At 36.9% G+C, this 288,358-nt stretch overlaps 1 protein-coding gene and 1 pseudogene across 4 annotated transcripts; both read right to left on the reverse strand.

Annotated features, from left to right (window-relative positions):
* Window positions 1–56,941: 56,941 nt before the first annotated feature.
* On the reverse strand, window positions 56,942–186,446 carry CSNK2A2IP (casein kinase 2 subunit alpha' interacting protein). Of its 4 annotated transcripts, XM_078358627.1 has the most exons (4): window positions 186,266–186,446; window positions 148,803–148,939; window positions 88,948–88,980; window positions 88,121–88,276 (listed from the first exon to the last, which is right to left on the reverse strand). In XM_078358627.1, exons 1-4 carry the CDS (start codon window positions 186,297–186,299, stop codon window positions 88,235–88,237), a joined length of 246 nt encoding a protein of 81 aa, XP_078214753.1. In that variant the 5' UTR covers window positions 186,300–186,446; the 3' UTR covers window positions 88,121–88,234. The 4 variants fall into 4 exon arrangements, with proteins under 4 accessions (XP_078214751.1, XP_078214752.1, XP_054104946.1 ...); XM_078358625.1 differs by lacking the exons at window positions 88,121–88,276; window positions 88,948–88,980; window positions 148,803–148,939 and adding exons at window positions 56,942–59,962; window positions 84,583–84,650; XM_078358626.1 differs by lacking the exons at window positions 88,121–88,276; window positions 88,948–88,980; window positions 148,803–148,939 and adding exons at window positions 56,954–59,959; window positions 84,583–84,650.
* A 23,151-nt stretch (window positions 186,447–209,597) lies between these two features.
* LOC100400730 (ATP-binding cassette sub-family F member 2 pseudogene) lies at window positions 209,598–211,410 on the reverse strand (annotated as a pseudogene).
* Between the last annotated feature and the right edge of the window lie 76,948 nt (window positions 211,411–288,358).

Here is a 288,358-nt window from a genome sequence, read left to right on the forward strand (position 1 = left end):
CATCTTTGGTTTTGATTTGCATTACCCAAACTACTAATTTTTTGAGCAAGTTTTATGTGCATATGAAGAAGTATCTATTCAACATCTTTGCCCATTTTCATAAATGAAAATACACGTTTGGTATATAATGTCTATATAATATAATGTACAAATCATAAGCATGTTCAGCAAGGCTGGATAATTATACACATCCATGTTAATACCATGCTAATCCACACATGGAATATTGCCATCATCTCTGGAAGTTCAATAATGTTCTTTTCCCATAAATTCCTCTCACCTAACCAAGTAAAACCTCTGATTTCTATCAGCGTAGAAAATGCCTTTTCTTGCATTTTACGTACTTGAAATAATCAAATATATACTCTCTTCTCATTGGACTTTTTCACTCAACATTGTTTTTGGGATTAATTCATGTTGTTGCAAACCTCTGAAGATTTTGTGCTTTTTATTAGAAAGTAATATTCCCCTGTAGAAATATAGTACAATTTCTATAGCGCTCATTCTTTTAGTGGACAATGGAGTTATTTACTATCAATAAGACTGTTATAAACTTTCTTTTAGGGTTTTCTGTGGGAATACCTTTTAATTTTTCCAGAAATTGAATTGTTTGGATTTGTATAGATGCATGATTAGCTTTTTTTCAGAAATGACCAAACAGTTCTCCTAAACAATTTTAACACTTTTGCATTTTCATCAGCAATATGCAAGCTTCCAGCTGCTTCACATTCTTAATGTTTTGTGTGTTTAGTCTTTATGGATTGAGCCATCCTAGTGATTGTGAAATGGTAGCTTATGTGATTTCAATGTGTATTTTTTCTGAGTAAAATGACATGTTTGTTGAACATTATGTGTCTTTTTTTTAATGAAGTGTGTATTAAGTCTTTGTCCACTTATATTGGGTTCTTTGGTTGGTTGGTTGTTTTCCTCTGTGTATTAAGGAAACAAGTCTTTTGTCGTGTGTGTGTGTGTGCGTGTGCATGCATTATTTTCTCCTGTTCTGTCACTATCCTATAAAGCTTGTCAATATATTTTGGGAGCAGATGTTGTCAATTTGATGAAATATAAATTATTATATTGTTCTTTTGAAGAACAAAGAAATTACTATAAAAGTAAATGATATTTTTTAAATAAGCCAAAGAATGAAAATAACCTTTAAAAATTAAAAAAGGCAAGGAGATGAATTCTCCCTTGGAGCCTCCAGAAAAGAAAACAACCCTGCCAATGACTTGATCTTTAGTCCATTGAGATATGCATTAAATTTCTAACCTACAGAAATTTCGGTAAATGAATCTGTGGTTTTTTTTCTTTTCAGATTCGAGTTTCTTTCTTTTTTTCTTTTTTTTATTGCATTTTAGGTTTTGGGGTACATGTGCAGAGCATGCAATACAGTTGCATAGGTACACACATGGCAGTGTGTTCTGTTTGCTTTCACCCCTTCACCCACATTTGGCGTTTCTCCCCAGGCTATCCCTCCCCACCTCCCCCTCCCACTGGCCCTCCCCTTTTCCCCCCAATAGACCCCAGTGTTTAGTCCTCCCCTTTCTGTGTCCCTGTGTTCTCATTTTTCATCACCCGCCTATGAGTGAGAATATGCGGTGTTTCATTCTCTGTTCTTGTGTCAGTTTGCTGAGAATGATGTTCTCCAGATTCATCCATGTCCCTACAAACGACAAGAACTCATCATTTCTGATTGCTGCATAATATTCCATGGTGTATATGTGCCACATTTTCCCAATCCAGTCTATCATCCATGGGCATTTGGGTTGATTCCAGGTCTTTGCTATTGTAAACAGTGCTGCAATAAACATTCGTGTGCATGTGTCCTTATAGTAGAACGATTTATAGTCCTTTGGGTATATACCCAGTAATGGGATTGCTGGGTCAAATGGAATTTCTATTTCTAAGGCCTTGAGGAATCGCCACACTGTCTTCCACAATGGTTGAACTAATTTACACTCCCACCAACAGTGTAAAAGTGTTCCTTTTTCTCCACATCCTCTCCAGCATCTGTTGTCTCCAGATTTTTTAATGATCGCCATTCTAACTGGCGTGAGATGCTATCTCAATGTGGTTTTGATTTGCATCTCTCTGATGACCAGTGACGATGAGCATTTTTTCATATGTTTGTTGGCCTCATATATGTCTTCTTTCGTAAAGTGTCAGTTCATATCCTTTGCCCACTTTTGAATGGGCTTGTTTGTTTTGTTATTGTAAATCTGTTTGAGTTCTTTGTAAATTCTGGATATCAGCCCTTTGTCAGATGGGTAAACTGCAAAAATTTTTTCCCATTCTGTTGGTTGCCGATTCACTCTAGTGACTGTTTCTTTTGCCGTGCAGAAGCCGTGGAGTTTGATTAGGTCCCATTTGTCTATTTTGGCTTTTGTTGCCAATGCTTTTGGTGTTTTGTTCATGAAGTCCTTGCCTACTCCTATGTCCTGGATAGTTCCCCTTCCTGACACCTTACACTAAAATTAACTCCAGATGGATTAAAGACTTAAACATAAGACCTGGCACGATAAAGACCCTAGAAGGAGTTTCTTTTATTATCCCAACAAACATTACACTAGAGAAAATGATTGAAAAATACAAAGAAGTTCATTAAAAACATAGCTGATTATTCATACCTTTTACATTCAGAATTATGCAAAACAACTAGGCTTATTGCAAAGCTGTAATTCTTTTTCTAACAAAGCATGATTTTACAAGACTTTAGTGCTGCCTCTGACACCATTTTAATACAAAATACTCATACACACAATACAATATAAAAGTAAACTGGATAGTGCCTTCCTCAAAAAGATATATTAAGGCACTTTACAAATATACCAATATTTTGACCCAGATTACTTTTTGGTTTCGGGTAAAATGGGCAGCCTAAATGTTCCACATTAAATAACAAAAAGATTTTTATTAAAATATTTTATATAAAATACCTTGGGTAACAGCAGCAGCAATGTCTGAAAGTCCTCCCACTGTATTTTCTAATTTCTAATAGATTAAGCCAGAATAAAACAATTCCGCTCACAGTTTTTTGTTTTGCAAGAGCAGAAGCTAATAACTTTTTTTAAAAGTCAATCTCAAAGCAACTTTTCAGTCCTACATTTTATAGCTTTTATTTCAATTACAAGATAGAAAACATACAGCGGTAGGGCCTGCCTTACGATGTCATTGGACAATACATAACAGCATCGACAATTATATATTTATAGAATACATCTTTGAATACTATTGATATGTATGCATAAAGAGGGTAAGTATAATAAAGACAGCAAGCTTTTCATGAGAAAATTATTTTAAAAAGAAAACATAGAAAATTTTCCCTCCACTTCAATGGAAAGCATGTATTTGTTTATCAGGAAGCACCAGATTCTATACTGGAAGAAGTAGATGTAGTTTTGGAATAAGAGAGCTGATCAGTATATCCAAACTGTTAAAATTGCTGATACCCAAGGCATGTATACTGCTTCAGATAAACGCAAAAGGCTTGTATTAAGTTGCTAAAGCTGTGATAATTTGTTACAGTAGCAACAGGAAACTAACACAATAAGAAAGTGTGTTAAAGCAAATAGCAGGTATTATAAAAATGGTGTTTTAGATAGAAGGATTGTTTACCTAGCTGAAAAATCAGACACAATATAAATGGTCAAGAATAGGGGATTCCTTAGATAATGGGATATCCAAATTGTTCAATAATAAACAATTATTTTTAAAGGTGGTTATATAACTATATGTCTTTAAAACCAGAAAATATTTATAATAGATTGTGAAGCAAAAAAACTGAGTTAAACTCATTATGCTTAGTTTGTTCACTTTTTGTAAAATTACATTTATTTACATATATACATAGTAGAATGCCTATCAAAATAGTTAACTATTACTTTCTTTATCTACACTGTTTAAAGTTACTAATTTTTTCCATTTAGTTATCTGTGTTTTCTAGCTTCCATGCAGAAAGCCTTGACCAGCCTGCTACTGTCAGAGATTCTGTGAGAAGACATTCTAAGAGCTACCTCCCATATGCAGAATATTCATTCTTTGCCTAAGTATTTCCTGCATATATTGATGTAATTTGCTTGCCTCATAGATCTAAAAGGAGCAAATGCCAAATAGTTCTTTTAATATTTTAGTTTACATTCTATCCTGAAAGCAGACATGGCTACGTGGGTTATTTCTGTGTCCTTTCCTCTGATTTCCATCTTAAGCATAATTTACGGCCTTTGTGCTGCTACTTGAATCAAAGATGGTAAGACAGAGAACAAACAGCAAGAGTGTAGTTTTTTACTTTTCCCAATGCACTTTGTATATTTTATGACTATATTCTGTTACAATTACAAGGCAGAAAACATATACCACAATGATAATTAAAATCTGTCAGTTGTGAATTTTGTATATTTATTGGAGATAATTGCAGAACTTGCAATGTATTTATTCAATTGTATGAAAGGGATAATTTATCTCACTTGCTGTATGTATGTTAAAAACCAAAACGTGTACACATTTCTTAACTCTAATTCTTTAGTTGTTTGAAGACAAAAGTATGCCAAATAATAAAAAAAAAAATGTGCAGAGGTTTTTAGCACAGAAATTTCCTTAAGTAAAAAGAAGTAGAATGATAGTAGCCAAGACAGAGGGCAAAATTTCCCCATTGCATATTCGCAATTGCTACAAAAAGAATAAAATACCTTGGAATACAACTCACAAGGAACGTAAGGGACCTCTTCAAGGAGAACTACAAACCACTGCTCAACGAAATCAGAGAGGACACAAACAGATGGAGAAACATTCCATGTTCATGGTTAGGAAGAATTAATATCGTGAAAATGGCTATACTGCCCAAAGTAATTTACAGAATCAACGCTATCCCCATCAAGCTACCATCGACTTTCTTCACAGAACTGGAAAAAAACACCATGAACTTCATATGGAACCAAAAGAGAGCCCGCATAGCCAAGTCAATTCTAAGCAAAAAGAACACAGCGGGGGGCATCACACTACCGGATTTCAAACTATACTACAAGGCTACAGTAATCAAAACAGCATGGTACTGGTACCAAAACAGAGATATAGACCAATGGAACAAAACAGAGGCACCGGAGGCAACACAACATACATACAACTATACAATCTTTGATAAACCTGACAAAAACAAGCAATGGGGCAAGGATTCCATGTTTAACAAATGGTGTTGGGAAAACTGGCTAGCCATGTGCAGAAAGCAGAAACTGGACCCCTTCCTGACACCTTACACTAAAATTAACTCCAGATGGATTAAAGACTTAAACATAAGACCTGGCACCATAAAAACCCTAGAAGGAAATCTAGGCAAAACTATCCAGGACATAGGAGTAGGCAAGGACTTCATGAACAAAACACCAAGAGCATTGGCAACAAAAGCCAAAATAGACAAATGGGACCTAATGAAACTCCACAGCTTCTGCACGGCAAAAGAAACAGTCACTAGAGTGGATCGGCAACCAACAGAATGGGAAAAAATTTTCGCAGTCTACCCATCTGACAAAGGGCTGATATCCAGAATTTACAAACAACTCAAGCAAATCTACAGGAAAAAAACAAACAAGCCCATTCAAAAGTGGGCAAAGGATATGAACAGATACTTTACGAAAGAAGACATATATGAGGCCAACAATCATATGAAAAAATGCTCATCGTCACTGGTCATCAGAGAGATGCAAATCAAAACCACATTGAGATACCATCTCACGCCAGTTAGAATGGCGATCATTAAAAAATCTGGAGACAACAGATGCTGGAGAGGATGTGGAGAAAAAGGAACACTTTTACACTGTTGGTGGGAGTGTAAATTAGTTCAACCATTGTGGAAGACAGTGTGGCGATTCCTCAAGGCCTTAGAAATAGAAATTCCATTTGACCCAGCAATCCCATTACTGGGTATATATCCAAAAGACTATAAATCGTTCTACTATAAGGACACATGTACACGAATGTTCATTGCAGCACTGTTTACAATAGCAAAGACCTGGAATCAACCCAAATGCCCATTGATAATAGACTGGATTGGAAAAATGTGGCACATATACACCATGGAATATTATGCAGCAATCAGAAATGATGAGTTCGTGTCGTTTGTAGGGACATGGATGAATCTGGAAAACATCATCCTCAGCAAACTGACACAAGAACAGAAAATGAAACACCGCATATTCTCACTCATAGGTGGGTGATGAAAAATGAGAACACATGGACACAGGGAGGGGAGTACTAAACACTGGGGTCTATTGGGGGGAAAAGGGGAGGGCCAGTGGGAGGGGGAGGTGGGGAGGGATAGCCTGGGGAGAAATGCCAAATGTGGGTGAAGGGGAGAAGAAAAGCAAAGCACACTGCCATGTGTGTACCTACGCAACTGTCTTGCATGCTCTGCTCATGTACCCCAAAACCTATAATCCAATAAAAAATTAAAAAAAAAAAAAAAAAAAAAAAATTTCCCCATGGCATTTCAGAAATCTTTAAGGCAGCCCCTCCCATCACAGGCCGAGGCATAGGAGGAAAAATGGTTTAATGGGCCAGACCTAGGGCCTTGCTGCTCTGTGCAGCCTTAAGATATGGCATCCTGGATCCCAGCTCCTCCAGATCCAGCTGTGGCTAAAAAGGCCAAGGTACAGCTTGGGCAGCTTCAGAGGGTGCAAGCCCCAAACCTTGGTGGCTTCCATTTGGTGTCTGCAAAGGTCTCTGATATGCCTTGGAGGCATTTTTCCTATTGTCTTGGTGATTAATATTTGGTTCCTCATTACTCATGCAAATTTTTGTAGCTGGCTTGAATTTCTCCTCAGAAAATGAGATTTTTCTTTTCTCTTATATTGTCAGGCTGCAAATTATCCAAACTTTTATGCTTTTTCCCTTTCCCTTTGGTGCCTTAAACAGCACCTAAATCATCCCTTGAATGCTTTCCTGGTTAGAAATTTCTTCCACCAGGTACCACAACTGATCTCTTTCAAGTTCAAAGTTTTACAAGTCTCTAGGACAGGGGCAAAATGCCACCAGTCTCTTTGCTGAAACATAACAAGAGTCACCTTGCTCCAGTTCCCAGCCAGTTCCTCAATTCCATCTGAGACCACCTCAGCCTGGACTTTCTTGTCCATATTGCTATCAGCATTTTGGCAAAGCCATTTGGCAAGTTTCTAGGACGTTCCAAACTTTCCCACATGTCCCGTCTTGTTGTGAACCCTCCAAACTGTTCCCCCAACCACTGCCTGTTACTGAGCTCCAAAGTAACTTCCATATTTTATGGTATCTTTTCAGTAGCACCTTACTCTACTGCTTTGAATTTACTGTATTATTTCATTTTCATGCTGCTGATAAAGACATACCCCAAACAGAGCAATTTACAAAAGAAAGAGGTTTAATGGACTCACATTTCCACATGACTGTGGAGATCACACAATCATGGTGGAAGATAAGGAGGAGCAAGTTGCATCTTACATGGATGGCAGCAGGCAAAGAGAGAGAGAGTGAGTGCAGGGAAACTCCCATTTTTAAAACCATCAGATCTCATGAGACTTATTCACCATTAAGAGAACTGAGCCAGAAAGACCTGCCCCAGGATTCAATTGCATCCCACTGGGTTCCTCTCACAACATGTGGGAATTCAAATTAGATTTGGGTGGGGACACAGCTAAACCATATCAACAACCATGACAATTATTTTTTTTTTCTTTTAGAAATAAGATCTCATTATGTTGCCCAGGCTGGTCTTGAATACCTGAGTTCAAACAATTCTCTCTCTTTGGGCTCCAAAAGAGCTGGGATTACAGGCATGAGACACCATGCCCAGCCTATCATTTAACATTTTATATTTTATGCAATTAAAATAAGTTAATATTTTTATTTATACTAATTAAACAATATATATATCAATGTCCAATTATCATTTCATTTATTCTTCTTAAAAAGATAATTATTTGCTGTTAATTATATAAGATAAAAATAGTAACAGATTTGAAGATAGGGATATTACTTCAAATTAACAAAATGCTTATACATAAACTAGTTTTAAGTTTAATGAAAAATTAGTTATGTGGGATTAAGCTGATGTTTCCTTTTTAGGAAACTATTCAGGATGCTCTTGACATTGATGTAATCAAATACAGTAAAATATGGCTATGTTCTTCACTACTGATTTAATTATCAAAGCTTTCTGAGAAATATCAGAGGGAAGAGACACCACAGCAACTAAAGAAAATAATGCATTTCATTCTAAAAATGTCATAGCAGAAATAAAACTGTATCCATAAAGACAGAAGATAAGAAGAGACAAACCCTGGGAAGCCGGTGGCACTAGAGAACAGGCTGGCTGAGTAGGTGCAGCTGCTAGATGTTGTTTACTCAGGGACGGTATTACTGTAGACAAACCAATCTGCAACTGCCAGTCAAAGGCATTGCCTTCACACTCACCTTCTGCCAATTATCAGGGCCGTATCCTCCTGCTAATGGGGACGCATGCCATGGATATGTATTGGGAGTGACACCTGGCTTAAAAGGTTAACCAGCAATTTAAAATAAATGTCTCATACGGACATTGTAGCAAAAATTACTTTGGAGTCACTCTTTATTTTAACATTTCTTTCCAACATAAATGTTAGACCCTTGATTTCATTCTTTCCTCTCTTGTTTTCCTCTTCTTGTCCTTGCCTCTTCTACTTTTAGTTTGCTTTTTCCTCTTTTTCGCCTCCCACAGGATCCCAGGGAAAGGCCAGAGGACTTCCAAGCAAGCTGACAGTGTTAGGGCTTCTGCAAACAGATGAATTGTGTATATTTTCCCATCTCTGTTTGAGACTTAGGAGCAATTGACTTTCTCTCTATAAAAACGAAAAGACTCTTTGTCTCTTCATGTTCTTCAACCCCTCCACTCTCACCACCACCCCATACACACACACACACACACACACACACACACACACACAAAGCTCCACATCACAAGAACCAGTAGCAATCCATAGAGATTTTACCTAATTGTCTATGAGGACCTAAAAAGAATTTACTAACAAGACACACAGTTTCAATTTTGTTTTTTAAAGATTCAGTTAGTCTCTATTCTCAACCTCCAGCCATCCAGCCTCTGCTTTCTCTGTTTCTTTCTCTTGCACTAAGCCTTCTGGGCTTCCTATTACTCCTTCTTGGAATTCAACTGCTCTAGAAATTCTCAATTCTTTCTTTTTGTCCCCATCCTAATCTCTATACTTACATGTACACACTGTTACTTAATACCATTTTTACGTATGTCAAAATCAGTCCAGCAGGAACCATTTCCCAAGTGTACCAGCCTTTCACCTGCCTGCAGGTCAATTATACAGATCTCTTCCATCACAGCCGGAGCACAGACTCATCCTTACTGGAATTTACACACATATTTTATATTTGCATTTGCCTTTTCTGCCTTTTCTCTTTTTGTGATCACCACCATTTGTGGATTTCAAAGGTATAGTTCACTCTCATTCTATGTCACACTTTTTTCTGATCAAGAAATTCATTTTACATAAAAGAAAATTCAGCAATGCACCCCTGCCCATGGAATTATCTCGTTTTACCACATACTTCACTACCTAGAAATGTTTTGCCTGAGAATGGGAAAACTAATTATACACACTTTGTAAATTCAAAAAATGAATATGATATATTCACACAAATGATTTGTCAGGCAAAAATATTACATTGGTTTAAAAGGGTTAGTATTTAAAATAAAAGCAGAATTTAAAAAAATATGTATTTAGGCTGGGCACGATGCCTCACACCTGTAATTCCAGCACTTTGGGAGGCCGAATGGGGTGGATCACATGAGCTCAGGAGTTCAAGACCAGCCTGGCCAACATGCCAAAACCCCATCTCTACTAAAAATACAAAAATTAGCCAGGCATGGTGATGCACACCTGTAATCCCAGCTACTTGGGAGGCTGAGTTAGGAGAATCTCTGGAATCAAGGAGGCGGAGGTTGCAGTGAGCTTATATTGTGCCACTGTACTCCAGCCACTGTATAACAGAGCAAAAAACTTCATGTAAATAAATAAATATGTGTTTAAAAATTATTATACACCTACACAAAAAAAGTTTGTAGAAATAGCAAAAATTGATATAAACTCAGTTTTACTGGGATATATAACATTCTGATTCTACAAATTTACCAAGGATAAATAGAATAATCCAGAACTTAGACTAATTCAGTTAATCAATAAGTTTTAAAATAGTTATATATTGAACATTAAACAATGCACAGATTATATATCCTTGTAAGATATCCATGAAATAGTAACTCAAGAATTTCACATTGTTAATATCAAATACAAACACAATAAATTATCCAAATTAAAAATAAAGCAATCACACACACATCACAATGCAGTAAAAATAAAAACACAAGTCACATCTTTACATCTTTATGCTATCTGAATTCAAGGCAAATACATTGATTAAATTTATATACTAAACCATTAAGATTATAAGAAAGTGTAAGTTTACCTAATTTCAAGAAAGGCAAAATGCTTTTTGGTATAATACTAAAGTAAGAATCCATTAAGAAAAGAGTAAAATTAATATTCTAATCAAAAACAAAGGAAAATACACAAATATGTAATCCATATAGAAAAAAAGTCAATAAATATACAGAAAAAAATCTACGTCAGTGGTAATATTAAAAAACAGCAATGATATATTTCTTTTCAGTTTCCATATTGTTCAAGATTTAAAGTTGTGATTATATGGGGTCCAAAGTGGCTCCAGCCGGATGTCGTGGCACTTGCGAAGGCGAGGTCATGAGTTCAAGGCTCACACTGATTGGAAAAAAAAAAAAAATTAAAAAAAAGTTGTGATTATAAACAAGTTGGTAAATACAGGCAAATAGTTTCTCATACCTTCTGCAGTGAGTATGTAAGTTGGTTTAACCTAAAGGCCAACTAGAAAAGTGATTTTCTTGTTTTAGAAATATAAGGTTGTTCTTTCTGATGGGATGCAGAAGTAGATTTACTGAGAAGTTAATGCCACTGACACCTCAGAGCTGTGCACCATCCTGAGCCTCCTCCAAGACTGGGATGGTCCTATCAATGTGTTCACATGGTCCATACGTTTTTCAAAAATGAAGTTTTTGTTTAATTTTGCTTTTACCCATGAAAAATGCCCACTCCAATAAATAATGTGTCAATGTAGGTTTCTCAGTTGTAAAACATTTACGACTCTGGTAGAGGTTATTGATAATGGGAAAGGCTACACGTGTGGAAGGGGGGCATAAGGAAAACGTCTGTAGCTTCCTCTTAAGTTTACTGTGAACCTAAAACTGGTCTAAGTAATAATATCTATTTTTGTAAATGCCCATCTTGCAAAATTGCATCTGTGTAGGCCCCAAAAAATTGAATCTGACCTGAAGTTATATTCTTTATTTTTTTTATTATTATTTTTTTGAGATGGAGTCTTGTGCTGTCGCCCAGGCTGGAGTGCAATAGTGGGATCTCGGCTCACTACAAGCTCTGCTTCCCAGGTTCAAGAGATTCTCCTGCCTCAGCCTCCTGAGTAGCTGGGACTACAGGTGTGCACCACCATGCCTGGCTAATTTTTGTATTTTTAGTACAGACGAAGTTTCACCATGTTGGATAGGCTGGTCTCAAACTCCTGACCTCATGATCTACCTGCCTTGGCCTCTCAAAGTGCTGGGATTACAGGTGTGAGCCACCACACCCAGCCGAAGGTATATTCTTATTTAAAAAGCAAAGTGGAGGAAAAAGAAATAAATATTCAATTAGAAATTTCCCAATGAAAATATGTTTAACAGATTTTATGAATATCTGAGACGCATATACAGTCCCTTCTGTAAATCTTAAAATGTAGTTTTGCTTTTATATGACTTAACATTTTTCATATTACTTTTACCATATTAACATTTATTTTTAAAATTCATTTGATCTCTTTTTACAATGCAATAGAACTGTTTCTACACATGCTAAATTAAAAAAGAAAAAAGTCACCATGTAAAGGATAACCAGTGTCCTGAATTTATATAAATATTCTTCTTCCTATTCTATGAAGAAAGAGATAGAGGATTTCTCTAGAAATCCATAATGTTAACAATATCAGTATTCATGGAAGCACATGTGAAGGTATAATGAGAACATAAGGACCCTTTGCCTTCTGTTGGAAAAAAATGTCACTTAACTATGTCCATTATACAGATTAGCACAAGAGTTTATGAATACCATGAAAAATCAATCTTGCTACTTATTCTCAATCGTAGTCCTAATGTCTTATGGAATATCAGGCACTATATTAATTTTATAAGATGGTTTTAAAATCCAGCATACAAATTTGTTGAAAGTTTGGTCTTATTTTCTTAATAAATATTCATAACCGATTCTCGCCAGCTTGCTACAAAATCAGTGGCTTCTCATTATTTACAAACGGCCACTTGAACTTAAGTTAGAGGTGCCAAGGCAGTCAGCCTTTGGAGACAGCAGATGAAGATAGAGGAGGTTTCTCTGCATAGCAGGAGATTGGACAACAGAGAATATTGATTCCTCCAGTCTTTTACACTGACCTCCCAGGCTGCAGGCTGGATTTAGTAAAACAATCTTTTTTTTTTTTTTTTTTTTTTTTGAGATGAAGCCCTGCTCTGTCGCCCAGGCTGGAGTGAAGTCGCATTATCTCGGCTCATTGCAATCTCCACCTCCCAGGTTCAAGCAATTCGCCTGTCTCAGCCTCCCAAGTAGCTGGGACTACAGGTACCCACCACCACACCCAGCTGATATTGGTATTTTTAGTAGAGACAACGTTTCATCACATTGATCAGGCTGGACTTGAACTCCTGATTTCAGGTGATCCACCTGCCTTGGCCTCCCAAGTTGTTGGGATTACAGTTGTGAGCCACTGCCCTGGCCAGAAAAACAATTTTTTTTCCCCTGTTTTTCTTTCAAGACTGTGCCTGATTCAAAAAGAAATAAATAAAACTAATTTTACTAGTATAAGAGTAGTAAGGGTGAGGAGGAAAAGCGTAATATACACTGGTATCTATACCTTCTCGGAAATTGCTTTAGTGTCATACAAACAGCAAACAATCTTTCCATTCTTTTAAAAATGTGAATTGTATCCCTCCCAATCCCATATGGGCAGAAAAATCTTGAAAGATTGAGAGGCATGTCTATGAAAGTTAGTATTTTAAACCAAACTTCTATTTTTAATGTATTTTTCTTTGTGCTGTCCAGTTCTGTTCTATATTACTTTGGTTTTCTATTACTTACAACATTCAGGTAGATTTTATCAACTACCTAAGATTATTATTTTTATATATTAGAGCTGTAAATTAATGACACCAAGCCCAGGAGTTTGGGGGAAGTGTGACTGCACCATTGCACCCTAGCCTAAGTGACAGTGAGACCCTGTCTCTAGAAAACTTTAATTTAAAAAAAGATACTAAGAGATCAAAAAACAATCCACAGAGCAAAAAGAATAAATATTTTATTATACGCCTTTTATACAGGTAACAAATTATTATGAAAGGACATATTTTTCAAAATAAACAGATCCGTAAATATTTCTACAAATGCCACAGAAGTGATGAATTCTTATAATTCCTGTTTGGTCAAATGCTTATCTTTTGAATAGAAAAAAAAAGCAAAAAAATAAATAAATAAAAGACTGAGTATGCTTATTGAGCCAGTGCCTATTCTAGATATAAGTCTGTAGTTATGGGAACCCTTCCCAGAATAAAGCATAGTAACAACTTATATTAAATCACCACAAAATAAATAATGGAAAAGCAAAGCATATTATAGGATAAGAGCCATTATATTGAAAAGGATCAGATGAAAATATAATTATCTCCCAGTGAACACACACATTCAGAAAAGAAGTACGTATCCACGTCACCTGCCAGATCGTTTTTCGTTTTTGTGAAACAGGAAATTTAAAACACACAATTTATTCTACCTGTTGAAGTAATGTAAATGAAGGTGGGTTTAGTCTGATAACTCCACTTCTCTTTAGGTTTACCAAATGGAAAATAGGCCACTGGAGCATATACGCTACCAAATAAGGTTGACATTCAATCAAAATCTTATAAAATATTATGTGCCATAGGAAGAAAAACATCACGCCACAACTGTAATAGCAAAATAATGAATTATGAAAGTTTGAATGTTTTAGCTTTCCTGAAATAGAAAGGAAATATATACATATATAGTTTTAGTATTTGTGGCAAGTTATGTGACTTAATCATTACAAAAGTTTCTACATCTGCAAAATGGATTTAACAATATTACCTACCTATTTATGAAAATACTGTAAGATGATAATTATGAAGAACTGATCTTGGACCCTGAAATGTGATACTTATTTATAAACATTCATAGTTAGGGTTCGGTAAGTTAGTTTGCTCACACTCTAAGCCAGGTCTTTCTGTCCCCACGTTCATAGCCTTTGTTGTTGCTGTTGGTTAGAATAAAATTAATTAAAAATATATCTCATTTTGCTTTCTCTAGATTTAGATAATGAAAAATTAACCTGGGTCTAATTAGGGTAGTTCTGTTGTCAATACTTCCGGAATTGAAATAACCCGCCTTCTCCATTAATGCACATATTTTGGTGTTATCACCACTGCCTGTGTTTCTACATGTATTGAAATACATAGAGGAAACTTAGAGTTAATAATCTAGAAGTAGACTTTCCTATCTGAAGCAAATATTAACAGATGTATCTATCAATTTATTCGGAAAAACACTATTGAGCACCTGCTAACTACAAAACGCCCTGTGAGGTATTACATGTCAATGCTCCTAAAATATGATAACACGCTGTATGGGGAACTATGCATTCTCATTCATTACTAAGTACAAGTTGGTATAACTTCGATCAGACCAACTTGGCCATATCCATGGAAATTTTAGATGAAAATACCTTTTGAGATGGATTCACCCTTTTTCTACATTAAAGATATTGAAAGACTGCAACATTATTTTAAAAGTAGATGTGGCAATATACTAAATATATATCAAAAATGAAGAAGACAGGCCAATTATATCGCAAACATGCAACCGAATATAAGGTAACTGTAAAAAAGAAGGAAAGTGTACTGTAGGTAGTAAGAGAAATTTCTCCAAAGTGCAGATTTATTGTTAAGTAGTGTGATTATGCAAAAAACATAAAATATATCCAAAAAACAAGTATAAAATATGGCCCTGCTGGCACGTGCCTGTAATCCCAGCTACTCAGGAGGCTGAGGCAGGAGAATTGCCTGAACCCAGGAGGCGGAGGTTGCGGTGAGCCGAGATCGCGCCATTGCACTCCAGCCTGGGTAACAAGAGCGAAACTCCGTCTCAAAAAAAAAAAAAGAAAAGAAAAGAAATTATAAGACAACAAAGTAGGCAGCAAAGACATTAATTGGGACAATATTGCAAAGATTCAGACTACAGAGAGTAGAGTTTATTCTGGATATTTTTTTTAAAAAAATAGCAAAAAGATTTGGTGAGATTGAAGTTTAAAACAAAGGCGAGTGTCAAAAACACATACTAGATGATATCACAGAAGACAGAATTTTTGAAAAAGATTTCAAATAGTGCTTTTTTGGGGAACATGTGATGCTAGGAATAGAAAGAACTGAAATTAAGATGACACTGGTGTGTAAGAAGGATTAGGTAAGTTAGAGACTGGAGAGAGTGGAAGAAATTTAAGATTATTTTCTGCTTTATAATTAATTTGTCCTCAACAGTGTGGTAAAAAATGGAATGGAAAGACAGAAATTAGATAAAAGAAACCTAAATTTCAAGTTGTTATCAAATTGTTTATTTGTTCATCTGTCCTCTGTAATTATTTATTATAGTTGTTTGCTTACTTATCACACACTGTGAGGAAAGTATCTTATACTTCTGCAGTTTGAAATTGTCTCAGGGAGATTGTCTGTTGGTTGATTTGGAGTTCTAAAATGCTATTGCAAAATAATTTCAACTTGAATGTCTTTGGAAAGGTGTATTAGTTTGTTCTCACACTGCTATAAGGACATACCAAAGACTGGGTAATTTATAACAAAAAAAGGTTTAATTGACACAGTTCCACATGGCTGGGGAAGCCTCAGGAAATGTACAATTATGACAGAAGGCACCTCTTCACAGGGTGGCAGGAAAGACACTGAGTGCCCAGTGAAGGGGGAAGCCTTTTATAAAACCATCAGATCATGGGGGCAGTAATCCCTTGTGGCATGAAATGGACTAGGTGGAGATAATTGAATCATGGGGGCAATTGAATCATGGGGAGAGTTAGTTCTCATAAGAACTAACTCCCTATCATGAGAACACAGTGGGGGAAACTGCCCCCATGATTCAATTATCTCCACCTAGTCCCTTTCATGCCACAGGGGGATTATGGGAGCTACAATTCGAGATGAGATTTGTGTGGGGACACAGCCAAACCCTATCAATAGGAAAGTGCTCTTTGGTTCCCATGGGGCCTTCCTCTTGTCGTTTTCTTATACTGCTACTGTTTATGCACTGATATCTCTATCTTCTGTAGGCCTGAGTTGCCTCTCCCCTAAAATTAAGAACATCATAAAAAGATAGATATGTATCTATATATTCTGCAATGAAAAAATAATAAAATTAAGGAAAACTAAAGAGAAGAGTAGGAAAATTTCTATAAAGTCTCCTTCTGAAAATACATTCCATATGGCAGAACACAAGTTTGGCTTTGAGCTTTGCCAGCTACCAGTGAGAGGGAGAAATATGTGATTCACAGAGCCCAGAGGATAAAAACAGATGAATTGCTATGGGAAAAATAATTGAAAGGTAAGGAGAGGAGAGCAGTGGAAGAGAGAAAAGCAGAGAAGAGGAAAGAGTAGGAGAACGAAGGAGAGAGGAGACCAAAATAGTTTTTCATCAGCTGTTTAGATCATTCTCCAATAAGCTTTATAAATATGTGTAATAAGATCTTTGAATTTATCATCAGTGCAGTGAAACATTTAGATAAGCTCAGTTCTTAAGATGTCTTTCAGTGCAGAGAGATGTTCAAACTGAAATCCCCATGTGAAATTATGTAAGTGGCCTGAATACTATGTCATGATATGCAGTTTTTAAAAACATAATATTGTATATACTAAAAATTCTTTAAACATTTATTAATAGAAACTATTATTGGAATTACACTTTGATTAAGTTTGTGGTTACAAACTCTTTAAAATGTTTCTGAAACCATTTGTAAGTTAGGGGAAGATGTCAATTATTTTAAAAGGCAGTATACTAGATGAAAAATAAATGCTGGAGACAGGCAAGAAACCTGTTTCTAAAAGTAAGAAATACCACGTCACCTCTGCAGGAGATGGCTTAGAAGCATAATCTGGATCTGCTTCAAATTGCTGAAAAATTCAATGGATAATTAAGGTTCTTGAATCCCACCTGATATAGCAGTGGTATTAATCAAAGTATTGTGACAACACGATGCACTGCCATTCATCTTGCAGTCTGACTTAAGTCATTTGTCAAAAACATAAAATATGAAAGCTTGTGAATGGTTTATGAGAGTGAACTTTTGTAATTTTTTTTTTGTAAATTTAACATTAACACTTCAGTAGAGTTAACTAGCTGAAGTTTTCAAATGGCATGATATTTCCATCCCACTGTAGGACCCGCCACCCCCAAATATGCCCTTCATCATCATGTGTATGTTATCGTTTCTCTTAAAATAAAACAAAAAATTAACTATAACTGCTTTACTAAAGGTCTACAGATTTAAAAGTTAATCGTATCCAGAAACACCCAGAATAATGTTGGACCACATATCTGGGCACCATGTCCCAGCTAAGTTGACATTTAATTTAACCATTATATTATTATCTTAGTAACTTCTGTCAGTCAACACTTACATTCTTAATAGTTCACACATTTCTCCTTTATGTGAAATTCATTTCTTTTTTATTTACAAGGCAATCTGAAGAAAAACATTCAGCATAGAAAGTTGTCAAGCATCCAGGAATAATTAATCAGAGCCTCCCCTGGTAAATTTAAAGAAATATAAGATTTTTTTCATTTATTTAGCTGGTTGTGATTCTCAGAGTATGTGCTTAGTGGTTATAAAAGATGCAAAATGACATCAATTTATGAATTTAGTATTTCCATTAATATTTACTTTGCGTGTAAGGAGCAGTAGTTCCAAATTATATCTGCATATCTCATTATATCAATAGTTACACCCTGACTCCCTGAGGAGTCATGAAAAATTTGCCAGGTGGTGTGAAATGAGAATTTGTACAAACCAAATCAATTTTAATGTGTGTTTCGGAGATGTCAGCCTTACCATCAGTGCCTGTTGTGTTTCAAAGCTAATCATGCTTACAAATATCTCTGATAAAGTTATGCTGTGTGATAATCATTAGCTGTGCTAACTTTAGACTGTGTCACTTGAATAAAATTGTTACTCTGCTATTTATAGACTTGGATCTACTGGAGTACGTGTTTCTAATTTTCAGAAGTTAGAGATGTACTGGCAAGTGTGAGTTTGTATCCAGTTACTTTTGGATATAGCATATACACACTGTGTGAAACTACCTGTATTATTTAGAATGGCAATATTATTGAAAAGTGGCATTATTATTTTTTTTATTCTTAGAGACCACTGGGATTTCTGAAAAATTATTATGCATAAGTTTTATGGTTGATTCAGTTAAGTCTTTGGATAGGAAAAAAAACATGTTTTTTAAAAATCCTTTGGAAGAGAAAGGATATTAAGTGAATATGTTTTTACAGCAGGCTAGTGCAAAGGGGCTCTTCAAAAGCACTCTGAGTGGGTTATTTAACTTATCTACCAGGATGTAATACATAATTACTAATAGTAGTTTTCACATAGTTTAAAAAATTGGAACTGCTCTTACCGATTGCTACTTTTCCATGGCTGTATTTACCTAGGAGAATTTTAAGAAGGTAAATTACTCAATTATTTTTCTAGTATTTTTTTATGTGTTTGCCTCATATTATACTTTCCTTGCTGTGACCAACTTTATAGCATGTGATAGATTCATGAACATCACATGAGAGCTTGTTGATATAAAGCTTAAGTTTCTAAAGAACATTCTTTTAAAGAAGAGTTGTTTCCTTTTAACACAATACCAAGCTTTTCTTTCCATTTTTTTACATTAAAAATAAGATTTATCATTTAATTAAAACTGAGTTTCCCTTTTCATCTATTTAGTGTTTCATGCTAAAATATTTATAGAAATATTCTTAACATAGTATAAGTCAAATTGTCAATTCAGATTTGCATTGCCTGAATATTTTGTGGCCTAGAGTACAGCGGACACTAAAAAATTAGAGATATATACTTATCAATTTAGCATTCTCAGTTACATTTTTAAAAAGTCAAACTATACTTGAGAAATCTTTTTTCTTCTGCTTCTAATATTTAATTTTTCATTCTTTTTGTCAATTAATTAATCAATAATAAGTTAGTAAATATCCAAAAGCAAGGCATCTGAAAATAAAAATAATTTGGATAAGTGAAATGTCCTCAGTCTTTTTAAAGCCAAGGAAATCAAATAACAATATGGAAATTAATGAAATATTACATTTTCACTTATGTATGGCTTGAATTGAATATTCAATGTTATACGAATTACCAATTTGACTAATTTATCCTACATGAACATAGAGGAAACTAAATATACCTCAACTGCATATGGATGAAGGAACAATGCCCAAGAAATTCACGCTAAAACCTTTAAGTCACAACTTTTTCCCTGAAAATACACCTTGAAACATACAAAAAAATTATTAGAAAATAAGAGTCTATATCCAAATCATTTTAAAGCATCTTACATGGAATTTACCTTTTCCATGGAGCATAACATATATATTTATGTAAAGTAAAAATGTATTTACAATAAAAATCATTAGAATTTAACATAATTCTATAATCTTGATTAGTTGAACTCTTTCCTATTCCTCACTAGATGAAGAAAATTCAAGTTAGTGGCTTCCCCCCTTGGACTAAATGCAAGAAATGTAAGGAAAATATAACAAATATCAGAAAATAAATATCAAGATCAAAGATATGAAAGCATCATGAAATTGTTTAGTTGGAGGGGAAAATAGTGGCACTTACAACCTTTAACACGTTGATGAGGAAATATATGAATGCAACAAGGTAGGTATAGATATCAGTGGCAGAGAATAGAGCTCATTTATGAAACTAGTATACCAAAGTTTACTGATAGCAGTTCAATAAATAAAAAGTACTTTTATTACAAACAAGACTATAAAAATTCTAAATATATTAGACAACCAAATCTTCAACATAAGAAAATATAATTAATCATGTCAAATAGAGTTAATTGCAGAAGTATAAGGATGGTATAACTTTATAAAATTAAATTAGTGGAATTTATTTTATTTTGACAAATGAAGAAAAGTTATATTTAGAAATTAATTTTAGATCCAACAGGAGGTTTTATGACGTTCTACACTATGTCACAGCTGAATTCAATCAGACATTCAAAGAATTGGTGCCAATTCTATTGACACTATTCCAAAAGATAAAAGGGAATCCTCTCTAATTATTTTATGAAGCCAGTATAACTCTAATATCAAAACCAGGAAAGGACATTAAAAAAAGGAAAACTACAGACCAATATTTTTGATGAACATATATGTAAAAACTCTCAACAAATACTCACAAAACAAATCCAACAGCATATCACAAAGATAAGCCACCATGATCAAGTGAGTTGCATACCTGGGACACAGGGATGATTTAATATATGTAAGTCAGTAAATGTGATCCACCACATAAACAGAATTAGAAACAAAAATCACATAATCTTGTCAATAGATGCAGAAAAAGCATTTGACAAATCCAGCTTCCCTTTACTATTAAAACCCTCAGCAAAATCAGCATAAAAGGGACATATCTTAAGGTAATTAAAAAGGTATCTAAAAGGTAATAAAATTGATAACCCACTAGGAGACTAATCAAGAAAAAAGAGAAGATACATAGAAAAAAATCAGAAATGACAAAGAGAAAATTACCATGACCCCATAGAAATGCAAAAAATTATCACAGATGATTATAAATATCTATATGCACACAAATTAGAAATCCCAGAAAAAACAAATAAATTCTTGGAAACTTGACCTCCCAAGATTGAACTAGGAAGAAACTGAAACTCTGAACAGACCAATAACAAGTTCTAAAATTGAATCAGTAATAAAAGCAGAAAAAGCTTACTAACCAAGAAAAGTCAGGACTAAACAAATTCACAGCCAAATTCTATCAAATATAAAAAGAAGAGTTGATATCAATACTATTAAAATTATTTCAAAAAATCAAGGAGGATAGACTTTTTCTCTAACACATTCAATGAGGCCAGCATTATTTCTGATACCCAAACCTGGCAGAGACACAATGAAAAAATAAAACTTCAGGCCACTATTCCTGATGAACATAGATACAAAAATTCTCAACAAAATACTAGCAAACGAAATCCAGCAGCACATTAAAAAGCTAATCTACCATGATCAAATAGGCTTTATTTCTGGCATGCAAGTTTGGTTCAATATAAATAAATAAGTGTAATTTATATGGTTTGGCTCTGTGTCCCCACCCAAATCTCACCTTAAATTATAATAATCCCCAAGTGTCAAGCACAGGACCAGGTGCAGATAATTGAATCATAGGAGTGGTTTTCCCCATACTGTTCTCATGAGAGTGAGTGCATTCTCATGAGATCTGATGATTTTGTAAGAGTGCTTCCTTCGCTGCTGGGCTGGTGGCTAATGCCTATAATCCCAGCGCTTTGAGAGGCCAAGGCAGATGGATCACCTGAGGTCAGGACAGACCAGTCTGACCAATATGGAGAAATCCTGTCTCTACTAAAAATACAAAATTAGCTGGCTGTGGTGATGCATGCCTGCAATCCGAGCTACTCAGGAGCCTGAGGCAGAAGAATCGAGTTCCACTTATGAGTGAGAATATGAGGAGTTTGGATTTCTGTTCCTGTGTTAGTTTTCTGAGAATGATGATTTCCAGTTTCATCCATGTCCCTACAAAGGACATGAACTCATCTTTTTTAGTGGTTGCATAGTATTCTATGGTGTATATGTGCCACATTTCCTTTATCCAGTCTATCATTGATGGACATTTGGGTGGGCTCCAAGTCTTTGTTATTGTGAATAGTGCTGAAATACACCTACATGTGCATGTGTCTTTACAGTAGAATAATTTATAATCCTTTGGATATATACCCAGTAATGGGATTGCTGGGTCAAATGGAATTTCTATTTCTAGAACCTTGAGGAACTGCCACACTATCTTCCACAATGGTTGAACTAATTTACACTCCCAAAAACAGTGTAAAAGTGTCCCTATTTCTCCACATCCTCTCCAGCATCTGTTGTTTCCTGACTTTTTAATGATCATCGTTCTAACTGGCATGAGATGGTAGCTCATTGTGATTTTGATTTGCATTTCTCTAATGATCAGTGATGAAGAGCTTTTTGTCATATGTTTGTTGGCCGCATAAATGTCTTCTTTTGAAGTATCTTTTCATATTCTTTGCCCACTTTTTGATGGGATTGTTTTTATCTCGTAAATTTATGTAAGTTCCTGTGGATTCTGGACATTAGCCCTTTTTTGATAGATTGCAAAGCTTTCCTCCCACTCTGTAGGTTGCCTGTTCGCTCTGAGGATAGTTTACTTTACTGTGCAGAAGAAGCTCTTTAGTTTAATTAGATGCCATTTATCAATTTTGTCTTTTGTTGCCATTGCTTTCGTTGTTTTAGTCATGAAGTCTTTGCCTATGCCTATGTCCTGAATGGATCTGCCTAAGTTTTCTTCTAGGGTTTTTATGGTTTTAGGTCTTACATTTAAGTCTTAATCCATCTAGAGCTACTTTTGTATATGGTGTAAAGAAGGGCTCCAGTTTCAGTTTTCTGCACATGGCTAGCCAGTTTTCCCAACACCATTTATTAAATAGAAAATCCTTTCTTCATTGCTTGTTTTTTCAGGTTCATCAAAGATCAGATGGTTGTAGATGTTTGGCATTACTTCTGATGCCCTGTTCTGTTCCATTCGTGTATATCTCTGTTTTGGTACCAGAACCATTTTGTTTTGGTTACTGTCGCCTTGTAGTATAGTTTGAAGTCTGGTAGCATGATGCCTCCAGCTTTGTTCTTTTCGTATGGGATTGTCTTGCTATACAGGCTATTTTTTGTTCCCTATAAATTTTAAAGTAGTCTTTTTTTCTAATTCTGTGAAGAAAGTCAATGGTAGCTTAATGGGGATAGCACTGAATCTATGAATTACTTTGGGCAGTATGGCTATTTTCAAGATATTAATTCTTCCTAATCATGAGCATGGAATGTTTTTCCATCTGTTTGTGTCCTCTCTTATTTCCTTGAGCAGTTGTTTGGAGTTCTCCTTGAAGAGGTCCTTTGCATCCTTTGTGAGTTGTATTCCCTGAATACCAAGAACAAGTTCTGAAATTGGGGCAGTAATTAATAGCCTACCAACCAAACAAAGCCCAGGACCAGATGGATTCACAGCAGAATTCTACCAGAGGTAGAAAGACAAGCTAATAACATTCTTTCTGAAACTATTCCAAAGAATAGAAAAAGAGGTACTTCTCTCTAACTCATTTTATAAGGTCTGCATCATACTGATAACAAAACCTGGCAGAGACACAACTAAAAAAGAAAATTTCAGGCCAGTATCTTGATAAAAATCTATGTGAAATCCTCAGTAAAATACTGGCAAAATAAATCCAGCAGCACATCAAAAAGCTAATCCAGCATAATCAAGTCAGCTTCATCCCTGGGATGCAAGGCTGGTTCAACATACACAAATCAACAAATGCAATCCATTGTATAAACAGTACCAACGACAAAAACCACATGATTATCTCAATAGATGCACAAAAGGCCTTTGATAAAATTCAACACCCCTTAATGCTAAAAATCTTTCAAACTAGGTATTGATGGAACACATTTCAAAATGATAAGAGCTATTTAATGACAAACCCACTGCCAATATCACACTGAATGGGCAAAAGCTGGAAGCATATCCTTTGAAAACCAGCACAAGACAACGATGCCTCCTCTCACCACTCCCTTTCAACATCGTATTGGAAGTTTTGGCCAGGGCAATCAGACAAGAGAAAGAAATAAATGGAATTCAAACAGAAAGTCAAATTTTCTCTGTTTGCAGATGACATGAGATGACATATCTTTAGAAAACCCTATAATCTCAGCCCAAAAAATCCTTAAACTGATAAGCAACTCCAGCAAAGTCTCAGAATACAAAATCAATGTGCAAAGATCACAAGTATTCCTACACACCAATAATAGAGAAACAGATAGCCAAATCATGAGTGAATTCCCATTCACAATTGCTACAAAAAAACTATGTTTTAATGGTATTATGATGCCTAGAGAATCTGAGACAAAGAAAGAGTTGATTTTCCAAACAGCAAGACATAGGTTTGAAATACTTTTTTATACTTTGCTTGAATGCTGTTTTGTTCCTTTCTTATGCTCAGATACATGAAATCAGTTAGCATTACCAACATTCTACCTTGAAATTTCCTTGTCCACATCTACAGGTATGTATTTATATGTGAGCCATTTCTGCTTATTTGAGGTAGTTATAAGTTTCTGGTGAACACTGAATTAGTGAATACTGAATCACTGTCCCTAAGGGAAATACAGGGTTAGATTCTCATGAGCCTCTGGTGACAGTATTTTTGTCAATTGACTAATGCATGACCTTGTTTTATGCGCATTTTGGTATAAGGAAACTTTAGTTAATTTGTACTTTTATTTACCTCAAAGCTCACAGTCAACAGCCCTGTGTTCATGCCTGAACAAAACTTATCTAACATGTATTTTCTCCTTAAGGCATATTATAGCCTTTTAGCACTTAAGAACACTAGATAGTATTTCACCAGTATGCTTTGGGGGCATTTTTAGACAGTGAAATCACCAATAAAAAGCACAAAATATAAAAATTGTGGCACTAAATAGACCACAAAAAAGAACATTCTAAGGGAGCTGAAACACAAGAACTGCCCTGTTCCGCCTCAGCTGGACCATGGTGTTTGATGACTCAGATTTCTCACTGCTATGTACATGTCTACAAATGACAGTGCCACAAGTATTGATTTTGGGATTACAAATATTTTACCAATTAAGCAAACTGACAAACACAGAATCCATGAATGAGGATCAACTAATACATAAATTTTCCACATTACCTCCAGCAACCCTGATGCCAAAACTTCCAGCACTTCATAGCACAAGTTGTCTTTTCCTTGCCTCCAATAACAATTGTTTCTCCGTCCTGCCACTCTGCACCAGACCCTAAAGCCAATGCCTCGTGTGTTAGTTTTATATTACAGGAGCAACTTCTAAGTTACAGTTCTTTTTCAGCTTTTGTTTACTCCTTAACAATCAACTTCAACTCATAGAAACTCAAAACAAAAATTATTTTCTATATCTTATAGATCTGTTGGTAACCTTGGCTCAACTGGGTTTCATGTGCTGGTCTTGCCTAGGTTCGCTCCTGCAGTTGCACTCAGGTGGCAACAGTTGGGGGTTCAGCTGAGTTGCTGAGATGGCTGCTCCATCTCAGCAGGGAAAGAGAAAACATAAAAAATACAAATACAAATACAAAAATTAGTCTCAAAGCTTCTGCTGGCCAGTCACAGTGGCTCACGCCTGTAATCCCAACACTTTGGGAGGGCGAGGTGGGAGGATCATCTGAGGTTAGGAGTTCGAGACCAGCCTGGCCAACATGGGAAACCCCATCTCTATTAAAAATTAAAAAAAAATTTACCTATATAACAAACCTGTATGTGTAACCCTGAACTTAAAAGTTTTAAAAAAAAAGGAGGGGGGATAAAAAATACAGAAACAAAAACACAAAAATTAGCCAGATGTGGTGGCAAGCACCTGTAATCCCAGCTACTTGGGAGGCTGAGACAGGAGAATCACTTGAACCTAGGTGGCAGAGGTTGCAGTGAGTTGAGATTGCATCACTGCACTCCAGCCTGGGTGACAGAGCAAAACTCCATCTGAGGTCAGAAGTTTGAGACCAATCTCGCCAACATGAAGAAACCCCATCTCTAATAAAAACACAAAAATTAGCCAGACGTGGTGGCATGTGTCTGTACTCTCAGCTACTTGGAAGCCTAAGGCAGGAGAATCACTTGAACCTGGGAGCAGGAGGTTACAGTGAGCCAAGATGGTGTCACTGCACTCCAGCCTGGTTGAAAGAGCCAGACCTGGTCTCAAAAAAAAAAAAACAAACAAAGCTTCTGCTCCAAGTTTTTCCACTTGGTCTCTTTATGTGGTCTCCCTAGCAGTCTGGTCATATTTCTCACATAGCAGAACTCCACTGCACTACAGCCTGGGCAACAGTGCAAAACTCCTTCTCAAAAAAAAAAAAAAAAAGAAAGCAAAAGCTGTCTGGCCTTCTTTAAGGCTTCCCTTCAAACTGCCACTACTTCCACTGATTAAGTCACAGGGCCAGACCAAGAAAAATAAAATAAGTATCTCTTAGTGACAGAATGAAACAAAATTTGTGGTGGTTTTATATCAAACAGTGTATCCTTGCTTCATTTCCCACTTCAGTAGAAATTTACATATTTCAGCTAAGCAGGGTTTTTTAGTTTTGTGGGCTTTTTAAAGTCGTGCTATGGGAAATTTTAACTTTTCTGCTCTCATTATGAGGTACTGTCAGAAATGGATATTACACATTTTACAAATGTAATTTTAGTTTCTATTAATACTGTTTTTTTCCTTTTATATATGAATATGGTGAAGTTATAAATGGATGCTCTTAAACTGAACCATATATGAATTACTAGAGTAAAATTTTGTGGTCAATTTATAAACTTCTTCAGTGTATTGTGGATTTTTAAACTTTTTTTTTCAAATTTCGGCATCAGTAACTAAACATGAGGCCATTGTGCAGTTATACATGTGAGTGTGTGTTTTACATGTCAAGCTTGGGTAGCACTATAATTCTAGCTTTGTGCAAAATATTTTGGAAGAGTTCCTTTTTTGTCCTCTGGTCTGGAAGAGTGTAAATTCATTCTTAATATTCCATGGAATTGAAAAACAGTTCATCTGTGAACCCATCTGGGATGGCCTCTTACTTTTTACATGTTTAAACTGTCTCAAAAATTTTCTTGTTTTATTCTATAGTTATTGCTCTTTTGGTTTTAAATTTCTTTATCTGTATTAATTTCCTCATTTTTAGTTCCAAATAACATTACCTACTTCCAAAAAGTTTATAGAAAATTGGGCGACTATTCTTTAAATTTCTCTGTGCTTGAAAAATTTACCCATGCCAAACTATAATTTTGTGTATGTTGGCATTCTTCCACTTTTGATTATATCAGGAAGTGGTTTATCTACAAAAGAATATCATCATTCGTAATTTCAAGGAGTGAAAATCAGGAATAGGAAATCTACTGTGAAAAAAATTGGGGGGAATGTTCCACTTGAAGCCCTGTATAGCATTTCTCAGCAAATCCAATGAAGCGAATTTTTCGTTCTGCATTGGAAGAGATTTGTGTTTCCTTGAGCACCAGATGAAATATGGGTTCGCATGCAGAGACTATGCTGTGTGAAAAATGAGTAAGTTTAAATACCAGAATCACAGTCACATACAGTGGACCAAGAAGTGCATATCACAAGAGAGAGAAGGGAGGTGCGATCAACTTAACAGAAAGTCCTCCTACCCAACTCAGGCTCACTTCAGGGTATATTTATAGAGAAGAATAGACAAACTCCAACATCAAATTTCTGACTTTTGATTTCTAGATCTTCATTTTCAAAGATCTTTCATTTTTGATTAACAGAAAAGGAGAAAAATTATTCAAATATTTAAAAAATGTAAGAATAGATCATTTTGAAATGTAAAGTTCATGTGACAAAATAATAAATGGAATCACAAATAATAAAACAATTCTCAGCAATCTGCATTCTATTTTAGTTTAACAATCAGACTGACATTCTTAAAATTGCCTTGATTAGGAAAACAACTAATTATAATTTCTGTGGACATAGTAGAAATAAAGATAACATCTTATTTCCTTTAAAGCACACATTCTTTCTGGCAAACAAGTGTTTTCTAGTTCTGCATTAGACTGAACCATTTAAGGCCAAGTTACTTATCTTGTACATGTATGCTGGAATGATTTCACTGAGATTTATGTCTTAAGACATTTTCTAGATAATCTATTTGTAGGTAAATGGCAACATAAATATGCCACTGGCATAAAGATGTTTTTAAGAAAACAACTTTGATTCTGAATTGAAGAAACACAATAACATATTTTCACTCACATGCTTGCCATATCTGGCATCATCTCAAAATGCTATGATAGTAGTGTAAGACAAAATCACATTTTCTCTGAAAGGTTTTAACATCTGACACTGGCCTTAACAACATAAAACTCTACTTATATTTGTTTTAAAGAAAATAATACATTAAAATATGTTTAGTAATTGATTTTTAATCATGATTGCTGAATATTTTTTCATGGCATCACCTCTGGAATCATCTACAGTATTTTTCATTCTTATAGTTATTAAAATTATAGTTCAGTTCTCTCAATGCAGTTAGAGCAATAAAAGAAAAGCTACAGCTAACATTACAAACAATGGGAAAAAACTGAAAGCCTTTTTCCTAAGATCGGGTAGAGATCTTAGAGATTTTGTACCTCTATTCGACACTTTGTACCTCTATTCAACAGAATATAGGAAGTTCTTGCCAGAATGATTAGATAAGAAAAAGAAATTTAATAGTATCCAAATTGAAAAGAAAAAAGTAAAACAATCTCTCTTTGCAGATGACATAATTATATATGTAGAAAACCCTAAAGACTCACAAACAAAAAGTTGTTAGAATTGATTAAAAATTCAGTAAAGTTGAAGGATGCAAAATCTATATATAAAGATCAGTTGCATCTCTACGCACAAACCACAAACTATCTCAAAAGGCAATTAAGAAAGCAATGCCATTTACACAGCAGAAAAAACAATAAAATACTTACAAATAAATTTAAACAAATAGGTGAAAAAGTGTACACTAAAAATTATAAAACATTGACAAAAGAAATTAAGAAAGACACAGTGGAATGACATGTTTGTTCATAGATTGCAAGAATCACAATTCCTGATTTCAAACTATATTACAAAGCTGCAGTAGTCAAAACAGTATAGTAACAGCAGAAAAATAGGCACATAGATCCATGGAACAGAATAGAATCCAAAAATCAACCCACATACTTATAGTCAACTGATGTTTGACAATGGTCCCAAGAACACACAACGGGGAAAGAATGATCTCTTCAGTAATAGTATTGGAAAAATCAGATATCCACATGCAAGAGAATGATATTGGATACTTATCTTACACCATGCACAATGGATACTTATCTTACACCATACACAAAAACAAACTGAAATAAATCAAAGATTTAAATGTGAGACACAAAACCACAAACTACTAGAAGATCACATAGGAAAAATGCTTATTAACTGTGGTCTGGACATTGATGCTTTTAGATACCTCACTAAAATCATGGCCAAAGAAAATAAAAGTAGATAAATAGAAATATCTCAAATAAAAGCGTCTGTGCAGCAAAAAGAAGCAATTAACAGAGTAAAAAAAGGAACCTTTGGAATGGGAGAAAATATGTACAAGCCTTCTATCTGATAAGAGATTTATATCCAGACTCTTTAAGGAACTCCAAGCAACAGCAAAAAACACCACTATTTAAAAATGGGCAAATAATTTGAAGAGACATATTTCAAAATTAAAAAATAAATCTGGAAATGGCTAACAGGTATGTGAAACTGTATTCAGTTTCACTAGGAAAGGCAAATAAACACCATAATGAGATATCATCTCATACCAGTTAGAATGACTAATGCCTAAAAATAAAAAAAAATAATGAGTACTGGTGAGGATGTAGATAAAAGAAAACATTTTTACACTAATCATGGGAATGTAAACGATTACAGGCATTATGGAAAACAATATGGAGTTTCCTCAAAATATTTAAAACAAAACTACCATATAATCCAGCAATCCCACTTTAGGATACATACCCAGATAAAACGAAATCAGTCCTCAAAGCGACATCTGCCTTTGTATGTTCATTGCAGTATTAATTAAAATAGCCAAGATATGGAAACAATCTAAATGTTCATTGATGAATAAACGATTGAGACAATGAACCTAGAGAACATTATGCTAAGGAAATAAGCCCGACACAGAAAGACAAATATTGTGTGATCTCATTTATATGTGGAAAGTGAAATTAGTCAAATTTATTCAAGCAGAAAGTATATATACATGCACTCACACACATATAAAAATGCTATATATATAATGTATATATCTTTGTGTATATATAAGTATACATACACACACACACGCATACATAAACACACACACACACACACACACAAAATGGAAAGTCTTCAGGGACTTAAAAAAGAAGGAAATTCTGCCATTTGCAAAAACATGGATGAACCTAGAGGACGTTATGCTAAGTGAAAAAAGCCAGACAAAGAAAGACAAATATTGTATGCTTTCAGTTTTATGTGGAATGTGAAATAATCAAACTCATATAAGCAGAAAGTAGAATGGTAGTTGTCAGGACAGGGGGCAGAGAAAAATGAAGACATTTTGGTCACAGGCTACTGAGTTTCCGTTTGCAAGATGATTAAGTTCTGAACACCCAGCGAACAGCAGGGTAGTATAGTTATCAATACTGTATGGGGTCCTTAAAACTTGCAAAGAGGATAGATCCTAAGTGTGTTCATCACGTGAAAAAACAGCAAAAGAAAAAAATGGTAACTCCTTGAAGTGATGAATATGTTAATTAGTTTTACTGTGGGGATTATTTCATAATGTATATATGTATTAAAATATCAAGTTGTATACCTTAAATATAAACATACAATTTTTATTTAATTATACCTCAATAAAGCTGAAGGGGGAAGCTATTATAGTGAAGAGAACAGCAGAAAGGTGCAAGCTGGATTAGGTCAACGGCTGATTTGGAAGTGAGGAAATGGTGACAGCTAGTGGAGACAAATCCTTTCAGAAGTTTAAATGTTAGGAGATTACCAAGAATGGTGGAAGTGAAATATGCAATGAGACCGTTTTCATGTTTGCTTGCTTGTTTTAATGGGATAGACCTAAAGCAAACCAAAAGGAAAGATTGATTAAAATGGGAGTTTATAGGAGAAAAAAGGTATAATCTTTTATGTAAATTTCTTGCATTGATGTGGAGATCCTAAGCACCAGTGGAAGCATCTCCCTTAGATAAAAAGAGGACATCGCCTTGTTAGTAGCAGAAAAATATATGACGCGGACAGATGTATGTCTGTGTGTATATTTGGTATCATGAGGTTGACAGTTATTCTCCGACAAATTCTTTTTTTCAGTTAATCAGAAGGTGAATCGTTACTGAAACTCATTGAGGATGTTGAGAAAATTGAAAATTTCAGTAAAGTGAAGATTTGAAGAGGGCATTGTTTAAATGCAATTACAGTCAGTTTTTCAAAGTCACGTACTGATACTTCTGAGCAAGGTTGAGGAGCTCATTTAAGATCAGTGCCCATACTTCCATACATTTTAAGTGAAACCAGGAGGCTCTAGTAGGTAACATCTTGCTATATTGCTGGGCTACTTGGGTTCAGGTGCAAATCAATTGTATGATAAGTTTTTATCAGAATAGGGATTTTGCCAAACGGATACAATTGAAAAAGAGAGGGTCATGAAATTTTGTCATATTGGAAAGATAATTCTTGGAATAATGACTCAATTAATCTAAGCTGAATAACAAGGAACTGAAAAAAGAAGATGACCAATGTTTTCGGTTAAAAAAAAATTCAATAGACTACAGTTCGATGGCAGTGAAAAATTAGAGTGGGAGTATATCAATAAAATATGAGACATCTGCAGACACAGTGGTCTGCCGAAGATTCTAGGGCAGATCAAATGAAGCAGGAAGTTGAAAAGAAATAAATGTGGATGACTCTGTAGATAAGAAGGTCAGTAACAACATGTGAGCTTAAATAAACGACTTGAGCATTGAAGTGCCCCAACGAGATGGCAGTGCTCCTGTTCTTAAGGAGAACCTGTAAAATATATGTTGAAATCTTTGAAAGATTAGAGAGAATTATCTGGAAGCCATCAAATGACAAGAACAAGGAGGGATTAGCGATATATATGAAGGTCTTAACTAGGTTTTGTTTTTAGTTTTATGAAATACTAGAATGACAACGATCTGGACTGAACAATGAGGGGAGGAATAACATAATTCTCACCTTATGTCCTTGAAGTTTAAAAAAAGAAGCAGGCTCTTCTTGAAAACATTATGCCTGAGAAATTTTCACATGAAAGAGGGGCCTTCACTCAAGATAAGGACATTAAGAAAACATTCTTAGAAAAGTTTGCAATTGAAGGAATTTTGCTAGTTATGAAACTTATTTTGATGGGCACAGTGAAAGAACTTCTGGAGTGAAGCAACAGATTAAGAGTGGGGGCTGAATCAGTACGACAAAGAATTTAGGTGATGTTTTTGGAAAATATATGATGTAGGGCTTACATGTGTTGCTGAACAGGGAAGGGATGTATTAATTTAGTCTGGAAATTTGATTTAAGGAGAGTGGGCATTAAACGGTTGTTTTTCTCTTTTGGCAAAAGTGATGGTAAACACAAGGGTCATGTATCTCTCCTGCTAGAATGCTCACTCTAAGAGGATCCAGAATTCAGACTTACATTCAGAGTTGGTTGGACTGTTAATGGTGAATACAAACACTATCAGCAGCATTAATATCAATAATACGGTCGGGCGCGGTAGCTCAAGCCTGTAATCCCAGCACTTTGGGAGGCTGAGGCGGGTGGATCACAAGGTCAAGAGATCGAGACCATCCTGGTCAACATGGTGAGACCCCATCTCTACTAAAAATACAAAAAATTAGCTGGGCATGATGGCGCGTGCCTGTAATCCCAGCTACTCAGGAGGCTGAGGCAGGAGAATTGCCTGAACCCAGGAGGCGGAGGTTGCGGTGAGCCGAGATCGCGCCATTGCTCTCCAGCCTGGGTAACAAGAGCGAAACTCCATCTCAAAAGAAAAAAATATATACATATCAATAATACAACACATACTATGTGCTAAGGCAATGTTGTCATAGTGTATTATAAATAATAACCTTACTTAGACCACTCAACAATGCTAGGACCCAGTGCCCACTATCATTACCATGATACTGGGGAGAAAACTGGAGGATGCAGGGATTAAGTCACTTCCTCAGAGTCCCAAAGCTCAAAAGTGGTGAAGCTGAAATTTGAACTCTGGCAGTCTGGCTATATTTATTCTTTTTTAAGGTAGGAGAGAATCCGAAATACTTAAATATTGATAACAAGAAGTTAATATAAAAGGTGAGGTTGTAGAGACCGAAGAAAGGTATGTATACAGGAGCAAAGATGGCTAATCACAGTCAATACCTCTCCTCTTTTTATTCTTTAAAATAATTCAAATTTTATTCTAGATGATGATACCATTAAAATATTTTATTTCCCAGCCTTCTTCGGATTAGACATTACAACATGACTTTGTTCTCTCCAAGAGTAGAGTGTAGAGTAGTTCAGAAGTCAGCTTACTCATTTAAAATGAAGATCACTTTTGCCCTCCTATCTGTCTCCCTCTTCTGATTTTCAGTGTAGACATAATAGCTAGAGTTCCAATAGGGACATTGGATCAAAGGGACCTTGAGGGATCGCACTGAACAATAGGATCTTGGATCCTCAGTAATACCCCGAAGCTACCAGATGCCCTGGAATTCCTAACTTCAGAACTATTTTACATGACAACAAAATATATTTCTTGTTTTAGATATCATTTCAATACTTTTCTGTTAAATGCAGTAAATCATTACAGAAAGCCAAGAATGTATGGTGTCCAGAACCCAGTGAAAAATACTATTTTCAAAATGAGGAAAATACTAGTACTTTAGGAAGTAAGACAATGACTGAAATGTGCTCATTGGATACGCCCATTTATTTCTAGTGTTTCATTATTGGAACTCTAAGCTTGTGGAAAGTGTTTATATCCTACTGCTCTAGGTCATTGCCAGAGTCTCATTTTTTACCCCCCAAAAAATTTACAATCTCAGGCATAAAAAGTTAAACAAAAGGAGGCCAATATGACTTTAGCAAAAGAAGTTTCAGAAGTATATATTTTAAAGTAAAGACAATAGTGATTGCAGTAGTAAATAGTAGCAAATAGAAGATAAGAAAATAAAGGCAATTAGAAAGCTGTCTCTGAAGAAGAGTGTAGACATGGCTTGGTAAATGGAGAAAGTATGGGATGTAAAAAGGGAGATGTTTCTAGTTTGCTGGTTTTGTTTTGTATCAAGAGGAAAAATAAACTAGGACATAGTTGACTTATTTTCCACATTAAAATCCAGGATATTTTCTTTTTGAAAGGGGAGAGATTATAAATACATATGGGGGAGCAGAGAGAAAAGAGAAACAGGGAGTGACATAGCCAAAGTGAGAGGCATTTTTAAATGGTGCAAATTTCTATTATTTATGATGCTATGAGTGAAATTTCCAAATAAAGTAAAATCAGTTTAAGAAGACTTTCAGATGAAATAAATAAACATAACAAGTAAAGAGAGCTAAGTGCCACATATTATGGCACAGAATATAAGTTAGCACTTGCATAGCCTTAATTTGCAAACTCTTGCTAGTTATTGCTAATTATGTCAGAATATTTTTAATAAAATATATTTATCCTTGTGATTGGGCTCATTTTAATATGTCACTTGTTTTCCAACTTCAAAATAAGAGTTATTCTGTGAGAATATTTTAACAGTAAAATCTCTGAAATTAAAACGGAATTTCATGCTGCATTTGAGAAGAATGATTTCAAGAAGATTTCTATGGCAAATAGTTTCGGTGTCACTAAATTTTCTAATAGATATTTCACCAGTCTGCTGAAATTTCATCCAAGAAAAATAGTGTATGGAACAAATTTATCTCATGTTCTATTTCCCCTCAAAATAGTAGCTTCTATTTAAAAAAAACCTACAAATTTTTACCATGTGCTTCTTAGAACATCTTTATACCTAGCACCCAGACAAGCATAAAACGTTTGTTCAGAAGAGACAAGCAACCTACACATTAATTATTTGCAGAATTGTTAATATGTTTATAATTTAAACTTACATAGAAAATAAATTGTACATTCTATATTGATACCCTACTGGGTGCATTATCAGAGTTATAATAAACAGTAACATGATTCCATGTGCTTAAAGATTATGAGTGAAATGTTTTAAAGCATGAAATAGTTTTGGGGGAAATAAAATCACTCTTTTTTACTGGTCTATCAATCTTCCAACAATGGATCTTCAATAAAGTTTTAGAAGTCTTCCCCAAACACAATAGTATCACCCTTAGATCTGCAGGTATGCATGTGAATAGCTTCTGATATAACCTTGTTATGTTCATTTGTTTATCCCATTAAACTCAATACAATAAAAATGGGCAAAGATAATGTATCCAGTGACATCCAAAATTAGATATAATTTCCATTTTTCCAGTATCTGATATATATTCCCACTTCCAAACAATATTCCTTCCAAGATAATATTTAGTATAAAGAAATATATGGTTGAAATTGTGTCAATTGATTTTTCAAAAGGCATTTTCATTTATACCCTAAAAATATTTTATGAAAATAAAGATACTTCTTTTTTATTTACCTTGTTAAAATTATTGCCATCTTAAAACTATGCCCAATCATCACCAACATGTAAGAATTGAGGAAAGATAAGAATATAAGACTTCTATGTATGTATTTATTTACAGTTGTTTCAATAGATAATATGCACAGTGTGGCTTCCAAAAATTGTAAATGGTACTGGGAATACGTGAAAATCTGTTTCTTACATATAAGTTCTTCATTTTTCCAGGAAAAACCACTGTTAGTAGTTGATTATTTATTATTGCACAGACAATTTCTGAAAATATAAATGAATCGATATAGATAAAGCTATAGAATGTTTTTAACAAATGCAAAAGGTAGCATAATTCTATGAATGGTTTAACCGGCATCTTGCTGTATTTAATAAACCCTTATTCCAAAACCTTAGATAAAACATCACTCTCCACTATTCCCCCTAACCCAGCCAAAGCAGTGCCCACAACCACTTTGGTTCACTTTGTGTTACCCTGTTGTTTCTTCTCTACATTGGTTCTCTGTGTTTTAGACTACCTTTTACAATAATTGATTTGCTTACAATTATTCTCTCAAGAGATTGTTACCATTTAAATTCTTTACATAGTGTATGACAGTGAATGTATCGTTCTCAAAGATTCTCATCGATATTGTGAGTAAATGGTGTTGTTTTCATTTCTCTTTTTATTATGTTGACTGAATTTAAGCATATTTTTACTTTTTTTTTTTTTTTTTTTTTTTTTTGAGACAGAATTTCGCTCTTGTTACCCAGGCTGGAGTGCAATGGCATGATCTCGGCTCACCGCAACCTCTGCCTCCTGGGTTCAGGCAATTCTCCTGCCTCAGCCTCCTGAGTAGCTGGGATTACAGGCACGCGCCACCATGCCCAGCTAATTTTTTGTATTTTTAGTAGAGACTGGGTCTCACCATGTTGACCAAGATGGTCTGGATCTCTTGACCTCGTGATCCACCTGCCTCGGCCTCCCAAAGTGCTGGGATTACAGGCTTGAGCCACCGCGCCCGGCCTATACTTTTACACATTTAAAAATCAACATATATTTTGTTGGTGAATCCTCCTTTATACATAATTTTATCAGGAGTGTATTGATTCATGAGCACTCATTAAGTAAATAAAATATCCCATGTTTCCTTTTGGCTACATTTTAGTCTCTTTCTATACACTCTACATTTTAGTTTTTGCATATCAGATCTAGCACTTTTCTCTTTTAAGACTGTGTTTTACTTTTGTACTTACAGAAGCTACTCCGTTTCAAGATCATAAAATTATCACATACTTTCTATTATTCATTTTTATGGTTTCATTTTTATACAATAATTGTGAGTCATCTGAAATTTATTTCCCTGTGAGAAATGAAATCATAGCAGACGTTTTTTCCATATGCTAGCCAGTAATCCCAGTTCTACTTATTAAATTATATTTCTCTTCCAACCTATGTGGGACTTCATCTTCATGATGAACTAAACAATTAGATTCTATATCTGGATTCTCTATTTTGTTCTGTTTACATGTTATCTATGCATACTTTGATTCCCACAGACCTAAATTTTTAACAAATTCCTCATGGAGTTGGTCACCTCTCATTACATTTTTTTTATAGCTTTTCCAACTCTATTTGCAATTTCAGACTTAAAAAATAATTTGGCTAGGTCCAAGAAAAACTTTTTTTTAATTGTACTTTAGATTCTAGGGTACATGTACAGATTGTGCAAGATTGTTGCATAGGTACATTCATGGCAAGCTGGTTTGTTGTCACCATCCCCTCATCACCTATACCTGACATTTCTCCCTACGTTACCTCTCCCCCACCCTCCCTCCTACTCCCATAGGCCTCCCCAATGGATCCCACTCTGTGATGCTCCCCTCTTTATGTCCAAGTGTTCTCATCATTCAACACCTGCCTATGAGTGAGAACATGCAGTGTTTGATGTTCTGTTCTTTTGTCTGTTTGCTGAGAATGATGGTTTCTAGGTTCTTCCATTTCCCTACAAAGGACACAAATTCATCATTTTTTATGGCTGTATGTTATTCCATGGTGTATATGTGCAACATTTCTTTGTCCAGTCTGTCGTCAATGGGCATTTGGGTTGGTTCCATGTCTTTGCTATTGTAAACAGTGCCACAATGAACATGTCTGTGCATGTGTCTTTATAATAGAACGATTTATAGTCCTTTGGGTATATACCCAGTAATGGGATTGCTGGGTCAAATGGTATTTGTATTTCTAGATCCTTGAGAAATTACCACACTGTCTTCTACAATGGTTGAACTAGTTTACACTCCCACCAACAGTGTAAAAGTGTTCCTATTTCTCCACATCCTCTCCAGCATCTGTTGTCTCCAGATTTTTTAATGATCGCCATTCTAACTGGTGTGAAATGGTATCTCAATGTGGTTTTGATTTGCATTTCTCTAATGACAAGTGATGATGAGCATTTTTTCATATGTTTGTTGGTCTCATATATGTCCTCTTTTGGAAAGTGTCTGTGAATATCCTTCTCCCACTTTTGAATGGGCTTATTTGTTTTTTTCTTGTAAATCTGTTTTAGTTCTATGTTGATTCTGGAGATTAGCCCTTTGTCAGATGGGTAGATTGCAAAAATTTTTTTCCATTCTGTTGGTTGCTGGTTCACTCTAATGATTGTTTCTTTTGCTGTACAGAAGCTCTGGAGTTTAATTAGGTCCCATTTGTCTATTCTGGCTTTTGTTGCCAATGCTTTTGGTGTTTTAGTCATGAAGTTGCTGCCTATGCCTATGTCCTGAATGGTTTTACCTAGGTTTTTTTCTAGGGTTTTTATGATGTTAGGTCTTACTTTTAAATCTTTAATCCATCCGGAGTTAATTTTAGTGTAAGGTGTCAGGAAGGGGTACAGTTTCTGCTTTCTGCACACTGCTAGCCAGTTTTCACAACATCATTTATTAAACATGGAATTCTTTCCCCATTGCTTGTTGTTGTCAGGTTTCTCAAAGATCAGATGGTTGTAGATGTGTGGCATTGCCTTCAAGGCCTCTGTTCTGTTCCATTGGTCTATATTTCTGTTTTGGTACCAGTACCATGCTGTTTTGATTACTGTAGTTTTGTAGTATAGTTTGAAATCAGGTTGTGTGATGCCTCCAGCTTTGTTCTTTTTGCTTAGGATTATCTTGGCTCTGCGGGCTGGCTTGTTCATTTCTTTTCACTGTTTTTTCTCTTTTCTTGAGTTGATGTTCAATCTCTGATATCATTTCTTCTGCTCCGTTGATTTGGCTTTTAAAACTTGTGTATGCTTCACAAAGTTCTCATGCTGTGTTTTTCAGCTCCATCTCATCATTTATGTTCTTCTCTAGGCTGGTTATTCTAGTTAACATTTCATCTAATCTTTTTTCAAGGTTCTTAGTTTCTTTGCATTGGGTTAAAACATGTTCTTGTAGGTCAGAGAAGTTGGTTATTACCCATCTTCTGAAGCCTTCTTCTGTCGCCTGTCAAAATCATTTTCTGACCTGTTTTGTTGCCACGCTGGTGAGTCGTTGTGATCTCTCTGGAGAGAAGAGGCAGTCTGGATTTTGATGTTTTTGTCCTTCTAGTGCTGGTTTCTTCCCATCTTCTCTGAGTGGATGTTCTTTCTGTTAAAGTTGGGGTTATTTCTCCTGCATGAGGCTTTTTTTTTTAATGCAGGTGTCAGTGTGCCACCTGAGACACTTTGTCCATTGTCGGCCTGTGGAGGTGCTGCTGGGCTGCCTCAGTCTCAGCCAGGCTGCTGTTCCTTCTTCACCTGGCTTCCGTACTGGTGGGTTTAGCCCTGCCTTCCCAATGGCGGGCTCTTCTCCTCTGTGGAGCCTGCTATTCCCAGGTGGAGGAAACTCTCCCTTGAGAGGGACCCCCACTGTTGGATCTTGTAGGGGAGGTGCCTGTCTGGTAGCATCCCCTCCCCGTTTTCAACTCTCCCTTCTGTGGGACGGGCAGTTCCTTTTCTCAAGCTTTCTCGATATTAGTCCAAAACTCCGCCCTGGTCTGCGCTAACAAGGCACCAGTCTGGCCAGGGCTTCTGGCCGGGGCTGTCACCCTGGTCTGGGACTCCTGGTGCTTTTCTTGGTCTGTGTGTTGCCGAAGACTCGGAGTGAATTGCTGTATCTGATTCAGAGAACCGAGGAGGTGATGCTCCTCCGCGACCATCCTCCGCGCCTGATACGCTTCCAGGTGGGCCAGTATCCCGCCTTGCCTCAGCTGGATGCCTTTGGGCTGCTCTCGCTGCCTGTGTTGGGAGTTAATTCCACGGTTCAACCAGTACCTTTAAAACAAAGCTGGTACCTTCCTTGGAGACGTGGATATCGTTCTGGTTCTGTCTTAGTGGTAGCTGCACTCCAGAGATGCTTCCTTTTGGTCGTTTCCCGGGAATCTCTGCTCCAAGAAAATCTTAATATTTTATTTGCATATATTTAAATGTATAGATTAATTTAGATATAATTAAAATTCTAATTTTAAAACATACTGTGTAATATACTTTATTCTTAAGCATACACTTCCACAGAACTTGTTCCCTTAATATTATTTCAAACCTTTTTATTTTACATTTTTTATTTATTTTTACTTTTTTTTACTTTCTTTTGCCATTGTGAGACCACTTATTCCATTATACTTTTGAATTATTTCTCATTTGTATATAGGAAGGTCCCCAATTTGTATATATTCAGTTGTATTCACAAACAGCATATTCTTTTATTGTTTAACAGTGTTTTAGTGATCCACATAATTCCTTTTATTTCTCATCTCAATCTTTTAAAAGATGTGCAGAAGTAGGAAGTCATAACTGCTAGAACAGTTTGAAGATGACATCAAGAAAGCTGGTTCTGTCTTCATGCTCTGCCATCCCTAATGTGGGATTTTATCCTTGTGATCTCAAATGTGACAGCTGTATCTCCACATATCATGTTACTTATTCAAGGAGAAATAATCGGAAGGTCCCCAGGACTTGCCCTTACAAAGTTACATGTGAGCTGAGAAGCTGTCACCCAAAACTAACATTATCATCTCAATGACTAGAAAGCTCATAGTGTAGCTCTAAAGGAGGCTGATAAATAGTAATTTTCTCGATATAACTTGTAGTTAAAAAAAAAAAAAAAAAAGCTAAGCGGGAAAGGTTTCTAGTTACTCTTCCGTGATCCAGCCTATGCTCGCTCTGACTCTGTTCTCTGGTTTCTTGTTTCACTAAGACTGGATTTGTTCTCTTATCTCATACAAGTGTTATTATTTCCAATTACCCTGTTTCAGCCACATAGGCCTATTTCTACACTGAGAGTGCAGTAGGTCTGTGGCTTCAGACCTCTTAATCACCTTTCTATTCTATTTCTGATCCATGAGGACATTTTTATATTTTGGAAACCCAGTGTTATGATTTATAATTTCACTTTTAATATTTTACCTATTATTTTAATGAACTTAGAGTAATGAGAGGGATGACCACAACATGTTCTTACAATAACACCTTGACTGCAAGTGTACGTCATTGAAATTTTTTATTTTGAGATAATTTAGACATACATAATAGTTTTAAAATAATATAACACATCAATTTTTCAAGTTAATAACATACAAAATCTTAATCAAATATCAATTAAGACATTAACCTTGAAGCAATTAAAAAAATTAAACAAAGTTTCCTTAGATTCCACCTTTTTTCACTACGTTCTTTTTCTGTTCCAGGATGCAATTCAAGATCCCACATTGCATTGTCAGAGCTCTTCAGCCTCCCCCAAACAGTGCTTTCGTCTTCTCCCTTGTCTTTCACAAGGACACTTGTCAGTTTCTTGGTAGGCTGTCTCTCAAATTCTGCTTGTCTGATGTTCTCACAGTTTTAGATTGAAGCAATGTGTACTTGGGAGGAATACCACAGAGGTGATGTGTTCTCCTCCATGCATCCCTTCAGAACACACGATGTCCGTAAGGATTACTTGCAATGTTAACCTTAATCACATGGCATCTTAATCATAGTGCTGCCTGCCAGGATTCTCCACTGTAAAGTTAGTTTTCCTTTGGTAATTATGGAATATTTGGGAAAAGTCTGTGTAAATAGTCTGTTTCTGTTTAAACTTTCACCCCCTGATTTTAATGTCCATCAGTGGATCTTGCCTACAGCAATTATTACTATGGTAATTTTATTTTGCTTTTTCATCTAGATTTATTAATTGGAATTCTTCTGTAAGGAAGGGCTGCCTCTACTCCCCAGTCTTTCTGATATTTATGCATGGGTTCATTCTACTTTTTAAATGTTGGGTTCTAATCCAATATCATAGCTATTTCCTCTATTGCTCCAGCTGTTTCTGTTTGGGTCATTGGGACCTCTTCTGTATGGAGTCCTGGACTCTTTCTTTTTTCTTCTTTTTAAGCCCTTCTTTGCTTCCTGGAATCACAAAATTCTCCAGTGTCAACTGAAAATCCTGCATTTTTATCCAATTTCATTCATTAATTCCCTGTCTCAGATCTGAATTAGACGTGTCTGCAAGAGCTTCGTGTACTTTCATTGGAGAAAGGTATGTAGAAACCATGGTTTTGCTCATTGTTACTTGGGTGTCACTGCTTCTATACCTTCTGAGCAGGTATATGTCTGTAGACCAACCCTGTGCATACACACTGACACATGCGTACACATATCTGTAGCTATCTCTGTATCTATCTGTATTTACAATGGCTTTTAAGTGCCTATTGATACCTCTGACTCTCATCCTGCACCATAGACTTTATTCTAGCCAATTTGTAACTGCTCAGACCATGAAAACCTGGCTTTCATTATCTACTTGTTTAATTCTAGTGTTCAATTAAGGTGGCTTCAGAATTACTAACATTTATCCCAGAGAGATCAAATTTATTAACTAGGGTTCCTTATTTCTGTAATGTCCACTAGTCTTACAGTATCCATCAAAAACAATTTTCTAGCCTATTTAAATCAACTCTCTTTTCCCTCATCCCCTTTAGTGTCATTATGTCATGTATTTGTAACATAGATTCATTTGTCACAATCAATATCCCATTCATCCTCCACCTTCATATCCTGGGTGCATTCTTAAAACATTCATTCCTTATAATGTCAGTTCCAGGACATTTGACAAATGCAAAACATTGTATGCCCAAAAACCACAGGTTAACACAGAACCATTTCAATATCCCCAAAATTCACTCCCACAGTCCTTTTGTGGTAAACTGCTACCTCAACTCCAAGATCCCCAGCACCCTTTTGTCTGTTTTCCGTCTCTATATGTTTGCATTTTCTTAGTGTCAGACAAATAAAATTATAGTTTATATGGCTTACGATGTCTGTGGAAGTGCATTTAAGAGCCATGTTGCTGTGTGAATCAATAGTTTTTCCCTTTTTATTGCTGAGTGGTATTCCACCATAGAGCTGAATGACAGTTTGTTTATTGATACTTCTATTGAATGGTGCCAGGGTTGTTCCCAATTTTTGGAGGACATAAATAATGTTATTATAAACATTATGAAAAATGTTATAAACATTCATATGCAGATGAATGTGAACGTATTTTCAGACACCTAGGAATAGGATTGCTAGATGTGTGACAGATGTATATTTAAATATTTGATACCTTTACCTTCAGCATTGTCTAAAAGTTCTATGTGTTCCGCATCCTAAACAGCTATCAGAATTGCCAGTTTGGGGGTTTGTTTTGGTGTTGTTTTTAGTTGTAGCAGTGAGTAGTGTTAAACATTGAGTTTGAACTTCGATCCACTACTCACCGGCTTTATAACCTTGGGCAAGCTGTGTAACCTCTCTGCTTCAGTCCCCTAAATTGTCAAAAATGGTTAACAGTAGTTTAAAGGAGATAGAGAGCATAAAACCCTTAATGCTGTCTGATACATATTTTGCAAAAATATTAGTTTCTATTTACCCTTTTTCTCCTCTTACCATCTTGAATTTATTCCCTAAGTCATCAAATTTATTAAACATGTATTTTAGAACAAAACAACATTTCTAGGTGAATTTAATGATGTAGACCTGAACTCGTAAGTTTTGTACTCATTATTCACAATTGTTTGTTTCTTCTTATTAACGTTAATATCTTTGATCACAGTTCTGTGTCTCTCTGAAATACCCTTTTTGCCTTTGATTCAAATTCTAAATTTCATCTAACTCAAGCGTAAACTCTGCCTTTCTTATCAATGTCATCTTTAAAGCCATTTCCAGCCAAAGACTGTGTCTTTCTGTAACTTTGTGTCTATGTATTCTCAAAATTAATAAAAATACTTTCAGAATTATATTGAGAACTTTTTCACAATAGACAAGTTTACTTCTAACTACTCTTGTGATTAGTGTAGGTATTTTGAAAATAATCAAAGTGATTCAAATATGTTCCCTCTCAACTAGCTCACCAACCCTGATTTGGGACATAAATACCTTAATAAATATCATATCATTTTAATTCTTTAGGTATCTAAACATAAGGCACAATGACCTTTCTTAGTCTCAAAACTATGTTTTGCTAACCTCAACAATTCCAAGAGATGTATTTCCAAGCTGCTTTTTCAAATTCCCAGATGATCTAAAAATTATTTTATGACTTCATTTGAGTTTCAGTGTTTGACTATATGTCCCTTAGTGTTTTCTGGTAGACTCTAATTGAACCAATACTGAGAAAGTTAATGGGAAGAAAATGTTTAGCATCCTCTTTAATGCACAGAGGAATAAGATGATTTAAATTCTCTCATTTTCTTGAAGATATATTTAAAAATAAATGAGAAATATTTTCCCTCTACTGAATAGCTTTTCTAGGAAACCTGAGTCAATTTGTTCAACAGAAGTGCTTCTAAATTATCAACAATAATAATAAAAATGGAACCAAATTATTTAAATTTCAATACTAACATTCACAATGACAAAAAAAATAGTAATATGGGAAATAATCTTTGAAAGAACCTGTGCTTTTCTATTTTTTTAACATAATGACTTCTTTTTTTATTTTTTTATTTTTATTTTTTTATTGCATTTTCGGTTTGGAGTTACGTGTGCAGAACTTCTTTATTATATTTTAAGATCTGGGGTACATGTGCAGATTGTGCAGGTTGGTTACACAGATATCCACATGCCATTGTGGTTTGCTGCATCCATCCTTCCTGTCATCTACACTATGTATTTCTCCTAATATTATCCCTCTCCAATCCCCCCACCCCCTGCTATTCTTCACCTAGTCCCCCCACCACCCAACCGACCCCAGTGTGTGATGTTCCCCTCCCTGTGTCCATGTGTTCTCACTGTTCAACACCCACTTATAAATGAGAACATGTGGTGTTTGGTGTTCTCTTCTTGTGTCAGTTTGCTGAGAATGAGTGTTTCCGGTTTCATCCATGTCCCTGCTAAGGACATGAAGTCATCCTTTTTATGGCTGCATAGTATTCCATGGTGTGTATGTGCCACATTTTTTTACCCAGTCTATAATTGATGGACATTTGGGTTGATTCCAAGTCTTTGCTATTATAAACAGTGCCTCAGTGAACATACTTATTCATGTGTCTTTATAATAGAATGATCAATGGTATAATAAAATGATCAATAGAAGGTCAATGATAGCTTTATGGGGATAACATTGAATCTATAAATTACTGTGGGCGTTTTGGCCGTTTTCACTTTATTGATTCTCCCTAACCATGAGCATGGAAGTTTTTCCATCTGCTTTTGTCCTTTCTTATTTCCTTGGGCAGTGGTTTGTAGTTCTCCTTGAAAAGCTCTTTCACTTCCCTGTTAGTTGTATGCCTAGGTATTTTATTCTCTTTACTTTCTAAAAGTAAAATTAATAAAAATGTAATAGGAGGGCTGGGCACTGTGTCTCATGCCTATAATCCCAGCACTTTGGGAGGCTGAGGCAGGTGGATCACGAGGTCAAGAGATCGAGACCATGGTGAAACCCCATCTCTACTAAAAAATACAAAAATTAGCTGGGTGTGGTGGCACACACCTGTGGTCCAAGCTACTTCGGAGGCTGAGGCAGGAGAATTGCTTGAACCCGGGAAGCAGAGCTTGCAGTGAGCTGAGATTGCACCACTGCACTCCAGCCTGGCACCTGGCAACAGAGCAAGACTCTGTTATCAATACATATATATGAGCAGAAAAGCCAATTATGTTTTTTAAAATGTTGGGAATGGAACGAAAGGTGTGACCAATTCAAAACGATATGCGAAGTTATTAACAGTAATTAGTTCCCTCTGGGAGTGGCGTCACCTATGACACTTTCTGACTTTTGAATTTTTCATGACAATCATTTTGATGAGGAAAAAAAGAGAGATTAAGAGGAAGGAAGGAAGGGAGTGAAGACACAGAGAAACGGAAAAAAGAGAGAGAAATGTTTTTCTGCCTACGCATTTCATATAATTTCTATTAGAAAGAGAGCTAACAGGGTGGACTTGTTTCAAATTTAAGCATATATTTTAGCTACCATATTTTTAACTGCCATATGCCAGGTACATTTCTCTCAGGCCTGGAAGAGCAGTAGTTTTCAAGACAGTCAACATCCCTGCCTTAGGGGAACTTAAAAGTAAGTAAGCCACGTTTGTATTTTAAATTTTTCTAGAAGGTATACTAAAAAAGTAAAAAAAAAAAAAAATTGGTAAAATTACCATTAGTGACATATTTTATTTAACCTCATATATCCAATCATGATCCATTATTATCTCAACATGCAATTATATACCAAGTTTTGATTAGACACTATCTGTGGCATAATGCCTGATTTATCTAAATTTTAATAAGTTGATTTGTTATTTTGAATAAAAGTTTTTTATTTAGAGTCATTGTTTGGTGGCTTTATTGAAGATTATTTCATTTTAGAAATGTAGTTTTCGTTGTTTCCTCATAATTCTGTGACAAAGTTTCTGTCACTGAAATACCTTTGACCATCTATCCATAGAAAAGTGGTTTTCTTCATTGTGCCAGAATCCAAGCCATCTTAGAGTCTGCCAATATTATAAATTCAAATTTTTCTTAACAGATAACTTCAAAATGTTTGTTAGATATTTCGTTTTGATTTCAGGCAACTAATATGCTGACTCTTTTTGATTTTGTTGATAGAAATACAATTCACTATATAGTTGCTGAGAATGTTTCTGAATATTTTTTGCTCTGTTATAATTAACTTTTAACACAATGCCCAAATAAATTTTCTTTGTTGCTCTGATGCAACACATTGCAATTTCCATTTATTCATAAAATGTTGGCAAACCTTTCACTTTTTTGTACCTATCATATCTCAAGCTTTTGCACCTTCATTTTATTCTGCACAGTAGTGTGGTTTATTTTAAATTTTAAAATGTGTTCATACTTATTTGTAAGCCAAAAATGTCAGTCCATTACATTATAATTAGAACTATCTTAGGTATTTCATCTTAATTTCCGATTACAAGCTACATAAGTGTTATATAACTGATGCTTTCAGCATAAAATGTTCAAATAATCACAATATTACATTAGTGTGCAAAGAAAATTGTGTGAAAGGTATGAATTCAGTGATATTAACTAGATGTATGATTTGCCTGTGCATGATACCAGAAATGCACAGTACAATAAAACAATAATATCTTGAAGTGATGCAATACCTGAGCCAAATGTAGTCCTATAACAATGGTGTTTATCAGAAAAGTGTTTACACTGCCTCAGTTTTTAATTTAAAATGCGGCACTAACTACATTTCAGGTGTCCAATATCCATGGTCATTGTATTGGAAAGTGCAGTTCTGGACGATAAAAAAAAATCTCCTTCATGTAGACTATATAGTATTAAACTTAGCCCTCTTCTGAAAATCTACTTCTTCAGTAAAACTGGAATCATAACATAAAACTTCAGAGAATATTATACAACTGTAGGGAAGATCGCACAATGGCGATGATAATTGTAAAAATGTCATTTATTTCTTTCTCTCTCTAAACGATTTCATAAAAATTCTTCAATAATTTTTCATATCAAAGACAGTGATATGATCTATTCAGAATTATAGATTTATAGTAAATATATCAAGGTATTTTATATGGGATAGAATTTGAAAGTGCAAAATATAATCTCCAGTGAAGGGAAGATTTTTCTCCTTCAAACAAATGTTTATTTGTATTTTATTATTAAAAATGAAGAAAAAATAAATGAAATGTTTCCTCTAATAGACAACGTGATGAAATTGCAAACTGAAGAGAGGAGGGTAGTTTAGAGTTGAGTTATGAATAAGAGAACCAAGTGCACACACTAGGATGGCATTTCATGTTACACATCTCAGTAGCTTTCTTTTTATCATAAATTATATGATATGGTCTCAATCTTTTAAAAACATCATTTTCCATTTATTGTGTATCTCTGACATGTTGTACTTTTGTGTTTGAGAAACGTGTGGCTATACTACAGTTCATTTTCATGTTCTGAAGTACTGCAAATAACACCTCTTTAGTGAAAGAGTCTAACACTCCAGTGTTACTTTTTCAAACACTTCTTAACTTTGTAGTATAAGCCTGGCACAAATCCCAGAATGTGATTTTTAACACACCATTTTCCTCACTGTAGGAATTAATACAAGCTTTAGGAAAGCCATTTTCTCTAAGTGAAAGAAATAGCTCTTGCCCAACCCATTATTCTTCCTACCTAGAACCAAATACTCACTTAAATATTTATTGGCAAGGCATTTGATAGGGCAAGACACTATACAGTGTGAAGTAAGAAGGGAAAGAAAATGTCCTACAGTCTCTTAGATTTTATGGTCCTTACAATCGCATAGCAAATCCCATAAATCATGGGAATTAATAAATCAAAAGGATTTATTTGTAAATATTTTAAGGGACCACAGGCCAGGTGCATAGAAATGTAAAGCAAGAAGAATCTCTGGCTTGTAGTGATAGACGAGAGTGTTGCTATATTGTTAACCGAGAGGAGCTCAAGGAATGAATATCATATTAAAGTAGCTGAATATGGAAGTTGAGTGTTCTGCATTGGCTAAGCAACATGAGCAAGATCTGAGAAGCAGAAGAAAAATTGGGAATATTTGAGAAATTGAAAAGGCAACAATTAGATGGAGTTTGAAGTACACTATGGGTGGAGTACACTGAGAGAGTGGTTGTAAGTGAAAGAGGGTTATAGACAAGATTGTGGGGGACCTTATGAAGCAGGCTGAGGAGTCTGGACTTTGCACAATGACCAGTAGGCGGCTTTGACCTGGGCAGTGATGGTCAAAATGGAATATAAAGACTGAGCAGGCAGAAGAGGGACTACCAAGGAATCTTGTAATGAATGTTTTGAGTGTGGATCTCAGGTCATTATTATTCTAAATCATGAAAAAATGATTAAATTGTGTTACCAATCTGAAATTTTTCAAGCACCATGGATTAATAAATATTTGAAAATGTAACAAAACATTAATAAAATAAGGAATGATGTTATTTATTTCATAATTGCTGTGTGCAAAATGCTCAACACCTATTATTCCTCCTTGTTGAGAGAACAGATTTTCACAGTAATTAAATAATAAAGCTGCACAGTTAGTGACAGAGCTAGAGTGTGAGTGTGTCTGAGCCTGAGTGCAAAGCACATGATTGCTATCCCTTAATATTAAAGTGATCTTTTACGTTTTCAACCTGGAAGAGAAACAAATATGCAGACCTGATAGATAATATCACTACTATGGAGTGAATGCTTGTGTCCCTTCAAAATGCATATGTCAAAACCTATTCCCCAATGATACTGTCAGGAGGTGGAGTTTGGGGAAGTTGATTAAGTCATGAATAAAATAGTACCCTCATAAGCAGCTAAAAAGAGGACAGCCACGTGAGGACACAATAAGAAGTTTCCTCTAAAATTCAAAACTGGACCCTGACCAGACACTGAATCTGCCAGCGCTTTGATTTGGACTTAGTCTCGTGAATCAGGAGAAATAAGTTTCTGTGGTCTATAAGCCACTACTTTACGGTATCTTGTTATAGCAGCCCCAATGACTAAGACAATAATTAAATCCATCTCTTTGTTATGAAAGATATAGAAAATTTAAATGATTTTCAAAGATTACAGAGTTTCCTTGGGAAGTGATTTGTATAAAATGAACAATGTATTTTATGTAACTGAAAAATGGAGAAATGACCCTAATTCTATTTTTATTCATTTTTTTTTAATTTTATGCACCTCACATGGTTTGTTAATTTCAATAATGCTTAAAGTGATTGGTGGTTTACATGGGTCTTATTATATTAACACATATTCAATTAATATGGCATAATAATAACAAGACAGAGTTATTACTAGGATTTGAAATGAGATAAGCAAAAGTAGGAAAAAAGAACTTACTATGTGATCAAGTGGGAAATAGTTAGATTTAGCTATCATTTTGAATTTAAGGACATTCTATGCAACAGCATGAAAGAATCATAGAAAATGTAAACTTAATCTCCTTTTCCTTACAGATATATAAACTGACATTTCAAAAGGCTAAGTTACTGCCAAGGATCCTCTAACCTGTCAGTGTGAAAAGAGGGTTCAGTGTCTTATACACTTAATTCACCAATTCACTTGTTCTATGGTGGCAGGGGCTGGGGTGGTGGTAGAGAGGGGCTGAAGTTGTTGGGGAGGGACTGAAACACTAAATGCAGTTTGATGTTGAACTGTAACAGAAGATGAATTTGCAAATTTTCCTAAAGAAAGGGAAAGGTCAATAAAAGCGGTTTAAGCTGAGCGTTTTTATCAGAGGCATTTTTGTTGAGAAATAATTTATATATATTACTCCAGATCAAAAGGAAAATAAGGAGGAGGAGGAAGAAGAAAAGCCAAATGAGAAAGTCAAAGAAAGAGACAAATAGCACTTTATTGCAATAAACCTCCACAACTTGAAAAATAGTTTTGAAGGAAGAAAGTCAATCCAGCTGGCAGAGAATCAAGATCTTAGTATATATAGAGAGCCTGAAGAAGGAAAGAGAGGGAGACCAAGAATCTAGTCCTCTACCCTGTCCCAAGCTGTGTTCCACCCTCAGAGAGTGTACCCCTTGTTCTTTGCACCCAACTGTCAATCATTCCTTCAGTGATTCATTTTATCTACGCTAAACTAAAAATTGGCAAAATAGTTTAAAAGTTAATAAAATAAATTTTATAATCATTTGTACATTTAAAAGTTTTAAATTGAACAGATTTGGAAAACAAAACAAAAATATGTATAAATATCACACTAAGATTTGTATATGGATACAAGGTTTCTTAGATGCCATAACGTTTTTGACTTGATAACTATTTGGTTAGGGATATCCTGTGCATCGTATACTTCGCCACATTCCTGGCCTGTACCTACACATGACCTAGAAGTGTAGAGCACCTCTCCGGTGATAACAATCAAAAATATCTACAGACATTGCTAAACAGCCCTGGGAGCAAAACGGAAACTGGTTGCCAATCACTCTTCATTACAGTAAATTATATCAACAAATAAAAATCAGTTTAACTACTAGATATAATAAAATAATGGATCAAAGAAGTAATTCAACAGATATTTATAGAGTATTTAGTATGATCCAGGTACCACCAGGTCCTGAGGAGTTCGTGGTGAGCAAATATACACAGGACTTCTATTTATGAAATTTAGTCTAGTAGAGAAGATAGTAAAGAAACAGTTACAAGTTGCGTACTTCATCAGAGAGTAGTTCAAGATGAATATAACATGTGTCCAAATGGTTTTCTAAAGAGATTGCAGTAAGTCTTGATCTCATACATCAGTTTTTCCTCATCATTAGTGATCTGCTGTACATAAGCCAGCATTATATTTGACACTCAAATACTAGAAAGAAACTTTTGACATAAGAAGTAAGATGAAGATGATTGGCATCATCAGTAACAATTTTATATACGTTCTTACAAAAAAAACAGGCAGCGAGAATAATTCATATTAATCCTATGAGAGAGATGCAGAGCAGTAAAACATTACCTATTTCAAAGAATTTAAAAAGGGAATATCTGGGATCCATGTGCAGAGTGTGCAGGTTTCTTACGTAGGTATACATGTGCCATGGTTGTTTGCTGCACCTGTCAACCCATCATCTAGGTTTTAAGCCCAGCTTGCATTAGGTGTTCATCCTAATGCTCTCTCTCCCGTTTCCCTCTCTAACCACCCACCCCCTAGCTGATTCTAGTGTGTGATATTCCCTTCCCTGTGTCCATGTGTTGTTGTTTTTCAAGTTCCACTTATGAGTGGGAATATGTGGTATTTGATTTTATGTTCCTGTGTTAGTTTGCTGAGGATGATGGCCTCCAGATTCATCCATGTCCGTACAGTGAACATGATCTCATTCTTTTTTTATGGCTGCATAGTATTCTATGGTGTATATATGCCACATTTCCTTTATCTAGTCTATCACTGATGGGCATTTGGGTTGGTTCCATGTCTTTGCTATTGTAAATAGCGCTGCAATAAACATACATGTACATGTGTCTTTATAATAGAATCATTCATATTCCTTTGGGCATATATCCAGTAATGGAATTGCTGGGTCAAGTGGTATTTCTAGCTATAAATCCTTGAGGAATCACCACACTGTTTTCCACAATAGTTGAACTAATTTACATTTTCACCAACAGTGTAAAAGCATTCCTGTTTTTCCACAGCCTCACCAGCATCTATTGTTTCCTGACTTTTTAATAATTACCATTCTTACTTGCTTAAGGTGGTATCTCACTGTGGTTTTGATTTGCAACTTAAAGTAAAATAATATATATAATATATTTTAATATACATAATATATATATATTTCTTTTTAAGTATCCTGAAATAAGAGAGGCCACGTGATGACATGTAACCCCACCAGCAAGGTGGGTCCAGATATAATGAACAACAGCACTGGAGTAGCAGCTCCTTTTGTCCTGAGACAAAAGGAGCTGTGAAGTTGGTTAAAAGAATGCTGGCGGCAAAATATATGAATAGCAAACAATGAACTTAGTCACCCTACACAATCATAGGAAATTATGGTCTCCAGATATTTGGAAGTTAAATAACATATTTCTAAATCACTAATGAATCAAAGAAGAAATTAAAAAAGAATTTATAGAGTATGACTGAATAAAAATGAAAACACAACTTGTCGGTGATAAAAAGAATGAACTGTAGATGGAAGAAACAAAATAATTATTCTTTTTTCTTTTTTTATTCAAACTAATTATTCTATGTGTAACAAGACAGATAGAAAATAATACATACTGCATGATTCCATTTACGTAAAACTCTAGATAATCCAAGTGAACATACAGTGACTAAGTGCAGATCAGCGGTTGTTTGGAGGGCAGGAAGGATAGGAGAGACATGACAAAGTGGCACAAGAAAACGTTTGGATTTTATTATCTGGTTTTCACCTTTATTTATAATTATCTTGATTGTGATTATGTTTCGTGATTTTTTACATATGTCTAAATTTGTAAAATTGTATACTTTAATGTGTACGGTTTGCTGCATGCCAATTATATCTCAATAAGACTATTAAAGACAAAGGTTCTATCATTCTAAAAAAAAAGACAAAGAACTTCAATAGCATTAACTGAATATCAATATCACCACATCATTTAGGACATTTACTCTCTGCCCAAAGACTAGGCAAAGAAAAGAAAAAACAGGTATAATATGCTGAACAAAGTTTTCAGTCTAGCAAGTGAGGAGAGATAAGAAATGGTTGCAAGATAGTGTGATTAAGAGCAGTACATTGAGTAAAGACAGAATTTTAAGGCAAGAGGAAAGTCAACTAACCTCTTTGTAAGTGAATCAGGAAAAGCTTCCCTTGAGATGTCAAGACAAAGCAGAACCCTAGACGATAAAAATGGATAGGCCAGGCACGGTGGCTCACGCCTGTAATCCCAGCACTTTGGGAGGCCGACGCGGGTGAATCACGAGGTAAAGAGATCAAGGCCATCCTGGTCAACATGGTGAAACCCCGTCTCTACTAAAAATACAAAAAATTAGCTGGGCACGGTGGTGCGTGCCTGTAATCCCAGCTACTCGGGAAGCTGAGGCAGGAGAATTGCCTGAACCCAGGAGGCGGAGGTTGCGGTGAGCCGAGATCGCACCATTGCACTCCAGCCTGGGTAACAAGAGCGAAACTCCGTCTCAAAAAAAAAAAAAAATGGATAAATGGAAAGATCTTTCTAGACAGCAAAATTGTTTATTTAAAATGTCAGATGTAAGAGAAGGCTGGACACATTCTATGCATTGTAAAGAAATCAGCATGCCTGAAGCATTAGTAGGAGGTGGAAATAGAAGACGAAATCTGTTTTGAGAGATTATCGTTGTTCAATCAGGAAAGGAATTTTGACTTCTCCCAGAAAAAAAAAAAAATGGGCAGTGATTAAAGGATTATACACAGCACAGTGGCATTACCAAATCTATGTCTCAGAAATACATTCCAAAGTCAATGTCTGTGTTTACAAGTTATGTTAGTCAGAGTTCTCGAAAGGGACGGGACTAACAGGGTAGATGAATATATGAAGGGGAATTTGTTAGAATTGACCTACACAATCGCAAGGTGAAGTCCCACAATAGGCTGTCAGCAAGCTGACGAGCCAGGTGGAGTTTCAAAAAAGTAGGGAAGCCGATGGTGCAGCCTTCGGTCTGTGGCTGAAGTCCTGAGAGCCCTTGACAAATCACTGATGGAAGTCCAGGATTACAAAAGCTGAAGAACTTGGAGTCTGATGTTTGAGGGCAGGAAGCCTCCAGCATGGAAGAAAGATAAAGACAAGAAGACTCAACAAGTCTGCTTTTTCCACCTTCTTCTGCTTGCTTTATTCTAGCCAAGCTGCCAGCTGATTAGATGGTGTCCACCCACATTGAGGGTGATACGCCTCTCCCAGTCCATGACTCAAATGTGAATCTTTGGCAGCACCCTCACAGACACACCCAGGAACAACACTTTGCATCCTTAATCCATTTAAGTTGACATTTAATACGAACCAACACACAACTTATTGCCATATCTAGGTGATAAATGGCTATGATCACAGTTATCGTGGTGGCAATGGGGATGGAAGAAAAGGGCTTGATTCTAGAAATAATAAGGCCATAGAATTCATGAAGTTAGAGAGGGACTAGCAATGAGAAAAACACCATGAAATCATGGTGACAAACAAATTGGGGCCAAGCACTGTAGATTCAAAGATGTAAAATCTGTGCAAACTCCCTTTCACAATTGCTACAAAGAGAAAGAAACACCTAGGAATATAACTAACAAGGTAAGTGAAGGACCTCTTCAAGGAGAACTATAAACCACTGCTCAAGGAAATAAGAGAGGACACAAACAGGTGAAAAACATTCCATGCTCACGGTTAGGAAGAATTGATATCATGAAAATGTCCATACTGCCCAAAGTAATTGATAGATTCATTGCTATCCCCATCAGGCTACCATTGACCCTCTTCACAAAACTGGAAAAAAACAACTTAAACTTCATATGGAACCAAAATAGAGCCTGCATAGCCAAAACAATCCTAAGGAAAAAGAACAAAGCTGAAGGCATCATGCTACTTGACTTCATATTATACTAGAAGGCTACAGTAATCAAAAAAGCATGGTACTGATACCAAAAAAGAGATTGGAACAGAACAGAGGCCTCAGAAGCAAAGCCACACAACTACAACAATCGATCTTTGACAAACCTGACAAAAACCGGCAACGGGGAAATAATTTCCTATTTAACAAATAGTGTTGGGAAATCTGGCTACCCATGTGCAGAAATCAGAAAATGGATCCCTTCCTTACACATTATACAAAAATTAACTCCAGATAGATTAAAGATTTAAACATAAGACCTAACACCATAAAAACCCTAGAAGAAAACGTAGGCAATATAATTTAGAACATAGGCACAGGCAAGGACTTTATGACTAAAACACCAAAAGTAATGGCAACAAAAGCCAAAATAGACAAATGGGACCTAATTAAACTCCAGAGCTTCAGCACAGCAAAAGAAACAATCATTAGAGTGAACTGGCAAACAACAGAATGGGAAAAAATTTTTGCAATCTACCCATCTGACAAAGGGCTAATATCCAGAATCTACAAAGAACTGAAACAAATATATGAGAAAAAACAAACAACCCCATCAAAATGTGGGTGAAGGATATGAACAGACACTTCTCAAAAGGACACATTTATGCAGCCAACAATCATGAAAAAGTGCTCACCATCACTGGTCATTATAGAAATGCAAATCAAAACCACATTGAGATACCATCTTACACCAGTTAGAATGGCGATCATTAAAAAATCAGGGGTCAACAGATGCTGGAGAGGATGTGGAGAAATAGGAATGCTTTTACACTGTTGGTGGAAGTGTAAATTAGTTCAACCATTGTAGAAGACCAGTGTGGTGATACCTCAAGAATCTAGAAATAGAAATTCCATTTGACTCAGCCATCATTCCATTACTGGGCATATATCCAAAGGATCATAAATTATTCTATTATAAAGACACATGCACACGTGTGGTCACTGTGGCACTGTTTAAAATAGCAAAGACTTGGAAGCAACCCAGATGCCCATCAATGATAGACTGGATAAAGAAAATGTGGCACATACACACTATGCAGCCATAAAAAAGGATGAGTTCATGTCCTTTACAGGGACATGGATGAAGCTGGAAACCATCATTCTCAGCAAACTGACACAAGAACAGAAAACAAATATCACATGTCCTCACTCATAAGTGGGTGTGTTGAACAATGAGAACACATGGACACAGGGAGGGGAACATCACACACTGGGGTCTGTTGGCGGGTTTAGGGGCTAGCGGAGGGCTAGCAAGGGGAAGGAGGAATTGGGGAGGGATAACAGGAGAAATACCTGATGTAGGTGACAAGAGGATGGATGGAGCAAACTGCCATGGCATGTGTGTACCTATGTAACAATCCTGCACGATCTGCACATGTACCTCAGAACTTAAAGTATATATATATATAAAAGATAATGAATTCTGGCTTGGCCATGTGAAGCTTGAGATGCTTGTACCATGTTCCAACTGGAAATGTCCAGTATGCAGACTGGTGACCAGAAAAGATGTGGAGTGGAAAATTGGGATTGTGAGTTATTAGTGTATGGAAGAGATACAAATTAGTGTATTTAAGAGACAGAGATTAGCACTTAAGTTGAGTAGGTAAGGCAACTCCCTCACTTCCCATTAACAGTAGACTCAGTGGAGCAAAAACATTTTTAAAACATTTTTTATTAACTTGTTTCATTTGTATAGATAGCTATGATGAACAGGTGACTTAAGAGCCCATAATTAAAATATCGACACAGTCAGCATTAAGTAAAATTATTTGTAACAGTAGTTATTCTTTCTTCATATAAGTAGCTAAAGTTGAATAAATCATTGGATTTCAGAATATAGGATACTGACACAGAAGAATTTTCCCTACAAACACATTACTGAAAGAATTTCTCTTTATATGTATTCTTACCCATTGAACGTGATCTGATTTTTCATTAAAGATAGAAAAACAGATTAGCATAGATTGTCTTCTAAGGAAAGAGAATATTAATGAGCTAGATACATTTAGGGTAAGATATATGAAGTATTTCTGGTTTATGGCCAACAATGTTAAATTCATTCAACAATAATTACATAATGGCTACTGTAAGTCAGGCATTCAGTCGAAAACATGGATTCAGTTCTGGGCTTCTAGATCAGAGTCTATTATTTAACTAGAAAATAGACTTTAGAATGATAGTTCCCTAGAAATCAAACACTAGTCTCAAAGAACTAAGAGATCAATGCCTTCAAACAGATTAAAAGTTAATTTAATCTTAATTTCTCATTTTCCGGAAAAATTTGAACAGTGTGTTTGGTCCCTTTCTCCATTTTACTGTATTGAGATTCCTCACAGGCTTTGTTTCGGGAGATGATGACTGATTTCTATTTGGTTTTCTGGGATGCAGCTGGTAATCTTTACTGCATATAAACTCAAGCCAGTCGACCCCCGGAGGCAACCTATGGTAACTGAGTACCTTAGGGAATATGCGACGTGAGAATGTGGGTGTCAAAAACTCCTTGGAATAAGGGGGAGAAAAGGGTGAGATGGAAGAGGAAGAGGAGGAAGAAGATGAAGAAGAGGAGGCAGAAGAGGCAGAGGCAACAGAGGAAGAGGAGGAAGAGGAAGTGGAGGAGGAAGAGGAGGGTGGGAGCAGGGATTGTGGCTGAGAATTATTTTTTTTAACATAAAACAGCCAGTCAATAGCCTGGGTCTGTTGGCCTATAACTTTGTTTTCAGGGGCTACCGTCAACCATTTATGCTTCATCTTAAGTCTTTGGATATCCTGTTCAGATGTGGGGGAAAACTGTGGCATGTTTTCCACTCCTTCAGGGTTGTTTTCAGGGGCTTCATTAGGCTGGTTTTCTTTCATAGGGAACAGGACAGAAGATGAGAAAGTCTCTGGTAGGGAAAGGATGAGAACTAATTTCACCTCGACTTTGCCCTCAGAATTGGCCTCAGGTGTTGGTATGACAAAAAGTGTTGCACAACGAGGATTTTTCTTCCCTGTAAGGTGGTTACATGGAGACTTTATGCAGGAAGCACAAGCTAAGCAAACCATATAATTTGATGACAGGCGAGGACCAGGACGAGGATTTGGCCTTCCCCTCATCCTTCGAAACAAAATCTGTCTGCAGAGATCCTTCTGTATTCTGCTCTTTGAGATAGAATTGACGATTTTATTTACAACCTCATCAGGGACAGTTCCACCTTTAACAACACAGGGCTGACTGTACCTTAAATTCCACTGACTTTCTTTATTTGGTTCTGTCGTTGAAGAAAAATCACAGCTGCTTTTACTCTGGAGTCTGAAACCCAATGTTGAAGCAGCTGTGTTCCTGGCGCAGTGTTTGGAGCTTGAGAATAATTGACCTGAGACATTTGTTTCTGGATGGGGTGATGGTAGGTGTGTGACTCTGTGTTTGTCACTTGGTGAAGTGCTTTTCTGAAACTTGGAGTGAAAGACAGGTGAACTGGGGGTCTGGAAGTTACCATCAAGCATAAGCATTGACTGAGAATTGAGCTGGAACGATGGTAAACTCTCAGATGGGTGGACAAAATATGATGATGATTCCCTGGCTTTTGAATGGGACAATGGTAAGCTTCCAATAGTGGGGTTAGAGTTCAATATAGATGTTTTCTGAAGTCTAGAGTCAAGAAATGGAGAGGTAAGAGCCATTTGATTGGGTTTGAAAGAAGGTGGTGTCCCAAGTAAGTCACCTGTTTGAAGTTTCGTGTCGCGTGATGGTAAACTGAAAGGTCTCTGATTGTGCTACCCTGAAGATGTCCAGAAGCAGTCCAACGAGGATGTGTTCTGAGGTTTGGACTGAGGTAACGCTGAGCTAAGGGCTCTTTGTTTGGATGCCAAGGAAGATGTCGCACAAATGATGTTTACAGAAGGTATTTCTTGATTTTGGAGATGAAATAATGATGAACTTGAGACTCTTTGGTTAGACTTCAATGAAGGTGATCCCCAGCAAACATCTAGGCTTGAAGATGTTGCTCGAGGTTTAGAGAAGGGTAACTGTGAACTCAGGTCTGGTTGATTGAGCTCCAGTGATGATGTCTTGGTGAGGTCAGAAAAAGATGTTTGAGCTTTGGAGTACAACGAATGATAGTCCAGGGCTCTACGAGCAGGCCACAGTGAACTTCTCCAGTGGAGGCCTCGTGAAGGTGTCTTCTGATGCTCGGCGTGGGACAATGGCAAATTCAGAGTCCTATCACAGAAGCTCTGTGAAATTTTGTCCTGAGATTCGGGAGAAGGCAATACCGAGCATCTCTGGACCTTCCTATTGGAGCTCACTGGAGGTGCTGCAAAGTGATTGCTATGGGATTGCAATTTGGCCGCAGGCTGGTTATTGAATTGATTTAGTTTTTCGCCTGTATTTTGATGTGTTAATGAATTGGCTGAGGACAGTTGGTAGAAGTGGTCTAATGGTACCAAATGTTGACCATAACATGCTAATGGCACAATCTTGCGTTATGGTAGAGGCCTTTTTAAAAGCAGTTGACTTATGGAGATGTTTTTGGGCAATGGATACTTATACATAATAATTGCTAGCTTATATCGTGTAATATTTCTGTTAATCCTCAAATGGTATAGACTATTGCAAAATTGAAATGTAGATGAGATTGAGATTATCTTCTATATTTTCTTTAGCTTCCGATATTTTTTTCTCCTGATGAAAATAATGCCTGCTAACAAAATAGTAGGGAAAGGTCAGAAGAGGTCTTCGTAGAAATATTAATTTTCTTAAGCATTTTCTTACAGTGACTACAGCACAGGGTTATGTCAAATTCCAGCCACTATGTGTGTTGCATCTACTTAGTGTATCACTATGCATATCTTTTAAATAAAACTTTCAAAACCCCAATACATCATCTGTAAAATAGACAAATATGATATTTAACTTATTGGGCTAAAGACTAAATTTTATATATATATATATATATATATATATATATATATATATATATATTCCAACAGTGCCCAGGATATTATATTATAGGTGCTCAATAAAATGCAGTAGTTATCACTGGTGCTCCTTTAATAATTGCATTTGTAAAACAAACAAAAATCTGTGATAAGTTTATTTTGTGTAACAAAAAAACTCAAAGAAAAATGAAAAGAAAGCTTGAAATGTTTACTTTCAATTTAGATTCCATTGACCATCCCTATCATCTTCTAGTTTACTTCCAAAAACCTATCGCATATCTTCAGTCATTTGTCACCACTGCAGCATTGAAACTTCTGACTATACCCTTTTAAACTACTGTTTTACTGTTATCCATTATTTCTCCACACTCTGATCCTCTACCCTGAATGTCCTATTCTTTTTCAAGGCTTCACTGAATCCTTTACTTTTGCTCCAACCCCAATTTAGTTGTAAGAGTTTTATTACCACACCTCACCTATTTTCAGTTTATTTCTAAGTAATCACATTAGTTATGTTTAGGATTTTTATATGAACTAGAGACTTCTTAAAAAGACAGAACTTTATAGCTGGTCAAAAGTAACGCAAGCATCTGAGACCTGTGCTACTTCTTAAAGGCAATACATAGGGTGTCCTGTCACACAACTTTATTTTTCATGGTCAAAGGTTTGTTCTTCAGGTTTTAAAGCCAAGATACATTGACACAATTAAAAAGAAAAACTAAAGTGATTATAGCAGATTCTGAAATCAGTCAAGTAAGTGGTTGGTCTGAGGCCATTGAAGAATGAAAAGACTTAGAATTTGGTTCCATGACTATTTCTGTGTTTCTGTGACTTACCAACCCAATTTCTGATGGACAAACTTATTTCTCATATATGCCAACTTACTCAGTTAATTTACTATCAACTCTATTTTTGCTAGAAGTTTTTTTCTTTATATCAAGGTGACTTTTCACATACTTTTCCTTTGCACTTATTTTTAAAATATATCTTATTAGTATCCTAATTCACTTGTTTTTCAAGACTTGCATCATTCTTTGTGGAACTTTCCACGTACCAACGACATTAGTCATATACCATTAACTAACGTTTTGTTTCTAGTCCTAGTTTATCTCTTGAGCTTCCAAATACTATTTCCAAATAATTGTCAAGCTTCTTCATCCAAAAGTTCCAAAGACGATTTAAAGACACAGCAAGAAAAATGTAATAAAGTTATTTCTCTTTCCAGAGAAATCTTTTCCCATATCCTCTGTCTCACTTTCAAACACCTGGTCCTTTAATTCAGAGACTTTGAAATCATTCCAGGCAGCTCCACCCTCCCAAGCCATTTAGACACCAAGACCTGTTGATTTTATCACTTCCATATTTTAATTCACTGTTTTCTATAGAATGCCACCATTAGAGGGCACATCTTATTGAGACGGTGTAATACAGTAACTTCTATATATCTTTTCAATATGACTTCACTTTCTCTCTTCCCCTTCTTTCCTGGGAGGCATATAAAAGCAAACTCTTATTGGTGAGACCCCACTGCTGCTCACTCAAAGATTTTCATTGCTTTCCACATGCCTGCATGAGTAATAAACCTAAGTTTCTCTAGCTTGTTGGACCTGGGGTGAGGGAAGAAATGCACAATCTACAATATACTACCAACTATCCTACCAAACTTCTAGATGGAAAAATGAAATAACTTCATAAATTTGGAGCATGCAAAGATTTCTTAAACAGAGCAAAGTAGTAGCCATTAAGAATTGATAAATTTAAGAACTCCCAATAACCAAAAGATATCATATTAGAAAGAATAAAGGCAAATTACAGAATGTGAAAAAAATTACAACACATGTACATATATATATATGTATATGAAAAAGACTCATTCCCGTGATAATGTCTGCATGTTACTAAGAAAAAAAGGCAAATGCAATTAGCAAAACACGCGAACAACCACTTAACAAACAAGGATATCCAAATGGCTAACACATATATGAAAAAAAGCTCAGCTTCATTAAAATCAATGGAGTCCAGCTTGGGCAATGTGGCAAAATCCTGTCTCTACAAAAAAAAAAGTAGCTGAGCTTATTGATGAGCATCTGTAGTCTCAGCGACTCAGCCCAGGGATCAAGGCTGCGGTAATCTTGCCACTGCACCCTAACTTTGGTGACCGAATGAGACCCCGTCTCAAAAAAAATAAAAACAAAAAATCAGTGAAGTGCATATTTTAACAACAGAGAGATATTGTTACACATTATCAAAATATAACTAACATAAAATTAAAACTAAAAAAAGGCAAGAATTGGTTAGTATACTGATTAAATAAAATGCTCAGACACTGAAATGTTAAGTTGATACAACCCCTTTGGAAAATTTCATAGCTTTACGGTTAAATTAGTCCTTTTTATACATTATAAAAAGTTTCCATTCCAGACTGTAACCAACTGTCAGTCAAGATCAGAATATATAAACAAATTGTAATATTATAGTTCTTCAGTGAGTACCAAACAACGAAAATAACAAAGAATATAGCACTATACAACTGCATGGATCAATCTCTCATGCGCAAAATGTTTCTTTCTTTCTTTTTTTTTTTTCTTTTCTTTTCTGAGATGGAGTTTTGCTCTTGTTGCCCAGGTTGGAGTTCAATGGTGCATTTGGCTCACTGTAACCTCTGCCACCCGGTTCAAGTGATTCTCCTGCCTCAGCCTCCAAAGTAGCTGGGATTACAGGCATGCACCACCACACATGGCTAATTTTTTGTGTTTAATAGAGATGGGATTTCACTATTTTGGTCAGGCTGATCTTGAACTCCTCACCTCAGGTGATCCACCCACCTCAGCCTCCCAAAGTGTTGGGATTACAGGTGTAAACCACTGCATCCAGTGCAAAATGTTGGATAAGAAGAATCATACACACAAAAAATACTTCCTAATTTTATGTATGGAAGTACAAAATCATGGTGCTAATAGGATAATAATACACTTGAGGAGGTAGAGAGTAGGAGAGAACACACAGAAGGATCTTCTGGATACTGGTAATGTTCTGTTTCTTGATCTGGATGAAGAGTGCATGGATGAATTTACTTAGTGATAACTGAGCTTTAACACATATAGTATGTATATTTTTGTACATTCCTTTACTTCAATAAAAAGTGTAAACTATTATAGTGATGCTAATTTTAAAAGACACAGCCAAAACAAAACTACATTGAAAGGTGAAACATTAAAGAGTAAACCAAGATCTGGCACTCCGATGGGATGACTTTCATACGCAAGGTGAGAGAGAGGTGGAGAGAGGGGTTAAGAATGTAATCTTTAAATCCTGCTGCCATATAGAGGAATAACCAAATTCAAAACAAAGAGAACTAACGAGGATCTATTTGAGACAGAAACTGGAGAAAAATAACATTTCTGAATGTGCCCCAGTTTCAGACTTAACAAAATGACACTTCCATTACAAAGGAAGTGTTTTGCTAGAAGCATGTAAATATTACCTGCAGATAACTAAAATATGGGAAAATTTTCAATGAGTCTATAAATATGGGAGAAAATAAGTACCACTATGAAAGAATTAATTGAAATAGTTCAAATTATTTTTACAATTGAGCTCTTTCAAACTTTCAATACACAGATATTTATAATGTGTAAACATTTTCAGAGTATGATAAATATAGAAAAATTCTCAATTTGTTCTATGAAACTGTTGTATGTCATTCAGACTTTGAAACACGATAAAAATAGTATAAAGTTTAAAAGGAATAGAGCAATTCACTTAGTTCACTCGCAGAAATTCCCAAATAATATAAAATACTAAATTTATCAGTATAATAAAATAATCTACTGTGACCCGAGCTGATCTCATTTAAACAAAGGAATGATGTTATATTATTAGAAAGCACTATATTTTGTCATTTTCGTAATTTACAAATAAATCTTAGTAAATGTTTTAAAAAGTCATTTGATAAAATCCAACCTTCATTTCTCCTAAAACTCTGTAATCTACTAGGAAAAACTAGTTACTTAATGACAACAAACATCTAAAAGCAAAAAGAAACGATTCGGATCATGCTTAGATGGGAGCTAGTCCTACTACAAGTCGATAAAAGAGGAGCACATTTGCTTTCACTACTACATTTAGCCTTGTTTAGGAAGAGCTGGCCAATGTATTAAAGGAAAAGACAAAACAAAACAAATATCAAAAAAAGAGACATAACCTTCGAAATGGCAGAAATTAAATTTCCGCTACATGCCTATTATATTATTACCCTAATTTAGAATATAGAAAACTTAATAGAATGAATAACATATTAAAATCCAGGAAATGAAGTTATAGCTTACTAAGTAAATACATGTGGGTCACGAGTTTCCTTCAATATCAATATTTAACAGGATTTATGATAATCATGAATACTTTATATATAATTCTCTACAGTAATTCAGTAGAAACACAGGCATCCTATCGCAAATGTAAGAGGGCACTTCAAAGTTTTTTTGAGAAGAGATAAATGCCTACTGATCAAGGAAAGGCCACACTTTTCTATACCTAGTTGTTTTGTATTTTTACTTCCCCGTCTAATGCACAGATGCTCTTGCTACTTCACCCGACCTCCTTTTGCAAGACACATTCCTAATAAACAGAAAACTTATCATTGGAAATTGCAATAACTTTTTTCATTAATGAAGAGGAACAAGCAGGAAATCAATAAGGCTACATAAAATTTCAAAAATGGCATTAACTAACTTGGGCTAACTGATGTTCATAGAATATTCAACTCCAAATTGTTCTTTTACATAGACACAGAATATTCATCAAAATATCGCAAAGCACACAAATCTCAATAAATTTAACTGAATTCAAAAAATGCAAAGTATGCTTACAGATTTGGCAATGACATTAAATTATAAATTAATACCAAAAATATCTGTGAGTGTATTTCATATATATGATACATATACATTTTATACAATGTATAAAAGATGTGTGGGACGATCCCAAAGCAGAACACAGGAAGGGGAGAATATCTGCAGCAATAAACGACAGTATCAAAAAAGGACAGTCTCAACTTAATGACTTTAGCTTCTTCCTTAAGAAATGTAAAACGAAGAGCCCATTAAACCAAAATTAAGTAGAAGAAAGACAATAATAGAGATTAGAAGAGAAGTCAATGAGATAGAAACCAGAGAATCAAGGCTATTGATAGTGGTTCTTTGAGACAATAGATAAAATTGCAAACACTTGGCCGTCAAAGGGTTAAGAACAAAGCGGCCCAGGCATAGTGTCTTATTCCTGTCGTCTCAACATTTTGAAAGGCCAAGGCAAGAGGATCACTTGCGATCAGGAGATTGAGACCAGCCTGGCCAATGTGGCAAAACCCTGTCTCTATTAAAAACACAAAAATTAGCCAGGTGTGGTGGCTCATGCTTGTAACCCCAGCTACTCGGGTGTCTGAGGCACTAGAATTGCTTGAATCCAAGAGGCGGAGGCGGCAGTGAGCCAAGATCAAGTCACTGCACTCGAGCCTAGGTGACAAAGCCAGACTCCGTCTCAAAAAAAAAGACACAATTACAAATATGAGGATTAAGAGAGTGATATTACTGCAGACACTCCACACTATAGATATTTTAAAAGACAACAAATATTATGCAGCAGTCAGAAATGATGAGTTTGTGTCGTTTGTAGGGACATGGATGAATCTGGAGAACATCATCCTCAGCAAACTGACACAAGAACAGAAAATGAAACACCGCATATTCTCACTCATAGGCGTGTGATGAAAAATGAGAACACATGGACACAGAAAGGGGAGTACTAAACACTGGGGTCTATTGGGGGAAAAAGGGGAGGGCCAGTGGGAGGGGGGGTGGGGAGGGATAGCCTGGGGAGAAACGCCAAATGTGGGTGAAGGGGAGAAGGAAAGCAAAGCACACTGCCATGTGTGTACCTATGCAACGGTCTTGCATGCTCTGCTCATGTACCCCAAAACCTAAAATCCAATAAAAAATTTTTAAAAAAAGACAACAAAAAAATGACTATTTTGCTTATTAATGAGACAACTCAGATGAGAGAGATATTTTTTGAAAGACCCAAATTTCCAAAGTTCACTCAAGAACAAATAGAAAACCTAAAAATCCCTATCTCTATTAAATACGTTGAATTTGAGTATAAAGGCTTCCCATAAAGAAAATTTCAGAGTCTGATGGCTTCATTGATGATTCTACCAAGTCTTTAAGAATGGAAGAAATTTGTAGAATTGGCATTTAATGCCATATGGGTGGCATATAATGCCAGTTCTACACAATTATACACAAACTATTTCAGAAAATTAAAATGGAGGATTTATTTTCAACTCATTCTATGAACGAAGCATTATTCTAATACCAAAACCAAATTTTAAATTTACTAGATTTTTGTTTATTTATTTTATTATTATTTTTTAATGGGAGTCTTGCTCTTTGACCCAGGCTGGAGTGGCATGATGTCTGCTCCCTGCAACCTCCACCTCCCAGTTCAAGCAATTCTCCTGCCTCAACCTCCAAAATAGCTGGTATTACAGGCACACAACACCACACCCACCTATTTTTTTGTCTTTTTAATAAAGAAGGGGTTTCACCATGTTTGCCCAGCTTGTCTCAAACTCCTGGCTGCAGGTGATCCACCCATCTCGGCCTCCCCGAATGCTGGGATCACAAGTATAAGCCACTGTACCCAGCTGATTTTTTAAACATCAACTATAGACCAATATTTCTTGCAAATATAAATTTAAAAGGCAAACCAAATCCAACAATATGTAAAAAGTAGAATACACTTCCCCCCAAATTCATGAACCCAGTCTTATCCAAGGAAACACAAGACAAGTCCAAATTTGACAAAACGTTTTAACAGTACTCTTTAAGGCAGTAATAGTCAAGGAAAGATAGAATGTTCACAGACTGGAGAAATTGAAATATAATGACTAAATGCAAAATGGTATACTATATTGAATCCTGGCTCAGTAAAAAACCCTTCATGGAAAAATTGGCAAAACGCTATTAAAGTCTGTTAAGGATATTGTACCACCGTTAATTTTTTTTCATTAAACATACCCTGGTTATGTAAAAAGTTAATATAAGGAAAATCTGGGTGAAGTATTGGAATGCAAAAAGTTTGAATATCTATTCAAAAACACTTTGAAAAGGAAAACGGCTGGAAGACCAACAATGACCTGATGTCAAGTCTTATTAAAAACCAGCAATAGCAAAAACAGTCTACTGTTAACATAAAGGTGGACAAACAGGTAAATGGAACAGAATACAAAGTTGGGGGAAAGACACGTATTAAAACAGCAGATTTTTTGACAAAAGTGTAAAAGCAATTTGGTGGAGGGAAACATCAGTATTTTCAAATAGTGCTGTCATAATCGGATGTAGATCAGCAAAAACATGGAAAGAAGTAAAACTGTCTCTGCAGATAACATAATCATACAGAGAAAACCCTAAAGACCACCCCAAAAACTATTAGAACAAGTAAATCCAGTAAAGTTGTAGGATACAAAATAAACATACAAAAATCCGTTGCATTTCTACACATTAAAAACAACCTGTCCTAAAAAGAAATCAAGACAAATAACACCATTTACAATAGCATGAAAAAAATTAACCAAGGAGATGAAAGTTCTGCTTGCTGAAAAGTGTCATACTACTGCTGAAAGAACTGTGGAAAACTCAAATAGGTGGAAAAATATCTCATGTTCATGGATTGTAAGAAGGATTATTATTAAAATGTTAAAACTACTCAAAGCAATCTACAAATCCAATGGAACCCCTATCAAAACTCCAATGGGATTTCTTGCAGAAATAGAAAAGCAATTGCAAAATTCATGCAAACATAAAACATCCTGAATAGCTAAAGCAACCTTGAACAGGAGAAATTGGAGTCAGCACACTTTCTGGTTTTACACTATATTACAAATTTATAGTAATCAAAACAGTATGGTACTAGCATAAAAATAGGCACATAGGCCAATGGAACAGATTGGAAAGCCCAGAAATAAACTCATATATACACAGTCAACCAATTTTCAACAAAGGTGCTAAGAATATGGGGAAATAACAGACTTAAATAAATGATATTATGAAAACTGGATATCCACATGCAAAAAAAACCCCATAAAATTGGACCCTCTCTGTAATCCCAGCACTTTGGGAGGCTGAAGCGGGTGAATCACGAGGCCAAGAGATCGAGACCATCCTGGTGTTTAGTAGAAACACCGTCTCTACTAAAAATACAAAAAATTAGCTGGGCATGGTGGCGCGTGCCTGTAATCCCAGCTGCTCAGGAGGCTGAGGCAGGAGAATTGCCTGAACCCAGGAGGCGGAGGTTGCGGTGAGCCGAGATCGAGCCATTGCACTCCAGCCTGGGTAACAAGAGCGAAACTCTGTCTCAAAAAAAAAATTGGACCCTTCTCTTAGAACTTAAACAAAAATCAATTCAGAATGGAGTAAAGACTTAAATGTTGGACCTAAAACCACCAAACTCTTAGGAATAAAAAAAAAAAAAAAAAAAAAAAAACAGAAAAAATCTCCATGACATTAGTTTTAGTAACAATTATTTTGATATTTTGCCAAAAGCACAGATGACAAAAGCAAAGCTAAATCAGTAGGACTATAGCAAAGTAACAGTTTTCTGCACTGCAAAGGGAAAAACTCAACAAAATGAAAATGTAGACCACAGAATAATAAAAATACGCGAAAACCGTGTATCTAATGAACAGTTAATATCCAAAATACTTAAGAAACACACAAATCAATAGAAAAAAAGCTTAGTCAACTGAAAATAGGCAAAAGGACCTGAATAAACATTTCTCAAGAGAAGATGTACATACCTGGAAACCATCATTCTCAGCACACACACAAGAACAGAAAATCGAACACTGCATGTTCTCACTCACAGGTGGGTGTTGAACAATGAGAACACATGGACACAGGGAGGGAGCATCACACACTGGGGTCTGTGGGGAGGAACCGGGGAAGGACAGCGTGAGGTGGGAGTTGGGGAGGGATAACACGGGGAGAAATGCCAGATATAGGTGATGGGGAGGAAGGCAGCAAACCACATTGCCATGTGTGTGCCTAAGCAACAAACTTGCATGTTTTTCATATGCACCCCAGAACCTAAAATGCAATAAAATATACATATTGTAAAAAAGAAAGAAGATGTACGTACAATCAGCAGGTATACAAAATGATGTTCAACATCACTAATCATCAGGGAAATGAAATCAAAAACTGCAATGAGATACCACCTGACATCTGTTAGAATGACTTTTATCAAACAGTCAAAAGATAAATGTTGGCCGGGCGCGGTGGCTCAAGCCTGTAATCCCAGCACTTTGGGAGGCCAAGGCAGGTGGAACACGAGGTCAACAGATCGAGACCATCTTGGTCAACATGGTGAAACCCCGTCTCTACTAAAATTACAAAGAATTAGCTGGGCACGGTGGTGCGTGCCTGTAATCCCAGCTACTCGGGAGGCTGAGGCAGGAGAATTGCCTGAACCCAGGAGGCGGAGGTTGCCGGTGAGCTGAGATCGCGCCATTGCACTCCAGCCTGGGTAACAAGAGTGAAACTCCGTCTCAAAAAAAATAAATAAATAAATAAAATAAAATGATAAATGTTACAAAGGATGTGGAGAAAAAAGAACCTACTAGTGTGAATATAAATTGATATACACCCATTGTATGAAATAGTGTGGAGGTTCCTAAAAAAAATTTAAAAACCAAAATACCATATGATCAAGCAATTCCACTTCTAGGTATAAATCAAAAGAAATTAAATTGGCCTCTCCAAGAGATTGCAGCATTATTTATTATAGCCAGGATATGAAAACCATCCTAAGAGTCCGTCAATAGATGAATGTGTAAAGAATATGTGATGTGTGTGTGTTTGTGTACAAACAACAGAATATTGCCCAGCCTTAAAAAAGAAGAAAATCCTGCTGTTTGCAACAACATGTAATAGCCCAGAAGACATGACGCTAGGTGAAATAAGTCAGACTCAAAGAAATCTGCATGATCTCACTAATATTAGAAACCTAAAAAAGTAAAAGTCAAACTCGTAGTAACAGAGTAGAATGACAGGTACAACAGGCTGGGGGATAAGGGAAAATGGGAGATATTGCTCAAAGGTTTTAAGAGGTTAATAATAGTGCACTGTATACTTGAAATTTGCAAGAAAATAGTTATCATGTGTTCTCAACACAAACACACACACACAATAATGGTAACTATGAGTCAATAAAAATGCTAATTAGCTTGGTTACTGTAATTGCTTCACAATGCATACATATAGCAAAACATCACATTGAACACCTAAATACGTATAACTTTATTTATCAATTATACATCAATAAAACTGGAAAAAAGACACACATAAAGAAATGTGGGCCAGGTGTGGTGGCTCAAGCCTCTAATCCCAGCACTTTGAGAGGCTAAGGCAGGTGGATTGCTGGAGGACTGGAGTTCAAGACCAGCCTGGTCAACATGGTGAAACCCTGTCTCTACAAAAAATACAAATTAGCCAAGTGTGGTGGCTTGTGTCTGTAATCCCAGCTACTAGGGAGGCTGAGACAGGAGAATCACTTGAACCTGGGAGGTAGGGGTTGCAGTGAGCCGAGATTGTGCCATTACACTCCAGCCTAGGCAAAAAGAGTGAAACTTCATCTCTAAAAAAAAAAAAGGAAAAGAAACAAAAAGAAATTTGATTTATACCTCAAAGTATATACAAAAAATCAATTCATAATAAGATAATATATTTACTAGAAAACCTAAAACTATATAAATCCTGGAACAAATTTTTCTTTAAGGTTTGTGATTTGGGGTTGAGCATAGGTTTTTAGATGTGACACAAAAAGCCCAATCAATAAAAGGACAAACGAATAGACGAAATGTTATCAAAATTTAAAACTTCTGCTCTTCATAAGACACTGTTGTGTCTTATGCAAAAAATCAAACCAATTTGATTTGCAAATGCAAAATCAAAAGAATCAAATCAAGAAAATGAAAAAAATCAAACCAATTTGTTTATTGCAACGCATTATCTAATAAAAGACTTGCATCAAGAATATATAGAGAAAACTCTCAACATTCAATAAGAAAGAAAGCAACCAAATGAAAAATGAGCTAAATATTTGAAGAATTCCCCAAAGAGTATTTGGAATGGTATATAAATACATGAAAAGATATCTGTATCATTACTCTTTAGGGGAATCCACTTTAAAATTACATGAGATACCACAAAATAATTTATTGAATAACTAAAATTTAAAAGGTTAACCAAACTAACTGCTACAGAGATGTGGAAGAACCAAAACTCTCATACGCTGCTTGGGTACTATTTTAGTACTAGAAATTTAGAGAATGGTTGACCCTTTCTCTAAAAGTTAAATATTCATGTACCATATAATCTAGCCATTCCACTCTCTGTTTACCCAAATGAAAGCATACACTCATATAAAGATTTACAAAAATGTGTTTATTGTAGCGTTTGTCAAATAGTTCAAAACCGTAAATAACCTGCTATCCATCAGTGGACAAATGAATCAAGCAGTTACAGTAGTTCCATGTAAGAGAATATACCTACCACTAATTTCAGGAATTCCATCTGCAGTCCAGTGTCTGGGAGAAAAATGCTTACAAACTGATAGAAAATAAAGCTGATATAAAACAGAGTCCTACCAGTAAACCTCAGCTAATATTTCAAAGTAAGACTTTCTGAACAGTAGACATTACAATGAGGCAAGTGCTTTGCTTTCTCAATAAACCATCAAAACAAAAATAGGTGGACCTTCTAAGTTCAAAAGAAATCTAAGATATAGTCTTTCAAGAAACCCATACAATAAAAATACAAATAATGCATAGATGCCTTAATTATCAGTGAAGACGCATCTAGTATTTATATATGTTTAATATTCTTGTTGTATGTATAGGTTTAATTTTCTAGCAACATCTACTCCACTTAATACTCATAATGTGCGAAATGAAATTGTTTCTTTTTATTTCAGTCCAGAGTAACCTAGCACTGTTTGTTTTAAACTGTGACCAAATCAACCCCTGTATGCTATAGTCTCAACATCTAAACTACCATTAGGCCTATATTAATTTTTTGTAACTCAAGAAATTTCAATTTCGAGATTTTCTTAGATTTAATTCTTAGTGCACTAAGTTCAGAGACTGATCATTCCAAGAGGATAATCTTCTTGTGGGAATCAACTTCATAAGCTTCTCTGGTTGAGTTATACAAAAGGCTTCAGAAGAAACCTCTAATCTGAGGCTTATCTTGTAGCTTGACACAAGTACTTGATATAAATACCTGACATTTTTGCCTCATTAAGCTCAGGTATTCAGCCCTCGCTTTTATACAAATACAAACTCACAAGAATATCTCTCAGATTTATACTTTAAGACTACCTTCTCCAAACCCTTTCTATCATACATGTGCAAACATGCAAACGAATTGATGTGTATTCCTGCTCATAAAAGAGACTGTCATCATGAGAAGTTTCATGAAAATTAAAACACTAGCTACTTCAAAGAATGTTAGAGGTAGAAATGTGAGCAAACTTAATGCTAACTGATCTTGTAGGCTATGTGCCTTTTTTATTCCCTGAAGAAACGTAATTCTGAGAGGACTATGTTCTAATGCAGACGAAAACAAAAATAAACATAATTCCTAGGGTACCATTTGCAGAACTAAGCTCTGCAAGTCTCTATTTCAAATAAGGGATTTGAGCAAATTCTGCCATTTTCATCTGTAATCAAGTTGTCGCCAAAATGTACAGACATGTTACTGAAGTGAAGAAGAAACTCTACCCATGAGCTCTGCAGGAATCCATCCAGAAGGTAAACAGCATCACTGTGCAGCTGTATTCAAAAGATGACTATATTCTCTATCTTCACCTTGACAAGCTCAGTAACTGTGGGCTTGGTATGTAGCGTACTGAGTTAGCCTCACTTGGCCATGCTTTGAATATGTTCCATATATTGGATTTGTTTAACAAAGCTACAGAACATTATGCTTTGTAAAAATCCATTAATTTTCTTGCTTCTGTATAATGTTTTCGCTTTTAATTTCAGAAAAATTTCTCCGAAATAACTTTAAAATATGAACCTTCCATATTTTGGTAGATAAGGCATCGTACTTGCTCCCTTCCCTCATGATAGGGACATAAGATGCAAAGAAAGTAACAAAAAAATCTAAACATCATTAAAAATACGAGAAAGACTGGAGATTAGGAGCAAGGAATGAAAATCTGGCATGATATGAAAGAGGGTAAATTGTCAACAATTATTCTTTCCCCCCACAGTATCCCACTCTTGTCATCACATTTTAGAGAATAGTCCAGAGCAGTTCATCCAGAAAAGCAAATTAGAGCCACAAACAATAGTTTCCTAAAATCTTAAAGGCACAGGAAAAGGAAGAAGAAGAAATTCAATTCAAAAAACGATTGTAAAACCAATTATTAGAGGTATAAAATTATAAAGATCATTAGTCATTTGCAGTCCCAACTTAAGGAAAGGAAGGAAAGACAGACAAAGAGCAAACTAAACAGACCACAAGAAGCAAAGTAAGGAAGAAAGTGTTGTGGAAATTAAGAATAAATATAAATTCAGTAATTGAAGTAGAACATGGTAAAAAAAAAAAAAAAGATTACGGAGTGTAATATATAAGAAAATTCGAACTCGCAGTTGGACGGAAGGAAAGAAGGACGAGGAGAAGAAGAACCCGTGAAGGATACAAAACAGGAACAACGAAAGAAAAAGGGGAAGAAGTTTTAAGTGTCTAAGGAATATTTTTATGGGACATGAGGTCGAATCAAATTATAATTGTTTCAAATAGCGTTCATTGCTGACTTACTCAAGAGAACAGTTAGTACTGAAATTTATAGTGAACTCATGCAACTCAACATCAGGAAAAAAAAAAACAGATTTTAAAATCAGCAAAAATCTGAATAGCTATTTCTCCAAAGAAGACATAAAAATGGCCAATAGGTATATGAAAATGTAATCAACATCATCAGTCATCAAGAACGCAAATCAAATTAGCTGGGCATGGTGGCGCGTGCCTGTAATCCCAGCTACTCAGGAGGCTGAGGCAGGAGAATTGCCTGAACCCAGGAGGCAGAGGTTGTGGTGAGCCGAGATCGCGCCATTGCACTCCAGCCTGGGTAACAAGAGCAAAACTCCGTCTCAAAAAAAAAAAAAAAAGAATGCAAATCAAAACTACCATAATTTCATGTATAATTGAGATCATGCAATATTTGTCTTTCTTACCTAGCTTATTTCACTTTGCATAATGTTCTCCAGGTTCATCCCATGCAGTCAAAAATGACAAAATTTTCCTCCTTTTTTATGACCAAATATATCAAAACTTCACATTGCACACTATAAACATATACAATTATTTGTCAAGTAAAATAAATATCGATAAATAATATTTTTTAAAACCTCTTCAAGATACCCCCTTATAGCTATTCAGATGAATATTGTCTAAAAGTCAACAGATTGAATAAATGTTGGCAAAGGTACAAAATAAAAGAAATTTTTTTACACTATTGAAAATGTACATTGATATGGTCAGTAGAAAAAAACAATATGGAGATTTCTAAAGAAATTAAAAGCAGAACTACAAAATAACAAAGCAATTCCTCCTCTGGATATATAGTCATAGGAAACGAAATCACTATCTCATAAGGATGTCTACCCACTTTTGTTCACTGCAGCGTTATTTACAATAGCAAAGCTACGAAGATGACCCACGTATTGATGGAGGTGTGAATAGACAGAGAAACTGTGTTCTCTTTATATAAATACAACATAATACTAGTCAGTCCTAAAAAGGAATCAGATCTTGCTATTTACCACCACAGGGATGAGCCTGGAGGACATTATGCTGAGTGAGATAAGCCAGACACAGAAAAAAAAATTATTGATCTCTTTTACATGTAGAATCTTTTTGGAAAAGGTCAACTACACAGAAATGGAGAACAAAGCAGCGGTCACCAGGAGGAAGCAGGAAGGGTGGAGGTCAGAGGATACAAGTATGTAGGATTAGCAGGTCTACAAATCTAACATATAACATGAGAATTACAAGTAATATAATTGTACTGTATGTAGGATTTGTGTCGAATGAATAGATTTTACCTGCTCTTGACAAAAAAATGTAACTGCGAGATTACAGTCATGTTAATTTGCTCACTATAAAAACTTTCATTTTATATCTATATTTTCCATAACATCCTGTTGTATATCTTAAATATGCACAATAAAATTCATTCTTTAAAAAATAATAGGCTGGATATAGTGGATGACATTCATAACCTCAGCACTTTAGGAGGCTGAGACAGGAGGAACGCTTGAGGTCAGGAGTTTGAGAACAGCCTGGCCAACGTGGTGAAACCCCATCTCTACCAAAAATCCAAAAAAAATTAGCCAGGTATGGAAGTGTGTGCCTGTAGTCCCAGCTACTTGGGAGGCTGAGGCAGGAGAATTCCTTCAACCCAGGAGGTAGAGGTTGCAGTGAGCTGGTACAAGCTCCTGCAACTTCAAAACTTATATATTAAAGAGTTTGATTGTGAAGAGGAAAAAAAGGTATATTTGGAAAAAGTTATCATGGAGGAAAGTGTGGTTGATTTCCTTGGACTAGAGACACACTTGGATAGATTGTTTGATGGAAAAGAACCACACGGGACATGGGGGGTGCAGAGGAAATGGCATCCATCACAGTCCAAATAACAGGAGGATTCACTGAGCAAACAGGTAAAGTGGAAGACATGAAAACAAAGCACTGATGAAAACTCAAGCTCCAGAATCAAGAATTTTTTTTCATTCTTCCTAAAACCTACAGAGAAAGAAAATGGATAGGACAAATAATACAGGGGCTTTGAAGTCAAAATGATTTAAGACTGTTTACAGCAACTGGTCTTGTAAATTAGTAGACAAGGTTGTTTTCTGAAAGAAGGAACACTAATAATCTGAAAGCATTTCTTTTGCACACTCAACATATTTAAAATTATGAGCATTCACAGAAAACAGCATGCTAGCATATATCTTGGTGAATCAAGGAAATGGTCTTGTTACTGTATATTTAAATAAAGGGAATGATTGGTTTTGTCCATGCTTTGAAGTAGAATTGAAAATAAAATAATTTAACAAGTTAAAACAAAATAAGTACTCCAAATAAAAAAAATAGTTTATCTTTTTTCTAATACATCATGTATATTAAAAATAAAAAAAGGGAGGCAGAGAGGGAGAGAAGGGGAGAAGGAGGAGGGAGAGAAAAGAGGGAGAGAGAGGGAAAGTCCAAATGAACTGTCTCTTTTTTAGGATGTTTTCAGGAAACATATAGTTTGTCAGTGATTAAACACTACCCACCAGTCAAGGAAGCAGAGAGACCACTATTGAAGAAACATGCATAAACAGAATTTATGTATGTCAAAATCATAAATGATATCATAACAGTTACACATCCAGCTCAGTTACCACTCATCTATAAATTCATGAATAAAACCTTAAACATCAGAAAGTATTTCATGCCATTTGATTTGCCAGGCAAAACCTCAGACTTGCCACAACGATTCTTAATTTACACATAAGCTGCAGGTTCACTGCAAGCAAACCAACACCTCAAAGTGGCGAAAGCTGGAGTTCAGTATCTCTGTGTGTGAAAGAGTCAGGGGGGTGGAAATCATTAATACTGCTACACAAAAACTTTAGGTTCAAATAGGAGTTTCTCCTTAGCTCCATCCCAGAATTTCAGACTATAGCCATACATATGGCTTATCTGCCATAGACAGAAGGGACTCCCTATATACAAAAAAAGAAACTATAGGACACAGGTTTTCTAGGCTTGTCTCTTGATAGAGCAACCACAGGCAAACTAGGATCTAGGGATTACCCAGGACAAATATTAATGGGTTTAGATAGAGATAGAGATAACGGTATAAATATATAGTTACAGATACACAAATACAAATAAAGGGCCCATCGGGGGTTGGGGGGCTAGGGGAGGGATAGCAGGGTGTTGGGGGATTAGGGGAGGGATAGCATTAGGAGAAACATCTAATGTAGATGACAGGGTGATGGATGCATCAAACCATCATGGCATGTGTATACATACTATATAGCAAACCTGCACATTCTGCACGTGTTCCCCAGATCTTAAAGTATAATAATAATTTTTTTAACCTACAGCCTTCCTAATTAGACATTAATAAAGACAGACACAGACATAGACATAGACATAGACATAGACATAGACATAGACATAGACAGACATAGACATAGACATAGACACAGACACAGACAAAGACACAGACACAGACATAGGCATAGGCATAGACATAGATATAGACATAGGCATAGGCATAGGAATAGACATAGACAGACATAGACATGGACATAGACACAGACAAAGACACAGACACAGACACAGGCATAGGCATAGACATAGACATAGACATAGGCATAGGCATAGGCATAGACATAGACATAGACACAGACACAGACACAGGCATAGGCATAGACATAGACATAGGCACAGGCACAGGCACAGACACAGACACAGGCATAGGCATAGGCATAGACAGACACAGATATAGACATAGACATAGGCATAGGCATAGGCATAGGCATAGACATAGGCATAGGCATAGGCATAGGCATAGGCATAGACATAGACATAGGCATAGACATAGACATAGGCATAGGCATAGGCATAGACATAGACAGACATAGACATAGACATAGACATAGACATAGACATAGACATAGACATAGACATAGGCATAGGCATAGGCATAGGCATAGACATAGACATAGACAGACATAGACATAGACATAGGCATAGGCATAGGCATAGGCATAGGCATAGACATAGACAGACAGACATAGACATAGTCATAGACATAGACATAGGCATAGGCATAGGCATAGGCATAGGCATAGACATAGACATAGACATAGACAGACATAGGCATAGGCATAGGCATAGGCATAGGCATAGACATAGACAGACATAGACATAGACATAGGCATAGGCATAGGCATAGGCATAGACATAGACACAGACAAAGACACAGACACAGACACAGGCACAGGCACAGGCATAGGCATAGACATAGACATAGACAGACATAGACATCGACATAGACATAGGCATAGGCATAGGCATAGGCATAGACAGGCATAGACATAGACATAGACATAGACATAGACATAGACATAGGCATAGGCATAGGCATAGGCATAGGCATAGACATAGACAGACATAGACATAGGCATAGACATAGGCATAGGCATAGGCATAGACATAGACATAGGCATAGGCATAGGCATAGGCATAGGCATAGGCATAGGCATAGACATAGACATAGACATAGGCATAGGCATAGACATAGACATAGACATAGACAGACATAGACATAGACATAGGCATAGACATAGACAGACATAGACGTAGACATAGACAGACATAGACATAGGCATAGGCATAGACACAGACAAAGACACAGACACAGACACAGGCACAGGCACAGGCATAGGCATAGACATAGACATAGACAGACATAGACATCGACATAGACATAGACATAGGCATAGGCATAGGCATAGACAGGCATAGACATAGACATAGACATAGACATAGGCATAGGCATAGGCATAGACATAGACAGACATAGATATAGGCATAGACATAGACAGACATAGACATAGGCATAGACATAGACATAGGCATAGGCATAGACATAGACATAGGCATAGGCATAGACATAGACATAGGCATAGGCATAGGCATAGGCATAGACATAGGCATAGACATAGGCATAGGCATAGGCATAGACATAGGCATAGGCATAGGCATAGACATAGACATAGACATAGACATAGACATAGACATAGACAGACATAGACATAGACATAGACATAGGCATAGGCATAGACATAGACAGACATAGACATAGGCATAGGCATAGGCATAGACATAGACATAGGCATAGACATAGACAGACACAGACATAGACATAGACATAGACAGACATAGACATAGACATAGGCATAGGCATAGGCATAGGCATAGGCATAGACATAGGCATAGGCATAGACATAGACATAGGCATAGGCATAGACATAGACATAGACATAGACAGACATAGATATAGACATAGGCATAGGCATAGGCATAGGCATAAGCATAGACATAGACAGACATAGACATAGACATAGGCATAGGCATAGACATAGACATAGGCATAGGCATAGGCATAGACATACACATAGACAGACATAGACATAGACATAGGCATAGGCATAGGCATAGGCATAGACATAGACATAGACAGACATAGGCATAGGCATAGGCATAGGCATAGACATAGACATAGACATAGACAGACATAGACATAGACATAGACATAGACAGACATAGATATAGACATAGGCATAGGCATAGACATAGACAGACATAGACATAGACATAGGCATAGGCATAGGCATAGACATAGACATAGGCATAGGCATAGGCATAGACATACACATAGACAGACATAGACATAGACATAGGCCTAGGCATAGGCATAGACATAGACATAGACAGACATAGACATAGACATAGACATAGACATAGACATAGACATAGGCATAGGCATAGGCATAGGCATAGGCATAGACAGACATAGACATAGACATAGACATAGACATAGACATAGACATAGACATAGGCATAGGCATAGGCATAGGCATAGGCATAGACATAGACAGACATAGACATAGACATAGACATAGGCATAGGCATAGGCATAGGCATAGGCATAGACAGACATAGACATAGACATAGACATAGACATAGACATAGACATAGACAGACATAGACATAGACATAGACATAGGCATAGGCATAGGCATAGGCATAGGCATAGACAGACATAGACATAGACATAGACATAGACATAGACATAGACATAGACATAGACATAGACAGACATAGGCATAGGCATAGGCATAGGCATAGGCATAGACATAGAAATAGGCATAGGCATAGGCATAGGCATAGACAGACATAGACATAGACATAGACATAGACATAGACATAGACATAGACATAGACATAGGCATAGGCATAGACATAGACAGACATAGACATAGACATAGACATAGACATAGACATAGACATAGACATAGACATAGACATAGGCATAGGCATAGGCATAGGCATAGACAGACATAGACAGAGACGTAGACATAGACATAGACATAGACATAGACATAGACATAGACATAGACATAGACAGACATAGACATAGACATAGGCATAGGCATAGGCATAGACATAGACATAGACATAGACATAGACATAGACATAGGCATAGGCATAGGCATAGGCATAGGCATAGGCATAGGCATAGACATAGACATGGACAACCTGTTGCAAGACTTTCTGTCAGTAAGGCTCTTTGTTCCTCTTTGCATAGGAATCAAATAATTGTCAACGTGTAGGACCCAGGTCAGAATCACAAATACCAAAGAAGGTTCCAGTGTTGTAATGGAGAGAGGGAGGGAGGGAGGGAGGGAGGGAGGGAGGGAGGGCAGGAGGGAAGGAAGGAAGGAAGGAAGGAAGGAAGGAAGGAAGGAAGGAAGGAAGGAAGGAAGGAAGGGAAAAGAGGTAAGAAGGAAGGAAGTGGGAAGAAGGAAGGATGTAGGAAAGAAAAAAGAAAGAAAGACAGAAAGAAAGAAAGAAAAAAGAAAGAAAAAGGAAGCAAGGAAAGAGAGAAGGAAAAGAAAGGAAGGAGAGAAAAGAGGAAGGAAGAGAGGGAGGGAAGAAGGAAAGGAGGAAGGGGAGGAAGGAGACAAAGACAGAAAGAAAGAAAAAGAAAGGTAAGGAAGGAAGGGAGGAAGGAAGGCAGGGAGGAGAGAAGAAAGAAAGAAGGAAAGAAAGAAGAAAGAAAGAAAGAAAGAAAGAAAGAAAGAAAGAAAGAAAGAAAGAAAGAAAGAAAGAGAAGGAAAGGAAGGAGAAAAAAGAGTGACAGAATAAGGCAGACCATTAAAATGTACATGAAAAGCTAGACTGTGAACACCCTAGGTAGAAACCAAGTAGCCCAGTGTTTTGCTAATCAGTTTCTTGTTGCTAATGCAAAGTTTATTTACCTCGGTGTGTTTTATTAGAAATGTAAATTCTTAAAAATCAATCGTGTAAGTTGGTATTCAGTTTATACCATTATTGGTGTGTCTATCTACTAATTTTATTTTGAAGACCAATCTAGTCTTTCAGGTTAATATTTGAGATTATCTTGCCAGGCACGGTGGTACATCCTGTAATCTCAGCACTTTGGGAAGCCAAGGCAGGATGACCGTTTGAGACTGGGAGTTCGTGGGAGCTCGAGACCAGCCTAGGCAAGACCCCATCCCTGCAAAACAGCAAAACCATTTAGCCAGGCATGGCATCGTGCACTTATAATCCCAGTTACTCGGAAGGCTGGGTCAGGAGGATCACTTGACCCCAGGAATTCGAAGTTACAGTGAGCTATCATCCCTCTAATGCACTCCAGCCTGGGTGACAGAGTGAGATTCTGTCTGTAAAAGAAGAAAAAACTGAGACCTCTTTTCAAAACCATCAAATCAATTTGCCCTTTGACATAATAGTTCTAACAAAGTAGTTGAAAGAAACTACATTTTATTTTAATTTATATTTTTAGATACAGGGTTTCATTCTGTTGCCCAGGCTGGAGTGCAGTGGTGTGATGTCAGCTCACTGCACCTCTCGAGCTCAAGCTATTCTCCTGCCTCAATTTCTGAAACTACAGGTGCATGTCACCACACCCAGGTAATTTTTTCTTTGTTTTTTGTATTTTTATTAGAGCCAGGATTTCATCATGTTGGCCAGGCTGGTCTTGAACGCCTAACCTGAAGTGATCCTTGTGCCTCAGTCTCTCAAAATGCAGAAACTACATTTTAGAATATTGTAGATCATATTATCTCTTAGCTAAAATTTGCATAAATAACATTTCTTACTTATTAATGAAGTCACAATTTAACAGTATATTGAACAATCTAAACATCTTAACTATATGAAAATTGAAACTATCACTGATAATGAAATAGTGTATCAAGTTATCATAAGATCAAACATTTACACAAAGTAACTTTCTTCCTGGAAATGGTCACTAGGTTTAAAACAGCAGTGACAATAATTTAAGTGAAATGGGATACACAGGTCTCTAGAAAGCAGCTGTGCAAACAAAGGGAAGAACCTTATAGAAAACCATGACATATTAAGGGATCTGTTTATTACACTGCATGTTCAATTCAAGATATTTTGCTTATACAAAACCAAGAACATAGCCTCCAATGGATAATTTAGTAAATTACACATTGCCTTCATATTGTTTGATTCATGTTTTCCACTTAACAGAACACCCCTGGCTGTCTGAAATGAAAATGATTAGATTTCAGTAATGCAGATTTTGTTCCAAATGCATTAAAGTAGTTAACGCATATACATAGCATTTCTGGATCATAGTGTATTTGATAAAGGCCAAATGCTAATTATTTTAAGATAAGAATGAAATAAAATCTTAAAATATCACATTTGGCAAATAGCTAGCAATATTAAACTTCTAAATGAAGGACATTAGTTTTCTTGTTATGACAACATACCAAAATATTGAAATAATGACAGGAAATATTCCAGTTTTCTGCAGTTTGCTGAATATAATCATTACATAACGTTGTACTTATTAGAAAATAAGCTTCGAAACTTTTTGACATAAACTGCTGTTAACATCTTCATCTAAGTTTTTGCTAGATTAATCTTTTAAAAAGTCTTCAATTTAAAAGATGAATATAATTTTTGTACCCTTTATTTTATAATTCAAAAATGTTTTGTTTAAGCTCCAGTGTTGCTCTTTATAGAATATTTCTTTAAATGATCCCAAGAAAAAGCAAACTAATTATGAACATAGGTTAATTCACTTTTGGTTATCTTTTCTAGCTATTCAGTATTTTTGTTTTAAAATATACAAATTTTTAAAATCTATTAAAGAGTCATGCAATATTTTCTTTTAAAAATATTATCTGTGACAAGAATTTTGCCATGTATTGTTCCTAAAAATTATATTAAAAGTATAAATTAAAAATTTAAATTTATTTAGATCTTTGTATTGCAAATATCTTCAATCAGGATGATTCCATTATACTTTTACTATGTATGTTTTCATTATTCTAATTTCTAAATGCTTTTACTCATACAAAACTGGGGAAGAGCAAATGAAATAATATGAAAAAACAATAATAATAACAATTTGGCATTTAGTCAGTCCTTGGTATCTGCATTAATTCCTCTGCTACTCTGCAAGGATCCTTTTCACAGATAGTGACATTAATGACATTGTTGTGAAGAGCAGTGGGCTGGCCCTGCCGTGTACACACACTGAGTGCGTTCATGGTTTCCCTCTTCAAAGCTGAGTAAGAAGGGTCCTTTTTGGTCTTTCCCTCTGGACACAAAAGACCATTTAATTTCTGTTTCTCTGTATTTAAGGGACGAACAGCCTTCAGAATCACCATCTCTTCTCCTTGGCTGTTTCCCGGCTGCCGCGGGCATCTGTTTTCAGTCATCCTCTACATACCTTCCGAGACTTTTCATCTGCCTGACCTTGTCTCTTTGGCCTCGATCTCCGCACCTCTTTTCTCAATTTGCACTCTTTTTTCCTAGCCCCTACTCCTAAACTTTTCTTCTTTTTTATATCAAGCTCATTGTTTTTGTTTTCTCACTTCTAATACTATCAAAAATTGCTGTGTCAACAATTTTGAGTATTTGAGGTAAAATCCAGATGTTTATAATGAGCAGCAGTGCCAAACATGAGACAGTTAATATAAACAATATTTCTACAAATTCCTTTGTACTGGCTAGAATATTTTTAACTCATATAACTAGATGAAGTATTGAATCTGCAGAAGAGGGAGGAAAGCATTAACATCATTAAATCTGAAAAAGCATACATCTGTGTAATTTTCACTTTTTCAGACTGGAGCCCTAATGTAGGGAATTTATATTTTAGCATTATTCTTTAAAAGTAAACATGTATTTTTATTTTAACACTATTTAAATACTGAATATTAAAATATCAGTCTTTATAAACTGCAATACAAAGTTTATATTGTGAAAAATGAAAATGAAAATATCTCCATTTTAAATTAATTATAATAAATAATTTTTTGTTATAGCCAGTCTCCTTTATATTAAGGAGCATAACAAAATTTTATAAGAACCCATGATGATCAGGAAAGGCGCTACTCAGCAGGGATATGAGAATGGCCATATTAGGATTTTTTTAATTTAAATTAAGTAGACCAAAATTACAAGCTCACCTCTGTTGTTTCCTAGCTCTGTGATATTGGGAAGATAATTTAACTTCTGTAAGGCTCAGTTTCCTTATCTGTAAAATAAGCACAACAATTGTATATACTTCATGTTTGCTCTGAGGAATAATTGTAAAAATGTAAATAAATAGACTGGATTGGAAAAATGTGGCACATATACACCATGGAATATTATGCAGCAATCAGAAATGATGAGTTTGTGTCGTTTGTAGGGACATGGATGAATCTGGAGAACGTCATCCTCAGCAAACTGACACAAGAACAGAAATTGAAACACCGCATATTCTCATTCATAGGCAGGTGATGAAAAATGAGAACACATGGACACAGAAAGGGGAGTACTAAACAGTGGGGTCTATAGGGGAGAAAAGGGGAGGGCCAGTGGGAGGGGGAGGTGGGGAGGGATAGCCTGGGGAGAAATGCCAAATGTGGGTGAAGGGGAAAAGGAAAGCAAGGCACACTGCCATGTGTGTACCTACGCAACTGTCTTGCATGCTCTGCTCATGTACCCCAAAACCTAAAATCCAACAAAAAATTTAAAAAAAAATGTAAATAAAACATCTGGTGTAATGTTCAGTAATGCATATATGATCGGTAAATTATTATTCTTATTATTCTAAAACAGCTACCACTGCCCCACATAGTATAAACTCTAATTATGTGGATACCTCTCTCACAACTCTTCTCAGTCGATTTTTGTTTAGATCTTCTTGTCTATCAGAATCTATCCTTAGTTATGTAATTGTGAGGAGAAAAAGTATCGAGATATATTTGAGTGTTTGATAAAAAGTTCAAGCTAGGTGCAGTGGTTTGTGCTTGTGATCCCAGCTATTTGGGAAACTGAGGCAGGAGCATCACTTGAGGCCAGAAGTTTGAGACCAGCCTGAACAACCTAGTGAGACCCTATCTCTAAAAAAAAATAATTAAAAATAAATAAATAAATAAATAAAATTAAAAGAAAACTTCAGAGGCCAAATAGAAATTAATGCTACCTAATTAGTGTGTGTTTGTATACATGTGTGTCTTATATATTGAAATTATGCACACACACACATATTCTAATCGAGCATGACAAACGTACATGAGATAAATTGACTTTGGCCTTCTAAATCTGCTGTTTCCCTCAATGTAAAGCTATTCCGTTTTTAAATTTTCTCAAAACTATAACATTTTGTTAAAAATCTCCCAAATTACTTTTTTTAAAGTTTCCCTAAACTTTGCTTCTGTTTTTAAGATGGTCCTTTTTTATGTAGATCTCTACCATATTTTATAAAAATGGTAACAAGACACTAAACTCTAGTTGGAGAAAATGTCTGTAAAACATAGACAAGCATATTTCATTGTCATTTGTTTCTTAAAGAATGAATTTGGATAAAAATATAAGATGCATTTATAACCTATCAGTTCAGAATGAATAAGAATGGAAGACTTTACACCTAAATCAAAACTATTATATCTAGATATGACATGATAATTTCACTGTTAAGTCTAACACAATCCTACCAAACTGCAGAGGAAAAAAAATGTATTCTCTGTCTAAAAGAACACCTTCTAATTTATAACATATTTTTTCAAAATGCATAAAAATGTTCAATAAAATATCAGGCTATTAAAACTGAAGACTCTGATAAAACAACTCTACATTTAAGTATTTAACACAGCATATAATCAATCAAGGAAATGTACTGTATAACTTTTTTATTGCCTTTTTTTTCCTGGTACAACAGCTGAAGTAAGGCACAACCTCAAAATCAGTTAATGTAGGAAACCTAGAAATATATTCCATTTAATCCCTATGTTACTTTATTTTTCTTTCCACAGTAATAAAACTTTCTTCTCTGGAGAAGCTATATTATTTCAGTAGAAATGTAGAGCAGATAAGTTTCAGACACACTTGTCTTCCAAACCCAGACCCTGAATAACAGCAAACTTTAATCATTTTCTTGGCAACAGTTGAAAAACAAGCAAATACACCTTACAAAAGAAAAACAGGCTTCCACCTTTCTGATGTTAACAGGAGTTATGTTTGCTAATATAGAGTAGTGTTCCTTCCCTAAAGGACTCATCAGCTTCTCCAGGCAACACCTAGTTAAATTAGTCACTTATTAAATTGTACTATCCCTTTAATTCACCTCTGAACTTTTTGAACAGATTATTAAATGAGGCAGCCAAAGTTTCCTTTTGCACCTGCAAATAACAATTGAATCTACAATTAAGGATCATTTCCGCTGTTTTGAAATTCTAATAATGGCATTAAAGCAGAGTGTCATATTTTTATCTGCATCTGGTCAGACTATTTCCTGGCATTTGGGATGATGTAACTGGATGAATGTATTAAAATGCTACAGAAAGATGCCAAGATGATCTCTAGATGACTTCAGAAACCCAGGCAACTTTTAGACACTAGAGTATACAAGGACGTAAACAGACCACACACCTCAAAAGATACTTTACAGGACAAAAAAAACCCTTTAATTTCTACATGAAAACAGAAACAATACCAATGTTTAATTTGGACGAAACACATTTAAGAAAATATTATTTCTAGTTCTCTTAGAGCTGATAATCCAAAAAGTACTTTTTTCTTTTCCAAAAAGTTTTAAAACATTTAAGACAACTTACCTTTTCCCAAAGAGTCACATATCCTTTTCTCATATCCACTTTTCTATATATATATTTTTGGAGCAGTTCCCATTTTTTATCTGCCAGATTTCTAGACACTTACAAAGCCCTTCCCACACAACTCCTCTTTGAAGCCTAAAGATTATATTCGATATCTGCAGTAATCTATAATAAGCTCTTGTATGTTACTAATTACTCAATTTGTGTTGTTACTCAACTCCTTTTAAATTAATCTAAAAAGATCTCTGTCTTAACTCCAAAACATAGCTCTAAATTGTATCATTGTCTAGAAAAGTTCTTTGCCACTAACATTCTCTGCATTCATTCGATCCCCAAATTAAAAATGCAAAATACGTGGTAAAATATGTATAAGAAAATTTTACAAATTTTCAATCCCGTTGTATATTTTCTATCACAAAATATCTAAGATATCTTACAAAAGTTTAGAGCCAGAAGAAACCTCAAATATTTATTTAACACTTGCCATCTGTGGATGGGGAAACTGAGTCCCCAAAAGAGGAGTCATCTCGCCTAAGATTACACAGCTAGTCCATGGAATGCAGTTCTCCAAGGACAGTCCTGGCTTAATTATAGTGAGCCTGTTCTCTCTCAAAACCGTCTCCACTTGGAAAATAAAGCATCATCTTGCCCTAGTTCATGTGACTACTCAAGTGTAAACTGAATCAGCTTCCATTTTAGCACTTTTTCTCCTCTTCCCCTCAAAACAAAATTTTAAAGTAACTGAATCTTAATTCCTATGCAATTACTGGTAGAGATAACTCTTCCATGAGCTTTAAAAGTAACTAAACTGAAACCAAACCAATCTATAAAAAAATGTAGAAATGATTACAAAGGAAGACATCTTATACACCTTATGTTTTTTGTTATTTTGTTATACCATAAATTTATTGACAACGAAGATTAACATAAGTTCTGTAGGAAAGAAAGCACCACAGAAACACGTGAGGCACAATTTTGAGGCATCTCTATTCAACTTGTTACCAAGACATCACGTGGTTCAGATGAAAGATTTGCAGTAATACTGGTAACAAGGCAGTGGCTGGAAAGAAAGAAAAGTGAGGCATTTAAGTTGTGGAAATTGAGGAAATTTGAAAGAGGGAGGATAGAGATTAGAAAAGATTTGACGGAAAATATTTCACATCTGGAAGAGGCCTCTAAGGACAGGCATGCTTTCAGAAGCCACAATGCTAGAGAGGCAATCAGGCTAGAGAAACAAGCCTGAGCATGCTTAGGGAATGTGAAGTAGGTGAGGCAGGTTGAAGACAGTTTGATGGCTTTGGGAGTTGTGAGACATGAGTTTTAGGACAATGTGGAGATCTAGTGCAGAAAACAGTGTGTAAGATTTGAGGTTGAAACACCATCTCTGCACTTTGGGAGGTTGAGGTGGGTGGATCACGAGGTCAAGAGATCGAGACCATCCTGGTCAACATGGTGAAACCCCCTCTCTACTAAAAATACAAAAAATTAGCTGGGCATGGTGGTGCGTGCCTGTATTCCCAGCTACTCAGGAGGTTGAGGCAGCAGAATTGCCTGAACCCAGGAGGCGGAGGTTGTGGTGAGCCGAGATCGCGCCATTGCACTCCAGCCTGGGTAACAAGAGCGAAACTCCGTCTCAAAAAAAAAAAAAAAAAAGAAGGAAAGAAAGAAAGAAAGAAAGAGAGAGAGAGACCGTCTCTGCCCTTTGTTGAATGTTTTGAACCGTTTTCTCACCCTTTGTTGCTTTCCAGATTTCTCCTTTGTAACCTAGGATAATAGAGAATTCAGTACTGTTATGAGTACAAGTAAAAATTAACATATTTAACTCTGTAAATATTAAATGTTATTGAAACTGGTAATAATAAATGAATAATGATGGTGGAAGTAGGAATGGAAATGCAGAGATCAATGGTGACAGACACTACAGAATAGACTATACAACCCGGACTCCTGAATAAAACACCTGTTTTTAACACTGGGCTGAGCTACATGAATAATCAGTTTTTAATGACAGTAATTAAATTTCATTTGCTTTTATGCCAAGATATTTTTAATTAGTATTTCTCACTCTAGAAAATTATTGTGACTTGAAAAAAAAGTTGCGAGTATGTAATTGTGTATAAATATATAGCATGCATACAACATGAGATCACATTGAAAGTGTTTAAGAATAGTTTTATAACAATATAATTGAAGAGTCCCTTCTTGATCTATAATCATAGTAAAGATATAGCACTGTATTCTACTCACTGCTCAACTTCTGTCAAACTTAAAATTTAGTCACTTTCATTTAATTGAGGGCAATATTCCATCAATTCTGAAACATCTGTCACAAATTGAGCAGGACCGTTAATGGGATTTGAATTTGGTCTAAAAACCTGTTATTGGCTCTCAAATAAGATAAATTCTTAGGTACCTTTAAAGTAGGTTGAGACTGTGGAAGAGGTAGACAGACGGCTGGCTGTAGATGCCAGCATCGTTAGGAATATGTTAGACACCAATGTAAAACTGAAAATTTAAATAAGTGTGAAAAACTACACTGGCATTGATTTTAAAATTCTGAGACAGCAGTTGTGGCCTAATAATGAAAAGGCAACTTTTTTTTTCCTGTAATTAATAGTACATCTATTGATTTAAGCAGAATTCAGAAAAGACCTATTAGAATTTCAAGTATATTGGACTTTATTTTAACCTAGAATAAATTTTTCCTAGTCATGAACACTAAGAACGTTGACTAAATGACAATGTTTCTCACATTTTCCTATTAAAAATTCAGTGAACATACATACATACAATTATAAACAGGTTTGCTCCCAAATTTAAATACTGGTTATTTTAGGAAGTTAAGATTTTCAGTTTACCAACAGTATGAATATCATTGAGCTTGTTTGTGTTCTTGCGGTTGCAATGCAATAGGTAACCAACCAGCAAACTCCATGTCCACCGAACTCTTACATGCTATCAGGCTATGCGAAGATTTTCCTTCTTCCTGAACAATCAGATAACATTTGCTGCAGATACAGTTCACTGGCGTCAAAGAGTCCAGTGCTGTTTTAATTATGAACTTATGTAGTATTTCTTTCCTTTAAAAGTTTGTACACTTCTGTATTTTAATTAAATTTAGATTTTGTTTGAATTTCATGAAAAGATTATATTTAATGAAAAAGACATCTTATTAGCATGATTTAACTCAACCATCAGTTTGACGAAGAAATGTTGCCAGAAGTGCCAAAAGGATCAAAAGGCACTTCTTACAAAAGAAAATAATTTATACCTCCTTTCAACACATATCAGCTTTTCTGAATCCTGAAATTATCTTGGTAGTATGTCAATCAGCCTGCTCCATTTTGAAATCTCCCTGAATGACTTTGATTTTTAAATTTCATTTAAATCAGCATAACAGTGCAGAAAAATTGATTAACCTTTCATTCTTTCAAATGTGTTACCACTTAAAATTCACAAAATATTTGATACTTGGTAATGCACTTTATTTGAGGTATTTATGATGTTGAAAACATAATGTATTTCACCTTGCTAATTTGGATAAAGTAATTCAGGTAAAGAACATCATACAGTAAATATGTCTTTTCTTCTTTCTCTTGCATTCCCTTTCCTTCTCTTCTCTGCAATTTGTTTTCCTTTTTTTGTCTTTCTCTACCTTTTTCTTGAAATGCATATAATGCATATATAATGTGCATTATGTAAATAATGCATGTATAATGTGCATTACAATTTATCTCAAAATGTCTTCAATTAATTATAAGTTTAAAAATATTCTGCTGATTTAGATCTATAATTTATAAGAACCAGATCATCTTATTTAGCTATTTGGCTAAGAGAATACTTATATTAAATTACTACAAATCCTCACCATGTAACAATGATTTTGTTTAACTTTGAACTGTGTTCATTTTGTACTATATGTACCATGAGAATGTTCAGTTACATTTTTTTTTTTGAGACAAGAGTCTCGCTCTGTTGCCCAAGCTGGAGTACAGTGGTGCGATCTCAGCTCACTGCCACCTCCACCTGCCTAGTTCAAGCAATTCCCTTGCCTCAGCCTCCCTAGTAGCTGGGATTACAGGTGCTTGCCACCGTGCCCACCTAATTTTTTTGAATTCTAAGTATGAAAGCTTTTGAATTTTGGTTTGATACCAGACTGGTCTCAAACTCATGACCTCAGGCAATTCATTCACCTCAGCCTCTGAAAGTGCTGGGATTACAGGCACAAGCCACTGTGCCCAGCACAGTTAGGATATTTTGAAAGGCTACAAGTAATAGAAAAGAGGAAACATTTCATATAGCTTTCAATCCAGGGGGATGGTGGGTTTTACTGAAGGTAACCTCTGAATCCCGTTCTTCACAAACTTCTGTATTGGCTCTGCCTTCCTCTTCATCTTGGCTTTATCCTCCATTTAGTAGATAGATAACTATAGAAATTCTTAGAGTATCATATGGACACACATAAAAACATTCAGAGATGGTCAAAAGACCATTTTCTTCTTGTGCCTCTTTCTTAAGAATAATTAAATTAGTCTCAGAAGCCCACCTGTCAACTTCTCACATTTTCCTGGCCATAATCAGTTTGCTTGCCCATTCCTAAATGAATTTCTTTGAAGATTGCTGAGAGGACAACAACAGAAGTACATATTCAACTTCCAACCCAGGGAGTTGAGGACAAAGTTATCTCCAGAGGCATCTGGGAACATGGGAAATGAATGGATACTTCAACAATATGGGGAATAGTTGACAATTTACATTTAGAAAATAGGAAATGAGATGGAATGGTATTTGTAGGCAAACAACAGAACCTGCTTGGAATTTTCCTTTCTCATGTGAACTCTCTTGTCCAACACCCTTGAAAGACCTTGGATTTGTCCTCCTAGGCCACATTTGACATGGAACTAAGGAGATATAAAAGGCTTTGTGGGGGCAGGAAAGAGTGAAGCTTGGTGATAAACGCTGATAAAATTTGCTTTAGATAGTGAACTTCTGAGATTATCATCACTCAGCCTCAGGATCAATTTTTGACAAAACAGCAATCCATCAGTACTTTATCAATCTTTTGGTCTTCCCGTAATTCCAAGAGCTAGTATTGATGATCAAACTAATTGTCATAGCTTCAAATCTTTAAATGTCCATGCCCAACCTACAGATACTCCTGTGAGTGGCTCTTTTTTCTGACTGTCCTAACTCTGCCTTGAAATAACCGTAAAAGTAGCTTTGGGTGGGGAAACTGTTAAGTGCAACCTGCTTTGCATTACAACTGGTTTTCACAGCAACCCTGATTTGTTTTGGTTTGGTTTGGATTTTTTTCTGGTAAGAGAATAATTAGGAGAAGATGCTTGGTAGGGACCTTGGAATTTAGGGTTGCTTGTTTTTAGTTGTGTTTTTGTTTTCCAGCTAAGACTTCTATTTCTCTGCCTTTGCCTGCCCTAATTTTAGCTCGGAATTCAGCTTTCTCCATTTTGGCAGACTAGTGGACACGAAGATAGCTCAGATGTAGACAATAGGTAGAAAGATCATCTCTCAGGAAGATAAATATTATTCTTTCTGCATTTAGATGGGCCACCTCACTCAATCTCTTCACCAGACCTACTAAGGGACCGTAAAATACTAATACAGCATAATACCCTATTTTTTTTTTCTGCTCCAGTATTGGTAGACAGGTAGTTTCTACAGCCAAACGCAACAGAAAACAGTGTCCTCGAATACTTCTTGTCACTTTCTGGTGACCGTCAACCTGCACAATGCAAACGAAGGATCCTTACCACCCATGCCCTTACCACCCCTCCATGACCCCAAGTCTACATTTTAGTTCTATTATTTGGAACATCTCATTTTTTTATCTAAATTTTGTTCCTGTTGAGGTACTTTTGGCTTGAAATAACAAAAAGTCTGGGCTCAAAAATAAAAGCACATTTTTTAAAATAGCATTATGTATAAGTTTTAGACATGAGTGAATGACCAGTCCCAATCACAAACTGGGCTTTTGTATTAAACTAATCCATAGGAAATCGAGGGTACCCCTTCCAGTGGAGACAGCAGCAGCAGAAGCAACAATTTCTGTGGGCAGACGTGACAGCTTTAAGTAATCAGGCTCAGCATCCAAGCCTAGCAGTGAGTGGTACAGGATGTGTCTGCTCTGCTTTTAGCAACAGAAAGCACAACGTCCCCAAAGGAGGAGTTATGTGATATTTTCACTGTGATGCTAGCTATGGCCAACGCTCCTTTATTCCTGATTCTTTTCCAACTTCAGTTCTGCTGTTTTTTCAGAAATCAATAAATGTCCTTCCTGCTCAAATCAATGCATTTTACCTGCTTGCAACCAAGAATAAAACACTAAAATGAAACTGCCCTATTTAAATTTGACTTTCATATGGAGTAAAATTATAAAAATATAAAAATTAAACATGCCAATATTAACTAGAAACTGAGACAGAAAAAATTTATGGGTACAAGCTAAGTAAGAAGTAATGAAAAATGGTTATTTAAAAATCAAGACTATCTCAGGTTAAAAAATACTGCAAATTATATTTTTAAAAACTTAGAAAGTGAAATTAAATGTCACCAAAATATAATCTTTGCTATATGTACATGTACAAATCTAAAAGAAAACTATAGAGCTAAGTAATAGAAAAAATGTAACAAAGGCATGACTAGCAATTAAAAGATTGCTATTTTAAAAATTCTTGTTCATTAGGGATCAATAAATAATAAGATTAAAAAGTGACCACTAAATTTTAAAAAGAAAACAGAAATCTTTTACTATTTTAACAAATTGAACTTTTCAAAATAATATTCAATTTTTACGAAGATCTACAGAGGCTGAGTCTTGATAGTATGATTCGTATAAAATTTTTAAATACTGTCTAGCCAATAGATACAGCCTGAAAATTTTTGTGCGTAGACTTATTCTGCTTCCAGGTATTAGCATTAATCAAAAATATGAGAATAAACATATATGAGCTGTGAACAAGAACACTTACCTTAGCAGTATTAAAGTTTGGGAAGCAGCCTAAATATGTAATGACCAGGGCATCACTAAATCCGAGTTCATTCACAGGATTAAATATTATAATGCCACTTTTAAAAATATTGGTAAGTTTTCAAGATACTTTATTTCTTTTTACTTTTACTGTTTTTTTTTTTTCCTAAATGAGTTTATATGCATTTTGAAAAAAAAATTATCCAATTCTTTTTATTGCTGTTTTGTGGTTTATACTTAAAGTTTGGAAACTGTTTTGATATACCTACTTCCTACATGTGTACATTCTGAAGTCATTACTACAGTTAAGGAAGTGAACAGGTTTATCATCCCATATAGTAACCTCTTTTTCGTGTGTTAGTAAGAGTGCCTAAAATGTACTCTCCTGGCAAATTACCAACATACAATACAATATTACTAAATGTAGTCTTCATGTTGTTACATTAGATTCTTCATGCAATTGATTTCAGAGAGACAATAGATTTCAAATTTTTATTTCTGCTTATTTGCATTATATTGGTAATAATTATTTTTGAGTAAAACAGATACCAATTGATAAATGGAATTAAATAACTACTGAAATGTAGATAATTATTTGTAATTATATTTCCTAAAATATTTCTTTTCACTAAAACAATTGTGAAAATACTAACTGGTTGGTCTTACTAGTATGTACTTTTTAATTATTTGTTGTTAAATGAGCATACTTTAATTTTTCTACAAAATAACATAGTAAGGAATCTCATACAAATGAAAAGCCATCTGAAGTGTCGAAAAAATTTCAGAAAAATATATACATTTTAAATAAACTGAAACAGAAATGTTTCAACATAATCAAAATATCTTATAAAATAACATCATTTTAGAGGAAAAACACCATTACATCATGAGAAAATGGTTTGAGCCTTATCTATTACAAATCCAAAACCACTTAACATCAATTTAGACTATCAATAGGTCTTCTTTTTCGTGATTCATATAATCAATATACAGTTGCTTAATTTTTCTAGAAGTGTGACACATTTTATTTGCTTCACTTTAGGAATACTTTTTGTAATTTTATCTTTTCCATATGTTCAAATTGTTTTTCTTTTTTGTTGCTGTTGACAGAAGACCTATGCCCACAACTCATCAAGAATTTCTAGGTTCTTATCCGTGTAATTTATATAATGGTTCCTAACTTTATTTTAGGACCACAAACATAATTATGTAACTGAATTTTATTTAATTTATTTTTTATTGCATTTTAGGTTTTGGAGTACAGGTGAAGAACATGCAAGAGTGCTGCATAGGTACACACATGGCAATGTGATTTGCTGCCTTCCTCCCCATCACCTATATCTGGCATTTCTTTCCACACTATCTCTCCCCAACTCCTCTCTCCCCAACTCCCCACCCCTTACTGTCCCTCCCCTATTTCTCCCTGACAGACCCCAGTGTGTGATGCTCCCCTCCCTGTGTCCATGTGTTCTCATTGTTCATCACCCACCTATGAGTGAGAACATGTGGTGTGTGATTTTCTGCTCTTGTGTCAGTTTGCTGAGAATGATGGTTTCCAGGTTCATTCATGTCCCAACAAAGGACACGAACTCATCGTTTTTGATGGCTGCATAATATTCTATGGTATATATACCACATTTTTCCTGTGCAGTCTATCATTGATGGGCAGTTGGGTTGGTTCCAGGTCTTTGCTATTGTAAACTGTGCTGCAATGAACATTCATGTGCATGTGTCCTTATAGTAAAACGATTTATAGTCCTTTGGATATATACCCAGTAATGGGATTGCTGGGTCAAATGGAATTTCTATTTCTAGGTCCTTGAGGAATCACCACACTGTCTTCCACAATGGTTGAACTAATTTACACTCCCATCAACAGTGTAAAAGTGTTCCTATTTCTCCACATCCTCTCCAGCATCTGTTGTCTCCAGATTTTTTAATGATCGCCATTCTAACTGGCGTGAGATGGTATCTCAATGTAGATTTGATTTGCTTTTCTCTAATGACCAGTGATGATGAGCATTTTTTCATATGTTTTTTGGCCTCATGTATGTCTTCTTTTGTAAAGTGTCTGCTCATATCCTTCACCCACTTTTGAATGGGCGTTTTTTTGTTGTTGTTGTTGTTGTAAATCTGTTTTAGTTCTTTGCAGAATCTGGATATCAGCCCTTTGTCAGATGGGTAAACTGCAAAAACATTTTCCCATTCTGTTGGTTGCTGATTCAGTCTAATGACTGTTTCTTTTGCTGTGCAGAAACTGTGGAGTTTGATTAGGCCCCATTTGTCTATTTTGGCTTTTGTTGCCAATGCATTTGGTGTTTTGGTTGTGAAGTCCTTGCCTACGCCTGTGTCCTGAATGGTTTTGCCTAGACTTTCTTCTAGGGTTTTTATGGTGTTAGGTCTTATGTTTAAGTCTTTAATCCATCTGGAGTTAATTTTAGTGTAAGGTGTCAGGAAGGGGTTCAGTTCTGCTTTCTGCACATGGTTAGCCAGTTTTCCCAGTACCATTTATTAAACAGGGAATCCTTTCCCCATTGCTTGTTTTTGTCAGGTTTGTCAAGGATCAGATGGTTGTAGATGTGTTGTGTTGCCTCTGAGGCCTCTCTTCTGTTCCATTGATCTATATTTCTGTTTTGGTACCAGTACCATGCTGTTTTGATTATTGTAGCCTTGTAGTATAGTTTGAAGTCTGGTAGTGTGATGTCTCCCGCTTTGTTCTTTTTGCTTAGAATTGACTTGGCTATGTGGGCTCTCTTTTGGTTCCATATAAAGTTTAAAGTGGTTTTTTCCACTTCTGTGAAGAAGGGTATTGGTAGCTTGATGGGGATAGCACTGAGTCTGTAAATTACTTTGGGGAGTATGGCCATTTTCACGATATTAATTCTTTCTAACCATGAACATGGAATGTTTCTCCATCTGTTTGTGTCCTCTCTTATTTTGTTGAGCAGTGGTTTGTAGTTCTCCTTGAAGAGGCCCTTTACCTTCTTAGTTCGTTGTATTCCTAGGTATTTTATTCTCTTTGCAGCAACTGTGAATGGCAGTTCGTTCTTGATTTGTCTCTCTTCAAGTCTGTTATTGGTGTATAGGAATGCTTGTGATTTTTCCACATTGATTTTGTATCCTGAGACTTTGCTGAAGTTGATTATCAGTTTCAGGAGATTTTAGGCTGAGACGATGGGGTCTTCTAGATATACAATCAAGTTGTCTGCAAATAGAGACAATTTGGCTTCCTCCTTTCCTATTTGAATACCCTTTATTTCTTTTTCTTGCCTGATTGCTCTGGCTAGAACTTCCAGTACTATATTGAATAGGAGTGGTAAGAGAGGGCATCCTTGTCTAGTGCCAGATGTCAAAGAGAATGCTTCCAATTTTTTTGCCCATTCAGTATGATATTGGCTGTTGGTTTTTTGTAAATAGCTTTTATTATTTTGAGATGCATTCTGTCAATACCTAGTTTATCGAGGGTTTTTAGCATAAAGCACTGTTGAATTTTGTCAAAGGCCTTCTCTGCATCAATTGAGATAATCATGTGGTTTTTGTCTTTGGTTCTGTTTATGTGGTGAATTATATAATTAGTCTTTTTTAAAAAAAAATGTCAATTTCATAGTTTATAGGTGAACAGGTGATGTTTGGGTACCTGAATAAGTTTCTTAGTGGTGATTTACAAGATTTTGGTGCACACATCATCTGAGCAGTATACACAGTACCCAATTTATAGTCTTTTATCCCTCACCCACTTCCCACCCTTTCCCATGAAACCCCAAAGTTTCTTTTGTCATTCTTATGCCTTTGCATCCTCATAGCTTAGCTCCTACTTGTAAGTGAAAACATACAACGTTTGGTTTTCCATTCCTGAGTTACCTCACTTAGAGTGATAGTCTCCAATATTCTTTTTTAAGACTATCAAGTGCAGCAGTGAGAAGAAAGGAAAGAGTAGAATAAGTCCAATCTATAACTGACTGTGAACAATCAGCTGAGATAATTCACTCTGTTCAGACCAGCCCCAAACTTAATATTCTAAGTTGGATCAATTCCTATAATCTTCTCCATTTCTGTTATCCTAGAATTTATTTTTTTCTTTTCCAAGGTTTCTTCCACTAATTTTGAAGTTAAATTGATTATTTATCTCAAATTTCATGTTGCTCTAGTAGAATCCATCGTAAAATAATTTCCCAAAATTTTGAAGTCTTACCTTTATTATCTTTTACTATTTAGTATTGCAAATCTGACGTGTAAACAGACTTTAAATAAAGTCATCCCTGTATTTAAAAAGTTCATTTGTTTTTGTTTTCCGGAAGTTTTTAGATTTTCTCTCATTCCTTGAAGATCTGCAATGTCACCATTTCAGTGGATGGAGGGTATGTGGGTGAGGAAGACAGTAGGATCATTTGTACGTTTGTAAGGTTTGTTTTTTCCCATGTTGCTTTTGACCATTATTATTACTACTTGATTTCTTTAGTTGTTCCTTTGCTTTTGATTGACTCTTCTAAAAATCTGACAATTTATATTGTATTTGCTCTCCTCTTCTAGCTTTATTTTCTCCTCCTAAAATTTTTACTAGCCTAATATTGGATACTCTATAACTGGTCTCCAGGTCTTTTACATTTTCTCATTTTCCATTTCTTTGTCATCAGTATGCTGATAAATATTCTCAAATTGATCAATGTATCCTATGGATTACTAATAGATTTTTCAGCCCTCTTATTGAATATGACTCTTCAGCAACTTCCATTTTAACTTTAGGAGCATTATCTTGTTATATGTATAGTATACATAATAAAAATGTATAAGTGCACATATAGATTTACATTTTATACAATAGATAAGCAGCAGCAAAGGCTCCTATTTATATAATACACATATGTATGTGTAGGTTTGAGAAGATATTTCATCTGTAGAACACGAAAATGCCAGCCTTTTCTCATTCTGTAGATGCAATATCCTATCGAAACTTTCTTTCAGGAATAATTAACAATATTAAGAAGGTACAGTGCTAAATACTGAGAAGTCCCTCCATCCTTGATTGGAACATTGACCATGCATGTAAAGTAACAGCCAAGGAAAATGTCAAGCTGCCACCTATTATTTAAAAAGGTCTTCAAAACTGCACCTATTCAGGCAGGAGTTTAGAGATCAATTTAGAAGAATACAAAGGTCTAAAGGGTTTCTCATATTTCTTGACATCATCAGTAAAGAGTGAAAAGAAATAAACAAAGCCTCCAAGAAATATGGGATTATGTGAAAAGGCCTAATCTACGTTTGATAGGTGTACCTGAATGTGACAGAGAGAATAATCCAAGCTGGAAAACACTCTTCAGGATATGATCCAGGAGAACTTCACTAATAAGAGCTGAATTATAGATATCAGCACTTGATGAGTGACTTCTTACAGATTTAGGAATTGTTTCATGTAAAAGCTGATGACAGAGCCTTACACACTTTGCAGTAATTGTATTAAGGAATTGATTGAATTTTTTTTAAGTTTTTAAAGCATTTATCAGTAAATAAAGTTGCAAATTTTTAGTACTTATTTCAAACTGTCTGTTTCTCCCAAATACAATGTACCTTTTGAGCTGCACTCAGACAACTTCACAAAGAATAAAATATTGTTTGTACAATGTCACATTATTCTGCAGCTTCAAACAAACTTCCTTCTACAGCAGATTTTGACTCAAATTCATCAATAATATGCAAAAAGGTAACTAGGGTTGTTTCTATAGAATGTATTACTTAAGTCAACTAATGCTATGCCGATTTAACACCAGAAAAATAAATATTTTTTCAGAGCACTAACTCTTCTAACAAAGATCATGAGTTTGGTTAGCAGACAGATGTTTATTCAACTAAACATGGAATTTGTCTTATACAGAAAAATAGGCCAGGAACTGAGTTTAGAAGCAGGGACAAGTAAGAGTTGAGATTCCCTGAATATCAGATGAGAAATAATTTAAAGGAAGAGTTGGGCAAGTACATCAAAGTGAAATACAGAGAGAAGAACCAACAAGATGGTGACAGGAACCAGGTTTGTGTAACCTAATTTTTTAAATATCTCCTATATTAAGTAGACAAAAGAGTTTTAGAGATTTCAAGTATGTGATTTTTAAGTTTGCTCATTTTTTGCTGGAAACATTGTATGCAATCCCTTTTCCTGGAATTACTTCACCAAGATGCTGCTTAGGTTAAAACTCACTTGAAATATCCCAGTAGGAAATTAATTGTGATGCTACCCTTCTACATTCTGGAAAAACAAAATCCACCTTCTATATAAACCGCCTCCTTTTTTAAAGTGGCCCTGGAGGCATCATTTTCTTTGGGGGAGAGGAAGCAAAGAGTGCAAGGTTAAGAGTGAGGACCGAAGGATCCGACTTCTGTTCACCTCTGGCTCCACTCCCCTAGGCATGAAAACTGATCAGGATTTTTTACATCTTAGTGCCTCAAATTCTCCATCTATGAAATGGGCTTTTTCCACGCTACAAGGCGCTGTCCTGCATCTGAAACCCATTTCATCTACTCCTTGCTCCCAGACATAGCTCCCTGATACGCCCCACAGCTTCCAAAGTCTGTGCCATGAGACAGAGGAGACTGCTAATTTCTTGTAATCTTGACACTTTCCTTATCACAACTTCTGAAAGACCAGAAAAACAGGAGGAAGAAAAAAGTGTACCCAGCAGTCTCCTTTTCTTCCGCTCCTATATTATAGATGATAACTTTCTCTATTCTACCTGTACAAACATCAGTCATGTTTTTATGTTTATATTTCCTGTGAATATTGCATTATCTGCTACATAGGGGCAGTGAATGAAAAAATAAATGAAGATTTTCATCAATCTATCACAAATTTACCAGAAGTTCTGTTACGATTACTCGACTGGTGCCAGAAAAAATAGAAACCTGGACATCTAAGAGGACCCTGAACATTGTGACACAGTAAGTTGTACACCTTGCTAGTATTCCATGCTGGATAACACCACAGATACTCACCAGGCTACCTCAGGGATCAGGAGATTGAGAAGTTAAATAGGTTATCTCAAAAGTTGTGTCGTCTCCAAAATTCATTTTTTGAGAAAGCAATAATGTCAATTACCAAAAAAAACTAAATATACTAATACTATACACGGAAATGTGAAATCACATTTGTTTTTAGATTTAAAAAATGAGAAAAGATTAGAAAATGACGATATAACAAGAAAAAAGTAAATATTTTTGAAGAGGATAGGATTCATTTGATAAAAAGAGAAGAAGGAGGTCAAACAGAGAGCCTCTGCTCACTAGGGTTTCTAGTAATTTACTCAAACACTTTGTGTTTCTATTAAGAGAATGAAAAGTACCTATTTATTTGAGAAATTTTTAAATTGATGATCACTTTTTTAGTAAACTATATTAAGATCCTACAATAGAAAACTGATAAATAAATCCTAATTGGTTTTGGAGCACAAATGTTAGATGAGATTATTACATAAATTCTAAGTTCTTCAATTGGTGGTACCTTAAAGCTCAAGAGAAAATCACTTTTTAAATGTTTTAATGTATGTAACAAATACTTACTGAGTATTCACTGCATACCAGGCCCTGTGGTAGGCACCAGACAGTAAGCAGTAAGTCAGACAGATAGTATCCCCTCTATCCTTATAAAATTTGCTGTTTAAACTCATCAAACCATTCTAATATTTAAAGCCAAATCAAATATATTACATTTTTGTCCTAGAGTTAAGGGATAGATGGGATTTTAAATGTATTACTTTATTATTGGTTTTAGGGTTTACTTTCAAGTGGATACACATCATTACAAAGTTACTTACTAAGAAAGTCTGATAAAGGTTTTTTGTCAAAGTTTTCATTTTAAAAGGAACATAGATCAGAATGAGGCAGAGAGATCTACAGAAACACGTGCACTGTCAGATGTAGCAAATGATGGATAATATTTTGCTAATTTGATGAATTAAATAGCACATAGATTCAAAATGTAGCTGTGTTTTTAAATCTATTCTCAAAATGCCATTGAAATAATATGAACATTTATTGCAAAAGCATGTAGACCCTTTGAAGAAAATTGTTTCTAGGATAGTTTCTGCTGAAAGTTATCCTTATGGTAGGGTAAGCTTACATCACTAAGAGCAAATCCAGATGGTTTTTGGGAGCTGTGCTGTGTTGGTGGAGTTTAATTCCTTAATAGAAAGAGGGAAATGCTATCTTTATCTAAAATAAAAATAATTTTGAAATTCTATGAGGCTGGGCATAGTGGCTCATGCCTATAATCCCAGCATTTCGAGAGACCAAGGCAGGTGGATCATCTGAGATCAGGAGTTCAAGACCAGGCTGACCAACATGGCAAAACCCCGTCTCTACTAAAAAGTACAAAAATTAGCCAGACATGGTAGCATAGCCTGTAGTCCCAGCTACTGGGGAGGCTGAGGCAGGAGAATCTCTTGAACCTGCGAGGAAGAGGTTGCAGTGAGCCAAGATTGTGCCACTGCACTCAGCCTGGGTGACAGAGTAAAAACTCCATCTCAACAAACAAAAAAAAAAAAAGAAAGAAAGAAAAAAGAAAGAAAGTAAAAACAAGAAGCTAAAATATCTCTCTTCTTAGATGAGAGGAGGAAGAAAGGAAATGATAATGAGCTAGGTTCTAAATATATCCTGCACAAACTCCCCCTGCCTATGTTCTCTGTAAATATATCTCATAGTGCTTAAAGTTGGAAATTTAAATACTAATTTTATTAAATATTTGAAGCTATATCTGACTCTTAGAGTTTCCCCAACTCCCATTACATGAGTAAGATCCTAGGTAAATTGACCCAATATTGTTTCAGATTGAACCAAGAAAACATGATTAATTGGCCTCTACTAAGTTATATTGCATTCTTCTTAATTATTTTTTTACTGGCTGTCATATACTTACATGTCAGAAGCCAAATAACATACATTCCCAAAGACATAGCCCTTAATCTGAGCCCTGAATATAATTTAAATATTGATTGATCTTGCTTCTCCAGAATTTCCACTATACTGACATTCTAAATTATCTTGTCTTCCTCATGAACAAATCTACTGCTGATTAAACATTTTTATGTTGTAGAATTATATAAATGTTAATCTTAATTTACTCCACAATAAACAATGAAAATATAGCTTATTATATATAATTAGAAAACACGTAAGATTTTATAAATCTCATTTCAAAAGTCTTTCTCAAGAAATCCCCGATGCTTTAACTCTGGGCAGAGGTGGTGTATTGATCTCGTTTCACATGACAACCAAGTACAAGACAGATTTGCCATTCAGTCTTATTGGAAAGTACTAGCCAGAGGCAAGATAAATGGGTATAATATTAAGCTAACCATTTAGTATGCAACAATAATATTTTTCTTGGAACTAACAGAGCACCACTACTAGTTAGAAATAGTGAGACATACCTCTCTGATAGTTCTAATTTATGTGCTAAGCCTGCCAAGTATAAGTTTTACATTTATGCTGTTCTAGAGTAGACCAGCTATTCCAGTCCCTAGCTACACATTGGAATCACCTGGAGAGATATTGAAAAAATGCCCTATCTCAGACTAATAAAATCATAATTTCTCTGGTAGGGGCCTGGGCATAAGTTTTTAAAATATCTTCCCAGGTGATTCTGATGTGCCGGAAGTGGAAATGTGAATGTATTGGTTTTTTTTTTTCCTCTGAGCTGATTCTTCATAACTCCTTTAGTCTTCTGGATTTAAGAATATCCTTCTTTAAAGGAAATATCAAACAAGACTTTCACAGGACTGGCTTGAAACTTAAAGCAAACAGTAACGTTTGTTTTATAATTGGGATTTATAAATTTATAATTGGGATTCTCTTTGCCATTAAATCTTCATATTCAAGAAAACAGATTTTAAAGCAGAAAGTGACAATAAAAATGAACCAAATGCCTAATCTCAAATAACATTACTGTTAAAATTTTACTTCTCTTTCTCAAAGAACTCGAAATAGAGCTACTATTCAACCCAGAAATCTCATTACCAAGGAAATATGAATCATTCTGCCATAAAGAAATATGCACATGTATGTTCATCACAGTATTATTCACAATAGCAAAGACATGGAATTAACATAGATGCCCATCAATGGCAGACTGGATAAGGAAAATACGGTACATATATACCATGAAATACTACATAAAATGTAATGAAACCATGTCCTTTGCAGCAGCAGGAATGAGGCTGGAGGCCATACTCCTGAATAAATTAATGCAGGAACAGAAGATCAGACACTGCATATTCTCACTTATAAGTGGGAGCTAAACATTGAATACACATGGAAACAAAAAGGAAACAATAGACACCACAGCCTACTTGATGATGAAGGGTCGGAGGAGGGTGGGGGCTGAAAACGTACCTATCACAGTGGTCCCCAACCCTTTTGGTGGCAGGGAAAAGCTTTGCGGAAGACAATTTTTCCACAGACCGGGGGTGGGGTGGGGGGTGGGATGGGGGAATAGTTTCAGGATGATTCAAGCACGTTACATTCATTCTGCACTTGATTTCTATTATTACTTTGTAGTATATAATGAAGTAAGTATACAATTCACCATATTGTAGAATCATGGGAGCCCTGAGCTTGTTTTCCTGTGGGGGGGATGGGAAACAGTGACAGATCATCAGGCATTAGATTCTTGTAAGGAACAGCGCAAACTAGACCCCTTACATGCACAGTTCACAATAGGGTTTGTGCTCCTAGTAGAATCTAAAGCCACTACTTATCTGACAAAAGGCAGAGCTCAGGTGACAACACAAGCCACAGTGCAAACAACTCTAAATATAGATGGTTCTCTTGCCTGGTAGCCCAGTCTCTAACAGGCCACAGACCAGTACCAGATGGTGGCCTAGGGACTGGGGACCCCTGACCTACCAGGTACTATGCTAATTAACTGGATGATGAAATAATCTGCACACAAAAACCCACAACATGCAATTTATCTATATGACAAACCAGCACATATACCCTCTGAACCAAAAATAAAAATTGGAAAGAAAAAACAATTTATAAATAAAAATGAAAATAAATTTTTTAAAGAATTTTACTTTTCCCTTTTCTCCTGTCAATGGCTAGGGCTATGTGTAAGTTGTAAAATATGATTTTATGCCGGACTAAATGCTGCTGAAGAATAGAGGAGAAAATCAGACCCACGAGCAAGAACACACACACATGTGCTCGTGCGCACACACACACACACACACACGTGCTCGTGCACACACCCGCGCGCACACACACACATGTGCTCGTGCACACACCCACACCCACACACACATGTGCTCGTGCACACACCCACGCGCACACACACATGTGCTCTTGCACACACCCACACACACACATGTGCTCGTGCACACACACATGTGCTCGTGCACACACCCACACACACATGTGCTCGTGCACACACACATGTGCTCGTGCACACACCCGCATGCACGCGCGCGCACACACACACACACACACCGACATTCAGTTCCCTGTAGACATTTGGAAGTTGTCAGCAGTAGCATAATGACAGTCCTAATTATTAAAATTACTCTTGTGTGGAGAGTGCTTTAGAATAAGATGCCGACAGGCATGCAGTATGTTAGCTACCACGATCTTTTTCTTTTTTAATAAAAATGAAATTTTTAGGAATATACCACTGGCTTTCATCAAAATACCTCTCCTCATCTCAGTGACATATACTCTGTCAAACGTTCCAATGAAATTACCAATAAATTCTGATTTTATAAGGAATCTAATGCCCTAAATATATTTTTTATTAAGCTTGTTCAATAGATTTCCTTATACCTACAATTACAAAATTTACATAGTCCCAATTTCTCATAACTTTATACATAAACACATTTTTACCAGTACACAAATCATTTACAGTATCATAAAGATACTGTGATTAAATACTATGTTTTAAAATATTTTTCAAAGCAGAATACTTCTAGTCCCAAGTGTAATCAGCTAGATCTTGTTCCACCAGAAATGATTTTACATTTTATATTCTATATAGACGTGTACATACCTAATGTCACAGGCAATTCAAGTCAAAATATCACTCAGTCTAATGTGAGCCTATGTGGATCATAGAAAATATCAAATTGTCCGGAGCTACATTGTAGAAAACGAAAGTGCTGATTTATGTTGCTTCAGGAAGAAGAACCAGAATCTATAGTTGGCAGTAACATAGAGGCAAATTTGCAATCAATAGAAAACAAAATGAACAATCAGATCTTACAAAAATGTGGACCACCTGGTTTAGATTGCCTGTCATACTCGTAGGTGGTTCTTCGTGGGTCCAACCTGGGAACTCACCATCTTTGAAAATAATGAAGCTACAAAACAGTAGGTTACAGAAAACTGATTAGTCCTCAGGCTGCTTCACAATCCATGAAGGGAGTGTTCAGCATTCATTCTCAGACACAGTGAAGCACCAGTCCAAACGCAAGCACGCTTGTCTCTGTAAACTACAGGATCCCTCCTCAACCAGGCCAGGAGAAGTAATTAAATATTTGGGTTTTAAAATGCCTGCCCTTCCAGCTGCCAGGAAACCTTCTGTTGGGTCCAGATAACCAATAAGAAAGTACAAGCTCAAATCTTTATCTCAAGGCACAGAGTCAGTAAAAAAAAGGATAAATAAATAATAAACATTAAATACTAACAAATGTGGATATTGTGTAAATGAACGCAATTGCTTTCCCATTCTGCTGTCATCACATTTTCCACTGTGTGTCAATCAACACAGCATATAAATTAAAAGCAGGACATTTTAGTAAAAAAGAAACTTTATGTCATTTGATCAGTGTCGAGTAATCTTATATAGTGCCAAATAGTTTGATCCCATTTGCAAGAAAAACATTTATTTGGTAAAAAAATATATTGAATAATATGTATAATATTTGATAATACAGTGAACTGGGGAGAACTCAGAGAGAGCCTCATAGTACTGTAGATTATTTTCGTGCCATAATATTGCACATGAGCCTATCCACTAGAAATTGTTAGCATATGCAATGAAAAGAAGAAGAAACACTAACTAATTTGAAAACTAAGCAAATAGACATAAAGCTGCTTTTATTTCAACCGATCAAGCAGCAGGTCTTCGGTCAAGCAGCTTGAATTGCAGGAATATTTCTTGAAAAGAAACTAAATTAATGGGGTAGGATTTATAGTTTATGTTGTCCTGAACTGACCGCCATTCCCTCTGTGCTCAGAAGCTGCTGACAATGAGTGGATGTATTTGGGGTGATAAATGTCTGTGATTCAGTGATACGGTAGAGCAAGTGCTTCAGGAGCAAAGACTGTAGAAGTATAATAATTTCCATGCAGCCTCAAAGCTATAGCAATGCATTACTGATCTCTCACTGCCTCTTAATTTTAATGTCATCTGATCTGTTCATCTGAAGGTTCAAAATGCTATTGGTCTCCTTATCCCAGCTATGTGCTAAACTCAGGCCTGTGAACATATAGGGAACAACCTGACTCTAAAAAGATGTAAAAGCCCTGTAATCCCAGCACTTTGGGAGGCCGAGGCGGGTGGATCACGAGGTCAAGAGATCGAGGCCATCCTGGTCAACAAGGTGAAACCCGTCTCTACTAAAAACACAAAAAATTAGCTGGGCATGGTGGTGCGTGCCTGTAATCCCAGCTACTCAGGAGGCTGAGGCAGGAGAATTGCTTGAACCCGGGAGGCGGAGGTTGCGGTGAGCCGAGATCGCGCCATTGCACTCCAGCCTGGGTAACGAGACTAAAATCCCGTCTCCAAAAAAAAAAAAAAAAAAGATGCAAAAGCTCTAAACAAAAAGCAAATGCAAGAAGTGGCATTGCTGGGAATCCCCTTGATTTCTGTTCCTCTGGCTGACTGAAACCTCTATCGCTTTTTTCATTTAAGCCTTCTAGAGAACAAAGATGGTAACTTTGGCTTCTCTGTTTCTGAATTTTGGCAAAGATTCACTTTAGGGAATCTTAATGGAACTTCAGGTCCAATGGAAAATGTTATACTCTCAGAGGTCACAGTGCCAAAGTGATTCACTTCAGATTGTAGAGACAAAGAGAACATTACACCTCTAGAATCTGGTTTTAGGGCTTGTAACGGAGGCTCTGTGCACTAATGTGGGTCTTGAAGTCAGATGGACTTTGAAGAAATTATGCCCATAACACCCCATTGGTCTGTGTGGATTAAATGAGATGATGTATGTAAATTGAATACTTAAAAGTTTGGCACAGCGGAGAGTGGTTTCTCTCTCCCTATCCAACGCCCTCCCATTCTAATTATTTCATTTAGCAGTCATAGTACCCGTATTTACATGTTATTATTCTCAGTATACGAATGAGTGGAAAAATTTCAAAAGGTTAAAAACTTAAATCACATCATGAAGAACATCAGAATCAATTTTTACCCAAGCCAATCTGATCCACGATCTTTCTAAAAAGTATGATTACCATCCTCATTGCTTTAACCCTGGAGATGGCTTCTTCCGAAAGGGAGGCACTCTCAAATAATTCTGAAGTCCTGCTATATCAATGCCTTCAGTTTATCCTCATTATCAATTTTCTCTTAATACTCTGAATTGGGAAATAGAAATCATAGTCTATTTTCAGAGAATAATATTGTTACTTGCAAAAGTTTGGTTATATTTGACTTGGGTTTGGGGGTTTTACAATAATAAGTGAAATAATTGTGAGGAATTTAGGGAGAAAAAGAAAAAAATTAACATTGTTTATAATTCTACCCTCTGAAGAACTACTATTAGTATTTTGCTATGTGGCTTTCTGTGCTCTTACATGAATATAAATTTAAATATTTTTGTATTTTTTAAAAAAAATTACCGTCAAACCAAAGTTTTTGGTAACTTGACATTTTGTTTTCAAATACCAGTTAGAAATCTTTGAGCACATGGCATTCAATGAATTCATAGTTTCCTGTTGAATAGTATGTAATTTATTTACCTAATCCATATTAGAGTCTATATTAGTCATTCCTATTTGACTTGCATACTGTGCTGTTCTAATCCCCAGTGGAGTCTGTGTTAGTCATTTCATTTGATTAACACGCTATACTGTCTACTATGCATTCATCATCTCGTTTAATCCCATTCATTTTACAGTCATTCTGTCATTATTTAGTACCTGCAACACCACCAAGATGTAGACATTTTAAATGGTATATTCTCTAAATATGAGGAAACATACTCAGGAACCTATAATATTCTGCCTTTTAAAAATGCCATGTTAAAAATCTTTGTTGGCACATTTTTGCTGGTATTTCAGGTTTTCTTAGGATATTGTTACTCAGTACAATAATTTTTGTAAGATATTGTACTTGTTTAATCAGTTCACCTAACTACCTGTTTCCCTGGACTGTAACATAACTGATAATTGTAAAATATTTTACTAAAAAAGAGGCAAAATTTCTACCTTGGCATGGTATTTAAGTTTCTGCTTGTGATTATCAGTGTTAAATATTTTAATATCTTTATTTATTTTTTCTTGATAATGTACTCATGTTACTTGGCTATTCTATTAAGGAAATTATCTCTTTCTTAATAATCTTAAGATTTTCTAACATTTGATAATAATACTAACGATAATGTAAAACCCCAATATATAAATATATGGCAAACCATTTTTCATGTATGTTGGAAATATTTGTCACTTATATATTGGGGTTTTACATTACTAATTAATCACACTTCTCATCCTCATGCCATATGTACATAAAAATACCTCTGCATTTTTTTATTTCAAAAAATATTAAATCTACTGAAAGTCTGAAAGGGCAGTACAGAAAAACCTATAGATTTCTCAACAGTTCCGCAATACCTATTATCTATCTACATGTGTGGACCTGCATGCACACACACATACCCAGCTTTTGTCAAACCTTCCAAAAGTAGGAGTGAATGTGCTTCTAAAAGTGTATGTCACCCCTGAATACTTCAGCATGCATCGCCCAAGAAGGAAAATATTATTTCCAATGAAACCACAACAGCTTTACCACATCCAAGAATTTTAACAATAGTAGTATTATCTAACACACAATTCATACACACATTTTCCAAATCATCCTCAAAATGTCTTGTCAAGATTCAATTAGGTATAGCATCTGAATCTTTAGTTCCCTTAGTCTACGACAGTTATGACCTCTTCTGGGTCTTTCTTGATATGGACTCCTCTATGGGTGCAGTTAATCAGCCTGTCCACCATCCCGATTTCCAGATATATCTGATTTTTTTCATCACTAGATTCAGGTCAAACATACCTGACAAGGACACAACATAGGTGGTTAGGTATATTTCCCAATGCCTCATATCATGAATTTAAGTCTACTAAATTAAAAATTAAAGTCACAGGAGGCAGATGACATTAATATACTATCAGTTTTATTACCCAAAACTTTCCCCAGGAAAAATTTTAAAAAAAATAGCAATAAAAACGTTAGCTTCTGAAAGCCAAAACAGGGATACCTAGTTCTATCCATTAAAATTTACCATTAACTGTTGTACCATATCATGCGTGTGGCTGAAAAATGACAATTCACGTACAGCCACGTGCTGCAGAACATTTCAGTCAACAGTGGACTGCATATATGACTGTGTTTCAAAAAACTATAATTCTGTGTTTTTACTGTACCTTTTCTAGGTTTAGATACAGAAATACCAGTGTGTTACTATCTCCTTACACTATTAAAAACAGTAACGTGCTGCACAGATTCGTGGCCTAGGAGTAGTAGACTACACCACGTACTCTAGGTATGCAGTGTGCTATGCCACCTAGGTGTGGTTAGTACACTCTACGATGCACTCATGGCAATGAAATCACCTGACTACACATTTCTCGAAATGTATCTCCATCACATGACCATCAAGACTGTGCTCCGATTCCTACTCATAGCCACATAAATTTCATAAACGTGCAATTTAAAAAATAGAAGTGAGTACTCAAGCATACTTAACTCACTCCCAGCAACAGAAATTTATTACAAAATGGGAATGAAGAAAAGCAATGTATTCTCCCAAGGAGAGAAAGATCAGGTTTGAAGCAGTCAAAGAATGGGCTGAGCCTCTTCTTGTCCAGGGAGGAAATAAAGGTCCAGAAGAATGATCCCAATGCAATCCGCTGCAGAGAACTGAGCAGAAGACCTTTCCCCTCCATGGAAGGCAAGAGGAGCTGCTGTGGCCACATTGTGAACTGTTGCTTTTTAATTTTACTCATGATGGATTCTTATAATACACACATAAAAACCCACAGTCAGTAATTAATTTTATATAGTCAAAACTATAAATACATTATGATTCACTCCTTTTCCTTAGTACTGATAAAACTACTGCCCTTTCAAAAATAAAGTGATTATCTATCATAGTTGTTTATGACTTACTTTTCATACTAAACTCTCCTAATTCATTTCGAATTTATTTTTATATAGGGCATATTATATTACCCTTTCTCTTGGGGTATTCTTCTAACTGTGTTGTCAAATAGAAATACAATGCAAGCCACATAGTAAGTTCAAACTTTCTAGTCAGCACATTTTAAAAAGCAAAGAGAAACATGTGAAATTAACTTTAATACCATTTTTGTTCAAACCAATTGTTCTAAATATTTTAATGTTATATCTTGAAATGTATTTAATAATATAAAATAAATTTTTAATGAGATATTTCACATTTTTATAAGTATTTTAAATCTGTAATGTATTTCTCATAAAACATCTCAATTTGGACACTAAATTTTTATCACCAGTACTTAGCATATTTTTAGATTTAATAAATGTACCACTGAAAAAGTAGATACTCGTACCTAAGTTGTTCCAAACTTAAAACTTTTCCACAAACTGAATTATCAGCTTTAAAATCAAATTTAATTGAATTAAATACCTTTTTTCTAGAAAATCCGTATCTGTTTAGTTGCCGATTTAGTGGCTGAGCAGAGATTCAATCAGGTGAGAATCTTTACAATACTACTATATATTTAACACAATAAACTTATAATCCACTACTATATATTTAACTTACTAATTATGTAGGGAGATGAGGCAGAGAAAGAGAGATGGATGGATAGATAGAAAGATAGATAAATAGTGTGAGCCAGCTAAATAGCTAAATTTATGTTAAATTTTATGTGATATATAGACATTGTAGTATGTCTCAAGTAGGAAGAAACAAGTTGCTTCAAAATTACAAGAAAACAGATTTGTTCTGTGCCCCACAAACAACTATACCTTTAAAATGCATTGGAATCTAACATTCTTTGATGTTCTTTTCATTAGAGTAACAAAGAGAAAAATGTTATTCTAATGAAGATAAAGTTATTTTTTATATTTTTACAATGACATATATAAAATTCAACTGTATTTATAAGGAAATTTACAGTGCATACTTAATTTAAAGGTAAAAAGCTAATTTCCCCACACTACAACACAAACAGTTGTAATTTTAAACACTAACTATTTTTTAATCAGCAGTTAAAATGAGAAATCACTTTATATTTTGGTGACAACATTAACATCTTATTCAATTGGTGTTTGTTTTGCTCCCTCTCTGTTTATATGACAAATGTCTTTATTTTCTAGAATAATTTTGATACCCAAAGTCAAGTTTTCGTCGCCAGAATTCACACAATAAACCACCACTGTGATAAGAACTCATTGTGAAGTTGATTTCTTGTCATTAGGAGCAAGGAAGTAATAAAATGGCACCATTTAACAATCATTAACTTCATATTTGGATTCTGTGTTACAATAATGAGAATAGAAACTGGAATAAGAAAACAGTGACTAAACTTTAGTAACATTTATATTGAACCTGGAAAGACAAATTTTAACGATAATAACCAAAGTCTACAATCTTACGATCATTTTGAAGATTTATTGGACCATTGCCAATCAGATGACCACAAAAGACAAGTTGCTTTAAAAGACTTTCGAGGCAGGACAGCTTCTGGAGTGGACGAGTGGTTTACATGGCAACAAATGAGAAAAAGAAGTCAGAAGTTTCGGAGATCTTTATAAACATCAGAGTCCCAATGATCTCAAGCATAAATGCAGGTTCTCACGTACCTTAAGGAACAGACTCTTTCTATGAATAGCTATAGGAATAAATCACTCCATAAAAAAAGCTCTCCCAATTTTGGAAATATGTGGGGGTGGGTCATCTTCAGGATATTCTAAGCTTTGGGATTTGATTAAAATTATCGCCCAATGTAGTTTCCATGATTTCATGCACAGAGCCTTCTTTTTGAGCTCAGGGGGCCACATTTTTCTTTGAAATAAAATGAAACCCCTCCATATGTTTTTAGTCATTTTGAACAAAATTTGGAATCTTTCTATAGAAGACTTCAGGGTTTTCTGATGTACTGGTTTAGTCCAGCTAGAATTTCTCAGCCACGGTTGGGTGAAAGCTCTCTTGTAACACACAACGATCCTAATTCAGACACAGACAACGGCCTTAGGGTAGTTAAAAATATGTCGCCCTGATGCATTTGTTACGGAAGTTAAATACTATCATTGCTTTCATAACTGTTCTTGTAATAAAAGATAATTTGAGTTTTTACTGTTTCATTTTACAAGTGGCCAATAAAATAAATTATATATATCCTGATAGAAAATTAAAGACAATAACCTGACTTTACTAGGAGATGGAACAAGAATAGAAATATGAGAAAAGAATCTTAAGAAGACAAAATGATCTCGTGACTAAATAACTTGCATCTTAAATTATATCCAACTCATGAATAGTGCTGTGCATTTGTGCTACAATTTGTCCTAAGAATATTTTTTGTCCCTATACATTCTGTTAAAAAAAAAACTATTCTTTTTCCACTCTCTATAATTTGGTACTGAGAGAATTAAGAAAAAAAACTTCTGTTTACAGCAAAAATTTCTTATGTGCCTGATTACCTAGACATTTTCCCCCTAAACTTTGAAGGCAAGAAAGAAATCATTTTCACATGTTAACAGAGGCAGCTGGTTTAGCAGGGGATGCTATCATGTCTTAGCCCATCCTGATTCTGGGCAGCTAATTTGAATAGCTAGCTAAATTCTGCAAGCAGCCTCTTCCATTTTCTCAGACAATGTGGGTAAGCTTGGATTAGGAGAGGAGACAGAACAGAGGACAGAAGTGGGGAAAGAGAAGCAAAAATGGAAATAGAGTAAGTAATTGCTGGGGCATGGCTAATCAGAAAGGACACTTCATGCATATTATGGACCCATGGTAATAATAAAATTGGAACCAAATTGCCTACACAAACCACTTGAGACACTCTGCATCTTTAATTTTTAAAGTTATGAAGACACTTGACACAGAAAGGGATCAATTATCACTAGTTCTCGTGCAAGTACTTAAGCAATGCTGTGGGTCAGAATCACTAGGAAAATTGCACGCTTGCAGCCATGTAATGGCAACTAATTACACTATCCCTGGGCCCCTTTTCAATGGAATCAGTTGACAGTAGTGCTCGTGGCTAACTTATTTTGATCAAATTTCAGGAAGTCTAAAGTTATGATAAATTTGTGTATTTGCTAAAACTGGTTCAAATCATGAAACCACCAAAACATTAAAACAAAAGGGAATCCTCCAGTTAATTTATTAAGTACTCAAATCCTTGAGATGAGCACTGTGGTACCATTTAATAATGGAATAGAGCTTTCCCGTGTGGCACAGAAGGAGCTCCCAGATCACAATGGCCCCTTTTCCAATGAACAATCCTGAACATAGACATATAGAAAGATGGGAATTTATATGACCCCTTGCTATATGGGACAGTTAATAGAGTACTTTACGTTAAAGTAAACAGAGTGCTTTGCTTTCTGTTAGTAACAGTTTTGAGGGCCTGGTCAGGCACTGGCTTTCTTCTGGATTATCAAGCCCAGTTCAAGTTTTCTTTTTTATTATACTAAGGTCAATCAGATAATTTAGTAGAAACATTTCTACTCTTCTTTTTGGTTTCACCCCAAAAAGTATTGAGTGATAAATATTATTTCCATAATGAAAATAACTAGTCTAACAGACGAGGAGACTGAACTTCATTTTGAGTTCAAGAAAACAAACCACTAGCAGCTAAATGAGGGTTGTCAGACTTGTGCTAACAATAAAAATAAACAACCCCATTTATTGCCTCTATTACCTGCATCTCCTTTACCTGTTGCCTTTATGAAAACTGCCTAAGTAGACATGACATTGAACAGAGTATTTCTTCCTGTCTTAGTTTCATTTCTTTTCTCTTAGAAATGTGTCCTTAAGAAGTGAAATTAGTACTGGTGAATTAATTTATTTCTGTTCAACTGAATACACTGCTTTAATGTATATTTTTAAATTAATTCATTACATATAAAAATAAATTACATGCTATTTTCTTCAAATACAACTTTGCTTGTGAAAGAAGCTCTAAGCCATTAAAAAAATAAAATGTGTGTGTTCTCAGCCTGTATGGCCACTCGTGCCATCACTTGCATGGAGAGTAGGCATGACACACTGACCTCCACTTGTTGCAGTGATTATGATTCCTAAAGGAAAAAACATTATTTTCAACACTACATATGCCACCAAGAAGCTGACATTTTGATGTCCATTCCTCATTTTGCTGGCTTGAATCTACTAGCATAATATTACTTTGTATCAATCCACAAACACATAAAAACATATTCACACATTTAGCTTACTAAATGTTACAAGAAAGCATAAATATGCATTAGGAATCTTCCTCTCCTTTTTTTTTTTTTTTTTTTTTTTTTTTACCTTTTCTGAAGATTTTATTTCTTTCTAAAATGTGTGTTAGGAAAGGAATGTTTGCACAATACCGGGTAATGCCTGGCACACAATTGAGTAAGTGATTCCACTCTGGCGCCCTCAATGCCACATAGAGTCTGGGGAGGTAGGATTGAAAAGCTACTGTTTTCCACTGATACTGGGCCAATCTGGTTAGTAGAAGTCGTTTTCTTTCTTCTCTCCGCTTTGTGGTCTACTTGAGGGTGGAAGGCTGTTAGCAGCGGGATAGGAACTAACAGCATTACATGCTACAAAAAGCAATTGCCTGAGCAATTTTCCTAAAGCCAGAGCCAAAGCAAAGCAAATGCAACACTCCCCTTCACCTCCGTGTCAGCGGCGTGAGAGTGTAGCTACACTGTGGTCTCCACAGGGCAAATTCCATGACAGAAACTGGATTCTGTGGCCAATTGCATGGCGACATGGGTCTGCCGCAAGTATGGAATTTAAATATTGAATACTACGTACATTTTTTTTCTTTCCAGAGGCCAAAAAAAATGAAGAATTTTAACTACACAGGTGCGTTTGCTTCATTTCTTTGAAAGAAAACACCTTCTAGCCAAAGAAAGATGCACAATTTTATTTGGAAACACCAGTATTATATTATGTTTTGGTATTTTAATACGAAGTCCAATGGAACAATCGCCAAAAATCCCATTTAAAATCATTCAAACAGTATTATATGCTTTAGCTGAAATATGAACAAAGGCATTCCCTAAGATCTGATCATTGAATGTTGAGTGTTTCTTTCCCCCTCTTAGAATGTTATATATTTCAAAAATTTGTCTCCTCACTTCTAGAGAGATAAGAGAAAAATGAAATGGAAAAGTTCAACTGACAGCTACAGCTTTTATAGATAACATTTAAAGCAACTGTGCTTCCCATACCCATGCCTGAAAATATGACTGAATTGTATTCATTGAATTCTAAAGGTTCAGAGTAAATATACCCAATATGCATTAAGAAAGTAACTACGTGCCCTTAACTTTTTTTATTTTGCTTCTCGTTTTGGATAAAATTTTATTGTTTAAATTTTAAATTCAAAGGAACACAATCATGATAGCCATTTATTTTCTTTTTTTAATATAAAATTTGCCTTTTAGTATCTTGAAATCATTCAGGTTTATTTTCTTCTGTTTGAATTTTTTATATATAACATGAAAGCATAGGCTAGATTATATATTTTTTATTTTATGAAATTGTAAGACGCTTAAAGCCAGAAGATAATCTTTGTGGTTATCTAATATAACTCCACTCACTTTTTTTAGGTGAAAAAAACTTAGGTTCAGAAGAAATTAATGATTTACTTAGAATCAAGTGGCTAGTACATGGCAAAGCTGATACCAGAATGCTTAGACTTTTCATCCTAAAATATTTTTGTTCTACAAGCTCCCTCATGGAATAAAGAGTAAAACAGGTTGCTAATCACATAATAGGTAAGTGGGTGGCTAGAACAAACCGAATCAGGACAATGTGCAATGAAAGGAAAGTGCCCTAAGATGATGGTTTGGTCAAGGTTCCAACAGGAAATATACAACATCCTCAAATTCAAATATTTGGAAGAGGGTTTAATAAATGAACTCCTTATCAATGTATGGGCGGGGTGTAAAGACATCACAAGAGATACTGCTGGAGTCCAGGGCTAGAAATTGCCAAGCAATTATTATTTCTAGGCCTAACCCAAAGAAGATGACATGGTTTCTGAAAGCCAAAGAGAGGGTTCTATGGAGAATTCTGCTTTGACAGGCTTTCTGACTTTTGATCAAGGTGCAGAACCGACATGAGGTGATCATACAGGGAAGGAGGCAGGGTAATGAACTCGATGATATCCCTCTTCTTGCTCTGATCTCTTCTAGCAAACTTCCCACCTAAGCTCCCTGGAGGTTAGAAGGACCTTTTGATAGACAGATCAGTCTCCCTGAATAAGTCGCAGGGTGAAGGAGACGACTACAATGATATTTTTGTATTGCGGGAAAGAGATTAGACTCAACTCCAGATACAGCATGGGCAAATGAAATTTATAGTGAAAGAACTGGATGGGAGTCATGAATGAAAAATTACTACGAGGAAATATCAAGGTAAAGGTGGATTCTGGCTAAACCAACCTGGCAGGACTCTTGTTGAAAGCAGGCCAGGGCCATCAAATATCACCTAGAGAATGGTGGAGGATGAAGAACCTGATCAGGTACCGAAGGTGATCCAACATCAGGAACAGGGGGTTCTTCCTAAACTGACTTAGCAAGGTTTTTGCTAAAACTACATTTTACAAAGAAGTAAACAGATGGCCTAGGAGGAGGTTCAGAAGCTTGACTAAACTTTAGTCACACAAAGAATTTTCATCAATCGAAAGGAGTAAATGAAGGCAGAGGGATAATGTTAGGACAAAGAAAGAAATAGAAAAAAAAAGTTCAAAGAGAAAAAGACATCAATTTAAGAATTAGTAGCAAAAAAGTATTAACACAGAATAAGAGGAAGAACAACCCAGAATGATAGTTATACTGGACAATAACAGGTAAGAAAGTCATGTCTCTAGAAAGAGAGAAAAAGAGTAAATGGAGAAGAAAAGGAAAGACTGAGGCTTAAAGAGGGAAGGTTGAAGGAGGGACATGCTAAACAGATTAAAGTTTAAATTAAAAAATATTATTTTCATGTAAACCTATTCCGGTCGGGCCTGGGTGGGCTAGAGAAAGAGTTTTCTTGTACAGCACTGAAATAATATGTAAAATGCATATTATATTAAACATACAAGCTGCATGTGAATATTGAGGATTTTCATATGACTGCAGTCTGAAATGTATTCATTTTTAAACTGAAATCCTCTTATGATGGGGGGATGGCACAGGAGACATCTGCCGCAAGTTATCTGACTTTCCCAACATTTCACTGTGTTTCTGTGCTAACTCTGTCTACTACCAGCCCACACCTTTCCTGGACTGTTGTCTACTGGCTTCTTCTCCAAAACCATCCCTTACACATGCCATGCACATTCGAAACCGTCCTTCCTTCATCTTTTTTTTTTTTTTTTCTGATATTGCTCTCTCTTGTTTCTGGTTACTTAAAATTTCATTTCTTCCAAAGGGGCCTTCAAGTTATTTGCAAACAAAAGAGAAGAAATATACCAAATGTGGGGAACTTGTCTCTCTCTATGATCAGGAACAATTGAACCACTCGACTTCATGTGTGTCTGCCCTTGTGTCATACCCAGCAGCCTCCTTTTTTAATCAGCAAGTATCAACTTATTTCCAGATTTCTTTGCCAAAGCATTGACTTGTTTCACTAGGACATTTTCCAAACTCCAAATAAAATATATTTGTTTAAAACTATTTAGAGTTATGCTATCATTTGCCTACAGCTCTTATATTCTTTGAAATTTCATTCATCCCTCTAAGCCTGAGCTCCTTCATCTCGAAAGAGTAAATAACAGCTTCTTTATCATAGTTTGCTAAAATGATATGAGATAATGCATGTAAAGTGCTGATCACAGTGTTACAAATAATAAAAGCTCTTTAAATGTTAACTATTATTATTATTGCTTTCTAAATAGCTGTCTGTGATGGGCGGATGATTTATTGTGAAAGACGGTAATGAACCCAGCTAAGGGGTCAAGGCTGCTCTACCAAGGATGAAAATAAAAAACAAAGCTGCCCCATTACAATCCCTGGGTGTCAGTGAGTAAGATACACTCTAATGACAAGCTGGTCTTTTTTTCAGAAATGGAACATACTTATCTCCATAAATCAAACTGGCCAGTCTAGAATAAAGTTACAGTTTTTAACGGTGACCTTATTTTTCTAGAGTTTGTACTAATGAATCATATTTTGGGGCATTTAATTTAATCTTGAACAAAAAAAGAACTAATAAAAATATTGCAGAGGCTAGTTTTATGGATATTTTTAAATACTTGAAAAATAATTTTTCAAATGGATCACCAGAATGCAGGCAGGCCTTGGAAAGACTTCCTCTGCTATGAGCATACACTCTAGGCAAGAATATAGGGAAATTGTCTGAAGGGAAAAATATGATTCCGAGATTGTACTAGGATTAACAGAACCACATAAAATAACACGAAGTAAAACCACTATGGATTATGCATGAGATCATTAGGACATGGGGTTTAATAATTAAAGACTGTCCTTTAATTTTAAATTGGGTTGAATTTGAAAACATACAGAAGCAATCTCACGAACGCCTTGTACCCACCATTCGGATTTAATAAACATTTTAATGTGTTTTCTTTGGATAATTGTGAGAAAACATCAAAGAATAAGGGTTTGATCGAAGTCCTTTTTGTGCCACTTAATTGATTCTATTCCATGCCATTATTCCCCTTACATTCTAGATATAATCACCGTTCTCAAGTTAAAGTGTGTACTTTCCATTTTTGCTTTTATATTCTTTACGTACAAATACATAGTAATGCCTGATGTCTACACACAGCATATATTATTTTATGTTTCCAAATTTAAAACAACAGGTAACATACTGTATACGTTCTTAAGAGTTTGCCTGTTTCTCTCAACCTTTTTGGATTGATTTTTTTTATTAATTGCCACTGCTGTATAATAAATTACCCAATTTTAATAATAGACATTTTGGTTGTTTCTAGTTTTTTGGTTTTTTTTTTTTACCATAAACCACAATCTTGCATTGAATACTTCTGCATATTTTCTTGTGCACATATGCAATAGTTTTTCTGAAGTAAATTCTGAAGCACTTAGAATCAGAACGCTGGATCCTGGTCAACTTAACTAGGTATTGCCAAATTGTTCTCAAACCTTGCATCAGTTTATACAACAACTACCAACATATAGGGGTTCCCTTTATTCTATATTCGCACCAGCACCCGGCGCTGCCAGAATTTTCTAACTGTTCATTGTTCTGGTGAACATAAAATCAAATAACACTGTTTGGATTTTATTTAAAAGCCAAAGTTAAAACGCATTTTCAAATAAATGTCTTCCAAACGATCAGTAACTGAGTTATGAATGTGATGTAGCTTACGAAATTTCCATTTAACCCATTTTGTACCTATGTGGAATGTTATGATTTAGTATATGCTACAAGTTGCCAAAATAATGGGAAAAAAAATAAAAAGACACAGCACATTGCCCCTCTTTCAAAAGCAAGGAAAGACAGTTGCCCCATCCCATTTTTCTCATGGCCAAAAGTAACTAAACACTTACCAAGAGCTCACTTAATAAATCAGATTTTTTTTTTTTTTTTTTTTTTTTTTTTTTTTGAGACGGAGTTTCGCTCTTGTTACCCAGGCTGGAGTGCAATGGCGCGATCTCAGCTCACCACAACCTCCGCCTCCTGGGTTCAAGCAATTCTCCTGCCTCCGCCTCCCGAGTAGCTGGGATTACAGGCACGCGCCACCATGCCCAGCTAATTTTTTGTATTTTTTAGTAGAGACGAGGTTTCAGAATGGTCTCGATCTCTTGACCACGTGATCCACCCGCCTCGGCCTCCCAAAGTGCTGGGATTATAGGCGTGAGCCACCACGCCTGGCCGTAAATCAGATATTTAAGTGAATTTCCAGTTTATAAATAGTAGCTTCCTTAGAAATCCTTGTGTTTGCTTCTTCAGTCTCTCCTCCTCCCCTTCACATTCTTTTTACCCTGCATTCTTCCTTTTTCCTTCTTCATAAGAAAAGCCCAGTTAAACATACTTAGTTGCAAAGTTGAACTAGTTAGCTACTTAAGACATGGCAAAGATTGTAACTGCTCACTGAGATTTTACATGTGAGTCTTTTTCATTAATACAGCAGCAGGATTTGAGGATTTTATTAACTCTCCATTTAGAGCCTGATAATCCTGACAAACCTATCTTTCTCCTGAAAGACTTACTTTATCTACTCATTCATATTTCCGTGGTAGTAGCAGCACAACCTGTTCTGAATTAATTTTTCTGCAAAAAGTATTTTAGCTTCTAAGTTGAGTCCCTAGAAGGTAAGTTTTTGTTTTTAATTTAATGAAAACTTCTATAAGATGCCATACACTTGCTACATGAACTGACTCTTAACAAAGAGGCCTCTGTTTCATTGTTGTTATTGCTATTCAAACAATCATATAGGTTATATATGCATATGGTCATAATTTTATTTAAATAATGATAGTTCCCCAGAGTTAATCTTATTTTGAAAATTGGAAAGACATGAGCTCTGATGAAATCATCAGAATTAATTCTTTAAGTAAGCAGTCTCTATTATTATTCATTTTATAAGACCTTATATTTGACTTTTGTGAATTATGTTTTAATAACTTACCTTTTTAAAAACAAATGGCAATAGTGTTAAATACGTTGCCTAATATTTGAATACAAATGATATACTGCTCAACAGCATATGATAACCTCTGACAAATTTTCATTATAAAAAAAATTTGCACGTATTTCAAGACCTTAACCTAAATAACCTTACCCAACCTGTTGTACTAATTCACCTTCTTTTATTCTTCTGCACACACCCTACACCTCAGTCAAATTTCTTATTGATTTCTTAACTCCTACTCATCAAATTTTTCCATGCTTTTCTCCCTCTGCATCATACACATGCTGTAACCTTTATATGACACTTTTGCATCAGCTTCTTGTGGCTAATATAACAACTTGCCACACATTTAGTGTCTTAGAATAACACAAATTGATTATCTTCCATTTTTATAGGTTAGAAGTCTAACATGGGTTTCACTGGGCTAAAACTGAGGTATCATTAGGGATGTGCTGCTTTTTCAGCTTCTAGAGGCCACCTGTAATTCCGAGCTTATGCTTCCATTCTGCCATCTTCAAAGCCTGCAATGTTACATCTTGCTGACCATTCTCCCTGTCATATCTCCCTGTCTCTTACCACACTAGAAAAAGATCTCCAATTTTAAAGACCTATCCAATTATATTAGGTTCACTATGATACTCAAGGACAAGCTTATCTCAATGTTCTTAATGTAATCACATCTGCAAAGTTCCTTTTGCCATATACGATAACATACTCGTGGGTTTGGGAAATTAGCACATGGAAATCATTGCTGGCCATGATTCTATCACACCTTGCTCCTATTTTTCCCACCTACCAAAATTTCCCACAGAATTAGATTATGTAGTGGGTGGCTCAAACTAAAAAAGGATTATTCATCTCAGCCTTCCATTTTAGAAGTGAGACCACCAGCCCCATTACTGCCAGAGACTCGATTCTTAGCAAATATTTGTTAAATACTAAATGAAATAACTTGTCCTTCTCTTCCTGGCTCAGAAAATAACATTTCTTTGAAGTCTTAATTTTGCCATCTTGAATGTATTTTTCACCCAAGACTTCTCTAGCATTTATTTACCTTACCACGACTATGTAATTTGCTATTTGTTTTAAACAAGGATAGATGTTACTTTTCTACTCTCAAATATTATATTCATTGTATATTTCATTTTATGATGCTATTATATGATAAACATTATATGGTGACGTCTTATGCTTTTTTGCTTTTTGATTTCTCAAACATTCATTCCATTGTGCATTCTTCATAATTTCTGTGCCGTATTTTACTAATCTGGGTCAGTTCTATGCCTCAAGGCAAGATTCAAGTTCCCCAGGTCATTTTTCTTTCTGAACTCGCCTTTGTAAATTCCCTTCACTGGAAAACACACGTGGTTAGGATACCTCATTTAGGGGCAGGTTTTCCAGCTCTTCTTTCTTGTCCAGCTTCTCCAATTGGACAAGAAAGTTGGAGTGTCAACTCAGATTGATTATCACTGTAGGGCTTACTATCTTTAATTTGTGGAAGAAAAAGTAGGAAGCCCTACTCCAGTCTCAGGCCTATGTGCCTGTCACGTTTCTTCAAGGAATTTATCACTTGCAGCCCAATGTCCAGCATCTTACCAGCATGTAGTAAGCACTTAATGAACATTCATCAAATTAATAAATGTGAGGATGAATGAAAGACTGACATAAAAGTTAAGCTTATTGGTCTGTATTTGTGTGTCTTAGCTTTGGATGCAGGAGCAGAGTGAGTGAGGAGTTTGGCTACCCTAGTTATTTTCAACTGATCCTGGATAATTACTTCCAAATAGTCCTCATATTGGTGATGTATATATTTTTAGAATGTAGATGTTATATTTTGTCAAATGGTTAAGGCAATAAATTGTTTTTAAAATGTTAACAATAAAGCCTCGGACAACCATTATGGTCAAAGAACAAATAATAAAATCCTTTGTGACATCATTCACAATAACATAATATTCCAAACAAATTCCCAAAATGCTTTCAGTCCTTGTGCTGCCATTGAGGAGTGCATCCCTTAAAACTGGCTTATTTAAAAACATCACGTGTAACAACGTTCATGTCCTATTAACATTTCATTAAAATTATACTTTTTTGTTTAACTTTCTTCTCTGACAGACCTCCTTATGTGCTTCTGTTAGATCTTTGTATCCTTCAACCTAAGATAGTTGCTATTTCCTTAAAAAATAATTCATGAAAGTGAATGGATATCTTGTTTGGTATCATTTCTTCCTCAGATATCTATCAAGCATTAATATATGCAAGAGATTGTGAAAGCTACACAGATTTTAGCACTGAGCATGACATAAATATTCCCTGCCATCAAAGTGTAAGAATGAAAAACAACTACAAATAATGAATTATCTGTCTCCTTATATAAGGCTCCTAATTGAAGATAAATCAAGATGTCGTTTATAGTATCCCAAGACTTCATGGCCAGACTAGCTTTCAACTTGTAATCGTTAAATAAAGCCCCCTGACTTTCATATCTGATATCTATGCTTTCTCTTTGCTGTCAAGATTGGGACCTTTCTCTATTTCGAACAATAAGCCCAGCAGGGTGGAAACAGTTTCATTGGTAAAGATAGAATATATACTTTGGTATATACAGCATTTAAGAATTTTTGGGTATATACACATCCAATTTATTTTAGGAGTAATTTATCTAACTGGTGTGTGGATTTAAATAATTTATTTTTTAATTATGAAGTTTTTGCATTCATATTAGTGGGGTCCTTCAGCATTAATATTCTTTATAACTTTAAGAGTTCAAGGACAGAAAGAAAGTATATTTTTCTTTCTTGTTCACATAATAAAACAGAAGCATGGAATTTTTTAGTATCTTATCTAAGTCATATAATGAGTCTTGATTAAAATCACTGTTAGAAATCAAAGCTTTTTGTTCAATGGGTTCAACAATGGGCCATTCATCTTCCTTAGACATTTTGCATAAGTAATAGCAGCTCGAGTTTAAGAACAATCCCAGTGGCCATAATATCTACATTCATTCTACATTAAAGCATTTAATTTTCTGTTTATGAATTCAGCATATTTCTCTGAGTTGGACGTAGTTCAGTGTTTTATTATAGGAAATCATATTTTTTCCTGTAGGTTGTCAGGAAACAGTTACCCAATTTTACTTAGTTAGAACAATGGTTCTTATCCAAAAAGCTGCTATAAGTAATGAAAGTGAAATCAATTTACTGGCTCAGCTCCCAGATTAAGGATTGCTTTATGAATAAATAAAATAATAGATGGCATCTAAAAGGGAATGGACAATTTATATATTATCAGGACACTTCTTACTTTTCACTTTTAGCAATGAAATACTTGCTATTTGGAATTAAAATGCCTCAAACTGTGGTGTTATTTTCAAAAAAAAGAGGTAGGAGATATCCTAGTAATAACAATAAATAATTTAAAGGCTGATTTTCCATAATAATATTATATACACTAAACAATTTTAATATTTTATGAGTGTAAATACTATAACATATCACCCCTACTTTGTTTTCAATTTTTCTTCCTCAGTCTATTAAATTAAGGCAAACTCTTTCATATTTTATATCTTTCTAGTGATATGCTGCAAGGTAAATATGCCCACTCAGATGCTTATTCAATAAATCTCTGTTATTCGTCAATTTTGTAGTGCCAGATGAGGGATTATCAGCATTTCAACAAATTATTCTCTATTGTTATTCTTAATAGTAGTAATTTTATAGAACTCGACAAAACTAATAAAAGATAAATAATGTTACAAGTACAGCATCACAAATAAACTATTGTACAGGTGGCACAAAACATACGAAATCAAAATAGAAAACTGACACAATTGGAAACTTCATGGGGAAAAGAGCAGAAGCACAGGATAGTCTTGACATGATTCCAGCTGAAATATATTTTAAATAGAGGCAGAACAAGAATTAAGAGCGGCCCTTTCTCCCTTTCTATAACTCCTACTAAAATCATAGTATCTTCACCTAAGATTTCACCTGACAACTATTCCCTATTGGGCAGTAAATGTCTATCCTCTACTCGGACCTATTCACTTAGCTCCAAGCACACTTATCAGCTATCTATTCCACAAGCCCTCTTGTTTTTCCTAAGATATCACTGTCACACATTCGGTACACTGATGCCATCCTCAACTGCTCCCTTTTCCTTACCTGCCATATTCAAGCTATCACTAACTCTGCTAGTACTTTTCCTCTAAATTACCTCCTGAATATATCCGCTGCTCTCCATTTCCAACGCACCATGCTAATCAAAGCTACCATCTTGGACTAATGCAACATCTCTTAACTGTCTTCCCTAATTCTACTATGGCGTCTCCAATCCACTCTCCACATCTTATGCTCCTGCATAAAGCTATTCAGAATAGAAACTTGGCTTCAAAATCATTGTCTAGCCACTAAGGTGTCTCTCTAGCAAAATCTAGCATCGCGCTTCTCCTTGCTCTCTCCTAACTACTCTGATCAGCTCTCAGCATCATAACCTCACTGTTTTCCTCCCCCGACAAGGTCTTCTCTCATGTTCCTTCTCCTGGTGAGAATCGCTTCACTCCTCTTTTCACCTAGTCAATTCTTGATCATCCTCCAGACTTCAACACCTTGCATTTTCATAGGAAAACTTTCTCTAATCTCCCCCTAAGGTCAAGTTGCTTGATTATATCCCTTAACGAACTAGGTAGTCCTCTTTTATTGCACTTATTGTGTGACTATTTTATCAATGTCTGTTTCTTCCCCTAGATTGTAAACTCATAGTAGAGAGGTCTATGATTTTACTCATCATGGTAAGTCCAGGATATGGCAAACAGCTGCATAGAGCAGATACTCAAAAACCATTGCTTTAATATAACCACCAATTAAAGTAATTAATTGTAATCAATGATTAAAATAAAAATTTTAAACAATACTGTTTTAAATGAAATAAAAATGTGAAACAGGAATATGCTTAAAACGTGAAAGACATGTACATTGAAAACTAAACAAAAATGTAAGAGACAAAAAGAAATAAATAAACTGAGCTATAGAACATTTCAATTTATTGGTAGAGTCAGTATTGTTAAGATGTTCTTTCTTCCCAAATTTATCTGCAGATAAAAATCCCAAAAGCTTTTCTTTGTAGAAATTGACAAGCTGATTTTATCATTAATATAGAAACACAAAAGATTTTAAATAAACAATTTTGAAAAAGAAAAATGTTAGCAAATTTACATTATCTGAAAATATATGTAGAACAGTGACAGAGAAGAGAGAGTTCTAAATTAGATATACAGATAAGATCAATTTATTTTCACAAAAGCAGTAAGAAATTTAAACAAAATAAAAGATAGTGTTTTCACCAAATGGTGTCGGAATAACTGGAAATCATTAGAGAAAACATTAAATTTGACCCGTATTTCATAACATTCTCAAAAATTACTTGAAATAAATCATAGAATTAAGTGTAATTCTAACACTATAAACTTTTAGAAAAAAGAAAGGATAAATTATTCATGATTATTGGACAAAGATGTCTTAGGAAACACCATAAAAATTTAATAAATTGGAATTCATAAAAATCTAAAACCACTCTTTGAATTATACCATTAAGAAAATGAAACTAGGAGAAAATTTTACATATGTGTGTATGCATATATATATACACGTGTGTACTTAAACACATACACACAAATGAATATGCATGTGTAAACAGAACAAAGGACTATTTTAACTTTTTTTTAGGTTTAAGGGTACATGTGAACATTTGTTACATAAGTAAACATGGGTCACAGTGGTTTGTAGTTTGCAGTTTATCACCGAGATATTAAGCTCAGTACTCAATAGTTGTCTTTGCTGCTCCTCTCCCTCCTCCCACCCTCTCCCCTCTCAAGCAGACCCCAGTGTCTGTTTCCTTTTGTAACAAAAAGCTTGTACCCATTATATATGAACAACAATTACAACTCAATAAGAAAACAATCCAATCAGAAATCTGGACAAAGAACTTCGTTTTCAGTAAAGGTAAATACGTAGTCAGTAAATGGGTGAAGCAGTGCCCAATATCATTAGCCACCTTAGAAATGCAAATTAAGGCTGTGTGTGGTGGCTCATGCCTATAATCTCAGTATTTTAGGAGGCCAAGGCAGGTGGATCACCTAAGGTCAGCAGTTCAAGACTAGTCTAGCCAACATGGTGAAATCCCGTTTCTACTAAAAAATACAAAAATTAGCTGGGCACAGTGGTGGACACCTGTAATTACTTGAACCTGGGAGGAGACATGGTAGGGAGCTGAGATCAGGCCATTGTCCTCCTGCCTAGGCAGCAAGAGCAATACCCCATCTCAAAAAATAAAAAGTAGAAAAGGAAATGCAAATTAAAATGGAAACACCACCATCCATTGATACAATTAAAACTTAACACCAAATATTGGTGAGGATATGTGATGTGGATAAAATTAAACTTCCATACATTTCTTAAGTCGTGGAATATGGTACAGTCACTTTGGAAAACCGTTTGGGAGTTTGCTACAAAGGTGAACATACACATATCATTATAGGAATAAGACAAGCATCCTCACAGGCTTAATACACACTTTATGTTGTTAAATTTTTACTGAAGGCTCTCTACACCTTCTAATTTAAAATGTAAACGACTTATCTACTGCGAACACCATATCCCTTGCATTTCCTTCAGGCAAAGGCCACAAGTTGCCCCTCACACCACGGGAAATTACCCAGAGTTGGGTCTTTGTCATCACTGTCCCCTAGCTCTGCTTTCAGATCATCACCCTTGCTCATATGTGGCCTGCATGTCATTTCAGCTCTTCAACCATCCTCATCCTCTATACTATCTATCGATCTCTTGGCCATTTTTCTTTATTCACTAATAACCTTGGCACCCAGATCACATTGTTCCTTTCCAGTCAAACTGCACTATTGGCTTTAAATTCTACATTGTGAATTTTACATCTCAAATTCTACATCTCCAGTGGCATTCTCCTCCACTTTATTTTAACCTCACACTTGTATAACCATAAAATAAACCAAGCAATGACATTAAACTGCTTTAGAAATTTCACTGTTTGACCATAATCTCCCAGATTCTGTATACAACACTCTACTATTGCATTTACACTTTAAAATATGGTTGAGTTTATGGAAATATTACCCTATATATATATACATCTATATGTACCCTAGATATATATACACTAATATATATGTGTATATATATACATGTATATGTGTGCATATGTATATACACATATATACATATATAGTCATTTATACAATTAAATATGTGTATATACATATATATATGTATATACATATATACTAGTATATACATATAGATATATACTTATACATACATACATATATGTGTATATATATATATGTCTCTCTCTAGGGTACATATATATGTATATATATCTAGGGTACATATCTATAATGAATGTGCATGCATATGTGTATGTACACATGCATCTACCTGTGTGTCTATCTACATCCATTCTGTCTATATCTATTTATTTATATCACCTTCACCTCTGTTTATAATGCCCCTGTCCATTTTGATTCAACAGATTATCTTATATACCACTCTCCTATTCCTAACATTTATTTTCCCACGGATACATGCCATATCTCTGACTGTAGGTTAATACACTAAGCACTTTCACCATGCTTATAATCTACGTTGAGAAATATCTTACTATTATACAAGTTGACATCAAAAAATGTGATAGTCTTCACTTGGACTTTTAAAATATCTCCTGACTCTGAAAAAGTTTACCTGCAATTCTTCCCTCCACATTCCACATAATGACTGTATCACAGCTTCTCTAATCTGCTTAAACCTACGCCCGCCCTCTTCCCTCACAGTATCTGCAGCAATACGAGAAATTATCTTCCATTGTCACTACAGAAGACATCATCTCACACACAGATCCCCTGTCACTACAGAAGACATCATCTCACACACAGATCCCCTGTCACTACAGAAGACATCATCTCACACACAGATCCCCTGTCACTACCGAAGACATCATCTCACACAAAGATCCCCTGTCACTACAGAAGACATCATCTCACACACAGATCCTGTGTCACTACAGAAGACATCATCTCACACACAGATCCCCTGTCACTACAGAAGACATCATCTCACACACAGATCCGCTGTCACTACAGAAGACATCATCTCACACACAGATCCCCTGTCACTACAGAAGACATCATCTCACACACAGATCCCCTGTCACTACAGAAGATATCATCTCACACACAGATCCCCTGTCACTACAGAAGACATCATCTCACACACAGATCCCCTGTCACTACAGAAGATATCATGTCACACACAGATCCCCTGTCACTACAGAAGATATCATCTCACACACAGATCCCGTGTCACTACAGAAGATATCATCTCACTCACAGATCCCGTGTCACTACAGAAGATATCATCTCACTCACAGATCCCGTGTCACTATAGAAGACATCATCTCACACACAGATCCCCTGTCACTACAGAAGACATCATCTCACACACAGATCCTGTGTCACTACAGAAGACATCATCTCACACACAGATCCCCTGTCACTACAGAAGATATCATGTCACACACAGATCCCCTGTCACTACAGAAGATATCATCTCACACACAGATCCCGTGTCACTACAGAAGATATCATCTCACTCACAGATCCCCTGTCACTACAGAAGACATCATCTCACACACAGATCCCGTGTCACTACAGAAGATATCATCTCACTCACAGATCCCCTGTCACTACAGAAGACATCATCTCACACACAGATCCCATGTCACTACAGAAGATATCATCTCACACACAGATCCTGTGTCACTACAGAAGATATCATCTCACACACAGATCCTGTGTCACTACAGAAGATATCATCTCACTCACAGATCCTGTGTCACTATAGAAGATATCATCTCACTCACAGATCCCCTGTCACTACAGAAGACATCATCTCACATACAGATTCTGTGTCACTACAGAAGACATCATCTCACTCACAGATCCCCTGTCACTACAGAAGATATCATCTCACACACAGATCCTGTGTCACTACAGAAGATATCATCTCACACACAGATCCCCTGTCACTACAGAAGACATCATCTCACACAAAGATCCCCTGTCACTACAGAAGATATCATCTCACACACAGATCCCCTGTCACTACAGAAGACATCATCTCACACACAGATCCCCTGTCACTACAGAAGATATCATGTCACACACAGATCCCGTGTCACTACAGAAGATATCATCTCACTCACAGATCCCCTGTCACTACAGAAGACATCATCTCACACAAAGATCCCCTGTCACTACAGAAGATATCATCTCACACACAGATCCCATGTCACTACAGAAGATATCATCTCACACACAGATCCTGTGTCACTACAGAAGATACCATCTCACTCACAGATCCTGTGTCACTATAGAAGATATCATCTCACTCACAGATCCCCTGTCACTACAGAAGATATCATCTCACACACAGATCCTGTGTCACTACAGAAGATACCATCTCACTCACAGATCCTGTGTCACTATAGAAGATATCATCTCACTCACAGATCCCCTGTCACTACAGAAGACATCATCTCACATACAGATCCCATGTCACTACAGAAGATATCATCTCACACACAGATCCTGTGTCACTACAGAAGATATCATCTCACTCACAGATCCTGTGTCACTATAGAAGATATCATCTCACTCACAGATCCCCTGTCACTACAGAAGACATCATCTCACATACAGATTCTGTGTCACTACAGAAGACATCATCTCACTCACAGATCCCCTGTCACTACAGAAGATATCATCTCACACACAGATCCCCTGTCACTACAGAAGATATCATCTCACACACAGATCCTGTGTCACTACAGAAGACATCATCTCACTCACAGATCCCCTGTCACTACAGAAGATATCATCTCACACACAGATCCTGTGTCACTACAGAAGATATCATCTCACTCACAGATTCTGTGTCACTATAGAAGACATCATCTCACTCACAGATCCCCTGTCACTACAGAAGATATCATCTCACACACAGATCCTGTGTCACTACAGAAGATATCATCTCACTCACAGATCCTGTGTCACTACAGAAGACATCATCTCACTCACAGATCCTGTGTCACTACAGAAGATATCATCTCACACACAGATCCTGTGTCACTACAGAAGATATCATCTCACACACAGATCCTGTGTCACTACAGAAGACATCATCTCACTCACAGATCCCCTGTCACTACAGAAGATATCATCTCACTCACAGATCCTGTGTCACTATAGAAGACATCATCTCACTCACAGATCCCCTGTCACTACAGAAGATATCATCTCACTCACAGATCCTGTGTCACTATAGAAGACATCATCTCACTCACAGATCCCCTGTCACTACAGAAGATATCATCTCACACACAGATCCTGTGTCACTACAGAAGATATCATCTCACACACAGATCCTGTGTCACTACAGAAGACATCATCTCACACACAGATTCTGTGTCACTACAGAAGACATCGTCTCACACACAGATTCTGTGTCACTACAGAAGACATCATCTCACACACAGATCCCCCTGTCACTACAGAAGATATCATCTCACATACAGATCCCCTTTCTCTCTCCTCTCCTCCTGATACAGAAAGGAATATGCCCTTTATCCCTTTCAAGGCCAGTTCTCCCCTTTTTCTCCAGATAGCTTCCAGTCGTTTCTCCCTTCCCTGAACCTTGCACTGTTAATTTTCTATCTCTCAACTAACACAACTTCATTTTTAACCTTCATCCCATCTGCTTTGAAGTGTGTTCATATTTCCCTATTCTAATAAAATTAAATAAAAGCATCTTTTCTTGACCCAATAGCCCAGCTAACTATCCTATTTCTCTTCTTTCCGCCCATACTTGTGTTGATTGCTGTTTTTCCCAATTCATCACATTTTTTACTTAAAGTTTATTCAACTTATATAAATACAGGGAAACTGCTGTTATCAAAGTCACTAATGTATTGCCTGCTCTGAAATTTAATTGAAATGTGTCTATTGTACCTTGCTTTAATTTTAGAAAAAAATGTGAACTGCTGGCTTCTTTCTCCTTTTGGAACTCTCTCCTTAAAAAATGTTCATGTCACATATTCTCTTAACTTTTTCACTATTCCTCTGGCTATTCCTTCTTAGTTTTCTTTGTGTGTTCTTTCTTTTCCATCAGTGAATTTTTCAATATTTCTCCTACATCTCCTTCTCTTCTCACCCTATTCTCTATCCCTATAGATCTCTAATTCCTTTCATTGGGCTTTAATAGCTAATTTGGGGTGTGTGACAACAATTTACTGATCTCCAGTCCACCTGTCTCCCCTGAATTCTCTCCTGAATTCGGAACCATATATCCAGCTGCCTACTTGACACTAACACATTCACAAATTCCAGTTTGAAACAGTATGTATTACCTTCTATTGCTATCGGTTGCCCTGTGCTACCTACTCATTTTCCATGTGTTCTAGTTGTTAAAATGGCACCCCTATCTCAGGTGATCAATCAAGAAATCTGGGGCATGTTCCCTTGTTGTCACTCCTTCTCACATCCAACGTACTACAAATTCTTTTGATTCTACATCCTAAAGTTTTTGGTTCTACCTATATTCTTCCATTAAGGGTGTCATCAAGGCACCATCATTTTTTTTAACAAACTGCTGCAATCACCTCCTCACTATTCCCACTACAACCACTCTGCTGCCTTCCTCCACCTCATTATCTAATTTCAGAGTCATCTCTCTTAAAATGCATATATGATCATGTTATTCTTGCCATGAACTATTACAATGACTTTCCAAGCTGCGATCTTCAACCAGATTGGACACAGTCTCATGGCTTTCTACCTCTGCAGCATCAAATGAAGTTCCCTCTTGCTGATTCTGCTCCAAAGATGATGAGTTCCTTCGTTTCTCAAACAAATTATTATTTTTCTTACCTCTGGTTCTTGGCTCCTGCTGTTCCTTCTGCCTAGAGTATGTTTTTTTTTCATTTGTCATCTGACTATGACCCACATAATCATTAAGTCATATCTTAAATAGAACTTTAAGACCAACAACAACAAAAAAAAGTATTGCAGCTTAGATTTGCCTTGGTATACAGACCTTTAGAAACTTATTCCACTTGGCAGATTTGCATTTGCTTTTGAAATATCTTAAATACTTTTATGCTCCCTATTGTAACATCTATGAGTAAAGGTATTACGCCCATTTGGGTTGCAGTGATACGCCTAATACCCAGCACATTGCGTAGCACAGAGCAGGCTGTTAATATTTCTGCAGGAATAAGTAAGTAAACAGTAAAATTCAACAGGGCAAAAAAATAATAATCATAGTTTGAAAAATTATCCTCAAGAATGGCAAAAGCTAACATTTTTAGTTCTTAACATGAATTAGGTATCAGTATCAGGGTACCCACAAATCTCTCTATCTATATGTATATACATGTTTTAATATCTACACATCTACAGAGACAGAAGTAAAGATAAATATCGGCTCTTCATTTGGTCTTTGCAGCTGTCTGTTAAGTATTATTGTCCTCTTTTTGCCTAAGCAGAAACTGAGGAGACAAGGATTAAGTAGTTTTCCCCAATCACCCTGCTAGAAAATAGCTGAAGCTGAACACAGGGAGGTTTGATGCTAGGATGCAAATTCTTCATCACTGTGCAAGATTTCTTCTTAAATAAGCACTAATTGACTTTTTTTAACTTTTACATTTTTGGTAGGATCTATAAGATAAAATAATTACATTAATACCATTATAAATATATTCATAGATTCCTTCAGTGTACTACATATACAACACTGTCAAAATCAAAATACATGATGCAGAAACTTAAACTTTCCTAGACCTTAGAGTAATCCATGGCAGAAACAATTGGATACTTATATGGCTGCACTAATTATTTCAGACTGATCAGGAACTCCTTAGTTAATACTCCATGAAATAAGTGAAACGTTTACACCTAACAGAATTAATGTATCTACAAAGCAGACAACTTTCAATCAAAGAATTGAGTGAAATTAAGAAATATCCACTCGATTTAGTTATTTCTTTTTTGGCTGTATTTTTTCCCATCAAATATTTGTGACTGGTGCATCCTTCAGAAAAGACCTCTCATTGGATGTGACAGTGAGTCGCCAGCTTAATGAGGTATTACAGTGTTTCGTGACTAACTCTTTTGTTTCCTATTCATGCCATCATTTTCTCAACAGGGCCAGGTCAGTGTCACTATGCCAGAGAATGTTCCAGCCGTAACTTTATCCTGGGTTGTATAGAGCTTTTTTCTTTAAAATCTCATGACCTGATGTTTAAGCTTCACCAAAATGCTTAATGCTTAATCCAAAAATGACACATGCAAAGTTTTCTGTAAGGGAGGCTTTTGTTCATTATTCCTGTTTGCCAGCCTCATTTGATTCCAATCAAGTGTATCAGGTCTATTGTAACAATTGTGAACTTGTCCTTATACAAATTTATCACACTATACTCCACAGGCACAAACCACCCTCCTGTCCAAGAAGCTTTTCATGCTTCTTGTACCCATGGCATAGATGAAACAGCTCTAAAGTCCTGTCCACCGTCAGAGCTAAGCCTATTCTCTGACTTTGACAAGCTGTTTTTACATTCTGTTCCCCAGACCATTGCGAGGATACTTGTTTTACACAAGTTATTCTGGTGAATTTTTTTTTTTTTTTGGAAGAAAGGAAGTATACTAACATGGTTTTTTTCCAATGGACAGAACCCAGCTGTTACTTTTATAGAACACTTGCTCTGCTTAGGAGGAAAAAAAAAATGCCTCTCCAACTTAAAAAAGAAAAAAGTACAGGGTTTTTAGTCTCTGCTTCCACCACCTGCACACTAACGTGTATTTTTGTAAGAGATTGCCACTGTTGGTTCCTTCTTCTTCTTTTTTTTTTTTTTTTTTTTTGAGATGGAGTTTCGCTCTCGTTACCCAGGCTGGAGTGCAATGGCACGATCTTGGCTCACCACAACCTCCGCCTCCTGGGTTCAGGCAATCCTCCTGCCTCAGCCTCCCGAGTAGCTGGGATTACAGGCACGCGCCACCATGCCCAGCTAATTTTTTGTATTTTTAGTAGAGACGGGGTTTCACCATGTTGACCAGGATGGTCTCGATCTCTTGACCTCGTGATCCACCCGCCTCGGCCTCCCAAAGTGCTGGGATTACAGGCTTGAGCATCCGACCTCTCCTTACCATCTTTGCCCCCAATACACCGGTGCAAGCCACGATAAGCTCCGACCTGAATTATTCCGTCTGTGCTGACTGTTCTCCTTGCTTCTCCCCTGAACCTCCATGCAGTTTATCCTCAGCAGAGTCACTCTTTTAAAACTATGTCAGATATTCTTAATCCTTTGCTCACTAATTTCCTACATCAGCAAGGAGAAAAGCCAACGTCCTTCCGATGGCCTGTGATCCCTCTTTGAGCTGGCTCCCCTGAAGGCTCCGACTTCATTCCCTTCTGCTCTCTTCCTGCCGCACTTTGCTCTTGCACGTCGGCTTATCAGCGGCTCCTCAAGCACAGCCAGACGAGATCCAGGCTTAGGGATTGTACACTTGCTGTTCCCTCTTCCAGGGACAATCTTCCTCCTGATAAAGCTTTGTAATACCTCATTAAGCCAATAACTAACCATCCTCATTTTCTCACATTGGCATGGTTTTACTATTATTATTATTAAATGTTACTGTCTCAGTGAGCTCCTTCCTGAATTTCCTATTTTAGACTGTAGCCTTACCCAGTTGCTCCTAATTTTCCCATTTGGTGATCTCTTTTTGTTCTATGGAACAATAATTATCATCTTATATAGCTACGTAGTTTATTTATTGCATTATATCTCTCCTCCCATTAAAATACAAGCTAATGAGGGCAGGGCTCTTGAGTGGTTTGGGATTCATGGTTTATATGGGGGGATTTTGGTCTATTTGGTTCATTATTATATCCTCATTTTCTAAAGCAGTACAAAGGAGACAATAGATAATTACTGAATATTTGTTAAATGGATGAGTCCATTGATGCTATTTTTTGATATTAAACCAAGCAGAAGGTGGAAATAATCTAATATAGAGAGTAGCTGTAACTTTCATGGAAGACCTCACTGTGGCTAAACAGACAGCCTTAATTCGCCAGATGTTCAAGTAACCAATAATTGAAGCGGACAGCTTGACTAAGTAGAAAATGTTTGTGTCTATACAGGGATATGACGGTTTTCCAGAAGAGCAGAGGGGGATAAATAAGATGGCAAAGAGCTGGACAGCCAATCTTACATCTGATTACTGTTAATAAGCCCGTTTTTTCCCACTTCCTGACTTGGATGCATTTATATTCTCTATCCTAACATTGAATTACAGACTTGTATTTAATTAGATAATAGATTCTGTACATTTGCACTTCCTGTAAAATAAAAAAACCCTCATCTTGACCTTTTAAATTGACTTAATCTGCCAAGATTCTGACCAAAGACTGTAACATTTTGACACTACATTTTGCAAAAAGCTTATACATATTGAAGCTTGATTTAATTGAATAATATATGGGCAGAAACTGGAAATATGTACTTTGCTCAATATATTCTAATTAACATAATTGGCCTAGCACCAAAAATGACTAAAGAGTTATATTTTTTAAATACAGATATTAAAATACATCACTGTTTCATGTAAGACAATAATAGTATGTGTGTGTTTGTGTGTATGATTTAATCAGAAATTTGTATGAAACATAATAATTAGCAAAGAAGTAATTAAATTGTTGGAAACTAAAATAGAGATGGTAACAGAGGAAGTCAAATAATAGAACAGCCATCAGAAAGAAAATACAAAAAGTTCTGTGCACAAAGAAGCAGGAAAGAGTTAATTAAGCAGCCGAATTTGGGGAAACACTGGAGGAAAAGAGGATTATATAATAATGTTTATTTCCCAGCACTTTGGGAGGCTGAGGCAGGAGGATCATTTGGGGCCAAGAGTTAGAAGTTAGCCAGGGCAACACAGTGAGACAATGTCACTACAAATAAATTTTAAAAATTGGTTGGGCATGGTGGCGTGAGCCTGTAGTCCTAGCTATCAGGAGGCTGAGGCAGGAAGAACCCGTGAGCCCAGGAGTTCAAGGCTACAGTGAGCTATGATCATGCTACTTCACTCTAGCTTGGGCAATAGAGCAAGATTCTATCTCTAAATAATAATAATAATGGTATATTTACCATTTATCTTGAACCATATTAATATATTATAAATATACTTAAAATATTTTTATGCATACCTATACCATCCCATAGATGATTATGGTAATGATGACCTACACACAAAAATTGTAATGCGCTACCATGGAAAATATGGTTTAAAAGATAAAAGTATGGTTTAAACGATAATGACAATCATGCAAGCACATAACTGTAAAGAAGATACATTAGTAAAAGCATGTGTCAAGTATATTTAAAGGATAGTGGTTGTTGCGATGCTGAAATTAAAAACGACTAGACTGAGAAGAGAGTCCATGTGTCCCATTCATATTCATCTCCTGCTGACTTGAGGAGAGTCCATGCGTCCTGTTCATATTCATCTCCTGCTGACTTGAGGAGAGTCCATGCGTCCTGTTCATATTCATCTCCTGTGACTTTTATCTCCATGTGACTTCTCATCCACTGTTCATTGCTGGAAGATTTTCACTTCTATTTCACTGCATTTCCATCCCAGATCTCCCATCCCTCTCAACACCAGGCTTTATCACGGATGACATCATTTATGCATGTGAATGCCCATCTAACAACTGATCTCTCAGTTCCTTGACTTCCTCACCTATCATCATCTTTTTCTTCCTCCCCATCTCAGCTACCTACTGGCGTTGTCAGCCTCTGGTCTTTGTCTCACCAATAGCTATACTACATTAAGTTTCCGTTTAACATCTCATGCACTGACCATCGCATGTGTTTCTTCCATTCCACTCTCAATTGTGCCCCCACTAGAACATCCAACCTCCGTGTGATTAACCCCACCAATTCGCCTCAATTCTGTTATTCTGGTCTTCCCCATTTTCTATATATTTACACCCTGCTTTCCCAGTTCAGAACACAAGTTTGGCCATTATAATCACTCCCTGAAATGGCCTCAATTCTTTGGTTGTCCTTTGTCATACTTTCCTTACCAAAGCTCCAAGCTGGTTTAACCAAATTATCTGTTTTCTCCGTAGTTTCTTTATAAGAAATCGGGTATTGCATTCGGGAGTGGTGGTCACGCCTGTAATTCCAGCATTTTGGGAGGCCAACATGGGTGGATAATCTGAGGTCAGGACTTCGAGACTGGCCTGGCCAACATGGTGAAATGAAACCCCATATCTACTAAAAACACAAAAAATTAGCTGGGTGTGGTGGTGGGCACCTGTAATCACAACAACTCGGGAGGCTGAAGAGGGAGAATCACTTGCACCTGGGAGATGGAGGTTGCAGTGGGCCAAGATCGCACCATTGCACTCCAGCCTGGGAAACAAGCATGGAACTCTATTTCAAAAAAGAAAGAAGAAAGAAAAGAGGAAAGAAAAAGAAAGAAAGAAAGAAAGAAAGAAAGAAAGAAAGAAAGAAAGAAAGAAAGAAAGAAAGAAAGAGAGAGAGAAAGAGAGAAAGAAAGAGAAAGAAGAAAGAAAGAGAGAAAGAAGAAGAAAATGAAAATAAATTGACTATTGCTGCAAAAACATTTCACAAATGAACTGCCATATTTCTCAGCTTTACATATCCCAAATAAATCATTTTTCTTACTCTCTGGCTTATATTTCGTATCTTTTTCAATGTCTTCAAACAAACCCAAATGACCTCATACTTACAGAGCCCTCATGCATCTTGTTCACTCTCACCTTCACATTTCCTATTGACTTTTATATCCATGTGACTTCTCACTCATTGTTTTTTGAGCAACTAGAAACCATAAAAGATAATTCCCTTATCCTTTTTTCTTCAAGTCTAAAAAAAAAAATCGCCTTATAAATTTATCTTGTCTTTTTCCTGTTAGAATGGAATAGGTGTTCCATGACTCTCTAAAGCTACGTCAGCCACAGCCACGGATTTCGAAGGTTCTCATCTTCTTGAGAATTTCATTCCATCAGTTACATTTCCCTTGCTTGCTTTATAAATTTCTCCCTTTCTTTTATTTTTTTCCCTATAGACCTATAAATATGTTCTCGTACTATCTATCTTAAAAATAAACATTTTTGACCCCGCATTCTCAGGTACCACTTCATTTCAAATCATTTTGAAAAGAAGAAAAAGAAAACCTCTTTAATAATTGTTTACTACCCTAATTCCTGGTCTCACTTACTCCAATCACTCCTCTACTTCTTCCAGTCTGGTTTTCACCTGCCCAACATAACTTACAATCCTTATTTTGGGATTACCAAAGACCTAAACATTTGCAAAGTTCAACTGAATCCGTTTTATTGTTACACGATGACTGGCAGCATTGTTGCACCACACCTCCTCCCTGAAAGCCTCTCCTCTCTCACCTTCCATAACACCACACACTCCTAGTTTTCCTCCCGCCTCACCACTCTCATTTTCAGTCTCCTCTGCTAGCTATTCCTCCTGTGACCAGGTGAAATTATTGGATCACATCAGGGTTCTGCCTTGAGTCATTTTTTTCTCTTTGTCTTATACTCTCTCCCAAGGTGATTTGATGATATGGAATATTTTTATGCTGTTTCCAAATCTGCATCTCTATCTAACACGTTCCCCAGTTCTAAACCCGTTCTAACTGCCCCCTTCACATCTCCAGCTTGGATGGCTTAGGTTAGTTCCTCCAATATACGTCATCTTAAAGAGGCTTTTTGATGCCTCTTGTCATTTCTCCCCAGTCTTTGTCATCTCAGAAATTGACAAACCATTTTCTCATTTTCTTCATTTCCCTCACTGCCTCCATCCAGTCTATAGTGCTGTCATTTCAATTCTATCCTGAAATATGTTTCGATCCGCCCACTTCTCTTTGCTTCTATTCTCTCCATGTCAGTTAGGCTGTCAGCATCTTCTCTCACTCTAGGCCATTTTCTGGAGCCACAGAACATTGTTCACTTTTAAAACACAAATTAAGTAACATCACTTCCTTGTATGAAATGGTCTCAGGAGTGCCCATTGCTCTTTGGGGAAAATGAGTCCTGTCGGCACGTTTTCGTCCCATCATATTCCACTCTTCCTTCCACCATATGTCACTATACAACAGCCACACTGGCTTCCTTTCTTCTTCTCACTCCTGCCATGTTCTTTCCAGCTACAAAGCCTTTTGCTTTCATTCCCATGGCTTGAAAGTCTCTTTAAGAGACTTGGTTTGGTTTAACTTCTGGTTTCAGAAAAAGAAAGAAGAGAGAGAAAGTCGGCCAGTCCCTGACCACCCAATCAAAAAGTGGCCCAGTTATTCTAGGTGCATATACTTTGTTTCTTAGCATTTTTCACAATCTCATTTTATGTATTTGTTTCCTTATTTGCTGTGCATCTAAGCCTACTAGAAAGTATTTTTTATGGGAGTGGGGACTGATCTATCTTATTTACCATAGTATTCCCTGTCCAAAGAAGATCTTACACAAAGTAGCCACTCTGGAAAATGTTTCTGTGTAAAATCAATTAAGAATGAGCTACTACATAGAGACTAATTAGAAAAAGTTATTATTTTCTACATTCTGTACCCATATCTGCAGGGTCAAAAGCAGAATTAAAGAATAGGAAGAAAGGGTGTCTATCGGCTATTCAAAATTCCCAGGATCGAGCCTATGACTAACCAAGCACAAGAAACGCCACGTAGGCCATACGTTGATGAGTGCACTGTGAAGTGGCTCCCTAGGGATCCATCTGGAAAGAGAGCTAAAAATAATGAAGAGACTTGACTGTGCACCAAACACTGTGCTGAGTACTTTATATGTATTTCCTCTGTTAATACTTCCAACACTCTTAAGTCCGCATTACCATCATCATTTCATAGATAAAAGTTCTGACCTTGGAAAGATATAAGTTTGCCTAAGATTTCACAAATGGTGAACAACGGATTTTAGTGTAGAGATTATGCCTGCCCAACTCCCATGCCCATAATCTTTCTACAATAATTCATAATAGCTTATATTTCCTATTTTAAAGAATCTGTTAGTGCCCATTGAATTTGAGAGTTAAGGGAAAGGCCCAAAAAAATGTGTTTGGGAGCTCTATTTTTCATCTCCTACAGGACTTCCAAAAGTGAAGAAGAAGATGAAGATGAAGACCAAAAAAAAAGTAGAGGGGAGAGAGGGGAGGAGGAAGAAAAGGAGAAGGAGAAGAAGCCTGATGCTAGTTCGCTGGCCTGCAGTGGAAACCGTCGTGCGATGCCACAGAGTTAATCAATAGGAAATGCGAGATTAGAAACTGGTTTCCAGACCTTATCCAGTACTTTCATTCAAACAATTCACTCCAGTAGAAAACTGAAACTCATTGCTAAATAATAATGTACCCAAAAAGTTAGATTGACATTGTGCACAAGTAAACCAAGTCAGCAATCAAATTTTTAATTGGTTTAAAAATAAGATTGATATCATACTTCCTGGATAGGAACTTCCAAAGGCCAGAGTTGCTTCAGTCGTGGGAACAGATCTTTTGGGGACGTTGATAAGTCTATGATTAATGTCTTCTGCATCTTCCACATTCATGTCTTTACAACTGGGCCCAATGACCTCCTTCCAACATACTAGGGCTTTTATTTTTTGTCCAGAAATATTTTGTAAGAAAACAAATATCCTTTATAGGAAAAATAGAACTAGTTTGGACTTTTGCATGTGTATTTTGCAGATTAATATATTTAGATTGCTTGTTCAGAAGTGCCATAATATTCTCAGTGCTTGAGGTCTTTATGGATCTTAATGAAGCCCTATCTATTGGCAGCTTCTGGCTAGCCCTTTCCATTCTGTTAGGGCTGAAGCAGTGTCACCCTTCTGACTCTGTCACAAACTCATGCCACAAATTTATTGGGACCATCTCCCCTTCATTTCCTCAATACCGACTCTGAGTATAGAGGACTGTACCAAGGATCAGCTTCTATCTCAAAGGCAGTCATCCTTTGTAAAAAGACAACTCTGAGATGGCTTAGTCTAAGAATCATATTCAGAAGAAATATCCTACACCAAGTAGGGACTAACTGAACAAGTTAGATCGAAAAGGATGCAGAGAAAGTCTTCATGCTGCAGGAAAACTGAGTGAAGAAGAAGATTGGGAGAGAACAAAGAATACTCCTACGGTAAAGATGGTTGCCTGTGGTCACTTTTGTCAGAATGAGAAGAGCAGCCACTCATAGTTGATCTCCTGGCTAGAACAGGTTATTGTATAGATTCTTAAAAAAAAAAAAAACAGTTTACTAATGTATGATTGACATACGAAAAGATGTAGATATTTAATGTATATAATTTGACATATTTTGAGATCAGCGTACACCCCTGAAACCATCGTGACAATTAAGGCCATAAAGGTGCCCATCACTTCCAAGTCGTTCCTCTTGCTCTGTTCTGAAACAGTCTTATATGCATTGCCTGCATTCCAAGCAATGACAAGAAGTGCAATTAAATGCCGAAAAACTTTTAATACACAAAAAAATCAAATGCTGTTATTATTGGCGTAACAATGCCAGGACTTGCCCTAACAAATTTAGGGGCTATAATTAAGTAATCTCAGATATGACCTTTTCCTCTGTTTTCTTTAAACTGAGTGGATTTGCACATTATCTTTTGTACTTTTCAGCCAATATTAATTCACAAGAGGGAAGACTTAGAGAGTGGAGCTGAAGGAGACTGAAATAATTCAAACCCTATGAAAAGAAAAGTTTATCTGTCAATTTGAAAGAACTTTAAGGACATTATGATATGAAGCACAATTATCAGTACTATGAATTGCACAGGCGTATTAAAAGGATCCCTGAAAGTGACCTGCTCTAAAACAGAGAATGCCTTTAGAAAATATGTCTTCATCTTCTATTCTGCACTTAGATAAATGTCAAGTATATCTATCACCTCAATTAAGCATAGAAATAAACTGTCAAAATCTAATTCTTTTTTGACAAGGTTTATTCTGAAACCAGCAGAGAGAGAAACAGGCAGTGGCATTAGAAAGAGACAAGTGTCACAGGGGTCTGTACCACATGAGGAGCTTTCCGTGTGCCAACTGTTGATTAGAACGATGGTGAATCTAAGCTAACATGTTCAGGGTTTGCGGACTGAGCTGTACTAAAACTGGGACTTTATGGTCAGATTGACTTTGGACTGAAATCATTAACCAAAAAAAGATGATTTTCATGTCTAGCAATACCAAGCAAAACATGGATGAATTAATGAAAAGAAAGCACTTCACCTTAAGGAATCATACAGTCATTTGCAAAGATAAAGGCAAGTTGTTTATTATAAGCATTTAGTTTATGTTTGTTGTTACCTTGAAAAAAATTATGGAGCAACTTTTATTACCAGTAATACTAACACAATCAAACGAGTTAACAGATGGTCATCCATTTATTCAGTTACATAACAAACATTCATTGTATACTTTTAAACAAAGAAATGTTCAAGATGCATTAGGACACACAAAAAATTATAAAATGCCAATTCTTTCCTTAGAATATGATCAACAGTAACAAAAATAGGAAAGAGGCCGGGCGCGGTGGCTCAAGCCTGTAATCCCAGAACTTTGGGAGGCCGAGGCGGGTGGATCACGAGGTCAACAGATCGAGACCATCTTGGTCAACATGGTGAAACCCCGTCTCTACTAAAATTACAAAAAATTAGCTGGGCACGGTGGTGCGTGCCTGTAATCCCAGCTGCTCGGGAGGCTGAGGCAGGAGAATTGCCTGAACCCAGGAGGCGGAGATTGCGGTGAGCCGAGATCGCGCCATTGCACTCCAGCCTGGGTAACAAGAGCGAAACTCCGTCTCAAAAAAAAAAAAAAAAAAAAAAAAAAAAAAAAAATAGGAAAGATAGGCATATGCCACCATAGTACAAATTTTAAGAGTATGGTGGTCATTCAGCAATACCGATGTATTCATTGATAGTTCAAAACGGGGTTGTTCCGTACAGAAGCCATTAGCCATGTGTGTCTGTATAAATTTACCTCTTAATTAATTGAAATTAAGATACATAAAAGTTTAATTCTTTAGTCTCACTAGCCATATACCAAGTGCTCAGTAATGATATGTGGCTGCAAGTTACAGCATTGAACAGCTCATTCTCTTTACTGTAAAGAGTCTTATGGGAAAGCACTGGTTCAAAATGTAGAAATCTATCAGGTTACAGCAATATACAACTGAGTTGAGCCTTCCTGAGTGGGAAAGACAGATTTCTGATATATTCAGAAGTTCAGTTTATGCTATTCAAAAGGAGTAGCATAAACAGAGTTGAAAAATCCAGAGGAGGGAAATATATAGAGGAAAGAGAAACTGCATTTACTAGTCTATAATTTATTAATTTATTTTCTTTTACTGATGAGATGATAAAAGGTAAAAGTGGGGGAAAGTTATATATTTAAGTTAAAATTACATTATTGGCCCGGCGCGGTGGCTCATGCCTGTAATCCAAGCACTTTGGGAGGCCGAGGCGGGTGGATCATGAGGTCTAGAGATCGAGGCCATCCTGGTCAACATGGTGAAACCCCGTCTCTACTAAAAATACAAAAAGTTAGTCGGGCATGGTGGCACGTGCCTGTAATCCCAGCTACTCAGGAGGCTGAGGCAGGAGAATTGCCTGAACCCAGGAGGCGGAGGTTGCGGTGAGCCGAGATTGCTCCATTGCACTCCACTCTGGGTAACGAGAGCGAAACTCCATCTCAAAAAAAAATTACATTATTAATAAATCTGAATGACAAAAAAATTGCATATCAGTATAACAATTATAACGATTTGCAGACAAGCGTGTCCTGAAATATGGTATGCAGTATGACTTTAAGTGGTACACTGATGACATTTTTTATTTGATAGCTACATATATATGTTTGTTGTATGTGAAAAATGGGAAATCATATCTCATTAGCACATAAAATCTGTTATATCACTGATATTATTGCTTAAACAAGACTGGATTCTTTTCAACTAAAAAGAGTGAATTAAATAAAAGTCACAAATGATCACTGTGTAGACATAAAGAGTCCTTTCAGGTTTTATGGCCAATGCAGTTCTGCGTGTTGGTTAAAATCATCAAATACCGGATGTAACGCTGCCAAACTATGAGATCTTGGGCGTATTACTTACATATCTCTTTTATGCTTCAGTTTTTTCTTCCATGAAATGAAGATATTAAGAGTTACTGCGTTATAAGATTTGCATGAAGGTCAATTACAAAGCACTTAAAAGAGTGTTTAGCATGCAGTAAACAATAATTTTTCACTATTACTATTAATATTTACAATATTGTCAATAGTGTGTTTTAAGAAAGTTAAGCCAGGAACAACATGCAACATGATTGAAAGGAGATGTTACAATCTGAAAAAAAAAAAAAAAAAAACAGTTGAAACAGTTGTAATACATATTCAGTCATTCATAGGTCAAACAGTACTGTGTCTGAACACAGTAGTACAATAGAAATGTAGAGAAGCAGACAAGTGTTATAAACATAACAGAGCTAGAATAAACAGGATTTAACAATTTAATATGGAAATGAAGAAAAGATCGAGATAAAAGAAAATACCAACGTTTGTAACTCTTGGTAATGGGGGCACCAGTATATAGTGAGAAGGAGAATTTGGGAAGAATGAGGATGGATTTTATTTCAGAAATGTTGACTGTGAGGTTATGGCAAGAACTTCATGTTGAGAACTTCAGCAGTGGAAATAAGGATTTGGGTCTTATTGCCAACACACTGCTAATTGTTAAAGCCATCATATCAAATGAGTTTGCCATTGGAAAAGGATGGAGAAAGGGATTCTTAAGAAACACCTTCTTTTTGTAGGTAAAATGAGGAAACTAAAAAAATGATTGAGATTGAGACAGAGAATTCAGAGATGTGGATGACAAATGAGAACACCGTAGCATAGAAACCAACTTACAAAAGAGCTGCAAAAAAGGACCAACAAGAGTGTGGAGTGCAGCAGAGTAGTTAAAGAAGATACGAATTGAGAAAAGCCACTGGCTTTACTAACTAGGAATTACTGGTAAGCTTCGAATTAAAAGTTTGGTAAATGCCAGAATCAGTGCTGGAGCTTGGCATAAAGGTCAAATGTTGTGGCTCTTTCAGTAAGTGTAGCCACAAAAAGAATGAGGGAAAACTATGTTAGCATGAGAAAATGGCAGGAACAAGGGGAAGGTCTTGCTTGTTTTTGCTGTGAATATATTTTTTGGCTGAAAAAAATAGTGAACATAAACAGTAACTGAAATTGAAACAGAATATAATTCAAAGAGCTAGGTCTTGAAGCTAATGGAAGAAAAATAGATCGAGGAAATACCAGAAGAACTCAGCCTTGGAGTGGGAGGGGAATTTTTCTCTTGAAAGAAAAGAATAATGAAGATAGATGACAATCTGTAGCAAGTTAAAGACTGAAATTAGCCATTTTAAGAAACTAAAATCAAAAGGCCTCAGTATTCATTCACTTACTCAGAAAAAATATTTGCTGAGTGCCTACAATGTGCCAGATATACGCTATTCTAGAGCTGGCTATGCAGAAATGAATAAGAATGGCCGGAAACTGATTTGAATAATTAATATCTCTTAGAGTGGGGGAGGAATACAATAAACAAAATAGAAGGCGGCTGAAGTCAAATCACAGAGCACACCAATGTTTAGAAATATAGAAAAGTGGGGGAAAGAGGAAATAATGTGGCAATTAGTGACAAAAAATATTTTAAATAGTGAAATGGCTTTGGAGAAAATTAAATCATACAATAGGACTCAGTATGAAGAAAAGAATAGATTTTGGTCAGCCAGGGAAAGAAGAGAAGCCCCTCTGGGATTGGATAATACAAGCTGAAATCTGAATAGGACTGAGCACCGGAGATCAGCAGAGGAAACTCCCCAGAAAGAGAAAGCAGCAAGTAATGGGGATGACACGAAATGGGGATGATTTTAGCCTGAAGGAGCAGGAGGAGAGTGGTAGAGTGGCCACTGTACCAGCAAATGAAGAAGACAGTATGGTGTCCTGAGCTGGGTTTGTGTGAGAATAATTTTGGAAAAGTTATTGAGAAATAAAGGATATTGAATATAGAATAACATCATTTGCTTCTTTCTCTTGTTCATGTAGGCTCCTAAAATACTAGTAGGCTCCTTTCACCACTGTTTGCTGTAGTTTGGGTTTTGAGGCCTTTTCTGAGCTATAGAGTTCTTTCCAGGGTATTTTATAGAAATTTGAGGGGGTAAGCAACACTTTCCTCTGGGATCCAAAGATCCAGGCAGACGCTTAGAGCTGTGACTAGGTTGCCAATAGACCCATCAAAATCTTAACCCAACACTCATCCCAGAGTCTTCACAAACGTTCACAATCAGAGGCCTCTCATAATGTCTCCTCTAAAACATTACTATCGCTTACTAACCTGACTCTCAATCCTGATACAAAATTCCCTTTCCCTCTGCCATAAATTCACCCCAACAACAGGATAGAGGAGAACGGATCTTCCAGGAGATCGGAGATGGCTTGCCTTACAAGAGGAGAGTAGTGAGGACATGTTGTCTGTTTGGAAAGAAAGGATGGTGAAATTGAGATACTTTTTACTCAACAGATTTTCTCAGTTTGAAAGAGAACTGACAGCCACTGGGCTTATGGAAATTCATTCAGAATAGAGCACTAAGTGAACTATTCAAATGTTGCTGCAGTTTGTGGGTCACAAATGGGATTCTTCTGAGAATACAAGAATAGAGAATTATGACATTGAGGTGACTTAGCCATAAATCTTATTCTTTTACACTTCTTTCTTGCTGGAAATGTTATGTGTGAGTTTGTGAAAGCTACTCTCTGATAGATTTATAGACTATATACCAGTAACTTGGATAACCCATGATGAGTTCTGTGGTGTCTTTTTCTTTTTGTATCTTTTTCTTCCTACCTTCATACCAGTCATCCATTAGGGATCTGTGTAGTTTGAAGATATTTGAATAACTTCTATATATTTTAGCTCTACATTTTATTTGACGCAAAGAAGCACCAATGGGTCTCAAGTATTTCTATATGTTTTAGAACCCTAAAGTCAGTGAGATGAAGTCTCACATCAAGAATTTGAAGCAAAGAAACTTGTGAGGAAAGAATGCAAAGAAAATATTTGGCAGTTTGGCTATAGCATAATTAATTAGATTTTCTGGGTTTCAGAATTTTAATTGCAATGAAAGAACATTTTGATGTGCTGTTTCTACAATTTTCATTAGCAATTAAATGTATGTAGAAAGAAACAATAAAACTGATATGTTGGAAAAATACTGGTAGACTTTACTGAAGAGTAATATAATTTATAGCTGTAATTGATCATTTGTCTGTTATTTCTTGCAGTTCTATCCAAGTTTTCCTTCAAGTATTTTGGAGGTCTCTTATTAGATGAATTCACATTTATAATTGTTATAACTTCCTGTTGTACCAAAACTTTTATCATTAGGAAATATCTACCTCTGTCTAGTAATAATCCTTTTGTTAAATCTAGTTCATGTGACATTAGTATAGCCGCTTTAGGCATCATATGCTTACCATTTGCACATTATACTTTTTCTATCCTTTTACTTTCAATATACTTACATTTAAAATGCAGTCTAAAAAATAAAATAAAATACATCTCTAGGAGGCAAGATAGATGTGGGTCTTGCTTTTTTAATTTGTTGTGACAATGTCTATTGACTGAAGTTTGTTTACATTTAAGATAATCATCAATATGCTTGGACTTACTCCTGCCATTTTGCTGTTTCATTTGCCTCACTTATATTTTCTTCCCTTCATCCTGCCTTCTTTGGGTTAAACAAATATTTTCTCATGAATTTAACTTTTCTTTGGTCTTGTTAGCTAAATTTCTTTACGTTTTTTAATGGCTTCTCTAGGCTGTAAACACTAGTGTTTAAATTGTTTCAATCTATTTAAATATTGACTTTTGGTGACATATAGGAAGATCGTAACAATATAGTTTCATTTAACACCCTCATCCTTTGTGTTATCGTTTTCATATATAATATTAGTTTGGCGCAAAAGTAATTGCAGATTTTGCCATTAAAAGTAATTGCCAGAACTTTTGCATTAAAAGTAATGGTAAAAACCACAATTACTTTTGCACCTGGCTAATAAATCAATATATATTATACACCTAACCATAATAGTGTTTATAACCATAGAGTTAAAAATTTGGCTTTGCATAGCCATAGATCTTTTTTAAAATTAAAGATTAAAAGACAGCTATAAATATCTACTTATATATTGACAATAATGTGCAATATTTGACCCTTTTTCTTATTTCCTTTATGATTGATTACTTTTTATCCTAAAAGTCTTTTTTTACTAGTGCAACAAACTGTATCCAGTGTTGTTTATTGGAAAGTTATTTTTGAGAGACAACTTGGCTGGGTATAGAAATCTTGGTTAACCTTTTGTCATTGCTGTTCTTTCAGTACTTTGAATATGTCATTTTAATGTCTCCTGGCCTCTATTATTTCTCATAAGAAGCCAGCTTATAATTTTATCATAGTTGCCTGTATGTAATTGAATTAATTTCCTTTGCTGCTTTCAATGTATTCTGTTTAATGTTTGATTCTCAACATTTTAACTATAATACGTGTAGATGTGGTTTCCTTTATTTTGCAATTTGGGACACATTGAACATCCTGTAGGTGTAAGTTCACATTTGTCTTTGAATATCAGAAGTTGTTTGCTTTATCTCTGGAAATATTTTTCTGTCTCTTTCTCTTTCCCTTTCTTTTGTTACTTCTTGATTCCAATTACACATATGGTGAACCAAATGATACATTTCCACCAGTCTCTGAGGAAGCATTGTTCATTTTCCTTTCTTATTATTTCTGCCCTTTGGATTTGATATTGAACTATGTTCATGTTAACTGACTCATTCTCTGCCATCTCCAATAAACCCATCTAAGGTATTTTTACTTTGTTATTGTAATCTTCAATTTTAGAATTTCCATCGGTTATATTTTAGTTTTCATTTCTCTATTATATTCCCTGTTTACTCAGCAATAACTCATTTCCCTTCTATCTTTGAACATATTTTTCTTATTGAAAACTTATAATAGCTGCTTTGAAGTGCTAATTTGACATTCTGACAACCCACTTGCAATCAGTTTGTATTGATGGATGGATTTCTTCCTGATATGCATCACAGTTTCCATTTTATTTCTATAGCTAATAACTTTTTGTTTATCATGACCATTTGCTCAGCCTGCCATAACCAAATACCATAGACCGATTGGTTTAAGCAATATAAATTTACTTTATCAGTTATAAAAGCTAAAAGTCAAAGATGAAGGTGCTGGCCGATTCACTAAGGTGGCCTCTCTTCTTGGCTTGCAGAGGGCTACCTTCTCATTATGTTCTTATCTGGCCTTTCCTCTATGTGTGTGCAAGGAGAAAGAGAGAAAGATCTCTCCAGTGTCTCTTGTGGTTTGTTTTTTTTTTAAGACAAATTCTCAACTCTGTCATCAAGCTGGAGTGAAAGTGCAGTGGCATGATCTTGGCTCACTACAACCTCCACCTCCTAGGTTACAGCAATTCTCCTTCTTCAGCCTCTGAGTAGCTGGAACCACAGGCACGTGCCACCACGCCTGGTGAATTTTTTTATTTTTCAGTAGAGATGGGCTTTCACCATATTGGCAAGGCTGGTCTCAAACCCTTGCCTGCCACAGCCTCCCAAAGTACTGGGATCACAGGCATGAGTCACCATGCCCAGCTCAATGTCTCTTCTTATAAGGAAAGTAACCTTATCAAATCAGGCCTCCACTCTTGTGAACTCATTTAAATTTAATTAATTCCTTGAAACTAATTGGTTCCATTTCCAAATACAGCCACATTGGGGATTAGGGCTTCAGCATACAAATTTGGGGGTGGATGCAAACATTCAATCCATAACAGATGTAAAAGTTGCATAATAAAATGGATTTACTTGTGTTTTTCTGAAAGAAAAAAGAGAAAGAGAGAAAGAAACAAGGAAGGAAGGAAGGGAGGGAGGGAGGGAAGAAGGAAGGAAGGAAGGAAGGAAGGAAGGAAGGAAGGAAGGAAGGAAGGAAGGAGGGAAGGAAGGAGGGAGGGAGGGAGGGAAGGAGGGAAGGAAGGAAGGAAGGAGGGAAGGAGGGAGGGAGGGAGGGAGGGAGGGAGGGAGGGAGGGAAGGAAGGAAGGAAGGAAGGAAGGAAGGAAGGAAGGAAGGAAGGAAGGAAGGAAAGAAAGATGGATCCAGGAAAGGCCATGAAGGGAGGGTTCTGATATATAAATGCCAAATAACAAAACTATCATGAAAGACACAAAAACCATAACTTCTCACAAAAGTCATCATACTGTTACACAAAAATTATGTCTGTGAATGTGTCTAGCCACTCACTGCTGGTCCAACCTTTGACTAATGTCAGTTTTGTTTTTGATTCATGTATTCAAAGATAATTATCTCGAAATAATCATGTAATGCTCCTCATTTTTCCTTTTAAAACCTCGAACTTTTCTTTATCTTCCTGAGTAGCCACAGTTTACTATGGTACCTGTATCCCATTGCAACGCCCATTCCAGATAAATATTTACTTTCATAGTGTCTCCTCTCTGATATTCAGGATGGCACAGCTAATTTGTTATAGTGACTCTGAAATCTTCTTTCTTTTTCATAGGATTACGAGGTTTTGGTTCCATAAGCCACTAACTTGCCTGGACTCAAACTGAAATGTGTCTCCCCCAGGATGTGAAGAAGTTTGTATTACTGCCAGTGTTCTTGGCTTCCAGTTGCTGCGTTTTTAGCCTATGCCCCTGGTGGCCTCCTCCATGCCTATTTTGTTTAGGAATCTGCCAAGGACTTTAGCTGAGTTTATACTCAGATTGAAAGGCTCACCCTTTTGGTGGTTCCTTGCCTCTAGGTCCCCCTAGTAAACTTCCTGTTGCTCTTCTTGTGCCAGAATTCTACCTTGCAACAAATCAATCTAATACGGCTTCTGTTTTCTGCCACACAAGCATGTGGCCATGGGATGCACTCAATCAAAGACACGACAAACTCCAGTATCTCACCAGAAGCAATTCTTTCTTCCAAGAACAGGCCCACCTCTACTCTCCCTGATTTGTCAACAAACTCCCTGGGTTCATCCAGACCTTGGCAAAATGTGTGCATAGATTTCTGGATTTCAGCTCTTCGGCAGTGCTCCCGCTTCTGGAACTTTCCATTAGGTGTTCAGGAATTCTTCTGCCCTGAAACTGAGTCACATAGGCTGCGGTTTTGCAAAAACAAGCCACAAGGTTATACTTTCTACCTGATGCAGTAACAGTATTTCAGAAATAAACTGTTGAAGTTTTTGCCTTCCTTTGGTTATTTTCCATGCCTTCAAATTACTGTTTTTAATGATTTAGTTTCTATAATTGTTTTCTGCAAGAAAAACTGTCTGAATTTGTCACACAACACACACACACGCACACGCACACACACACACACACACTTGAAAATCCAAAACTTTATTATTCCCTCAACTACAGCAGAATGCAAAGTCAGTATCCTACAAAGCTCTCCATTCTCTAACCTCTGCCTAAACAGCTTGTCTCATTTCTTTTCATTCTCCTTTTTGTTCATTATTCTATAGCCATAATAACTGCATCTGATAATCACTAGGCTGTCTAACCAATAATTTCCAGTCTTTACCCTCCAAAAAATTATTTATTTAATGTCCTTTTTTCCATAAAGGTTATGTGTCTCAGGATTGTGGGAAGTATAGTTTCTATTCCCAGATATACCTAGATGTAGGCCTGGTTTACCTAAGGGTAGATCTATTTTCCTCACCAGTGATTATTTCAGACTCGATCATTTGGAAGATTTTGGGAACATGTGAGAAGAGGTTTACAGAGCTTTTGAGAAATTTCCTCCCCACTCTTCTAAGAGACTTTTTAGAATCAACTTTCTTGCCCTCTAAAGTTGAATAAGGGAGATCTGTTAGCTATTGGCATCCAGCTACAACCACAGAGTGAACTGACCTTCAGAGGGTACAGACCAAAGGTCAGTGCAAACACATTGGGAAAGAAAATAAAAGAAGAAATAAACACTGGATTCCAAATGATGGGATCAAACAATCCTGGAAACAACCTGACCTTTGCGGTTCTAGTTATGTGGTTGAAAAAGTATCCTAATTTCTTAAACCTATAGGAATTTCTTGTTTGTTTGTTTCTTGTGGAGGAAATCATACTGGCATTCTTTCAACCACAGAAACGCCAAATTTGTTTCTGATTTAAGATATTTTCAATTATTACTACTACTTCTTAAGGCTCTTTCTCCAAATGTTAATGTGTCTGTCTCTACAGCATTGAAACCCCAATTCAAATACCTCTTCAGATAGTCTTTTCCCAACCAGCCCACCAAAAATAGTCTCTCAATCACTCTCCAGCCAACTTTTCTATTTTGAACTTATCATTATGTGATATTATATAATTTCCATTTTTCCTTTGTTTTGTTCATCTTTTCCGGCAAAAAAATGTGACCTCCTTGAAACCAAGCACTCTGTCTTGTTACCACTGTATCCTCAGTACCTAGAAAAGCACCTGCAACTAGTAGGCCCTCAATAAATGATTATTAACTGAAAACCGTAAAAACTTCCCAATTTGGCTGCAAACAGTTCTAACAATGAAATTCATTCCTTATTTGAATTAGGAATGTATAATGTAAGTTCCTTCAAACTTACATTATAAAACTAGTTTGCTTTTAAGAGAAAATGTTAATGACATTGTCTGAAGTCTATATTGTATAGCTCTTAGCTTTTTGATCCCCATAATTATTTGGAAAGTTATACTCGTTGAAATATTTGTATATTCATTTTTACAATAGAATGCTCACTGCTACTCTAGGTTTAAAAGTCATTTTTCTAATCACTCAAATTCCTGGTAACAAATCCTTTTACTTGAGAAAAAAAAAATGCCCTTAACCATTGCACTTTTTTTTAAATTTATATATATTTTATTGCACTTTAGGTTCTGGGGTACATGTGCAGAACATGCAGGATTGTTCCATAGGTACATACATGGCAATGTGATTTGCTATCTCCACCCCCCGCCATCACCTATATCTGGCATTTCTCCCTATGTTATCCCTTCCCAAACTTCCTACCCCCTGCTGTCCCTCCGCTATTCCCCCCGCAACAGACCCCAGTGTGTGATGCTCCCCTCCCTGTGTCCCTTTGTTGTCACTGGTCAACACCCACCTATGATTGAGAACATGCAGTGTTTGGATTTCTGTTCTTGTGTCAGTTTGCTGAGAATTATGGTTTCCAGATTCATCCATGTCCCTACAAAGAACATGAACTCATCGTTTTTTATGGCTACATAGGATTCCATGGTGTAGATGTGCCACATTTGCCTTGTCAAGTCCATCATTGATGGGCGTTTGGGTTGGTTCCAGGTCTTTGCTATTGTAAACAGTGCTGCAATGAACATTCGTGTGCATGTGTCTTTATAATAGGACAATTTATGATCCTTTGGATATACACCCAGTAATAGGTATGCTGGGTCAAATGGAATTTCTATTTCTAGGTCCTTGAGGAATCGCCACACTGTCTTCCACAATGGTTGAACTAATTTACACTCCCACCAACGGTGTAAAAGTGTTTCCTTCGCCCACATCCTCTCCAGCATCTGTTGTCTCCAGATTTTTTAATGATCGCCATTCTAACTGGCGTGAGATGGTATCTCAATGTGGTTTTGATTTGCATTTCTCTAATGACCAGTGATGATGAGCATTTTTCCATGTTTGTTGGCCTCATATATGTCTTCTTTTGAAAAGTGTCTGTTTATGTCCTTCATCAACTTTTAAATGGGTTCATTTGTTTTTTTCTTGTAAATCTGTTTTAGTTCTTTGTAGATTCTCGATATTAGCCCTTTATCAGATGGGTAGATTGCGAAAATTTTTTCCCATTCTGTTGGTTACTGGCTCATTCTGATGATTGTTTCTTTTGCTGTACAGAAGCCCTCAAGTTTAATTAGGTCCCATTTGTCTATTCTGGCTTTTGTTGCCAATGCTTTTGGTATTTTAGTCATGAAGTCGTTGCCTATGCCTATGTCCTGAATAGTATTGCCTAGGTTTTCTTCTAGGGTTTTTATGGTGTTAGGTCTTATGTTTAAGTCTTTAATCCATCTGGAGTTAATTGCATTTTTAATAAATGCGATCCAAATGATTTTGTTCAATCAGCCCTTTGCAAATTAGCAATAGTACCTATGCCCAGAAAGCAAATTATTGAGATAACACAAGGTTTGTTCAGCAGTATGAGATGGGTAATTCCTGAGTGCTGAAATAGTCATGTGCACTTTTTTGGGGTGAACTGCTTGCATTAACCCATTCAGATCTAGGGATCTGTTTTCCAAAGCTTTGTCTTCAACAAAGATGAAGGCCAGTTTTAAAAACACAGATTTCTGAGTGTAAAGGAAGTGTGTATGCGCAATGTGGAGGCCCCTTAGAACTTCTTTTTTGTTGTTATTCTTATCTCCAAAAGCTTTGGAAATTTTTTTTTTTATCTTACTTAGAAATACTGCAGGTCAATAACGCATGAAAAGTAAAACATCATGTGTTAAACCACTCTCAAAATTATCTTTACTGCTTTCTTTCCACATTCCCTGCCTCTGTTCCTATGACTCCTTCTGTACCTCGGCCTTAAAAAAACAATGCCTTCATACATGATTAAGGATTTCTCTGAGAATGACTTTCACAAATGAAGTTTCAGCTTCCCCTGAAACTATTTGACTCCTCTTTTTAACCTTTATTTCCTTTTCTATTTCTGTATATCAGAAAACTCCTTTTGACAACAATAAGGGGGTCAGCTCAAGCACAGGTAAGTTTCTGCAAAGAAAATTTCAACTTACAGTCTCAATTATGCCCTTATATGGGTTGACTGTGTCCCCCCCCAAATCTCATCTTCAACTGTAGCTCGAATAATTCCCATGTGTTGTGGGAGGGACCTGGTAAGCGATAATTGAATCATGGGGGCAGTTTCCCCCAAACTGTTCTCTTGATAGTGAATAAGTTTCAATAGATCTGATGATTTTATAAGGGGCTTCCCCGTTGACTTGGCTGTCATTCTGTCTTGCTGCCACCATGTAAGAAGTGCCTTTCACCTTCGGCCATGATTTTGACACCTGCCCAGCTACATGGAACTGAGAGTTCATTAAACCTTTTCTTCTTTATAAATTACCCAGTCTCGGGTATGTCTTTATCAGCAGCATAAAAACAGACTAATACAAGCCCCTGTTTAAGCAAGTTTCCTTGTTCTTTGCATTGACTCCAATTGCAGATTTCACCATTACTTTGCCCTGCTTTCTCCCTCCTTCAATATAACCACTACCTGTTTCTCTTTCTTTTTCCCTTTTCTTCTTTCTTTTTTTTATCGAGTCTTACTCTATCACCAGGCTGGAGTGCAGCGTTGTGATCTCAGCTCACTGCAACCTCCGCCTTCCTGGTTCAAGCGATTCTTCTTCCTCAGCCTCCCAAGGAACTGGGACTACAGGCATGCAACCCAAGCCCAGCTAAGTTTTGTATTTTTAGTAGAGAAGGCTTTTCACCGTGTTGGCTAAGATGTTCTCTATCTCTTAATCTTATGATCCACCTGACTTGGCCTCCCAAAGTGCTGGAATTACAGGTGTGAACCAACACAATCCTAGAAACTGGTGATAACTTTAACACTCCAATTAAAATTATCCTAGATGTGTCCATTCTCTGCTAAAATAGAAACATGGTGGGGGATGCAGAATTATAGCTTGAAGATATATTTTGGTTTTAGCTTCAAGAATCATCTACAAATCAAACTTCAGTACTTGCTGACATGAAAATTTCAAATCTCTTTTAGAAAAATAAATTTCTCTTTCCTAATTTGCCTCATGGGTTGTTCTTATGCCTTCCCAGTTTCATCTGGTTTTCAGTTGACTCATTCCAGAGCATGATGACAATATGATACCCACATGCAACTGTCACTTAGCCATTGTACAGACTGTCTGAACTGGAATGCAGCATTGCCTTGTCACTCCTGTGCTCTGAAGCATTTCAATCCTGGAACTGGCCACAAATGAAAATCCATGACCTGGCACAAATCTGTAGATCTGTGGGGCCTCAAAGTGCTGGAGTTTAAAATCCTCTACTGAGGACCAGATGCTACAGAGCAGGAAAACCACACAAAACAAAATCAGATGAAAGAGAATATTGCCAAAAGGCAGTAACGTTTAGACTGATTTTCACATTATAATCCCGTTGGGTACAGTATCCAATTGATGATGATCTCCTTTCTTAGTCTAAAATTGGCACCACCTTTGCATTCAATCCTCATGAGAAAATTTATGTAAATAATAACTCCCTTAAAAGAGTATGTTAAGATGATAATGATACGTTTCCCTTTTAAGCCCCTTAAAAGAGTGTGTTGTTAAGATGAGAATAATGATGTGAGTTACAGTGATATTACAGAGCTGATCTTCCATGAGATTATCACATCAATATTAAATCAACAGCCAGGACACTTGGGGCTTCCACAGGTTTTGGCTCTTTGATATAGACTCACTCTGGTACATTCCTCTATTACAAGAAGAAGCTTCAGTTGACCCTATGCCTAGAAGGTATTGGAGTTACTATCACTGGTGAAGGAACAGCCAAAGAAGCCAAAATGGTCACTGCATAAAGATTAAGTTCTAAACAATGATATCAGGAACTTTTCTTGGGAAGGGATATATAACTGACACCCAGACTACTTTAGGAATGATGACAAGTAATGAGCTCCAGAAAAGCAAATAGATTCATTTATTAGATTTTCTGCTGGCAGGTTGAGGACCTGAGAATGTTTCCTTACCCATAAAATGAGGTGTCCCTCAACTTCTTGAATTTTCCTTAAAGCCCAAAGAAATTCATCCAATATGACAAAGTACAAAAAATTTTGATAGTCTTACCCTCCGCCTCCAATTTAGCCAATATCATAGGGATCTGAATGTTCATAAATATGAATGACCAAAATCCCTACCTTAGAGTTACTCATTTATCCCAGTTCTAATTACATTCACTTCAATTCTGCTTTCCTTAGATTTAAAACTCTCAAAGCTGCTCTGTCCCTGGCTGTGTTAACATTAATGTTCTGTTTTCTGACCACAGCCTCCAGCCCTTCCAGCTGTCTTGTATGTTTTGATCTATTTCTATTTTAAACTCGTTGGCAATACAGTCAGTGGTTAAGTGTGTGGGCTTTTAAATCAGGCTGCTTGGATCCACATCCTGGATCAGTCACTTCCTAGCTGTGTAAACTGGGGCAAGGCCTCAATTTCCTTATCTAAAGAAATTGGAATTATATTTAATCTAGCAGATGCTAAATTTGTTATGAAGATAAAATGAGACAATCAGGAACCGTTAGCACAGTGTAGGTGTGGCACATGTGGGTGCTAAATAAACGTTAGCTATTTTTCACTCGTTTATCCCTAAATTTGTTAATTTTCTCCTAATTTCTTCCATATCCAGTCTAAAATCTGTGCTTCATTACTTTTTGCCACATAAGACATAGATAAACTTAGCCAACTAACTTCTCTGCTCCACAATAAGTCTGCTGGAAACTGGTGGAAAAAGTGTATAACTCTGGAAATTAATAGTCATTAATTTCAGACTTTAAAATAGCAACTGTTCTGTGGATACGCTTCAGTAAGCCTTTTACAAGTCATCAATCGGCACTATCTCAAAATATTGACAACATGTATTACCAGTTTTTAGCCCACTCTTCCAACATCCTATATTATCTCATTTCTATAAAAATTTTAAAAGATAATAATAATCCTTTATCTTTATTATTACTTAAGTTATTTTTCTTTTTACCTCATATTTTTGTACTCCTGTCTCACACTCTCCTATGTCTGCCCTAACATTTGCTGAATCCAGGGCAATAGCACAAATGGAAGGCCCATAAAATATTTTTAAATATTTAAAATTATGTATCAAACTAATAGAATCTCCTGATTTCACCCAAGATGAAGTAATAATAGCTAGATTTACCATCCCGCCTGAAGCAATATGCCCTCCAAAAAAAACAGACAAAAGATATAAAATGATGTGTTTCAAAACACTTGACACAAGCCAACAAATGACAGGGATCCCCAAGGGATGGGAGACATACAAAGTGAAATTGACACTGATTAAATTTACCTTCCTGAGAGAATTCTCGGATTATGGCAGGAGGAGGGAGAATTCAGGTGGATCCCAATGAACTCCCTGAGTTGAGGAGACAGAGCTGGGAGTGCAGGGAAGATAGGAAACTAGACTGCAAAAGGCAGACTATCAGAGAAGGGAGAATTGTGCAAAAGCAGAACCTGGGAAATCCACAAAGGATCTCCTCAAGCGCTGTGCAGAGAGATTATCAGTGTGAGGGGACTATTCAAAGCCAGGGGAAGAAAACCTCGAGAACGATGCCCTGGCACTAACGCAGGGTTAGGAAACATGCTTTTTCCTACCAGCCAGGCTTAGAACATTCATTATTTGCAGGTGATTTGGTGGAACACTCAGAGGTCTTGTATCAACGGTGAGGAAAAATTAACTTAGAGCACTAAACGGAACGCAGTGAACAAGTCATAAAAAGAAAACCAGAAAAAAATCAAACTGTTTCCAGGTAACTTGACTGCTTCCTGGAATGACATTCAAGAATACTTATAGAAATACAAAATGTATCTAGCACCTAGAAAGGTAAAACTAACAATGCATGACATCCCGTCAAAGTTTATGAAACATGAAAATCAATGATTATCAAACATGAAAGCAAGCATATGAAGCAAGAAGAGAAAAATTAATGAAATGAAAGCGACCCCCAAAATAACACAATTCTTAGAAGTAGCTGAAGGTAACAAAATGAGTATACTAACTGTATTCAATAAAAATTAAGTAGAGACATGAAAGATATTTTTTAAAGGCCCAAATCTCTAACTTCCAGAGATGAGTCCTTCGTAGGGACATGGATGAATCTGGAGAACATCATTCTCAGCAAACTGACACAAGAACAGAAAATGAAATACCACATATTCTCACTCATACGTGGGTGATGAACAATGAAAACACATGGACACAGGGAGGGAAGCACTACACACTGGGGTCTTTGGGGGGAATAAGGGAGGGACAGTGGGGGGGAGCTGGGGAGGGATAGCCTAGGGAGAAATGCCAGATGTGGGTAAAGGGGAGGAAGACAGCAAATCACATTGCCACGTGTGTACTTATGCAACTATCTTGCATGTTCTGCACATGTACCCCAAAGCCTAAAATGCAATTAAAAAAAAAAAAAAGACTGAAATACCCTGAATAGGATTAATGGTAGATAAGACTTTGTAGAAGAAAAGATTAGTAAATTTGAGAATGCAACTATAGAAAACATTAAAAATGAAACAGAAAAAAATATGAAAAATTAAAGAGCATCTAAATGTTCTGGTTTTACATAAAGCAAGAAAAGAAGCGGAGTTGAAGAGAAAGAGGAAGACAGTCTTGTGTTGCCTACATTGCCCCTCCCTGCTCTGCAGACGGTATAGTTCAGAGAAAATCTGCGTGCCTGAGGGAGGGAGAGTAAAAGTGTCGTGTCACTTTGCTTTGGAACTCATTGTCACTCTGTCACAATGGAGCATGATTCTGGACAGAATTCCACTGGTGCCCACAGAGGGAGCGTTTAGACCAACCTTGGGCCAGAGGAAAAAACCTTAGCTGCAGTGGCCACAGGAGTGTGGGTGTCACTTCTCCCCCAGCTCCCGGCAGTGCAATGCAGAGAGGAGTCTTGGGGAAAAGAGAGGGAAGTGTACAAAGGACTTTGTAGTGGTATTTGAGTGCCAGCTCAGCCATGATAAAATAAAGCACTAGGCAGATTCCTAAAGCTCGTCATTCCAGGCCTTTGCTCCTGAACATAATTTCTAGATCCACCTGAACTGAAAAGGTATCTGCCATCTTAGAGTGTTGGATCAAGCTTCAGTATAATTTACCACCTGCTGACTAAGGTGACCTTTAGCTGTGAATAAACATCAGGAGCAGTCAGGCAGTAGCAGTCATGGGCCTTGGACAAGCCCCAGTACTGTGCTGGCCATGGGCGTCATGTATCAGCTGTAGTGACTACAAGAGTATCCATGTCACCCCTCCCTCAACTCCAGGTTGCTCAGTGAAGAAAAGACTCCTTTTCTTTGGGAAAGAGTGAGGGAAGAAAGCAAAAGACTTCACTTAGAAACCCAAGGAATTCTCCCTTATCTTCCCCAAACCCACCAAGGCTTTCTATCTAGAAGTTTGCAAGAATCACAGCATTTTTCCCCAGGCTATCAAATGACAAATGTGGGTGAAGGGGAGAAAGGAAGCAAAACACACTGCCATGTGTGTACCCATGCAACTGTCTTGCACGTTCTGCACATGTACCCCAAAACCTAAAATGCAATAAAAAATTTAAAAAAATTTTTTAAAAGATAAAAAATAAAAACAAAAAGATTTATCAGGAAAAAAAAAAAAAAGAATCACAGCATTGCTGGATGTAGAGCACTCCCTAGTGCTGAAAAAGCTGCAGTGAGTAGGGGTTAAGGTAATAACCCTCGATCTGTGTTAAATTCTTAGAAAGCTGTCTTGAGAAGGACAAGTACAAGCAAGCCCAGACTGTGAAGACCAGAATAAACACCTAACTCTTCCATGCCCAGATATCAATGAATTCCCAGCACCAATAACATCCAGAAAAAACATGACCTATCCAAACAGACTACATGTGTCCCCTGTGATCAAGCCTTCAGTGACAGACATATGACTTCTCAGATAAGAAATTTAAAACAGATATCAGCTGTCTTGAGGAAGCTCGACAGACTTCCATATAACATAGAAAAGGAATTCCAAACTATCAGAAAAAGTTAAAGCAAATAGTGAAATATTTTTTAAAATTCTTGAGCTGAAAATTTTTATTGACAAACAAATGCATCAGTCTCTGAACAACAGAACTTATCAAGCAGAAGAAAGAATTAGTGAGCTTCGAAGACAGGTCTTAAGAAAGCACACATTCAGAGGAGAAAACAGGAAGAAAAAGGAAATATACTTACAAGGTTTAGAAGAAAAGCAAAGTAAAGGTTAATGGCCTAAAAGAGGAGGTAAAGGAAAAGATTGGAGTAGAAAGTTTATTTAAAGAAACAGTGACAAAGAAATTTCCAAACCTAGAGAAAAATATAAATCTCTAGGTACAAAGAAGGTCAAAAAACACCACGCAGATTTGACCCAATTAAGACCACCTCAGGGCATGTAATAATCAAACTCTCAAAGGTTAAGGACAAAGAAAATATTTTAAAACCAGCAAGACAAAGGAAGTAAATAACATATAAAAGAGTTTCAATATGTTTAGCAGCAGGCTTCTCAGTGGAAAACTTACAGAGCAGAAGTAAGTGGGATAACATATTCAAAGTGCTGAAGGGGGAAAAAAAACCAACCCAGAATGTTATATCTGGAAAAGTTATTTTTCAAACAGGAAGGAAAAATACTCTCCGAGACAAACAGAAGCTGAGGAATTTCACCAAAACCAGTCCTAACTTACAAGAAATGCTAAAAGGAGTTCTTCAATCTGAAAGAAAAAGAAATCATCTGAAGGTGTAACAAACTCACTGGTAAACTAAGTACACAGACAAATACAGAATACCCTGTCACTGTCATGTCCACGTCTAAACCACTCATAGATTTAGTACAAAAACTAAAAGACAACCCTATCAAAAGTAATAACTATACCAATTACATTTTAGAGATAGAAAATACAAGTACACGTAAATTAAAAACAACAAAATATCAAAAAGTGGAGTGGGGAATGGATTTAAAGTGTAGAGAGTTTTAGTTTTCTCTTTTCTCTGTATTGCGATAAGATCTAAGTTGTCATCAGTTTAAATAATTGGTTACAAGTGTTATTTGTAATTCTCATGCTACCCACAAAGCCAGAACCTATACTGAAAACATCAAAAATGACAAAAACAAGAAATCAATACATACTACCAGAGAGACCCGCTTATACACAATGAAAGTCATGAAGAAAGGAAGAAGATGAGATTAACAAAACAACCAGAAAGCAAATCGCAAAATGGAAGTCGTAAGTCCTTGCCTATCATTAATAACATTGAATATAAACGAACCAATCAAAGACACAGATTGGACTTTGTCTAAATTATCCAATCAAAAAACACAGAATGCCTGAATGGTAAGAAAACAATACCCAAATACGTGCTGCCTATGAGTAACTCACTTGACCTGTAAATACACTCATACACTGAAAATTAAAAGATAAAAGAAGATATGCTATGAAAATGAAAACCAAAAAAAAGAGCAAAAGTAACTATACTTACATGAGATAAAATGGATTTTAAGACAAAAACTCTAAAAAGAGATGAAGAAAGTGATTATAGCATTCCAAAGGGGCCAATCAAAAGAAACATAGCAATTATAAATATATATCCACCCAACACTGAAGCACACAGATGTGTAAAGCAAATGTTATTGCAGATAAATAGATAGACCCCTATACAATAATAGTTGGGGACTTCAACACCCTACTTTCAGCACTGGACAGATCATCTAGACAGAAAATCAACAAAGAAACAGACTTAATCTGCACTGTAGACCAAATGGACCTAATAGATATTTACAGAATATTTCATCCAACAGCTGCAGAATAGACATCATTCTTCTCAGCACAAGGAATATTCTCAAGAACGCACCATATGATAGGCCACAAAAAAATTATAAAGTCATGCCAAGTATCTTTTCTGACCACAATGGAACAAAACTAGAAATTACTAATAAGAAGAACTCTGGAAACTATACAAACACTTGGAAATTAAACAATATGCTTCTGAATGACCATTGAATCAATCAATAAATTAAGAAGAAAACGTAAAATTTACTGAAACAAATGAAAATACAACATACCAAACTCTAGCGAGTACAGAAAAAGCAGTACCAATGGGAAAGTTTATGGCAATAAATGCCTACATCAAAAAACAGAAAGACTTGAAAAAAAGAAGAAATGATGCATCTTTGAGAACTAGAAATGCAAGAGCCTAACAAACCCAAAATTAGTAGAAGAAATAAAATAATGATGATCAGAGCAGAAATAAAAGAAATTAAGATCACAAAAAAAAATACAACTGATAAGCAGAATTAAAATTGGCTTTTTGAAAAGATAAACAAAATCCACAACTGTTAGCCAGACTAAGAAGAAAAAAATAAACAAAGAAAACTAGAGGTAACAAAAGACACATTACAACTGATACTGCAGAAGTTAAAAGGGGCAATAGAGACTATTATGAGCAACTATATGCCAATAAACTAGAAAACCTGGAATAAATGAATGAACTTCTAGACATGAAAAAATACAAATCTGAACAGACCAATAGCAAGTAATGAGATAGGAGGAGTCATAAAAAGTCTCCCAGAGGCGGAGGCACAGTGGGGTGGGGGAGTCGGGAGCTGATGACTTCACTGCTGAATTCTACCAGCCTTTAAAGTGGAGCCAATAGCAATTCTATTCAAGCAATTCTTTTTTTTTTTTTAATTTTTTATTGGATTATAGGTTTTGGGGTACATGAGCAGAGCATGCAAGACAGTTGCGTAGGTCCACACATGGCAGTGTGCTTTTCAAGCAATTCTTAAAAGTCAAGAAGGAGGAAACACTTTCAAACTCGTTCTACAAAGCTAGAATTACCCTAACGCCAAACCCAGACAAAGATGCAACAACAGATGAGTTCACGTCCTTTGCACAGACACGGATGAAACCGCAAACCATCATTCTCAGCAAACAGACACAAGAACATAAAACCAAACACCACATGTGCTCACTCATAAGTGAATGCTGAACAATGCGCACACATGGACACAGGGAGGGGAGCATCACACACCAGGGCCTGCGGGGGTGGAAGGCTTGGGGAGGAATAGCAGGGGTTGGGGGTATTGAGAAAGGACAGCAGTAGGAGGAATATCTAAGGTAGATGACAGGACGATGGATGCAGCTAACCACCACCGTGGCATGTGTATACCTATGTAACAAACCTGAATGATCGGCATATGTACCCCAGAACTTAAAGTATAATAAATAATTTTTTTTAAAGTGCAATTTAAAGAAACTGCCAGCCAGTATTTCTGATGAACATACATGCAAAATTTTCGACGAAATTCTAGCAAGCCAAATTCAACAACACATTAAAAAGATTCGTCATTATCAAGTGGGATTCATCACAGAGGTGCTAGTTTGGTTCAACATGCACGAATCAATAAACACAAGGCATTGCATCAACAGAATAAAGGGCAAAACTCATCTGATAATTTCAACAAATGTTAGAAAAGACATTCAATAGCATTTCATGATTTAAAAAATAAAACTCACCACAGACTGAAAATGAAAATACCTGAAAACAATAAGGGCCATATATGACAAATCCATTTATCAGACTGAATGCACAACAACTGAAAGCCATTAGTTTAAAAATCTGGAACAAGACAAGGATGCCTATGTTTATTACTTTCATTCATTATAGTATTGGAAGTCTTCGCCAAAGTAATTAGATAAGAGAAAGAAATAAAGGGCATCCAAATTGGAAACGAAAAAGTCAAACTATCTTGTTTGCAGACAATATGATTTCATATTTTAAAAATCCTAAGGACTCCGCCAAAAAATTATTAGAACTTTTAAACGAATTTAGTGAAGTTCGAAGATATAAAATCAGCATACAAAAATCAGTAGCATTTCTACATGCCAATAGTAAACAATCTGAAAAGGAAACCAAAACCATAATCCCATTTACAATATCTATAATTAAAATAAAATACCTGAGAATAAATTTGATCAAAGAAGTGAAAATTTTCTACAATGAAAATTATAAAGCATTGATGGACTGGGCGCAGTGGTTCAAACACTTTGGGAAGCAGAGGCAGGGAGAACACTTGTGCTCAGGAGTTTGAAGCTGGCCTGAGCAACATGGTGAAACCCCGTCTCTACCAAAAATACTACTATTGGGAGTAGCAACTAAATACGACTACTAAATACTAGTAGTAGCTAAATACTATTCCCAAAAATAGCTACTTGGGAGGCTGAGGTGGGAGTATCACTTAAGCCCGGGAAGGCAGAAGTTTCAGTAAGCCAAGATCCTGCCATTGCACTCCAGCCTGGGTGACAGAGCCAGGCCCTATCTCAAAAAGAAAACCATTGATGAAAGAAACTGAATAGGTCACAAAACAAGAAATATATTTTACATTCATTAATTGAAAAAATCAATATTGCTAAACTGTCCATACTACCCAAAGAAATCTACAGATTCAATGCAATTCTTATCAAAATAACAATGACATTCTTCAGAAAATAAAAAATAATGATAATCCTAAAATTTATATGAAACCACAAATACCAGAATAGTCAAAGAAATCTTGAACAAAAGGAACAAAGTTGGAGATCACACAATTTGACTTCAAATAATTCTACAAAGCTATAGTAAGCAAAACAGCATGATAGCAGACACCAAGCAGAACCCAGCAAAGCCAATGGATCAGGACCCATGAATAAAATAGCATGTTTAAAGTCAATTTATTTTTGATAAAAGTGCCAAGAACATACACTGCTAAGAAAAATGGATATGCACATGCAAGAGTATGACACCAAGTCCCTTTCTCAAACCATATACAAAAATAAAATTAAAATGGATTAAATACTTAAATTTAAAATTAAAAACTATGAAACTCCCAGAAGAAAGCATTGGAGACAGACTCCGGGACATTGGACTGGGCACAGACGTCTTCCTAAAACCTCACATGAAGCTAAAAATACTTTACACAGCAAAGGAAACAATTAACAAAGTGAAGAGACAACCCACAAAACAGGAGAAAATATTTGCAAACTATTCAACTGTCAAGGGATTAATAACCAAAATATTTAAGAAGCTCAAACAACACAATAGAAAAATAGTCACTATCATCAGCAGCAGCATCTAATTGAAAAATGGGCAAAACATCTCAGCAGACATTTTTCTCAAAAGAAGACACAAAAAGGTCAACAGGTATACGAAAAAGATGCTCAATGCTATTAATCATCACATAAATTCACATCAAAAGCACAATTAAATATTCTTTCAGCCCAGTTAAAACGGCCATTATCAAAAAGACAAAAAATAATGAATGCTGGTGAGGACGTAAGGGAAGGGGGACACTCCTACACTGTTGACGTGAATGTAAATCAGTACGGCCACCACCAGAGAAAACAGCATGGCAACTCGTCAAAAGAGTAAAAATAGAACTATCATATGATCCAGAAATCTCACTGGTAGGTATATGTCCAAAATATAGGAAGCCAATACATTGAGACATGTACCCCTGCATTTTTATTACAGCATTATTTACAATAGTCAAGATATGGAATTAACCTAAGTATTTATTAACAGAATAAAGAAAAGGTGGTACAAATACACAGTGGAATATTATTCAGCCATAAAAAAGAATGAAATCTTGTCATTTGCAACAACATGGATGGAACTGGAGATCATTATGTTAAGTGAAATAAGCCAGGCAGAGAAAAACAAATATTGCATGTTCTCACTTGTATGTGGGAGCTAAAAAAAAATTGAATCCATGAAAATAGAGAATAGAATGATGGCTACCAAAGTTAGGAAAGGGTAGTGGTGGGGGGTTAAGAAGGGATTAATTAATGGGTACAAAAACACAGTTAGATGGAAGAAATAAGGTCTAGTGTCCGGTAGCACGATAGGGAGACTATAGTAAACAATAATTTCTCGTATATTTTAAAGTAACTAAAAGAGTGGATTGGAACATTTCTAATATAAAGAAATGATAAGTATTTAAGGTGATGGATTTTTCAATAACCCTGATTTGATCATTAGAATTGTATACTTGCATCAAAATGTCACATGTATCCCATAAATATGTACAACTACAGTATACCCATAAAAATGAAAAATTAAAAAATTTAAAGGGCGTCAGTTAACTATGGGACAATTTCAAGCAACATAATATATAAATATGAAAAAGGTTATTTCTGAAACACTCTCAAATATCAGAAATCACATACTTTTCAAGAGCAAACAGACCATTTGTTTAGGGCCTAAACAAGTCTTCATGAATTCGTAGGCATTCTAGTCATGAAAAGTATGTTCTTCAACCGCAGCGGAACTAAGTTAAAGATCAATTACAAAGGTCTCTGAAAAACCCTCAGATATTTAGATAATAATAATATACTTCTTAACAATTAATGGGTTAAATAAGAGAAATTAGAAAGTACTTTCACTGAATAAAAAAGAAGTTCAAACAACATATCAGAAAACAAAACAGTATTAGTGGGAAAATGTCCACATGTCTGTGCAGCAGGTTCTAGAGGTGTGTGACCAAAGACATTTAGACCTTTCTTTTTTTTTTCTTTTTTTTTTTTGAGACAGAGTTTCACTCTTATTGCCCGGGCTGGAGTGCAATGGCATGATCTCAGCTCACTGCAAACTCCACCTCCCAGGTTCAAGTGACTGTCCTGAGTAGCTGGGATTACAGGCGCCTGCCACCACGCCTGGCTAATTCTGTATTTTTAGTAGAGACAGAGTTTCACCATGTTGGTCAGGCTGGTCTCAATGGATCACCTGAGGTCGGAAGTTTGAGACCAGCCTGACCAACATGGTGAAAACCCGAAGGAGTTACAGGCGTGAGCCACAGCGCCCTGCCAGGAGATCCTTGCAAAGTGCAGACCCTGGCAGGAGCTCCACTTGCCTGGGTGTAAGAGGAACACACTGAACATACTATGTTTAAGTCTCTCCCATTTTAAAACAAAAAACTTTCTTCACACCATGTACCCAATTATCTTCAATTATTTAGTCAAACTTTTTGAACTTAGAGTCTAAACTAACTCTTCATGGAAAGCAGGCATGTCACGTGATGAAAGATAAAGCAAGAGAGAGAGAAGGAGGTGCCAGGCTCTCTTTAACTATCAGATTTTATGGTAACTGATAGATCAAGGGCTCACTCATTTCTGCAAGGGCTGCAGCAGACACCTGTGATGAGGCATCCACTCCCAAGGCCCAAACACTTCCCACACTGGGGATCAAATTCTACCAGAAGATTAGGAGGGGATGAATATCCAAACTATGTCTTAGAAAGTTTAATGACTTATATACAGCTAAAAATACAAGAGTCAGGATTGCAACTCAAGGCTATCTGACTCCTAAGCCTGATATCATCAACTTCACAAAATTCTTTCCTTAGTCCTTCCATCACATAAAGCATATTTTTATACTAGATATGATTAAGTGTGATTGAAATACTTCATTATTATCTCTACTTCACTTAATTAAGGGGATCCTCAAAGCAAGGCTTTTCTGTCAAGATAAGCTAAGCCAAGCTCCAGGAATAACCCCTAGAATCTCAGTAGTCTAATACTCTCGTCCTGCTTTTCCAACATTGGCCGGGAGAATAGCTGTGGTCATTCAGAGCCTCAGGCTCCCTCTTGACATCTGCTTCCAGCAGGGACGTGAAAGGCTGCAGAGTCAGGCACAAGCAATTAAATTTTAACAAGTAAGTAACAAATTCATATCTAATGGTAAGGAGGTGGGCAAATGCAATTCAATAATACCATACATTTATATGCAGAAAGTGAGAATATTATGAATAGCACTAATGGGTATCACAAATTTTGGGTTTTTTTATATTTGTTTCCTCTGTGCCTGGCAGTTTTAGTGCAGAGTAGTAGTTGACTAAGTTTAAGTTTGTTGAATGAATAAACTAGTACCTAAAATAAAATGCCTTTCCAGAATCCATATATGTGAGGTTGAAAGACCAGGGTGAAGCGGGGGCAGGAGTTGAAGCCTAAATTATCTGAGTTAGTTTTCCTAAATAAAGAAGCATTGTACAGAAAGCAGTATCCACCCAGATAACAAAGAGAAGTATTTCTCAAGTGAGTTTGTCCTTATTTTCTTAGACAAGCATTGTAAGAATCCCTAAGAGAAGCTTGAGGGGAATTCATTCTGAATTTGAGTTTATTCAGCTGGTAGAATTTATTAGAATTGGTCCTTTGCCTGCGTCTTTCAATTTCTGGAGGAAGTTTAGGATGAATTTGTTTTACATCTCAATATTGTATCGAGTAAAGAGCAATAAATGGCCGAGAAACCTGCCTAATTTGAACTCACTCTGGAAATGTCTGTGAAAGTTGAGAAGGTTGTTTACCCTCTTAGTCTCACTATTTCTTCATTTTTAAAATATAATAATTAAGCTGGGTGTGATGACACAGGCTTGTGGTCCCAGCTACTCAGGAAGCTGAGATGGGAGGATCATTTGAGCCTGGGAAGTTGAGGCTGCAGTGAGCTGTGATCGTGCCACTGCACTGCACCCTGGGTGATGGAGTGAGATCCTATCTCAACAATAAATAAATAATATGATATAATAATTAATCTATAATTATTATTTTCGAATTCAATATTTTTTTCTTTAATCTTCTGATGGCCTAATTGTGGAGTATAACGTGCTTGTTTTGAGCATTAAACAAAAACCTCCAATACATATTTCACAAGATCTTGCCCTTTCCTTTACGATAATTTATATGATCAAATATAAGATCATTTTTTTCCAAAAACGACACCTGAAAAAAAAGAACTATTTTAAAATCAATTTTTTCGAAGGGTGCCTTGTCAATTCCTGTGTCTTGAATAGCATTTTAGGGATCGAATGCACACATTAGCTGAAAATCACCTTCATCAATGCGAAGATGAGAGAAGTGCCCCTGTTTTCAGTTAGATATAGAGATGAGAGAGAGAGTTAACATGAACTCACTAACAGTAAAACATTTAGTAAACGCTAAAACGTTTTTATCATTTTAGTTTGTTACATAACTAAAACAGCGGGGGGAAAAAAGAGAATTACCAAAAATTAGCATATATTTAATAATGATTCCTGGAATCTGACCACACAATATTCAACTGTTGGCCACTGTGGTAAACAAGATTCCTTTAAAAGCAATATGATAAATGGTTACGTTGTGGAGATTAACAAAAATAATAAAAGTTTTAATGCTGTGTAAATGAATACAAAATTTCCAGTAACACCATTATAAATAGATGCAAAATTATAAATGGTGAACTCTGAAAATCTGGTGACTCAACAGAATGTTTCCTTTGATGAAAAACCAGTGTTTCATTAAATACTGAATTTCTTCATATTAAACTTTTAACATTAATTTAATAGATATGAAAATATGTGGTATTAAATATATCTTTGTAGCTAAATAAATTGGCTTTCTGATAGAAAAATAGGGAATTATCTTACATTTAGTGTTGCTTTGTATTGGACATAAAAGCTTTAATAGATTATAATATTTGACATGGGAGATGACTATTTATTGTTAAATGAAATCTTTTATTAGACAGTATACAATGTGATATCATCCTTGTAAAAATGTCTACCCACACAAAGCTACATCTTGGTGAGATGTTTACCAACATACTGACTATGGTTATCACTAGATAGTGGAATGGGATCAAGGATAACTTTTTTGTTTTGGGCTTTTGCATCTGTCTGAATTTTCTACAATGTATATTATAATAATTTTGAATTTTGAAAAAAGAAATCAACGTCTTCTTTGAAGCCATGTCTACTTGATACATCATTATTTAATCTACAAAAACAGATGTATTTATCTAATAAGATATCATTGATTTTTAGCAGTCCTCTCTGGTATATTATTGTTAATTTCCATCTCTAGTCTATACTTTTAATATGAATGAAGTTTGCTCTCTTTGAATTGGTTATTAAAGGATAGGAAAAAACTCTATATTTATTATATATGTTCAAGTAATAAAATACATTTGGTGAGGCAAGTGAATCCAGTGATGAGCATTTCTTCATTTTCTAATATTAGGTAAGAAACTCAGTTTTCATCCTTGCCTTATTTCTAATTCATCAGAGTTAACGGTGTTCTTATTTCTCAGATGAGAATTCAGAGTTCCGTGTTGAGGATTCGCAGGAAGAAGTATCAAACTACACTGTCTATCCTGCTGTTCTGCCTGACAGAAAATCAAGCTCTACTCTCTTTTTGAATCCTAAAAATGTAAGTGTGCATGTTTCCTGGGGGTAAGAGTTTGGAAACTGAAGTACAGTGACCAACAGATCATACAGGAGCCTAGAGACCTCTAGCAGCAGCAGCCCTCGATCATAAAGAAACATATTGACAAGGGCTGTCTGGATATGCCTTCTGTTTCAAAATCTATAGCTTTACATTTTCACTCAATGTCCTCTATGGTTTCTTTATGTTTATTTTGGTTCTTTGTTGTAATTTGTCTCTTAAAGTTGGAAGCTGAGAGGTAGTCTGATAAGCTTCTCTTTCAACATCTGGTGTTTACTACAAGTCTGTGAAGCTAATTTTTTTTTCATCATCTTTGAATTTAGTGTATTGGTTCCCTTAAGACCAGCAATTGCACAGACATTGCAATAAAATAAAATACTCATTTTCCAAATTTTCTCTTTGTCCACCTCATCTTTTTGCCTCCTTCTCATCCCAATAAACAAGAAGACAGTCCTAGCAATGCATTCCTCAGAGAAGGCATGCCAATTAATAAGCCAGATTATACTTAGAGTTGAGTCACTCTACAAAAAAAATGTTTTCTTCACAAGGAAGGTCAGGTCTTCATGAGGAGTTAAAATCAGTTTAGGAAACAGTTTTAGTAAACTAAAACTGAATTGGTACCTGAGAGAAAGAGAAAAATGAGAAAGAAGAAAGCACAATGGAGAATCTGGCCTTTCAAGAAAGGAAGCAAGTTTCACGAATGTCCTCAGCTAGAGAAAGAGCATGGGAAGAGGGCAAAGGTACGTGTGTTGGGAGGCAGTGAACAATTCTGGCTAGTAAAGGCTGTGTCTAAATACTGAAAATGAAGGCACTTAATGAAAGGAAAATCATATCATTCATTTTATTGAGCAGTGGTGATAAGAAGGTGCTTAAGGATTATGGATGATCCTGAAAAACAGACACAAAAGTATGGCATTGGATAAAAAACTTGAGCTATCAAAGTATTATAAGAAGTTATCCATCAACCAAAATTACCAATTTTTTGCTCAACATCACTAATCCTCAGGGAAATGCAAATTAAAACTACAATGAGATACCACTTTACACTGCAAGAATGGCCATGATTTAAAAAAAAAAAAAAAAAAAAAAAAGGAGAGTTGGCATGGGTGCGGTGAAAAGGGAACACTTTGACACTGCTGGTGGGAATGTAAATTAGTAAATCAGTATGGAACATAGTGTGGAGACTCCTTAAAGACCAAGAGCAAATTTACCACTTAATTCAGCTGTCCCACTACTGGGCTACTGGGCATCTACCCTCCCCAAAAAGAAATTATATGAGAAAGACACATGCACACACATGTTTATTGCAGCTCAATTTGCAATTGCAAGAATATGGACCCAACCTCCGTGCCCATCAACCAATGAATCGATAAAGAAAATCTGCTATATATATGCCATGGAATACTGCTCATTCATAAAAAAGAATGAAACAGTGTCTTTTGGTGAAACTTGGATGGACTGGAAGCCATTATTCTAAGGGAATTAACTCAGGAATGGAAAACCAAGTACCATATCTTCTCTCTTATAAGTGGGAGCTAGGCTTTGAAGACACAAAGACATACAGAGCAATATAAGGGACTGTGCAGACTCAGAAGGGAGTTGGGAGTGGGGTGAGGATGAAAGGCAACATATTAGGTACAGTGTACACTGCTCAGGTGAGGGGTGCACTAAAATCTCAGAACTCACCACTCAAGAACTCATCCATGTAACCAAAAACCACCTGCACCCCAAAAACTATTGAAATCAAAAAGTAAGTAATAAAATCATGATTTTTATATTAGATTCACAATGAACTGAAAAAGAATGGAAAGGGGGAAAGAAACACCAAGAAAATTTGGGAAATTGATGCATTAATCTGGGTATAAGGAAATAGAGCCTGGATTCGGGTGGCCATGATAATGGGGCAAAAAGCATCTCAAGAAAACAATCCAGGAATAAAAACAGTAACTGGTGAGATACTGAGAAAAGGCAGAAACAAAAAAACGTGAAAGAGCTGGATATATCCAGGAGCATAAAAGGATTGTGGTCCAACTGACAGAAACAGAAACATTGAGATGGGGCTCATTTCACAGGATTTGCACAAGTCCATATTCTTTTTTACTATTTTTTGGTTCCCTAAGTAGCTGACAGTCAGTATAAAGGACTTTTTTACTGACTTCAAGTGCTGCCAAAGAAAAAGGGTTTTTCTGGCCACTCATTTATTAAGAGAGTGTGTACACAAAAGAATATAAAAGGGTTTTTAGAAACCCTAAAGTGATATTTTCCAATATAAAGAGTTGAATATTCTCATTACTCTTTAGATATATCTGCTAAGTCTATGTTAGCAAATATATCTAAAGCATATAAATTTCAGATATATCTAATATACAATAAATCTTATATACTTCAGATATATCTAAAACATATGACAAATCTTAATGCCATCTAAGAAAGACAGAGAAAGACAGAAAAGCTAACATTTCTGTCTTAGATGGCATTAAGATTTATCATATGCTTCACTTAACTTAGAATTTTAAAAAAGTGTATTTTCCATAATGTCTTCTGGCTTCATATGTACATCCTCTGAGTTTTGAAAGTTCTTTTGAAGTCTAATAGACTAGGCAATACACTGTGTTCACTGATATCATTTTGAAATTGTCTGACCCATTATTGTACAAAGATAAGCGTTTCACTTAATAAAGCCTTAGAGTAACACAATTTGTTACACCATAATTAAAGATGGACACATCTGTTCCATTTTAATTCAAACCCCTTTGAACATAATTACATAAAGCTGCAAGAACAAAAATTCTCAGTCTTAGATATTTACAATCAAAAAAAATCATTCTGTCTGCAGAAACTACATAGTCAAAGGACAGTTTGTAAAATGATGTCTCTCACTCTGTATTGAAGCATAAAATAAAGTGAAGGCACCAGATTAAAGTACTGTCCCCATATGAAGGCTGTATCTAGGTAAGGAAAACCCAGTGAAAGACCGTCTTTATAGAAACTATTAGCATTCCATCTTTGTGGAGGGTGCTATTTCTATATATTCTCTTAGTCCATAGATAGATAAAAGAGGAACAAATACTTAGAATACAGGGAAAACAAATACAGGAGATACTCAACACGTATGTGCTACCTTTCAACTTCCTAATAAATTCTAAATTTTCAGTCATATTCAATGTATAGAGGATACACGAAAGAGTAAATCATCTCGACAAGGTCTTTGTATCCAAAATACGGGCATACCTTGGAGATACTGCCTGTTTTGCTCCCTTCCACTGCAACCAAGCAAATATTAAAACAATGTGAGTCTAAATAATGTGTTGGTTTCTTGGTACATACAAAATTATGTTGACACTACACTGTAGTCCATTAATTATGCAATAGCATTATGTCTAGAAAACTGTACATACTTTCATTTAAAATACTTTGTTGCTAAAAATTGCCAACAATCATCTGAGCCTTCTATGAATGAGAATCTTTTTGCTGATGGAGGCTTTTGCGGCAATGTGGATGACTGCTGACTGAGAAGGGTAATGGTTGCTGAATGTTGGGATGACCGGCAAGTCCTTAAATAAGGCAAACAGTCAAGTTTGTTGCACTGATTTCACAAATTACTTCTCTGTAATATGCAATGATGTTTGATCAAATTTTACCCCATTAGAACTTCTTTAAAATTGGAGTGAATCCTCTCAAACCCTGCCATTGCTTTATCAACCAAGTTAGTGTCCTTTCAGAAATGTTCCTAGCATCTGCACCAGGAGTAGACAAGAAACCTCTTTCTTTGCTCATCCATAAGAAGCAATTCCTCATCCATTCAAATTTTAGAATGAAATTGCAGCAATTGAGTCTTATCTTCATGCTCCACTTGTATTCTAGTTTCTTGCTATTTCCACTATATCTGCAGTTACTTCCTTCACTGAAGTGTTAAATTTCTCAATGTCATCCATGAGGCTTGGAATCAACTCCTTCCAGATTCCTGTAAATAGTGATATCTGATTATCTGACCTCATTCCATAAATCATGAATATTCTCAATGACATCCAGAATGATGAATCTTTTCAAAAAGGTTTTTTATTTAATTTTCCTAGACCCATCAGAGGAATCACTATCTATGGTGCTATAGCCTCTCAAAATGTATTCCTTAAATAATAAAACTTGGAAGTCTAAATTGCTCCTTAATCTACGTGTAGCAGAATGGATGCTGTATAAGCATAATAACATTAGTCTCTGCGTACAATGTCACCAAAGCTCCTGGGCGGCCAGATGTGTTTTTTTATTCATTTTTTATTATGCTTTAAGTTCTGTGGTACATGTGCAAATCATGCGGGATTTTTATGTAGGTATGCACATGCCATGGTAGTTTGCTGCATCAATCCCCCCGTCATCTGTATTAGGTATTTCTCCTAATGTTATCCCTCCCCAATACCCTGCTGCTATCCCTTCCCTAGCTCTCCCAACCCCCAACAGACCCCAGTGTGCGATGTTTCCTTCCCTGTGTCCATGTGTTCTCAATGAATAGTAATATTTTCAAACATTTTGAAAATATTATGAAAAATATTGAAATTTCTTTTTTCTGAGCTGTAGGTCTCAACATTGGGATTAAAATATTCAGTAAATCACACTGTAAACAGATTACTGTTATCCAGGCTTTGTTGCTCCATTTCTAGTGCACAGGATGAGTAAATTTAGCATAATTCTTAGGGGCCCTAAAATTTTTGAAATGGTAAATGAGCACTGGCTTCAACCGAAGGTCGCCAGCTGCGTTCACCTCTAACAAGAGTCAGCCTATCCTTTGAGGCTTTGAAGCCAGGCATTGACTCCTCCTTTGCAGATAAGAAAGTCCTAGATGACATCTTTTCCAATGCAAGGCTGTTTCATTTACATTGAAAATGTGTTGTTTAGTTTAGCCACCTTCATCAGTAATCTTAGCTAGATCTAAAACACTTGCTGCAACTTCTCCATCACACCTGCTGCTTTGCTTTGCACTTTCATATTATAGAGATGGCTTCTTTCCTTGAACCTGGAACTAACCCCTTCTAGCATTGAACTTTCCTTCTGCAGCTTCCTCACGTCTTCCAGCCTTCAAAGTATTGCAGAGTAATAATATTGTTTTATTATTACTTAATATTTATAGGACCTTGCTCTGGATTTGACTTTGGCTTAAGGGAATGTTGTGACTGGTTTGATCTTCCATCCAGACCACGAAATTTTTCTCCATATCAGCAATAAGCCTCTTTCACTTTATTATTTGTGTATTCACTAAAGTTTCACTTTTAATTTCCTTCAAGAACCTTTTGTTTGCATTGTCCAGTTGGCTGTTTGGTGCAAGAGACCTAGCTTTCTACCTGCCTCAGCTTTCCATTCACCTTTCTCTCTAAAGTTAATGATTTCTAGCTCTTTATTTAAACGTTTGGACACTTCAGAGGTCGTTGTAGGGTTATTAAACATTGTAGGCTTATTTCAACAATGTTGTGTCTTAGGGAATAGGGAGACGTAAGGAGAGGGAGAGAGACAGGGGAATGGCCAGTTGGTGGAGAAGTCAAGAACACATACAACATTTATCTAGTTTACTGTCATGTGACTGCAGTTTGTGGCATCCCAAAACAATTATAATGGTACCATCAAAAATCCCCAATCACAGATCACCAGGAAATATAATAATGATAGAAAAGTTTGAAATGTTAAAATTACCAAAATGCTACACACAGGCATGAAGTGAGCACATTCTGATGGAAAAAAAAAAATGTCATTGATAGACCTGCTCAATGCTGGGTTGCCACAAACGTTCAACTTATAAAGTGAAGATCAATAAATCAAAGCACTATAAATGAGGTATGCCTGTCGTTTTTAGATTAATAATAATCAAATGTACCATTAAAGAAAGGAAACCCTGTGATTTTCGAATGAATTCTGAGAATTTGATAACGCGAGTTAAGTGGCAAGCCATGCACACAAATATCCCTGAAATGTAGGTTGTTCGTCTGCTTTGTTTATGTTTCCATATCCTGAAGATGGCTTAATGAGGGGATGCAATCAGGATTAGCTAAGCAGTGAGAACTCAGAGGGATCAGGGTGGCAGTTAGATTTATATAAATATTTGCAGAGACTGGAAGAGCAGATGCTCATATAATCCAGACAATGTGTGTGCACTTGATTTTAAAATAAAATAAAACAGTTGAAAGCCAAAATATAATTAATTAGAGGAAATGCTTTAATCAACATCTTCCAAATCCTTAAGCACTGCTGAAAAGATTAAAGAAACATAAAAAAAATTAAAACATGATATTTAAGAGGAAACCAGAATTAGCCTATTTCTGACATTTTCCTTTTATTTCAGTTGTGGGATGGAGTACGCAATTAATTTTCATTTTCAATTGCTGTCAACTAGTGAAATTTCGTGGGTGTTTAAGGTACTAAATAAATTACGTAAGATTTACTGTGTAATTTACAATGCGGTAATGATAGCTCTCCTTTTCTTATTAACTTACTTCAAGAAATATCTACACTTGCCCGTATTTCCTGTAGTTCTAAACAGAGATCTTTCCAATGGATTGGGAGACTTCAAATTTAAACGAGTGTCAGTTTGATATTAATAGGCACACTACATAGACTTTTTAAAAGTTATATATCAAGAAAGGAATTGGTACATCAAATCCATATAGATATCCAATTTCTATCATGTATATCCAAAATAAGAGCTATTAGCTTTGATCTCAGTTTGGGGCTCAGTTCTTCTACAGTCAGTAGCTCTTGCTATTATTTCTGTTGTTTTCTTCCAATATTGGATGAGCTGCTCAATATGAATCCATAATTATTACTAAAGTTCAGAGAATAACAATATAAATGGAAAATTTTTAAACAATATATGAAAGAAAAAACACATGACTTCATTGCAAGTTTCAAAAAATATAAACATTTAACCTCAAAGCATTCATTCTTTCTACACAGAAAAGTTTGTTGGTTATGGAAATTATCACATATGTCTCACCAGAGTATCACTAACAGTTTGTGGAAGGAAGGTGAGCCTCTACAGATAGCTAACAGATTTCTACTCTGTTAATTTCAAGAGTATCTTCAAGTAGAATGTGAGCCTGATTGCAATTTCTGGCAGAAATATTATCAGCATCTACTAAAATTCTACCACAAAGTTTCTAGCACTAAAATCTTTGAAAGTTTATTCCTGCAAAAATATTGTGGAAATATTTTTATTTAAATGGTGGATGTCAGAATTTCTCATTACATGCCATCCTATAAATAAATCTTAAGAGTAGGGAAAACTATTTGAATAACCTAGAAATTTATTGTGAAATCTAGACTGAAAGATAAAAGCAGCTACGTGGCATTTTTTTGTGTTCTATCATAGTTAGTTAGCTTTGAAAAGCATGTTGCACTAATTTGCTTTTATATCAGCTGTTTGATATTTTCTTCTAATAACAGAAAAAAATCTGGATTTAAATTAATGGAAGACATACAGATTTTTGTTTCAGTGCCCCAGCGGCTTTTGCTAATGATTTATGAGCAATGGCTCTTTGATCCCCAAATCACTAACCCTGTGTCCTTCATTTATAATGTTTACTACTATTACAATAACTTATATTTTATTATCAGAAAATAATTCTGAAAATCAAATTCTGTATTTGATTCCTATACCAATATCACTCTTTATCAAACGGCATCGTGTTACTCAAATTAGTGACTTTCACATAACAAGATAAACTAGTGACTCATAGCAAAGCCCAATAATAATGCTGAATAGAACGTGGCATTTCTGTCAACAGACTCACTGAAGAGATAAGAAGCAGAGTCTAGTCATAAGAATGCTCCCTTTGTTCTATCTCCATTTTCTCAGTTCTTATCGCTATACCACAGAGAGGGACGTAGTGTTTAATTATTATAGTTGCTGAGTGTCATTATCACCATCTACCAAGTTTATAATTTGTCAAAAGGAAATCAGAAATTAAGTTCTGTTGGGGACTCTGAGATAGGGACACAATATCTGGAGACCTGAATGTTATCTCTGCCATTATATTGCTTTGTACTCTTCTGCTTGGGCCATTTCTGATCAATGAGGGGGTTGGTTAAGGAATAGGCACTCCAAGGCACTTGTGTTCCAGGTATTGTCAGAAGCAAGCCATGGCATAAACTTAACCATATATGAAAATTGCTAATGAATCTAGCAATATGCTGTCCCAGATGAGGTCTCCTACCCCTATGTGACTATTTAAATGTAAATATAAAGCAATTAATAGTAAATATTTAAAATTTAGTTTCTCAGTAACACAAGCCAAATTTCAAGTGCTCATACCCACACGTGTCTGTTGGCTACCGAGAGAAGAAGAAAATTCTACATCAGTAAGTATGCTATGTGTATTATTTTCTGGAACACGACAGGAATCGTGTATATTGTTTTTCCTGACAATACAGACATGTGCAAATCCCTTGCTTCCTTTTTAACAAAGTTCTGAGTATTGCTGAAAGAAAAACTTCAGCTAAATGGCATTTAAAGGAGTTTAACTGAGCAAGGAATAAGTTGTGAATCGGGGAGACGCGAGAATCACAGCAGATTCATAGAGACTCCCGCACAGCCACGTGACGGAAGAAGATTTATGGACGGCAGAAGGAAAGCAACCCACAGAAAACACCTGGATTGATTACAGCTCAGCATTTGCCTTATTTGAATACAGTTCAAACAGTTGGCTATATTTGATTGGCCAAAACTCAGTGATTGGCCCAGGTGTGGGCTATGGTAGTTTTACACCTCAACTTGTTATAATTCACGAGGTACAGAGAAACTTTTAGGCCAAACTTAATATGTAAGGAAGCAGCATTACACTAACCTTGATTTAACAGTATACATAATCTCCTGAATGCTAAACCATTTCTTAATAGCCATACAGAACTCTGAAGGCACATACCTATTCAATACTGTAGCCAGGATTTATTTTGAATATTATTTACTATACCAGACTACTTGTTAACACAAAAAAGAAGACATGCACACATACAACTAAAATCTGTGAAACAAAAACACTTAAAAAATATTTACACTAATATATAGGTCAGCAATGTGGGAATAATCCATTTTATGACTTAGATTTAATAACACCTCATAACATTTAATTGTATACAATCTTCCACTTATCAAGAGAGAATACACTAAAGAAAAACACATCAATATATGATTCATTATAGAGCGTCACCATTGTTTTCAAATATACCAAAATGTATACATTCAAACAAATTTTGACTTTCTCAGCTAGTTACTTTGCAGAAAAATAAATTCCCTTGAGATTCTCTGAAAGTTTCCTTTAAATAGCATTAATGGTGTCAGATATTAATATTTTGAGAGCATAATTTTGTGTCTGAAAATAGTTCAAGGTCATGTAAAGCCAAATCTGGGTCATAATTCTGGATACAATGAAAGCAAAACTAAAAGTAGTAAGACTTTTTTTCCTGTGGGAATAATGAAGTAGCATTTATTGAGTATGCACGAAATATCGAGAAATGTTTAGTGTTTAACATAATTATTTCTGTCTTCATCATTATTTCCCATCTTACAGATGAGGAAACAGCTGCTTACAGAAGTCTCATAACTTACTTAATGTCACATGTCAAGCACATTTTAGAATAAGAATTCATTCACAGAAATTTCTAGCTAGTTTAAATCTAGGACACTACGGTTAATTCTCAATGAAACACTTGTTTATAATTATTTTTACTTTTATAATTTCTACAATAAAAATGTATATGATATTAATCATGATTCAGATCAATGTTTATTGTACATTTTATGATTTTGTTTTAGGAAAGAAAATAATCTCTGAACCCAATTATTCCTTCAGACATATCTTGATTATTTTTTATATAGAATGTCAATAAAATACTACAATGAAAATAAGTCTTCAAATCATTATTAAACTATTTTGTAACATTTTCATAAATTTTACATAAATACCTGAATTTTAATTGAAAAGTAAATATGCACTTACATAAATTTGAAATGTGGAAAAAATATGAACCATAATTTGAATCCATGAGTTTTACTATGTTTACAAAAGACTAACAAAATTTGACATAAAATAATATTTGTTCAGATCTGGAACACAAACACTGGTTCTAATGTAGTTGCTTGTGCAGTTGGAATACAGCTTTAAAATATGACCTAGAATGGTTATCTCACATGCAGTTCAGTAAGACAAAGGCTCATGTAAATATCATGTACCATTCAGCACTATCAATTAAGTATGTAAACCTAAGATAAAGCTGTTCAGGTGGCATACCAGACTAAGTGGAATTATTGCAGACAGTTTGTATCAATTAACAAAGTTCAAGCAGTTATTTAAATACTTGAGGCTATTCATTAGTCCTTAAAGCTCAAAGAAATCACCAAAGTGTAATTATATCCAGCCTGGTGACTGCCATTTAAGTTTATGGGAGGTTAAGAAAGCCCCACAGGTCATGATTGAACAGATAGCTCCAGATCACAGCACCAGTGAGATCTCAGAAGAACACAATGACAGGGGAGAGATCTTGGTACTGAAGAAAACGGGTTTTCCAAAAAATGAGGAATTTGAAATTACTATTATTTGAGAAACATTCCAGTGAATTAGCATGAAATATATCATTATGAAGAATTCAGTTCATCTCTAACACCATACACAAGAACTACATGCAACTTTTAAAAAATATAAGGTGCCATAAATCCTAAATTCAATCACAGAAGCAGTGTTAATAACTGCGTTCCCTCTTGGAGGTTTCCTTTCTCTGTCTTAACCAGCTTAATCATGCTCCTAAATGCTACCTCATGGCAGGCAATTAAGACTCTCTAAGTATTCAGAATATACATAGGTGTACCCATTTCTTCTGAAAAAAGGAAAAAAAAAATACTTAGCTGTAATTCACACTCTCCAGGAGTCAAAATCACAATTACTGTAAACCTTTGGAACCCAAGCTCTTTCCTGGTACATATAGAAAACACTTCATGCAGGAAGTTTAAAGTCATCCAGTGTCCTTGCAAATAGGCAAATATATTTCCAATTCTTAGAATCTAATGCATATCTAAAAATATCAGCTTTACATTTCTAGATAGGTAGAAAATCGTTAGTGGAGACAGTTATAATAATGACCCAGAAGAATAGCAAAGAATAGAAAGCAAAAACTACTTCAATAGGTCTTTAAAAAGTGTCTCTCCACTTAAAGACAAAACCGTTAAGTTCTCACCCACATAAACGGGAGCTGCTCTGGTTAACATTCCTTTCACAGAAAAATTATATGGTTTGCCAATGTTCAAAGATTAACAAGGAGTACTTACTAAATCTATGCTGAAAACAATTTAACTATGAATGATTCAGAATTCTCTTCAGAATTGTTTTCCTGTCCCAAGTATCATCATTACACACATACACCAGTTATCACTGAATAATCTTGTTTGTACGGAATGTGTCAGAAATTGACTTTTCCTGTACCTACTTTAAAATATATGTGAGTTCTGGTTATAAAGCTTGAAGAAAAGAAATCAACAGATCTCTGCACTCCCATGTTTATCGCAGTGCTATTCACAACGGCCAAGGTATGGAAACAACCTCAGTATTCATCGATGGACAAATGGATAAAGAAAATGAGGCACATATACACAGTGGAATGCTATTCAGTCATAAGAAGGAATTACATCCTGTCATTGGCAACATGGTTAGAACTGGAGGGCATTATGTTAAGTGAAATTAGCCAGGTCATGCCCGTAATCCTAGCATTGGGAGGCCGAGGTGGGTGGATTGCCCAAGTTCAGTAGTTTGAGACCAGCCTGGAAAACATGGTGAAACCCCAACTCTATTAAAAAATACAAAAACTTCGCTGGGTGTGGTGGCGTGTGGCTGTAGTCTATAGCTACTCAGGAGGCCGAGGTAGGAGAATTCCTTGAACCCAGGAGGCAGAGGTTGCAGTGAGGTGAGATCACACCACTGCACTCCAGCCTGGATGACAGAGGGAGACTCCGTCTACACACACACATACACACACGGAAAGAAAGGAAAGAAAGAAAAGAAAGAAAGAAAGAAAGAAAGAAAGAAAGAAAGAAAGAAAGAAAGAAAGAAAGAAAGAAAGAAAGAAGAGAAAAAGGAAGGAAGGAAGGAAATAAATAAATAAATTAGCCAGGCACAGAAAGATGTTACCACACATATGTGGTAGCTATTAAAAAAAATGAATTCATGAAGATGAAGTGGAATGACGGTTACCAGAGGCTGGGAAGGGTAATGGGAACTAGGGGATAAGTGAGGATGGTTAATGGGTCTGAAAATACAGTTGACAGAAGAAATAAGATCTAGTGTTCTATAGCACAATAGAATAACTATAGTTAACCCTAATTTAATGTACATTTTTTGTGTTTATTGAATGTTCTAAAATAATAACAGTCTAAATGATGGATACTCCAGTTACTCTGTTTGAACGTTACCCATTGTATGCCTGTATCTATGCACCACATATATACATACAACTGCTATGTACTCATAATAATAAACTTTTTAACAAATTAAACTTAAAAAGTAAAATGAGAATCAATCTTCTTTTAGTTTATTTAATAACCACTTATCTCTCTTATAATAGTAGAGATCTGAACAAAATCTTATTCACTGACATTTTTTAGATGTTGGGTTTACAGGTTAGCAAGACTTCAGTGTATACCAAAAAAAGAAAAGAAAAGAACCCACCAGTTTGCACACACATACATGTGCACATAAGCTTATACAGCACAAAAGGACTTTAGCACACTCTTGTATAGAGGCAGCCATGTAACCAGGAACTCACCACCATACTCCAACTGCTGAAATGTCCTTCTCATCCCTGTAGCTGTAGTAATTTCTGGGTCTTCATTTGATTTTCACTGGTGAGGAAACAAATGTCTAGAATCTCCATTATCCCATTGCCTTGACCCTTGATGCCACGAGAGCCTTAATAGTCTACCCTTAGTGCTGGAAGATGAGGGTGTGGAGAGTGAACAAGAGGCTCTGTTTCCACTCCCACCCTAAGGCCCACTTCATAATGGGAGATGTGTTCCAGAATCTTGGGCTGGAAATTGGAATAAGTTTTACCATAGAAATAAAAGACTGAACACCCGGAGCTTCCCAGATAATCAGTAATACAATTCAGCTACTTTACACCATTTTACCAACTGACCAGAATAAACTACCTCATATAACAGAAATATTATTAGAAAGATGCATTCTGCGTTTTTTAAAACTTAAAAAACAGCTTTGGAAACACATCCTGTTCACTGTTTAAAGAATGTTCACAAATCAAAAACACAAAGGAACAAACCAGTTTCTCTCCAAAATCATAAAGTTTTACGTAATTTTTAATAGACATACTTTTCAAATATCACATTGAAAATGACCAAATTATAAATAGTAAAGGCTGGGAAGCAAAGGGCTTTGCACCACATAGAGGAGAAATGAGAATTCAAATTACATATTCCTGTGTATATTTTTTTATTTTAGTTCAACTGGCTGTTTGTTTTATCTTTTCTCCTACAGACCTGATAATTTGGGCAATGCTCCCTTTTTATCTCATATTTTCACTTTTATTGCTCTTTACTGGATGATGCTAACTAGCAGGCTAACAAAACAAAATCTTCTCTTGATCCTACTCTCCACATTGACTAGTACTGCATTTCATTTCTCCCTATACAAGGTAAAACTCTTTCAGTTGCTTTACTTATTATTTCCAATTATTTTCTCCTGGTTTTGTCCTAAACCCACTGCAACCAAGCTTTAAACCATTCTACCAAAACTGTTCCTGCCACGATTATTATTTACTTCCACGTTGTTCAATCCAATGGTCAGCTTTCTGCCCTTGGTTCAATAGCAGTATTTGACACATTTGATCATTCTCTCCTGTTAGATACATCTTCCAGGACACCTCCCATTCATGGTCTTCCTTTTCTCTCTGATCATGTCTATGTAATTGCTCAGTTCTTCTTTTCTATCTCCTCCTTAGTGATCTTATCTAGTTTCATGGCTTATGTTTGTACTTTAAAGACATTATTCCAACATCTTCGGGTGTCTATGATTTCTAATTAGAAGTCTGTGGCTTTGTTAATTGTTTCCCTGTAGATAATGAGTCACTTTTATCTTGCTGCTTTCAAGATTTTCCCTTTACATTTGGTTTTCAAAAGTTTGACCATAAAGAGATCAGTTAGAGTTTGCTTTATGTTTACGTTCATCTGGGTTTGCTTAGTTCCTTGAATCTGTAATGTTGAGTCTTTCATCAAATCAGAGAAATGTTCAGCCATTTTTATCTCAACTAATTCTTCTGGCTCATTCTCTTTCTTGTCTTCTGGACTCCAATTACAGTTGTGTTAGAACATTTGATATCACATTCTTAAACTTCCATTCAAATTTCTGAATCTTTATTTTTGAGCTTTACCAGATTGGATACTTTCTTTTGATCTTTCTTCAAGTGCAGTGACTCTTTCCTATCTTATCTCCACGCTACTGTTAAGCCCACCCAATGAATTCTTTAATTCAGATGTTGTGTATCTTAGTTATAGAATTTCCATTTGCTTCTTTTTTATGTTTTCTGTTAAGAACTTCTATATATTCATTCATTATAAGCATCTTTAGTTTTCCTCATTGAGCGCTAACATGGTTTAGCTCCATATCACACCTTGAATTTTAACAATCCCTATATGTTGTGGGAGCTGCACAAGGGAGGTAACTGAATCATGAGGGTGGGTTTCTCTCACAGTGTTCTTGCGATAGTGAATAAGTCTCATGAGGTTTGATGGTTTTACAAAGGGAGTTCCCCTGTACATGCTTTCTTGCCTACTGCCATGCAAGACATGACTTTGCTTTGTGGAAGTGACTTTAGAACTACGTAACAGGCAGAAGGGGGAAGTTTGGAGGGCTCAGAAGAAGAGAGAAATATGTGGGAAAGTTTGGAACTTCCTGGACACTTGCTGAATGGCTTTGACAAAATTGCTGAGAGTGATATGAGCAACACAATATAGGTTGAGGTCGTCACAGATGGAGACAAGACACTGGTTGGGAACTGAAGCAAAGGTGACTCTTGCTTACTTTAGCAAAGAGACTGGTGGCATTTTTCCCCTGCCCTAGAGATATATGGAAGTTTAAACTTGGGAGAGATGATTTGGGGTATCTGACAGAAGAAATTTATAATCAGCAAAACATTCAAGAGGAAGCAGAGCATAGAAATTTGGAAAATTTGCAGCCTGATGATGCGACAGAAAGAAACATATTTTCTGTGGAGAAATTCAAGCTGGCTGAAGAAATTTGCATGAGTAACAAGGAATCCAATGGTCATCACCAAGACAATGGGGAAAATGTCTCTAGGGCATGTAGGAGACCTTCACAGCAGCCCCTCCCATCACAGGCCTGGAGGCCTAGGAAGGAAAAATAATTTCCTGAGGCCGGATCCAGGGCCCCTCTGCTCTATGAAGACTAGGGACTTGGTGCCCTGTGTTGCAGCTGCTCCAGTCATGGCTAAACAGGGCCCAGGTATAGCTCAGGCCATGGCTTCAGAGGGTGCAAGCCCCAAGGCTTGGCAGTTTCCATATGGTGTTAAGCCTGCAGGTACACAGAAGTCAAGAATTGAGGTTTGGGAACCTCCACCTAGATTTCAGAGGATGTATGAAAATGCCTGGATGTCTAGGCAGAGGTGTACTGCAGGGGCAAGGCCCTCATGAAGAATCTCTGCTAGGGCAGTGCAGAAGGGAAATGTGGGGTTGGAACACCTACACAAAGTCCCCACTGGAGCACTTCCCAGTGGACGTGTGAGAAGAGGGCCACCATCCTCCAGACCCCGGAATGGTAGATCCACCAACAGCTTGCACTGTGGGCCTGGACAATCCACAGACACTCAATGCCAGCCTGTGAAAGCAGCAAGGAGGGAGGCTGTACCCTGCAAAGCCACAGGGGCAGAGCTGACCAAGCCATGGAAACCCACCTCTCACATCAGCATGACCTAGATGTGAGACATGGAGTCAAAGGAAATCATTTTGTAGCTTTAAGATTTGACTGTCCTGCTGGATTTCAGACTTGCATGGGATCTATAGCCCCTTCATTTTTGCTAATTTCTTCCATTTGGAACAGCTGTATTTATGCAATATGTTTACCCGCATTGTATCTAGGCAGTAACTAACTTGCTTTTGATTTTACAGGTTCATAGGCAGAAGGTACTTGCCTTGTCTCAGATGAGGCTTTGGACATGGACTTTTGGGTTAATGCTGGAATGAATTAACTTTGGAGAACTATAGGAAGGCATGATTGGTTTTGAAATGTGAGGATATGAGATTTGGGAGGGGCCAGGAGTGGAATGATATGGTTTGGCTCTGTGTTCCCACCCACATCTCACCTTGAATTGTAAAAATCCCCATGTTTCATGGGAGGGACATAGTGGGAGGTAATTGAATCATGAGGGTGAGTTTTTCCCATCTGTTCTAGTAATAGTAAATAAGACTCCTGAGAGCCAATGGTTTGTAAAAGGGAGTTCTCCTGCACATGCTGTCTTACCTGCTGCATGTAAGACATGACTTGGCTCTTCATCTGCCTTTCACCTGATTGTGAAGCCTCCTCAGCCATCTGGAACTGCATGCGAATTAGACCTCTTTCCTTTATAAATTACCCAGTCTCAGGTATGTCTTTGTTAGCAGCATGAGAGCAAACTAATACAAGCACAGCTAAAACAGCAACTTTAAAATCCTTGCCCTCTAAGTCCAACAATGAGTCATCTAAGGGTTGGCCTCCACTGCTTCTTATTTCTCTTGAGAATGGTCACATTTTCCTGATTTGTTTATATGTTAAGATTATATTCAGAACACTGCAAATGTTATATTGTAGAGACTCTATATTCTATTTTATTCCTCCAAAGAACGGAATTTTTGTTTTATTAGTTAATTTAATTGGACTCAAACTGCAAAATCCTTCTCTCTAGAGGTAGCTCAAATGTCAGTTCATTTTTGTTGTTCTTAGCCGAAGTCTTTCCCACGCATGAATGGTTCAAGTGTCAGGCAGAGACATGAGTTTACTCACAGAGATGAGGCCTCCGCCTTCTGGCTCCCTGTTTCCCGTTCACTTTCTCCTAGCCGTAGTTGCTCCAAATTCTGTCTTCTCGTTTCTTAGCCCAAAAAACCTTGAGGTTTTCTATTAGATTTTAGGCTCTCTTTGCAGAAACTATTGAAGATGGTGTTCAGGATAAAAGCTAGAAAATGAGAATCTTGTCCGACGCTTTTTACGCATTTTATTTTTCCGCTGTAATCAGCCTGGGTTGTAAACTCCCATAGCGTTTGAGTTATTCTTTTGGTATTTTGTCTAGAACTTATGGTTGTTATTTGTAAGATGGTCGGTTAGATTACTCAAACATATTAATGGGAAACCAGCCCCATGACTTTAAAATCTCTATGCTGAAAACTTCTTAATTTCAAATCAGATGTTCCAAAGTTAACATGCTCAAGATTAATCTCCTGATCGTTTCTCCAACCCCAACCTGCCCCACAGCCAGCCTTCCCCATCTCAAGGAATCTCAACTACATTCCTGTAACTGCAGACAGAAAACTTTGGAAACTTTGAAAACTTGACTCCTCCTTTCTCTCATATCCTTCATTCAGTCCTGTAGGAAAAGGTGTTGTCTCCACCTTTAAAATATACCCAGAATCTGACCACTGTGCTCACTTTCACTGTGGCTATTACCATCCCTTGCATGGGTTGTGGCAATAACCTCCTAAATGACCTCATTGCAATCATTTTGTCCCCTTGGACTACTAGAGTCATGGCAGAAGGCAGAATGATCTTTTATAAAGGCAAATCAGATCATTCTCCTTTTATTAACACCCAAATGGAGTTCTCTTCTACCCAAAATAAAAGCCAAAGTCTGTCAAATGAGTGGTAAGCCCCATAGATCTGCCCTCCATTACCTGTATGCCCTCTTCTACTCCTAATCACCTAGTCTGCTTTTCCTTAAATGTTCCTAGACTGCTGTTGCCAGAGGACCTTGGCTCCACCTGCTCCCTCTCCCCTGGAATGCTCTTTCTCCAAATCCCAGGTTAGGTAACCACCTCACCTCTATCAAGAGTCTGCTTGATCTTACCTCCAAAATGAGGCCGACTTTGGCCCTCACATGTAATACTGCAACTGCCCCAGTCACTTTTTTCTTTGCTGCCCTCCCAGAATATAAGATGCGTGAGGTCACAGCCTTCTGTCCTCAGTATGTCTCAAGTATCTAGAACAGTGGCTGGCTCACTGGTCAATAATATGTTGGACAAATGAATAGTAAGCCCCCACCCTATGGGATCACAGCATATTCTTGTTCATTTCAAGTCTAAATGTGTTTCATTCAAAATGTTCCTTTTTCTTTCCCTCAACTTGGTACCTAAATTTCAGGGGCTTTTATGGAGAGAAAGGAGGCCAGGAGAGGATGTTTGTCTGTGACTTCCCTCTGAAATCCACGGTCATTTGTTGAGATGGCCTCTGCCTTTTCTGGCTTCTGTCCTTCCGTCTATTTTTGCTGCCAGTCTCTGACATGTGTATTCGCATTCCAGGATCTGCAATCGCATCAAACAACCAAGTTGAGAAATCAACTTAGTCTCCTGGTGCTTTCTTTCAGCTAATTGTGCCCCCTCTTTGAAAGTAGCGGAAAGTTTCAGCTATGTTTCTGTTTCTCTGGAGTCCAAAAACTCCTGTCTTTTTTGTTGTTGTTGTTCTCTCTTAGAAACAGGACCTTACTCTATTACCCAGGCTGGATTGTAGTAGTACAATCCTAGCTCACTATAACCTTCAGCTCCTGGTTATCCTCTCACCTCAGCCGGCTGAGTAGCCAGGACTATAGTCATACATCACACATCTAGCAAAATTCTTTTTAATTTTGTTAGAGGTAGGGATCTTGTTATGTACTGCAGGCTGATTTCCAACTCCTGATCTCAAGCGATCCTCTTACCTTGGCCTCCCAAAGCCCTGGAATTACTGACTTGAGCCTGCACTCCCAGCCAAACCTGAAATCTTTATTAGGACTTTATTATCTTGGACACCACAAGGTGCCATCAGGACTCACACCCTTGTCAATATAGGTAATACCTGCAAGACTAGAGCCTGAGGAATTCTCAAACCTGGTTTCCTCTGCTTTTGGATATCCCAAATTCTCTTGGGACTTTTTTTTAATCACTACTCCCTTTATCTGCTTTGAAATAACTCTGAGTACAGAATGGAGACAGACCCCTCAACGGGTTTAACCATTTTGCTTCCTCTCTTCTATTCCGCTCCACAGTTCAGAGGCGCTCTTGGCAGACATGGAGAGTTCAGAACTGGATAACAAATTTTCTTTGTAAATATTTTCTTCTTGCATAAGAAGTGAAGATTTCGAGTTTAAAAGCCAAAGATTTAACACTTTTTTCTTGTTTTTTTTTTTTTTACAGCTTTCTGTGTACATCTGTGAACCTGGAAAATATGAGACAAGTCTCAGTTACTTTAGAAAGTTTATTTTGCCAAAGTTGAGGATGCACACTTGTGACACAGACTCGGAAAGGTCATGCCGACATGTGCCACATAATGACAAGGGGGTCACAGCACAGTTTGGTTTTGTACATTCTAGGGAGACATGAGACATCAATCACCATATGCAAGATGAACATTGATTTGGTCTGGAAAGGTAGGACAACCGTAAGTAAAGACTGGGAAGACTCCAAGTTGGGAGGGAACTTCCAGGTCATAGGTAGAGAAGACACAAAGGGTTGCATTCTTTTGAGTTTCTGATTAGCCTCTCCAAAGGAGGCAGTCAGATATGCATTCATCTCCGTGAACAGAGGGGTGACTTTGAATAGAATGACAGGCACCTTTAGTCTAAGCAATTTCCAGCTTGACTTTTCCCTGTGGCTTAGTGATTTGGGGCCCAAGATATTTTCCTTTTACACATCCCGTGACTAATTTCTAGATGCTGCACGGGAGAGAAGGGTTTCAAGGCCCAAGGAAATAAAATGAAAGAAGTTTAAATGTGGGGGAATAAAAGCAGGCAAGAAAGGAGAGAAGTGACAGTGAGGAGATTTCAGTTGACACTTCAAAATATTCACAATTTTTAGTTCTAATCTTTAACATTTGAACAATTTCTTATACCTGACTTAGCCTTTTGTTAAAAATAATAATAATAATGTAACAAGAATAAAAGAAAATGAGAAAGCGTAATTAATCTTTTCTCACAAGGTACATTTCCACAACAATCCTAAACGTACCCAGTGTTTTTAAAACACTAAGGGAGGCCATACGCTGGCTCTTAAGGTCTGATGAATTAAGGGGAAAAAATTCAAATTGGGTAAGAGTGTAAATGCCTGCCGAGCCTAAGTGTCACTTAGAGATTCAGGCACACGTGAGTGAGGAAAGAAGAATTATCCTCCTTTGACATAAAGTATTGGGAAACCCAATATTAGTGTTCTGTAAAGCCAAAATCTAAATGAAGAAATTCTTAGCCTTAATGAAGGTCATATGTAAACATACAGAGAATGCCACACTAGTTTTACAAGGAAACTTGGGAAATTAACTTCCACACATGATGAACTTTGATGTTTTTAGAGGAAAGTAACTGCCTATATCCTGAATAATGTATAAAATTTAGTTTCTTTTGCAATTAATGAAGCAATTGAAAGTGGTTAGCTTATTATTGCAAGAGAATAATTTTTTTAAAAAACTTTAGATCCTCAGGATGTTTGTACAGGCTTTTTCCTTTGGCCAGGCACAATACCCCCAGCCCGAGGCAATGCTGCAGCTGAAACAGCATTTCCTCAGAGAGGCATTCCCAGATACAGTGACTGACCAAAAAGTCACTTCCACCTCAGCCCTGTTTTCCACTGACTCTATAGTCTGTTCATATAATTTTGTAACTGTATGTTTGTTTCTGTATTGAAACCTGTATCATTGGCATTCTACAACAAATTATAAACTCTAAAAAACAACCTGTGCCTCTACTTAATTCTTCAAAGTGTAGCTATCACTTAGCATCATGTTTAGAAAATAGCAAGCAACATGGTCTGGATCTGTGTCCCTGCCCAAATTTCATATCAAATCGTACTCCCTAGTGTTGGAGGTGGGGCCTGGTGGGAGGTGATTGCATCATGAAGGCCTTTCTCATGCATGCTGTAGCACCATCTACTTGGTGCTGTTCTCTTGACAGTGAGTTCTCACAAATCTGTCAGTTTAAAAGTCTGTGTCACATCCACCCCCACTCTTGTTTCTTCTCCCTCCACGTGAGAGGTCGTGCTCTCCGGTTGCCTTCCACCATGTCTGGAAGCCTCCTGTGGTATCCCCAGAAGCGGAAGTCACTATACTTCCTTTACAACTTGCAGAAGCATGAGCCCAACCTCTTTTCTTTACCAATTACTCATCTCGAGTATTTCTTTATAGCAATGTGAGAATGGCCTAATATAGCAAATAATCAATTAAATGAATGAAAGAAAAGTTGACTAAAAATGGGAGTTAATTGCTCTGAGAATTTTTTAACTGATTGATAGTTTTCCAAATGACAAGCATTCTAGTTCTTATTAAATGTAACAACCTTTCCCATTATTCTTATTAAATGTAACAACCTTTTCCATTCTCTCAAAACTTCATTAGTTCTGAAACTGTTGTGTAATAGTGTGCTGGTTAACAACCTGCTCGCTAAATAAAAAGAAACATATGAATATATGTAATTAATTTATCATAAATTTACTGACATGAAGCATATGTGTTACATAATTTAGAAATAGTAATAAAATGTATTATATTCTTTACTGAAATTTTCATGTAGCCAATTAGTTCTCACAGAATATTTTTGTTGATTCTTTCTAAACTCAAATCCACATTAAATCTATATTTGAAATTGACAAATGAATTTATTTCTAAGGTAGGTATCAGTTGACATTTTTATTTATGTTATTGAATACAATAAAAATAACAAAACAGAGACATGCTTGAGGTTTACACATCTGTCAGTGGTGTGAGCAACATTTGCTGAATCAGGTAATAGTTTTCAAGTGCTAAAAAAATTTTTTCTCAAATTTTATAATCTTTACAATATAACAACTGTATATGCAGCACATTTTTAAGTATAATCTGCATTATAAATATGTTTTCTGGCACTTTCTTACATGAGGTCAAAAGTAGAGAAATTGTTCTAGAGTCAGATAGTAAAGAGTTAGGCTTTATGAGCTAGATAGTTTCTGCTACAATTACTTCTTTCTGCCTTTGTCACCTAAAACATCTATGGACAATTTAAATGAATGAGTGTGTCTGTCTTCCAACAAAACTTTATGTACAAAAGCAAGCAATGAGCTGGACATTGCCCAAGGGCTACGGTTTGTCACCTCTTCACTTAGATAGTCAATATCATCATAAATGGACCCTGATTTTTAACACGTGCCATTTTCATGCTGCAAATATTCTCACCACTACTAATTTCAAGTTCCCAACGTGACTTCATCATATACCAAATTCGATGTGAAATCCAACACCACTGTCTAGTATTTCCACATCATAAATAACGTATAAATAAACTAAGGAGTGTGGATAATAGTAAGAGGTAGTAAAATAATTAGAAATTGATGAGATTTTTAGTATTTATTAACTTAGTTGTTAACATTTTATTTACTTGGAAGTTTATAATTTCATTTAATTGCTGTACTTAAAAACTGATGCATAAAATTCCTGAAAACTTAAGAATCTGCTCTCTTGAGCTGATAATAGGCATAGATTCCTGCACGTCAGAGCCATAGCTGTATCTCTTTCTGGAAACCCTCTCTGCTCTCTGCATCTCCTACTTTAATCTGGTTTCTTCTTCCTTCTCTGAATTTCCTTTATTTATTCTCATACAGCTTGTTTTCCTACTCTCATTTTCAATTTGTAGAGATCAGTGTGACTCTGTTCTTGCATCTCAGCATAATCTGCCAGCAAGCCCCCCTAGCATAAATTCAATTACTGCCACACTGTTGGTTATGTTCAAAAATATACATTTAGCTCCGCGTTATCATTCACACTTCTAAATGGCCTGCTGAGCTTTTTTAAATATTTTCATCGCATGTTTTGATTCTTTACTGTCATTTCCAATTTAATGAGATTAAAACAAGTCATCAAATTTTCCAAGCCCCTCTCCCTCATCCCTTAATTGTTCAAGGTTATGCCACCATTTTTTCAGTCAGATCAGCTTGAAATTTTGAATTCCACTTCTTCTCTGCCTATACTTAGTCTCATCAATATTTTCTGCTAAATATCTTCTACTTACATCTCTCTATATCCACGTCTACCATACAGCTCACACTGAGTTAGAGCAACAGCCTCTCAGCTGATCCCCCGGTCTTCAGCCTTATCATTCAATGTTTTCTTATAATGGAATGAGATTCGTTTTTTCTAAATCCTGAGCCTATCATACTTAAACCCTTGATTAAGACCTAAAACTGGCCAGCATGATGGCTCATGCCTGTACTCTCAACACTCTGGGAGACTAAGACAGAGGCTCACTTGAGGCCAAGAGTTTGAGAACACCCCGGGCAACATAGTGAGACCCTACAAAACTAAAACTAAAACACAGTTAGTTCCAGCTACTCAGGAGGGTGAACGGGGGAACCACTTGAGCATGGGAGTTTGGGAGTTGGAGATTGCTGTGAGCGAGGATCACACCACTGCCTTCCAGCCTGCTCCAGATAGAGCGAGACACTGTAGCAAAAAAATAATAATAATAAAAATAAAAAACACAACTTATAATTGATTTTATGGCTTACCTCATAAAACCTAAATTTCATGCCTAGTTTCAAGGGTTTAATAAATTTAAACAAGTTTATCTTTACTAAGCATTGTCATTATTCAATATCTCCTCAAGTAGATAAAATTTTCAGGTATTTTAACGTGTATTTTATTTTTATATGGGCAGCCAGTAATAACTTCTTGATTAATTTTTTAACTGCTAATATATTTTAAACAATTGAACTTGCATTAGGAAACTCAAAATCTATGTTTTGGGCCAGGCACGGTGGCTGACACCTATGATCCCAGCAATTTGGGAGGCTGAGGCGGATGGATCACGAGGTCAAGAGATCAAAACCATCCTGGTCAACATGGTGAAATTCTGTCTCTACTAAAAATACAAAAATTAGCTTGGCATGGTAGTGCGCGCCTGTAGTCCCAGCTACTAGGGAGGCTGAGGCAGGAGAATTGCTTGAACCCAGGAGGTGGAGGCTGCAGTGAGCCGAGATCTCACCATCACACTCTAGCCTGGGTAACAAGAGCAAAATTCTGTCTCAGAAAAAAAAAAAAAAAAAACTATGTTTCTATTCGAACAATACAAATACAATAATTTTAAAGCTGTACATATTATAAAGATGCTTTATATGGAAAAACCATTCATCTATTTATCCAACTAGATCATCCTAGTATTTCTAGTTCTAGGAATTTTTCTAGGAATCGTGCTAAGAACTAGAAATACCAGGAGGAGTAAGATACACTTTCTGGCCCCAGAAATCTGCCATCTACTCAAATAATATTATAATCAACATACTTTTAAAATAGTGCTGCTTCAGAGAGTGTGCACATTTGGGGAAAAGGGTATTAAAAACTAAAAACCTATGCGTCATTTAAAGGGCTATTTAAAGGAAGAGTTCTTTATTAAAACATATTTTCTTCATTAGGTCAATTAAACATTTAGCAGTATATTTTTATAATTAACTTTTTAAACAGATACTCAATTCTAGGGAAGAATAAATGTTGTGAGGATATTTAAAAATAGTTTATCTTCTGGAATAGAATAATAGCAGATTTTCATGGCTGAAACATTTGATTTCATCTACATTTTTAGAAGATAAAAAGATATACACATATTGTTTGAAGCAATTTTTGGTTATAACATATTTTACCCAGCAAATCAATAATACTATTCCCACAGCATAGATTTTTACATGTGTCAAAAAAAGAAATTTTAGTTTTGCTGACCAGTAAAACAGTCTTTAGTTAAAAGAAACTTGAATTTTACTACAAACAGCTGTCAAAATTTTAGAACTATTTATGATAAAGTTGTTGGTCAGACAATACAAACAGGCTTTTAACTGAGTGATAGGACAGAGCAACACATGCAATATTTCTATATCAAAAAAAATAGTAAAGAGCAATGATTAAAATCCAGAGCATTTAAATCCTTGTTTATTTTAAATAAAATAAAAACTGATTTAGTAAAATTCCATACTTTTAAGGATATAATATCGATATTGTTTATCCACCTGGATTTTTTGAAATTCTGTATTTCATTGTCATATTAAACCTTAAAAATTAGCTTTCCTTAGTTCAAGGGATTAAATAGAAATCTGTCTTCACTGTTTCATTCACTCTAGTGGTAGACATTACATCTCTCTCTTGGAATTAAATGTCCTATGAAAGTGTAAAGACAGAAAAAATATATTTGGTGAACATTTTCTTGAATAACTTTGTGTATCTAATGTGATAATCTGTATGGTTATCTTTAAATCACTTAAAAGTATCTTTAGGCTGAAAAAGGGAGATGGGTGAAGATCTGTTTCGGTTCTGAGATGCTATATCACACTTTAATCTTTTCCTTAAATAGCCTTAAGAGTTCTTAACATACTTTTTTCCCTAAAGTCAATGGAGACGTCATATCTTTTATCCATTAAGAATTTTTTTTAAATTATCCACTAGTTATTCAATACCAAACTTTATAATTGTCAGTAACCAATTCACTGACAATTTTAGACGTATATAATGTGACAAAACATGAAATAAAACCCTTCTTCCACGGCTCAAAGCCTGCCTTTGAAGGCTAGTACTGAAGAGTGCTCTAAATTTGTTTTGTAAAAAGTAATATTATTGGAATAGTCACACAAAGTTACTACTTTAAAGTCACAAAATATTGGCATGGTCTATACGTTATGTACATTTGTTAACATAAATATTGCTGCTATTTGTAGAATAGCAAGAAAGAAGGTAGAATCACTAGTGGAAACAAGGGGAGAAAGAACAGAGGAGAAGGAAAGAGAGAAATCTGCATTGCATTCAAAACCAGTCTGACAGCCTTCTAGTTGCCTTACCTCAACAAGTTCCATACCTTTTAAGAATCATTCTTCTCACATATTTGTTGTGAAAATAATGAAGAAACATATGGAAAACATACCCACTTATTGTAACTGGGTTCTTTTACCTTAATCGTGAAATAAACGGTAATTAAGACTGATCCCTTTTTTACTGAAGCTTACTATCTGCAGACAGTCTCAGGGTTTTTTCTTTCTTCCACTTTTAAAATTCTTTATAAAGAAGCTACATGGACTCACCTGTTTAGCAGCCAGTACCTAGAAAGTTGGTCATGTATCTTGAGCATGGGTAACTTTCTGTGCTTGTGAATCATAAATCTGTATTAAAGTGAGTCCAAAGGAAAAACTGTCAGTCTAATGTACTGGTTCAAGATTTACAAAGTTTTTGTGAGAGCAGCCTCCATACGGTTTTGATTCTCCACGTCTTTGTGTCTATGTCTCTCCATGGTGCTTGCCATCCTCTTCCTTCAAAACTCACCAAAGTAAAAATAAATCTCTCTTCTGAAACTGTAAGATCGCATTGAGCAAAACTGAGCTGGTGACTTTGAAACAAATTGGTGCCAAGTCATGTAAGGAGGTATGAACATCTGGTCACAGATTTCTGTTGAGCTCTCCCGTTTCTGCTGCATGACCCCGCCAGATTCTAATCGTCCTGCAGCTTCCAAGCCATGCTTAGGGGCCATGGGAAACTGTTGATGCTGCTCTTGATCCCTTCTGCCAAGGCAGCCTGCAAGCCTTTCTACCCTTTGATCTTACAAACTTTCCAGCAATGCTAATTGATACACAGAGTAGATTGTTGCTAATCTCAGTACCTTGAAATTTCTTCCTCAGCTCCTTCCCCAAACTTCTAAAGCATGGCAAAATTTTTTCCAGTCTGGAAGGGGAACACCACTCTCCAGTACAATGTGTTCAACACATTTTGACTATTCCCTTGAATCGCCTTTTTTTTTTTTAACTCTTCTATCATTTCTTCAAATTCTTCTAGACTTCAGCTTTCAAAAAACAAAATGCAGACAGACTTGGAGTCTCCTTTGCATTCTGTCCACACCTGGTTTGGTGTCCATAATGGAAAAATGCCTCCTAAGTGCGCAAAAGAAAAAGGAAAACAGAACATAGGAAAACGTATACAGATTAACATTGTAAAATTATATTAATTCACAAAGGTATCACTCCACCTTTTTGTAATTTCACTGAAATCGTTGGAAGTATATGAAACCTCCTAAGAGCTCTTTATTGTTCTTATCTCATGCATTTGTTGTTTTTGTAAGTAATTATTTTGGAGCCAGCTGTGATGCCCTTTATAAATCTGTGATTAAAATGGTCCCTATCTCAGCTATTTTTGCTTTCTCAAACTCCACATTACAGAAAACTGAGCAGAGAAGCAAATAGCATGCTGAGAAAAGCCTGCCTCCTGCTTAAACTAGTCTTACCTCAAATAGAACTGCGAAGGATGCTCAATCCATTCTTCACTTGAAGTTCCAGTTGTAGGTAATTCCTATCCCTGCAAGCCCATGGGTTTCACCTGTCTGTTTCCATACCTAAGTATATTACTGTATATCGTGATTGTTCCTCCTCTATCTTCCATCTGATTCTCTCTGTTAACATATAAACTTGAAGTAAAAGTCTTCCCTTCACCCTAAAGCTCTTAATAGGCTACAACACTGTATTAGTCCATGCTGACACTGCTATAATGGTACCATCTGAGACTGTGAACTTTATAAACAAAAGAGGTTTAATTGACCCACAGTTCCACACGGCCGAGGAGGCCTCAGAAAACTTACAATTATAGTAGAAGGTGAAGCAGAAACAGGCACCTTCTTCACAAGGCAACAGGAGAGAAAGAGAGTGAAGGGGGAACTGCCCAACGCTTTTAAAACCATCAGCTTGGCCGGGCGCGGTGGCTCAAGCCTGCAATCCCAGCACTTTGGGAGGCCGAGGCGGGTGAATCACGAGGTCAACAGATCGAGACCAACCTGGTCAACAAGGTGAAACCCTGTCTCTACTTAAAATACAAAAATTAGCTGGGCACGGTGGCACGTGCCTGTAATCCCAGCTACTCAGGAGACTGAGGCAGGAGAATTGCCTGATCCCAGGAGGCGGAGGTTGCGGTGAGCCGAGATCGCGCCATTGCACTCCAGCCTGGGTAACAAGAGCGAAACTCCGTCTAAAAAAAAAAAAAAAAAAAAAAAAAAACACATCAGCTCTCATAAGAACTCATTTACTGTCATGAGAACAGCATGGGTGAAACCATCCTCACGTTTCAGTCACCTCCCACAAAGTTCCCCCTCCACATGTGAGGATTACAATTCCCCATGATGAGATTTGGGTGGAGATACAGAGCCAAACCATATCACAACCCATTCATCTTCAACCTTCACAGCAAAACTTAATGAAAACGTCTAGAATCTGTCTCCAAAACCTCTCCACCCCTCTTTCTTCAAGCCATCACAATAACTAATACTTTAAAGAAGCAGCTCCTACCCCAGCAACTTCCTCATTGCTGTATCCAGTGGAAGTTTTCTAGTTCTTATTTCATTTCTAATTTACTATTTTCTGGCATGTGTCCTCGATTCAACAGATCAAAAAATAGTAAATACACTTTTATTTTAAAAATAAAAATACAAATTTTGATTTTTATTAAAAATAAAAGTAATGAACTATAATTAAAAATAATTCTTTTGTCTATTTTGGCTTTTGTTGCCAATGCTTTTGTTGTTTTAGTCATGAAGTCCTTGCCTATGCCTATGTCCTGAATGGTTTTGCCTAGGTTTTCTTCTAGGGTTTTTATGGTGTTAGGTCTTATGTCTAAGTCTTTAATCCATCTGGAGGTAATTTTAGTGTAAGGTGTCAGGAAGGGGTCCAGTTTATACTTTCTGCACACTGAAAGCCAGTTTTCCCAACATCATTTATTAAACAGGGAATCCTTTTTCCTCTGCTTGTTGTGGTCAGGTTTATCAAACATCAGATGGTCGCACATGTGCAGTGTTGCCTCCAGGGCCTCTGTTCTGTTCCTATACAACAATCTTGGTACCCCAAAACCTAAAATGCAGTAAAATAATAATAATAATAATAATAATAATTGTTTTCAAAAGTAATTAAAAATAAAAGTAATAGCTCTATGAGGGCACCTATGTATAGTGACATGTACATGGTACTCACTCCAAAACCCATTGTCTAATAAATAGATAGTAGAAAGGAACAGAAAGCAGTAGTCCTACTAAACTCATAATTTCCAGCAAGAAAAATATATTATCTTGCAGAAAAAAATGATTTAGACTTAAGCCTCAAAGTAATTCAGATATGCCTAGTATTTTAGTTTGTTCTTGCTTTTGTTTTTGTGCTCTTTTGTTGCTTTGCCATTTCTATTGCTCCTTGTTGATTTTGCAAAATATTTCTTCACCGGCACTTAGGGAGGACTTTTCAAATATTCTCCTCAAACTTTTGTACCCAATATTCTCAAGAACAAATTCCAAAGTAAGAACAGAACACCCTATCAAATCATTCAAAATAGTTGTAACTGATGTTTTTCAGGCTCATTATGAAACAAATCCTCATATTACAAGATTTCAAGCTATTTTTACCTTGGTGATTATACTACTTTTGCTCATGGTATGGTAATGGTTGTCTCATTCCATTTCATAATATAAGTATTTATTCTGGTAATAATTCAACGGATAGTGCACAGTTAATAGAACCAAACTGGTGCACATATATAGATAAATATGTATACATATGCTCAAGAAAGGAATCTAAGCATGCAAAACGTTGTCGTTCATTATCTACGAAACATTATTTTTAATACTTCTTTTCTGCTTATCCTTTTCACAGTAAAACTTTCATCACATCGCCGTTAATTTGATAACATTTCAAAAGTAATTAAAAATAAAAGTAAGGAACTATAATTAAAAATAATTATTTTCAAAAGTAATTAAAATAAAAGCAATAGCATATATAATATTCAGGAGGAAGGAGAAGATACTACAACAAAAGAGAGGGAATTTCAAATTCTAAAGAAAGATTTTTTTTTCCTTTCTTCTGGTTTGAAAATACATAATAATCACAATGATCAATTTTGTGTCTCAGATAAAAATATCACCAAAAACATTTTTTAAATAATATTATAGTGACATTTTAAAAAATTACAGAAAAATTGACTGTTTAAACTCTTGAGTTCTAATTCCACTGAGATATTCTATTTTCCCCCCAGGTTAGGGTTGCGGCGGGTAGGGAGTGAGGTGGGTGAGAATTCTCTCCATCTGAGTAATCAGTGTTAACCTCACAAAATGTGGAAGGAGAGAGAGAAACTGAAGGAAGCAGGTTCACATAATTCAAGAAATTAATATCATTATAACTTTCCTTATACAGTTCCTTTTTTTGATTTTCAACTCCAAAAAATTACATCAATTTGAACATCTCATTTCTATCACTATTGTCCCATTGTCTATAGAGAATCATGGCCCCGATTACTGAACCCAGGGGGGTTGGGCTATACCTCCCTTTCCTGTCCATATCCAGGCCTGTAGTAGTTTTTAAACAACTGCCTGGGCCGGGTGTGATGTGTCACGCCAGTAGTCCCAGCACTTTGGGAGGCCAAGGCGGGCAGATCACCTGAGGTTGGGCGTTCGAGACCAGCCTGGCCAACATGGTGAAACCCCGTCTCTACTAAAAATACAAAATTAGCCTGGCGTGGTGGCGCGTGCCTGTAGCTACTTGGGAGGTTGAGGCAGGAGAATCGCTTGAACCTGGGTGGTGCAGTTTGCAGTAGGCCGAGATTGCACCGTTGCACTCCAGCCTAGGCAACAAGAGTAAAACTCCATCTCATAAAAAAGTAAAATAAAATAACCATCGGCCTGGATGCTTCAGGCCCTCTCACATTTTCCTGAGTCTCCAGAGAGCAGAACAATTCAAGACATCTACCTTTCCTAGGAAGACTTCTAGCCCTCACAAGTACTCCCTCTTCTCTGCAGCCTTGCCGGACCTCTGTTATCCTACAGATCATGTTGCAAGACAAATATTTACTTCCTGCCACTTAATTTCAGGCCGCTGAAGAAAAAAAAAAAAAAAAGTTTAAAATTAATCATCCTGTGTATCCTTGTGATCAACTGCAGTGTCCTGTAGAATCCAATAATATTCAAAGGACAAAGAGAGCAAGTTTATGATCCGCCTCACTTCACAATTAAGCTGATATGATCTAAACCAAACGTTTATTAATAATTGAGATGTCAGTAGTCAAAGATATAAATAACACTCAAATGTGAAGTGTAAATGATGAAAGGAAGCAGGGCATTGACAGAGCAGGCACAACGCTGCTCCCGCCTTTGGTCCCATCTCCACTGTGATCTCCCACTTGGCGTTTTTTCTCCTTCGCTAACCTACAAAGTGCATTTACATGTGACCCTGAGCCTTCACTGGGCCACCGGTGAGCACTGTGTAGAAGCCTCTTCCTAGACCCTGCCATCACCTCGCTCTGCATTCACCATACTGAGTAAGGCAACTTTTGGAACCAAAACCCCTGAGAAATAAGTCATAATTTAACCTTTTGATCGTATTAAGTCCCCATCACAATTTATTCAGATGTTGAGGAAATCAAAAAACCTAGAGTCTGAAAAAGTGACACCAGGACTTAGAGACTTTCATCCCTAGAGTTAGAGACTGACATGCCATGCCCGAGCCTCCCGTGTGATACAACAGGGCAGATTCATACTCTAGTTTCCGTTCAGGGGACTCAGCAGGGAGGCTTCATCTGACAGCCTGATACACTTTGGGTTACCTTTGTCCTCTAAACCTTACCCGTAGGTGTAAAAACGAACGCCTTATACATTCCCTCAGAAATGTGTGTCCACGCGTTCTGTGCCTGAATGTTTTTCTCAGTCTGGCTCTAAATCCTCACCTCTCATTCTGTCTCTTGACTAGCTGGATGATAGAATAGATTCAGCTTTTTGTGAAGTGGCATGAACAGCCTGACCCCAAAAACCCCACCCACATAAGCTCCTCTAATAATGTGGACCAGGACAATTTCTAAACAATCCCTGGTTTTACACATCGCCACCACATCAGTGACCAATCAAGGCTACGCCACGTTTCCCAGACTCCACACTCTCTCTATTACCTTGTCTCACCTGATATCCACAACGTCCACACTGGCTTGGGAGCTCTGTTACCTTTTCTTTCTTTTTCTTTTTCTGCTGAATGAGATTTTATTACTTTGTGCATTCAAGCAACTCTGACCCTTCTGGATTCTCTGTGGGGTGGCGAAGCATCACCAATGCCTCCCTTCACCACCAAAAGCACTGACCTCACACCTTCACTACTCCTGTGACTTTAACTCACCCAAACTTTGACATTTACTCAGTTACCCCCAATTCTCTGAGCTTAGGGAAAGTGTGGGAGTATGGTAAGAGTGTTCCCTTACATTTCTTATTTCTTTTTCTGTACACAAATATTTTCTTTTTTACTGCGATAAAATATATGTGGCCAGGTGCGGTGACTCGTGCCTCGCAGCAATTTGGGAGGCCGTGGTGGGCGGATCACTTAAGGTCAGGAGTTCGAGACCAGCCTGGCCAACATAACAAAACCCTGTCTCTACTAAAAAGACAAAAAAAGTTAGCCTGGTTGGTGGCACACACCTATAATCCCAGCTGCTTGGGAAGCAGTGGCAAGAGGATTACTTGAACCCAGAAGGCAGAGGTTGCAGTGAGCCGAGATTGCACCACTGCACTACAGCCTGAGCAACAAACAGCAAGACTTAGACTAAAATATGTATGTACAATACATATATATGTACATATATACATTTTAACCACGTGTAAGTGTGAAGTTCAGTGACATTAGGTACATTCACGTTGTGCAACCACCACTACCTCCACAATTCTTTTCATCTTCCCAACTGAAACCCATACCTGTGACACAATACTGCCCATTACCCGCTTCTCCAAACCTGTGACACAATACTGCCCATTACCCACGTCTCCAAACCTGTGACACAATACTGCCCATTACCCGCTTCTCCAAACCTGTGACACAATACTGCCCATTACCCGCTTCTCCAAACCTGTGACACAATATTGCCCATTACCCACGTCTCCAAACCTGTGACACAATACTGCCCATTACCCACTTCTCCAAACCTGTGACACAATATTGCCCCATTACCCACTTCTCCAAACCTGTGACACAATATTGCCCATTACCCGCTTCTCCAAACCTGTGACACAATATTGCCCCATTACCCACTTCTCCAAACCTGTGACACAATACTGCCCATTACCCGCTTCTCCAAACCTGTGACACAATACTGTCTATTACCTGCTTATCCAAACCTGTGAAGCAATACTGCCCATTACCCGCTTCTCCAAACCTGTGACACAATACTGCCCATTACCCACTTCTCCAAACCTGTGACACAATACTGCCCATTACCCGCTTCTCCAAACCTGTGACACAATACTGCCCATTACCCACGTCTCCAAACCTGTGACACAATACTGCCCATTACCCACTTCTCCAAACCTGTGACACAATACTGCCCATTACCCGCTTCTCCAAACCTGTGACACAATACTGCCCATTACCCACTTCTCCAAACCTGTGAAGCAATACTGCCCATTACCCGCTTCTCCAAACCTGTGACACAATACTGTCTATTACCTGCTTATCCAAACCTGTGAAGCAATACTGTCCATTACCTGCTTCTCCAAACCTGTGACACAATACTGCCCATTACCCACTTCTCCAAACCTGTGAAGCAATACTGTCTATTACCCCCTTCTCCAAACCTGTGAAGCAATACTGCCCCATTACCCGCTTCTCCAAACCTGTGACACAATACTGTCCATTACCTGCTTCTCCAAACCTGTGAAGCAATACTGCCCCATTACCTACCTCTCCAAACCTGTGACACAATACTGCCCATTACCCGCTTCTCCAAACCTGTGACACAATACTGCCCCATTACCTACTTCTCCAAACCTGTGACACAATACTGCCCATTACCCGCTTCTCCAAACCTGTGAAGCAATACTGCCCCATTACCTACTTCTCCAAACCTGTGACACAATACTGTCCATTACCTGCTTCTCCAAATCTGTGACACAATACTGTCCATTACCCGCTTCTCAAAACCTGTGACACAATACTGTCTATTACCTACTTCTCCAAACCTGTGACAAAATACTGTCCATTACCTGCTTCTCCAAACCTGTGACACAATACTGCCCATTACCCGCTTCTCCAAACCTGTGAAGCAATACTGTCTATTACCCCCTTCTCCAAACCTGTGAAGCAATACTGCCCCATTACCTACTTCTCCAAACCTGTGACACAATACTGCCCATTACCTGCTTCTCCAAACCTGTGAAGCAATACTGCCCCATTACCTACCTCTCCAAACCTGTGAAGCAATACTGCCCCATTACCTACTTCTCCAAACCTGTGACACAATACTGTCCATTACCCGCTTCTCCAAACCTGTGACACAATACTGTCCATTACCCGCTTCTCCAAACCTGTGACACAATACTGTCCATTACCCGCTTCTCCAAACCTGTGACACAATACTGTCCATTACCCGCTTCTCCAAACCTGTGACATAATACTGTCTATTACCTATTTCTCCAAACCTGTGACACAATACTGTCCATTACCTGCTTCTCCAAACCTGTGACACAATACTGCCCATTACCCACTTCTCCAAACCTGTGAAGCAATACTGTCTATTACCTCCTTCTCCAAACCTGTGAAGCAATACTGCCCATTACCTACTTCTCCAAACCTGTGACACAATACTGTCCATTAGCCACTTCTCCAAACCTGTGAAGCAATACTGTCTATTACCCCCTTCTCCAAACCTGTGAAGCAATACTGCCCATTACCTACTTTTCCAAACCTGTGACACAATACTGCCCATTACCCGCTTCTCCAAACCTGTGAAGCAATACTGTCTATTACCCCCTTCTCCAAACCTGTGAAGCAATACTGCCCATTACCTACTTCTCCAAACCTGTGACACAATACTGTCCATTAGCCACTTCTCCAAACCTGTGAAGCAATACTGCCCCATTACCTACTTCTCCAAACCTGTGACACAATACTGTCCATTACCTGCTTCTCCAAACCTGTGACACAATACTGCCCATTACCCGCTTCTCCAAACCTGTGAAGCAATACTGCCCCATTACCTACTTCTCCAAACCCATGGCAAATACCATTTGACTTTCTGATTCTATTGAGTTCGCTACTCTAGGTACCTGTAAGTGAAAATATACAGCATTTATATGATTAATTCACTTAGCAGAATCAAGTTTCATCCATGTTGTAACATACGGTCAGAATTCCTTTCTTCTTGAGGTTGGATAATATTTACCACATACACAAACCACGTTTGTTTATCCGTTTATCCATCTATGGACACTTGGGTTGTTTCCACCGTTTAGCTATTGTGAATGATGCTGCCATAAATATAACTGTACATGTATCTGTCTGAGTCCCTTTAACCAGTACATTTATACTCACAGGTTTTCCTTTGGACTCACTTTTTTTAGGGACCATGGCTTCCTCTTTCTTCATTTGGCACTTTGTGGATGTCGTGCAGGTCTAAAAGTTACACTGTTAAATAATTACTTAAAAAGTGACTAGGATGAAGATTCTGGTCCAGAGCTCCAAACCAGAAAAAAAAGGAATGGGGGCGGTGGGCTGGGGGGTATTCCTCCAACATCACCAAAACCCAGAACATGAGGATCCTAAGCTCCTCTGTGGGTCAAATCCAGGGCTTGGGCCCTTTGGCTAACACACAGTTGTCTCTGGTTGCATCACATTCAGAGTAAGGTAACCAGCAAGGGGCTGGAGGGAACGGCCAGCCAACTGCAGACATGGACAGACGTAAGTGGAAGGAGGACTGGAAATGTACACGTACTGTCCAGCTGTAGGTAAGAGGATGCAGCTAAGGCAGGCTGAAGGTCAGGAGAGAGGCTGGGTATTGCAGCAATGCAGGAGTGTGGCCCAGGGTCCTCTCCTGAGCAGCTGGCCAGGGTGGCAGCTGTTAGTTCCCAGATGGAGCTCGGGACCCAGGCCCAGGTAGAGGGCTCACACATCATGGGTTCTCTTGGTGAGCTGGGGCTCCTCATCCAATAGCTTGGACTTGAGGTGCTCCTTGTAAGCCACGATTTCTCCAAGCCACTTGGTAATGGTCTGCTTCTTACAGACCCAAATTTCCTGCACAGACTGCTGAATGAGTCTGAAGCCATGGCTGACCAGCATCATACCACTCTCAAACTCATTGATGGCATCTGCCAGGGCACTGATGGTCTTAATATCCAGATGATTGGTGGGCTCATCCAGGAAAAGCATGTGGGGTCCTGCCAGGCCAGCCAGGCCAGACACACTCGGCACTTCTGCTCCTCTGACAAGTTCTGGACTGGGCTCGCCTCTTGTTCCCCAATGAGATCATATTGCCCAGTGGTCTTCCTCATTCTTCCTTCTCCTTGATATCTGGATAGCACTTCATGTGCTCCAAAGGTGAGAGATCTAAGTCCAGCTGCTCTTGTGGATGCTGATGGTAACGCCCTATCTTGACATGCAAGTGTTTACAGATCCTGCCATCTGTGGGTAGTAGTTCTCCAGTTAGCAGCTTCAGTAGAGTTGAATTTCCTGCTCCATTGGGCCATACCAGAGCCATTCGCATGTCAAGGTCAATTCCAAATTCTAGATTATTGTAGACGCAAGGCCCATCTTTTTTATACTTAAAGCTCACATTTTGCACCATGTTGAAGGGTAAAGGGATCTTGCCACTTAGTGGGAAATAAAATGACACTGTCTTGTGGCTCACAACCCTCTCTGCCAGTCCCAATGCCATCATTTCCTGTAGCATCTTCTCCTTGCTCTGGGCCTGCCTGGGGCAGCTTGTCACTGCCAGGACAAAACCTCGCAATGTAGTTCTTCGTGTGTCCAGTCGGGTCTTGCTCCCAGTGAAACCTTCATCTGGTTCTCCTCCAGCTCTAGCCACCTCTTCACAAATTGATCATAATTACCAATTTAATACTTCAAATTCTGTGCATGTGAATTATGTTTGGACAGACACCATTCAGAAAATCCTGTGAATGGGAGACGAGGAGCAAGAAGCACTTAAAAGCTTTTAGAAGCAAGCTATCGAGGAGCAGTGTAAGGGCCAAATAAAGAGGGCCCTGGCAAGAACAAGTCTCATCCTCCAGCCCCCACTGAAACGTTTTAGCTTCTTGTGCTGCATGGCAGGTGTGAAACCCAGCTTGTGCAAGACCCGTAAGGCCCTCATCTCTGTCTCATCGGCATCCAGCTCCTCCAGATGTTGTAGAGTTCCATGAGCTTCTCACACTGCATCCTCACGAACCAGCCACTCTGCCTCCCTCTCCAGCATGGCCCGCTCTGGGTCAGCGTCCATCACACACTGCAAGGGTGTCTTGTCACTAGGAGGCATCTCTCGACTCAGATGGCAAATGTCCACATGCTCAGGGATAGACACTTCACGCTTCCCAATAGCAGAGAGCAGCATGGACTTTCCAATTCCATTTAAGCCAATGAGGCCATAACGACGGCCTCAGTTTAATTCTAGTTTGGTAGTTTGGTGTTACTGAGCAGCCCTTGACCGTGAAAGGCGAATGAGAGGCTGATAATGTGAGCATCAGTACTGTTGGGGTGAGAGGCCAGGACGCCAGTGACAGCTCAAGCAGCAGCTTTTTTCATCTCAAAGTCCTTGGTAAGCAAATCCACTTCTGTGGTCTCTCTGCCATGAGCCTCATTTTCTCCTCTGCCACCTGTGGTTCTGTGACAAGATCTCCATTTTCTTCACGTCCTTTTCTGGGCCGCTGTCCAGCTTTGGCAGACTTCTTTTTGGCTACCTCTTCCTGGCCAGGTCGGAGGGCATGATCATGACCCACAGGGGTAGGTTATCATTCTTTCAGGGAGCTGGGCCTCATCACTCAGCCTATGAGTCCCTGATTTTTTATTCTTTTAGGTATGTATACCCAGAAATGGAATATATAAGTATATATATTTTAGGTCTATATACCCGGAAGTGGAATTCTTGTATCATATTTTAATTAATTCTATGTTTAATTCTGTGTTTAATGTTTTGAGGAACTGCTATACTGTTCACATTTCTTCTTGTGTCCACTGTACTCCAAAATGTGTTCTCCTTAGGTCTAGTATAAATATTTAAATATAAACAATGAGGGCAAGTGTATTCATTATTTATGGCTATGAATCAAATTACCCTCAATATGTGGCAGCTTAAAACAATAAACATTTATTATCTCAGTTTCTGTGGGTCAAGTCAGGTTTCAGCTTAGCTGGATGCCACTGAGTCAGGGTATCTTGCCGTCAAGGGGTTCGCAGAGACAGTGGTCAACCCAATGCTCAAACGGGGAAGAATCCACTTCCAAGCTCTCTCATATGTCTAGTTGGGAAGGCTCAGAAGATACACTTCCAAGTTCCCTTAGCTAGCCATCGGCATGCATCAGGTTCTCACTGCATGTTGATCAGAGGTATCAGTTCCTTGACACATGCGTCTCTCCATAGGCAGATCAGAGGTATCAGTTCCTTGACACATGCGTCTCTCCATAGGCAGATCAGAGGTATCAGTTCCTTGACACATGCGTCCCTCCATAGGCAGATCAGAGGTATCAGTTCCTTGACACATGCGTCTCTCACAACATGGCAGATAAGTTCTTTTCTTCAGAGTGAAGACTTCTCAAGAGAAAGAGAACAAGAGAAAGCTTGAGCAAGGAAGTCTCTTTATAACCAATCTTGGAATGGCATCACACTACTTTTGCTGTATGATGCTCACTAGAAGTGAATCATCAGAGTCAGCAAACATGCGGGGAGGGTATTATTCAAGGCTGTGAACACCAAAAGGCAGAGATCACTGGGGACTATTTTAGAGGCTGCCTACCACAGCAAGAAGTGTGTTTTGCTTTTGTTTTCATTGCTATCATATAGAACAATTAAGATCTAGAAAAACTGTTTAATGGTGAATGACTATTAGTAGGAACGTAACATCTGAGCTTTCACGTTTTTATATGGCATTTGAAATCAGAGACAACTAAGCAGAGTATACCCTAACATGTGATGCTTTTAAAAACTGAAATATATCTTTATTTCTTTTATTATGTTACATTAAAGATTAGAGTCCAATTTGGCATCTCTCCCAAAAGACATGAAGAAACAATACCATGTACTGACTCCCTTTGTACATTTCCTGGTATTCTGGTGCAAACTTTGTCATTGTATGACATATGGGAATAAATAATATGGTTGAAGATAATGCAGTCTACTTTAAGAATTTTACATCCATTACTAAAAGGCTTTTATGCTCCAAGTTAAGGAAAGCAAAGAATATTACCCTAAATTTATGCATGCTTTCATTCTGGATTCTTTTTTTCAAACATTATATTGATCTTTAGAGGAGACTTTTCCATCAATAATAATAAGGAAAAATTATATCCTTATTATCTAGGCAGGCTGCTATATTGGTTACCAAAGGTATATCTATATATGCCCTTAACCCCTTAACTTTTTAAAATAATGTTATTTGGTGTTATTTTCTAAACTAACTACTTCTTATACTCAGAATTTTATAATTGGTGATAATTTATTAGGCTTCCTGTAAGTCATTAGGTAGGTTATACCACATGTTCCCTATAATACGGAAGATGTATTATTATATTTATTCAAGAGACATGGAGCAGTTTTAAGGAGAAAGCTGAAATGTTTAGCAGCAGTGCGTTGGACAATCCCAGAGAAAATGTTGTACAATATGCTGTTCAAATCTTTTCAACAAAAAAGAATATAACTCTTAGCCAGACAAGATCATAAGCTATGATACATATGCTGTACTATGGATACAGAATGGTAAGTTTCACCTATTAGCCAATTCAGATCAAGTGAAAGTGACAATTTTAAGGAATGTACCCCAATTACTAAGCCACTCCCAGGTTTTGGCACACATACGTAATTTTCAGTTAGTTAGGACTGACGTGTGAGAGAAGAGAGCAGGAGCAAAATGTTTATTTCTCTTGCTGTTTGTTGCATGATGATGATCACAATAAAATGGTATCATATATTTATCTTCTATTTTCATAGTCCCTGACATACTTAATGATGAAAAATATTTTTGGGCCGGGCGCAGTGGCTCACGTCTGTAATCCCAGCACTTTGGGAGGCCGAGGCGGGTGGATCACGAGGTCAACATGGTGAAACCCCGTCTCTACTAAAAATACAAAAATTAGCTGGGCATGGTGGCGCGTGCCTGTAATTTCAGCTACTCGGGAGGCTGAGGCAGGAGAATTGCCTGAACCCAGGAGGCGGAGGTTGCAGTGAGCCGAGATCATGCCATTGCACTCCAGCCTGGGTAACAACAGTGAAACTCCATCTCAAAAAATATATATTTTTGAATTTTTATCCCAATATTGAATATTCCTAAATATTTATTGTACTTTGTTTATAATGAAGTAAACTCTAAAATAACCTCTAACTCTAAAAGTTTACTATAATATGATAGAAACTTGCAATATTAGTTTCAGTAAATAAGAACATTTCTTTCATTTTTAACAATAAAATATTATTGCCTTTATTTAATAACTTCTCAAATTCTGACTTTACTACTTATTTTTTAAAAATAATTCCAAAGACACATATATTTTTAGCTTCTTTGATATTCCCAACTCAATAAGACTTTAAAAATATATTGGCACATGCTTGTAGTCCCAGCTATTTGGGAGGCTGAGGTCCTGGGAGCACGTGAACTCAGGAGGTAGAGGCTGCAGTGAGCCGGGATTGTGTGTGCTATGCCCCAGCCTGGGCAAGAGAGCAAGAATCTGTCTCAACAATAAGCAAATGAACAAATAAAATATTTGATCTCTGAAATCATAAACCATTCTAAAAATTAGAATTCCAGGATTAGTTATAATCCAAAATTATGCTGTTAGTAAAATTTCTTTAGAACTCCCCAACTTTGCTGTAAGAACACATAGATACACTTAAAAAGTCTAATTCAATTTGTTCTGTTCATAACAAGTAAGATGTGCCTCTGCTTTCTCAGAGGGCTGATAGTCAACATTTCATCAAAATGCCATAATCTATTTGGTTTAAATTTGGGGGCATTGATTTAAAAGCTGACTCACTCACTTACAAATACTTAAAAATTAAAGCCTTAAAATAAGAACATAATTCATTAAGAAATAATATTGTGAAAGAAATGGAAAAGAGACATGACCAAAAAAAACCAGGTCATTTATTGTTGCTTAAAACTTACAATGATAAGCAGCAAATAGACTGTCATACTTCCGAGGTCAAGAACTAAGAATCTCAAGTAAGGGTTTTTCAGACTCAACAAAGCTTAGTGCAATTTCTAATTGTATAATAAATATAATAAAAATGTACTTGGCTGCTATTGATTAACTTACTAAAGAATAAGATTCCCATTAAGAATTTTTTTTAATGTCTCACATCTTTTCCTTGCATACATGGTAGTGACACTATTTTCATATTGCAGTTGTAAATTAGCTTTAAAACACAGTGAGCTACAGCAGCCTATCCTTGGTCATACTGTGAATAGCCAAGTTCTCTGGAATTGGTTAAGTAGTCCCTTGACTGATTCTTAAGTGCCTTCATGACTAATTTTCCACACGAGACTTTCTTATTACCAATAGTTGGGGGAAAAAATGAGAAATGCCAATTAAGGTACTATTTCTATTGATTAAAAGAACCAACAATTAAAGTATCATTTATTTGTTAGAAAATAATATTTAATTTTATATTATTTTACAGCAAAAACTTCAAAGTGCATTGTGATGATAAACTGGGAAGAGGCATTTGACAGAGGTTCTGAAGGCTCTTACATAAAGTTTCTAGGCCTCAAGGTATCTGTGAACTTTCTGAAACTGTAAGATATTTTATGTTGATGAACATGTTTCTAATAACATTCAAAGAGAGAAAAGAGAAAGACAGAAGTGAAGGGTGAACGACTCCAAGGTTAGAACCTGAGCAACAAAAACAACAGAACCGTCGACTAGGAAGGGATGATTTTAGGTGGCGCAGTTTTGGAAGGGTGTGGTCAGCTGTTCAGTTGTATGTGGGTTAACTTTAGGATGTGCATCAGATAAATGAACACCACATGAACTAACTTCACAGAGAGGCACAGGATGGTAAGAAAAGTAAAACTGCAGAAAAAAAAATGTAGTGTTCACGTAAGTGAGAATGCTGTAAGGATGTTCACGTAAGTGATAATGCTGTAAGGATGTTCACGTAAGTGAGAATGCTGTAAGGATGTTCACGTAAGTGAGAATGCTGTAAGGACATGTTACACAAATGGAAGAACACCTCTTTCCTGAGTTTGTTTGTTTTTTTTTTTTTAATTTTTATTGGATTTTAGGTTTGGGGGTACATGCGCAGAGCATGCAAGACAGTTGCGTAGGTACACACATGGCAGTGTGTTTTGCTTTTCTTCTCCCCTTCACCCACATTTGGCGTTTCTCCCCAGGCTATCCCTCCCCACCTCCCCCTCCCACTGGCCCTCCCCTTTTCCCCCCAATAGACCCCAGTGTTTAGTACTCCCCTTTCTGTGTCCATGTGTTCTCATTTTTCATCACCCACCTATGAGTGAGAATATGCAGTGTTTCATTTTGTTCTTGTGTCAGTTTGCTGAGGATGATGTTCTCCAGATTCATCCATGTCCCTACAAATGACACAAACTCATCATTTCTGATTGCTGCATAATATTCCATGGTGTATATGTGCCACATTTTTCCAATCCAGTCTATTATCAATGGGCATTTGGGTTGATTCCAGGTCTTTGCTATTGTAAACAGTGCTGCAATGAACATTCGTGTACATGTGTCCTTATAGTAGAACGATTTACAGACTTTTGGATATATACCCAGTAATGGGATTGCTGAGTCAAATGGAATTTCTATTTCTAAGGCCTTGAGGAATCGCCACACTGTCTTCCACAATGGTTGAACTAATTTACACTCCCACCAACAGTGAAAAAGTGTTCCTTTTTCTCCACATCCTCTCCAGCATCTGTTGTCTCCAGATTTTTTAATGATCGCCATTCTAACTGGCGTGAGATGGTATCTCAATGTGGTTTTGATTTGCATCTCTCTGATGACCAGTGACGATGAGCATTTTTTCATATGATTGTTGGCCTCATATATGTCTTCTTTCGTAAAGTATCTGTTCATATCCTTTGCCCACTTTTGAATGGGCTTGTTTGTTTTTTTCCTGTAAATCTGTTTGAGTTCTTTGTAAATTCTGGATATCAGCCCTTTGTCAGATGGGTAGACTGCGAAAATTTTTTCCCATTCTGTTGGTTGCTGATCCACTCTGAGTTTTATGTAATGTTAATCTAATTTCCCTCCTAAGTACATTTAAAGACCAGGAAATCAGTTTTGCCTTTGAAAGAGAAACCACTCTCTTTCTATATGTGTTTTCTGTTATACCAATGATACACAGCTATTAAATATGGTTATAAATATTTAACCTATTAACGATTGTGTTACACTTTAGAAATAGCTTTATGAGCTCACCAAGCACTGGAAGTGATATATTCTGGTTCCCCAAGGAGCCATGGATAAAGCCACTGCCACAGTGGAGAACATTCCGTGCATTCACCGGTGACAAGTGAGTGCTGTGTCAGTTACAGATGAGACACTGAGTTTATTTCGGTCAGGAAAGTTGGTGGCGAAGGAAGATATTGTGTAAACTGATCTTGTGTAACTGACAGCACACTAAGAGAAAAATTCATTCTTTTGGAATTTTACACCAGAGTAACAAAATAGAGTCTGCGGTTTTTTTAATCCTGAAATTAATGTAAAAGAATGTGTCAATTGCATTGGTTATTTAGGACCTCTATATACCACAGTTTTAACTTTTCTACTCTTATCTATTTCTTTCTTCTTTGTCTGCCCTCGTTTCTTTTGTACTCTTCACTTTCAGGGGGATTTCTCTTGCTTATACTTAGGATCACTGCTAAAGGGCAAAATTAATAAGTCATCTTGGCAGACAGCTGTAGCATAATGTGCAAAAGGGAAGACAAGAGAACTTGACAGAGGCCCAGATCTCTAGGCACAAGCTTTGTGGCCTTGGGTTGGATACTTAATTTTCATGAGTCTTGACTGTGTAACACACATCCATTAATCTCCTCTCTCTCTCTCTCTCTCTTTCTGTTTTCCCATTTGTAAAATAGAAATAAAGCACCAGCCTAGTACTGTCGTGGAATTAAATGAATAAACGTAGAGAGTTTTTTAGTGTAAGTTACTATGCTAATATAATTAATAAGGTACAGTATGGTAATAATCCCCATTTTCTAATTGAGATAAATATGTGTAAAAGGACAGCCAGCTAATTATATTATTTAATCCTCCATTATGAGCTCCAGACTGTATAACAGCCTGTTCACTGTGTGTTTATGGTACATTATCTGTAATCTTCACAGCAACCCAGAAAACAGGCTTCACTTTTCCATCATACAAGGGACTAAAACTGAAATGCAGATAAGACGTGCTCGAAGTCACACAAATAGAATGTGGCAAAAACAGAAGTTGGCCCCAGGCCAAGTCTGCGTAATTCTGAAACCTATGCTTAATCCCTCACCCACAAAGACAGTGGCAACATGACCAGGGCAAGAACACTTGAATGAGCAGCCCACCGGCTTAGTCTTGTGCCCTAGCAAAATTACAGGAATATGTTGAAATTCATTGTTCTCATCTATAAGATTACCCTACAGGAACTTCGGGAACTCAGAAAAATTAATTCCCAGAATGAGTGAGGATTCTGGTATTTGTATTTTTTTTAATGTGGTTTGTTTTTGAAGAGTCAGTTACCTAATTAAATCTTTTACCATTCCCAGATTATTCTTATGAAAAAATTGATGTCAACACAGAGAAAAAACTTCCTTAGATCTACAAAGTCTGCCCAGGTTACATAAACTCTGTTTGCTCTTTCATTCTGTTCATTATTTGCTTTAAACATTCCCCTAAGAAAGTGAAATTATATGCTATAACAAAGACTGCAATGTATTTTTATGCATTTACATTATCTGTTTAATATTTTTTTTATTATTATACTTTAAGTTCTGGGGTACATGTACGGATCATGAGGATTGTTACATAGGTATACACAGGCCATGGTGGTTTGCTGCATCCATCCCCCCATCATCTACATTAGGTATTTCTACTAATGTTATCCCTCCCCAATCCCCCACCCACTGCTATCCTTACCTAGATCTCCCACGCCCCAACAGGCCAAGGTGTGTGATGTTCCCCTCCCTGTGTCCATATGTTCTTACTGTTCAACACCCAGTTAGGAGTGAGAACATGTGGTGTTTGGTTTTCTGTTTTTGTGTTAGTTTGCTGAGGATGATGGTTTCTAGCTTCATCCATGTCCGTGCAAAGGACATGGACTCATCCGTTTTAATGATTGCATGATATTCTGTAGTCTATGTGTGCCACATTTTCTTTATTCAGTTTATCATTGATGGACATTTGGGTTGGTTCCAAGTCTTTGCTGTTGTAAACAGTGCTGCAGTGAACATACGTGTGCAGGTGTCTTCATAATAGAAAGATTTATAATCCTTTGGGTATATACCCAGTAATGGGATTGCTGGGTCAAATGGAATTTCTATTTCTAGGTCCTTGAGGAATCGCCACACTGTCTTCCACAATGTTTGAACTAATTCACACTCCCACCAACAGTGTAAAAGTGTTCCTATTTCTCCACTTCCTCTTCAGAATCTGTTATCTTCACATTTTTTAATGATCACCATTCTAACTGGCGTGAGATGGTACCTCAATGTGGTTTTGATTTGCATTTTTCTAATGACTAGTGATGATGAGCATTTTCTCATATGTGTGTTGGCTGCATAAATGTCGTCTTTTGAGAAGTGTCTGTTCCTATCCTTTGTCCACTTTTTGATGGGGTTGCTTTTTTTCTTGTAAATTTGTGGTATTTTTAAAGAATATTTGCTATTTTAATAAAAAAATTATTTTCTATTTATTATTCCCTCATTTCTACATTACATATGGATGAATAAACTTGATTTAATGTGTCACTGCTGTGCAAAGAATATGAACGCCCTCTGGAATTTAAAGAAATGAAAAAGAATTTGTGTTTTTTACCTTCATTATTCTGTACAACTGGGCTTAGAGTCATTATATCTGGATTATTTCAAGCCTCTTTCAATTGTTCTTAGATTACCTCTATTAGATATAAAAATTGTCACCTGGTACCTAAAATCGATATTACAAAATTCCTGCACTATCTTTTATTAATGCAAAGCCATTTATTAGATTTTATAAAGATAAAAGAATAAATTCATTGTAACGCCAGCCCTAAGATATTCTTTGAAAGACAGCTGCAATACTTTTGGAAATTGGATACTGTATTCACATTTCAGGACAGCTATGGAGATCCATGATAGATTACTGTATGTGTATTCACAATATATAAAATTAATGTGGAAAAAGTTAAAATAAGAAATTTTTCTGTTTTTGGTTAAAGATGAAAATTAATACTGGATACAAACCAAAAGAGTAAATAGATAAATTAGTATAACTCTCTGATTTCTGCTACCTAGTTATAATTTATAAAATTTCTGTTAATTTTGTTACAAAGTTTCCATTTCATAAGAACTCACATTAACTAAATTACTGTATTTGAAGTAGCAGGAGATTTTGAACTATAGAACATTATGTTGATTGATTATGATGCTCAAAAGTGCTTAACACTTAGCGCTTTACATTCGCAAAGCACGTTACAACCATTAACGAACTGATCATGTTACTGTGATGTCAGGAAGGCGGTAGAGTTACCATTCCTGAGACGAAGGAATTAGATAAAGTGGCTTAAGACAATGGGCCGGGCGCAGTGGTTCACGCCTGTAATCCCAGCACTTTGGGAGGCCGAGGCGGGTGGATCACGAGGTCAAGAGATCGAGACCATCCTGGTCAACATGGTGAAACCCTGTCTCTACTAAAAATACAAAAAATTAGCTGGGCATGGTGACACGTGCCTGTAGTCCCAGCTACTCAGCAGGCTGAGGCAGGAGAATTGCCTGATCCCAGGAGGCGGAGGTTGTGGTGAGCCGAGATCGTGCCATTGAACTCCAGCCTGGGTAACAAGAGCGAAACTCCGTCTCAAAAAAAAAAAAAGTGTAAATATTGAAACCTAAGTAAATACCTAAATGACTAGAGCAGTGAGTTGTCTGTATATGACGTGAAGTAAGCAGTGCACGTTAACAACATTGCAATAGAATCGAAGCCACCTTTCAACTGTGGCACACAGAATATACAGCCATTGCTGACTACCCACACATCCCTACTAACCTTTGCTAGTCTCAAAGAGCTATTATAGAATTAATTTTGCTAATATTTTAAAATTATAATATTTTCATAAATAAAATGTTCTGTGAATTAAAACAATTTGTTCATGAATCTTTTATTTTTCATTAATCATGTTTTAGAAAAAAAATCAGCTACTAGATATGTTTTCTAAAAATCATTTTAAAAAATGGTAACTAAGAAGTCTAACTTATTTCCAAGGCAGATTTTTTTACTGACGACTTTCTACAATGCTGTCAAATATTTTATAGATTCTTAAAATAATGCCAATTAGAAATAATTACTATTTAAGCTTTATCAAATATTTTTATTTATCAAAATCCAAAAAGATCTTCTGAAATCACAGACATGTATTTCAGGAAAAAAATTAACTAGATATAGATATAAATACAGACACAAGTGTAACACACACATATACAGTCACATAGGGTGTGTGTGTGTGTGTGTGTGTGTGTTCGTGCGCGCATATGTATGTGTGTGTAGATTGGCCTCCAACTAGACAGCCACAATCAGAACATTTTCAAGAGTAAATTACAATTTGTGTGATTACCTGCTTGTTTAAACATTAAATAGTCTTTTGAGTTTTGAGTGAACCATTAGCTCAAACATCAACTGAATAAACTTGAAGACAGGCATTTAGGTCATTAGCACCCTTACAAAATATGCCCTCTTGTCAATTTGGATGCAAAGGTTTTCAAATATTTTCTTTTATAGTTTCGAATGGTTCCATATCCCAGCCAAATAAAGGAGGAGGTCAGATCTTGAAACCAGAGAGGACTAAAAGAAGTATTAAGATAATTTGAGTATTTTATCACAAGATTAGGAAAACCGTCTGGATTCAAACCTTATTCTGAATTCAGGGCTTTATACTGACCACAGAGTTACTGATATTACAAGTCTTATGTATGTTTCTAACACTGAAATAAATAGGGGCTTAAAGGAAAAGGAAATGCAAATGGACAATATGGAAACATTTGAAAGATGTTCTGCCTCATTAGTATTTAAAGACACGTAAAATAACATTACTGTATGATTGACAAAACTTAAGAGAATGCTAAACATCAGTGAGGAAAAAGGTGCACAGAAAGAGGCCTTCTCACAGACTTTCCTGAACTGAAATAAATCCAAACATTCTGTTTAATTTGGAGCACTGGTGGTTCAATGGTAGAATTCTCACCTGCCACACGGGAGGCCTGGGTTTGATTCCGGCCAATGCAGCAGCAAACATTCTGTTTAATGATGTAAACGAAAAAGCAAGCAAACAAACAAAAAGAAAGTAGCCCACTAGGACACAAATGTCTGTCATTGAATGTTGCTAAAGCATCCTTTCTAATGAAAAAAAAAACTATATATCAATAAGAAAATAATTGAATAAATTATGGTACAACCATAATTATCAACACAATACCCATTTTGAAAAATGTATTATATTTGTATATATGTGGATACTTTTAAATAACAGTAAGAAAAAATTTCAAATATAGGCACAAAATATTAATGATAGTTACCTCTGGAGGTTGAGATTTTAAGAATAGGAGTGGGCAGAGAAGCTTTCCATTTGTATTACTTTAATTATTTTTAAGTCTTAAGTTGTAGGCGATTTTGGTTTGTTTTATTAAGTAAGTAAAAGCAGGGAAAAACTTCAAAACTAACATAGTTTACATTATCTTCGTAAGTTTGTGAACTAGTTAAAATTTTGGAAATAATCACACTAATTAATATTGCCTTTTTTAAGTGGTGGAGAAAAAAATCTAATAATCAAGAAAGTGTAATTTGGGATTTTATTGGCCAACTGACGGCAGCACCTAAAATTAAACTTTTTAAATAAGGTAATAGGAAAAAGAAACCACTAGTCTATTTATCATATTACCATATTTCCCTCATTAACTATATTCCGAAGACCCAACCTCGTTTTATTTTAGTTTCTTACTTCTTGCAGTAATAATTTGTAACTGAATTTTGGGGGGAGGTCAACGTAATGACGAAGTGCTGGTTGCCATGGAGCAAACATTACCCCGGAAGATCAACTCTAACACACAGAGAATGTTGACATCATACTTCTCTGAATTCCATGTCTATGTCAGCCCTAAATCGTACAATCTTAAGCAGCAAAGCTAAAAGTTCCATAAAAGCACTTTTTAAAAATTATTCATTTATTTCCTATTGACATTGAAAGCTCTATGCCTTTGATTTTTCAAATGCCAAAAAATGTGGGTCCCTTAATTGATGTATCAATGGCAATATTTGTTTTAATATATGCACTGTTATTTTAAACATATACACACGTGCGTACTACACATTTGGCTAGAGATAGAGATGAAAGTTGATAGATAGATGTAGAATAAAATAGATTTCTATCACATGACCAGGAAACAAGCACGTGGACACATTGTAGGGTGGGTAGGGCAGGGTTTATTGGGTGAAAGGAAAGAAGGAAAGACGGGCTCTCAGCAAAGCGAGAGTCCTGCTACAGGACTCCCACCTCACGGATTTAATCCCAGGTCACCACCTAAAAAGGGAAGGGACCGGGCTCCTCCCCGCTGCAAACGTCCTGAACTTCCCGAGGCTCCACGCTGTCCTTCCAGTGCACAGGTGGGCATTATTCAGAGAGAATCAGTCCGAAAAGGGCGAGCTTCATCCCGGGACCGCAGTCCAGTTTCTCAGCCTTGGGCTGTTTCAGGCTTCAAGGCAGGGTTTCACCCGGGACCCCTGGGTGTCTCCTGTCTCTATCACAGATACATAGATACACTGAAGCATAGCGCATCCGAAATTTTTCAGCTGCTTCTTACTTTATTTTCCTATATCTTAAAATATGATATTGAGTTTTACATGTAAAACTTTTTAAATAAAGAAAAATAACGCATACTCTAAGTTCTGCTTAATTTTGCTATTTTTTATTTTTAAATTCTAAGAGAAATTCTGAAAAGACTTCTACAAATGTGTTAAGATGCACAGATTCTATAACAATAGAAAATAAACCAATAGATATTTTGAAGAAGAAAAATGAAAAGTGGACGGTTTTGTTTTGTGATTTTTTTTTTTAATGAAATTCCAGGAGGTTGTATTTGTGTTAATGAGAAACATTATCTTACCAAAGAATGTTGGTATTCTCATTTCCATTTATATAGGAAATTGATTAATACTTAACTAATTGGCACATGCAAATGGGGATTAACTGAATTCACTTTTCTCCACAACTCAACCGCTGTAATTTAGATCCTTACTTAGATTTAAATCTTTTATTATTTTTGAAGGTAATCATCTTCCTGTTGTTAGAAATAAAATATCAAAGCACCACGCTAATTATAGCTCGTGTCTCACAAATTAGCTAATTAACATTACTGAAAAGCAAATGTACAGCAAGCAAAGTTTAAACTCCCGAATTGGAGTCAAGCCTTTACACAATGCAGTCGTGAGATACATGCTATTAAATGCCATTGGGTCAGATATACTTTGGAGCTAATAACTGTATTCAGATATTTAGTTTTTTTCTCCAAATAAATAGCTTATTCTGAAGTTTCTATACAATTACACGTATGAATTTTTTGCAATTAGCTCTTTAGATGGAGATGAAGGTGGGAAAACAGGATGAAGTGCATGGCTAGGAAAGCTGACTTTTAAGTAAAATCTCAAACGTTCTCAAGGCATGCAGGACTTGCTGGGGAAATTATGCAATTAGTTGTGTGCATCATTTTGTGTTTGCTAACTAATGTATTTCAATACCTAAGATGCTGGCAACAGTAATTCTTTAGATTCAGGGCAAAAAAAAAAAAAAAAAACTGTTTAGCAGCGAATTTAGAGGGAAGTGGTTAGAAATCCAACAGTTTCTGAGGGGTCTGAACCTAATTCATTTGTGTGCCAACTTAATCTGCAGTTGGACAGTCATGTAGAATCAGGGTACGTTTGGAGGAGCAGTCCTAAAGTAACCAAGGATGTGGTCTTCATCAGAAGTTTTGGAAACAAGGCTTGCCCACGACTATTTGCATGTGGAACATTTATTAAGCAGTTACAATGTGTCAGAGAGCGTATGACAATCTTAATACCTTAAAATGAGAAAGACCAATGAGACTATGACCTCAAAAAGCACACAGAGATAAAAGAGAGAAAACAAATGTGTAAACAGAAAAATAATTAAGTTAATTAAATGTTAGAGTACATCCGACAAACAAAAAGTCTGAAGGTTAAAATAACATCAAAGTTAAAAGACTGACAAACAGAAAGATCTAGTCATGGAAGGAACAGAACAAATGTGATTTTAGTCCGATGTTCTAAAAGCAGAAGAGCTTGATGTGATCAAGGAGCTGAAAGTTCATTCTGCTGAAGTAGGGGGAATGAGGAGCACGGAAGAGAACAGTACAAAATACAGGGGTAAAAACAGAAGCAGAGCAAGGTCACATCGGGCCTTGGGAACTTTACTAAAAGGCTGATTTTATTTTCAGTTGAACGGGAAGACAATGAAAGTCTTTAGGGAATGTTATGAGCCCAACTTACATTTGGGAAGGTCAGTCATGGGATGAAGTGAGAAAGAGATCGCGGAACAGCAAGAGCAGAAGTGGGTAGACCTGTGAAGAGTTATGCTGCAGTCTTGGTAAAGATGGTGGTGGTCTTGTCTTTCCTGGTAACAGTGAAGATAGAGAAAAAGAATGACTGCAGATGCAAAGTGTATTACTTCATTCTAATTAAAAAAAAAACCACCAGAGACAGGGTAATTTACAAAGAAAAGAGGGTTAATTGACACACTTCTGCATGGCTAGGGAGGCCTCAGGAAACTCACAGTCATGGTGGAAGACAAAGCAGAAGCAGACGCCTTCTTCACCAGGTGGCAGGAGACAGTGAACGTGAGCAGGGGAAATGCCAAACGCTTAGAAAACCATCAGATCTCATGACAACTCACTCACTACCATGAGAGCAGCATGAGGGAAACCACATCCATGATCCAATCCCTCCCTGCTGGGTCCCCCCATGACACCTGGGGTTATGGGGCTTACAATTCAAGATGAGATTTGGGTGAGGGCACAGCCCACATCATAAAGTTAGCGGAAATTACTGATCTAGAATGAATTAAAGGAAGCATCATGTATACATAGTTTGAGCAACTGGGTGCATCATAGTGCCACCTGGTAATAAAGAAAAATCTGCATCTAGTCAGGGAGATGAAGGAGTTTGCAGAGTTAGGAATTAGGGTAGTCATGGCCAGCCCAAGAATAAGGCTTAATTCAAAACCCCAAAGACAGGAAGCTGAAGTGGCTACAATTCTCTTCGCCCAGAAATGACACCGGTGGAGTGAGCAATGAGGACAGAGCTAAGGAGAGATGGGGGCCATCAGTGGAGGGACACAGGGGAGGTATTTGAACAACGGAAAAGCTGGGCATAAAAGGCAAAGGGCATATGAGACCACGCTTCTGGATCGTCACATGGGTCTAGCATACTATGGAAGAACAGCATGAGGGAGCCCTTCATGTCCACCAGAGGCCCAGGCTGCACATGAAGGACTCACGCTTTAAAGAACAGCCAACCTTTCTGAAACTCTAAAAGGTGTTCCATAGTTTTGTTTATGAGAATACTAAGGTCTTGAACCATTTCGATTACTCCAGCTTTGCACAATGTAGTCCTGATGCCACATCTTAATTCTCAGAATCCCTGATGTAGCTCTCTCTTAGTCCCAACGTCTGGATAAATCAGACATTAGAGTTAGAATAGAGCCTCACTCTGAGCACGAAAACCCCAGTCAGGGTCTTACTTTAATCGGAGAAAGCGGACACGTTTGTTACACGAACAGTTTGTTTCGGTGGTTCTCATCTCTCACCATCCTCCTTTTCTCATTTGCAGTCTTCTCCCCCGTTGTAAGGTTTCCATTCAGCTACCCCCAGTAAATACCACCCTGCCATTTTCTGACATCCAGCTGGACGATGCACCACAGTCCTAATTTGCCCTTGCCCTGTCTCCTATAAACATGTATGCATCAGTGCTCGTCCCTCTACAGCCTTTCTAGATAATCCAATAAATCCATGTTCAAACTGCTGACGGTTAGCATCAATGGGTGTTAGTAGTGGCCTCTGGAGAAACACACTTAACCAAAATGTTAAGGGCTGATTCTCAAATACCAGCTCCTGGTAGGAAATGGAACTGAAAGTGGAAACCAAGCCTTTTACATCCTTAAAGTTAACCACAGAGACGGTTGTCTCGCCCTGCTTTGGGATGAACTTTAGCCTTAAAAGTAAGTTTCCCAAATTATGGAATACTTGTTTCAAGAAAGAAGGTTTGCCCTAAAAAAAAAAAAAAAAAAGAAGGGCTTTCAATCATCATGTGAATGCAAAGATGAAAAATTGTTACTGGAAAAGGAGGGAGGACAAAGTCTTCGACCCAGCGTCCCACAGAGTGGAAAACGTTTACTTGGAGATTCCATGCACAGGTCAATGTACCACAGAAGCCAAAATCAGTTCTTAAAAACAATAATGCTAACCACAAGCCACCCAAGAATCAGAGACACGTTTAAACAGCCCAGTTTCTTCCCTGGCAGGCTCATTTTCAAGGCCACATGGGTTGGGGAAAAATTGTGCATCCTTGCTAAAGTGGTTTTTAGTCTGTAGTGAACATTTTAGTCCTGACATGGTTTCCTATTGTTAAGGGGGGAAAAGTCAAGCAAATTTAAATGTATAAATAAAATTGGCCACCGTCTTCTAAACATAAGAGAGAGTGCTTCGAGAGCAGGCTCTGTTTTGGCTATTTGCACTTTAATTCTACTTACCTAAATAATGGGGGTGTCATTCAAAAAGAATAGAAAATAGCCTTCCTATAAAACATCCAGCATAGTCCGAGCGCGGTGGCTCAAGCCTGTAATCCCAGCACTTTGGGAGGCCGAGGCGGGTGGATCACGAGGTCAAGAGATCGAGACCATCCTGGTCAACATGGTGAAACCCCGTCTCTACTAAAAATACAAAAAATTAGCTGGGCATGGTGGCGCGTGCCTGTAATCCCAGCTACTCAGGAGGCTGAGACAGGAGAATTGCCTGAACCCAGGAGGCGGAGGTTGCGGTGAGCCGAGATGGCGCCATTGCACTCCAGCCTGGGTAACAAGAGCGAAACTCTGTCTCAAAAAAAAAAAAAAAAATCCAGCATAAAAGATGAAACATGCATCCTGCTTTAATACCTGACTGGTTCCTTGCCAATGCATAGCATTCAGTTCTTCCAGCTTGACTCCAGGAAAACGTCCCCGATCACCATAAATCACTTGCTTTGTTGCCTTGTGCCGACATCTCAGCTTTGTTTTCCAGGTGCTCTGTTCATTACATCTCTCCCCAAATCAACTCTCAGCCAATCTTCTACTTCTTTTATATATTTTATTACAGTGTCACTTTTAAACATAAAGAATAAATGAGCAAATTAATGAGTAAAAGAACAAATGAGGCTGGACGAGATGGCTCATGCCCATAATCCCAGCACTTCGGGAGGCCCAGGCAGGAGGATTGCTTGAAACAAAGAATTCAAGACCAGCCTGGGCAACGTGGCGAGAGTCATCTTACAAAATATTTTAAAAAGGAAACTTAGCAGGGTGTGGTGCATATGCCCGTAGTCCCAGCTATTCAGGAGGCTGAGGCAGCAGGACTGCTTGAGCTGGGAAGGTCGAGGCTGCAGCGAGCCATCATTGTGCCACTGCACTCCAGCCTGGGCAACAGAGCAAACACTAACTCAAAAAAAAGAAAAAAGAAAGCATAAGGGAATAAATAAGTGAATCAAGTCCATTAACTACCATAAATTCAGATGAACAGCTGTTTACATAAGTGTTAACCTTTGATTTATAAGCCACCTAATTGAAAATAGAAATGAAACATAAGAAGAGTGAGTGACAGAGTACAATTTTTTTATTTTAATTATGCTTTCAGTTCTGGGGTACATGTGCAGATCACGTAGGATTGTTACATAGGTAAACACATGCCATGGTGGTTTGCTGCATCCATCTCCCTCATCTGCGTTAGGTATTTCTCCTAATATTAGCCCTCCCCAATCCCCCCACACCCTGCTATCCCTCCCCTAGCCCCCCAACCTTCCAACCGGTCCCAGTTTGTGATGTTCCCCTCCCTGTGTCCATGTGTTCTCATTGTTCAACACCCACTTATGAGTGAGAACATGTGGGGTTTGGCATTTCTTTCAGTATTAGTCAGACAATTAACTTCTGTAGGTACGTATTAGATACTTTGGAAAGGTCTTTCAGACCAGTAAAATAGCATTTGGTATGTTGAACTAGTCATTTACTGAGTAATACCCTGTATATTTAAAAAGTCATGTAACATTTACTCTTTTATAATGTGAGAGCAGCTAAGACTCTGGGAAGTAAAAACTGCCTTTCAGAACTATAATCAGCAACAAGCTAGGTTTCCAATTTGGCAGATTCACAAGAGAAAAGAAGCGTAATCAGCAACAAGCTACATTTCCAGTTTTGCAGATTCACAAGAGAAAAGGATCATCCTTCGTAAAATGTTAATAGTGTCAAAGGTACCTGTATGGTTGGCACATCCAATGGAGCTTCCATATGTATTTTTATTTTAATAAAATGCTCTTTTTAAGGAGATAACATGAATAATACTCTAATAATTTAAGTGACATAAACTGCATTTAATAAGTTCTAGAGTATTATTCATATTATTCTCTTGAAAAGCATTAGCTCACATTAATTCCCACAACAGACCTAAGATGATGATAGTATCATTATCCCTATCCTATAGATGGGGAAACTAAAGCATAAGGAGAAAACCCAAGCCAATTAAAGCTAGAGCTGAACTTTGACCCCAGTCCTATTCCATTTTTGAGCTCAAGCTTACAATCGTTAAAATATATTCTTTGTTACATACACGGTTATATGCATAACCACAAGAACATTAAGTTCCACGAAATCAGGTTTACTTATCTGTTTGGTATACCAATGGATCACAAGTGTTTACATCAATGCCTATTGCATATAGTGGGTACTCAATACGGATTTGTTAAGTGAAAGAATGATAAATAATGAGGACTATGTTGGATCAATACTACGTCAATACTCTCAGATCAGTTCTGGACTCAATTAAGTCAGAAGCAAGATATTAACCTGAAACGAAAGAGCGTTAAGATGTATGGTAGAATTTCACCTGCCGATCACATGTTTCGATAGGTGCCTCATCATCTGCGTACAGTAAAACATTTTAGAACATGGATGGCAGATTAACTTATGATCTCTGTCCAGCATTTATGACAAATGTTGAAAAACAAGATTATTTTTGCTTCTGTTGAACACATAATGATTCTTATAGTATGCTTAAAATACATACAAATACTCTGTTAAGCACAAAACTCAATATACGGCACATAGCTGTTAAACAGACAAAGAATTTAATATACTGAACAAGAAGACACAGAACATAGGTTCTTTGAGCCAAAATGATACATTCGTTCACATTTCTCTAAATAGTTGTGGTGAAATGTATTGTGCTATACATAGTAACTCAGCTATGTTTTTATTATTTTATACAGCCAAAGCATTTAAGAGAGAGAGCACACTTTGAATAGCAGAGCGATCTGGTACCAGCAGGCTAAATGGCTATTTTGTAGATTATATTCAATTAATCTGCTATTGTTTGTGCAAACCCACCTCATTCCTTTTCGCTTCTGTAATGTTTCTCATGCTATCTTTCTGCTTAGAGCACTCCTTTTCTTCAGGTATCCAACTGAACTTCAAAGCTCAGCCAGCACAAACATTATTTCTATGAAGACTTTCCCTAGCAAAATATTGAAATAAAAGTGTGGGAGCAATCTAAGAAACGAAATAACCCATCTCCACCAACCTAAATATGTGTATAGCTTTTCTGTCTACTACTTATTGCTATTGCAGCCTAGACTTACACATCTCAAGAAACAAAATTGTGACACTGTGACCCAGGCAGTGAGACTCCAAAGTCTAGGCATTTATCCCTAAGCAAGATAGATATACGTAGACAGACGGTAGGTCGGGTGCCATGGCTCACGCCTATAATCCCAGCACTTTGGGAGGCAGAGGCAGGCAGATCACCTGAGGTCAGGAGTTGGAAACCAGCCTGGCTAACATGGCAAAACCCCATTTGTACTGAAAATACAAAAATTAGCTGAGGGTAATGGCGGGCGCCTATAATCACAGCTCCTTGGGATGCTGAGGCAAGAGAATAGCCTGAACCCAGGAGGTGGAGGTTATAGTGAGCCGAGATCACACCATTGCACTCCAACCTGGGTGACAAGAGGGAAACTTTGTCTCAAAAAAAAAAAAACAAAAAAAAAACGATACATGACAGATAGAGATGATAGATAGATAGATAGATAGACAGACAGACAGATAGATAGACAGACAGAGGCCGGGTGCGGTGGCTCAAGCCTGTAATCCCAGCACTTTGGGAGGCCGAGGCGGGTGGATCACGAGGTCAAGAGATCGAGACCATCCTGGTCAACATGGTGAAACCCCGTCTCTACTAAAAATACAATAAATTAGCTGGGCATGGTGGCGCGTGCCTGTAATCCCAACTACTTGGGAGGCTGAGGCAGGAGAATTGCCTGAACCCAGGAGGCGGAGGTTGCAATGAGCCGAGATCGCGCCATTGCACTCCAGCCTGGGAAACAAGAGCGAAACTCCGTCTCAAAAAAAAAAAAAATAGATAGATAGATAGATAGATAGATAGATAGATAGATAGATGATAGATAGATAGATGATGATAGATAGATAGATAGATGATAGATAGATAGATGATGATAGATAGATAGATAGATAGATGATAGATAGATGATGATAGATAGATGATAGATAGATAGATAGATAGATAGATGATAGGTAGATAGATGATAGATAGATAGATGATAGATAGATAGATTATAGATAGATAGATAGATAGATAGATAGATAGATAGATAGATAGATAATCACATATATATAACTACAGGCATTTAAAACCGTGTAAATACACGAAGAGCTTTCTTGGCCAGGATTTGTCTGTGAAGCTTTATCTAGGAGGTCTGCTTCAGCAAGGCTGAAAGAACACGTAAGACTTGAACTGGTAGAAAGCAGAAGGCAAGGTTTTTTAGGCAGGAGGAAATCACGTGAAAAGTTTCAAAGGGAAAAAACATAAGTTTAGACGAGTACTGGTAGGGAAATAGATTACAAACAGCAAGAGAGAAATAAAGAAGTGGTTGTTTGTTGATGAAAAAACTGTAGTAACAAATGAATGAGTTAGTACTTTTTGAGATAAGCTTTAAGATATACTTAATTTTTAAGCGTGGGAAGACTATGATGAAAGTCACTTGGTCAGCAGTACATCCTGCTTTTCTCTCACCTCCATCTAAACGCCACCTTCTCTTCGATGCAAAAGCAAGACCAGTCAGAGGTTATTTGCAGGAATCATTTCGAAGACAAAAATTTCCAAGAAATCAACTCCAACCAGTAAAAAAATCTGAATTTAATTATATGAGAAAAAAATCAAAACTTGTATAAAATAAAAATAAATGTTAGAACTGGCACAGAGTAAATGTACAAAAACTCACTTATGAAAAAAAAGTACATTTTTTTCAGGCAATAAAACTCAGCCAGTACTTATGTGGTGGAAAATCTCAACCTACATCCACTTTGTCAGTATTATGAGGTAGTTTTAATTATCAAGACTCCAGAGACTTTCCTCATGTAAGGAAAATATTACTAGAGATACAGGATATCAACTTCCACTTTATATATTATAATACATAGGGGTTATTTTCATGGGTTTTCACCATGGGGGGAAATACTTTCAAACAAATTACTTTCCAGTTTAGAATATTTTCCTGTATATTAGAAGCCAACTCAATAATTTCTCATGCTTTGTGGAGTGAAGCACAGGAAATTCTTTCATCTCTGAGTTGGCGTGTTTCCTCTTTCCTCTTCTACACCATAATATACACTTAGCACTGGTTGGTTAAGCCCAGGCTGGCTGTCCCTCTGCCCTCCACAAACCGCATTTATGACCGTGTTTATTTATTTGGGACACCAAGTTCAAGCAAAAGGTTCTCAGATCGGGGCAAAGGCATTAGCAGGTTGGCAAAATTGATTGTGGTGAAGTAGAAATGCCCTTTGTAAAATACCATAGAAGCAAAAATATTGCTTTACTTTGTGTTTTGGCTTAAAGATAATTTCCTATGGTAAACCAGTTCCTCAGTAAATACCAATGTCACATAGTAACTAAATTCACCCAGTCAAACAATATTTGAACACTCCTCTTGTTGTCTGCATTATAGTTCATTTTCAAGCCCATAACCATTGACTCACTGTAATTTCCAAATCACGTATTCTAATACCTTTGTAGACCGGAGGTTGAGTTTTGTCATTAAACAACACTGAGATGGTATTATTTCTAGAGAGAATTATATTGTTCTACTAATTAGCAAAGTATTAAAACCTACTAGGATTGTATTAGTCCATACCAAATTGTACACATAGAAAGCTTAGTAATTAAAGTAACAGAATGTCATTATTTTTTAAGCTTTATATTACATCTTAGGAAATTGCACTTTACCTCCCAATATGTGATTATTACACAATATCTTAAACACAGCACATACCTAATAACTACTTACTCATAGACTTACTGTTTATAATGTGCTAAGAGAAAACAAAGTAAGGAATCAAAATCAGACTGATATTTATTTTCAGAAATATTTCGAATATTTCTATTCAGTTCAGGAATATAAACAGAAAATGAATTCATTATCTATGTTAAATAGCTGTATCTTAAATTCAGAACATATTAGAAGTAAAAATATTATAAATAGTAAACAATTTTGGCCTACAATCATTTGACCATTTGGGGAATCTTCTAGGATTAATGGAAATTTATAGTTAACAATCAAAGATGCATTCTAAAACTAAACTGCCCGCCTCAAAAATAATCTGGAGTCAAGAGTTCTCATCATTTATTCTGACAAAAGTGATCATATTCTTATTTCGCTTTCAGTTTAGCTTCACATTTTATTTAAAGACTAACAAATCTCTAGTGTTCCTTGGGAGAATGATTAGCCACCATTAAATAAGCATCTCAGGAGGCCGGGCTCTCGCCTGTAATCCCAGGGTTTTAGGAGGCCAAGGCAGGAGGATCATTAGAGCCCAGGAGTTTGAGACTGGCTGGGACAACAATGTGAGACCCCGTTCATACAATTTTTTTTTTTTAAATAGCCAGATGTGTCACTGAGTGCCTGTAGTCTCAGTGACTTAGGAGACTGAGGTGGGAGTTTCCTTGAGACCAGGAGGTCAAGTCTGCAGTAAGCTATGATTGTGCCACTGCACTCCAGCTTGGATGACAGAGCAAGACCTTGTCTCAAAAGAGAATCTCAGATGTTTGTGTGAAATCATCTTGGCTACATGGAGTTGCCCATTTACGAACAGTTCACTTTCAAATAAATACCTGCAATTTAAGGCATCTGTTCTAAGATTTCTCACGAGGTTCTGCTTGTTTTCTATGTCTGTGATGTCTCAACACAGGATTCTACTATAGGCATCCGCTTGGGATTTTGGTGGGAACTCAGTTTCAGTTGCTCATAAGAGTGTAGGGACCATATAAACTTCACAGAAATACACACATGAATCTTCTATTACAAGCAGTTCAAGAAACCCTGGGAACATTCTAGTTGAAACCACTGCTTTAGCGTCTTCAATTAAAACCATTTGAACTAACAGTATGTTGAAAGCTATGAAAAAAATTTTTTTTACGAATAGGCTTCCAAACAGAGCAATATTGGGCAAGGAAACAAAAACACAATTTGTAATGTTTAAGAACTTCCTAATCCATTTAAAAATAAATAGAGGGACAAGGTTTTCCAGAGAATAGGGTTTATAAAATTTTCAACTGACAGAGAGATATTGAGTTGAATAAAGGGAATAGGGAAGTAGGGATCAAATTTGTCAACTTGAAAAGAAGATGTCAGTAAAGATTTTCCAAAAGTAACAATCAACAGATCTTCCCTTCTGAATCTGCAAGCTGCAAGTGAATTTGCCTACTAAAGAAGCATTGCAAATTTATAAGACAATATAAATAAAAGATATTTGGTCATGTAAATAAAAGATATTATATTTGGTTATAGAATCAAGACACATTCCCCTGTATTATTCCTGGGATCATCAGATACCCAGTTGTTGAAGCCAGATCCTTAGAATTTATCCTGGACTCTTTCTGTCGCTCATTCCATTTATTTAATAAATCATCAAATTTTAAATATCTTGAATTTCAGAATGCAGATGTGAAAAAATAAAAAGAGAAGCTGGTATTATTCATTTTAAAAATATTCCAAACAGATGAAAAGGTGGGACTCCTCCATAACTCATTTTATGAAGCCAGCATCATCCTGATACCAAAACCTAGAGAGACACAAAAAAAAAAACTTCAGGCCAATATCCCCAATAAACATCGATGTGAAAATCTTCAACAAAATAACAGCAAACCAAATACAGTGGCATATCAAAAAATGAATCCACCATGATCAAGTTGGCTTCATTCCTGGGGTGCAAGTCTGGTTCAACATACGCAGATTAATAAACATAATCCATCACATAAACAAGAACAAAGACAAAAATCAGGACTATCTCAATAGATGCATAAAAGGCCTTTGATAAAATTCAACATCACTTCATGTTAAAAAATCTCAATAAACTAGGTATTGATGGAACATATACCAAAATAATAAAAGCTATTTATGAAAAACTAATAGCCAATATCATATTGAATAGGCAAAACCTGGAAGCATTCCTTTTGAAAACCAGTACAAAACAAGGATGCCTCCTCTCACCACTCCTATTCAACATAGTATTGGAAGTTCTGGCCAGGGCAATTAGGCAACAGAAAGAAATAGAGGATATTCAAATAGAAGAGAGAAAGCCAAATTATCTCTGTTTGCAGATGACAGGATTTTATGTTTAGAAAACCCTATCATCTCAGCCCAAAAAATCCTTGAACTGATAAGCAACTTCAGCAAAGTCTCAGGATATAAAATCAATATGCAAAAATCACAACAATTTCTTTCACCAACAATAGGCAAGCAGAGAGTCAAATCATGAATAAACTCCCATTCACAATTACTAAGAGAATAAGATACCTCAGAATACAGCTAACAAAAGAAGTGAAGGACCATTTCAAAAGGAACTACAGGCCGGGCACGGTGGCTCATGCCTGTAATCCCAGCACTTTGGGAGGCTGAGGCAGGCAGATCACGAGGTCAAGAGATCAAGACCATCCTGGCCAACATGGTGAAATTCCATCTCTACTAAAAATACAAAAAAATTAGCCAGGCATGGTGGCACACACCGGTGGTCCCGGCTACTCTGGAGGCTGAGGTGGAAGAATCACTTGAACCCAGGAGGCAGAGGTTGCAGTGAGCTGAGATTGTGCCACGGCACTCCAGCCTGGTGACACAGCAAGACTCCGTCTCAAAAAAAGAAAAAAAAGGAACTACAAACCACTGCTCAAAGAAATAAGAGAGGACACAAACAAATAGAAAGGCATTTCAACATCATGGATAAAAAGAATCAATATTGTGGAAATGGCTACACTGCCCAAAGTAATTTATAGATTCCATCCTACTCCCATCAAACTACCATTGGCATTCTTCACAGAATTAGAAAAAAACTGTTAAATATTTCATACGGAATCAAACAATACCCCATATAGGCAAGACAATTCTAAGCAAAAACAACAAGGCTGGAGGTATCACACTACCTGACTTCAAACTATACTGTAAGGCTACAGTTACCAAAACAACATGGTACTAGTTCCAAAACAGACATATAGACCAATGAAGCAGAACAGAGACCTCAGAAATAACTTCACTTGTTTACAACAATCTGATCTTTGACAAACCTAACAAAAGCAATAGGGAAAAAAATCTCCTATTCAGTAAATGGTGCTGGGAAAACTGGCTAGCTATATGCAGAAAACTGAAACTGGATCCCTTCCTTACACCTTATATAAAAATTAACTCAAGATGGATTAAAGACTTAAATGTAAAATGCAAAACCATAGGAACCCTACAAGAAATCCTAGGCAATACCATTCAGGACATAGACATGGGCAAAGACTTCATGACAAAAATGCCAAAAGCAGTTTAACAAAAGCCAAAATGGACAAATTGGATCTAATTCAACTAAAGAGCTTCTGCACACAAAAGAGACTATCATCAGAGTGAACAAGAAACCTACAGAATGGGAGAAAATTTTTGCAATCTACCCATCTGACAAAGGTCTAATCTCCAGAATTTACAAGGAACTTAAACATATTTACAAGAAAAAAAATCCCCATCAAAAAGTGGGCAAAGGATATAAACAGACACTTCTCAGAAGACATTTATGAGGCCAGAAAACATATTAAAAAAAAGCTCTACATCACTGATCATCAAAGAAATGCAAATCAAAACCACAATGAGATAGCATCTCACACAAGTCAGAATGGTGCTTATTAAAAAGTCCGGAAACAGAAGATGCTGTCAAGGCTGTGGAGAAATAGGAACACTTTAACACCGTTGGTGGGAGTGTAAATTAGTTCAACCATTGTGGAAGACAGTGTGGTGATTCCTCAAGGGTCTAGAACCAGAAATACCATTAGACCCAGCAATCCCATTACTGGGTATATACCCAAAAGAATATAAATCATTCTACTATAAAGACATGCACACATATATTTATTACAGCAGAATTTACAATAACAAAGACAAGGAACCAACCCAAATGCCCATCATTGATAGACTGGATAAAGAAAATGAGGTACATATACACCATGGAATACTATGCAACCACAAAAAGGACTGAGATCATGTCCTTTGCAGGGACATGGATGAAGCTGGAAGCTCTCATCCTCAGCAAACTAACATAAGAACAAAAACCAAAGCCCACATGTTTTTACTCATAAGTAGAAGTTGAACATTGAGAACTCATGGACACAGAGAGGAGACCACCACACACCAGAGCCTGTTGGGAGTTGTGGGGTAGGGGGAAGGAACTTAGAGGATGGGCCAATAGGTGCAGCAAACCTCCACGGTACACATATACCTATGAAACAACACTGCACATTCTGCACATGTATCCCATTTTGTTTTGTTTTTTTAGATGAAATAAAGAAAACATTAAAAAATCTCTTGAATCTATCGCTCATTTCCCGCATCCTCAAAGAATTATCTCTGCCACCGCTTGTTATCAGATTACTCATTTCCTCTCATCCTTTTATTCACTGTACCTCCTCTTTCTCTAGAGTAATGTTTTAATATATTTTTAAATTTCAAATAAGCTCATGCCACTGTAGTTTTTAACATCAATCTCATCTTCCATATGTACTTTCAAAACACATTGCACTCACTTACCATGGTTTCTCAAAATCATCATGCTTTTGTGTCTTGGAAAAGAATAATTTCTTCTGCCTTTCCATTCTTACTGCCTAACAAGTTTCTACTAATCAATACGCAGCTCAATTGTCACCTTTTGAAGCCTCCAGCCCCCACCGCTTGCTGGACTTCTTGTTCTTCCTTCTATCTAACACATCACTTCCTTCTATCTAACACATCAAATCATGTCATGACCTGGCATGTGTTCTCACTAGGCTTTGAGTGTCTGAAGAGGAATTATTTCCTACTCAGTTTTGCATATGAATGCACAACGTCTGTAATAGACGTATGTTAAATAAGGGCTCTAGGACTGAAAGAGTGAAATCAATGCTCTCTTAGGTGCAATTGCCTAGAAGCACAGCCTGAGAATTGTATTTCTGGGCAAAGGATTCATTCAGGGAGTGTTCTCAGGAGAAGCCTGCAGAATGGCAAGCAAAGGACAGGTAGAGGAAGAACCCAAGCAAAGGTGTAATTTTTATTGACATCTAGCCTCAGCCTAACCCTACTGGGAGTTCGGGAGCATTAAGGTCATACCAGAATCGTGTCTCTTTGAGCCAAGGGAGTCAGGCTTTGAGACCTCTGTGTCAGCCATTGGTTGCCAAGGTTGGAGGATGCCGATGGTGGGAAGTATGGCCTCTCTGTATGCTATTAATTATGCGAAGCCACACCAGGAACTTTATGATTTGTCATGCAGTTACATTGTTGTAGCACTGCAGTCATTCTTCCAAGGGAACTTCTAAGCAGATAAAAAAAAAAGAGAAGAATCCTTAGAAATTTGTATTTTAGTATCTAGTGCTAACTACAAATTAATACTTAGAAAGAGACACCAAATCCCCATAAAATATTAAGCCTATTTCTTTAAAATATGTACTTTTAAAACTTATTGTAAATTACTTTTTTGTTGGAGTTGTGCATCCTATGTGTTATGTCTGAGATCGGTTATCTTTAACCTCACCATAATGAGAATAAATAAATGGTTGCTCAGCAAATATGCCAAAGGCTTAACAGAGCTGTTACGTCTGTGTGAAGCTTTGTAATATTTCCTGGACACTTGGAACCAAATAAATGGTATCTTTTCATATTCTAGGCAATTATCTTATAATAGAAGCATTTTTAAAGTGTGCATCTGCAGGCCATGAAAACATTATTTAAATAGGCATTTATTAATATTCATGCAATATTTATGTAGCCTGCCACATACAGATAGACAAACAAAACAAACGGAGATTATTTTTCAACCATATTTTAATATATTTTCATAAATAGCGCATTATAGTAAACAACTATTCCAAGTATTTTCTAAAATGAATGGTATGGGGTGTCAAAAACCACTGGAGATAAAACTAAGTCCCCAAAGCAGATTTTTCTTCTTGATTGCTAATAAACAGAAGAATTAAAAATAAGACAAAATTCTTGCTAACACGCATGCAAATTTTAATCAGTAACAATACAGAAATATATGTAGCAATAAGAAGCTGCCGACCTTCTAAAATTTCATTCTGCACATTTTCTGTTTCTTGTGCTGGATTGTGACCACACATTCTCTATTAAAATCATCACATGTTAAATGAAAGATTATTCTACTTGCTTAAAGCTAATTTTGAGAAGTGTTTGTAAAAGTACAATGGCATCATGTGGCACATTAGTAATGGGTAGAAAATGTACCCAAGAAATGTCAATGGCAGCCATGTGTAACTGAGGGCAGAGAAGAGTGCATATTAATTCAGAAAAATTTGGCCCCACTCCAAGAATTTTTACAATCCCTAGACTATTTTTAAGAAGTTTTCAAAATTGAATCACACATTTAAAATGGAAAAAAACAACTAACTGCCTTCCACCCAGGTATGAAACTGAAGATAAGGAAATTCAGGCAGCCCTTGGCAGTGTGGTTTGAGCAGATAAAAACGGAAAATGGCCAAACCCTTTGACTGTAGAAAAGTCTCAACATTTGCATTTTGTTTCATTTTATTCTTCAGGCAGTGTATTAACACACAGGGGATTACTATTATAATTTTCATTAACTCAGAACGCTCTAGATTCCAGATGAACACATAATGTATTATTGAAACCCGGATTTATAATTTTTAATAGTTGAGAAAGCAGGTGATTATACCCTTCTCTGAAACAATTTTTTTAAACGACCTTCTATTAAATCAGACCAAAAAGGAGTAATTTAGTAATGGGAACCAAAATCAGGCGGTTTCAATACCTACGAGATGAGAACATGGGAGAAATGAAACAACAGAATGGCTGGAATATTCAAACAACGTTTGATTAACTGATACTAAGATAAGTGTCGTGGTGGAGAGAACAGAATCTAGGAAAGGGTTAGTTGGATAAGTTAAGTTTCAGACACGTGGAGGCTTGATACTTCGACTTCTGAAACTTTCATTCTGATAGTTTTTATGAAAACATTTCTAAAATATACTCTATTATTATTTTATTTAAAGAAACTGAGCATACATATCCTTCCTTAATGAGTTAGAATTATTTATAGGTATTAGACATTTTCACGTACTAAGAGAATTTTTAAATTTGTCCCTAGCCTGTTCAAATACTGCTATAGCATTCAAATGTGGAGGAGTTACGTGCTCAGAATAACAGCAGTAAGTATGATTTTCTTTCTCCTGAACACCCCCAGAGCCCAATGTTTTCATTGATAGTTTTTACAGTAGCGACCATTGCTTTTAATTTCAGCTGTCATTTTCCTAAGTTGTTTTCTTCCACCCACATTGCTTTTTTCTTTATTTCCTTTGTATTTTTAAAAAATTTTCATGTCTTTGCTTTAATCCGACAAAAACTGATTTTGAAAGTTAACACCATAAATGTAAATGCTGGTTATTTTTTTCCCCTGTAATTTTTGCATTGGAAACATTTTTGGCAAATTTGTTGATGCTCCTACTTGGTGTCCTTATTTTATATTATCTTGGTATTTTTTCTATTATTAAGGTAGTTAACAATGCCAAACACCTGAGGGGCTCTGTCTACAGTCACTAATTTCTTACCTCTCATAATAATGTAAATGTACTTTCCTCCAAGGATTTTTGAGTATTTCCCAACTCTTTTCCTAGATAATTAAATTTCTTTTTGATTTTTATACATGTTTCCATGACAGTGTCCTGCATACTGATATTTTATATGAAAACATAAAAATAATAAAGCTTCTCTCTCTTAATTATCTTGCTTGTTTTAGAATGAAGTATTCCTAAAAGACATTTTCGGGGGCATGAATGAGTCAAAAGTATCATTTCTTTCTTTTTTAACTTTTATTTTAAGTTCAGGGGTACATATGCAAGATGTGCAGGTTTGTCATACAAGTAAACGTGTGACAGGGGTTTGTTGTACAGATTATTTCATCACCCAGGTATTAAGCCTAGGAAAACTAACTAATGGATACGAGGCAGAAATATCATTTCAGTTAATAAGAATTTGCTATACACCATTCACATTCTCAGAAATAAACTAGACGTCATTTAAAAGCAGGAAAATAATCCAGAGTCATACTCAAGATTTTAAGAAATGCCAATATAAGATCATTTCCTTAGAGATAGTTTTGGTTTGAAATAGGTTCTATTTCATTGATTGATATTGATTAATTTATTAATTGAGTTTTCTGAAGGTTATATACAGAATCAGTTCACCATTAAAAAATACAGCATTACACTCATAAAATCTCATTCTTATTTAGACAAATATAGGTTTCGATGTTTTATTTCACTTCAGTGACTTTTGTCATAAAACCCAACGTGCTTACTCATTTAAAAGGCCCTTTGGAAAGTGATCTAAAAATGCAGGTGCTGTGGCTCATGCCTGTAACCCCAGCACTTTGGGAGGCCGAGGTGAGTGGATGACTTGACTAGAGTTTGAGACCAGTCGAGGCAACATGGCGAAACCCTGTCTCTGCTAAAAATACAAAAATGAGCTGGACGTGGTGGCGGGCGCCTGTAATCCCAGCTGCTCAGCAGGCTGAGGCAGGAGAATCACTTGAACCCTGGAGGCGGAGGTTGCAGTGAGTTGAGATATCTCCAATGCACTCCAGCCTGGGTGACTGAGATTCTGTCTCCAAAAATCAGTCAATCAATGGGTAAATGGCTCTTTGAAGCTCATCTCTGCCTATCTGTCTGGGCTTCTCTTTCATCTTCATCTCACTGAATCACTTTCAGTCACACCAGCCTGTCATATTTATTGTCTCTTGGTTTCTTTTCTGCTGTACATCCATAACATCCATAATAGATGTACATATTTTCAAGGATACATGCAATAGTTTAATACATTCATACGACCAAATCAGGGTAATTGGGATATCTATCATATTACATATTTATATTTTCTTTATGCTAAGAACACTCAAATTGTTCTCTTCTAGCCATTTTGAAGTGTATAGTAGATGGATTTTAACTATCATCACCCCACTGATCCATGGAATCCCAGCTCTTATTTTTTTCTAACTGTATATTTGTACTCATGAATTAACCTTTCTTCTTGATTTCTTCCTACAGTCTATTTCGTTTAATATAATTATCCTACCTTTCACCTTCTTTGACTAACTTTGGTCCTTCAGATTTCAGTCTAGAAGTTATTTCTCAAAGAAATCATCCAGATGCATCCAGATATGCCCCTCCTCACCCAGTCCAGGCTAGAACGCACAGAGCATGACCAGCATTATGGCTACATCACTATCTTTCTGCATGGCTTCTTCATTTCGTAGACGGCACAACCAGTCAAAATTGAGACCTTTCCTAAAAGGCACACTAATGAGAATTTACTTAGGATTAGACCATTTTCTTAATGAAAAGCCAGGCTAATATTTATAGGAACTTTCACTGATTTTATTGTAAAATGTAATGGAAAAAGTAAAAGGTACAATTTTGAGCATGGAGGGAAAGCTGTCATTTATCAGTAAAGATCCTGTGAGAGTAGATAACAGAAAAAAAGAGAGGCGGGGTGTCAGATGAAGAGAGATAGATACTTGGGAAATATTTCTAATGAGGTGGCTTTGACCACATTCTGACTAAATGTAGTGGGAATACATTCCATTTTCAACTGAATCATTTATATGTTAATAAGGTATCAAGAGCAGTGATGTGGCTACCAAGAAATTAATCACATGTTCTCTATTTAATCCAAAGACACTATGGGATATGCAAATATTTAAATGTAATATTAATTGAAGCAAAATAGTATGACCTTGGGAAAGTGGTCAACCAGAAATTAATGTTTATGTATCCTAAAGCTCCATTGTTTGGAAATATTATAGCAATGAGGAGAAAGGCAGAGACTTGATTCTACCACACATTTATGGATTAAAATCTAAGAGTCTCCAAGAAAGACCCTAAAAAATACCACGGTGCCAAATATAAATCAGAAATTTAGAGCTTATAAAAAAATGGTGCATATGGACTATGATTTCTTACTAATGAAGTATGGAATGCCTAAGTGGGGCTGACATGCATAGTGCATTCCATAGAAATAAATAACATGGAGAGAGAATGGAAGTCTTCAGGGAGAAGCAGTCACTTACCCCACATAGCCAGTGATGTAAAAAGCGAAGGAAGATTAATAGATATATTTCTTTATCAACATCCCCAGGCATGTTTAAGCTTTGGATTAGGGTCACTAAAGCTATTTAATAGTCTGTCTGTATCATGTCTGTTTGTCCATGTATGTAGATAGATAGTAATAGATATATACATCCATCAGTAAACAGAAAGATATGTGGATAGGTGATAGGTGATAGATCAATACATGTGAATACATACATTTTTACATATTCATGTGCACACACACACATAGATCTTAGACTTTCAAAGGTAATTTCTATTAGATGTGATGCAAACTTCTCAGGGCTCAGCGAGATAGTAAAATGTACTCATGCAGTCATTATCCGGATTAATTGGTGTTTGTACTGTGAATTCAATGCCAAAGTCATTTCTGTCACTTCCGACTTCCACACATAACACAACTCACCTGTAGTCGTCAATGTATCTCTCATTCTCAGGTCTATATTCCTATCGTAAATGTACTCAAGTAATAGAAAACATTACTACTCCAAGTTTATAGCCCCACAATAATTTCCTGAAAGCTGTTTTTTAACCTCAGTCTTTCCTCTAAACCATTCGTCACGCATGCTATTATAAATTCTTTGAGAATAAGAATAATGCCTGAAAGTCTGTTGTATGCTCACGCATCATACGACAGCTTCGATCTCATAACAGGTGATTTGCAAATTCTTACCAACAGACGTAGCTTAAGAGTCCTCTGTAAGAATCTAGGTCAGCCAGTAAAAGACATCGACATGATAACATTTAGCAATGACTTTGATCTAATAAGAAAACCATTAATCCACGGTCGTAATATGTTATAATTTTATTTCAAACATGAAGCAAATAAAATATCGGTAGCATGGCGAAAGTACTAGGGGTTGGGGGAAAAGAAGACACAGCATTGTCTGAACTGTGATGGAAGCATTGCCGTAATGAATTTGTAGTCTAAATTGAACTGTATCTTGGTGACAGTTATTTAGGAAATTCCAAATTTTTCATGGTTTTCCTAAGTAAGGGGTCTGGCCATAAAAAATAATCTGACATTTATCTTGTGGAACTCAGGCAGCCACAGAAGCCCAAATAAATCTAATTTCCATGGTTCTCGTGATTTTCATAGCCATCTGCAGCATGGAAACTGTGTGTTTGCTATTAAATTAGGACTATAAATAACATGTAATATGTACCCTGTAAATATGTAATAATTATGGAATGACCATGTGACTTAAATTGTTGCGAATCTAATCAGGGTTATGAATTCTCTCTACATTGAGGAATCAATCATTTTAGAGGCTTGAGGTCACATGGGGCAAAGGTAGCAATTTCTCTGCCCCCTTCTCTGAGAACTAGCCGACACACTTTTCAAAGCAGAGTAGAAAAATAGAAGAATGTGACAAAGTGTCACTTTCATTGAAAACTTTAGATCGTATTTCTATCTACACCAAAATTTTTTAATTAGTGGACAGAGAAGTGTTTCTGAAATGGAAACTAGACAAAAATTGCAAAATCCTGCCTCGTGTCAAACTCCAAAACTTTCTTGCTACTCAATACCATTTAAAATTTGCCCAGCGATTTTTTAATACATACTGCAAACAATTGACTTACTATGTCAGTATCATTGCCAGAATGAATCAAGACTTTATATCGGCGCACCTATAACACCCTTGAATAAAATAGATGAGATAGAGACAGGACGAGAACCCCTGCTCATTTTCACAAATGCTGTTTGTCACTCATACAAAGATCTATGCCAATAGGAAATTCATACACTCATGTGTATGAACACGAGTCACTGACGCTTCACTTTAAGCAAAGAAAGCTTCAACTCTCCTTATGAGAGAAATTAGATTTTGCCCCCCTTATTATATCCCTCGTATCTTCTTCTTATATCCCCCCTTATTATGTTCTCATTCTAGCTCAGAAATTTAGATATTAATTGTAAAGAAAAAAACAGGCACAAATATTTCTCAACCTTCATACAGAATCTTAATACTTTAATTATGGGAGAGCCCTTGAGCATTGACTAACAGAGCAGCAGAAGCCCAGAGATGAAGCTTACACCAGGGAAGGGCAGAGCAGGTAAATATTCTAACAGCAGTCTACTCTTCCAAGCCTATAATTCAGAACTGTCTAAATGAGGATCTGCAGAGCATTTAGCCAAGGAAACTTAACCTATAGGCAGCACAAGCCGTGTCTACGGTGACTTAAGAGATTTTTAGCCTCATATCTTCCCCAGGTGATTGTTTTAAAAACCTAAAATGAAAAAGACTTTGCTTTCAGAAAAGCAGGATGTGAAGATACTGGGCGGGGGGCGGGAGTGAGGGGGTGGCGGCTATAACTATTTCATCTCCAGACATAAGCCAATTATAGAATTTTCTAAGAAGTTAGCTGAAGTCCCTGGTCCAGGATAAAGAGTCTCTAAGCCTGCAAAGTTAAGCATTGATTGGAATGTGGATAGTTGAAGAGCCCATGAGGTTTTTTTTGTTTTTCTTTTGACAGCAAATGCTCATTTCTTGTAACTTTCAAAGGAGTCGATGGTGTGTCCTCCTTAATACAAGTCAGGAATTCGATTAAAAACCATCACTTTAACACCCTCTCAAATTTCTCAGTTTATTATTCACAAATTCTTCTAACCTCAGAGACTTTGACATCAATGGAAGGGTTAGAGTTTTACACTACGTTACATAAAGTTATGAAATTAATAACGGTTCTTTGTTATTTCTCTTCAGAACTAAATAACATTTTTAATACTTTATCTGACTGTGAGCTTCAGAAGAGGCAAGGGGAAGGGACAGCTCCTACTCAGACAAATATCCGGGACCCTTGACATAATCTTACTCTCAAAATATGGAAATACTAAGATTAAGTATTTTGCCCAAGGTCTTAGTGCTAATTAGTAACGTAACAAGATGTAGTAACCAGTCTTTCTAAAGTGAAAGCCTCTCTCCTCAAAGCATCTAAAAGCTATTAGATCTATAGTTCAATGATCAATCTCCCAGTTAAAATTCTGCAGAAATATACATATGCATAAGAAACTAATCAAATGATCTTACTTTGCCCCACTGCTCATAAAGCTAGGAAAGACAAGGTCGGACTTCCCCTCACCACAGGCTGAAGCACAGTAATTTGCTGCCTGCTAATATTTATCTTCCATCTCATAACTCATCTAAGGAGATATTAAAACCATGATTCATCCAGGTTTTCAGATTTCCTAAAAATTAGTTTCTGTAGAATATTCCATATATCTTCATTTAATTCACTATCAACTTACTTTGCAGTGGTAACTTTGAAAGAAACTTTTCCTCCTTCCTCATTTACACACAGCCAAGCTTGAGAACCCAGAATGTGAAAACGTGACTTTACAAGGCTGCTCCTGGAAGGGGCTGTGCTTAATGAATTGAGTGTTGAAACTAATGTGTATAGATAAAACATATGCATACCTAAGTTCATTTCTCTGAGTCCTTACCCATTCTTCAAGGTCAATTTAAAATCAAAACTGTGTCTTAGCAAAGCCAAGTTTAGCTATTTCTCCCCGCTAGGACATCCTACAGTGCTGAGTTTAAGAGCTGTGTGTTCAGGCCGGGCGCGGTGGCTCAAGCCTGTAATCCCAGCACTTTGGGAGGCTAAGGCAGGTGGATCACGAGGTCAAGAGATCGAGACCATCCTGGTCAAAATGGTGAAACCCCATCTCCACTAAAAATACAAAAATTAGCTGGGCACGGTGGCGTGGGCCTGTAATCCCGGCTACTCAGGAGGCTGAGGCAGGAGAATTGCCTGAACCCAGGAGGCGGAGGTTGCGGTGAGCCGAGATCACGCCATTGCACTCCAGCCTGGGTAACAAGAGAGAAACTCCGTCTCAAAAAAAACAAAGGTAGCAAAATCACGGAAACGGTCCTATTTACAGTGCACATTTTTAAATCGTAACATAGAGTGGGTCTAACCACAGACTCGCTTGTCTGGTTTCGTTTCTGGGCACACAGGCTCTCGGTTCTTATCCTCACCAACCCCACCGATCCTAGAAGCCACAAGCCTAATTTGCAGAATATTCACACTGGAGCTGTCGTGCTGGTCATCTTTGTCGGAGCTTCCTCTGAGTTCAGACTGCCCTGTCTTTTATCTGGAGGGCTACCTCAGCGTAAAACTCCGAGTTCTGACTTCCGGTGCCTTGAGACAAATTCTTTTGCCCTTTGGCAAGTCCGCATGCCTCTGGTCATTTCCCACCAAACTTCTTTCCAGAATTCAAATATATTCAGGTATCAGATTCTCAGGGAAATGAAACACTTAAATGAAAAATACTGTAAGCTTTCTCCAGGCCCTCCCAGACTCTTGAAGCTCATTTTCAGAGCCCTTATTTTAGAATGCAGTGACCTTGCAGATTAAGATGGGAGGCACCCCTTCCCAGAGCTCTTTTTCCTTATGTGATTATCTGCCTGCTCCTCCTTTTCCCCATCCTGTTTTTCATCCAACAATAACAGGGCCTATTTTCACCTTCCCCATTTCATAAGCCACCCACCCTGACTTGGCACTTTCATTGAGGTCCCCTCTGGAAAGAATACTCTAAATTTTCTGTTAATTTGTAGAGCAATGAAGATTGGCATTCTCTCTAGCCTTTTTCAGAAGAGGCTGACAATTCTTCCTGCTCTCTCAGACTGCCGAGTTGCCTCCTCTCAAGATTCTACATGTTACAGTTACGCAGTGTTAAAATGCACTTATAATTCTAAACACACACGCACATCCAGTAAAAAAGATTATTCTCTTGTGTTTCTATTGTTTTTTTTAACTTTTAATAAAATTGAGTTATTTGAGACATTAATTTTGATCTCAGTGTATTTTCCCTCTCCCTTCCATTCATTTAAAGGAGGGAGTAGCCTCTGTGGTTTATTGCTTCAGGAGAGGCAGACCAAGAAGTCGCTTGAAAGTCTTTCTTATTTTGATATTTCAAAACCCAAAACTCAATGGAGAACTTACAGAGCTCTCAAACATAAACAGAGTGGCCTTGAGGAAACATCAAGGGAAAATGATTTGCCCCAGACTAAGGATATAGTCTGGGAAAGAACAGAGAGGCAACATCTGCAGTTTTTCAGAGCATGCAGGTCCCATTCGAATGTGGAAACATCTCAGGGACCCAGAGAGTGTTGCCTGTATGTTACATGTTGCAGACGGGCACCTGCATGACACTCTCATACCTGGAAGACACTCTCCATGTCCCAAGCCCAGTAAGGAAGCAGCAGACCTCACAAAATGTGAGGAAGCCGTGCAAAGTGGGACGCTGAATTTCCTAATATTAGCTTAGATGTTGCATAACTGAGTACCAGAGTCTATCTTTGCTTGGCACTACATAAGCCCCAGAACGGTGTGTAGCACAACTCTGGAGAAGGGCAGGGAAAAGCCCCAAAGTAACACGATCACAGTTTTACACCACCTTAAATTACCTTTTAGAAGACAAAAATGATTCTTATTTTCATACAGGTGAATTTGTGAATGGAATTTATACTTTTTCATTTATCTCTACACTCCACGTATCTAATTACTTTTATGATATTTGAAGACAAAGATCAATCTTTTATCACTTGAATCTGTAAAGGGCCTTGAATTTGATTAGCACTCAATGTTAATAAATTCTGTTGGATTAATATTACCAAATCACGAAGTCTTTGAACTAGAAGCATGGGAAAATCATTTATTCCAATCTTTGTTTTACAGATGAGAAAACTAAGTCCAGAGAGTTAGATTTTCCAGGTCCTACACAAAGTTTCAGGTCTGTTTTCCTTCCAGAGTAATGTTAATCTTCTGAATATTGATGTTCTAATTGTCAGGTCTTTCTTGAAGACTGGAACTCATTAACTAACACACCAATAAAGCCACTTAAATAAATAATGCACATTTAACATTGTTCTTCAAACCCCACCCAAGCATGCGACATCTTTTAGAAATAACTAAGGACGGCGGTTCAGATTGTCTTTTGCACAAACATTCTACTCTCCCAAGGATGTTCCTTCCCTCTGGACTACTGATTGATAACCCTTTACATCTGTTTTTATCTTGAAGCCATCACCTCTACCCTCAGAAGAATATCAAGAGCACCACTTTGTTAGGTCTCTTCCACTCAGGGAGGTCCCTGGGGAGTAGTAAAACTAGATTGACAAAGTTCCCAGGCCTGGAGGGAGAAGGTGTGGCTTTGCCAGATGATGCCAAATAAAAGCTGAATTGTTATCTGAACCTTTGATGGGAACCAAGTACAAAGATAGACCTATCCCGGTGATAACTACGAGCGTTTTGTCTTCCGAATGCCTGCTGCTTCTTTGCTGATCTTTTACCTTTTCTTGAATGAAGTCGCACCCAGCTTCATTTTAATCTGATTTAACCTACAGGAAATATTTAAGGGGTAAGAGAAAAAAGTAGGAAGTCATGAATTTGGGGGTCTGTTCTCATATTTTTCCCTTCCCTTGTCCTCCCTCCTCTTGGGTTTATGTCTAACGTGAGAACATTTCCCCAAATCTGCCAGTGTTCAGGGGTCTACTTTCATGGCCAGGCACAGTGGCTCACATCTGTAATCCCAATACTTTGGGAGGCTGAGGCAGGTGAATCACTTAAGATCAGGAGTTTGAGACCAGCCTGGCCAGCACAGTGAAACCTCGTCTCTACAAAAAATGCAAAAAAAAAAAAAAAGCCAAGCATGATGACACGCACCTATAGTCCCAGCTACTCGGGAGGTTGAGGCAATCAAATTGCTTGAACTCAGGAGATGGAGTTTGCAGTGAGCCAAGATCACACCACTGCACTCCTGCCTGGATGATAGCGTGAGATTCCATCTCAAAAAGAAAAAAAAAGGGTCTCCATTCCACTTCATATCTACATAAATAACAAGAGCTCTCCTTTGATGGGATCCCACTGCAGAGGGATATCCACCATCTCTACAATATTCCTTAAGATATTGATTCCAGCTCCAAATTTTGAGGCCAGGTTTAGGTGTCAGTCCCATCATCTCACACACTGAAGCTCCTGTCCTCTCTACATAGCCCAGGTGAAGACAGAGCTCCAGCTCCTCCCCTATTTCCCAGCACATCACTGACTCAACTGAATTATATCTACTTTTAATAAAGGTATAGGGAGATTGCGGCACTGGACAAAATGAGAAATAACATTAAAAGGAATATTTAGACATCATTTTTCTTTCCATGTTCGTCAGTTACCACCACGACAGGGAATTTCTCATCAGTCATTCGTCTTCTTTGGCCTCTGTCTGGTAAAATTTGCTGGGTCCCAGCAAATTGGCGAGAACCTTCTGTCCCAATACCTGCCTCTGCTCTGGTCCCCACTTCTAGACCCATTGAACCTATTACCCTTTCCAGATGCCATATTAGAGCCCCCCAGCTTCTCCTACTTCATCAAGCAGCATAGCTTATTTCACATTTATGTTATTCTCAACTCCAGACTCAATTGTAAGGCCTACTTTTATATAACTAAGAAGCCTTTCCAATGAAATGTGTTAAACAGAAAGTCACATATCCTTTCAATTAATTATGACATGCCTATGTGACACAGGAGCAGCATGCCTTTCTTTTATAATAGTAACTATTTTCTCCCAATGTGAAAACGTAGAGCTCTGTGTGTCTAAGTTAAACAAAATCATTCTAAGGTGATTTCCCAGTGAAAATACCTTGAATTCAAGCTTTATATTTCAGCCCAGGAATGACCAAACCAATCCCCACTGTGGTCTAATTACAACTGTGCCTCCCAATTAGCCTTGCATGGTGGATCACAGTACAAAGCAGATGCCTTAGATAATTTTAAAAGCCAATATTTTGACTTAAAACTTGCCGTCATTTCAAAAGTTTTGAGGTAGTTTATCAGAAGCCTGGAATAAAACCTTTAAGATAAGGTGGCAGGCCAGGCATGGTGGCTCACGCCTGTAATCCCAGCACTTTGGGAGGCCAAGGCGGGTGAATCACAAGGTCAAGAGATCGAGACCATCCTGGTCAACATGGTGAAACCCCGTCTCTACTTAAAATACAAAAAATTAGCTGGGCATGGTGGTGCGTGCCTGTAATCCCACCTACTCGGGAGGCTGAGGAGGGGGAATTGCTTGAACCCGGGAGGTGGAGGTTGCAGTGAGCCGAGATCACACCATTGCACTCCAGCCTGGGTAACAAGAGCGAAACTCCGTCTTAAAAAAAAAAAAGATAAGGTGGCATCTCCTTGAGCCAAGGCCTACAGTGGCAGAATAGTGCACTGTGACTGGTATAAAGCAGGCAACAGTAGCTGCCTCTAGGAGACAGGCCCCTGGCACGAGGGACATCACTGGATGGGAGTGGGCAATCCCTATCAAGAAGTGGCCTAAAAAACAGTTATGTGCGTTCAAAGGTGTCCATCATAGCCAAGGACAGCTCCAGGTCTTCTCAGTTACCCACAGCAATAATCTAAGGAAATCTGTGCTCGATGACAGCCACCCAACTCCCAGGCATTTAACGTCATAGCGAACCACCAGACAAGTGTATTCCAAGTGCATTTTCACCTCCAGGACTTCTTGGTGCTAAGAGAATGATCTGCCTGTTCAGCTTATGTCTTTTATGAACAGGCTCTAAAGCAACCACATTGCAGGCACGTAGAAACCAAATAAAGGAATATTGTGAGCGGCATCTTTAAATGAGTTCAAATGGTGATATTTAAATGCACATATGCATTGACACTTGGGTGTCTTATCTTTCCTCGAGTTGTTGGTTAGTTTGTCTTCTCTATCCTAGGCAAAGGCCTATCACAGATTAAGATTGTGTTCACATCAATGGAATGGTCTACTGGATGGGAATCTGCTCTGACCATCAGAATAATCTCTGGAATGCAGTTTTCCTTGAATTTGTTTACAGGTCAAGTGCATGCTGTTTAGTTACATAAATTATTTCAATCCAGTAGTCTCCCTTTATTCACAGAGAATACATTCCAAGACCCAAGTGGATGCCTCAAACCACATATGGCACCAAAACCTATTTATGTGCTGTAAAGTCTGCAATATAACAGAAAAACTAGCACATATTTCTTTTTTCCTTCTCACAGTTTCACAGATAGATTTATTCTTACCTTAGATCTTAGCAACTCCAGCACTCCATTATTTTTCTTTCCTTATTAAGTCAAGAACTTTCACTGTTTTACTTAAAGGAAGCACTTTATGGCTTCTCTTTGGCATATCTAAGTTGTTAGGATAATTACTCATGCTTCTTGGAGCATTATTTAGTAAAATAAAGGTGACTTGGCCACAAGCATTGCAATGTACCACCTCAGTTGAACTGATAACTAAGATGGCCCTTAGGTGACCAGCAGGTGGGTGAACTATCCAGCACGGCAATGCTGGACAAAGGGAAGATTTGCGTTCTGGGCAGGATGAGAGTCTATCGCACACCACAGAATGACACAAAATTTAAAATTTATGAGTTTTTATTTCTGAAATTTTCTATTTAATATTTTCAGATCCTAGTTAACCGGGACTGCGGTGAGAGTATCTGTGGATAAGGGAGGGCTATGGTAACACTTTCTTCATAGAAAAGTCAATTCATAGTTTATTTAATTTTCCAAAAGGCAGATTCATCATGAAAGAAAGTTTTAACTCAAATAACTAAGTCAGTTATTCATTTTATTCTCTGTGATTTAAATTTAGATTTAAATCAGGCATGAATATCTGCACAATAGCCAGTGTTTGACAACAGCTGATTTTCTAAATTAAAAATTTCTTAGAACATCATTTCTAATAGCAAAGAAAGAGAATATTTACCTTTCCTTCCCATTTAAAAAAATTTATTCCTCCCCGTAGCTAATGGTTGATAAAGCCAGAAATCAATTCTAGCATCTTTGCCACGCTATACTGAGTATCTTCCATCCATTCATTTGTTTATTCTGTGAACGTTGTCAGATTCAAAATGGAGTCACAAATTCTAAGAAAACCCTGACAAAAAGCCAGGAAAAGGAGGTTGTCACATTTCCATGCCTGACAACAAAAAAGGTTATACAATAACCACAACCTTGCACAAAGACCATCACAACATTACACAAAAACATGCCTCTGCAAAGACATCTTCCCACCGTCTGTCCAGTCTGAGACTGCTGTTACCTTAATTATTAATCTCTGTAACCAAAGGTAATTATTTCAAAACTGTTATGTAGTCCTTCTCATTAAAAAGAAAAAAAAAAAACCTTTTATACCTGAGTTTACACAAAGTTCACTATGGCATACATATTTTCACCGCAATGCTCTATTCCCAAATAAATTTCTTTTAGCCTCTCTCTGTTTTTTATTTAGGTTGATAATCTACACCTTTAATATCTATTGAGACTCGAGTACAAACAGGGTTAACAAGGTAGTCGTTCTACTGCAACTGGGTAGAACGACTTACTTTTGCAGTGATGGTCACAAGACTGCTTCTTCCAGACTCAAATGATCAATTCTCTGGTACAAGTATAAGCTCTAATCACAGTGATAGAACTAGGGTTAGTTATTCCATCAGAACCAGGAAAACAAGAGAATGAAGGAGGAAAAATATTGCTGCTTGTACCAATCTTACTAATATAAGTCAATAATTAAATGTATAAGCATCAAAATAACTTCCCAATGTTTTCACCTCACCTCCTGCTGAAAACCTGAAGGATGAACTTTTTGCTGGTTGTTTTTAGGCAAGTGGAAACAATCAAGACAGCAAACTTACAAAGCAATGTATTTGTCATTGTGCTTCATGGAACTCGGCGTTTATGGAATATTGCTCTAGAGAGGACATAGGAACCAGAGACAGAAAGGACCCAGCATTAAAGTGATAAAAGCTACCATGTTAGCAGATGATATTTTTTATGCTTCAGTTTATGAAGTAAAATGACAATTTTTTGAAACATATCAAACACACGATATAAACACATGAGCAAAATTGCACAGCTTAACTAATCCATGTAATTTATAAACTAGGCTGGGCGTAGTGGCTCACGCCTATAATCTACCACTTTGGGAGGCCAAGGTGGGTGGATCACGAGGTCAAGAGATCGAGACCATCCTGGTCAACATGGTGAAACCCCAACTCTACTAAAAATACAAAAATTAGCTGGTCATGGTAGTGTGTGCCTGTAGTCCCAGCTACTCAGGAGGCTGAGGCAGGAGAATTGCCTGAACCCAGAAGGCGGAGGCTGTGGTGAGCCGAGATCGCACCATTGCACTCCAGCCTGGGTAACAAGAGCAAAATTCCATCCCAAAAAAAAAAAAAATTATAAACTAGTACTCATTGTTTATGCATTTGTATGAAACGAAATTTAGTGCTACTGTTGCTGGATGGCTTTAATCTGTAATTGCATTTACACAAGGATTTGTGGTACAAGCATCATGGTTAAGTAAAGTTCTGCTTGAATTAATATTCAAGACCTCAAGGTTGGGTTGTTATAATAACCTCCTGATTGTCTTCCAGCCTTTCCATTACAACAGATGCTCAGACCGCTGCCTGACTCATCTAACTCAAACACTGCTTGCTCTAAAGTACACCCATTGAATGGCTCCCCATTGTCTAATAAATAAAATAAGAAGTCCTTATTCTGACATTTGAGGTTCTCCACAATACGGCATCGAACTCACTCTCTATTTGGCATGCGAGCCTTCACAGCACAGGGTTTCTCATTGCTCCCCACATCACACCGCTGATTCCTTTCTCCATAATCTTGTTCATGCTGTGGTTCTCCAGAGGTAATCATGCCAAGGGGTCCTGGAAAAACAGAATCTCTCAACAAAACTTCCCTGATCTTTTCTTGCCACGGTGTTTTTTATTTCTGAATTTTTATAGCAGTATTTCTCAGTCACAACATTGGTCCAGGTAATTTTGTGTGTGCAATTTTGTGGGGGCTTTTCTGTGCCTTGCAGGATGGTTGGCAGCATTCTTAGCCTCTACCCACTAGATATCAATGGGAGTCACTCCCAAATAGTGATCAACAAAAGTATCTGCAGATATTATTTTCAAAAGTCTCCCAGAGAGGCAAAATTAACCCCAATTGTTCCACAACCTTATTAGATGTATCGCTCATATTTGCATTTTAAAATATTTCATGTGTATGTCTTGCTGCCATGGCTGGGTTGCTTTAGTGCAAGTACTGTATCTTATTTTATTCTTGAAGACCCAAAAAATAATAAAGCATCATAGTGAATTCTTTAAAAATACTAAAATTTTAATTTCGTATCTAAAAATCAGAAGAAATATGAATTACATAATTTGATCTAATCTCAATTATTGTGAAGTATAAACTGAGAACCATAAAAGTAAAGCTTTTTGCCCAAAATGAATGTGTGTCGGTGGGATAGTTCTTTTCCCAGTCAGGTAGTATAAACACCCGTCTACATCACATCTCTTCTTCTCATTCAATTTATAATAAGAGACTTAGTCAACTTCACATCAGCTTAGTAAACAGTAGCCTGTGGTTTTATTGAGGATTCCTTATATTACTCTGCTTTAATAATGCACATATGTTTTAGTAATACCCTTACATTTTTGCATTTAATGAAAAAAAGTTATTCTGAAACCCTGTGGTATAAAACAAGGGACTCTGACCATAGGGCTAAGAGACTAAAGACTTAGCACATACTATTGAAAAAAAGTTATTCTGAAACCCTGTGGTATAAAACAAGGGACTCTGACCATAGGGCTAAGAGACTAAAGACTTAGCACATACTATTGAAAAAAAAGTTATTCTGAAACCCTGTGGTATAAAACAAGGGACTCTGACCATAGGGCTAAGAGACTAAGGACTTTGCACATACTATTGAAAAAAAGTTATTCTGAAACCCTGTGGTATAAAACAAGGGACTCTGACCATAGGGCTAAGAGACTAAAGACTTAGCACATACTATTGAAAAAAAAAGTTATTCTGAAACCCTGTGGTATAAAACAAGGGACTCTGACCATAGGGCTAAGAGACTAAGGACTTTGCACATACTATTGAAAAAAAAGTTATTCTGAAACCCTGTGGTATAAAACAAGGGACTCTGACCATAGGGCTAAGAGACTAAAGACTTAGCACATACTATTGAAAAAAAAGTTATTCTGAAACCCTGTGGTATAAAACAAGGGACTCTGACCATAGGGCTAAGAGACTAAAGACTTAGCACATACTATTGAAAAAAAAGTTATTCTGAAACCCTGTGGTATAAAACAAGGGACTCTGACCATAGGGCTAAGAGACTAAGGACTTTGCACATACTAATGAAAAAAGTTATTCTGAAATCCTGTGCTATAAAACAAGGGACTCTGACCGTAGGGCTAAGAGACTAAAGACTTAGCACATACTATTGAAAAAAAAGTTATTCTGAAACCCTGTGGTATAAAACAAGGGACTCTGACCATAGGGCTAAGAGACTAAGGACTTAGCACATACTATTGAAAAAAAAGTTATTCTGAAACCCTGTGGTATAAAACAAGGGACTCTGACCATAGGGCTAAGAGACTAAGGACTTTGCACATACTAATGAAAAAAGTTATTCTGAAATCCTGTGCTATAAAACAAGGGACTCTGACCGTAGGGCTAAGAGACTAAAGACTTAGCACATACTATTGAAAAAAAAGTTATTCTGAAACCCTGTGGTATAAAACAAGGGACTCTGACCATAGGGCTAAGAGACTAAGGACTTAGCACATACCACTGTGTGTTCAGCCACTTAACTTCATGGAATCTCCTCATCTCACTTTTAAAATACTCACTCCACTAAAAGCAATAAACTCCCTGACGGAGGCAATATTGTCTTGTAGCTTCCACATCCCTTGTGCCTGGCACAAAGGAGGGCATTTAACAGATATTTGCTGACTGTTCAACTGGGGACCTAAGTGCCAATTTTAACTTAGTTTGAGAATAAAATGAGGTAATTTTTTACACCCCAAAAGTGTGAAGTTTTAGACAAATGCAAGGTACTGTGTGCCATAAAAACATTAAGTAACTTAAATATTGAAAAATAGTGAAATAGAAAGTTGAAACTGAAATTTGTGAGATGTCACCAAAGCAGTGGCTGGGAAATTCTGAGTAATACACGCCTGTATTAGAAAAAATGAATAGTCTTGAATTAGTTAACTTAGCTTCCACCTTAAGACCTATAGACAGAAGAACAAATAAAATCCCGAGTAAGGAGAAAGGAAATGATTAAAATCAGAGCAGAAGCCAAGAAAATCATAAAAGAGAAAAATCAGTAGAGAAAAGGTAATGAGGCCTGGTGCGGTGGTTCACACCTGTAATCGCAGCACTCTGGGAAGCCGAGGCGGGCAGATCACGTCAACCCAGTCCTCGAAACCAGCTTGGCCAACCTGGCAAAACCCCGTCTCTACTAAACATACAAAAATTAGCCAGGCATGGTGTAGCACGCCTGTAATCCCAGCTATTCGGGTGGCTGAGGCATAAGAATCACTTGAACCCGGGAGGAGGAGGTTTCAGTGAGCCGTGATCAAGATCGTGCCATCATAATCCAGCCTATGTGACTGACTCTGTCTCAAAAATAATAATAATAATAAAATAAAAAGCTGATTCTTTGATGTGATCAATAAAATTTGTGAAATTCAGGTAGACACATTGGGAGGGAAAAAGAAATACACAAACTGATATGAAGAATGGGACAGATGACATCACTACAGTCTCTATAGATATTAAAATTATAACAAGGGATTATCAAAAATTAATTTCTGCCTATAAATTTAACAACTTAAATGAATCTCTGCCTATAAATGTAAATGAAATGGACAAATTCCTGAGTTAACCAAAGCTGTGAAAGCTCACTCAAAAAGAAACAGATAACCTGATAACCCTGTGTTTATGACATACTTTAGACCCGTAGTTAAGAGTCCTCCCACAAAGACACTTCCAGGCACACTGGCGTACTGATGATGCATATAAAACATTAAAGGGGGAATAATCCCAAGTCTACACTAATTCTTCCAGAAAATTACCAGGAGTGAATTCTGCCCAATTCATACTGTGAAGCAGTATCACTCTGATTCCAAACCAGGCAAATACATTACAAGAAAAGAGAGCTACAAATCAATATCCCGCATGATACAAATACAAAATTTCTACACAAGATACTAGCAAATAGATTTCAGCATACATAAAAGGAATAATACATAATATCCAAGTGGGTTTTATCCCAGAAATGCAAAGCAGTTTTCATATTTGAAAACCAATCGGCCTAATTCACCACATTAACAAACTTAGAAAATCCATCTGATCAACTGTATGACACAAAAATAGGATTTTATATAATCCCATACCCATTCTTAACTAAAAGAGAAAAGATAACTCTTTGCAAGCCCATAATTAAAGAGAAGTTCTTCAGTTTGATAGAAGGCATCCATGGTAGGCCCGCAGCCAACATCTTACCTAATGGCGAAAGACGGAACACTTTCCTCTTAAGATCAGGGACAAGACAAGAATATTCACTTCCATGTTTCCATCTACTGCTGTGCTGGATACTTTGACCAATTTAATTAGGGCAGATAAAGAAATGGGAGATATCCAGACTGAAAAAAATACAAGTAAAATTGCTTTTATTTAAAAACAAACCTAGATGTTTATGTAGAAAGCACTAGTAAATAAGTTAAGCAATGGTGCAGGATACATTGATACAGAGAAATCAGTTGTATTTCTATATACTAGAAAAGAACAATAAACAAATGAAATTTTTTAAAATTACCATTTATAATCATCTCAGCAAATCTGGTGTACCTTGGGATAAATTCTCCCCAAACAAAATTACAAGTCCTGTGTACTACAAATTTCAAAATAGTGCCAAGAGAAATTAAAGATCTGAAATATCATATTCACAAGTCAGATGATTCAACGGTGTCAAGATTTTAATTCTCTCCAACACCATCTACAAATACAGTGCTCTTGGGGTACAGGAAAACTTTTGGAATTAACGGATATGATTATTTTTTCACTGTAATGATGGTTTCACAAGCATGTACATGTCAGGACTTATGAAATTGTGCACTCTAAATATGTACAGCTTATTGGATGTCAATTATACTTCAACAAAACTGTGACAAAATAAGTTTTTCAAGAATGCCAATATGTGTCAATAGTTTTAAATATATTCATGTATTTTGGGGATCTATTCCATGGCTGATGGAAGGCACATGTGCTTGTTCCTTAACCATATTTTACTAAAAGAACAGTTATAAAATTTTGAATTTCATAGATAAAATTTTTAAAAAGTAATAGTATAAATATTTTTAATATCCTAAGACACAAAACTACAAATGGTCATTAATAATTAGATTAATGAATAAATTGTTCTCCCATAATATAATATTATATATCCTTGAGAATAAACAACTGACAGATAAATGAAACCATGTGAATGTATCTCAGAAACATAATGTTAAAATTAAAAAACCAGACAGAGTATATATGCTAAATGATTCTGTAATAAAGTGAACCTATAGGCAAAACTATTAAAAACATTGTTAACAAAGTAAATAAGCCTTTTTTAAAAAGACCAAAACGAACTAATAGTTTTCCATCTATTCATGCTCTTGACCCAGACTTCGTATTTTGGGACGTATTCCAGTAAAACATGACGGATGAAAGACACATTTTCTTTGTCCACTAACCATATTTTACTAAAATAGCAGATATAAAGTGTTAAAAGCATGGCAAGGGAGTGGTAACCCAAAGGATAGGAAAATTGGAGAAAAGACAACTAGAAAAATTTTGAAATCCGAGAATATGGTGATTGATTTGCCACACCAGAACGGGAGAAAGAGAAAGCAAAGTGTCCAGTGGAGGAGGCGGTCTCAGTTGCTACAGAACTTCTGGAGATCGCAGGAACTGGAGGCACTGGTAGCTCTCCAGGAAAGGATAGGGGTCCAAAGTGGCTCCCGCTGGAGGTCATGGCGCTTGCGAAGGCGAGGTCATAAGTTCAAGGCTAACCTGAGCAACCTCATAAGCTCAAACTGATTGGCAAAAAAAAAAGGGAAAGGATGGAGGGTGTGCTGCACCCATCAGATCTCCCTATCCCCATATGCAGCTGGGCGACTGACTTTCTTCCACCATAGAAATCAAGAGATGTCTCTTTGAAGAAGCTGAAACCAAGCCCCTGAGACTCTGGGCAGAGCCAAGGGTAGGATACTACGCGGAAACTTAGGTCATTCAGGGAATGTCTACATATGAAGGGACGACTCCCAAATCACTGTGTTCCCACTTGGCACTGAGAACACTGAAAGCCAGACTAATACACCCCATGTAGGACGTTGGAGAACTCCACTCTCAGGAAACTATCTCAAAAGAAAAAATAAACCAAAAACCTAATAATGAAATAGTTCAGTGAAACAGTCCAGACTCAGCACACTATAGTGAAGCCCATATAACTCAGTAAATTACATTTACACACAGAGAGAATTTCTAATCAGCTTTTTACCACCTAACTTTCAAATATTAGCAGATATCAAGAAGTCACATAACGTTAGAGAAAAGCCTCTAACAAATGAAAGAAAAGAAAAAATTGGAGACAAACAGAAAGAAGAAAAAACTTAAACTATACTTAACATCCTCAGAGATCAAAGAGGCAATCACTGAAACAGGAGAAAAAATTTCAGAGAAAAAATAAAATGAAATACAAAAAATAAACTCTCATTTAAAATATAGGATGTTGTAAATGAATTAGTCAAATGCATTCATCAAGTTTCAGAGATCTCTCAGAAAATGCAGTGGCGGGGAATAAGACACAGGAGGTACATACAATAGAATATCAATATGGGTGTCTGTTCTCACGCTGCTAGCAAAGATGAAACCAAGACTGGGTAATTTCTAAAGGAAAGAGGTTTAATTGACTCACAGTTCAGCATAGCTGGAGGGACTCAGGGAGCATACAATCAGAGCAGAAGACACAAACACATCCTTCTTCACTGGCAGCAGAAAATAGTGCAGAACGAAGTGGGGGGAGAGCCCTTTATAAAACCACCAGCTCTTGTGAGAACTCACTCATTATCACAAGAACAGCATGGAGGAACCACCCCCATGATTCAATTACTTCCCACCATGTCCTTCCCAACACGTGGGGATTATGAGAACTACAGTTCCAGGTGAGATTTGGGTGGGTACGCAGCCAAACCACATCAATGGGAAATTCAATAAATAACAAGAGCTCCAGAAAGAGAAAATAAAAAAATTGGAGAAAATGCGGTTCAAAAAGATGATTCAGTATATTTCCCAGAATTGAGATTTTAGTTTCCACATTGGAAGGACCTTCACCTTGAAACCAAACCAAGCAGTGAAATAGAAATCCAATACCAGGTCCTATAATGGTGGACTTTCAGCGTACAGGAACACGGTAATGGACAGAGTACATTTTATTGATTTGGCAAATATTTATAAGGTATTACATCAGGTACCATCAGACATATAAAAACAAACTAAAGACCATCCCCAGGCAAAAGATAAAAAAACAATAATATGGATAGGCAGAAATCTCATTATCTATAATTACGGCAATAAGACTTCAGCCACTACCTTCATATCCTGGTTTCTTTCTTCACATTTCTTTCTAAACAAAGGCCACTTTGGAATGTCTTAGCATATGTTCTCAGCAAGTGTACTGGCTAAGGACAGCAAGCCCTTTTGTATTGTGAGTCTTACACACATACACACACTCATATATACACATGTACACACAAACATGCATACAAACATACACATATTCATATACACAAGTATGTACACAAACGTACACACATTCTTACACTCACACACTTACATACTCATTCTCACACTCAACAAACACATAGTCATATACACACATGCACACAAACTTGTACACACTTCCTCACAATCACACATTTACACAAACATTGTCTCATATATACACTCGCATATGCACTTATAGACACACACAAACTTGTACCCACATACACTCACATACACTCATATCCACATAGATGCGCAGACTCATACACACATTCTCATACTCATGCATGCATTTATCATGTTTGAGTGCATGCGTGCACACACATGCACGCACACACACACACCACACACACACAGGCTTAGGTCCTTGAAAAAAATGGGTTTTGGTTGTCAGAGAAGAAGGCTTAGTTTCTTAGTTTTCCAAAATAGAAGAGGATCTGGTTTCTCATATTGAAAATGAGGTCTATAATTTTTACCCCTCTTATATTTTGCTGGACTTTTAATTGTTTATTTGGTATTTAAATAAGCCAATAGTTCCTGTTTGGTACCCTGCCTCTTTAATGTCCCTTAACCGTTTGCAATTTTTCCCTAGTGCTTCTACTACCAGCTTTTCGGCAGCCACCAAAATCAATTCTTCCCTGCTTAGGCACTGCCAACAAGTCCCCATCTGCCATCCCACTCCTCACCGCGAGAGCAATTTGATGCCCAGAGCCATCTGCAGGTGCAAGAGACACAGCTCCCAGCACCTCTAAAGTGGGACTTCACAATCTTTCTGTAGCGAAAGCCAGTGGTGGACTGAGATCTTGGCAGGCAGCTGCCTCTGGTTTCCTTTCCTGGCTGCAATCTGGTGGATGGGTGCTAGCCAGACTTAGGGGTTATTATTGCAAAACGGGCTGAAAGGAGTGTTTGAGAAGCCGGCATGCCAGCCAGGCATGGGACGCTTTACCTAGAGAGAACACACGTTGTGTTCTTGCACTACTGCCTCTGCAATCCAACTTTTCTCTAGATAGAAGGAATGGGGAGAAGAGGTCGTATCTTTCTGTTGTTGTGATTGTTATTGTCATTCCGATACTGTGGGGAGGTGACTCAAGATCCTCAGACACTGGACTGTTTTTTTCAAAACATCAATGAGACATTTACCAAGATAGCTTGTGCAGTGGACTTGAGGCTTGTACCGCCTTCAGCTTGTTTTCACAGACACGATCTCTACATTAGAGATAATGCCAAGCTACTTCTCCAGCCCATGACAACACGTTAGATGTCTTCTACGATTATGACTACTTTCAACAATCTAAATTTTACCCCTAGGCACCTGTGAAAGGCACAGCTATTACCCATAAGGTTAGCTGAAGAGTCTGTTTGTAGAGACTAGGTCCCTGGCAGCCTGTCAGTGTTTACCTGCAAGGCAGCTGTGTGCTGTGAAAAGAGGCCCTCACTTGGGCATGAGCAAAGCTGTGTTCTGCCCTGATGCACAACTTGCTTACTGATACGCCTCAGTTTCCTCAGATGCATTCCCTACCAACGAGGAGCAAGATTGCACTCACTGACCGCTAAGATTTGGATCCATCTTAAAATTCAGTGATTCTGCATTCTGAACATACTATATACCCCGAATCCTCAGCCACCAAGAGCGGGGTTTGATTTTTTTTTTAATGAATAAATATTGTATTTAAAGTATCCATACAGCATGTCCACATATGTAATTTCAGAAAAAACTGTAAATACTTTCAGCCGGATACATTTAGAATGCTTGTATTAAAACCAATTCAACAATACTCTCTGCCACTATTCCCAGAACAGCTCCATTTGACTGGGAATTGTTTAAATTTTAATCCATTTTAAGCTCTTCTCTTTCACAATTGTGCTCTTCTTAAAATGTCGCACGTGAAATACTGACTGCGACATCACTGACTCTCATTAAGTCACGTATGTCAGCAGTGCTACTGTTTCCCATTGGATGTTTTGGGGGCCGCATGATGAGTGTGTGGTGGGTTGGGGAAAATGCATTGACATGATTGTAGTTGTGATTCTGTGGATTTCCTTTTTCTCCCAGGAGTACCTGCCAGAGGCCTCCATCTCTCCCACATCAGCGTTAATACTACTTACTACTCTAGTCTTACTACTCTTATCTTTCCCTTTTTCTTTTAAAACATTTACGATAATAACAAAACTATTTTCTTAACCATGTGTGCCAACGAACTCAGGAAAAAAACAACAACTACACATTCCCTTAGTCAAACAAGCTCCTTGTCTGTAAGTTCGTCATCACCTGCTTCTGGATTCCTGGCTAGTGCCGCACTGCTATTCCCGAATTTTTATGCCGGTTGGATCCCAAACTTCACTGGCCATGGAAAGAGATCGTGGAAAAGGCGACAGCTAAGAGTAGGAGGGGAGCTTCCCGCAGGACCCTCGAGGAGGATCAAGCTTCGTCTCCCACCCGGAGTTCTCCTGAGCCTGACATCAAGCTTTCACTACTCAGTACAATGACCGGCTACACACTTTCTTAGCAGCTTTCTCTCCACCCAGTCCTTTATTGACTCAAATACGGCTAGAGACCCTGAGATCTACCCTTTTGTGATAAAAGCTACCACACCTTAAGCAACAACTATGTACAAAGCACCAAGTTATCCATTTCATATAAACTCTATCACTTAATTCTTACACAATCTTACAAATTAGGTTAGGCATTACCTTGTTTGTTTGTTTGTATGCTTGTTTGTGATAGAGTCTCACTCTGTCGCCAGGCGCCAGGCTGGAGTGCAATGGCGCGATCTCGGCTCACCACAACCTCCGCCTCCTGGGTTCAGGCAATTCTCCTGCCTCAGCCTCCCGAGTAGCTGGGATTACAGGCACGCGACACCATGCCCAACTAATTTTTGTATTTTTAGTGGAGACAGGGTTTCACCATGATCGCCAGGATGGTCTTGATCTCTCGACCTTGTGATCCACCTGCCTCGGCCTCCCAAAGTGCTGGGATTACAGGCATAAGCCACCGCGCCCGGCCACCTTGTTTGTTTTAAAACTAGGGGCACTGAGGCTCTGGGAGATTAAATAACTTGCCTAATATCCGTGGGCAATAAGAAGTTGAGCCTAGACGTGTACGCACATTACCATATTTACTGTTTAAAACATGTATGTTTAAAACTAATAACATAGTATCAGATGAGCAAAAAGGCAAAGCCTGTGCTAGGGCTTGATCAAAACCACAGCAGCCCTTCTTTTGTACAGGGAAGACTAAGCGATGGCTTCCGTGATCCTCTCATTCAGTAACTGGAAAACGGCATTTGGTAGCTTTCAGACATAAACAACCGCCTGCCCTCACTTTATTGTCCTAAATACTGCTTTTATTCACGCAAAAAGAAATGGAGAGAAGTGTGAGCCAACAGAAATATAACATGAGAAATAAGCACAGGCCATATACAGAAAACGTTCTAGCAGCTACGTTTTAAAAAGTAAAAGAAATCTGTAGTCCCAGCTACTCAGGAGGCTGAGGCAGGAGAATTGCCTGAACCCAGGAGGCGGAGGTTGCGGTGAGCCGAGATCGCGCCATTGCACTCCAGCCTGGGTAACAAGAGCGAAACTCCGTCTCAAAAAAAAAAAAAAGGAAAAGAAATCAATAAAATTAGTTTTAATAATACCTTTTATTTAACCTAATATATCCAAATATCCTTTCAATGTTAAAATTATTAAGGTAATTTTCCTCTTTCTTTTCATACTAAGGCTTTAAAAATTCAGTGCATATTTTACATCTGCAGCACATCCCATTCAGACTAGATGAACTTGAAGGGTTCATCAGCCAGCTGGGGCTGTTGACCACCATACTGGACCACAGAGGTACAGGGAAGTGGCTGGCGGGGTTGGATTTCTAGTACTCTGGATGTTTTCCTCTCAAGTTTACTACCTCAAGTTCAAAGTAGGAAACATTATGTCAGTATCAAAAAAAAAGAACAATGAAGGGGCACCACCAGTAAATCTTTCCCAGTATATCTCTACTTGCATCTGTGAACTACGTCCCATAGTGACTCTTGATCACAGGGAAGATGGGAAAGTGAAAAATTAGATTTTTCTGGGTTTTTTTTTGGAAATGGAGTTTTGCTCTTGTTTCCCCAGCTGGAGTGCAATGGCACAATCTTGGCTCATTGCAACCTCTGCCTTCTGGGTTCAAGCAATTCTCCTGCCTCAGCCTCCGGAGTCGCTGGAATTACAGGTGCCTGCCACCACACCCAACTAATCTTTTATATTTTTAGTAGAGACAGGGTCTCACCATGTTGACGAGACTGGCCTCAAACTTCTGACTTCGGATGATCCACCCACCTTGGCCTCCCAGAGTGCTGGGATTACAGGCCAGATTTTTCTGATTTCTAATGGTTGCATAAGAAAGGGGTTGGAAACAGAAATGTGTTTGCCAACCAACTAAGATTGCCACAGGCATTGCTTTTGAATATATATATACATACATATATATATATGGGGGGGAGAATATATATATGTAGAAAGAGCGAGCTATATAATATATTTTTGTTAGTTTTAAATATATATAGATATATATAAATATATAAGTAACCTGGTTTCTCTCTCTCTCTCTCTATCTCTCCATATATATATATATATATATATATATATATATATATAGTATAAATATATAAGTAACCTGGTCTCTCTCTATATATATATGTGTGTGTGTGTGTGTGTGTGTGTGTATATATATATATATATATAGAGAGAGAGAGAGAGAGAGAGAGAGAGCGACCAGGTTACTTATATATTTATACTACATACATAGTACATATATATATACACACACACACACATATGGAGAGAGAGAGAGAGAGACCAGGTTACTTATATATTTATATATATCAATATATATTTTTTAAATTAACAAAAATTTTAGGAATCATGAAAATGTGCTCTACTCCATTTGATATTTAAGTAATATTAAGTAAATAATAAACATGTATTTCTTTCAGAATAATACCCATGTAACTCACGTAAGCCATTTTCTAGCTAAAATATTTGAAAGAAGAGACAGCAACGAAGCATGAGGAATGGAGCATCTTGGAGGAAAAGTGGTTCTCTGTAGATGAGGATGCCAGTCTCACCTCCCCACAGATCTTTCCATGGTGAGCCCTCTTTGTGAATATACAAGTGCACATACTGGGCACCAAATAAAACACTATTTATACAAATTCTTATTGAACACATCAGTGTTTCTTTTAATGCATCAAAATGTAAATATATGCTTCTCCTAACAGACTATAATTTTTCTAGTCATTGCTTTCTAAAACTAAATTATAGCAACAAATAGATCTAAACTAATGCAATCTTATTATCAACAAAATTTCATAGTGGCCTTAATGGAAAAAAAAATGATATTTGGTTTCAGAAATAATAAGTTACATATATCTTTTACATCATAATTGTGGAAATTTGGTTAGCAAAAAATGAAAATAAATTACCCAATAATTTAAACTGTAGAGAGTATGAATCTCTTCATAAGATCAAACAGGTACTAAATATTATGGTAAAATTGCTAAAATTGTTTTATTCTAAAGTATTTTTACCTGTTTTCTCTTCTTACAGCAATCCTAAAAATATTTTCAGTTTTCCTAAACCATGATATGGCATGACACAGACAGTCAAAACTAATCTACCACAAAATTATTCAATATAATGTAAATTAAAGCTAGCATTTATATTTATTATGCTTTAAATACATACACATACATGTGTATGCAGGCATTCATGTAACTGATTCTGTAATTATCCATACAGCCCACTAGGTCACCTAATGCGATGAGAACTGAGTTGTCATGTGCTGGAATATTGGACAGATTGCATAAGCTTACAATTATAAGCATAAAATTTTGCAGATGAAAACATAAATAAATTTAAACCATCAGAGAAATTAGGTCAATAGCACAGTGTTTAACTATAATCTCCTGAGATTTGCATTTTGAAACCCAGGGATTCTGCATGCAAAAGAATAATCCCATTATAATTGTACTACGCTGTAGCAATTGAGAGGAACTCTGTACCATATTACAGAAAGGACATACAGTGACCTCACTACAATTAAGCCCCAATGTCAAGAGATTACCATTGCTGGTTAATGTATTAAAAAACAAATAAAAGAAGAGTTTGTGCAACCTAGTTTTCCTGCTAATACCATTAATATCACTTGAAATCCTCTTTTCCTTTCAAATGCTTGATGGGGTGTCATATGGTTATATAGCCACTATATGCAAATGAATGCCTGACTTCCATGTTCTGTGACACAGGGTAATAGTAGTGGACGCTATAAATCAGTTGGTGACATAAACTCAGCCTGTGAATTGCCAATGGATCATACCTTCCTGTCATTATGGTGTTGTGTAAATGTGCACTCAGAGCTGTTAACACTACTGCAGTCTTTGAGTTACACCACGTGCAGGGTGCGGCTGACCAGCTGCATGAACGTGCCATTGCCAAGCATTCCTTGGAGACTTAAAATGGCTTTTGTGTCACTTGAAAATGATATAAGATCACTGTGTTCTATTTGTGAATACTGTATTATTAATGTTTACTTCAAAATTTAAGAGGTCAAGTGAGAAGAATATTTTTATTCTAATTACTAAAAACGGAAATGAATGTTAAATTTAAATTACTATGACTTCACCTCTAGCCCTTCCCCTTGATCTACACTCACACACAAAAGTCCTTTGTAGATGCAGAGTTTAATAAAAACCTTGGAGAAAGGAAGAAGTTATACCTGAAAACACCAAAAAATTTAAAATTCATTGTTGGAGCCTTATTCCTAGGAACTGTCCACACACGTCACGTGGCTCAGCCCTCATTTCTACTGTCTCCTCTCTCCTCTTTCCCTTCCTCCTTTTCTCTGTGCCCACCCATTCGGAAGAAAAACAAATTGTATCTTTTTACATACAGTAATTCATAAATTGCCAGCCCCGAACCCAATTCAGCAAAGCAGTGTCCACTGTATGTCTGAAGTTATATTAATAAGCTGTGCTCTTTTACTTCCTATGAATATTTCCAGGAATAAACAAAAAGTATAGTGATTTTATGTCTCATTGATACAACACCACCTTTTAAAAAGTAGATTTATTTTTTGGAGGCAGTATCTCACTTCGTCACCCAGGCTAGAGCGCACTGGGGGCAAACACAGCTCACTGCAGCCTCAACCTCCTAGGCTCAAATGAGCCTTCCACCTAGGCCTCCTAAGAAGCTGCCATGCCCGACTAATTTTTGTATTTTTTGTAGAGTCAGGGTTTCACTATGTTGCCCAGACTGGTCTAAAACTCCTGGGCTCAGGCAATCCATCCACCTCAGCCTCCCAAAGTGCTGGGAGTAGAGGCGTGAGGCACCGTGCCTGGCCCTAAAAAGCAGAATATTTTTAAATAATCAATTTTTCTATTATAAGTAAATCAAGTGTTTAAATAAACAGCTTAAAATCTACTTGCTTGTAGCTTAGACTTGTGTTCATTTGAAGCATATATTGGTTTAAAATGTAAGCCTAATTGTATCACTTAAAAACAAATCTAAACTAATATAAAAAATAAATTATAATGCCTAGAATGTGAGAAATATCTAAAATTAAAATGAGAATAAATTATAATCAGAAAAGGGTTTACTCAGTCTTTTCCCTTTAAGTGAGGTATCACAGTGCAATAACAACAACGTAACAAATGGGAATGGCTATCTAAGGACACTTCAGGATCACAGCTACGTAGGACAACTTCAAAGTCCACATGGAGTTGATTATTTTGATTATCTTAGAAGTAGATAATTTTAGAACTAGCCATACATGAACAAATGCTGATGATAGAATTAAAAATCATTAGCCACATAAATATTTAGCCAAAAAACTTATTTCTGATATGAAATGACTTGTGCTGGATCTAAGGCATGTCCAGTGGTTTCACCTTGCATTACAAGAGAAATATAAATAAATCTCCTAATAAAATTTCACCTGTTCTGATTTATAAGATTCTGAGAACTAAAGAAATCACTTGGGAAATAAGTTATCTTGAGACAGGTGGTACTTGAGCTATCAATTGACAATTAGTCACCTTTCTGCAAGGGCACAGAAAACATAAATAATATTATTTTGGCTGGGCGCAGTGGCTCATGCCTGTAATCACAGAACTTTGGGAGGCCAAGGGGGGCAGATCACTAGATCAGGAGATAGAGACCATCCTCACCAACATAGTGAAACCCCGTCCCTACTAAAATTAAAAAAAGTAAAAGTAGCAGGGCATAGTGGCTCATGCCTGTAGTCCAAAACTACTAGGGTGGCTGAGGCAGGGAATCACTTGAACCCAGGAGGCAGAGATTGCAATGAGACAAGATCACACCACTGTGCTCCAGCCTGGGCAACAGTGGGAGATTTCACCTCAAACTAAGAATAATAAAATAATATTTTGCTTTAAATACTCATATCTGAATATTTAGGAAGGAAATGTTGAATGGAGAGAAGAAGCAAATATATATAATGTTTGATGTCCTACAACACATAAGATCCATCACATACAAAAATTACTATTAATAGAAGTGGCTAAATCTTATTCTTAAATACTATGAATAAGCATTACACATAACCAGAAGACACTAAGTTACCTTGAGATTTAAGAAATCATAGGATCATTATCAGCTAACAGCTCAGCAAAAATTTAAAAACTACCTGAAGTGGAGATTATTCCAGTAGTCTAATAAAAGATGATTATTGAAATCTTTTCAAAGAACTTGAGAAATGCCAAACCACCCGAGCACATCAAACTATAAGGTGTACTATTATCAAAACTTACCTAGCAACCCATAAAACAATTATTCATATTTGACACGACATTTAACAAGGATATGAATAAAATCTTCCAGATTTCCTTACACTCCATTGTCTATGCTTGAAAGTTGGGTTTTACATTTGATTTTGTGACTTGAAAGAGAGTAAACTAAAATGCTTCTGCCAGCTAATGAAATTGAAAGCACAAACTCAAGCATTAAAAAGTCATTAATTATAATTTCATAAATAATGAAGCAAATGTGGATTCTTTATTAGTTACTAAATTTTGGTGAATAAATTTAGCACTTACTTTGTTACAGGGAAATACGTGCAATTTTATACAGTTTTTAACGTAGTTCCTTTGTTAATTACCCTCGTATTCCTTTACAGATGAGAAGACTGAGGTTTAGAAAGTTTAAGTAACTTTTCCACATTCATGTAGCAAGTCAGGTGACCAGCTCCAGCATGATGTTCTTAGTTACGCATCTTGAGTTCCTCACAGGACTTTGAGAAATAGAAGCTTTAAATAGATGTTCAAAAGATAACACTTTCTGAATGTATACATGTAAGAGCCAGCAGTTCAAGTTCCCAGTAACTTTATGTTACCAAAAGAAATGCATGAATTGAAAAACTAGATCTGTCAGATATCCTTGATTCTACAATATCTATTTTTAAGCTCCAGCATTTTTTGAAATTGAATTTTGTCTTGCAATCAAAGAAAGCTTCTCATTTCCAGGCAGAGCATTTCCGAGCTTAAGAAATATAAAAGGCATCTATTCATCTGATTATTATCATAGTAGCACAACACATGGTTACATTTTAACTAAAATTTGCATGCCTATGAGGTAAAATCATCTCCAGAATATTTCATTTTCATTAAAATGCAGCATTGAAACAAAAATAGCCTCAGTTTTCTCACCTACAAAAAGATTATAGGACAGTTTTTATCCATTTCTTATAAAGGTTAAATGTACAGACTGAGACCTGTGCTGGGTACATAACAGGCACTGAAGAAATGATTGCTGTTTTATGACAGTGCAAAATATGAGAAAGCAGAGGTAGATGCAATCAAGCGCAGAAAACAGAGCAGGATGTAAACTTATGAAAGAGAAGACAGCGTATCTCAACAGAAGAATAATCTGCTTAATTTCTCGTACGTCAGTCAGCAAGTGCTTTAGAGGACCTAGAAATGGATACCACTTCCAAGTAAATAAAGCAGTTTCATATTGTCACTGAAACCTATGCAGAAATGTCATTTCCAGCTCCTGTGGATTAAAACACAAGTCACATTTCCCCTGACCCAAAGATCTCTCACTTACTCTCCTCTCTCCAAGACGTGGTAATGCCTATGTCAAGATATCTCACCTACCCCATAAATATATACACCTATTATGTATCCCCAAAAAATGAAAATTAAATTATTTTTTAAAAAGAGCATGGATGGGAGGCTGAGGCTAGGGGACCGCTTGAGTCCAGGAGTTCAGGACCAGCCTGGGCAACATGGTGAAACCCTGTCTCTATGAATAATACAAAAAAACTGGCCTGACGTGGCACATGCCCATAGTCCCAGCTACTCAGAAGGCTGAGGTGGGAGGATTGACTGATCCTGGGAGGTCAGGCTGCAGTGACTGGTGATCATGCCACTTCACTCCAGCCTGGGTGACAGAGCAAGACCCTATCTCAAAAATAATAATTTTTAAAAAGCATGGTAGCCACACCATTCCACAAAACCCTGAGCTTGTTGCCATTCTACTGGATTAAATAGTGCCCCTTAAAATTCATGTCCACCTCAGAATATGACCTTATTTGGAAATAGGATCTTTGCAGGTATAATTAGTTAAATTAAGTTGAAGCCATAGTGGATTAGAATGGACTCTAAATCCAATGACTGGTGTCATTCTAAAAAGAGGAGAGGACACACAGAGGCACAAGAAAGATGACCACCTGAAGATAGAGACAGGTTGGAACACCAAGGTAGCCAAGAGCCACCAGAAGCCAGGAAGAGACAAGGAAGCACACTTGCCTAGACGCCTCAGAGGGCGTCATCTTGATTTCAGACTTCTCTTCCACAACTATGGGAGAATAAATTTCTGTTGTTTTAAGTGACCAAGTTAGTGGTATTTGTTACAGCTGCTGTAGGAAACTTAAACCATCTCTGTACTCACTCCCATTGGTGCTCTCCTAAATGTCCTAAATGCTGTCTTCCAGCTCAGTGAATTCCTCCTACTCCTGTCAATGCAGATCTCTCTGACTCCTCCTGATCTCATTAACTATCTCTCTTAACAACTGAAGCCTATTAAATCTGTCTCTCACAATTTAGCAACAGGCTGTAACCTCTTTAAGGGCGGAGCCATGTCTGACATTTGTACCCCCAGAATGTCAAGCACTTAGCAGATATTCAACTAAAGTGTCTATATGACTAAGTCCAGGGCACAGGCTCTGAGTAACAATAAGAGCACAAGTTCTGGATCACATCTTGGCTGTGCCCGTTACGACTCTACAATGTGCAGCCTCTTCTGCCTCTCTGTACCTTACCTGCCTCATGTGTAAAATTGAGGTAATGGCAGTATTTATATGCTTGCTCTAAGAAGTGAGTAAATACTGTAAGGCACTTGCAACAGTTCCTGGCATATAGTAAGTGACAGAATAATACTAGATGCTGTTATTCTTATTATTACATGTATTACCATATTCAGAAGAAAATGCATATTAAAATATACCTATTTAAGATTGGGTGCAGACAGCTGGGTAGAAAGGGGTCATAAATGAATGGAGCATAAGGAATTAGTAAAGTGCTTTGCTCTCAGAAAATACTAATATTTTTCTATAATAATCAGAAAGGGCATTTTTTTGAAGGCATCATCTAAACTTTTTTTTTTTTTTTGAGATGGAGTTTCACTCTTGTTGCTCAGGCTGGAGTGTAATGGACCAATCGCTGCTCACTGCAACTCAGGTTTAAGTGATTCTCTTGCCTCAGCCTGCAGAGTAGCTGGGACTACTGGCATGTGCCACCATGCCCTGCTATTTTTTGTATTTTTAATAGAAACAGGGTTTCTCCATGTTGATCAGACTGGTGTCAAACTCCTGACCTCAGGTGATCCACCCACGTCAGCCTCCCAAAGTGCTGAGGTTACAGTCATGAGCCACCACTCCAGGCCTAAACTCTTTTTTTTTCTAAGTGTAACCCTCTCCTTCTCAGAAATTGTTAGCCAAAATTCCATGTTTCTTCATATGGCTTATTTACGCCAGAACCCCGTGTCTTCACCCAGGGATTTTTCTATCTGTGATATCTTCCTCTCTTCTCCAGCAAATCCTAGCAGTTAGCTTTACTTTAAAAACAAAAAATGAGGAGCAGGTAATTTACTTGCTGCATCTGGCCCAAATAAAATTTCTGTTTTACAAGATATACAGCGTGATATTTTGCTATTTCATAGATATGTTTACAACAAAGTACTGAGAAAAATAAACTTGGGAAAGAAAACACTTTTTTAAACAGCTTTCCTTTTAGAAAGTTTCAGAGAAATAAAATTATTTGGGCTAAAAAGGATGTCGGATGAATGAAATCAACAAAGTTAAACATATTTTATAAAGACTTGAGCTTAAATTTCGGCAGAAAACAGCCAGGTACGATATACAAAAGAATTTTAGAAAGGTATACATTTATAAAACACGAAGTCAAAAAAGAAAGAGATAAGCGCTTCTTTTTTTTAGAACTATTAAAAAGAATAATAATCTATCTGAACAGATCGTTTGTGATAAAAGGCTAGATATGGGTAACATAGCCTATTCTGTAAGTCCCGAAATAAACATATATTAAACACATTTGGGTTAAAGAAAAATATTATCTGGAATTTTATTCCTGCTGGTTTTCCTCACAGTGATGATTATAATCAGTTCTTTAACCTTTGTAATTATAGGAAAATGGACAGCTTAATTACACATCATAGGACACAGTGAGAAGGCAGCTGCAGTGGTTGGAATTCAGGTAATAAAGACTCTGTAAAACAAGAAAAAACACTCATCCAGCCAGAAAAGGGCACTGTAAGAAAACACAGTCATACAAGCAGAGAAGAAAATTATCCACTTGTGTTTGCTTAATTTGATATTTTAATTAATTAACCAACTTAGATGCAAAGTATCTCAAATTCTAACTAATTTTAAGTTAAAGTAATGGTTCACTTCACTATAATGCAAACTTTGTGATGACAGGGATACTCTCATGTCACCTGTCCTAGCCTCATTCCCTAGTACAACTTGGAACTTTTATTTCAACCAAAGAGAATAAGTCAGGCACAGAAAGACAAACTTTTCATGTTCTCATTTATGTGAGCGAAAAGTTAAAACAATTGAACTCACGGAGGTAATAGAATGATTGTTACTAGAGGCTGGGAAGGGTACTGGGGTGTACAGGGGGAGTGGGTATAGTAAATGGGTACAAAATATAGTTAATAGAATAAGATCTATATTCGATAGAACAACAAGGTGATTATAGTCAATAAAAATTATTAGATATTTTAAAGTAACTAGAAGACTTTAAGTGGAATGTTTGGAACACAAAGAAATGATAAATGCTTGAAATGATAGAAACACCACTTGACCTCCAGTGATTATGTATTATATGCCTGTATCAAAATATCCCATGTTCCCTCATAAATATATATACCTACAATGTACCCATAAAAATATTTTCATAACCAGCTGAGCAAGGTGGTTCATGTCTGTAATCCCAGCACATTGGGAAGCCAGGGTGGGTGGATCACCTGAGATCAGGAGTTTGAGACCAGCCTGGCCAACATGGTGAAGCCCCGACTCTACTGAAAATACAAAAAATGCTGGACATGGTGGCACATGCCTGTAATCCCAGCTACTAGAGAGGCTAAGACAGAAGAATCACTTGAACCCGGGAGGTGGAGGTTGCAGTGAGCCGAGATTATGCCCGTGTGCTCCTAGAACCTGGGTGACAGAGCAGACTCTGTCTCAAAAAAAAAAGAAAAAAAAATATATATATATATATAATTAATAAATAATTGAACAAAGAGAATTCAGGTATATGGCAGCCACATCCAACGTGAACCCTGGGAGATAAAAGCTTTCTCTTTGAGTGACGTGAAGTGGACATAACAGAAGCCACACTCTTAATGCTTAGCATTTCACTTGTTGGACAGCCTTTGAATCTATGTCAACTAGGCCAAGAGTGGCATGGTCAGTCATTTATAAGGATTGCATCTCTGCATATGTGTTATGCTCCAAGCATAGCAGTAAGTACTGGAGTTACAACTGTGTACAGGTGGAAAGGCGGGCCTTAGGTGTGAGCACAGTGCATTCATCCCTATTAACAAGAGAGGTGACAGAGCTTGTGGGCCAGATGCACGTAGGTTAGTTGATCATGTGATGCAGAGATGAGAAAGTTCTCTTCAGCTTCCCTCTACTTCCTTGGTGGAATAGGAAACCGAATCATTAGCTTGAGAGAATGAGAGGGGAAAAACATTGAAGGTTTGAGCAGAGGGGAGAAGATGTGAAATAGCCGTCTTTGTGGGAGAGTGAATAATGGGGAAATGAAGTCTTACTGCGGTCAGTGCCAAGGTCTACGAAGTCAGGAGTTAATGAGAAGTCTCTCGGCATGCTTGAGTAATTTTCTCCAGCTGCATTCAGCTGTTCAGCAGCAGGCGTAGAAGATCCAAGTGTCAGATTTAACCAGAATTTTGGTTTCATCAGACAAGTACCACAGAAAGAGAAAGGGGTACACAGTTCATGTGTAACGGAGGTGTTCCTTGAATGAAAAGGGATAGTTCTAACATTATGTATACACATTCACTTAATAAATAGTATCAAAATCGATTTGTTTATTTTTTCATTTGTGTTTATTTATTGCTTTTGTCAACAGAGAGAGGCTCTCTAATGAAAATCTATTTGGCATTAACAAGCATTATAATCCAGAATATGTGTACCATGGTGGGCCAAAGGCGTATCAGAGAAGGATGAAGCAAGAGCAAGTTTTGAAAGACAAAAAGAAGTACATCTAAGTTGTTTTGAAACACAGAGAACATCGGTTACAGGAGTTTATTCAGGAGTTCAGGTCAGTTCATGAGTGGAGACAATGTTTCAGGCAATTGCTTCTACACAAACAGCTATCTGTTCTTGTGATGCTAGCAGTCCTGTGGCTCCGGGAGCAAGCTGCAGTTTGGAAGAATGTTTTATGATAGGTCCTGTTATCAGGTAAATGATGCATGATAGCCCTGCCTTCATGGCCTTTCTCAGCTCCCTCTTGTTAGGGTTTGGCACAAGTGACTCCACTTTGGTTCTGACAACTTTCATAGATTATATTAATTCGCATCAACAGATACATAATATAGACAGACAGGTGACAGATAGATGATACAGGTAGATAGACAGTAAATAGATGGAGCTGGCACCTTCTCCATCCATTTTTTAGTTGTCAGAGTGAACTAAAAAAAAATGCCATTTGAGGAAAAAGATAAATATAGGAAATAAAATCTCTGCTTTTAAATCAGGTAGGAATTTTGTGACAAAGGAAACAGCAGGGCTGCACTGAATCGCAGGAGTACAGTTTTGTTGGAAAATTAAGAAAAAAAATTATTAAGTTCTATGTGATTCAGGAGCACACATGTGAGATGTCAAAGTGATCTCTCATCTAATTCAGAATTGGCAGGAAGCTGGGGCCAGAAGTAACTTGATAAGATACAAAAACCATGAGCACACCAACGGTCTTTCTATAAAGAGCAAAATAACAGTTTGTGATAATCTTATGTAGATCTTAAGACCAGGATGACGTTATGTTTCCTTGCTGTTACACGTTTAACATTTGTAAGATTCTATTTACGCACAAAATGAATGTTATTGAACTAGATGATATCTACGTTCACTTTCAGCTCTAACATTCTGTGAAACTAAGGTTTCCCAGGGAAAAAAAAAGCACAGGAAATTAACCTCTGACCCCTCCTTCCCAACCTAAAAGCGACAAACTGAATATAACCCAACTTGAGTTTATTGCTTCATCCTTAACTGCTCTCTGTTCCCACTGGAATATGCGTCTAATGGAGAAAGGGCAACTCTCCAGCTGCCCCCAAAAGCTTGTTTAAAGTGATTATCACTGAGTGAAAAGGGCATCAGGAGGCAATCGGATGCACAGTGGCTCTCCAGAAGATAGGGCTCCTTGAATAAACTCCCATCAGCATGTAAACAGTCGTCTCTGCTGCCCCAATGCTTTGCTTCTACATTATATGCCCACTTTCCAAGTATTGAGTGAGTAAATAAATATGAACACTATGTTAATTGTACGGTATGGGAAGGAATGTTATATCATTGGTTCTTTGTTTACCTTGGAATTTTAACACCACTTTTTAAAAATATAAAGCTGAATATTTTCTATGACTAATTAACAAAAAAGTTGATTAAAAGCCATACATTTCATCTACTAGATACAGCATCTGGCTGAAGGATTTAAGAATTAGGATAGTTTCCAGGTGAAATGAAACAGATCCTTTAAGGAAAGGAATCTTATACAGCTACAATATTTACAACACTTTTATCAAGACATTAAAACAGAAGCAGATGCTTTTCTGTAATGCTAACATATTAGTTACACATGGTATAATGCATTACAGAAAACATAATAATAATAGATGATAGTGGAAAGACAGAGCAGTTTTCTCTTCAAGCTGGATACAAAACAGACCCCGAATATTTTTGAAGTTAAACCTAATACAGATGGGACAATTCTAAACGTGTTGCAAAGTAAATATCACACTAGAAAGTTAAGAGAAAGTGTTGATTTTTTGCAAATATCAGTGTTGGAGGGATGGTATATAACACATATACTCATTCTTAATAAGTATGAATTATTTAAAGCATCAATAACGTATCTGTGCTTAAAATTTTTTGTTGATGTTGTTATACTACTTACAGTTAAAAGCCTACTGAAAATCTGTTTTATGAGTTTATGCAATGGAGCAGCCTGTAGCTATGACTGCATTGAGTAACGGCAGGCTCCATATTGTAAGCACTTCACTCCAGTATTTATCCATGCAACACAAACTGAGAAACTTTTCTTGCCAGGATCTGGGCTAAGCACAGGGGATACAAAGGCGTGGTTCTGTGTCCTGTCTAACTCAGGAAAGTACATGTGAAGGGTCAAAGTGACTTCTCATCAAATTCTGTAAGGGTGGGAAATCAGGGGCAGAAATGAACTTGAGAATTCACAGAAATCTTGGGCACATCAGTAATCGTTCCAAAAATTGTGAGGTGGAAATTTGTGGAATTAATAATCTAGTGGAGAAAACAGCTGTAAATAAGAAAAAGCACACAATGATGTGATAAGAACCTTATTTCAGGTAGATTCAAGGCCCCGTAGGGGCAGAGACAAAATAGGTAAGTACTCTTGGAGCTGGATACAGCTTTCCAAGAAGGAAGTGATCCCAGCTACTTGGGAGGCTGAGGCAGGAAAATCTCTTGAACTCGGGAGGTGGAGGTTGCAGTGAGCTGACATCACACCACTGCACTCCACCCTGGGCAACCGGGTGAGACTCCATCTCAAAAAAAAAAAAAAGAAGAAGAAGAAGAAGAAGGAGAAGGAGAAGAAGGAGAAGAGGTAGGATCTATTGGGAAATAAGCCTGGACAATTTTGTTTATTAGAAAATAGAAAAAAATGTACATTTCTCTATTCTGTCCATGTTTAAATGTTTTTATTAACCCAAAGCAGGCCAACGACTGGTGAAATTAGGATACAAACATTAGGATTGCAACCTACCAATATTTCTATTGAAACTGGTGATTCATATTTTTATTATGGCTCAATTCATTTTTCTAATAATGAAACTTTAATAAAAACAAAAATTTCAGTATTGGCCAGGCACAGTGGCTCATGTCTATAATCCGAGCACTTTGGGGAGCCAACATGGGTGGATGGAAGTGAACTTCTCTTTAGTTTTTTTCAAAAACACAGAACTTTTAGGACCAACCCCAGCATTTTAACTAAATGACTTGTATTTGTCATAGTTTTCCAGAGAAACAGAATCTGTATGGTGTTTGTATATATGTATGTATGTGTATACAGAGAAAGAGAAAGAGGGAAGGCAAGAGACAAAGAAAGAAAGAGAGAGATTATAAGGAGTCGCCACACATCCGTGCAGACTGGAAAGTCCCACAATCTACAGGGAGAGTTGGCAAGCTTGAGAACCAAGAGAAACCAGTTTCGTTTCGGACTGAGTTCTAGGGCCTGAGAACCTAAAGAGCCAATGGTGTAGTTCCAGACCCAAGAGCAGATGTTGAGTTCAAGTGCAAAGGTGGGGAAGGAAAGTTGATGTCCAAATTGGAAGGCCCTGCAACAGGAAAAGTCATCTCCGACTTCTGGGAGGGTCTGTTTTTTGTTCCGCTCAGGCTTCTAACTGTTTGGATGAGGACCAACCACAGTAAGGAGAGCCATCTACTTTCCTTATTCGACTGACTCAAATATTAATCCCATAAGAAAACACCCTCACAGACACACTCAGAATAATGTTTAACTAGATAGCTGGGCACCCGGTGGCCCAGTCAAGTTGACACATAAAATTAACCACCATGTAACCCCAATAAGTAACTGCTTACCATGACCAGAATAAAAGCATAAAACTACCCCAGACTGTTTTCCAATTTTGCTTTAAGAACAAAACATAGCTCTTAGTGTTTTCTTTCTCTTTCTGGCCAGAGCAGAAAATTATTCCAAGCTCATTCCTGGCCCTGGGTGAGTTAGGCTGTCTCTTCACAGCTATTTAAGTGACACTGCTCTGATCACATTTATCACATTGAATTGTAATGGTATGCTGGTCTTTGCTCCTCACTTAACCCAGAATGACATATTTTATTTATATTCTCAGAACATGGCATAAAACCAGTACTTGATACATGTTTCATAGATGACTGAAAAAAAGCAGGTATAAATAATCAGAATCTCAGGGCAAATAAGTTACAACTCAAGCATCGTTCAGAGTCCTTCCTTAATATTATCTAATCCAAATTAGAAGATGCCGGCTTCATTGAGAGTTCTTCCTTAATATTATCTAATCCACCATAGATGATTCCGGCTTCGTTCAGAGTCCTTCCTTAATATTATCTACTCCACCACAGATGATGCCGGCTTCTTCAGAGTTCTTCCTTAATATTATCTAATCCACCATAGATGACGCCGGCTTCTTCAGAGTCCTTCCTAAATATTATCTAATCCACCATAGAAGATGCCGGCTTCTTCAGAGTCCTTCCTTAATATTATCTAATCCACCATAGAAGATGCCGGCTTCATTGAGAGTTCTTCCTTAATATTATCTATTCCACCATAGAAGATGCCGGCTTCTTCAGAGTTCTTCCTTAATATTCTCTAATACACCATAGATGACACCGGCTTCTTCAGAGTCCTTCCTTAATATTATCTAATCCACCATAGAGGATGCCGGCTTCATTGAGAGTCCTTCCTTAATATTATCTAATCCACCATAGAAGATGCCGGCTTCATTGAGAGTTCTTCCTTAATATTATCTAATCCACCATAGAAGATGCCGGCTTCTTCAGAGTCCTTCCTTAATATTATCTAATCCACCATAGAAGATGCCGGCTTCATTGAGAGTTCTTCCTTAATATTATCTAATCCACCATAGACGATGCCGGCTTCATTGAGAGTTCTTCCTTAATATTATCTAATCCACCATAGAAGATGCCGGCTTCTTCAGAGTCCTTCCTTAATATTATCTAATCCACCATAGAAGATGCCGGCTTCATTGAGAGTTCTTCCTTAATATTATCTAATCCACCATAGAAGATGCCGGCTTCTTCAGAGTTCTTCCTTAATATTATCTAATCCACCATAGATGATGCCTGCTTCATTCAGAGTTCTTCCTTAATATTATCTAATCCACCATAGAAGATGCCGGCTTCATTGAGAGTTCTTCCTTAATATTATCTAATCCACCATAGAAGATGCCGGCTTCATTGAGAGTTCTTCCTTAATATTATCTAATCCACCATAGAAGATGCCGGCTTCTTCAGAGTCCTTCCTTAATATTATCTAATCCACCATAGAAGATGCCGGCTTCATTGAGAGTTCTTCCTTAATATTATCTAATCAACCATAGAAGATGCCGGCTTCGTTCAGAGTCCTTCCTTAATATTATCTAATCCACAATAGAAGATGCCGGCTTCTTCAGAGTCCTTCCTTAATATTATCTAATCCACCATAGAAGATGCCGGCTTCATTGAGAGTTCTTCCTTAATATTATCTAATCCACCATAGATGATGGCTTCATTGAGAGTTCTTCCTTAATATTATCTAATCCACCATAGAAGATGCCGGCTTCTTCAGAGTCCTTCCTTAATATTATCTAATCCACCATAGAAGATGCCGGCTTCATTGAGAGTTCTTCCTTAATATTATCTAATCCACCATAGAAGATGCCGGCTTCGTTCAGAGTCCTTCCTTAATATTATCTAATCCACCATAGAAGATGCCGGCTTCTTCAGAGTCCTTCCTTAATATTATCTAATCCACCATAGAAGATGCCGGCTTCTTCAGAGTCCTTCCTTAATATTATCTAATCCACCATAGAAGATGCCGGCTTCATTGAGAGTTCTTCCTTAATATTATCTAATCCACCATAGAAGATGCCGGCTACATTGAGAGTTCTTCCTTAATATTATCTAATCCACCATAGAAGATGCCGGCTTCTTCAGAGTCCTTCCTTAATATTATCTAATCCACCATAGAAGATGCCTGCTTCATTCAGAGTTCTTCCTTAATATTATCTAATCCACCATAGATGATGGCTTCATTGAGAGTTCTTCCTTAATATTATCTAATCCACCATAGATGACACCGGCTTCTTCAGAGTCCTTCCTTAATATTATCTAATCCACCATAGAGGATGCCGGCTTCTTCAGAGTTCTTCCTTAATATTATCTAATCCACCATAGATGATGCCGGCTTCTTCAGAGTCCTTCCTTAATATTATCTAATCCACCATAGAAAATGCCGGCTTCTTCAGAGTCCTTCCTTAATATTATCTAATCCACCATAGAAGATGCCGGCTTCATTGAGAGTTCTTCCTTAATATTATCTAATCCACCATAGATGATGGCTTCATTGAGAATTCTTCCTTAATATTATCTAATCCACCATAGATGACACCGGCTTCTTCAGAGTCCTTCCTTAATATTATCTAATCCACCATAGATGATGCCGGCTTCTTCAGAGTTCTTCCTTAATATTATCTAATCCACCATAGATGACATTGGCTTCTTTAGAGTCCTTCCTTAATATTATCTAATCCACCATAGATGACACTGGCTTCTTCAGAGTCCTTCCTTAATATTATCTAATCCACCATAGAAGATGCCGGCTTCTTCAGAGTCCTTCTTAATATTATCTAATCCACGATAGAAGATACCGGCTTCATTGAGAGTTCTTCCTTAATATTATCTAATCCACCATAGATGATGCCGGCTTCTTCAGAGTTCTTCCTTAATATTATCTAATCCACCATAGATGATGCCTGCTTCATTCAGAGTTCTTCCTTAGTATTATCTAATCCACCATAGAAGATGCCGGCTTCATTGAGAGTTCTTCCTTAATATTATCTAATCCACCATAGAAGATGCCGGCTTCTTCAGAGTTCTTCCTTAATATTATCTAATCCACCATAGAAGATGCCGGCTTCATTGAGAGTTCTTCCTTAATATTATCTAATCCACCATAGATGACACCGGATTCTTCAGAGTCCTTCCTTGATATTATGTAATCCACCATAGATGATGCCGGCTTCTTCAGAGTCCTTCCTTAATATTATCTAATCCACCATAGAAGATGTCGGCTTCTTCAGAGTCCTTCCTTAATATTATCTAATCCACCATAGAAGATGCCGGCTTCTTCAGAGTTCTTCCTTAATATTATCTAATCCACCATAGATGATGCCTGCTTCATTCAGAGTTCTTCCTTAATATTATCTAATCCACCATAGAAGATGCCGGCTTCATTGAGAGTTCTTCCTTAATATTATCTAATCCACCATAGAAGATGCCGGCTTCTTCAGAGTCCTTCCTTAATATTATCTAATCCACCATAGAGGATGCCGGCTTCATTGAGAGTTCTTCCTTAATATTATCTAATCCACCATAGATGATGGCTTCATTGAGAGTTCTTCCTTAATATTATCTAATTTACCATAGATGACACCGGCTTCTTCAGAGTCCTTCCTTAATATTATCTAATCCACCATAGAGGATGCTGGCTTCTTCAGAGTCCTTCCTTAATATTATCTAATCCACCATAGATGATGCCGGCTTCTTCAGAGTCCTTTCTTAATATTATCTAATCCACCATAGAAGATGCCGGCTTCTTCAGAGTCCTTCCTTAATATTATCTAATCCACCATAGAAGATGCCAGCTTCATTGAGAGTTCTTCCTTAATATTATCTAATCCACCATAGATGATGCCGGCTTCTTCAGAGTTCTTCCTTAATATTATCTAATCCACCATAGATGATGCCTGCTTCATTCAGAGTTCTTCCTTAATATTATCTAATCCACCATAGAAGATGCCGGCTTCATTGAGAGTTCTTCCTTAATATTATCTAATCCACCATAGAAGATACCGGCTTCATTGAGAGTTCTTCCTTAATATTATCTAATCCACCATAGAAGATGCCGGCTTCTTCAGAGTCCTTCCTTAATATTATCTAATCAACCATAGAAGATGCCGGCTTCATTGAGAGTTCTTCCTTAATATTATCTAATCCACCATAGAAGATGCCGGCTTCGTTCAGAGTTTTTCCTTAATATTATCTAATCCACCATAGAAGATGCTGGCTTCTTCAGAGTCCTTCCTTAATATTATCTAATCCACCATAGAAGATGCCGGCTTCATTGAGAGTTCTTTCTTAATATTATTTAATCCACCATAGAAGATGCCGGCTTCATTGAGAGTTCTTCCTTAATATTATCTAATCCACCATAGAAGATGCCGGCTTCTTCAGAGTTCTTCCTTAATATTATCTAATCCACCATAGAAGATGCCGGCTTCATTGAGAGTTCTTCCTTAATATTATCTAATCCACCATAGATGATGGCTTCATTGAGAGTTCTTCCTTAATATTATCTAATCCACCATAGAAGATGCCGGCTTCTTCAGAGTCCTTCCTTAATATTATCTAATCCACCATAGAAGATGCCGGCTTCATTGAGAGTTCTTCCTTAATATTATCTAATCCACCATAGAAGATGCCGGCTTCGTTCAGAGTCCTTCCTTAATATTATCTAATCCACCATAGAAAATGCCGGCTTCTTCAGAGTCCTTCCTTAATATTATCTAATCCACCATAGAAGATGCCGTCTTCTTCAGAGTCCTTCCTTAATATTATCTAATCCACCATAGAAGATGCCGGCTTCATTGAGAGTTCTTCCTTAATATTATCTAATCCACCATAGATGACACCGGCTTCTTCAGAGTCCTTCCTTAATATTATCTAATCCACCATAGAGGATGCCGGCTTCTTCAGAGTCCTTCCTTAATATTATCTAATCCACCATAGAAGATGCCGGCTTCTTCAGAGTCCTTCCTTAATATTATCTAATCCACCATAGAAGATGCCGGCTTCATTGAGAGTTCTTCCTTAATATTATCTAATCCACCATAGATGATGCCTGCTTCTTCAGAGTTCTTCCTTAATATTATCTAATCCACCATAGATGATGCCTGCTTCATTCAGAGTTCTTCCTTAATATTATCTAATCCACCATAGAAGATGCCGGCTTCATTGAGAGTTCTCCCTTAATATTATCTAATCCACCATAGAAGATGCCGGCTTCTTCAGAGTCCTTCCTTAATATTATCTAATCCACCATAGATGATGCCTGCTTCATTCAGAATTCTTCCTTAATATTATCTAATCCACCATAGAAGATGCCGGCTTCATTGAGAGTTCTTCCTTAATATTATCTAATCCACCATAGAAGATGCCGGCTTCTTCAGAGTCCTTCCTTAATATTATCTAATCCACCATAGATGATGCCTGCTTCATTCAGAATTCTTCCTTAATATTATCTAATCCACCATAGAAGATGCCGGCTTCATTGAGAGTTCTTCCTTAATATTATCTAATCCACCATTGATGATGCCGGCTTCTTCAGAGTCCCTTAATATTATCTAATCCACCATAGAGGATGCCGGCTTCTTCAGAGTCCTTCCTTAATATTATTTAATCCACCATAGATGATGCCGGCTTCTTCAGAGTCCTTCCTTAATATTATCTAATCCACCATAGAAGATGCCGGCTTCATTGAGAGTCCTTCCTTAATATTATCTAATCCACCATAGATGACACCGGCTTCTTCAGAGTTCTTCCTTAATATTATCTAATCCACCGTAGATGATGCCGGCTTCTTCAGAGTCCTTCCTTTATATTATCTAATCCACCATAGATGATGCTGGCTTCGTTCAGAGTCCTTCCTTAATATTATCTAATCCACCATAGATGATGCCGGCTTCGTTCAGAATCTTTCCTTAATATTATGTAATCCACCATAGAAGATGCCGGCTTCTTCAGAGTCCTTCCTTAATATTATCTAATCCACCATAGATGATGCCGGCTTCTTCAGAGTCCTTCCTTAATATTATCTAATCCACCATAGAGGATGCCGGCTTCTTCAGAATTCACAACCGGTGCCGTCTACACTTTTTTTTTTTTTTTTTTTTTTTTTGAGACGGAGTTTCGCTCTTGTTTCCCAGGCTGGAGTGCAATGGCGGGATCTCTGCTCACCGCAACCTCCACGTCCTGGGTTCAAGCAATTCTCCTGCCTCAGCCTCCCTAATAGCTGGGATTACAGGCACGCACCACCATGCCCAGCTAATTTTTTGTATTTTTTAGTAGAGACGGGGTTTCACCATGTTGACCAGGATGGTCTCGATCTCTTGACCTCGTGACCCACCTGCCTCGGCCTCCCAAAGTGCTGAGATCACAGGCGTGAGCCACCGCGCCAGGCCAACACTCCTTTACAGTTGTTTTTGTTATTTATTTAAGAATGTTCACTTTGCACATGCTTTGCACAAATTTAAAACAGGCAAAATTAATCATATTTCATAAATATTCAATTTCTGATACAGAAATTGTAGATAAAACCAAGCTTTGGTAAATGTAATCGGTTTGTTTCTTGCTTCTATATTTTAGATTTTGGTTCAGTCTGACATCAGTACTGTCCTAGTTGGCCTCCCGATTCTGTGTGATTTGGAAACACATTTTATTAATGTGTTAAATACACATTAATAAATAAAACACATTTTAATAATGTGTTAATAAACCCTGTTTATTACGTACAGGGGCTTGGCAGAAAAATATTGAATCTGTTTTAAATCTTTGCAGTTTTTAGAGACCAAATGTCTCAAAGAAGTTTGTTTAGACACTGTTTATGTAAGTATGATTTTCCTAGTTACTATGCTCCAAAAGTCGAAAGAAGCATCCCTTTCCAGTTACTCATAATTAGCTCCAGAATTCACAATAATCCCAAATTCAACATGGCTGAAACTGAGTCAGTCCCTCCCCTGATTATTCTAGCTCCTTTTCCTTTTTCCTGTGTATCCATTTCTATGAAGTACGTGACAACTTACATTTGACCAAGACAGAAAACTAAAAATTGCCCTGAATTCTGCTTCTCCCTAAACACGGTATTCAGTCACCCACCTGTAAGTAAGTACTTGAAGAGTCTAAATCTGTTCTCTCCATCCCCATTGTTCCTGTCTTAATTCGGGCATGCCTTACCTTTCAACTATATTTTAACACCAGCTACCTGGTCTCCCTGTCTCTAATACTTATGTACAACTCCCTTCACACCTTAAATACATTCTCCTTTCTACTCAATAACCAAGAAAATTTTTCAAAAAATAAAAAAGTAGTCAAATCATGTGATTTTGTTTAAAATTCTTGAATTATTCTCTCCTTTCCACAGGATCAAATCCAAGTTCCACAGCATAGAGAGAAACTTCCTCCTGCAACATCATTAGACTCAATATTCGTTGTTAGTCCACTAATTTTTTTTTTTTTTTTTCTGAGACAGAGTCTCACTCTGTCACCAGG

This window comes from Callithrix jacchus, chromosome 21 (genome assembly GCF_049354715.1).
Source record: "Callithrix jacchus isolate 240 chromosome 21, calJac240_pri, whole genome shotgun sequence".
NCBI lineage: Eukaryota > Metazoa > Chordata > Mammalia > Primates > Cebidae > Callithrix > Callithrix jacchus.

What these genes read in the sequence shown, in the direction of transcription:
- CSNK2A2IP (XM_078358625.1), bottom strand. Translation starts at nt 58,943, where the DNA reads ATGGCTCTTACCTCTCCATTTCTTGACTCTAGACTTCAGAAAACATCT.